A 238,988-nucleotide genomic window follows, 5' to 3' on the forward strand; every position below is an offset into this window, starting at 1 on the left:
TATTCATCCTCCTCACTTTAACATGATTCAGCCCCCAAGGCCTGATTATCAATGACTAATATGGCCATGTTTCCAATGGCTGATTGTTGAGAATGCCTGCTGTCTTTGGACCATGTTGGTGCCATATGTTACAAATTGAAGCCAGAATTCTACACTCATTGCTAAAATATGCTACAAACAAAAACATGGGGAAATTAACTGAATTTTGTCCATCAATAATAAGTAAAATGTATTACCAGACACGAAATAAGTCTTTGTAAGCTTTGCATATTTATCCAGATAGATTTGGATTTGGTTGTGCATATCTGTGTCTTCTTATTTGATGGCTGGAGGTTAACCGTCTCTGTTGATATAATTTACTCTCAGTCCTGTTTGGAACTGAGGTGGTTGATTCAATGTTCCTGCAGCAGGGAGTAACAACAAGAGTGAGAGACAGAGAGAGCGGAAGAGAGAGCATGCTGCCACTGGATCAGTCACACCCACCCCATGTGTTGTGTTTAGACAGCTGCTGTTCAAATGACTTGCCTGTGGAGAAAAAACATGCATTTCTCAGCTGTAAATTATCTCCTTTATGGTGTTGGTAAAGTTTACAGAGATCTCTGCAGAGCCCTTAGAGAATAATAATATTCTCCTCAAAGTACAATATGTTAAGGTCTAACACACAAACCTATTTCATACTTTGGATTGTTTTGACAGTGTGTGACATTTCTGTTCTAGAAAGTGAAATGCAATGTGGAGTCATATCTCTAATGCTTGAAAAAAATAGAGGATTCTGATGATGGAAGTGAAAAAAAGGGGTTGGGCATGTTGAGTGTTTTGCTCTGAAGGACTTTTTCTGGAAGTTTTTGTGAGAGAAAGACAGAGATTATGAATATAATAGAGTTATGTAACTCAAAGAACCCAATAATAATAATAATAAAACAAGAATTACAATATTGCGAGTAAACAAAGAAAATGTAGTTGCCCACAGTTCACTTTTAATTGTCTGACATGTTTAAATCTGAGTGGCATAGGAATAAAATCTCAGCCTCTTGGCTAGAACAGGTCTTCAACCTCGGCTGGACTTTTCCACAGGCCACTTTGAATATTTCTGATTCAGAAGAATAAGAACTTTTTTGATAGGATGATACACATGATGTTTTGGAACTCGATAAAAAAATAAATAGTCTAATTAATAATAATAAACACTTTTAAATGCTAAAACAATTTGCTGCCAGTGGGAACTATGCATTATTTGAGCCTCAAGTATTTGACCATTAAAATGTAGGCTAATATTGGCTAATATATTATTTATTCTGCTGTTGTATTTGTTGTCATTCTCAGTTATTTTTGATGTAGTATTTAGAACTCATATTATACGTAATATGTTGTTTTTGGTTGACGCAGTCCGTTAAATGTTGAGGCCATATGTGTGTCTATGAATGAAATAAATAACATTTGTCATATATTCTAAATTGAAAGACTGCAATTGTATGGATTTATTTGTTAAGTAGAGTAGATCTGATGTCAAAAGTTCTAGTTTGCTCAACCCAGCTCATGCGTGCACATTCATTTGTGACATCACTATTATGGCATCATAGTTGTCATCGAATATGTACCTGGCCCTTCGTGACATCATAAAGCTGGGAATTAGCGTGCAATTGCAAGGAGGGAAGTGTGGTGAGATATCTCACTCTGGTTATCAGACAACCGTGGTTATGTCTGTAACAAAAACGTTCTCTTTCTAACATTTGTTTGGTATCGTACTATGGGATATAGCCAACTCCAATGTACCAGACCCAATCAAATTCCCAATTAATGGAAAGAGGAAAACAAGAACACACTTGCGCTTTCACTCTTATTGTTGTTGTTGTTTTTTTTAGGGTTGGGAAATTTAAAGCGTTAATTTCTGCGATTAATATTTTTTGTTTAACGCATAAAAAAATAATTTATGCAAAGCTGCCGTATCTCTTTGCATCACCCGAAAATATTGACTTTCATTTGAACCAGTGTCAAAAGTCTAACTACAATAGAGAGACCCAGTGTGTGCTTGATAAAGACTGATGGACCTGGCCATTTAGCAAGCTGCAGCCAGGTAAACTTAATGTATGTATAAAAACTAAATGGCAGCCAGAGAAATTAATAGTTTTGAGATTTTAAACTTCGGCAAATTAAACTTCAGTATACAATATGTTTTATATCTGTATGTATAGTGTCTCATAATGCATTGGCAATGTACACTTAAGTTTCTCTTGCCAATAAAGTTTGATAAAATTGAATCTGCCCATTTGATTCTGTTATTAAAATACGTCTGATGCAAAACCCTAGAAGATTTTACAAAACATTAATTTAATTTCCACAGATTTTATGGCCATTAGCAAAAATTTCCTCCTGAGATCGAAAATATCTCCTTGAGGTCAGACATAGTGTTATGGTCAGCATCAGCTAGAAAGTCATAATGACTGAACTAACTGTCCCATGGGAAGAGGGACTGGAGGCAGCCTATGAGAGGAAGAAGCTAAAATATGCTGATCTGGCCACTTTGTAGTGATATCTAGTTGGTGAGATCACTACGGACTTAGCCACGCCCTTATGCCAAGAGGTTGTTAATTACCAACAAGTGCGTGTGTATTAGGTCATTGTCTCAGCTCATCCACAACACAACATGGTGTCTCTGAAGCGGCTCGAACAGTCTCCAACAAAGCATAAACTGTCTAAAAAGCCAATGAGAACCACTGGTGAGGTGAAAGTGAATGTAAAACTATTATTTCTACTGTTTTCAGACGAAAATAAGCTCAGTTTAGAGCGGGGGAGGGGTGCAGTTGCCCGGAAACCGTGGTGAGTGAGAGAAAGTGCAGCAAGGCAGAGAGGCACACAGAAGCAGATTATGCTATTTAAGGCTGAATAAAGAGCTCAAGTTTAAAATGTTCTGAGAAACAAAAAATCTGAAAGGAAGAATCGCCTAGCCCTGTGTCTTCATATCAAATCAGACCTTCTGAACCGTTTGATTTTACAAAACCGAATGACTTTGAAATATGGCTCAGATGCTTTGAATGGTTCAGAGTTGCAGGTAACCTTGCACAAGCATCATATTTGCATCAAGTTAACACACTGATTTACTGCATGGCAGGCAAAGCAAATAACATTTTGTGCGAATTGGCGATGACTACATAGCAGTGGTGTGGACTCGAGTCGCGTGACTTGGACTTGACTCGGACTCGAGTCACTAATTTGATGACTCGCGACTCGACAGAATAAAAAAAGACTTGCGACTCGGCTTAGACTTTGACAGCAATGACTTGCAACTTGACTTGGACTTCAGCCCTCTGACTTGGAAATACTTATACTTTTTAAAACCAAAGATAAGAGTTGTATAATTAATAATGTGCAGTAAATCAACTATTAATTTCCCAAATAAACGATTCATTTGATTTTCAAATCTGCATTTCAAAGCTCCATGTTCAACCAATCAGCTTCCACAAAAGCTGGACCAAGTTTGAAGACCGCGGCGCGCATTTAAGGACAAGGACACAGCAAAAATGATACCAAAGGTGATATAATTGGGATATATTGAATACAGCGTTAAAGGCAACAAAAGGATTGCAATATGTAGAACCTGTGGTTCCAAAATTAGACACCTCGTCGACAACGTCCAATTTTGTGAGGCATCTGAAAATCCACAGACAGAGGTAAGTTGTTAACTAATTTACGTCAGCTATGGTTCAGTAACATACATGTCTATGGCAGCACATAGCAGATTTACAGGCTTACAAAGTCTGCTTATCGAACCGCAAACTATTTTTTTACTGCGGTCAGTAGCATTTAACGTGTTATAGCAATTTGTGTAATGACCTGGAAAGCATGCACCGGATGTAAAGGAGTGTTTTCCGCCACTATCAAGAAAAACAATAAACATGTAAAAGAAGATATACACTCACCTAAAGGATTATTAGGAACACCATACTAATACTGTGTTTGACCCCCTTTCGCCTTCAGAACTGCCTTAATTCTACGTGGCATTGATTCAACAAGGTGCTGAAAGCATTCTTTAGAAATGTTGGCCCATATTGATAGGATAGCATCTTGCAGTTGATGGAGATTTGTGGGATGCACATCCAGGGCATGAAGCTCCCGTTCCACCACATCCCAAAGATGCTCTATTGGGTTGAGATCTGGTGACTGTGGGGGCCATTTTATTACAGTGAACTCATTGTCATGTTCAAGAAACCAATTTGAAATGATTCGAGCTTTGTGACATGGTGCGTTATCCTGCTGGAAGTAGCCATCAGAGGATGGGTACATGGTGGCCATAAAGGGATGGACATGGTCAGAAACAATGCTCAGGTAGGCCGTGGCATTTAAACGATGCCCAATTGGCACTAAGGGGCCTAAAGTGTGCCAAGAAAACATCCCCACACCATTACACCACCACCACCAGCCTGCACAGTGGTAACAAGGCATGATGGATCCATGTTCTCATTCTGTTTACGCCAAATTCTGACTCTACCATCTGAATGTCTCAACAGAAATCGAGACTCATCAGACCAGGCAACATCTTTCCAGTCTTCAACTGTCCAATTTTGGTGAGCTCTTGCAAATTGTAGCCTCTTTTTCCTATTTGTAGTGGAGATGAGTGGTACCCGGTGGGGTCTTCTGCTGTTGTAGCCCATCCGCCTCAAGGTTGTGCATGTTGTGGCTTCACAAATGCTTTGCTGCATACCTCGGTTGTAGCGAGTGTTTATTTCAGGCAAAGTTGCTCTTCTATCAGCTTGAATCAGTCGGCCCATTCTCCTCTGACCTCTAGCATCAACAAGGCATTTTCAGCCCACAGGACTGCCGCATACTGGATGTTTTTCCTTTTCACACCATTCTTTGTAAACCCTAGAAATGGTTGTGCGTGAAAATCCCAGTAACTGAGCAGATTGTGAAATACTCAGACCGGCCCGTCTGGCACCAACAACCATGCCACGCTCAAAATTGCTTAAATCACCTTTCTTTCCCATTCTGACATTCAGTTTGGAGTTCAGGAGATTGTCTTGACCAGGACCACACCCCTAAATGCATTGAAGCAACTGCCATGTGATTGGTTGATTAGATAATTGCATTAATGAGAAATTGAACAGGTGTTCCTAATAATCCTTTAGGTGAGTGTATGTGGTCAGGAATGTCTTCAAACCTCTCCTAGGAAGACATGCTATTGAAAAGCTCAACCTCATTGCAAGACTGGATAACATCATGGAAAATCAGTGGCGAGAGAAATACCCAGAACTCTTCACAGGCTTAGGAGAACTAAATGAGGAATACTGTATCCAGCTACAGCCCAATACAACACCATACTCAATGAATGTGGCTGTAAAGATGAATCCCATTACCTTTAATGGATAAAGTCAAGGATGAGATTTCCAGGATGGAGAAACTTGACATCATTAAGAAGGTAGAGGGTCCAAGCGACTTGTGAGACTTGAGAAATTCATCTTACCCTCAGTTGACCACACACTGGGTCAGCTTGGCAGAGCAAATATCTTCGCCAAGTTGGACACTAACTCAGGATTTTGGCAGATTCGCTTGGCAGCAGAATCACAATGTCTGACTACCTTTATTACCCCATGTAGGGGGACGTCAAGAAGGACACAGGAGAACAGGTTCCTTAAACTCAGGTACAAGCTTTTATTGGCTTTTCAGGGGCGCCACGACACGCCAACTTCACAGACTCTTTAGCTTCAAAATCAACTTCAGATTCACAATAAACTTTCACAAACTTTAGCTTCATAATAAAGGCTTCCAGACCCCGACTCACTCTCTCTCCTCTGCTGGCAGTGTGGCTCTTTTTATTCCACTCTCCCCATGCTCACTGTAATTAGTGACAGGTGTTAATCAAAATTTGGCTCAGGTGAAAGTGCCCTTATGGTAGGAATAACTCATGAAACTCATGAGTTATTCCTACGAAACATATTCCATGGAAACAGTTAACAAACTCAGACACACTCTCCAGGATGCCCTGTGTAAGAGACATGACTTATATTGACATAGCCCTCATGGAAGACACTAATATCTACCTTTGCCCAAATTGGGAAAAGCTTCCCTGTATCGCAAAGCCGATTAGCCGACATCCACCAGGAGCTAAAAAAGACCCCATTTGCAGCCAGGTAATGAGAAAACACCAGATGCCAAAGACAAACTGAGACCTTACTGGCTGGAAAGAGACATGATTTCTGTCCTTGATGGACTAGTTTTACATAGCACATGGTTGATTATCCCAGCTTCACTCCAAAGTTCTACCCTGCAGAATCGAGAAATGTCACCAAAAGCAAGACAGTCTGTGTGGTGGCTAGGCCTATTGCACAATTGCGATCAGTGGTGCAACAATGCGATGAATGCCTCCACAAATGGCACTCAACCATTACAACCAACAGACTTCCCTTCATATCCTTGGCAGAGGGCTGCTGCAGGCCTGTTTGATCTAAAACGACAAAAGTACTTTCTCACAGTTGACTACTATTTAAGTGGTTGATGTTGTTATGTTATGAGCAACGTCCTCCGCAGCCATAATTTAACATCTCAAAGCTGTGTTTCCACGAAATGGCGTGCTTCTTCTTCGAAGAAGACTTCAAGCACTGGACAAGCAGCTCACGGTATCCACAAGGAAACAGAGAAGCCGAAAGAGTCTTACAAATATTTTTTTTTACTGATTGTACAAGTTCAAGGATGGGCAAGTTTTAATGTCAAACTTAAAACAAACATAAACAAACACAGACACACATGCTCCATCATGGCCCGGGCACGCCCTCTTCCTCGTCACACTCTTGCAAATGGCTACAGACCAGCCAAACTGTAAATAGGCAGAAGACTGAGAACAATTCTACCAAAGTTGCCATCAATTCTAATACTCAATGACACAAAAATTGTATGCAGTTTGAATCCACTCAGCGTGCTTGTGTAAGACACACATATGACAAGAGACACAGAGCAAAATCCTTATCACAACTCAAACCTGGCGACACTGTTTGGATTAGGGACCAAGCTGTCGCTGGGAAGGTGATCCAGCAACATGCTCCAAGGTCATGTGTCATTAAGACCTCACATGGAACAATCAGATGCAACAATCAGTCTTCACAATCCTATGAAAGAAATGCAGCAAGCAGTGGACTGGCCAGACTTATTAGAAGATGATCACATACCTGAAATGGAGACACCCACAGTCCACCATCCGGTTCCAAATCCATAGTCTGAAATACATACCTGACATGGAACCCACACAAGGACAGGACATCTGTCTGTTCTACCAAGACGAATGAACCTTTAGTTAAGTGTCCACAGAGGCAGAATAATCCTCTCTCTGAGCCAGGAGTGCTGAGGTGGTCTACCCTGACCTCCCTAGAGAGAGAGAGAGAGAGAGGTCATTTGAGAGAGGTAATATTAATGTGAAAAAGAGAGAAAAATAATATAAATGTATTAAAAGAGAGAAATGTGAATGCCAATGCTAAATGCCAATGCTAAATGCCAATGCGGCTGATGGCCCCCGCAGCTGGACAGGATGATAATATCTTTGATTTTGCCTTTTGAGGCTTTAGAGGCAAAGCCCTGGAAGGCTCTGGAGGCGGAGCCGAGGGAGGTGGTGCCGTAAGAGGCTTTAAAGGCGGAGGCCTGGAAGGCTCTGGAGGTGGAGCCGATGTAGGTGGCACCGTAGGAGGCTCTAGAGGCGGAGGCCTGGAAGGCTCTGGAGTCTCTGGGGGCAGAGCCGTAGGAGGCTCGGAAGGCTCTGGAGGCAGAGACGAAGAAGGCTCGAGGGGCGGAGCAGTGGAAGGCTCAGGAGGCTCAGGAGGCGGCGCCGCAGGAGGCTCGGGAGGCGGAGCCCTGGGTGGCTCTAGAGGCGGAGCCCTGGGTGGCTCTAGAGGCGGAGCCCTGGGTGGCTCGAGAGACTTGAGAGGCAGAGCCCTGGGAGGCTCGAGGGGCGGAGCCCTGGGAGGCTTGAGAGACTTGAGAGGTGGAGCCCTGGGAGGCTCGAGGGGCAGAGCCCTGGGTGGCTCGAGGGACTTGAGAGGCGGAGCCCTGGGAGGCTCGGGAGGCGGAGCCCTAGAAGGCTCGAGGGGCACTGGCTCTGTGGACGGTCATGGCTACTGGCGCTGGCTCAGGGACGGTAGGGGCCGCAGGCGCTGGCTCAGGGACGGTGGCTGGCGTAGGCGCTGGCTCGCAGACCGGGGCAGGTGTGGGCCAGGAGGCGGAAGCCCGTCTTCTCTTCCTCCTCCGGGCAGACGAAGTGGACCGTGCAGGCTCATTGACGGCGACAGGCATGGGGGTTGGCTCGCTGACAGGCGGGGCAGGCATGATGGGAAGAGCCATGGGCGAGTGGAAGGTCACCACTGCGGGAGGTGAGGTTGGGTCCTCCTCTGCCACGCCCACAGTGAGTGGCGAGCCGCTGACCAGCAAAGTCTCTTCCACAAAGTCGCGGAGCATCCAGCCGCGTGTCGCCGGTGGCAACAGCTCCTTGAGCGAATCAGTCAGATTAGCCTGGAAGAACACCACCAGGGAGGAGTCTGGGAAGTCGGTAGCCCATGCTAGGTCCAGGAAGTCTCTAATGTGGTCCTCCACCAGGCGGCTTCCTTGCCTCAGGTTCAGGAGGCGGCAGCTTGCCTGAAGAACCGCTGGATCCATTGTGGTCGATCGTTCTGTCACGCCTGGGGTGGAAGCAGGACAAGACAGACGAGAGGTGCGGATCCAAACGTGGTTTTATTAAATGATAATAGGAGAAACACAAAACACTGGAACAAAAACAAACGGTCCACGATGGGAAAATGAAATCAACACACGAACACGTAACATCCACGAACGAACAAACATGGGCACAAGAGCAGGGATAAAACAGTGGAAACATGGAACATCACATACAACAATTGACAAAGACTGAACAAAGAACCAGGTTCAAATACAGGAGGGAACAAACAAGGGAATGAGGGACACCTGGAGGAAACAATCAGGGAAAGCTAACCAATCAGGGGAACACCAATGAAACAAAGAAACTACAGAGGACTACAAAAACCAAACAGGAAACAGGAACTAAACTAAACTTCAAAATGACAGTACAAAAACAAAAGACAACAGGGAACATGACAGCATAAAAGAAATTACAAAGGACTACAAAAACCAAAACAGGAAACAGGAACTAAACTAAACTTCAAATTAACAGTACAAAAACAAAAGACAACAGTGAACGTGACAATAATAGCCTCCACTACTGTACTGAAATGGTGTGAAATGGGTCTGCCTTTATGAGAATCAGCCCACAATACGAAAGCTGATTAATTCTTCTAAAAGTCTTTATTCTTTCCATGTAAAGCGTAGAGTTCAAACTGGACACAGACAGTTTAGCTTCTCTAACTCCAACGAGGAAAACGGTGGCGAAAAGTCAGCAAGTCCTCGGGCTTACAGCTAAGTGATGAGTCACTCACTTAAGGCATAAAGGCTGGATTCTTCTTAATGGTCACTCTCGACAAATACACAGCAATGCGCATACAAGAGTGATGGAGTGACAAAGCAGTTCACTAACTTACTTCGCAGTCATCAGAGCCAATAACAAAACTGCCTATAGTAAAAAGAGCTTCAATTCTATAGTTTCATCTGGCTGAAAAAGAGGCTGAGAAACTGTGTTTAGGACCACTGACAGACTCCAGGACTAGGGATGATGCGATTATCTGGTTTTACTATTAACCGTGATAAAAAATGGCACAGTTAATTTAACTGTATGTATTTAAAAACCATGACATTATTTATTTGGCTGGATGGCTGAATGGTGTCTGAAGAATAAAATAGGATTTATAGACAATTGGAAGAGTTTTTGGAGTAGACCTGACCTGCTAAAGAGAGACGGATTCCATCCCTCCAGGGACGGTGCCGCTCTCTTCTCTAGTAATTTGGCTCATAGTCTTAATAATTATAGTATTTGACTATCAGGAAGCAGACGAACTGGTTAATCTGAACGTCTGCTAGCTGCCTTGATACATCGCACAGGTCACATAAACTACAACACATAGAGACTGTACCACCTAGATATCTCATAGTGAATGTGTCTGTTCCCTGAACTACCAAACACAATACCCTCACTAAATCATTTAGAAAAAATTTGATTAAGGTCAAACTTGAACAAAACAAATAAATTAAAAATACACATCATATAAAAATAGGGCTACTAAACATTAGATCTCTTTCTACCAAAGCACTAATTGTTAATGAAATGATTACAGATCATAGATTGGATGCTCTGTTTGACTGAAATCTGGCTTAAACCAGATGAATATATAAGTTTAAATGAATCTACTCCCCAAGGTTATTGTTATAAACATGAGCCTCATATGAAGGGTGGAGGAGGAGGTGTTGCTACAATTTACAGAGAAGTTTTTGGTGTTACTCTGAGGACAGGATATAAATGTAAGTCTTTTGAAGTAATAATGATTAATGTGACACCGTCAGATATAAATAAAAAATCTCTGTCATCTTTTGTCCTTGCTACAATGTATAGATCACCTGGGCCTTATTCTGATTTCCTTGGTGAATTTGCTAATTTTTTATCAGATCTTGTAGTTACTGTAGATAGAGCTTTAATTGTTGGTGACTTCAACATTCACAAAGATAATGAAAATGATACATTGTGATTAGCAATTATTGATATCCTCAACTCTCTTGGAGTCAGACAAAATGTAACAGGACCAACTCATCGCCATAATCATACGCTAGATTTAATTCTGTCATATGGAGTTGATGTTGATAATATAGAAATTCTGCAGCAGAGCGATGACATCTCGTATCATTACCTCGTCTCCTGTATGCTGCAATCAGCTAATGTTACTCAATCAAAACCATGCTATCATTCAGGTAGAACTATTATTTCGACCACTAAAGATAGCTTCACTAATTATCTTCCAGATCTATCTCAAACACTCAATAAACCCCAAAGCCCAGAAGAACTTGATGAAATAACCAAAAATATAAATTCAGTCTTCTCTAGCACTCTTGATATTGTCGCCCCACTTAGATTAAAGAAAATTAAAGAAATAAGCCCTGCACCATAGTACAATGATCACACTCATGCTCTCAATAGAGCAGCTCAGAAAATGGAGCGCATGTGGAAAAATACAAAATTAGAAGTATTTTGTGGTGCATGGAAGGATAGTGTCTGTAGATATAGACAGGCACTAAAAGCTGCCAGGTCAGCATATTTGAGTAAACTCATAGAAAATAACCACAACAATCCTAGATGTTTATTCAGTACTGTGGCTAAATTGGTTAGGAATTAAGCCTCAAATGAACCAGATATTATGTCGCAGCACAAGAGTAATGACTTCATGAATTTCTTTACAGATAAAATTGAAATAATCAGAAATAAAATTGGAACTATGCAATCTGTCATAGCACCTCAGAAAACAGTGTCTAATAATTTTCACCATGTACAACTTCAATCCTTCTCTGTCATAGGTCATGAAGAGCTAACAAAACTTATAGAAACATCAAAAGCCACAACATGTTTGTTGGATCCTATACAAAATAAGCTCTTAAAAGAGGTATCTCCTGTAATTTCAGAACCTCTTCTTAATATTATTAACTCTTCGCTATGCTTAGGACATGTCCCAAGAAACTTTAAAATGGCAGTTATCAAACTGTTTATTAAGAAGCCACAACTTGATCCTGGAGAACTGGCCGATTTCAAATCTCCCGTTTATGTCAAAAATACTAGAAAAGGTAGTATGCTCCCAAATACGATCATTTCTACAGAGAAATAGTTTATACGAAGAATTTCAGTCAGGATTTAGGCCTCATAACGGTACAGAGACTGCACTTATCAGAGTTACAAATGCTTGCTCTTATCATCTGATCGCGGCTGCATTTCTCTTCTAGTGCTTTTAGATCTTAGTGCTGCATTCGACACGATAGATCACGACATTCTCTTGAATAGGCTAGAGAATTATGTTGGCATTTGTGGAGTTGCATTAGTATGGTTTAGGTCATATTTAGCAGACCGCTACCACTTTGTCTATGTAAATGAGGAATTGTTAACAGGGTGCCACAGGGATCAGTTTAGGGCCTCTGATTTTCTTCATGTATATGCTTCCCCCTGGGAGATATTATCAGGAATATAAGCCACTACAATATAATTTGACTCTCGATGGATGTACCATTACATCATCTTCAACAGCGAAGAACTTAGGTGTTATATTTGACACCAATCTGTCCTTTCAAAATCAAATTACCAATGTTTGTAGAACAGCATTCCTCCACCTAAGAAATATTGTTAAATTAAGGCGCATGCTCTCTTTTGCTGATGCCGAAAAATTTATTCATGCATTCATGACCTCAAGACTAGATTATTGTAATGCATTAAAGGGAGGATGTCCATCAAGATCAATAAATAAACTTAAACTGGTTCAAAATGCAGCAGCCAGAGTGCTAACAAGAACCAAGGAATATGATTATATTAGCCCCATTTTATCATCGTTACATTGGCTACCTGTTAAATTCCGTATTAATTAAAAAATTCTGTTAACTACGTACAAAGCTTTGAATTGTCTAGCTTCGCAGTACTTAAGTGACCTTCTACCACGCTGTATTCCATTACGTTCATTACGATCGCAAAATTCTGGCCTCTTAATAGATCCTAGAATATCAAAATCCACAAAAGGAGGTAGATCCTTTTCATATTTGGCTCCTACACTATGGAATAGTCTCCCTAACACTGTTCGAGATGCAGACACGCTCCCTCAGTTTAAGTCTAGACTAAAGACTCATCTATTTAGCCAGGCATACACCTAATTTATCCTCCAACCCACAATTAGGCTGCTTTAGTTGGGTCTGCCGGAACCAGAAACCAGAAACATTGATCATGATTTATATCTCTGCAATAATTGAATGGCATCTATGCTTATATTATTTTATTTCAAGTCAAGTCAAGTCATTTTTATTGTCGTTTCAACCATATACAGTTAGTACAGTACACAGCAAAACGAGACAACGTTCCTCCAGGACCATGGTGCTACATAAAAACAACATAGGACCACATGAGACTACACAACGAAATAAAATACCTATATAAACTACCTATATATACCTATATAAAGTGCACGTGCAAACATGTGCAAAAAGTACAGGACAGTACAACAAATTACTGACAATGAACAGGACAATAGACAGTGCAGCGTCGACCAGTACTCAGTAGTGCAATAAGATGACAGTTTCTAAAAATGTAAACATAACATACTATGAGATAATGTTCTATGCACATAGCAGTTATTGAGGTAGCAGACAGTTATAAAGTGACAGTAATTAAAGTGCAACTCAGAACATGTGTGTGTCAAACCAGTCTCTGAGTATTGAGGAGTCTGATGGCTTGGGGGAAGAAGCTGTTACACAGTCTGGCCGTGAGGGCCCGAATGCTTCGGTACCTCTTGCCAGACGGGAGGAGGGTAAAGAGTTTGTGTGAGGGGTGTGTGGGGTCGTCCACAATGCTGGTTGCTTCTATGGATACAGTGTTTTTGTAAATGTCTTTGATGGAGGGAAGAGAGACCCCAATGATCTTCTCAGCTGTCCTCACTATCCTCTGCAGGGCTTTGCGGTCCGAAACGGTGCAAGTCCCAAACCAGGCAGTGATGCAGCTGCTCAGGATGCTCTCAATAGTCCCTCTATAGAATGTAGTGAGGATGGGGGTTGGGAGATGTGCTTTCCTCAGCCTTCGAAGAAAGTAGAGACGCTGCTGGGCTTTCTTGGTGATAGAGCTGGTGTTGAGGGACCAGGTGAGGTTCTCCGCCAAGTGAAAACCAAGGAATTTGGTGCTTTTGACGATCTCCACAGAGGAGCCATCGATGTTCAGCGGAGTGTGTTCACCTTGTGCTCTCCTAAAGTCAACAACCATCTCTTTTGTTTTGTCGACATTCAGGGACAGGTTGTTGGCTCTACACCAGTTCGTCAGCCGCTGCACCTCCTCTCTGTATGCTGACTCGTTGTTCTTGCTGATGAGACCCACCATGGTCGTGTCATCGGCGAACTTGATGATGTGATTCGAGCTGTGCATTGCTGCACAGTCGTGAGTCAGCAGAGTGAACAGCAGTGGACTGAGCACACAGCCCTGGGGGCCCCAGTGCTCAGTGTGGTGGTGGTGGAGATGCTGTTCCCGATCCGGACTGACTGAGGTCTCCCAGTCAGGAAGTCCAGGATCCAGTTGCAGAGGGAGGTGTCCAGGCCCAGCAGGTTCAGCTTTCCAATCAGGTGCTGGGGAATGATTGTGTTGAATGCTGAGCTGAAATCTATGAACAGCATTCGAACGTATGAGTCCTTATTGTCTAGGTGGGTGAGGGCCAGATGGAGGGTTGTGGTGATGGCATCGATCCGTTGAGCGGTTTGAACGATACGCAAACTGCAGTGGGTCTAGTGAGGGGGCAGCTGGGTCTTAATCTGCCTCATGACGAGCCTCTCGAAGCACTTCATGATGATGGGTGTAAGTGCGACGGGACGGTAGTCGTTGAGGCAGGACACTGAAGACTTCTTTGGCATGGGGATGATGGTGGTGGCCTTGAAGCACATTGGAACAATGGCGCTGCTCAGAGAGATGTTGAAGATGTCGGTAAGAACATCTGCTAGCTGGTCTGCACATCCTCTGAGCACTCTGCCAGGAATGTTGTCTGGTCCAGCAGCCTTCCGTGGGTTGACTCTACGTAGAGTTTTCCTCACATCTGCCGTGGTAAGACAGAGCACCTGGTCGTTGGGAGGAGGGGTGGACTTCCTCGCCATCACGTCGTTCTGCACTTCAAACCGAGCGTAGAAGTCGTTCAGCGCATCTGGAAGGGAGGCATCTTTGTCACAGGCAACTGATGTTGTCCTGTAGTTGGTGATGGCCTGGATGCCCTGCCACATGCGCCGCATGTCACCGCTGTCCTGGAAGTGACTGTGGATTCTCTGGGCGTGTGCGCGCTTTGCCTCTCTGATTGCCCGTAACAGTTTGGCCCTAGCTATTCTTAGGGCTGCCTTATCGCCTGCTCTGAAGGCGGAGTTTCGGGACCTCAGCAGCGTGCGCACCTCCGCAGTCATCCACGGCTTCTGGTTGGAGCGTGTGGTGATGGTCTTGGAGAAAGTGACATCATCAATGCACTTGCTGATGTAGCTGGTCACTGATGCTGTGTATTCCTCCAAGTTGGTAGAATCGCCATATGTTGCAGCCTCCCTGAACATGTGCCAGTCAGTACACTCAAAACAGTCCTGAAGAGCAGAGATGGCTCCTGTTGGCCAGGTTTTCACCTGCTTCTGAAGCGGTTTTGTGCGTCTGATGAGCGGTCTGTATGCTGGAATTAACATAACAGAGATGTGGTCTGAGTAGCCGAGGTGGGGCGGGGCTCCGCCGGCACGTGCCTGGGATGTTTGTGTAAACAAGATCAAGCCGTTCAGCCCCTCTCGTTGCAAAGTCCACATACTGATGGAATTTAGGGAGCACTGTCTTGAGATTTGCATGGCTGAAATCTCCGGCGACAATAAACAGTCCGTCGGGGTGAGCGTTCTGCAGTTCGCTCATAGCCCCATACAGTTCACAGAGCGCTTCCTTAGCGTTAGCTTGGGGAATGTAAACTCCGGTTATGCAAACAGTGGTGAATTCCCGTGGTAGATAAAAAGGTCTGCATCTAACAGTCACAAGCTCCAACAGCGATGAACAGTAACTAGAGACTAGCATAGAGTTCTTGCACCATTCCGTGTTGATGTAAACACACAAGCCACCACCACGAGTCTTACCGCAGAGAGCTGTATTTCTGTCGGCACGAAACGAGGTGAGCCCGTCTAGCTGAATGGTGGCATCCGTAACTCTGTCGCTGAGCCACGTCTCCGTAAAAACAAAGACGCAGCAGTCTCTAAACTCACGCCGCGTAGCCTGCTGGAGTCGGATATAGTCCAGTTTATTGTCCAGGGAGCAAACATTTGAGAGCAGGATAGACGGGAGAGCCGGCCGGCTAGGGTTTGTTTTTAGCCTAGCATGGACCCCCCGCCCTCTTTCCGCACTTCCGCTTTCTCGTACACCGCTTTACGACGTCCTCTCCCCCGGCCACCGGCATCAGGCGATGCCGAGGGCTGGAGGCCTGGTCTCCGCAGCAAGCCGAGTACGCGTAGCGCCTCCTGCAGGTCATCATGCAGCTTGGTTTTTGCATGAGTCTTATATTTCAGTAGTGTCTGGCGATGGTAGACACGAACATCGGTTGCTCCGATGTCCATGTGTTGCAAAAGTCGGGCTTTTTTAACAAAAATAGCACCATTGTGGATCCGGAGTGGCCGCTGTGTGCTACCGCGCCGCCATCTTGGATTATTTGTGTCCCTGTCTCATCCTCGGGACTCCTATCCTGAGGTCACCAGAACCGGCTGGATCCAGCACCATTCCTGCATCGTGTTGGACTCCACTGCTACGTGTCGCTGAATGATGACGACTAAATGCAGCCGGTGCCAGCCAAACATCACTTCAGTCTATTATGATGGACTTCAGAGGATGAACTGATGCCAACTACAACCATAAGACATGGAATATTCATATGCCATTGTCTGAACCTTAGATTTAGTATGGACCACACCGAACCTCACCGAAATTACCGGCCAGGTTGAACTGCGTTTCACATCCCTGATCTCTGCCTGCATCACCTCGGTCTATTGATGGACTACGATCTTGAAATGGAATGCATAGACTAACAATTGCCAAAAAAAGCCAATTGCACCTATGTGAACTTCTGCAGTTAATTCAGGATGGACTTCAAAGACATTGGTCATTAATCTTACAGTTCAAACAAAATCGATGTTTAAACACTGACCCTTAACACTTACTTAGTTTAATAATTTTACACCATGACTTTATCTATACTTAAGTAATATTTACATTATATTCATGATGTTAGTCAGGGGGGAACTGGCCCCCACAGTGAGTCTGGTTTCTCCCAAGGTTATTTTTCTCCATTAATCAACATCTTATGGAGTTTTGTGTTCCTTGCCACAGTAGCTTTCAGCTTGCTCACTGGGGTTATTAATACAATTATTATTTAATTACTTATATTTAAACACGATAAACAATCGTATTTTATCTAATTACACAATGATGATTCATCAACATTATAGACATTACAGTTTTATCGTCTGTTATTGCCTGATCTTCTGTAAAGCTGCTTTGAAACGATGTGTGTGTGAAAGGAGCTATACAAATATAATTTACTTGACTATTTAGCCATGGCAAAAATATTATACATATTGTATAAAAACATAATATTAAATAATTATTTGTAAGATTTTGTAAGCTTACATGTGAAAACTTGTGCCTGTGTGGGTACTGGAGCTGTTGCTATGGTTACAGATGGTGGCCATATGGTGCTTTAATGGCTAGGTTTCGCGGGCTGAACGTGAACTTTCAATTACGTGAAACAGAAGCTTAAACACACAAATTCCAAAACGTAACAGAGGAATTTGATCTACCATACACATATCCAACAAAAAAAGCAGCTGTTTGTGAGCATTTAAATAAATGACTGAAGACAACGGATGTAAAGCAAGCAGACAGATATCCTAGAGAAAGATACACATTCTACTAATGGAAGAGGATGCTCCACTAATCATCCAACAACAAACTAGTAAGTTTAATAATTAAAGCTGTGGTAATTTTAAAGTGATGAATTAAAAGATTTTTGTAATGTTTAATGTTTTGTAACACTCCAGGCGGTCGGTTAGGAGCCCCTTCTCCCCTTGCGGTCGGCGGCCGTTCCTCCGTTTCCAGGCGGCCAGCTCCTCCGTCCCCCTGCAGATGGCCTTGGCTGCTCCATTGGGGGGGATGTTAGAGGTGAGAACTCCACTACGGCATATCCCTCCTTCCTGGGTTTTTGGCACCAGTGTAAAACAGTTACAAAAGGAGGAGGCGAGAACCAGCTTGACAATATAAATAATTGTTTCATGAAGAACTAAACCAAAAGACACACACATAGGATGGACAGCTGCCCGTAAACGTTCTCTCTCTGTCACACCACTGTCAGACTTTATTCCTCTCTGAGGCTTGATTAGCCTGATAAGTGTCCGGGTGTGTAAAATCACAACCCGGCCCCACCCTCCGCCCTGTCACACACACTTTTGAAGCACTATGGTTACACTGAAGTACATCTCTGAGCTGAGGATGTGCATTAGCAGTGTCGTGCCCTAGATTTGAGCATCTCTAGTTATGTACCACCTATTTATTTTTTGTGTATTTATCTTTTCTTATTGTGGGGCAGCCATTAGTATATGTGATAGCGGGGGCGGGGGCGTGGTCGAGTGTTCGTCCGAAGAGAGGCTGTGTCTCGTTTTTAAGGATGCTTCCTCCTGAGGTCTCATTGCCACATACGTCGTCGAGGCTGTCTCATTTCAGAAAAGTGAGTAGGACACTTCAAATGCAGCCTTCGAATGTGACCTTCTTTCACAGGAAATGTCTAAAAAACACCAATTTGCCCATAAATATGATGTTCAAACAAAAGGAATGTTAATTCCAAGGTTTAAGTACCTCAGTAGATGGTTGCAGAGTATATAATATGTATAATTATATTAATATATAAATAAAATAAAGTATTAGACTAAAGTAAAATCTATTTACTTTTCTCTTCACATCATTATAACTCTCCTAAAATGTACCTCATGAATTCCCTTCCAATGGGACTTTGTTCCCTTCTCACTCATAGTGCTCGCACTTGTTAAACTGTGGCATGCTGTCATAGCAACCATGTTCCGTTCCGTTTCTGTGTCCAATGAAGGCTCTCTCGTTTAAACGAGGCTTGTTTAAAGGAGAACACTCTGTATACTGCAGCCTTCACAGTCCTACCTAACACGCAGCCTTCGAAACGAGACACAGCCAGAGAGAAAGCGATAAGAGTGCACACACCTGAGCACTATAATGTCTAACTTCGGTTTCTGATTGCAGTAAGCACTGGGGAGAGAGACAAAAAGGGTCTACGCCAGAGACAAACAGGGAGAGATACGCACGTGGCCTTGTTGCATGTGTGTCTGTGTTTATGTATGTTTTAGTTGAGTTTTGCATTAAAACTTTATGTTGACTGTTCAATTGGTTCCTGCCTCCTCCTTGCCCTTCTTTTAACTGTTACAGTATTGTATCCCCTAGAAATGTGTCCACTTCGACGTTCAGTTGTTATATGATATGCATTTTTTTGCATCAGTGCTGTTGCATAATAATAAGAAATTGCAAATAATTGTAAAACTGGTTAAACATGATTTTTTTCTCAGACTGTAATCTAACCGTCAATAACTCACAATGTGGCATCCCTACCCAGGACAGATCTAATGGTTTTGACACCCTGTTTAAACTGAGCACCACTCATTAACCCATTGAGTCAATTCCCACATGACAGGTCGATATGGCAGAAAGATAATCCTTGATGGTGAAAAGTCTCCTTTATCCAAAAGCTCCTGAAGAAAACACAAAATGTCTGCCAAACATAAATATCACACAATGCGTCTGTGTGCACACCATTGCTCAAACACCCTCCAATTTCAATCGTACGCAGAGCGTGTTGAGGCAGCACTCTAAATTGTCTCAATTACCCTTGGGTTTAAACCTGTGACACTTAAATGTAATATGCATGGCGGGAGGGGCTAGGGCTGGCTGTACAGGAGATGTATTATCTCCGCCAGCCACAGTTTACCTGGCCAGTTTGGGGCGATTAGTACTGAGTACTAAATAAATATTCTTGGCAGAGGGGCTTGAGCAGCAAGCTTTTGGGTAAGGCAGGTTTTAAAAGCCTCACATTCCTTCTTTCTTAAGTTGCTCTGCTGCTGTATTGTGGATGCTGTAGCCCTGAAACGGGCTTTCGGTTCCATCGGTTCCACTGGGTCTAGGAAGTCCGTCTTCTCCCGGCCAAAGAGCCCATTCACCCACAATGGCGAGACCCATTCTGCGGCCGCAGCTATGTACTGCCCCTCTTGACGTGTGAAGGTTGAGATCCACAATTCCCATCTGGCGCCCCAGATCAGTTTCCCTCTCCATCTCCTCCATCAGCTCAGCTTGATAAGCTGCGAGGAGTGAGGTGGCATTAAGAGCCCTTACAGCAGCACGGGATGGCATGGCAGAGGTATCACAGGATGGCAGCTGTTTACTGTCTTAAAAATCTCTCTCTGCACCCTGGCCCACCTGCTGTGATGGCTAGTCAATGGAGAGCTTAGATGTCACCCTTCTGCACATTCAAAAAGATCCAAATCTCACTGGACGGGAGAACATCTGAGCAGAACTTCTCCCCTTCGTCATCCAAAAGACGATCATCATCATAATCCTCCTCTACCTCATCTCTTTCCCCTGCCAAAGGGGCTGATTCAAAGAAGGTCAGGAGAGACTTCATCCACCAGATCCCCCCAGCTGCCCCGTTCCTGAGGCTGGTGAGGGGGTTTCTTTCTCCACAAACAGCAGAGAAAAACAGGGATCCCCAATATTCCAGCAACCAATCAGAACAAGGCAGCAATCAAAGGTAACCATTGTTGGCTGGTGTCCATTAACCTTTGCAATGAGGAAAGCGAGTAAGAAGGAAAGAGAAGGAGAGAGCAAAACTGCCACAATACAGACAACACCTACACAGAAAGCAGTACAATTATCACTGCCCATGTATCACATAAATAATTATGCCCTGGGACGTAACAAATACGAATCAAGTTCACCATGACATGCCACTTGTTTTAGTGATGCTCTCTTATTTAATTTAATCAGAGTCACCCAGCAGCTTGCAAAGTGGTTAACATTGTGCATCATTTTAGCTAATTTGTAATTGGCTGATGATGTGACTTCTGTCTGAAGCCAGGCTACACTCCGAAAGGGGAAATACTGCATTGCTCTAAGATCCCTTCTGAGGCTGAAAATTGATAGGGCTGATCTACAGCACATGCCAAAGCTACAAGGACCAAATTCAAACAGCTTTCAAGAGTCAAGAGTCCCTACAACTTCCTTAGACATGTAATTTGAAGATTGCTTAAGGTAGGAGGTGCAGAAAGGAGGCTTTTGTATTAAGTAAGAACGTGAGATTTGTTATATTCTGCTTTAGAGGATTAGTGGCAACCCATAACTTGAATTGCATTGAAATACTCCACTGTATGCTTAAGAACAAGGGTTTGCCGCTGCTGGTGCTGTAGCAAAATAATTTTTTAATCAGTTTAATTATATTAAAGTAGATGTTTCATCAATAACCGGTGTTTGGAGGGCTCACAATAGCATGAAATAGACTTAATATAGTGATTAGTCACATGGCATTAACAAACTTAGATGATTGGCTAAGAAAATCTTTCCAGAACTAAGTGCCAATGAAGCAAATATGGTATCATCAGGTCTAAATAGCTAAACAGCTGCCATTGAAATGAACTCTTTCCTTGAGACAAAGAAATCTGCCACATCTAACACAAGGTCCTAGACAAAGGAAAGCGTTTGCATCCTTTCCATCGAAGATTTGTCAGTTTATGTGTTAACCCTTCTGTTTGGAATGAAAATTCCTAAAAAAATTCTGTTTGTGTCAAAAAAGACAGTTCAGTAGATACTGTAAACAGCTCCTTTTTTATTATAAACATGATCATTTTCAAAGGCTTGCTTTTCACAGTAAACATGGGTATCCATATATAATAATTGTAATATTTACAAATTCTGTGTGTTTGAAACAAATTCAGAATCACAGTTTGCATTCTAAAAGATTTTTATTTCAGATTATAAATGTCCTTCTGGCAGACAAAAACAAAAAAAACAAAAAGAAGCCAAAAATTCCATAGACTTCCATTGAAAAGGCCTCAATACATATCTAGGGATTAGGATATCTTAGAGACTTGGGGATGGTCCCTTTTGTCATAGGACTGTAAGCAAGCATCTAGCAACCATTCAGCAATGCCCTCGCAATTACCTAGCAGTGCCCTAGGAAACACCCCAAAAACACCCTGACATTGCATAAATATAAGATTAAGACTGTTTTGAACTTTTACATTTTTAAATAAAGACCTGAACTTGGTTTAGTTAAACAATTAAAAAGGACTTAAAAAAAAAATACAAAAATATTAATAATACATTTACTTCGTAATTCAGTTTTCTATAACTTCTTTTTTTGAAACTGACAAACCCATCAAGTCCTTTAGAACACAAAGGTTTATCCCTAATTAGGGAGGACTGGAAAATGAATTAGGGAATCTTGTAAATCTTAAAACACACGTTGGAATCCAGTCGCAAAACTTGCTGTGGTCGACGCCCACCAATGTGTTTGTGAAATACTCTGGCAGAGCTTCTGATCAGCCCTAATCAAAACCAAATGAGAGAGAGGGGGTGAGCGAAAACAAAGACAAAGATGGAGAGTGAGAAAAAGCGAGGAGGAGAGAGAGATGGAAAACGAAGATCATTAAAATACTATTCAATGCAATTACAGTACCAGCAAATTTAAAGAAGATCACTCAAGCATGTTTTAGTCTTACCCACTTGCTTTCGAAGCATCATCCAGATATATTTTTATTTTTTTAAATTCGAATGAAATCTCCATTAATTGTGACAAATAACACAAGTAACACATATGTTCTGCTACGAGTCATGAACACAAATTTGTAAAACTTGCACGCATTACACATTATTTTTGTTTTCTTACCTTAATAAGGAAGGAAATGAGGTAAACTGTTTTCTTTACACCCAGTCAGCTAATGCACAATAAAAGATGCAAATCAGCTCTTGACTAATTCACTGTAATCAGATCTGAAGTGTTTGATCATAACATTTAGCAACATGGAGATCTCCTCACTACACTGTACTGCCAATTAGTCATAATTGGTAATTGGAAATCTAAGCTGCAGGGTTCATTTCCGCATGCTGTCAGAGGAAATTAAAGGCAGATTTTCCACACGCAGCCTCCTGACCATACCCTGTTAGGAGCAACAGGCACAAGATGTTATATTTTGAGATATCTCATGGTAGTGTTACTACCATATAGATTAAGACATACGATTAAGCATAACTTTTTGAGTGATTCATCATGCCTTTTAGTTCTTCTAGTCCGTGAATGGTCAGAGTCACTTTTCAGGACCTGATTGCAAATCATTTTCCATAATCTGATCATTTGTTGTCAATAATGTTTTCAAAACAAGCTTGACAAAGAGATAATAAATTCCTTCTCTTAAAGTCTCATTTGTAACAGTGAAGCTCTTTGGTCCAATGAGGTCTGTAAATAAGCGTATAAATCAGTGCAATTCTTTACTTGCAGCAGGGGGCTGATTGTATTGAATATACGGGTGAGTTATGATAAGGCAGAACAATAGCAGGCCTGTTTTGGCCTTTATGAATGAGTCCACTTAATCAGCCTGGGGAGGAAGGTGCAAAGCCTCAGGGACAGATGTATTATATCACTACTTCCTTCCATAAGCCTGTGGTGCAGATTTATGGTGTGGCTACTTTGTTAGAAAAACTCTCTCATGCCGTTTTCCGCCTCAACCTGTTTTCCTTTTCCTGGAGTTTTAGTGTAGCGTTGTTTCCTTCACTTGGGGAAAGAAGGAGTTGTCATAAAAGGAACAGAGAAGGAAAGGCAAAATAGAAAGTTAATTCGGTCCACAAAACATGGAGCAGTTGGATGCAGTTTCTTATCTACAAATGTAATCAAGTCTTGACTCTGTGAATTAAAGTGTGCTGTTTATGAGACCTCCATTGAAATTGTATCATGAGACTATTCTCATCGACTAAACAGATCATGTGTTGTGCTGCATGCTGATCCAGTTGAATATAAATTATTATAACCTATTTAAGCATGTAAGCAACTAAAATTCCAGAAGGCTTTGCCAATCTTTTTACATATTTAACCCTCAGAGACCTAAGCATAGAGATTGATGATGTATTTTTTTTTTCTTTTCCTCATTGAACGTGCAGGCAGCCAGTGATTATACATTTTAGTTTTGTGCGATTTCAGAAAACAATGAAAATCTGTGGGAAAATCTTGACTTTTAAAGAGCCCATATTATGCTCATTTACAGGTTCATAATTTTATTTTGGGGGTAAACATGCTTTAATGTTTAAAAAACACATTATTTTTCACCCTCTGTCTGAAACGCTCTTTTAAAAAAAAAGTTTCTGTCTCTTTAAAGCCCCTGTTTCTGAAAAGCACAGTCTGGTCAGCTATCCCAGTCTTTTGTGACTGGTCAACTGCTTCGAGCGTGTGCCAGTAATGTAACACCCCTTATCATAACTGAGTTTCAGCTTAAAGCAGCTCTTAGGCAGACATTATGCAAATATGTTACATAGTACCATAGCTAAGTCGCGGAACGCCTGGTTTTACAATAATGGCTGTACTGCAAACCAGGCGTTTCAGGCAGTTCAGGAGCAGTGTTTTCTGAGGGAGAGAGTAACTCCCTTTTGCGTGGACTTTGTGCTTTGTAACTTTGCAGACCTTTTGCATACACAAACAGCTATATTACACACTAAAGGATTGGTAAAATCCAAAAAAGCATAATAGGGCCTCTTTAAGCACATTTTGCTTTGAGCTCACAATTGTGTGACTCACAATTGTTTTTCCAGGCCTGGAAAAACCTGCAAATTAACAAATTCATAAAAAGTCATGGAAATATATTGTGAATATAGTGAATATAAGTTTTCTAAAATATATAAAGATTTTCTTTGAGAGGTTGTGCAGAGTAAAAATGGCCCGCAAGCCATAGTTCTTTTGAGTTAATGCTTTTTATAAGGCTTAAACATGCCTACTAATTTTCAAATTCTTTCATGAATCTGGCTTCTTTGGATACACTAAACATGAAATGGAGAGAGAAGAAAAGGTCTTCTTTGTGACTGTTACAGCTATTGAATCATTTCAGACATACAGGTGAAACTCGAAAAATTAGAATATCGTGCAAAAGTTCATTAATTTCAGTAATTCAACTTAAAAGGTGAAACTAATATATTATATAGACTCATTACAAGCAAAGTAAGATATTTCAAGCCTTTATTTGATATAATTTTGATGATTATGGCTTACAGCTTATGAAAACCCCAAATTCAGAATCTTAGAAAATTAGAATATTACATGAAATAAAAAAAAAAGGATTTTAAATACAGAAATGTCGGCCCTCTGAAAAGTATAATCATGCATATGTACTCAGTACTTGGTTTGGGCCCCTTTTGCATTAATTACTGCCTCAATGCGGCGTGGCATGGATGCTATCAGCCTGTGGCACTGCTGAGGTGTTATGGAAGACCAAGATGCTTCAATAGCGGCCTTCAGCTCTTCTGCATTGTTTGGTCTCATGTCTCTCATCTTTCTCTTAGCAATGCCCCATAGATTCTCTATGGGGTTCAGGTCAAGCGAGTTTGCTGGCCAATCAAGCACAGTAATACCATGGTCATTGAACCAGGTTTTGGTACTTTTGGCAGTGTGGGCAGGTGCCAAGTCCTGCTGGAAAATGAAGTCAGCATCTCCATAAAGCTTGTCTGCTGAAGGAAGCATGAAGTGCTCTAAAATGTCCCGGTAGACGGCTGCATTGACTCTGGACTTAATAAAGCACAGTGGACCAACACCTGCCGATGACATGGTGTTATGTATACCCTGTCTTGTTCCACTGTTGCCCTTTTGTTTACCATTTTTGTCACTTTTGTACTCCTTAGTTTTCACTTTTGTCCCTTTTGTAGCTCCACAGTCTTCTTCAGGGGCAATTTAAACGCTTCACTGAAGGAGCGGTTGCCACAGGCAACGCGCGGCTGGACTCTCCGCGACTTCCTGGAGGCAACGTTACTGGTCTGCGGCTCACTGTTCACCGTGGGCATCGTTGAGGAGGACCCTACCTCTCCACCCATGGCTCTCCACCTCTCCAGTCGTCCCTAGCGCTTCCTGTCACGCCAGCCCCTCCGGTCAGAGAGCAAACCCCCACGCCTGTCGCTGTCAACGAGCCAGCATGGCCAACTTCGTCCGCTCAAAGGAGGAGGAGAAGACAGGCGTCCGCCTTCCGGTCCACGCCTGCCCCGGTCTGCGAGCCAGAGCCCACGCCTGCCCCGGTCTGCGAGCCTTAGCCCACGCCTGCCCCGGTCTGCAAGCCAGAGCTCTTGTCATCCACGGTCAGCGAGCCAGAGCCCTCGTCAGCCACGGTCAGCGAGCCCAAGCCAGCGCATACCACGGTCACCGAGCCAGTGCCTGTCGCCTCAGAGGTCAGTGAGCCAGTGCCTGTCGCCTCAGAGGTCAGTGAGCCAGCGCCTGTAGCCTCGACCGTCCCTGAGCGAGCGCCTGTAGCCTCGACCGTCCCTGAGCTAGCGCCTGTAGTCTCAACCGTCCCTGAGCCGGCGCCTGTAGCCTCGACCATCCAAGAGCCGGTGCCAGCAGCCGTGACCGTCCAAGAGCCGGTGCCAGGAGCCGTGACCGTCCAAGAGCCAGTACCAGCAGCCGTGCTCGTCCAAGAGCCAGCACCAGTAGCCATGACCGTCCAAGAGCCAGCACCCCTCGAGCCTCCCAGGGCTCCTCCTTCCGAGCTTTCCAGAGCTCTGCCTTCCAAGCTTCCTGAGCTTTCCAGAGCTCTGCCTTCCGAGCTTCCTGAGCTTTCCAGAGCTCCGCCTTCCGAGCTTTCCAGAGCTCCACCTTCCGAGCCTCCCGAGCTTTCCAGAGCTCCGCCTCCTAAGCTTTCCAGAGCTCCGCCTTCCGAGCTTTCCAGAGCTCCGCCTACCGAGTCTTCCAGGGCTCCTCCCGAGCTTTCCAGAGCTCCACCTTCCGAGCCTCCCGAGCTTTCCAGAGCTCCGCCTCCCGAGCTTTCCAGAGCTCCACCTTCCGAGCTTTCCAGAGCTCCACCTTCCGAGCCTCCCGAGCTTTCCAGAGCTCCGCCTCCCGAGCTTTCCAGAGCTCCACCTTCCGAGCTTTCCAGAGCTCCACCTTCCGAGCTTTCCAGAGCTCCGCCTACCGAGTCTTCCAGGGCTCCTTTCGAGCTTCCCAGAGCTCCGCCACCCGAGTCTTCCAGGACTCCACCTCTCAAGTCTCTCGAGCCTCCCAGAACTCCTCCTGAGCTTCCCCGGGCTCCTCCTCTCGAGCTTCCTAGTACTCTGCCTTCCGAGCCTTCCAGGGCTCCTCCTCCCAAGCCTCCTAGGGCTCCGCCTCTCAAGTCTCTCGAGTCTTCCAGGGCTCCGTCTCTCAAGTCTCCCAGGCTTTCCGGAGCTCCTCCTCCCGAACCTCCTAGGGCTCCGCCTCTCAAGCCTCTCGGGCCTTCCAGGGCTCCGCCTCTCAAGTCTCTCGAGCCTCTCGAGCCTCCCAGGGCTCCGCCTCTCAAGCCTCTCAAGCTTCCCAGAGCTCCACCTCTCAAGCCTCTCGAGCCTCCTAGGGCTCCGCCTCTCAAGTCTCTCAAGCCTTCCAGGGCTCCACCTCTCAAGCCTCTCAAGCTTCCCAGAGCTCCACCTCTCAAGCCTCTCGAGCCTTCCAGGGCTCCGCCTCTCAAGTCACTCGAGCCTTCCAGGGCTCCGCCTCTCAAGCCTCTTGAGCTTCCCAGAGCTCCACCTCTCAAGCCTCTCGAGCCTTCTAGGGCTCTGCCTCTCAAGTCTCTCGAGCCTGCTGGGGCTCGGCCTCTCGAGCCTTCCAGGGCTCCTCCTCTCAAGCCTCTCAGGCCTTCTAGGGCTCCCCCTCTCAAGCCTCTCGAGCCTTCCAGGGCTCCGCCTCTCAAGCCTCTCAAGCCTCCCAGGGCTCCGCCACTCAAGCCTCTCATGCCTCCCAGGGCTCCACCCCTCAAGTCTTCCGAGCCTTCCAGGGCTCCGCCCCCTCGAGCCTCCCGAGCCTCCTACAGCTCCACCTCCCGGGCCTCCTATGGCTCCGCCTCTCGGGCCACCCGAGCCTCCGACGGCTCCGCCCTCAGAGCCTCCCGGGCCTCCTACGGCTCTGCCTCCTACGGCTCCACCTCCCGAGCCTCCTACGACTCTGCCCCCAGAGACTCCAGAACCTTCCAGGTCCTCGCCCCTAAAGCCTCCTACGGCACCACCGCCCTCAGCTCCGCCTCCTGAGCCTTCCTCAGTTCCGTCTCCTGAGCCTCCTTCGCCCGAGCCTTCCATGCCTCGCCTCTAGAGCCTCCCACGCCACCTCCATGGCTCCACCTCCGGAGCCTTCCATGCCTCCGCCTCTAGAGCCTCCCACGGCGCCACCTCCATTGGCTCCACCTCCTGAGCCTTCCGGGCCTCCGCCTCTAGAGCCTCCTACGGCGCCACCTTCCTCGGATCTGCCTCCTGGGCCTCCCTCGGCTCCGCCTCCTAAGCCCCCCATGGTCCTGCCTACGCCTCCTTCGGCGCAGCCTCCCAAGTCTTCTATGGCTCGCCTCGAGTCCTCCTTGGCTCCGCCTCATGGCTCGCGTCCTATTCTGGCCACCACCCAGGTCCCCAAGCCTACCCACATCCCGTGGTCAACTCCCAGGCCTCCTGAACCTGTCCCTGCCCTGTGGCCAGCTCCCAGGCCTCCTGAACCTATCCTTGCCCTGTGGCCAGCTCCCAGGCCACCTGAGCCCGTCCTTGCCCTGAGGTCAGCTCCCAGACCTCCTGAACCTGTCCCTGCCCTTTGGCCAGCTCCCAGGCCTCCTGAACCTATCCTTGCCTTATGGCCAGCCCCCGGGCCATCTAAACCTGTCCCTTTGTGCCCCCGTGGACTGCCTAATTGCCCGTTGTGCCCCCATGGACTGTCTCATCTCCCTTTGTGCCCCCGTGGACTGTCTCATTTCCCCTCGTGGCCCCCCTTGGACTTCCTGCCTGCCCTTTGTGCCCCCTTGGACTTCCTGCCTGCCCTCTGTGCCCCTTGGACTGCCTCCTTGCTCTTGTGCCCCCCCTGGTCTGCCTGTCTGCCCCCGGTGCCATCATTTTGTTCTTTGTTTTGAATGGCCTTTTCCTGACAATCCTCTCCAGGCTACGGTCATCCCTGCTGCTTGTGCACCTTTTTCTTCCACACTTTTCCCTTCCACTTAACTTTCTATTAATGTGCTTTGATACAGCACTTTGAGAACATCCAACTTCTTTTACAATTACCTTTTGAGGCTTTCCCTCCTTGTGGAGGGTGTCAATGATGGTTTTCTGCACAACTGTCAGGTCAGCAGTCTTCCCCATGATTGTGAATTCAACTGAACCAGACTGAGAGACCATTTAAAGGCTCAGGAACCCTTTGCAGGTGTTTAGCTGATTAGAGTGTGACACTTTGATCCTACAATACTGAACCTTTTCACAATATTCTAATTTTCTGAGATTCTGAATTTGGGGTTTTCATAAGCTGTAAGCCATAATCATCAAAATTATATCAAATAAAGGCTTGAAATATCTTACTTTGCTTGTAATGAGTCTATATAATATATTAGTTTCACCTTAAGTTGAATTACTGAAATTAATGAACTTTTGCACGATATTCTAATTTTTCGAGTTTCACCTGTATATATAATCCAATACGGAACATTTACAGTTTCACCTCAAATCTCACTCGTTGGACGTGAATATCTCAGTGACCTAAGACTGATCAGTAATGAGCCGTGATGGACACTAACATGAGAGGCACATAGCTGTTCAATCACAGTGAGGAAATAAGAGTCAGAAGGGCCATGCAGTAAGGTGCCAGTTCTGAAGGTTTCCTCCTCTGGGAGAGTGCAGAAAAAACAGAGGCTGACAGAGCAACACTGTGATTGTTTGCTTTGATGATTTCTGGATCTGAGCTATTCCATAGGGCATTATTAAGTGAACGTCCAGTTCAACTAACATCTCCTGAAGGCAATTTGGAAGACTTCCAAGGAAAGAAGAGATTTCTTGATGACAACCATGAGAAAAAACTAAACCATAACATATTTATTATGTATAAAGGTTGTTTATGAGTCAATCATCAGTTGAATTAATGTCAATACAATGTGGACTGATTATTATTGATTTGTTTTTACATATTGGTGGCTTAAAAATCTGATTGTCTGAGGCTTTAATTTAATGGACTGTTTGAAAGATTCTGAATAATTTACTGTGTAACAACTATTACTAAGATTTAATGTATCCACATCCAAAACATTTTATGTATTAAATTAGATTTAAAAATGTATTAACAGTTAGTTCCAGTCCTGAAACTGTCCTTTTGGAATTTTTCCCGTTGGCAGAGCAAAAATACACGAAACAGCCTATGGCTTAATCTCAACTGCAGACATGCTGCTCTCTTGCTTGTGCTTTAATTTAGAATCACAAATTGACTTCCCTAGCTATTTTTTGTTTGAAAAAAATACATAAAAAATATGCAAATGGTTCTCTCTACCTACTACACAAAATTAATTTTGGTCAGCGAATCTCTCATTAGGACCACAGTTACCTATTTGTGCACTCAAAGCATATTGTTCCATGTTAGAAAGATCTTCTTCTGTTATCTTCATGACAGGAACGCAGCAGGCGGGGCTGTTTGTCAGTGTGAAAGTAAGTGACCGCAGTGTTTTGGCTCATCTCATCTCCAGCGTGTATCATCCCTAAAAAATCCAGAACCACATTCAAAGCCTTATGGCTTCCAATATCTTGACATGCCAAAGATGTGTCTGCTTGATATTAGATGAATAGGTAATACTGATACTGCATTCACTAGAACAGCAGACAAAAAACAATTCTTAAAGGGATAGTTCACCAAAAAAGGAAAATTCTCTCATCATGTACTCACCCTCATGATATCCCATGTGTGTATAACTTTCTTTCTTCTGATGAACATATTTGAAGAAAAATACCTTAAAATGCGAGTGGATGGTGATTAGACATTTGAAGCATGTTTACAACTGAACAACGGAACACTGAACAACGGAACATTGTACAGTAAGCTTCATTGGTTTTGGCTTTGATCTGCATTTGTATCTGTTTCTTTACTCACAATGGTGCATTTGTGTACTTATCCTGGATGTCTCTACAGAGATAAAAACGTGAGATTACGTCTGTAACATGCCAACGCGAATTCGTCACACGAGAGACCGCTTGAACTCAGCATTCTTGCGATTTTTGTCGCACGCATATAATGCTGCTGACCGATTTATATTTAAAAAGTACATAAATATTGATCTTTTTCGCACCAAAAGTGATTGTTTCTCTTTGTAAGTCATTCATTTATCCGCTGGAGTAGTTTGGATGATGTTTATGATGACTGCCTGTTCATTTTGGAGCTATCACCATTCACTTGCATTTTAAGGACCTACTGAGTGAAGATCATTTTCAATTTTTCTTCAAATGTGTTCTGCTGAAGAATACACACCTGGGGTATCATGAGGGTGAGTAAATGATGAGAGAATTTTCATTTTTGGGTGAACTATCCCTTTAAATGATCCCAAACTCAATATATCCTGAACAAGTTTATTGAAGTTGTAAAGCTGTTAAAAATAGCATGTTATCTCTACAAGCCTACAAATGATGGCTTGACCCCTGTGGTCATGATTTGAACTGTTTTACTTTTTAATTGCATGGGAATTGTATTCTTGGTGCCTCTGGGTTCCCTCTGAAATTCTTTACAGACATTTAAGAGCCTAAGAGTCTCAGAAAATATCTTAGAATTGTAAAGATTTTAAGTATTCCCTGCTTAAAAGTAACATATCTGGTCACCAGCACATATTGTATTTTGGTTGCTGGACCTCAGGGATGCTGGTGTGCTGGTGTTCAAACAAGGCTTCTTGACTTACTTAACCAGCAAGATTTCCTTGGTCAGCATGGGTATGCTGGTCCACCAGTAAGACCAGCATCATACCAGCACTAACAAACATAAACCAGCCTGGACCAGCATGGGAATCCATTCTGGTTACACTCAAAAAAATTACTTTCACTATAATTAGGTTTTCTGAATCTTACCTTGTTAAGGTTACTCAAAAATGTGTATAACCAAATTAACATAATTTAAAAGTTGTTTCAATGACAAAAATGTTACTTTAAATTAATTTGTGTTGGGAAAACTTTAATTATTTTTTTGTGTGGTTAACTGAAACTAGGCAGGAGATTGCTTGTCCCTAGCATGCTTTGCATGGGACTGGATAAGGAGAGTAAATGGTAAAAGTAAGTGTTATTTTATGGGGGTATTGTTTGTATTTTGTTTGGGTTTTTATATTTAATGAGGGAATACAATGGGGAATATAAAGGAGGATACTTGGTACGTAATGTTTTATGTAAAGATTTAGAAGAGACTAGTTTTAGACTGTTATGTAAGAGTTTTAGAGTTGGTGTTACCATTCTGGTGAAGAGTGGAACTTGAGCTTCGGATGAGGACAAAAATATGAGGTGCATTATATGTATTGCTCTCTTTTTAAGCAATTGCCATGCTAACCATAGCATAGTTACTCAGCTTCACTCTGTAGTCCTTCTCACCATCTTATATTTAGCATACAAATTAATCAATTTGGTTCGATCTTCACAAAGTATTTGAGTTGAGATTACATAGTAATTTTAAGTTGCGAAACTAATTTCAAACACGTGGAACCACTTTCCATGACTGAATAAAGTTCAGCCAAAGAGTTATTTTTTTTTGAGTGGAAGCTGGTCTTTTCAGCAGGGTAAGGATCTATATACACAAGAAAAGTGGCATTTTCAAAGTTAATGGCTTGTGGATTAATCAAATCACAGTTCTAGCCAACACTGGTTCAACCCCCACCCCATTCTCTGTTGCATTCTCGCACTCTCCATCTCTCTCTCTCTCTCACACACACACACTCACTCCAACTGTCTCCTTTCTAATGGGCTCCAGATGTGGAGGTTGATGGGGGTGAGCTGCTCGCTTGTCATCCGTAGAGCTGTCTGTCCACGGGGAGCCTCTGTCAGTGGTCTGCAGGGTGCAGAGGGATGTGGGGGTGGAATGAACGTATGATCAGGGCTGCTGGGGCTCAGGTCAGAGCTAGACAACATCTGGAAGCACTTGGGGTCAGTGAGCCCAGGCTGTGAAAGGTAAGATGGACACCCAGCCAGGAGGACAGAGGAGACAACATCCAAGTGTTGTCTTCCTTTTCAAGTGACTTGAAATTTGCTCAAACAACTCTCTCAGTGACTTTTTATTATTTTTGAAATCAAACAAGTTTAAATAAACATACTGCAAAATATCCCACCAATGAACATTACAGAATGAAACGTATGCACATTTAACGGTCATAAATGCACTTTTAGGTGTTTGGTTGATGTTGGCACACGGACAGTTACGATTCCATCCAGATTTCGGCATGTCTCATTAAAGAGCCTCCAACAAGTGACTCGCTTTGTTAAGGAACCTTCAAGGCCCATTGACCTTGATATAAATAATTGAAAGAGGGTTGTGTCAAAAAAGCTGTTGAAATAGGAAATGGCTCCCTCTCCAAAGTGAGCATCCAGTATTTTGCAGACCTTAGAAGATGGATATGTTTGGAAATGGTTTGACTCATGAACTGATTGGATCATAAAGATTCCACAGCAAATTGGATGGATCAAGCCCAGTTTGTGGGGATAAGCCACATTAAAGGCTTCACAAATGGAATAATGACTGGAATCTTAATATACAGTAGATGCATCATTTAAGAAAAGGTTCAAACCCGGCTCATTGAGAAACACAGTCCCTCATGTCCATCATTGCTAAAGCTAACACATCATTGTTTTACATCCAGTCAGGAAAATTGATGAATCAAGTGTGCCAAGTCCCAATCCAAGTGTGCCCAGTCCCTTATTGAATGTTAAAAAGGTGGCTTCCAACACTAATAGATATTGGCAAAGCCCAAGACAACCATTTTTTTAATCTTCCACTAGGTTTATGAAAGAGTTTTTAAGAATTTGACTAAAGTATACAGTCACTCAATCTGACTGAATTGGCTCCATACCTGACAAGGGCTGGAACCCAATCAACAGTATTAGATTGCTCTGGCCAGTTAGCTTAAAATAGTTTGAGGCAAACTTATAAATTCAAGGTTAAATAAAATAATTATGAGTAGAGAACATCAAAAGCAAGTATCTGCGGATTTCAAAAGTCAGTAATCTTATTTTATCCCACTAAGCAAGATACAATTAGTTGTTTCACTGTATTTAAAGAATTACATTACAGTGATGACAGCCAACATATTTCTTTACAGCACTGAAACACAGATGAAAAGAAAAACAACTCACCAGCTTGCCCCCTTCCTCCAATTGACTGTCTCTGAGGTCACCTGAGGTCACATGTAATCAGCAGACCAAGGGAGCCATCAGGTACATAAACAAGCCAGTGTCAGCCTTTCTAAAACAGCCCGTGGCCACTTAAACTCAAACGAGCGTTTCCTGTGCCATAAACAGCCTGTTTTGAAAGTAAACATTCCTGTTCAACAAAAATTTAACAGCGCAGGCACTGAAGACTGCTTAAAGGAATCAAAGTTCGACAGGCAACACCAAAGAGTCCATCATCAGGTAGTAAAACGCAGAGGCTGTTTTTCAGAGTGCTCCTGTCAGCTGATTTTTCTCTTCGACTGTTAAAAGGTTTTCATATCCAAAGCAAATACACAAGCACTTTAATGAGATGATAGCTGGCAGGGGAAGAACATCAGAGCTGGATGTGTTTGGATCTCACGGTAACTGACTGGCTTGATTAGCAACATTTAGTCATTTTCTCTCTTTGTTTATCCTAAGAAATGGAGGAGGGTGAAAACAAGGACAGAGGAAAGGAGCCACAGGAATTTCTCCTTGGCTTTCTAGTGTTTCTCACAAAGCACCCGGGAGTCCCAATGTAGAGTTGTTTTATAGTTTTGTAAGTGTTCACACAGAGAGTGGAAAAGAGTTGCAACCTTTGTACGGAAGCCCTCAGATCAAAACTGTGTAGTTTATTTTTATAAAAGCCCACAAAACATAAAACTTATGTTTCAGTGATTCTCAATATGAATAATTGTATCTGCCTCTTTTCCTATTGTGCAATGGTGTAAATTTAATTGGCCAATAGCGGGAGTATATGTTTCATCTAGTTTTACTCTAAAAGACCTCCTCTGTACCTCTGCACATGAAATATGGACTTGATATCTTTTACTTACAACTGTTGCCAGCAACACAACAAACTAGAGTATGATACAATCTATGCATACAAACACATTTGCATATCTTTAAATGTGAATTGTGTAATTTCTGCGCCACCATCTCCCCAAGAGCACCAAACGCAAAATGAATGCCTGTTTCCAGAACCCCCCCGCCCAACCCCCACCCCAGTCTGCTGCATAAATAGATAATTGCACCCAAACTAGTGCTAAAGAGCCACAGTGTTTACATTTGCCTTGTACATTGTCAACGTATGAATGACTAACTTGTAATTGTCTTTGCATAATACACTGGGATAGGAGAATATATTTTAACATTGCAAACATTACACACATCACATTAAAGTAATAGTTCACCCAAAAATGACATCTCTTGCACAATGTTATGACGTTTAATCACAAGACACGCAGGAAATTTATCATCACCACCATATTGGATTCAGTGCTCTTTTCATAGTTTTTCAATGGTTTGATTCGAGAGTGGAAGACAACTTAACAGTCTGTTTATCATACAAATGGATTGGATGCCTTCAGAAGACTTGGAATATGAGCTACTTTAAATGACACTTGGGTGCAATATTAAGTATTAAATTGAGTCACTCTCTTCCACCATTGTATTAGATTCAGCCAACAGGACTAGGCCTCGTTTCCCAAAAGCAAGTAGATCGTTGAATCCATCTTACGATTCACCTTAGTTTTGCGGCCCATTTCCCAATAGCATCGTAACTTAAGTAGTACTTGAAAATGCTTGTAGATTTTGCTCTGGAGTACCTGTATAGCGCAAAGAGCATCGTAAGCAAATAGACTTATGCTGACACATGCAGGACAAATGCGAAATTACACTTGATACAATTTAAACACCTACACTTTAAATATCTACACTTTATGCTAAAACTTTAATATCAGGATACCCATGTTTTATTTATATATACCTGATTATGGAAGCACATTGTGTAAAATAAATAGATCGTTCTGCACAAAATTATTGTAAAACAATGTAGAAATATATAGATAATTAGGTCGAAAATGTAAGAAAATATTTTTAAACAAATATTAGTGAGGTAAATTACAAATTATTGTAAAGTTACAATGGCGAGCAGCACTATAATTCACTGTCTTATGGACAGTGACTCTCTTATGTAGCATTTAAAGTGTGCCCTCGCACGTTCATGTTAAGTGCAGTTTTGGGAAATGCTATTAACTGCTTAGATTATTGTTATTGGGAAATGAGGCCCTGGACTACTTTTGTGTTCTGCAGAAGAAAGTCTTACAGGTTTGGAATGACATGAAGCTGAGTAAATTAGGTCAGAATTTAAATTTCTGGGGTGAACTCTTCCTTGAACATAAAAGCGTGGTCAGTTTTTGCAGTTATTGTCATAAATGTAAAAGGGTTCATCTGGGACTGACAAGGCTATTAAGACTTTTGAGAACATTTTGAGCTACAACACCTGAAACAGCGAACGCAGTGCTATTACATTGCAAGTACATTTTTATTGCAAAGGAATATAACATGTTAAGATATATTTAGACAATATAAATTGGTAAAATCAAAACTAGGCTCCAAACTCATGGTAGAAATGTCAAAGTTTAAAATGACTTGTATTGTATATGTAACATGGCTACACTTCTGTATTTGCCAAAAATGAACAAATAACCAGTGCATCTCATTATTATAAACAATGTTTTTTTGTGTTTTTTTTTTTAATAATGGAGCTAATTTTTTACCCAGTTCCAAGTAATCAAAATATCCAAATCTCAATTTTGTGGCCTCAGTGCATGGCCATGAAGTCCAAAGAGGAATCAAGGGGAAATCCTAAAAACCTCCCAGATGTCCACAAGACTGTCGTATTTGAATTTCACAGTGGTCATCAAATGTGGTGGCCAGCAGTCTCGAGAAAATCTACAGTAAGCCACCCTCTTCCAAAAGATGACCACACTCATGCTGCCACAGTGAGTGTGAACAGAGAAAGTTTCCATTTTGTGCTGTCCAAAACAGAATTTTCCCACATGTCATTTTCCCACATGCCAAGAACATAACAGCATTGTGTAAATCATTGCTTTAGGAAAGCTCTGTAATTTGGAGAAGTTCTATTCGCTTCCTTTCCTTTGAGAGATGATGGATTAGAGTAAAGACACATATAATAGGGCAGAAAAAACCAATAATGTCAATACTACAGGGCCAGCGACACCAAGCCTTTGTTGGGACTTTGGGAGTTGTTCTCTGACATGTGCTATAGAGTCTATGACAGCCCCGCTGTCCACTTCAGTTGACAGTGGGTACCTGGTTGAGGCTGTATTCTTTGGCCTTCAGTCTCAGGTTGGCGATACTGTTGGCCATATTCATGCCCTGGGCTGTGTTGTTGTTAGCACATGATGGAGAGTAAGTTGCCATGGCACTGTAAGGAAGGGGTCAGGTTGTCAAGAGAAGATTGCACTCTTTTCAATAATATCAAATAATACTGTAATATTTCAGATCTGAAATGCAAGGACAACCTCAAAGAAAAATGCATGTGTTTCTCATTAAAATTCCAGATACCCACAGAAATGTATGAAGACTTCCCTAGTTTGTAAAAAACTAGCAGAAAACATGTTTACAGTAATAGATTTACAATGGAAGCATAGCAGGAAAGCAGGTTGAGATGTTTCAAATAGAAATGTGAAGCCAATATTTTTGTTTGCTATCAAGGTATTCTATGTACCAATTTCTAACACATTTAGTGTTTCGATGTTATGGTTATACTTTTAAAATGGTGTTATAGTTGCACATTTTTAACGTTTGTTCTCAGTGGTGCTTGCTTGCCTACAAGGCTTGCATATGTTATGAACTGTTAACATGTTTTCTGTTCATTTTTAGCAAAAACAAATGTCTTTGTTAAATAACAGAATGTAACAGTTGAAAATAACAGAATTTTTATAATATCTATAACTTCTGCACAACCATGTACACACCAACCAAAACAGCAGCATTCCTCGGCAATTTGTAATGCATGCAGATACAAATCTTGTGCCACTGTTATCATTATGAGATATATATATATATATATATATATATACAGTGTTGGGGAGTAACAGAATACATGTAATAGTATTACGTATTTCATATACAAAGTAACTGTATTCCACTACAGTTACAATTTAAATAATTGGTAATTAGAATACAGTTACATTCAAAAAGTATTTTGATTACAGAAGAGATTACTTTGCATTTTATTGTCATTTGTTTCATTTAATATTTAGTCCTTTCAGATGAAAACATTTATACATTTAAATGATGCGATCAAAATGCATTTGAATAGCGTGAAACACTTTCTTATGATGTATTACATTCATACGAGCAGACAGAGAAGTACATTTGAAGTAAGTTTGGAGCAGAAGAAATAGAAATAAATCTTGTGTAAATTACTTTACGCTAAGCTAAAATGCTATTTCTAGCCATTTTACATGCATGTGTTACCAGGCATGATTTTTTATCAAGAAAATTCACATTGGATCATAATTTCTTTTTTCTAGTAAGACCTTTGATATTAGGGCAATAATCGTATTCTTGATAATAATTTTCATATTGTTTTCCTGTAAAAATATCTAAAATTCCTTAAAACAAGAACAATTAGATTAATCTTGTTTTAGAAACAACACCGCATGAGATATTTAGGTTTTCCAGAGAATTTATTTTTAACATGTGTATTTTGTCTTACTGTACTGGGAGAGTTTTTATAGTCAAAACAAGTGAAAATATCTACCAGTGCTGAAGAAGTAATCCAAAGAATTTAGAATGCATTACTGACCTTGAGTAATCTAATGGAATACATTACAAATTACATTTTACAGCATGTATTCTGTAATCTGTAGTGTTCAAAAGTAACCCTCCCAACCCTGTATATATATATATATATATATATATATATATATATATATATATATATATATATATATATATATATATATATATATATATATATATATATATATATATATATCACACAGATTGATAACTCAACTTACAATACCTTAAACCCATGAATTTATGACTAAAACAATTAGATCTAACCTGTATGATGGTGAGCTACCCCAGGACAGGTAGTCATTGGGTCTGGGAGCGGGTCGTGGCACGATTGGCTGCTCTGCAGCTGTTAATTCTCCTGAGAAAGACTTGAGCAACGAGGCATTTTTACTGGCCAGCATCGCACGTTCATTTCGGCGAAACTTAGCCCGCCGATTTTGAAACCAAACCTGTAAAACCACAAAGGATTCTGTTTGATATACTGTAGTGTGAAGAGCAGACTTGCTACAATGTGCATTGTATTGCATAGTTTCAGCTCAGAGGGTTAAATGAAAAGATGCTCTCTGAGATCATCACATCTTTTACATTGCTTTTATAACTAATGAATCCATATAATGTGACCAAACTGAGCACAGTTTTATTCCATTGACCATTTGAGGCCAATATGAAAAAGAACTAACCTGCACCCGAGCTTCAGTGAGATTGACCCGACGGGCTAAGTCCTCCCTGACAAAAGCGTCAGGGTAGTGTGTCCTCTCAAACACTCTCTCTAGAGCCTGCAGTTGGCTGCTGTTGAACGTGGTCCTATTCCGTCTCTGTTTTCGCTTTTTCTTTTCCTCTGAGTTCAGTTGCTCATCTGAGGTGGCACACATACACACAGACACATGCATACAGTACATTTTTTGTATTTGTCATGAATATTCCCATTATTTCTAATAGTAGGTTTGAACTAATTTAGAACCTAACAGGTGGAAAACAAAATGAATAAAAGTCAAACTAACGAAACGTAATCAGTCTGTTTGAAAATCAGCAAAAATAAATGTATTTTAAACAACTTCAGATTACAAAACCTTTAGAACTATTCAATTGATGACTGGTACAATGAAAAGGAGCAGTGGAGAATGAATATAGATTTCTTCAGACAGATCACTTAAAATAGTAGGGATTCTTTCCAAATAAAACAGTATACCAAGAAAAGTTTATTTAGTGTGTTAGTATAAGCACTGGTCCAAAATTAAGGGCAGATTTCCTCCAATTGAAACTTTTCCACACATGCGTATTTGTCAAATAAAACCTATGTATAACCTTTTCTAGTCGTCAATACAAAACATCTTTTTAGAGTAAATAATTTACTCAAAGACATATTTAACATGAAAGTGGTAGGGAAATGTTATCAAAACATATTCAAGTCACTGGTGCATTTGGGAATCATGCAGCCTGGCATCCAGTCCTGTGTTTTACTGGCATAATACCACATAAATTATATATGCTAACAGAAATGGAAAAAAGATTCACCACTTAAAACTATCTAGTACTATACAACCATGCAGGCTTTAAAGTGTATTCCTCAACCAAACTGGACTATGAAATTAAACTAAATGTACCCATGGTCTCTCGTGTAATTGAACAACTTTTCTTTCTTTCTTTCTTTCTCTTTCTTTCTTTTCTTTCAAATGGGACACAATTTTCATCTACAAAATTAATTTGGCATTATCCAGTGGTAAAAGGCCAGTACCATCTTAAAATTTCTTGGCCTTTTTTTTGTCTTTACAAAAAAGCAGACACACTCCTCTTTGGACACATCAATCAGTTCTTAAATCGCTCCATTAAATTTCCCAGAGAGGGATAAAATACAGCAGTGACGAATTGATTTGCCCCAATTCTTCAAGGCCATAAACCCAAAACAAAGATGAACGAAGAGGTTATCAATAGGGCACAACAGGGATTGACGTGCTAAAGGCGCCTGGGGTAAAAGGCACATTTGCTTTCAATTTTTCCTGAAACACTAAATAGTAACAAAAACTACCACATTACTTTCCTAAACACCCGTTTGTCACTATACACTGCAACCTTTTCCTGATCCATAAGATCATTGCGTGCAATGCCTAAAGTTTGATTTTGAGGTAATTTAATTAAATATTTAATAATTTTTTAAATGTTGCAAATGTATGTAGCTAATGAGAACCCCTGAAATTATCACATTTATATTTTGAGACAAAATATTTATTTATCATTTTCAGGTTTGTTCAAGGTGATCAAAGTTTTTCAATAGCTATCCAATAAGCGAATGGATAGTATTTGGGGTAAAATGCAGGGGCAAAAGACCCCAAAAAGCATTGCTTTATATAGATGTGTTATGAAACATTTTCAAAGTGGGCACACATTAACTGATTCAATCACAATGGAGATTAATTTGCTTGTAGAATACTTGACATGTTGTGAAATAGAACTATTACGAACCCTAGAACTATTTCCCCTACCTTTACAATATCACTAACCCAAGTGTGGGGTAAAAGACCACAATCACAACAATTGTCTGTTATTATTCATTTTTATTTTTTTACACAAATGATGTTGCTCCATCAATATATATATATTCTTCCATTTCAATCCTCTAAAATAAAAACAAAATAAAATTGCACTGTACATAACTGATAACAGATTTGTATTAGAATTGCACTATGTCTGTGTATGTGTGCATCTATGTATGTGTGTGTACGTATGAGTATAATAATTTTTTATTATTATCTATGTCTTGCTGCTGTTTTTGTATTGTTTTTGTATTGTTGTGAACTGGAAGTTCCTGTCACTGAGACAAATTCCTTGTATGTGTAAGCATACTTGACAATAAAGCTGATTCTGATACATACATGATATACATGTATACATGATACATTTTGTGCCCTTAAATAAGGTGTGCCATTAGTCCCGTTGTACCCTACCCAGAGCATGAACATCTGTGACAGCTGAGTGGTCAGTGACATTGAAAATCAACTGAATTATATCGGCTATAATAAAATGCAGTTAGGCCTGTAGGAAATGTATCTTTTGCTCAGTTATTTATGCACAAGTCATTTGTCTCTAAATAATAAAATGTAAGATCTAAAATGTTTAATAACATTGAAAAAAAAATCACAACAAAACAATATCAAGTAGGCCTAAAAGCACGCGCATACAGTAGCCAATAGCTGTGTTTATAGCCTACGCCCAGCAAATATCTTGACTATGTTTAATAAGTTGCTTTTTCAAATGAATTTCAATTTAACCTTCGTGGCTCAGTTGATTTAAATATAGGCTACAGATTTTAAGTTGTATTGGACGCTTATCAAAAGACGTCCAAACATACACGCAAGATAGCTGCTAATGGTGCTATTATCAAAGAAAATGTGCTCGGATATGTAACCTATCACTAAGAGTTAGGCCTACACGTAGTTGGAAATTATTTACGATAATAATTTAATCATTATGCAGAAAATTATGCTTTTTGTCGGACAAAACGCTCTGTCTTCAAAGTACACTTTCTGATTTTTGTTTACTATTGAAATAATATTTGTGCCTATTTTACTGACTTTGTCATTCATTCATGCAACTTTGGACTAATTTAAATGTACACCAGATTTATTTTTCATCGAAGAAAAAGATTATTTTACGAAGTAAAACTATCTATATTTACAATTTGTAAAGCCGAACGTTCACACTTGTTGGCTTTATTGAGAAGAAAATATTAAATACATTAAAAATAAAATAAAATAAAATAGGTATTCTGACATGGCAGCCTTGACTGGGCTACAAAGTGTGCAAAATTGTTGTTTCTTTTTTTTCTGTTGTCTTTCAAAGAGTACCCTAAAATCTTATTTAGTTGTTTTTTAAATACTGTTATTATTATTATTTTGACAGCCTTTAATATATTGATAAATGGCACGAATGAAAGGCAACAGTTCTACACAACACACATATTTACATTAATGAATTCCATTAATTATTAGTTGCTGCTGAATGAAGCATAAGGCATTCACAGCATGCTGTGTAAGTGTGCATGCCTATTAAATTACTCATAAGAGTGTACAGCAGACTACATTCACTGATGCCATGCTATAGATCTGCTAATATAACATTATTCTGTACACAAAGGTGCAAATCACGTTAGCTGATTCCATATATTTGGCTGAGATTGACTTCCTGCTTATTTGGGGTCCCGAACCCACTATTGTTAGACTGACTATTAGTTTCTCTTCAAATAATTTAAATCGATTATTATGCAATGTGATTATTTATAACTGTGAAACTTGGGACCATTTTCTTATAGTAGGCTACTTTTCACATTTTTCATTTAGGACTTTAACAATATATTATTGAGTTAACATCTGGCTGTAGGCCTAATCAGTTCTCCAAAAAAGGAAAGAAGAAAAAGGAAGAAGAAGAAATATCAACTACTAATGTTTCGAGCTATTAAAAGGGGTTGTGTAGCGCTCATTCACTTACTCTCCTGCTGTGTCGTGTCGCTGCCGCTGGTCAAACCCGGAGACTCCAGCATACTTCTGCCCGCCTCTGCTGCGCTCTCCTCCGCTTGAGCTCCCACCATCTCCCGCGCTTCCTCCAGATCTAACAGGTGGCTCACGGAAAAGTTCTTCTTAGCCTGTAAATTATCCTGATTTGCGGTAATCGGATTCTCCAGTCGGTTAGTTAGCGTGGCTTGTCTGTCCATTACATGGGCATAGCTGGAAGTCATGACGCAAAATGCCCTCCCCGTATAATCAACATGAGTTTACACTTGATCGTAAACAATCACTCTATGCTCGGCAAAAGATCGATTTTGAGTTCTACATCCGTAGCTTAGTGCCGTGTGGATCCAAACAAACGTGGTTTCAGCTCTCTAACTTGACAGTCATGTGGCTTTGTGGAAAATGGCATCACCCATATACATTTCCAAAACAAGGAATCCAAAGTTTCCAACCATTCGCCTTACCCGGTGACTTCCCCTCAGGATCTATAACAGAGACTTTCTCCTCTCATTCCGACGAAATCTCAAATGAGGGAATGAGGAAGCTGGTGAAAAATGTTTGATGATACAGATTTACGCCCAATAGTAGGAGGTCGGACAAGCCACTATCAGCTCCTCTCTCCGGTGCTTCAAACGACGCACACGGGTACTGATGGGGGAGCTTGAGAGCAAAAATAAATGAGCATTTAAAGCCCCGGGGAGGGATGATAGGAATACAAGTAACCCCACATTACGTGGCAACGTTACGTTTCACATATATTTTCCACACCCCTAACACACACGTCTCCATGCACCAAAACACCCAAATGAATAATTACGCGCCACATATTTTGGGAAACTGTCATTGAACAAACTCTTTCGGTGCGGATAAATACTGAACATCCATTTCTTTGATTTCATGTTATGCTTTGTCTTTAAATCACTAGTCTAATAAATGCCATAAAAGCCGTTTGTGTCTTAAAGACAAGTTGGAAGAAACGGATTGTTGTCTTTTAGAAGTTTTGTCTAGCATTACAGCTTAAAATAGAGAGAGTTACACTGGCAAAGTTCTTGTAGGCTGTGTGAATCATGCGTTCTCCACTGGTGTCAGTATACTCATACTTTGACACTAAAATGTTGTTCTTTTTTGAACGGGTTTGCAGGGGATGATGGATAATTACGTGCGCTTTTAAAGGGTCTCACGACAGGGGATCGAGCTGTCGCAATGGCATGAGTTCAGGCTCCAAGCTGCCCCGTCAACCTCATAGGTCTTGGAAAAGAACACTTGATGCCATCAAAGGGGCGCAGATTGAATCCAGATGTGCAGTGCCTCTCTAGTTCTTTCCATGCATTTAATTAAGGAGCTTGGATTGAGGAGATATTTCTTCATCATTAGTTTTCCCTGAGATCCCGTTTCTCCATCGAAGCCCAGCTCGCTGCCCTTTGCCAGCGCAACGCTTTGCTTTTATTATTATTATTATTATTATTAATAATATTATTATTATTTCCCCCTGCCCATAAATCGGCCACATATCGAAATCTTCCTGCCACAGGAAAGAACACAGGGAAATGTTATCAAAGCCTAGGCTATAAACCAAGAAAATTTCAATTAACCCCCACAACCGGTTTTTCTTTATGAAGGGGTTACATGTCATTTGAATATGGATAAACGAATGCATTTATGCACTAAACTTAAAGTATTATACAAAACAAATAAAAATTTCCACGTCTGGCACCCTTTTAGGCGACATGTAGGCTAAAAGGACGTAAAATGCACTGGATAGAAAAAATAGACATTTAGAGCGCTAAAACGTCCATAGTTTGCATTCAAATATATTAAATAGGCCTATGTAATAAACGCATTTACCTAAATGACAGTAGGCTATTTAGTTGTAAGTTAACTACGCGGTCTGCTGATTTTGGGGTCGGCACTTGCCCTGCAGTTATGGGGTGGGGGTGTCAGGGGACGTGATAAAACAATAGGCACAATGCAAAATGCTTACGTGAAATGTAATTTCGAGAATGAATATAATATTGGCAGCAACAAATAATACTTTTTTGTCTTTAAAAACTAAAACGATTATAAGCTGTTAAAAGAAAATAAATTGAGCAAAACAAATATTACATCTAATTAGACGCATTTGCACTTAAGTCGGTTACCCACAAGTACTGGAAAATAAATAGGCCATACGGATCTAAAGCTGATTGGAAAGAAACTCACATTTTAAAAATAGACCCCTTATCGAAACAGAAACATACCAGTAGCCTATTTTGATAGGCCTACTTAAAAAAAAAGTAAAAGCAAATAGTAGGGTATTAGTAAGATATCGATAGAAAGATTATTTATTTTTGGCTTTTTATTTTGTTGTAATTATTTTTTTTAAAAAAAATGTAATCGTAGTAGGCCTAAGCAACTTTTAATAGAATGAAGTAATTTCAGGTAAAGTCAATCTCTACATAAATAATACGACTAAATTAAATACTATCATTATTATTATTATTATTATTATTATTATTATTATCGATTAGACTGTAAAATAGCTATTCCACAGAGTAATTACTTTAAAAATTAGGATAATGTTAAAGCGCAACATGCAATCACTACCCATCCCCCACCCCCACCCCCACACACACTTTATGTTTCAGTAGCTATACATAAGTTATATTAGTTGCTGGAGAAGTGGCAAAACTAGGCAATAAGTGGCAGCGCCTTGGAAGCGAATTACTCAGCACGGAATGGATAATTTGTCAGGTGGATCATATCATATATAATTACAGGATTAGGGGTCATTTGACAGTTCATTAGGATAATTATTATAATCAGACGCAAGGATCCTCTTAAAATTGGGGCACGTGAACGGGTCCTTTAAAATACTGCCCCTTGGTCCTTAGAGTGCCTTGGAAAATTAAACAAATAATGTATTAATTTCGTATAATTTAAACATTGGTTAAATTGAACATTGTTTCTCACAACATAATTGCATGAGCACAGCAAGGAAAGAAACAAAGGCCTGAGAACGAACAGTCAAGTTTTATCATAAACTGTATAAATGCACAAAACAAGGGTCGAAATGTGCCCCACACTGAACGAAAAACAAACAACTTAAAACTAATGAAAAAGTCCACAAGTTAACATAAATATCAGTTCATTTGGATTGAAAAGTTTTATTTCCACCCTTTACAAATACTAGAAGTAACCCCATAACATCATTTTATTTTCTTATTTTTATACGTTACTTTATAATAAGAATAGATGTAAATGCTAAATTTTGTCTCACACTTAGGCTACACAGTCCTGTCCTGATTGTTTAGGAAATGTGATTTTATAATTTTATAATTTTATTTACGCCTCGCGATAAAACGTGTCCAATAATTATTGATGATTTGTTGTAATCCAATTATTCTAACCCATATCGTTTACATAATGTGTCAAAATCTACAATCTATAACTAATGCGTGGCCAGCGGCGCTAGTGCTCAGTATGCTGATCTCACAGTCTTTTACGTCTCATGTTACATTCTTTTCCAACTTGTCTGGAGAGGCAACCCCACGTAAATTAATAGCAGATCCAAATGAATGTCGCTCGGTGAAGATGAACTATCGCTAATACAGGCCTATTTAGTCACATACACATCTAAATTGTGCAGTAGGTTATACAGTTTATGCATAGTTTAATATTTAAAACGCTAGTGGTTTATACTGAAGATAACGGAAATGACTGACGATGAAGCCTTTGCCCATTTTAGATTTAGATTTCAGGACAGGTGCTTTACATATTCTCACAGTGTACAAAGTCATTTATAAGGGCATGAATGTAATTTATTTTCATACCAAGCCATGTAGCATTTGCAATATACAGCATCCTTTTTTTGTTTTTGTTTTAGGTGTTATGTCTATTATGACAACTATTAATCACCAAGCTTTAAATCAAGAAGACTCCACTCATGGAGATCAGCTTTCTCAAAACTATCTTAAAGGAAAATTAGATGAGACTTGTCCATAAATGAGAAAAGAAGACGTTTACATTTGTGCATTTGGCAGTGGCTTTGGTAAGAATTAAATAACTATTCAAGGTATTAATTTGTGAGTTCCCTAGAAATCTTTTTAAAAAAAAAGATTAAAAAAACAACAACAACAACAATCAAATGATCTCTTAAGTCAATTTAATTTAAATATTAAAAACTAATAAAAAATACCACTGTGTCTGAAATGTGTTCCTTCTAGTGCTCACACCAGAAACAGATTAATTAACTTTACTAAGACAATGGCTGATAATTCCAAAGCATAAGAGCTGTAGATCCCGTTTTGAGATCGATCTCTGAGTTTTGCTTTTCTTTGACCTCACTGATGCAATACAGATTGAGTGTGCCAACATCCCTGAGTGCAACACTCATGCAGTTCAGTTATACACAGTGACAATGATATTTCCTTCATATTATCCTCTTGCTTGTCTTGGCTCATAAAATAATGATAGTCTTGGCCAGAATTGCAGTGTTTAAGAACTACTTCTTCAAATTCCTGCAACCTCATGGGACTCAAAGCTTTTTGGAAAACAGGCTTATTCTTATATTAACCCTTTGACCCTGCTGGCCGACAGGCTGAGGCCATGAAGAGGAAGGACAGAGTCATAAATTGATGACCTTTGCTAAGGGGAGAGAGCACGAAAAGATAAACACAATTAAGAGCAGTGATGAATATAACCTCTGAAGGAGCAAGAGGCCAGAAGTAGTCATTTATTAATGGGAAGTGTTAGGCCATTAGCCCAGTTATTGAGTGACTGGCCAATGGCAGGCCCTTGTGGGGCCTCATGAGGACCTGAGTTTGTAGCCAATGATAGGAGTAGTGTTTGTCTGCTTCAACTTTTTCCAAACACAGATGTAAGAAGACCGTGCAGATTGAAACACTAATCCAATTTTCCCTCATTTGCCTATTAAATTCTGATTTTATCAGCAGGGCGCTTCTGAAATCGAGCCTGTTTCACTTTTACTTCTCCTTGTGGAAATAGTTCTAGCTTTTGGGTGGTTATAGTTTCAGGAGGAAACCATGTAACACAAGCAGAGATGAAAGAGGCCTAGATGGTGGCCTTAAGATGTGTGCATTAGTATATATTTGGGAAATGGGATGGTGTGGTGGGGGTACACAAAGCAAAGGCAGGCGCCTTTGGTAGAACTTTGAAACAGCCTGCAAGGTCCAACTTCACAGTCCGACCCATTAATATCTAATAAAGGTTTTGAAAACGAAATGACCATTAGACACAATATGAGGAATTTCTCCGTGCCAGACTGTACTGGCACAATGAGGGGCTCTGATAGAAAACATATGGACTGCAAAAGATGGAAGGGGTCCAACAATGAAAATATGATTATTGTGTTTCTAAGACTGAATGTATTACTAATATGTCAAGTCAAAAGACAAAGTCAGGCCAAATACATTAAGTCATATTTCTTTCCAAAACGATACCTGAGGACAAATGGCAAATAAATTTGTCGAAGCACATTGAGAAGTAGTAAATATGGTATACCATTACAAAGAAAGACTGAATTATTTCATAACTCTGGACTGATGGGATTCAAATATTGAAAACTGTGAATGATGACCACCACATTCTGAATATATTTCTATCAGGAAAACATGCAGACATGAGTAAGATTTAAGATGACATTTATTTGATGAATATAGAACAGAATATTCTGAACGTCATAACCTGCCGGAGATAGGTGGCAGGAGCGAGGAGCCTACCCCCATGCAGGACGGGACTCAACTGGTGGTGGTGGGGTGGTGGAAGTTGCCGTGTTAGCACACTGAAACAGCAATGTGATAGATTGTGAGCAGACTTATAATGCAACAGCTTACATGTGATTTGCTAGGATTTAGCTAGCTAATGGTGCAATGATGTACAGCTGCTAGTCTTCCCGCTAGAACTACGCTGCTCTTACATTTAGTGTTTAGCTTCCATTGAGCACCGATAATGCTGACAATACAGGGTGGGAATGTTCCTCATTGTGAGAAGTCATTGAAACGTGGAAAAAATAATCCATTGCTAACATCAACAAACACATTTTTGTTTGTTAATTAAGGGAGGTGCCAAGACAGATACACTGCAGTCTAATGCTCCACCACAGAAAAAATTCCAGCCCACCCCTTCTGAAAGAGGTTTTGAAACAAAGCTAATCAACATTTGAGACCACATAATCAAAAATAAGCTTTGTTTTGTGTCCAATATATGTATACTCCACCATTTCACTCCTTAGGTTTATTTATACTGGGTGAAGCAAACCTAAACGTTGTAAATAAAAAATAAATCAACGGTCTTGATTACATTGCAGCGAGAGTCGCTGAAGTTTCTAAACTCTCTTGATACAAAGGCAGCTTGTCATTCCTCCTCCATATGTGAAAGCTAGCAGGACTTCAGAAAATATTTTCATCAACTATCACCCATTAACTCACACAAATTGGCAGCCAACTTTTCCACCAATATGATGGGATGTGAGTGTTGAAGAGCCTGAGGCAAATGTTGCCATGGCAGCAGAAATGATTCGAGCAGGGAACAGGAAATTTGGTTTCAAATTTTTTTTAGCTTTGAACAGTACATGCACAGTGGAGACTGAGAGCACAGATTGGGAGCTCAGTGTCACTTGAGAACAAGAAAACTTGTTGATAGTAAAGTCTTGAAAATGTGCAGATGACTTAAAACTTTTGCTGTGATGTCAGTTTATGAATTTATTAAAGCCATCATCAACTCGAGTTTCTTCCTCAGTAATTCAATTCAAAGTGGTCAAAGGTGCAATTAACTTATTACTGCAGTCTGGCACCACTAAACAAATCAAGGCAGCTTTTAAACTTAAATTTTAAATTTAAATTTTTTTATAGTGAAGCAAGTACATGATAAATTGCAAGATATTTTTTATCTATCTATTTTTATTTTTTTATCATTTGAAACACTAGTTATTTTTGTTACCTTTTCTAATTATGTCACTACAAATGGACAATAAGTGGACTTCACTTTTAAGACATTGGTCACATCTTTCTTCCATCTGTGAACCAGTTACAAGCATGTGCGTGTTTGTGTGTGTGAGTGTTTGATGTGAAAGGAGTAAGGGTAGCTGACATGACAATCAGCATAGTCATGGAGTTGAAGAATATAGTTTGAATTTTAAAGGTAAACTGCGTGTGTGTTACTTCAAGAGAGCAAACATACATCTGTACTGTAAAAAAAACCCAAATTTTGCCAGAATAATTATGTAACAAATACAGTTAAAATGTAACCCACTTTACAGAACAACCTGTACATTTTACAGTTTTAAATGGTTGTAATTTACATGCTGGCACTGTAAAAAAATAAATTAAAAATCTGTTAAATTTACAGTAAAATAATTCATAAACATGCCTTCTGAATCTGTAAAAATCTGTTGTTTACATTATAAGGTATTTGTTAATCACCGTGATAACTACAGAAGGGCACATGATGACATGAAGTTCATCAGTAGTGGCTCTTCCAGTAGCAATGACCAATAAACAATTATAGACAAGTGCTCAGTATCACTCAAACAAACACTAAACACCATCATGGTAACACATATGAGATTTAAATAATGCAGTAAACATTAACTAAATTACATTAAATATAACACAGAACACACCAGTGTACATAACTGATATAAAAAATATGATGAAACAACTATTCCCATAAAGTATAGTGAAATGTAATGGGTCACGCAGGGAATTCAGTGAGAGCTGAAGGTCACGGACCGATGATGACATGAAGACAACATCATCAGCAAAAAGCAGCGATGAGATCCCCAGCCCACCAAACCGCACACCTTCCCCACCCCGACTACGCCTTGATATCCTGGCAATGAATATCACAAACAGGATTGGTGACAAAGCGCAGCCATGGCGGAGACCAACCCCCACATGGAATGAACTCTACTTCATGCCGAGGACCCGGACACAGCTCTCGCTTTGACGTACAGGGATTGGAACGCCCTAAGAAGGGACCCCCCCCCCACCCCGTACTCCCACAGCACCTCCCACAGTCTCTCCCGGGGGACCCGGTCATACGCCTTCTCCAGATCCACAAAACACATACTCCCAGGCCCCCTCCAGGATCCTTGCGAGAGTAAATATCTGGTCCGTCGTTCCACGGCCAGGACGAAAACCGCATTGTTCCTCTTCAATCCAAGGTTCGACAATCGGCCGAACCCTCCTCTCCAGCACCTTGGAGTAAACTTTACCAGGGAGGCTGAGAAGTGTGATAACCCTGTAGTTGGCACACACTCTCTGATCCCCCTTTTTGAAGAGGGGAACCACCACCCCGTTCTGCCACTCCTTAGGCACTGTCCCAGATTTCCACGCAATGTTGAAGAGGCGTGTCATCCATGACACCCCCTCCACATCCAAAGCTTTCAGCATTTCTGGTCGGATCTCATCAATCCCCGGGGCTTTGCCACTGCGGAGTTGTTTGACTACCTCAGTGACCTCCCCCAGGGAAACAGAATCTGATCCCCCATCAGCCTCCAGTACAATGTACTGGAGGCTGATGGGGATACCAACTCCCTCTTGGGCTGGTAGAAAGGTGAGTTAACATAATCTGTAGATGTTGACTGGTTTTGTATATCAGATGGAACTCTGATATTTGGGTATATTCACTATCTCCTTAAAGAGAGACAGGTCTAGTGGAAGACTGGATCTAACAGAGTTACTGGTAATAACTCTGCTCTTGTGTAACGGGAGATAGCTGGTAGGTAGCTGTGCAATATGTACACCTCACTCCCCTAGCTTCAAGAGGCGCACTAGCGACAGACACTTAAGGATGTAGCTTTTGGCCTACTCGTTAGGGTGCCCGCCTCCCATGGCGAAGACCTGGATTCGAATCCCGCTCTGAATGGATCGAGTAAGACCGGTTACACTTGGGTGAGTGTATATGACGTGAAAATCCTGTACAAGAAAATTCCTTGATAATTGCATTTTTTATTGAATAATTGCATAATGATGATTTAAGTACATTGCCACAACATGCAATATTGCAGTGCAATAACAAATATGCCTTTTCATGTATTCATCAATAAGGGATGCACCATGCATTGCATTACAAAGCTTACAAACCCTTTTCAACTCACATTCTTTGCTACCTTTTCTTTCTAAGCGAACTGTAACATTTTATAGTTTATAAAATCTGTCTGATGCTGAGATTAAGCGTGAAAGAACCTTGGCATGATTTATGGACAGGAAATTCACTGTCAGGTATTCTCTGAGACAAAAAGTTAATGTCAGGCCAACCCCGACATCAGGAAAATAGTACATCCAATGAACTCAAATGCCCTAGTTCAGAGATCCTTTTAGCCCTCAGCTTGCATTGGATATCCAAAAAGATTTTGCAGTGCTCAATATGAAGAGGTAAGATAAACAGAAGCTTCAAGGAGGGCAAACAACAGCAGAAAAAGTAAATGGATGTGAATTTGCATGTGTTCTCTAATGTGTGTTACACTCATGATCATCTAAAGCTGGGACAACACTGGACTCTCTTTGATTGGCAGGCTTCACTACTCACTGTGTTTTAAAGAGGCCACATGCTCTCTGGACAACCCTGACCTTACTTTGCGGATATGTTCCTCTTCCTAACCACCTCTTTACTTGATGGGCTCCCTGAGTCCTGTTCTGAATTTGTTCTTTAATTTCGAGTCCTGACACTGCGGCTCCACACATCTGCAGTGAGTTTGAGATGCTGAGATCCAGAGCAGGGTGCACAGGGCTCCTTCAAACTCTTGACCGAGGTCTGGAGAGACCTACACTGGGCTTTGTGGCCCTGATCCATGGAAAGATAGCTGTGCTGCAGCATGGAAGGCAGGACTTTTTGTTAATAATGTGTGATTTTTGTATTTAAATGATCACACTTTATATTAGGTGTCTTTGTAAATATGTATATTTATATCGGGTAACTACTGAGTACTTACATAAAAAAATAAGCATTTGGTAAAATATGGTTTAGGGCAGAGACCCAAACCTGGGCCAATGGGCCAAAGTTGGCCCATGATGACCTTTTGATTTGGCCCAACATTATATGACAAGATTGGAAAAAAATGAGAATTTGATGCAGCTTTTCATTGCATTAGTTTAGCAGACTGCAGAGTAATGTTTTTATTTTTTGAAATCATAGAAAGGAACCAGGGCAACTTTTATATTTTAATACAGTACAGTTTGTTTGATATAATGCCCTAAAACAAATAAAATGTTTTGCCCTATGTAGGGATTAGTTTGGGCATCTCTGGTTCAGGGATGAAGTTAAGGTTAGTGGTAGTGTCAGACAGTTAGTGGTATGCAAAATAAACGTTGTTTTCAAAACAGCTTTCTGAATACACTGCTCGTCTGCCATTAGTCAAACAAAGAGATAGTCCCACCCCCCAACTCAGGCCATTGTTTGAGTAACATTGTTGGGGTGGGTCTAAGACGATCACTCAAAACAAACAGAGCAATTTTCATAGCGCCACAGAAAGACAGTGCTTACAGTTTTTTTTTTTTTTTTAATTAACCTATGAATGGTTTATTTATAGTTGTCTCTAAATATTAAAGGGCACCTATTATGGCATTTAAAATGTTCCTAATATTGTTTTGGGAGTCCCCAACAACAGTTTTACATGCATGCAATGACAAAAAACACTTTTGTTGTCTTATAATATGCATTTATGTTTACCTGATTTTCTCACCAAATGATTAGTTCAACGACTCATTTTTCCAAACCCCTCCTTTGCGTGACGCTAATCTGCGGTGATTGGTCAGATGACCCAGTCAGTTGTGATTGGTATACTCTGTGCAGAGATTGTCGGAAACGGAACGCCCATCACCGCTTTGTAGTAAAATAATCAAAATCAGAGAAGGAATTTTAGTTGATTTATGTTAGCGATCATACTCTGTGCAGAGACTGTCGGAAACGGAACGCCCATCACTGCTTTGTAGTAAAAAAATCAAAATCAGAGAAGGAATTTGAGTTGATATATGTTAGCAATCATAGCCCAAAGTTCGGTGGTAAACACCCAATCAGTTATTGTTTGCGTTAGCCCAATGCATAAACATATTGGTAAAGCACTGCATTACTACAAGTTATTGCTCTATTCTTTATGACAACTCCAATAACATCAACAAACATTTCACATATTTAAAAAAAATTGACATTGGAGACCTAGAAGCTGCGCTGAGCGTAATGTACACAACACACACAAATACTTAAGCATGCTAAAAAGCACATAAAAGCAACAATTATTAATAATACTTACAGTTTGTGATTCGGAGGAGGAAGCTGATCCAAATAAACTTGGTACTGAACCTTCCTTCAGTATCAACCGCTCATGAATCCACACTTGAAAGCATTCATGTTCAGTAAAGCAATCGTCATTAAAATGACGCGAACACAGCACAAGGTTCGGGCTATACTTGTGTGGTATAGTTGTAAATATAAACTCTAGCCACTGATTCTTCACATTCTCGTCCCTGGGCAGTGAAAAAAGGTCGCTTTTGATATGCACTTCAGAACACAGTGTCTTGTTGTCGACATGATGTTTTCAAGTTTTCCCTGGTGTCTGCGCACGCAATGAGTGGGCGCGGCCAATTTGATAATTTTTCGTCTTGACGTCACAACGAAAAGGAAAATGACTCGTTGGAAAAACGATTCATTACATTGACTCAGAGTCGACTCCTACTTTTGAGAGACAATAACTTTTTTTACGGTGAACTTTCATATATAAAACTTTGCTGGATGCTTTTGTTCACTTAAATTTACAGTATGTTACACACTACATGAAAGGTAATTTTCAAAATTCCATAATAGGTGCCCTTTAAGCTGGGATAGGAGAACATATTTCAACTGAAAAAGTTTCATACTTCAGCTTTAATACAGAGTAGGTTCAATTTAACCAAATTTTTAAAGGGTAACACTTTACATACAATAAGGTTGTTTTCATTACTGTAGTTAACTACATTAGTGAATATATACTAACATTGAACAATAGTTTCCATCCATCCATCCATCCAAACTAATGTTAACCGTGTTTTTGTGTGTGTGCACGCACGTGTGTGTGTTTGGTCTTTTGGATTGTCATTTGAGAATGAATGGAGCACAGCAGTTAGTGGAAGCTTAGCATTCTTCAGGGAGTGTGTTACCATCAGAGACTTCCCTCATGTTTTCAATTACTATTAAGAGCAATACATCTCCATTTCCTGTACAAAAGCCAGATTTCTTGATCTGCACTAAACATACTACTCACACACAGGCTAACTAAATCCATGGTCAGCTGCAGAAATTACCAAAACCCAGTATCCCCATCAATATATTGTTCTAATTGGCCTAAAATCACAGAACCCCTTCTCTAACCAATAGCTGCTCAAGCTGCAAACCAAAGTTCAACCAGACTCCCTGCATATTGCATTTCAAACTGTACCAATTTCAATCGAATGTGAAATATTCACCATGTCTAATTTAAAGTGTATACCTGGAGAGCCACATATATGTGAATTTTATGTGAATTTGTCCAGGGTGAAGACAGGTTTGACAGGCAGTTGAAGGAGGTGATGAAATTAGTGAGATCATTCGTTGAATATAAGAAGCTCAGTGGAATTACAGTAGGGTAGGGCCAATGTAGCACCGGTGTCACACCACTTACTGCGCCACTGGACCAGTTCCAGGTTCTAAGGAGTGGGGAGCAAAAATAATAATTACACCAGAGACCGTTTCTTTATATATAAAAGGCCGGCAATTTACTAAATGCAAAACACACACAATATACAGTTCAAGAAACAAAAACAAAATTCCCTGCATATTCTTAATATTGAGGTAAGTATAATAAATGAAAATATATTTCACTCTTTTTTTTGTTCTTTAGTTCACCTAAGTTATTTTAGTCAACTAATCTAAGTTAAACCAGTCTTTTCTTAGGTTGCAACTATTTTAGGATTCCTATTTATCTCCCTGAGTTAACTCTTTTCCTTTCTTTTACAGGTAAGAAAATACCTTCAATTTACTCAAATCAAAGTGGACCACAACATTTCAAATCACATTCAACATATGAACTCAATATGAAAATAAAAATATAACACCTCAAATTCAAGTTCAAGGCCAATGTGAGTTCAGTTGTTCAGTTCAATGAAGAGATTCAGTTCAATGGAGAGATTCAATTCAATTCAGTCCAAAAATAATAGTTCAATCGATTTCCAGTTCAGTTCAAAATCAATTCCTGATACTCCTACCACTCTGGCAGCGAGTCACCATACGCAGGAGATTTCCTCACTGACGCGGTGGAAGGATGAGTTGAAAATCTGGGTCTGGCTCGCCATCTTGAATTCCGTCTGCGCACGTACGCGCCCGCACACTGCAGACCAATCTTCGCTCCGACCAAGCTTCAAACCAAGCAAAAAACCTGACCAAAACCAGTGTTACTTAGTTCTCATAAAATCCCTGTCAGTTCCCGGCCAGGCAAATTGTTTTCTTTCAACTGCAAAATCAACTTTTCACTCTTTTCTCTGCTTATTAAACGCAGTGTTATGCTTGAGTAACGAGGCAGACGAGGAGATGCGGTTCCAAACGCAGTCTGAACTTTATTGCGTGAACCAAACAGGAAAACACAAAGGAACAACCCACGATGGGGAAATGAAACATAAAGTAGTAAATTAAACACGACGTAAGCGAACAGGGGACTCGAGGAGGCAACACACACCAGGTTGACATCAAACGACGATCGACGAAGACTGAACAAAGACACAGGGTATAAATACATAAACAAGGGGAAAAGGGGCCAATGAACGAACAGAACTCAAACAAGATAATAAGGTGATTAACAGAAGCAAACGGCAAAACTAATGAGGGCAGGTGAAAACAATGACAGGGAACGCGAACGCTAACAGAGGACTATGGAGTTACATAAGGGACTAAAGTGAAAACTAAGAAGTGCAAAAGTGACAAGATGGAAAACAAGAGGGCAACAGTGAAACAAGACTGGGTAACCGTTACATAGCCCCCCAAGGATCGGATACCAGACGATCCTTGACAACAAACAACAAAAGACAAAAATCCACAAGGACAACATGAGGGCACCAGGGGCAAATAGACAGTACAAGTGGGCACATGGGCAGACCAGGGGGGCACACTGGGCAGGCAGGAAGTCCGGGGGGCACAGAGGGCAAGACAGGCAGGTCCGGGAGGTGCCAGGGGCAGACAGGAAGTCCGGGGGGGAAATGAGTCAGTCCACGGGGGCACAAGTGGAGATGAGGGTTAGGGGCCCAGGGAGGTATCGACCGGGCAGGGACAGGTTTTGATGGTCTGGGAGCGGGCCACCGGGCTAGGACAGGTTTGGGGAACCTGGGAGGAGGCCACTGGACGGGGACTGGGTCAGGAGGCCAGGAGGGAGGACTCAGGACGGGAACAGGGTCAGGAGGCCTGGGTGGAGGCCACAGGACAGGGACTGGATCAGGGGGCCTGGGAAGAGGCCACGGGACTGGGGCTGGGTCAGGAGGTCTGGGGAGAAGCCACAGGACAGGGACTGGGTCAGGGGGCCTGGGAAGAGGCCACAGGACGGGAACCGGGTCAGAAACCCTGGGAGGAGGCCACAAGACAGGGGCCGGGTCAGGAGGCCTGGGAGGAGGCCACAGGATAGAGGCCGGCTTTGGTGGCCTGGGAGGTGGTCGTGGGCCAAGGGCCGGTTCAGGGGACCTGGGAGAAGACCACAGGACAGAGGCCGGTTTTGGTGGCCTAGGAGATGGAGTGGCCACAGGGGAGGCCGGCGGAGCCGCGTGAGGCGGAGCCAAGGAGGACCTCTGAGGCGGAGCCGAGGGAGGTGATGGCTCGGAAGGCCCAGAAGGCGGAGCTGAGGGAGGCTCAGGAGGTGGAACTGAAGGAGGCTCAGGAGGCGGAGCCGGGGTATGCGGCGCCGTGGGAGGCTCTAGGAGCGGAGACCAGGAAGACTCTGGAGTCTCTGGGGGCAGAGACGTAGGAGGCTCTGAGGGTGGAGCCGTCGAATGCTTGAGTGGCTTGAGAGGCGGTGCCGGAGGAGGCTCGGGGAGGCTGGAGCCATAGGAGGCTCGGGAGGCTCTGAGGGCGGAGCCGTCGAAGGCTTGAGTGGCTCGAGCTGCGGAGCCGTAGGAGGCTCGGGAGGCTCGGAGGGCGGTGCCGTCGAAGGCTTGAGTGGTTCGAGAGGCGGAGCCGGAGGAGTCTCGGGAGGCGGAGTCATAGGAGGCTCGGGAGGCTCTGAGGGCGGGGCCGTCAAAGGCTTGAGTGGCTCGAGAGGCGGAGCCGTAGGAGGCTCAAGAGGCTCTGGGGGCGGATTCATCAAAGGCTTGAGTGGATCGAGAGGCGGAGCAATAGGAGGCTCTGGGGGCGGAGCCGCAGGAGGCCCCGTAGGCGGAGCTTCAGGAGGCTTGAGAGGCTCTGGGGGCGGAGCCGTAGGAGGCTCAAGAGGCTCTGGGGGCGGAGTCGTAGGAGACTCGGGGGCGGAGCCCTGGAAGGCTCAAGAGGTTCAGGAGGCGGAGCCCTAGGAGGCTCGAGAGGTTCGAGAGGCGGAGCCCTGGGAGGCTCGAGAGGTTCGAGAGGCGGAGCCCTGGCAGGCTCGAGAGGCTTGAGGGGCGGAGCCCTGGCAGGCTCGAGAGGCTTGAGGGGCGGAGCCCTGGAAGGCTTGAGAGGCGGAGCTCTGGGAAGCTCAGGGGGCGGAGCTCTGGAAAGCTTGGGAGGCTTGAGAGACGGAGCCCTGGAAGACTCGAGAGACTTGAGGGGCGGAGCCCTGGAAGACTCGAGAGACTTGAGAGGCGGAGCCCTGGAAGGCTCGAGGGGCTTGAGGGGCGGAGCCCTGGTAGGCTCGAGAGGGTTGAGAGGCGGAGCTCTGGAAGGCTCGAGAGGCGGAGCTCTGGGAGGCTCGGAGGGCGGAGCTCTGGAAAGCTTGGGAGGCTTGAGAGGCGGAGCCCTGGAAGGCTCGAGGGGCTTGAGGGGCGGAGCCCTAGAAGGCCCGAGAGGCTTGAGAGGCGGAGCTCTGGGAAGCTCGGAGGGCGGAGCTCTGGAAAGCTCGGAAACTCGGACGGCAGAGCTCTGGAAAGCTCGAAACTTCGGAAGGCGGAGCTCTGGAAAGCTCGGAAACTCGGATGGCGGAGCTCTGGAAAGCTCGGAAACTCGGATGGCGGAGCTCTGGAAAGCTCGGGAAACTCGGATGGCGGAGCTCTGGAAAGCTCGGGAAACTCGGATGGCGGAGCTCTGGAAAGCTTGGGAAACTCGGATGGCAGAGCTCTGGAAAGCTCAGGAAACTCGGAGGGCGGAGCTTCGGAAAGCTCGTTAAACTCGGATGGCGGAGCTCTGGAAAGCTCGGGAAACTCGGAAGGCGGAGCTCTGGAAAGCTCGGGAGGAGGAGCCCTGGAAGACTCGAGAGGTGCTGGCTCTTGGACGATCGAGGCTTCTGGTGCTGGCTCTTGGACGGTCATGGCTACTGGCACTGGCTCTTGGACGGTCTTGGCTACTGGCTCTGGCTCTTGGACGGTCATGGCTGCTGGCACTGGCCCGTGGACGGTCATGGCTACTGGCACTGGCTCTTGGACGGTCATGGCTTTAGGCACTGGCTCTTGGACGGACACGGCTACTGGCTCTGGCTCTTGGACGGTCATGGCTACTGGCACTGGCTCTTGGACGGTCATGGCTACTGGCACTGGCTCTTGGACGGTCATGGCTTTAGGCACTGGCTCTTGGACGGTCATGGCTACTGGCACTGGCTCTTGGACGGTCATGGCTTTAGGCACTGGCTCTTGGACGGTCGAGGCTACAGGCGCTGGCTCTGGGACGGTCGAGGCTACAGGCGCTGGCTCTGGGACGGTCGAGGCTACAGGCGCTGGCTCTGGGACGGTCGAGGCTACAGGCGCTGGCTCTGGGACGGTCGAGGCGACAGGCACTGGCTCACTGACCTCCGAGGCGACAGGCTCCGGCTGGGTCACCGTGGCATGCGCCGGCCTGGGCTCGCTGGGCGCTGAGGGCGGCGCCAAGGGGGGTTTAGGGCACGGGGCAGAGGCTGGCGGAGGCTGGAGAGCAGAGACCTTTCCCCTTCTCCTCCTCCTCCGGGCTGAGGCGACTGGCAAAGCTGGGAAGCTGTTCCTGGTCAGCGTGGGTTCAGGCTCGCTGGCCGTGGTTGACGACGACTCAGGCTTGCTGATGGTAGAGGCCGTAGGCGCTGGTTCGCTCACTGTGACATACGTGGCCGCTGGCTCGCTCACTGTGACATACGTGGCCGCTGGCTCGCTCACTGTGACATGCGTGGCTGCTGGCTCGCTCACTGTGACATGCGTGGCTTCTGGCTCGCTCACTGTGACATGCGTGGCCGCTGGCTCGCTTCGCTGTGACAGGCGTGGGTTCTGGCTCGCAGACCGGGCAGGCGTGGGCTCTGGCTTGCAGACCGGGTAGGTGTGACAGGGGAGCCCGGACAGCTGAAGGGTCTCCACAGTGGGTGGAGGGGTAGGGTCCTCCTCCACGACGCCCACGGTGAGCTGTGAGCCGCAAACTAGTAGGGTCACCTCCAGGAAGTCGCAGAGCGTCCAGCCGCGCGTTGCCTGTGGCAACCGCTCCCTCAGCGCCGGCTCAGATTGCCCCTAAAGAAGGCCACCAAGGCTGAGTCCGGGAAGTCTGAGACACTCGCCAGGTTCAGGAAATCGTGGATGTGGTCTTCAATGGGGCGGTCCTCTTGCTTTAAGCAGAGCAGATGGTAGTTCGCGACGTTGGACTGCTGGATCCATGGGTGGGTCGATCGTTCTGTTATGCTTGAGTAACGAGGCAGACGAGGAGATGCGGATCCAAATGCAGTCTGAACTTTATTGCGTGAACCAAACAGGAAAACACAAAGGAACAACCCACGATGGGGAAATGAAACATAAAGTAGTAAATTAAACACGACGTAAGCAAACAGGGGACTCGAGGAGGAAACACACACCAGGTTGACATCAAACGACGATCGACGAAGACTGAACAAAGACACAGGGTATAAATACATAAACAAGGGGAAAAGGGGCCAATGAACGAACAGAACTCAAACAAGATAATAAGGTGATTAACAGAAGCAAACGGCAAAACTAATGAGGGCAGGTGAAAACAATGACAGGGAACACCAACGCTAACAGAGGACTATGGAGTTACATAAGGGACTAAAGTGAAAACTAAGAAGTGCAAAAGTGACAAGATGGAAAACAAGAGGGCAACAGTGAAACAAGACAGGGTAACCGTTACACGCAGCTCGTTCTCTCCCTCATGTCTCTGCTAACACATACTGACGTGCTGCGTCTGACGTCACTAATCTCTTAAAGGGCAGTGACGTGAATTTTCGTCAGCACGCTTTTAATTTTAAACATTAAATTGTTGTATTGACATTTTTAATTAACTCTGATGAATTACATTAAATGAATCACTTAACTTCCAAACTTATTTATGCAGCTTTTTAAACTATTTATTTTTATTTATGTCATATTTTAACATGGGTTACATCCTCCCCTCTTTACCTAATGCACGTCCCTGTGCATTTTGAATCTATACTGTCATAGCTCTAGGGGTTTCTGGAAAGCTAGGCTCTTTAAGGGAATCTGTAAACACATCACTCAAGGTTTGAAATAAAGACTGAACTATTGTAACCAACGGGTTCCCTAGCTCAGGGTAAGTCAGTCTTTTAGTCGCTTTTCTGTCTCTGATAGGTCTTCTAGAACAGTCACCTTCTGTCTGGATGTCAGTTTGATCCATAACACTTGTGTTTTCTTTGCCCTCCTGAGCAGGTTGAGTAGAAGGATGGACATTATCCAGGTCTTCCTCAGGTAGGTTTCCAGTTCCCTGTCCAGCAGTTGAGCTGCTCTCTTCAGGATCAGGTAAGTCATAGTCTGCAGGATCAAGTAAGTTCAGGTCACTAGTCTCTACTGGGACATCCTCAGGGAAAGCTTTGGCTACGTCTGAAGGATCCTGCTTAACAGCAGCCAACTCCTTGGAGGGTCCTGGTTCAATCCTTTCTGGTAAGTGTTCTATGGGTTCGGGGGTCGGATCAAAACCTAGTGTTGTTACTATTAGGTTTCTGTGTCCATCATAGTAATATTCCTCAGAGTCAGATTGGGATTCATCCCCATCAGCTCCATCTGAACTGTCATTTTTAGGATGTTGTCGAGTTCTTGGTCGTCTCACTGCCTTTGACAGGTTAGTTTCACTCTCGATTGAGGTCAAAGGAAGGAAACCGCATGGCAGTAGAAGGTCACGATGAAGAGTTCTTTGAGGACCATCTCTTGTCTCAGGCCTCACAACATACACCGGGACGTCTCCAGACTGTCTCTGGACAACATACACATCGAACTCCCACCTATCGGCTAACTTGTGCTTGCCCCTAAGGCGGACGTTTCGAACCAAGACTCTGTCACCTTCCTTCAAGGTGGAGTCAACAACATGTTTGTCAAACCTCGCTTTGTTGTGGCTGACTGTCTTTTTAGCATTCTCAGTTGCTACTTTATAACTGTCTTCAAGTTGCGATTTCAGGTTGCGAACATATTGCGAGTGTGAACCTGGCTGGTGATTGACTGGTAGGCCAAAGGCTAGGTCAACTGTCAATCTTGGCTGACGCCCGAACATTAACTCGTAGGGGGTAAAACCAGTTGTCTCGTTTTTAGTACAGTTATAAGCATGTACTAATGGTTTGATGTAATCCCGCCAGTGACTCTTTTTCTGATTCTCGAGAGTTCCCAACATGTTGAGCAGGGTCCTGTTGAAGCGTTCTACAGGGTTCCCTCTCGGATGGTAAGGGGTGGTTCTTATCTTCTGGGTGCCAATGAGCTCACACAGTTCTTTTATTGTTCGGGACTCAAAGTCGGGACCTTGGTCACTGTGGAGTTTTTCAGGGATGCCATAATGGACGAAAAAGTGGTCCCACAGACTCTTGGCCACTGTCCTGGCTTTCTGATTTGGGGTGGGGACGGCCACTGCATACTTTGTAAAATGGTCGGTAATGACCAGAATGTCCTTGGTGTTACTGGAGTCTGGCTCCACACTAAGGAAATCCATGCATACAAGTTCTAGCGGCCTTGTAGCGATGATGTTGACAAGTGGAGCGGCTTTCTCGGGCATAGTCTTACGTCGTATGCAGCGGTTGCAGGTTTTGACCTTGGTTTCCACCTCGGCTGACATTTTGGGCCAATAGAAACACTTCCGGATGAGATCTAGGGTGCGCTCTGCGCCCATGTGGCCCATGTCGTCATGGAGGCTCTTGAGGACTAAGGATCTCAGGGCTTCAGGGAGCACAAGCTGATAGTGGGTCTGAGCACCCTCTTGCCGCTTGCAATACAAGACACCATTTAATACCGAAAGTTTGTTCCACTCTCTTAATAAGAGACCAAGCTCAGGAAGTTCCTTCCTCAAGGACGGTGGAGGTTTCTCTTCGAACTCCATTTGCCTGAGTAATTCACGGATGCAAGGATCAGCATTTTGCTTGTCACTTAATTCAGCTGGTGTTAATGAGGGAATCACAGGTAAGCCACCAAGCTGATCCTCTTCTTCAAAGCTTTGTGGGAGAGCCTTTGGATGATGGGCAAGTGACACAACCAAGACGTTGTTGGGTGATGTTTCTTTGGAGTGGTTGTTGATCACCTGGTGAACTAAATGCTTCTCACAGATAGCTTTGATGGTGCTTTCATCCAGGTCTGCATAATCGGGCTCTGACAAGTGTCTTTTTGTGAATTGTTGTATCCTCTCTAACTCTTTTTGTGATGATGTATCATCAGGTAATCTGCCGTGGGGACGCCTGGACAGCCCGTCCGCGTCTTGATTTTGCTTACCGGCTCTGTATTGTAGCTGGAAATCAAATGTCGACAGAGCGGCTAGCCATCTGTAACTCGTGGCATCGAGCTTAGCAGAGGTAAGAATGTACGTTAATGGATTGCTATCGGTGACAGCAAGGAACGTGATCCTGTATAGGTAGTCCTGGAATTTCTCTGTCACTGCCCATTTAAGGGCAAGGAATTCTAATTTGTGCGCAGGATATCTGGACTCGCATTTCGACAGACCTCGACTTGCGTAGGCAACAACTCGCTTCCGTCCCTGTTGCTCCTGGTAAAGGGTAGCACCAAGTCCCAAGGTGCTTGCATCCATGTGCAGAATGTAGGGAAGCTTGGGGTCAGCAAACCTGAGGATGGGTGCTGTTGTAAGTTTCTCGATTATGGTGTCGAATGCTACCTGGCAAGCAGGCGTCCATCTGTCACCAAAGAGGTCCTTTGGGTTGTAGTATTTCTCAGTGTTCACTGTGGTTTTAGTGTGCTTTCTCAGTGGTGGATAGCCAGCAGTGAGCTCATTGAGTGGCTTCACAATCTTTGAATAATCTTTCACAAACCGGCGGTAATAACGGCAGAAACCCAGGAAGGCCTTAGCTCTTTCAGGTTGTTTGGTTTTGGCCAGGTTTTTAATGCTGCTACTTTGTCTGGATCAGTTTCGATGCCCTTTTCAGACACAATGTGGCCGAGGTATTTTACAGAGGTTTGGAAGAACTTACACTTCCCTGGCGACAATTTCAAGCCAAACTCTTTCAATTGGTTGAGCACGTGCATCAACCTTTCCTCGTGTTCCTCTAGTGTTGAGGAGAAGATGATGAGGTCATCAAGAAAAACCAGGGCTTGCTTCAAGTTCAACTCTCCCATACAGCGCTCCATAAGCCTCTGGAACGTGCTAGGGGCGTTAGTTATCCCCTGCGGCATCCTGTTGAACTCGAAGAATCCTAGTGGGCAGACGAACGCGGTTTTGTGTTTGTCTGCTTCCTCCATCTCTATTTGATAGAAGCCCGATTTAAGATCGAGCACTGAGAACCACCTGGACCCAGTTAATGCCGAGAATGACTCCTCAAGATTAGGTAAGGCATACGAATCTTTTACTGTTTGGGTGTTCAATTTTCTGTAATCTATGCAGAGTCTGACATCGCCATTCTTTTTCTTGACAATGACAATCGGCGAGGAGAAGGGCGACTCCGATTCACGGATGACTTTTGCATCAAGGAGTTGCTGGAGATGGTTACGCACAGCCTCTATATCTTGGGGGTGTATAGGTCTTGGTCTATGTTTGAATGTTGTTTCGTCACTGAGGGTTATGTGGTGTTTTATTTTGTCAGTGCGACCAAAATCAAGCTTGTGCAGTGCAAACACCTCCAGCATGGAACTTAATTTCTGAATTATCCTCTCTTTCCACTCATTGGGTACAAGAGAGTCAGTGAAGTCAAAGTTGAGATTTAATTTTCGGTCAGGTTTTGTGGGAAGGCCTGAGTCAGGGGTCTTAACTGATTGAACACTCTTGACAGCGTGTATCTCTGCTATTACAGCCTTTGGAGATAGGGTGATGTCATGATGTGACTCATTCTTGAGCATGACTGGTATGCAGCGTGGTAGTTTCGGTGGTAGGTTTACCAAGCTATCAGTCACTAGGATGCCACCTGGCAGGGAGGATGACTTTGGTGGTCCCACCATCACCCACTTCCCAACATCAGTTGTCCTGCAGCTCACTGATCCTTCAAGGACTCTGGTCTGTCCAGCTGCAATAGTCTCAAAGTCCCTACTACGGAGCATTACCTCTCCCAGACTGGAATCAACAGACTGTCTTTTCCTGATTTCAAGGGTCTTTAAGACAACTTTGTAGCCGTAAGGAAGAGACTCATAGTTCTGAGGTGCGATATCTGCATACTTTTCATAGAAAACATCCAAAGTATTTGTGCCTATAAGCACTGATGACAAGGTGGAGTGCATGTCAGGTACCACTAGAACCAGCGTGGGCACCTCAATGTCCGCTCCAAGCAAGCTCTTTGGGAATCTGATGGTGGCCTCAACATAGCCAAGGTAAGGGACGCTTTGGCCGTTGGCCCCTTCCACTTCAAGCAAGTCATTCAAGGAATTCATAGGTAAGTGAGACAGGTTCTCTAAATAGAAAGAATTGGGAATCGTTGTTACTTGAGAGCCTGAATCTAACAAGCACCTGCAGTCTTTGTTACCTATGGTCACTTGTGCAGTGCACTTGGCTCCAATCAGCCCTTTTGGCAGGGTTATTGTCTGTTTTTGTGTGTGAGAGTACACACAGGCTCTGTGCAGCTTCTTTTTGGGACACTTTGTCTGTGTTCCAGTCCCCGTTTGTCCCACAACCGGAACTGGGTCTAGTTTAAATGATCGGGCTTTGAAACACCATTTTCAATGTCCCATGTTAACTGCTTTTCTCTTAGCTGCTTCCTCTTCTCAGCCACAAGAGATGGGTTCGGCTCACTCTCACACTGAAGCTTAATGTGTCCGTCCTATCCACATCTAAAACAATACCAGGGCTTTGGTCTATTGCTTGTGTTGTTGTTTACATCTCGGCTGTGGTGCTGCCTTTGAGATGTTGGAGTGATAGCTGTTTGGGGAGCTACTGGTCTAGCAGCTGATTTAGCCTTTCTACTGTCTTTCTGTGTGATACGTGTGAGCTGGGACTGTAAATCAGCTATTTGTTTCTTTAGGTCTTGGATTTCGGACCTGTGATCAAGAGCTGGCTGAGATGGGTTGCAGTCTTCACTCTGCACATGAATACCTTGATAATAAGACGACACTCTTGGTTTCAAAATATTGAAGTGCTGTTTAATGCGGGATGCTTTGGAAGTACGCTTATCTTCTGCTATGCGGAGTAACAGGAGAAGTTCAGCAAAGGTAGGTGGGTTCTGTTTCTTTTGTTCCAGCTGGAGTTCAGCTATTAAGATGTTGTCCCAGCAGCCTCTGAAAAACTGTCTGAGAAGATGCCGGTCAAGGTCACTTGCGGTTACGCCTCCCCTCCTGAGGGTGGTGTTCAGCATCACCTGCAGTCGTTGTAGATAAGCTGAGGATTTCTCACCATTATCCTGCATTGTGTTAAGAAACTTTGCGAAAAGATCATCTCCGTCCTCGACAGTGCCGAAAGCAGAGTCCAAGATCTCTAAGTACACATTAAGGGGAGAGTCAGGTGTCAGGTGCTTCACAATATCGACAGCAGGTGATAAGAGGCTTTCAAGAAGCTTTCGTGACTTGTAAAGATCAGACTGTGTTGTGTCTTTAAGGAGAAGTTCCACATTGGAACGCCATGTCTCATAATCCACTTCATTGTTGGATCTTGGGGAATGCCCAGAGAAGGGTCTGGGTCTCAAAGAAGTGTGCACCTGCAGAGAAGAATCTTCATTTCTCACTATGTGCTCGACTATTACTTTTTGAATGTCAGGTGGGTTGACGTCAGAAAGTTTCAGAGCAGGCTGTGTCTTTTCTTTAGATGGTGGTGGAGACCAATGATGTTGAACATGCTGCTCCAGGGCCGTACTGGGCAAGGGGCTTACATGTGCAGCATTTTCGGGGCCATGTTGCTCTGGAGTATCAGGTGAATTCTGTTCTACATCTTCATCTTGGATTTCTAATTGATCTAAATCGACATTCTCACTGATAACGGAGAGCTCTTATCTGAGGACAGCTGCAAAGTCTTTGCCAGTCAGTCTTGCAATGTCCTTTAACTCTGAAAGGTAAGTCTGTGTAGCTGTTTTACTAGCTACAGGTGTGTAGACACTGGCTAAGGTTCTAATGTGATAAGTGACATCAGTCTGAGTCTTACTGTTGAGTCTGTGTGGCAATGAAGGTAAGAGCGACTGTATAGCTGTACCATACACATACTCTACTACGACCTGTTTGTCTAATGCTGGCTCAGCTAAATCTACTGGGATTACCCTTTGAATGGGACCATATTGTTTCAGGAAGTCATACAGTTCTTCGTCAGTTTCTGTACCGGCTATACCACTAACTATGACTGAGTTAGGTATTTTCACACTACTCGCTTGAATAACGTCCATAATGAATCACTGATAACAGTAATATACGGTCTCTGGTTTCTAGTTTTAATTGCTTTAAGCCACTCCTGGCTGGCTCGCCAAATTTGTAGCACCGGTGTCACACCACTTACTGCGCCACTGGACCAGTTCCAGGTTCTAAGGAGTGGGGAGCAAAAATAATAATTACACCAGAGACCGTTTCTTTATATATAAAAGGCCGGCAATTTACTGAATGCAAAACACACAATATACAGTTCAAGAAACAAAAACAAAAATAAAATTCCCTGCAGGTTCTTAATATTGAGGTAAGTATAATAAATGAAAATATATTTCACTCTTTTTTTTGTTCTTTAGTTCACCTAAGTTATTTTAGTCAACTAATCTAAGTTAAACCAGTCTTTTCTTAGGTTGCACCTATTTTAGGATTCCTATTTATCTCCCTGAGTTAACTCTTTTCCTTTCTTTTACAGGTAAGAAAATACCTTCAATTTACTCAAATCAAAGTGGACCACAACATTTCAAATCACATTCAACATATGAACTCAATATGAAAATAAAAATATAACACCTCAAATTCAAGTTCAAGGCCAATGTGAGTTCAATTGTTCAGTTCAATGAAGAAATTCAGTTCAATGGAGAGATTTCCAGTTCAGTTCAAAATCAATTCCTGATACTCCTACCACTCTGGCAGCGAGTCACCATACGCAGGAGATTTCCTCACTGACGCGGTGGAAGGATGAGTTGAAAATCTGGGTCTGGCTCGCCATCTTGAATTCCGTCTGCACACGTACGCGCCCGCACACTGCAGACCAATCTTCGCTCCGACCAAGCTTCAAACCAAGCAAAAAACCTGACCAAAACCGGTGTTACTTAGTTCTCATAAAATCCCTGTCAGTTCCCGACCAGGCAAATTGTTTTCTTTCAACTGCAAAATCAACTTTTCACTCTTTTCTCTGCTTATTAAACGCAGCTCGTTCTCTCCCTCATGTCTCTGCTAACACATACTGACGTGCTGCGTCTGACGTCACTAATCTCTTAAAGGGCAGTGACGTGAATTTTCGTCAGCACGCTTTTAATTTTAAACATTAAATTGTTGTATTGACATTTTTAATTAACTCTGATGAATTAACTTACATTAAATGAATCACTTAACTTCCAAACTATTTATTTTATTTATGTCATATTTTAACATGGGTTACATCAACCTTAACTCAAATGTAATCAACGAAGATCTATTAAATTATGGAATTTAGCTGATTTGTTTTTAGCAGTGTTAGGTATTGGCTGACAAAAAAATAGTCATGTTATTAACTTTAGTAGCTATTATTTCCTCATTTTTCCTCATTGATTTTATGTCCAACTATATGGTGTCAGAGCATCTGTAAGTTGGCAAAGAGCAACTAAATGTAAAGTCTTTGAGCTCTTTGTATTTTATTGTATTTTAAGTTGTATTCGATAAATTAAATGTGCATATATGTGTTCCAATTTGACGGTGTCAACCTAATTAAGATCCTGATTGGGTATGTGCCAGAAACATCTTGCTCTGTTTTGCTGGCATGCTAATCTGTTAGCTTCCAGTTTTAGTTGGCATGCTTGTTTGAGGTCAGAAGTCATGACCATGAATCTTCTCAAATAAGCTCTTTAATCTCAGTGAAAGAAATGATGGAGACATCCTACAAATTTATAAGTGGGATCATCTAAAAGCACTACATTATTGTAAGGACTTCTTGTCGTTGTGTAAGTATTTGATTCTTCCATTGATCAAAGTTGTAAGTTTAAGCCAAAAGCTTAGCTCCATGCTAGTTACATGACAATATAATGTTGTATAAACACAGTTTACTCCATTGCAAACAAGTTCCTTTAGTTTTCTGTTTTTATTGATAAACTATGCAAATTCTTGAGTGGACATGAAAGCCACTGTCAATTAACTTTCTATCATAGTACTCATGAATGCAAAACAGATGTCAAGATTTTCATGGACATTTTTTTATCATTCATTATTTGGGTTGCTTCTCACTATTGTATGCCTTCAGAACACTTGAAATATAATGCAGGAGTCGCATGGACTACTTCTATGATACTTTTGTCTCCTTTTTTTAAGCTTTAAAACGGGGCTCTATTTTTCATCTTTGGATGAACTACACGTTTTATATGCAGTATACATAGATATCTCACATTATTATCAGTGAGTCTTTTCTACAATTTACTTTGACAGATTGTTTAAATTTACAAACTAGTCATTTTGACCTTGGCAGTTTGCAATACAAGGACTATGGATTGTGCCCATAAAATATACAGTGACTTTTCCAACAATTTGTCTGGAAACACCTCCCTTTTGCTTCAAACAGTCTGTGTTGTCCACTGGAAACTATGTTGCAGCATAACAGTGGATATAACTCCAGCTGATGTGTCTGACCACCAACTAAATGTCTGAGGTTGAGGAAAACCTCCTCAGGCCTAATGGTGGGGTCTAAACCCAGATACCGCTTGTCAACAACATTCAGTTTAGTCTTGGGAGAAACAGAACATATTCACATCCACCCACACAGTCACTCATAAACATCCTGAATTAATTTTAGCAGTTTAACTGTAAAGGTAAAGTGTGTAGTTTCTGTCCTACTTGTGCCACCAAACAGAATTGCAAAACAATTGACAGTTTTCAAACAGGTTTCCAGACCCAAGGACTAAAAACGTAATGTTTTTCATTTTGAATCATTCTGTATTTTTTATTTCTGGTTAGGTCATTCCGCAGCCTCCTTTTGGAATGGTAACGGTTAGAATGAAATAAAAGAATGGTTAATAACGTTCTTTTTAAACTCTTTAATACTCTGAAAGGCTAAAGGTGGGTGCATACCAGTTGAAGTTTTATCAATTCTCACAAGAAAAAAAGGCCACAAGTTCTAGAAGAACAAGCCAAAAATAAGCTACTTACCTCACTAAAATAAGCAGTTAAATGTTTGCCTGTGTGGTGGATTTATCAGCATAGAATTCGTAACAAGCTTACAGTCAAGTCAAGTATAATTTTAATTATAGATCTGTTTCTCAGCCAAAGCCCAGCCGCATCAAATCTGTATTAGCAGCAGTTTCCTTCAGGATCAAATGTTAAATTTTTTTTGGGCTACACGAAGTGGTGTAATTCAGTCTGTAAAAAAATGGCTCACTTCTACAGTGATATAAGGAGAAAGTATTTTAACTTTTAAAAAATTACACATAAAATATGCTTTCTATATCACAGTTTAGAGGCATTAGAAGTTTGATAGCATGGTGCTACAATTAAATCACATTACAATTACATTGCTTTACTCTTCATTCAGGCTGCATGTAGGCTAAAATAACATCAACAGCAACCATGTGCCCGTGGACTTGCGTATTTGACACCATTAAAATGCCACCCCTTCTGTAAGTATTAGAAAAAGCAAACACTGGCTAAATCCATTAGTTTAAGTGGCGGACAGGGTTAATAGCGGGTTTATTTATTTAAGCTCAAAACGTCCTTTTGTTTTCCTTTAGCCTAGTAAATAAACTCTTGCCCAAATATGGGCTGATTATAATTGAGTTGCACCCATGAGAGTGAGAAAAAGAGAAATGTGGGCTGTTGGATGTTTACAGAGGTAATTGAGTATAGGGGCTCACCCCAGAGTTTTAGGACAAACCTTCATGGCGACAGTCCCTGGTTTATTATGCTTTCCCATGTGTTTATTCGACATGATTGGACCTCACCCAAATATACAACCTAGCTTGTCACACAGGCGCACCTGAAGTGTGTAATTTCCACAGCACTGAATATTAAACTGCAATCTTGGCAATCTTTTGCTTTTCAAAAACAATTTGTATCTTTATGTAGCTCTAAAATAATCATGTGTTATTAGACGTATGACAACATGTCCTGCTTTTGTAGTTGATCCAGTAATATTGTGATGGCCTTTTGGGCCAATATACCAATGCCATCCAAACCAGCATTTTGGGGGCTCACATCTGTTACCAACTGGACTTCTCCACTGCCCATCTGTGGTAAGGATTGCCAAGGTAATCGTAGTCTATTGGGATCCCAAATCTGCAGGGAAAAGCAGAACTTCCATTATAAACCCACCATTAGCATTACAGTCACATAATTATTGCAATGCCCATTTCAAACCAGGAGAACAAAAGGAGGCCTGAAGCAGCCTCTGGCAGCAGAGATGATGGAAATCATTTCAAGTTTGGTGTCAAACGCAACTCTCTGACATAAATGCCTTGTGTCAGGCTCAGTGAGCAGAATGGAGCACCATCGTGGATGTGTAGCATTCCTGCGTTGGCACACGTTATTAGAAAGTGCCTGTGTGTGCTGCAGGGCCTGCGTCAAATATAGTCATACTGAATGAGAAAAGTTTAATACCTGCACTCACTGAAGGTCTCACGATTTGCTGCTTTATTACTTCAGAAATGATTGCAACCACTTGTCGTGTTTCTTCTAATGTTCTGTCATTCACAAACAAGCCAAATCATGCAACTCTAATAGTCCAATTTGGTTATTCAATTATATGCTATTTGCCTAAGGCTGGATGTGCTTTTTGAAAAATGAAAGCTGTGTTTTTTTTAATTCTGTGCAGATCTTCGAAGATACTAAATTTAGATTGGAGTAATTTTAAAAGCTGAGCTCTAATTAGGAATGCATGTTAACCTCATCCCACACATAACAATGCACAGTTGTTTTCATGTTTGGCTTGTATTAAGCAACAAAGGAAGTACATGGTGTTCTCTTGATGAAAACCATCAAGACTGACTCAACAGCACTAGAACTAGCATTCTGTGCACACAAGGAGCAAATAAAGTTAGCTCTGGCACTGAAAAACCCATAAAACCTTGTAAAGCTCAGAGATGTTGAAGAAACCTGAAGAAAATTCTCAGTTGACAGCTTTGGAGAGTATGAGGAAATGTGACAATGTGAAAGAGTTTATGAACACAGAACTGCTTCTGTGACATGTTCAGAAAAGATATACTAAGTGATCAGTCAGTATCTTCCAGAACAGTGAAAAAATCTGAGCACTTCGGAATATGCAGTGCTGCTCCTTCACAGACGGTACTATCTATTTTAAGGGGTTGTTTCCACATGATGCATTCATGCGTCTGTCTTTTTTCATTGTTCTTCTATGTAAAATGCACTAGATGGATGTTGTTGACCATTATGATGTATCTTCATATTCTTTCCATTGTTTCTTGCTATAATTGTACAGCATTTTTAATAATGTACATCAATTAAAAAATTGCTTAAACGAATCTTGAGACTCTTTCTCACATATGCACATTTCACACACACTTTTGTGCATTCTCTGCTCTCTCTGTGTGTGAAGGTTGCTGTTATGAATAATTTTAACATGGTTTGTCATGCAGCTGATTAATGTGTTTAATTTATGTAGGTATAGGTAGGGTTAAATACTTTCACTATTAAAATTTGTATTTTTATAGTCAAAAAAGTTATGCTGCTCACATTCATTAATGTCATTTATGAGGTTCCATTTAGTAGGACACACCTCTAGTTATGAAAATGCCAGTCTTCTTGGCATTTTACAGTAAACTCAGACTCAGCTGCTTTATCATATGTGTCATGGGAAGGAAATTGTTGGGAATGATGCTTTTAGCAAGGAAAGCCTGCAAATAGTCTCCCTATGGTGAGTGTTGTCTGTGTAAATAGGCGGGTTGCTAGGAAGCGTAGCTGTCAGATGATCTGTATTATTGTAGAGCTCCAGGCCTTTGGCACTGTGCAAGCAAGTCCAAGATCAGAGCGTGAATCTGGGCCGCTTCTCCACCTCGCTCCCTGAGATCTCTTAAAACGGCATTAATGAACATCTGGTTGAGATTACTTCAATATTGCCATCAGCAAGAGAGCACTGGCAAACACAGCAACCCACTATGTGTGGCTGCACTTTCCCCATTTCTCCCTTTCACTCTGGGCTTAAAATAGTTTATGTGTTCTTTTGAGTATCATTTATGATAATGAGAAAATAAGCAGCTGGTACAGACTCTTGTCCCCTGTGAACCCTGATCTAATATCAGCCTCATTGTCAGACAAAATGCACCATGGCAATTTATCAATGAAATTCAATTTTCTGTGTCTCAAAAATTCACAAACCCCTACTGTAAGCTTATAGTTTTTATGCTTTAATGCAGAGTTGTTGCTTTTAAGTATTTGGCATGAGTTTGACTTCTCTATTAAGTCTGAATTGAGGATATGACATTTACATTTATTCATTTGGCAGATGCTTTTATATGAAATAAAAAACAAACTAGGGTTGGCATTTTAAAGCAATAGTTCACCCACAAATGAAAATTCTCATCTTTTACTCACTCTCATGCCATCCAACCCAGATGTGTATGACTCTCTTTTTTTCAGCATACAATGAAAAAAAATTTGTGTATTTTTTTCGTACACAAATGTAGATTTTTAGAAGAATTTCTCAGCTCTTTTGGTCCATTCAATGCAAGCGAATTGGTACCAATATTTTAAGTCTGCATAAAAGTAATCCATATGACTCCAGTGGCTAAATAAATGTCTACAGAAGCAATATGATATTTGTGGGTGAGAAACATATCCATATTTAAGTATTTTTTACTATAAATTCTCCTCCATGCACAGTCAATGTCCAGTTTAACTTTCACTTTCACATTGTTCTTCTTGTATTTTTGGTGATTCACATTCTGCTTGCTACGACCCCTACTGGGCAGGGAGAAGAATTTCTAGCAAACATTGACATAAACATTTATTTGTTTCTCACCCATAACCATCATGTCACTTCTTAAGATATGGATTAAAGCACTGGATTAAAGCACTTTTATGATGCCTTAATGTTTTTTTCTTTTTTGGAGCATCAGAATTTTGGCACCCATTCACTTGTATTGTATGGACCTACAGAGCTGAAATATTCTTCTAAAAATGTTCATTTGTGTTCTGCAGATGAAGTTATACACATATGGGATGGAATGAGGGTGAGTAAATTATGATAGAACTTTTATTTTTGGGTGAACTATTCCTTTAATGCAATTATTTATAAACAAATATATTTAATGTGGAAACAATGAACACATTTAATCATTATAAGTTGAACTACTTAAAATCCATCCATCCATCCATCCATCGTCAACCGCTTATCCTGTGTACAGGGTCGCGGGGGGCTGGAGCCTATCCCAGCTAACATTGGGCGAAAGGCGGGGGACACCCTGGACAGGTCGCCAGTCCATCGCAGGGCCACACATACACTCACACTCACCTCAACTACTTAAAATGCAAAATTAAAATGCTCAAAATGCCAAACATTTTTTATAAAAATATAAAAATGCTCATTACCTGAAATGCTGAAAAACAACAAGACCAGCATGTGTACATAGACTAACAAATAGAATGATAGCGAAATGCAAGAACACGTCCTGTGAGAACAACCCTTATCGGACAGACACACTCTAATGCAAAATGAATTGCTTTGGACTGTTTGTGTAAGACATGGAAATTCAACAAACAATATATTGTCTTTGAAAGCCACTTTTTGTAATGTCTATTCAATGCTTTCTCATCTGACACAATGATGCAATTTAATTATCTTAATTTATTTAGTTTTTTTCTTAGCATTAACAACATTAACTCTTAATATCTGTTGTTTTTTAAAAGACAAGTAGAAAGCCCTGCATCCTGTTTTGCACATTTTCATTAGCTGATTCATTGAGCAGGAAGTGGTTAAAGCTGTTGAAGGCTCCATGAAAATGGACCACAGCTATTAATAAATGAGTCATTCAACCCAAACCGAGATTTCATAATATGCAATGTTTTTCAACATCATGCTTAAGAGGGCTGTTAATACCTCAAAATAAAACACCACTGCAATGCCACACTAGCCACAGGTGCCTTGGATTGTCATTAATTTTCTCTCATCGTGTTCCATGGATAATATGATGACCATGACTCTATAAAGACCATTGTTGGAAAAACAAAGAGATAAAAAAGTTCTTACTGTTTAAAGTGTACAGGGTTTGTACGAATTGTGTGTTGGTCACTTCAACCAACCAACCAATCAGCCTGTAAAGTCCACAGAGGAATGTCATAATGGCTAAGCTTAAAAAGACTATGGCTTTCTGAATCTCACTAATCAAATCATCCTGCAGTAGTCAGGGCAAGTGAAATATATGGTGCTGGCCACAAAGCCATACGTGCGTGTTTGCATGTATGCAAGAGAGACTTGCAGCATGAAGCCCACTTGCCATGTGTTAAAGTGAGTTTAATAAGTGCAGCAGCAACAGCAGTTATGGAGATTGAATGATACATGTTCCATATGGTGTTGAACTCTTGGAGCCTGTCGACTGTGAAGCAGCACAATGCCAGCAGGCCACTTCAGCGGTGTCATAACGTTCACTCTAAACACACTCCCTATTAGCTTATACATCTGTCACGGTTGGATCTCCCAACAAGATCAGAACATCGGTATGGGTTTCTCTAGCCCTGTGCTTTACTGTCATGTTTTAGACAGTTGTTTCAGCTTTCTGTTGACACTTGAAATGTCATCATTGCATTCCTATAACCCAGTGGTTATTTTTTGTTTTAATAAACGTTCTTAAAAGAAGTTACTGGAATATTGGATGTTACTCTTTCAACTTACAATTCATGGTGGTACAAAGAAACAGAAGAATAAGATGGAGTGCCACTGCACAGAGCAGTGTTTTGATAGTGTCACAGTGTTAGAGTGTTTACAATTTTTTGAGGAAATCAGCTTATAAATGATTACATATAGCTGTTTCTGCATATTTAGTTGGAATTAAAACATCATTTAAATTCAACTCCATTCTTTGTGCACTTAAGATGAGTTATTATGATAGAAGAGGAGCTGATATGGCCCAAACACACTCAAAAAATATTTTTTAAGATTTACACATTTCTATTTCAAAACGAAATTGTCAAATTGGATTGAGTAATTTTTTTTAATAAAGTAACACATTTTTTTTATTATTATTAATGTAATTTTGTTGAGCATTACATATTTAAATTTTATGGATTTTTTATTTTTTTTTTTAAATTGAAATGCAAAAGTCTTAAAAATACAATCTTTTGTGTATGCATATTAACTCAGTTCATAAACCAGGTTATATCATTAAGGTTAAAAGGTTTGAAAGCTTTCATTTGATTCAATGATCCATCGGAAGCATTATGAAGTTCTTTAGCTTTGCACAGTCCACACCATATTCTGTTCTGAAATATGTCTATCTAGAGATTCTAGACAAATGACAGAGACTGATACATCATTTGGAAATCACATTAGCTAAATGCTATACATCCTCATGATGTTTGTGGTTTTTTGTGATTTAACACAGTACAATTTCTTTTGTCTTTAAACCTAAAAATATTTATGTGCTAACAACTAAAACTGGGATTTTTTTTAAGAAAAACAAAAAAGAAACAAATAAACCCATTAAATCAACTTGATTGCATTAAATTACATCAACAAAAGTAATTTTTAAGGGTTAGATCAAGTAGAAATTCTTATAATAGAAGGCTGTATGGTTCACTATTTTTTTCAGTACATCTTACATGACCAAAAGGTTCATGTTATTTATAACAGAGGTCTAATTCACTTCCAGATAGAAGGAGAAAATTCCTTTGTTACAACTTTTTCTAAATCACACTGGAATCCCACATTGATGGACTTCTTTTTCGGACAGAATTCCTACAGAGTCAATTTTTCTCTCTCTTTTTCTCCAAAATTTGGAATGCCCAATTTTGGAATGCAACTTTGAATTGTTTGCGGTATAATCACATCTGTGGGCAAGATGCATGTGTGCCCTGTGGGGAGAGGGTGTCGGGGAGTGTTCTCCCACGTCATGTGACAATGAACAACATTCCTTAACTCTTTCTGGAACAAATGCTCATTGTGAAACTCTTTCCATGTTTATTACAAATCTCTCCCAACATAAAGCTGAGCAAAAAGTTTTCTACGGTATCTCCTGAATAATGAGAGACTTGGCTGAGATGCTTATGTCTCAAGGGGAGCCTCTATGCTAAGCAGTCTGATACTTAACTATTTTCAGAAGGTGCTGTTATGGTAAAATGTTTTATACTATGTGTAATGGCCTTAAATTTAAAAAATGATTGTTTGGGAACACTTTACAATAAGTTTGTATACATTAAAGGAATAGTACACTTAAGAATGAAAATTGGGGCGGCTGTGGCTCAGGTGGTAAAGCAGGTCGGCTGCTAATCGCAGGGTTGGCTGTTCATTTCCCGGCCCACAAGACTCCACATGCCGAAGTGTCCTTGGGCAAGACACTGAACCCCAAGTTGCTCCCAATGGCAGGCTAACACCTTGCATGGCAGCTCTGTCGCCATTGGTGTATGAGTGTGTGTGTGTGTGGGTGATTGGGACACAGTGTAAAGCGCTTTGGTAACCTCTACGGTTAAAAAAGCGCTCGATAAGTGCAGACCATTTACCAATTCTGTCATCATTTACTCACCCTCATGCCATCACAGATGTGTATGACTTTCTTTCTTCTGCCAGACACAAACAAAGATTTTTAGAAGAATTTCGATGTTTCAAAAAGCACATAAATGCAGCATAAAAGTAATCCAGATGGCTCCAGTGGTGATTTATAGCAAAAAAGGACTTAAACCTGTATCTCACCTATTATATCACTTTGGAAGACATGGATTTAACCACTGGAGTCGTACAGATCACATTTATTCTGCCTTCATGTGCTTTTATGAGCTTAAAATTTTTGGCCACCATTCACTTGCATTGTATGGACTTACAGAGCTGTGATATTCTTCTAAAAATTATTTGTTTGTGTTCTGCAGAAGAAAGAAAGTGATGACATGAGGGTAAATAAATTATGAGAATTTTTCATTTTTGGAGGAACTATTACTTTATCTGTAATTAGCACACTAGTTAACATGAACTTTTGCGTCATTATTTATTCTTGGTTAATTGTAATTTCTACATTTATGAATACATTTTAATATTAATGTTAACATCATTTAGTGCTATATGAACTAACATGAACTTACAATACAGTATACGTAGAACATTATTGTAAAGTGTTACTGCTTATTTTAGAAGAAAGCAAAGAGACACTCTAATATGATGCTAAGATCAGTAAGTGGGGTGATGGAGTGCAGGGGCTTCCGTGTTTGATCCCATTTAGTTTTGTTACCTAATGCATATTATTGGTGTCAGACTTGGCATGGCACTCACTTATAGGTCATACAAGGCATGTGCATAAAACATGAGAGGGAAGCCAGAGAACCAAACGGGTGTCAAAGAAGCTTTTGAGGTGTAATGACTTCTGAAGTATACTGACTCCTAAGTGTAATGACCCCAAAGGTCACACAGTAGTTTGAGAAATGTTCCCTCAGTGTTCTGGGCACAACTTTAACAAGTTCAAACTTTCAACCCATTATAATTAAGTTGGTCTGTTAACAATGTTTTCCATGTAGTACATTATCTCATGTTAATGTCTTTTCAATCTGTCAAACAGTAAAAAATACAAAACATAGCTAAATATCTTATTGACTTAAATTGTCAACCGTAAAATCACATTGAAACAAACAAGCTGGCTTGTAAACGTAGGGCAGCACCAGTATAAAGTCAACTCACTGGCACCACACACATCCCACAGTCTGACACATGAAAGTACCTTCAGCTCAATTAAAACAAAACCACAGGACAGCAACTTAATCAACAGTTCAGTCTGCAATATCCATAACAGTCACACCACAGTCATTTTCACATTTCATTGATAACAAATGTGTAGCCAAAAATATGCTAAATGTGCTGCCTTTGTCGTACACTCTTGAGCTCTTCTGAATGTTTCAGAGAGACAGCAGTGAAGCCATTTGTACCTATTATTAAAGTCATATTTCACAGCTTTGCCTGTAAATCAGCTCAGAATGTTTCAAATTAGCTGGATTACTGGTTTACCATTCTGTTACTGCTATAGTGTGTGCTAGACAGCTCTAATGGGTCAAAGGGTGTTCCCTTATGATTACAGTTCACTCTACATTACGCCATGTTAACGCATATGGGAAAATTCCTTTTCCGACGACCTAAATGAAACCCTTTTACAATAACGGCAATTCTAAGATTAGCCATGGTGTTTAAGCCTCACTTGCAAGCTTACATGCCACTTACATGTTTGCTTCTTTCTTTTTTATGCCCACACAGAGGCAGCTCTCATGAAGACAGACTGCCCTCAATGTGGGGGCATGAGTCTTGAGGCACTTTACTCATGAATCGCCCTCGTTCTGAGGGACGATTCAGCCTCCCACACCCTCCCACCCCCCTCTTCTGTGACTCCTGAGGAATCACATGAGGAGGCACGGCAGGGCCGCAAGGTCGAGCTTGATGAATATGCCCTGCAAGCCCCTCAATCTCCATGTACTGTGTCTGTGCCAGCACATTATATACGTGACGAGCTTCGGCCCTCTGCAGGAGTGCATGACCCCGTTCGGCGGTTCTGATGTTATGTCTCTCACTGCATCTGACACTGTCGAATGGTCAATGAAGGATGCTCTGCCCCTTCCCAGGGCGAGGGGCGTACATGCACCACTGACAAGGAGATGCTTTGCATCCTTTCAAGGGCGGTTGAAGAGCTTGGTCTCGAGTGGTCTCCTCCAGAGGAATCTGAAAAATCTTGCCTTAATGAATGGTTTCTGCAGTTTGAACATTTTCATGTGACCACGTCCCACAAATCAGCCCCATTCTTCCCGGAGGTTCATAACAAACTGACCAAACCCTGACATGCACCCTATTCACTAAGATGGACCACGGGGAAGACAAAGGTCATGCCCAACTACCCCCTGTGAAAGAGGCGTATTGGCACACCTCTGCCCGGCAAGTAGCAGGGCGTAGAAATCACGCCCCATTAATCCTTCCAAGCAGTGTCAACTAAAGTCTACACTGGCTGGAAAAACATAGTCAGCAGCGGGCCAAGCTGGTTCAGCACTTTTTAAGCTAAGCTCCTCAAACAAATGGACAAGCAAGGCTATGATCCAGAGATGTTTACAGAGCTCCATACTGCTACGGACTTAGGGCTGCAGGCCACTATAATTACTGCACAAGCCACTGACAAATCAATGGGCAACCTGGTGGTCCTGGATCAACACGTCTGACTGACCCTCACAGAAATCCGTGATGTGGAAAAAGCCGCTCTCATTGATGCTACGGTCTCTCCAGCCAGCCTATTTGGCAGCTCTGTGGATTGGTTTGCTGAGTGCTACATTACGGTTCAGCAACACTCGCAGGCAATGAGACATTTTCTGCCAAAACAGAACAGTACTTCATACCAACTGGCTCGCTCCTGCTCTGTCTTCGACAAAAGTCACAGCCAGTAAAGCCATGCAAGTCATGGCCCAAACATTGACAGCCACCTCAGTGCGAGTCCCATGCTGATGGAAACCACAATATGTCAAAGAATTCAAAATCCTCGGGCTCTGGAGACATTAAACAGACACTTACATGCTCAAGCTGATACCCCTGAAAGGGCTGCAGACTGGGGACTCAGTTTGGACGGTGCGGTGGGAGAGATTCAGCATCAAATATCGAGCATGTCGGCAATGCTGGCGAAGGTCGTTGCTGACTTGGAGGATCTTGCTGTAATGCGTCGATTGATCACTGCGATTGAGACTAAATTCTCTGAGCTGGTTACAAGAGTGGGGGAAGTCGAGAAACGGATTGAATATCTGGGGTCTTCAGAGAGGGAATTAGCTGCGAACCATCTAGCGACTAAGGCAGACTTGTAGTGTTTGGGAAAAGTTGGAAGACCTTGAGAATCATAGCCGTTGAAACTGGTGAAATGTTCGAAATTAGCTCTTCCCGAGTCTGCTCGACATAACAGGCCATAATCGAGCGAGCTCACAGAGTTCCGGCTCAGAGATCCGCTGAGGGAGACAGGCCCTGAACAATTTTGGCCAAATTTCTGAGATCATCCAATAAAGATCATGTGTTACGCAAGGCGAGGAGTAAAGGAAGGCTTTCTTGGAAGAACCACAGCATTTTCTTGTTTCTAGACTTTACGAATTCAACAAGAGAGAAACATGATCGATTCAAAGAATGCAAGAAACTCTTACATCAACGTAACGTTGCTTTTGCACTTTTTGCACTTTTAATGTTCCTGGCCAAATTGAGAATAGATACTAAGGATGCCCACAAAATATTTACATGCCCACAGCAAGCGATGTCCTTCATAAAGTAAATAAAATGAGTAAGTCATTGTGTGATGCTCTCGATGCAGCCGAGTGGACCTGACACACTATGAACATTCACTTGACTGTCCAAAGAAACTGGGCACCTTCTTTATTTTGTGGATGTATCTGCACGTTCTTTGTGCTTATGCATTATATTGGATGGAGTTTGTTTTGTGGAATATTTCTTGCAAATATTAGAGTGATTAGGGCATGCGTTGCTCTCTTGTGACAGCCGAGTGGGCATGACTCACTGAACATTCACTTGACTGTCCGAGGAAACTGAATGCTTTTTTTTGTTTCTTTTTGTGCTGGTTCCGCCTAGAGGCTTGAGTTTGTTTTGTGGAATAATACTCCTTTGGGCCAGTATGTTGATGAATCTGCACTTTATTTGTGCTTATGTCTCCTATTGGATACATATTAGAGTGATAAGGGCATATGTTACACTCTTGTATCAGTCAAATGGGCCAGCTCACTGAACATTTGTTTGACTGCCGAGGAACCTGAAGAGCCTTTTTTTCTTTTTTTCTGGTTCCGCTAGTGGCTGGAGCTTGTGTTGTGGAGGATCACACATTCAGGACAGTTATGTGGACATATGTACACTCTTTGTGCTTATGCCTCATATTGGCTGTAGTTTGTTAAATAGATTATTTTGTATTGTTTAATTCTGTCTCACAAAACTTATACAAACACAGGACTTGAGCAATCTGACAGCAAAAGTGTCATGGGGCTCTCTTAGGCATAAATGGACTATTTGAGATTAGTGGTATGGATGCCAGTTGGCACTGTCATGCACTGGTTAATGCGCACACTTTTCTTTATTCTTTTTTTGTATTTTTTTTTTCTGGGGGAAGTTCGGGGTTTGTCTGTTGCTCTATTGTTGGAATGTAGTCTTTATAATTTTTTTTTGACACATAATCAATTTTTCTAATATGTCAAAATGTCAAATGTTAATATGAGTGGATTGTCTCTCTCCACATGGAATGTGAATGGGTTGGGTACCCCATAAAAAGAAGGAAGGTTATTTTTTATCTTAAACTTAAGAAATATGATAAAGTGTTTCTTTAAAAATGCATCTTTCCCCACAGGAAGCTGAAACATTTGGACATGTTTTCTTTAATGATGGCTCAAGTAAGAGCAGGGGAGTCATTACATTAATAAGGAAACATCTACAATTCAAATGTCTCAAACTGATTAAAGATCAATTAGGAAGAGTCATTATTGTTTTAGCAGACATTCAAGGGTAAAGGTTGATTTTGGCTAATATTTATGCACCTAACGCTGATGATCAGGGCTTTTTTTATAGATCTTGAAGGGATATTGCAAGCCGCTGGCTCCCCTCATGTTATAATATTGGGAGGAGACTTTAATCTTTTGATGGACTCAGTCCTTGATCATAATGAAGCAAAAGTGTGAGCAACAGTGACGCTTCACAGGATGTGTAAAAATCTTGGTCTTACAGATATTTCGATTTTTTTTGAACCCATCTGTTAGGGACAATACATTTTCATCAGTCCATAAGATTTATTCTAGAATAGATTTTTTTATATTTAAGTCCCTCATCTCATGTATTATTGATTGTTCAATTGGAAACATTTTAGTCTCAGATCACGCCCTGGTGAGTTTAGAGGTGTTGCCACACACAGAGAAAAATAAATCACATAGTTTGCACTTTAATGTATCCCTTTTGTAAAATCTGGTATACTAAAAAATGCTAAAGGCTGAAATCAATGTCTGTATGGAGACCAACTGGTCCTCGGTATCCTCTGTGGGCATGGCATGGGAGGCACATAAGGAGGTTCTTAGGGGTCGGATCACACAGTATGCCTCATTCATCATCGATACCATAGATTTCTTTAAAAGCATAATTAATATCAATCTAGTTCTCTGTAGCTCCACGTCTTCATATACTGATGAAGACATTATAAACTTTGTGGAACCATTAGAGCTCCCTAAACTGACGACTGATATAAACAATTCTCTTGATTCTGAGATAACATTGGAGGAGCTTGACGAGGTAATTTAAGGTATAATAAGGTTTGATATGGTTTGATATTAAGTTACTTTATAGACACCCATTAGCGGCGGTACAAACAAATGGATTAATTTCAGATTATTTTACTCTGGATAGGGGCACCCTGCAGGGTTGCCCTCTTTCCCCATTATTGTTCTGTCTTGTCCTGGACCCATTAGCATCTGCGATAAGAAAGGAGGATGATTTTCCAGGGGTGGTGGTGGGAGGTGTGGTGATTAAGCTTTTGCTTTACGCAGATGATATTTTATTACTCGTCTCTGACCCTTCTAGATCTATGGCTTACCTCCACAGAATTATTCAATCATTTTCTAAGTTCCCAGGATACAGAGTCAATTGGTCTAAATCCAAAGCTTTGGCTCTGAATCGTACTGCCAGTAACAGCTTTTCAGCTGAGCGCATTCCTGTGGACCCAACAGGGCATTAAGTATTTGGGCATTTTATTCCAAGCAAATTTGTCTGATTTAATTAGTTAATTTTGACCCCTTACTAAAAAGGTTTTTGAGCGATGCGGGCAGGTATGCTTCATTACATTTATCTATGATTGGGAAGGTTAATGATATTAAAATAAATTGTGTTCCAAAATTTAACTACCTGCTACAATCTCTCCCTGTAGATGTCCCCCTCTCTTATTTTAGGAAATTTGATAGCATAGCGAAGTCCTTCATTTGGAATGGTAAACGTCCCAGATTACATTTCAATAATTTACATAGGCCGATTGACAAAGGAGGGCTAGGCCTACCCAAGATTTAGTTTTATTATTATACATTCGGTCTCAGACATTTGGCTCATTAGTTGCTTCCACCTGAGACCAATACCTGGTCTCTGAAGGGCATGGTAGGAACCTTGGGCACGTAGCCCGGTCGCGGTCTTAGGATCACATGTGTCGGGTCGCGACATGTGGCAGGAGCGTACGCCGCCTTGGCGATTTATGTACACTACCGCGGTGGTGCTGTCTGGCCTGACTAGGACATGTTTGTCTGTTCGGCGAACAGAGCCCATCATTGTCCACAAATCACCTTCATCGCGCGCGGCACTTGCCCCAATCCCATAGGAAGGAGGCGAGGCGCGGGGGGCAGCTGAAGTGGCTTACTCTCATGACAAAAGAAAGCCGCGACCGCAATGCTGTCATGGCTATGTTATCGCACTGAGAACATAGACCATTCATAAAACGCTGCCTGCGTGTAATCGCAGCCCAGGCACGCAAGGCAGCTTTTATGACCGTCAGAGGTGGGGAGAATCAACCGCATCCAGAAACAGAAACACGTCTTTAAAAAGACTCGTCCTGAAAAGGATGTTCAACGCCAGCTGTGCATTTGCTCTTTTAGAGAAAATAACTCTTTTAACTGTGCTGTCGAACCGCCCAGGGGCAAACTGCACTGCTGTGCAGAGAATGGAGAAAGCTGCTGTAGTGCGCCGTAGATCCAACAGCAGGCAGCGTCAGAGGAACGGGTGTGAAACTCGCAGCTGACTGCATACACAACCATCGGCTCCGAAGAAAATTTCTGAATGAATTTGACGTATTTGGCCGCTTTTATGCCCGTATGTCCGGGGGCGGGGTATGCAAATACTGTCTGCCTAATTCCAATTAGCCTTTTTTCATAGATTAGAGGCATATTCGGCGCTCAAGAGAGACCCCTAGTGTCGCTTCTTCGACACAACATCGAAGTGAGTGACAGACGGGGAACTTCTCTGTCTGCTCATATGAATGTCATAACACATCATAAGAAAGTGTATCACCGCTGTTAAAATGCCCTTAGGATCACATCATTTATATGTATAAATAGTTTACACCAGACGCGCTGGTGTTACAATCCGAAATACACAATCTTCTTGCAAAGAAGGTGACAGAGGTATTTCCAGATTGTCAAGCCCGTAAAGGGTTTTACAGGTGCTATTTTCTTGTGCCACAGAAAGATGGCGGGCTTCGGACAATTTTTTTTTTCACTTGCAAAGCGCCCATTCAAAATGATTACTCAGAAACTGATTTTATGGTGCCATGGACACATGTGCATCACTGTATCTTGCCGCTGTCTAGCTGCTATAGCACCTTGCTATACAGCTCCTGCTTTCTTCCAGCAAGGTGGAAAATAGTGACCACGGACGCTTCCAATGCAGGCTGGGGTGCATTGTGCGATAGGCGCCCGGCCTTTGGCACCTGGACAGGTGTGAGGAGGGCACGGCACATCAACCGCCTGCAGCTGTCGGCTGTTTTCCTAGCTTTGAAGGCTTTTCAAACCAAAAAGCAAATTATAATGTTCTGATTCGCTCAGACAACACAACAGTTGTGACATACATAAACTGGCAAGGTGGAATTCGTTCCCTGACAATGATGAGACTGACGCGTCGCCTCCTCCTATGGAGCAAGCACCATCTCCTCTCTCTGCGGACGACATATGTCCCAGGCTGTATCAATTACAGTGCGGACTTGTTGTCATGCCAAGGAGCAATGCCAGGCAAATGGAGACTTCATACTCAAGACTGTCCTTAGGATTTAGGAAATATTCGTCAAAGTGGAGATCTATCTATTTGCCTCTGTGGAGAATACCCACTGTCCCCAGTGGTACATCAAGTTCCAAGCTCTGCAAGGAGTGGACCAATGGCCTGTGAAACACAAATACGTGTTTCCCCCGGTGTGCCTACTTCCCACTGTCATATGCAAAGTCAGAGAGGACAAGAAAAAGATTTATTTGTTGTGCCGAAGTTGAATGAGCCGAATCAATTCTGGTTTTCAGAAATAATAGAGAATCTGGACAGCCCTCCATGGGAAATACCGCTGAGAAGGGATCTCCTCTCTCAAGCGCAGGGCACAATCTGGCAACCCCAGCCCAAGCTGTGGAGCCTGCATGTGTTGCCCCTGAACGGAGCATGCTAAATGTGCCAGAACTCAGTCGGTTTTGAACACCATTTTACTGGCTAGAGCGCCATCTACAAGATGCCTTTACACACCGAAATGGAATGTGTTCACTAATTGGTGCTTTTCATACGGCAAAGACCCAGTGAACTGCCCCATACCTGAAATTCTTAAATTTCTTCGAGCGATTGGATGCAGGGCTCACTCTGCCAACGCTCAAAGTTTATGAAGCGACTATCTATGCGGATCACGCACCTGAAGCCGACACCTCTGTAGGCAAATGTGAATTAATCATAAAGTTCCTTAGGGTACAGTTCTGACTTGGGACCTAACTTTGGCCCTAAAAGCACTCACGGCTCCCCCCTCCCAGCCTCTGGAATTGCATGTGTTTCTCTTAAGACCGCATTACTGCTTGCTCTGGCCTCAGACATTACGGACATGCCCGTAATTCTCTCTCTCTCGAACCATCGTCACCGGCCGCCTTTATTCCTCACGCGCCTCATCAGGCCGATTGGGGACCGGGTGGCGATATTCCGACCCGGCCCCGCCCCCCTACGCTCCACAGTCACAATCACTTTCATTGTAAATAAAACGTCCTTACTGACTGGGTTTGTGAATATATACTATATGACTATAGATCATATATCCATTATAAGTGCTCCCCTCCTGGCTCACAATGAGGGGATTGCTGTCCCACAGGACTGCAGCGTCATGTTCTTTTGAGCATTATTCTTCGTATCCCTCACTGGGAGTGTTATGTCGTGTAGTGTGGTGTGATGGGACTCTGTTCCCCATATGCGTCAACATGATGCAATGTCAAGTGAACTGCAATTGAAAGGGAACTTTTCGGTTACGTATGTATATTTGGTTTCCTAAAATGACTGGAAAGAGACATTGCTTAAGCTGGCCGCACTACAGACTCTGATGTTTTTGAGGTGCAAGCGATGCGCTCATTGTCCCTCAGTCAGAAATTTCTGAGAAATTGTGTTTTCGTGCCCGTTTATACACTGGACAGCTTTGCGCCTAAATGGGCGGGGCTCAAATACCATGGCCAATCTTAGAATTGCCACTGTCGTTGAAGGGTTTCAACTAGGTCGTTGGAAAAGGAATTTCCCCATATGCATCAGCACGATGCAATTTTTCGTTCCCTTCATCTCAGAGAACTGAGGTTACATAAGCAACTGAGATGGTTTGCAGGGTGGGCCGGGGAATCAAGCATAGTGTTTTGTGGTGGGAAATAAATGTTCTACAGCAAATGATTGTAAGCAGAGAATACACTTGATATGTTGTTAGCAAGATATTATATTAATTTCTCAAAACACAGGTAGCCATTGAAAATACTGTAAGTTTAGCCCTGACAGTGATGGATCTGGAAAAGAATAAGACAAATAAAATTAAAAAATGACTTGTCTTTTGTCCCATAGTGGTATGGATCTTCTTTATATCTTAAAAATTATGCCAAATGGCCTTGCTCAAGGATTCCTTCAAATGCTTCCAAAATTAGACTCTAATTTTTTAAATCTTCCTCTAAAAAACAGAATGGCAAGCTTTCAATGGCTAACCTATATATGGATCCAACTATATGATTCATTATGAGAAATGAAAACATGTAATTATGGGAGTAAAACAGTAATTCGGGTAATGCTATGGATCCCATGTGTGAGCCATCTTGGATCATTATAGTATAGTATAACAGGTAAAGGTCACTAGACTGAATCTGTTAAAACTCATGCACAGAGTTTCCTCTGCCCTTTGGTATAGTCTGGTGCATTCAGTAACACCACTAGGCCTATACTGTATATAGGCCACCCAACGCTGTTGATATTGTTTACACTTGAATGCACAACTTAAAATCATAGCTAAGGGCACTTTAAGGTACCTCTGGGCCCATGGGCTCGCTGGTCCGCAGAGGCCCCCTTCCAGTTGTTGAGCGGGGGTTTTTGGGTGGAACTGCTGTGTGTTGAACAAGCACTACACAGATGCCTTTAACGGTTGTGCACTGTCACAATGTCAACAATATGGTTAGGGGAAAATGGGGTGGGCTCCATGGGAGTTGTGGGCCCCTGGGCTTCAGCCCATCTATGCCTGTGCGTTAATGTGCCCCTGATCATAGCTGTCAATGAAACTCCCAAATATTCTGGATACTGCTAACTTTTTAAAATGTAACAATCAAAATATCACTGCTGAGTTGATCATCAGCATAGGCCTTCAAGTAACTTGAAGAATGGGCCAGGCTTGTTACCGCCTATACAGCATTTTTTGTTGTGAGCATAAATTGCTGATTATTACACTTAATACTGTCCATGCCTAGTCTCTTAGACCTTTTTCATCACTGAGGCTGTTTTCAACTTATAAGCATACTTACAGCATTTTCAATCATCTAATTACTTCAATTTCGGTGCACAGTACAGGACGAACAGAAATGGAAAGTCATAACTAGATTTATTTCCAATGCTGTCCATTATTACATCAGAGAAACACAAATTTTACATTGAAATCATGAGCAATGAACTGATAATGATTAAACTCCTCATTTAAAAGTCATTTCAACATGAATCTATGGGGTTTGGACTAGAACAAACAAACATTTTTTGTGATGATAATTACATTTTTTGTAGTGGAAGTTAGAGAAGAGGTGGAATGATCAGCAGGATATTTATAGTGTGCTGCGGGACAAATCAGACAGCAACGTGTAATCTACCAACACTTGAATCTCTCAGTGAATATAGAGCTGGAGAGAAACGAATTGGTAATGCAAGTGCATTCACAGTACAAAAAGATCCTTATAGGATATGGACACTCTTAAACAATAAACAAGGGCTTGCATTCGGCATTCTGACTGTATTTGCAAACTCTGGGGTTTTGAATACAAACCCATCATCCTCCTGTCCTACAGATGTCAGCCACACTCAATCCAGTGTCCAGTAAAACATCCATATCTCCCTGGACATCATCAGCTGAGGGATAGCGGATCAATGGACTGCGGATGAGCGATGCTTTTATTTTCGGACAGTGATTGAGCCTCATTTGTCAACAGTCCAAAAGAGCAAACCCACAACTGGTACTTTCACATGAACGGAAGAAAATGCAGTCGGACTACGCACCGTTTTTAAAACGGTAAACATTACATTGAGCTGGAAGAATTATAGGGGGATGCTGACATCACAATATGACAGTTGTACCCTGATTTGGTTATGTTAGTATTAAAGAAGAGGCCCTGCCATTGTTGTTGTTGTTAATCCACGTGTGCACCGTCGCCGGATTTATTTTCATCGAAGTTCATTTTTTATAATTCTCTAAATCTGAGTCAAATGTATTTGCTCCAAGCGCAGATGGGCGTGGTTTATTGTCACTGTCCCGTTACAGTGTTGACCGTTTTAGTGGTGGCCGTGTCTCAAAACCTAGTGAACTGCCTTAACTAGACATAGGTAGCATTTTGGGGAATCATAAACAGGTGTTGCTCAAAAATTATATAATGTACAAATGCTGCCTTGTTTAGGCAGCTGACAAGGTTTGGAGTAATAGCCTGTTTCAGGTAGTCTCTGGCATTAAATTTACATGTCCAGTCTTTATTTGTTCTGTCTTTCAGGAGAGTTAAGACTGTTGATATAGATGTGCACTCGACGGAGAAGGCTCTAGTAGTGCACTATGACTTGAAAGCGACGATTTTAAGAGAGACAGGCGATGTCAGGCACAAGGAAAAGAAAAACGGCGAGAAAATGTAAGAAAAGCTATACAGTATACGTTATGTGTGTATGCATGCATACATAATAATAACCGTTTTAATTTAAAAGTTTTTGTGAAAAATATAATGAGCCTAAGAGGTTTGCACAGTACTGTACAGTATGTGTATACAGCTATGGAAAAAAGTAAGAGATACATTTCTCTGGATTTTATTTTTACAGGTGTGTGTTTGAGTAAAATTAACATTTTTTTTTTATTCTATAAAGTACCAACAACATTTATCCCAATTTCCAAATAAAAATATTGTCATTTAGAGCATTTATCTGCAGAAAATTACAACTGGTCAAAATAACAAAAAAGATGCAGTGTATTCAGACCTTGAATAATGCAAAGAAAACAAGTTAACTTAGGAAGAAATCAATATTTGGTGAAATAACACTGATGTTCAATCACAGCTTTCATGTGTCTTTGCATGCTCTCTACCAGTCTTTCACATTGCTGTTGGGTGACTTAATGCCACTCCTGGTGCAAAAATTCAAGCAGCTCGGCTTTGTTTGATGGTTTGTGGCCATCCATCTTCCTCTTAATCACATTCCCGAGGTTTTTAATGGGGTTCAGTTCTGGTGATTGAGCTGGCCATGACAGGGTCTTGATCCGGTGGTCCTCCATCCAAAGGAAGCAAAGTTTCTTCCAGGATAACCTTCTAAGTGGCTTGATTCATGTGTCCTTCACAAAGATTAATCTAAGCATCCCCAGATCATCACACAAAATCCTCCACAAAATTTCTCAGTGGGCATGAGACACTGTGGCTTGAAGGCCTCTCCAGGTTTCTGTCTAACCATTAGATGACCAGGTGGAGGATCAATGAGGATCTGGGGGTGTTTCAGGAAGGCTGGATTCGGGCAGATTCGCCTTTGAGAAGGATGCATGAATCAAGCTATGTACAAGGTTATCCTGGAAGAAAATTTGCTTCCTTCTGCTCTGACAATGTTCCCCAACTCTAAGGATTGTTTTTTTTCCAGCAGGACAATGCTCCATGCCACACAGACTGGTCAATTAAGGTGTAGATTGAGGACCACCAGATCAAGACCCTGTGATGGGCAGCCCAATCTCCAGATATCAACCCCACTGAAAACCTCTGAGCATGAAAAAAGCTCACTGGATGTCAAAAACATCCAGTGAGCTGCAGTTCTGTAGACGGACATGCCTTGTTGATGAGAGAGGTTGACAGAGAATGGCCAGACTGGTTCAAACTGACAAAGTCTACGATAACTCAGATAACCGCTCTGAACAATTGTGGTGAGAAGAATAGCATCTTAGAATGCTATTGAGATGAGGGTTGGCGCTGTTTTGGTGGCACGAGGGGGACCTACACTGTCACGATTCCCTTGTTGTCTGCCCTGTGTTTCACCAGTCTTTGTCTCAAACTCCTATTCCCTTTGTAAAAACTACACTTCCCATGATTCCCGGCCCTCATCACTGCCAGCCCTGTGTCATTGTGCTCACCTGATCGTCGTTTGTTATCATCATGTCTCCTGTGTATTTAAACCCTGCTGTTTCTCCATTCCCCTGTCGATTGTTGATGTGTAAGGATGTTTGTTCTTCGCCCTGTTCAACCTGTTCTCCCCGTTCGTGGTCCCTTGATGTTTTCGTGCTTTTATTTTTATTTTCCCATCGTGGATGTTTCGTTTGTTCCTGTTTTGTCTGTTTTCACGTTTAATAAAAACCAACTGCATTTAGATCCTCACCCTCGTCTGCCTTCACCTACTCATCGTAACAGAACAATCGACCAGAATGGATCTAGCGGTGTTACATGCTAACTGTCGTCTGCTCGGCCTCATTCAGGGGGACCATCCAGTGGAAGACCACATCCATGATTTCCTCAAGCTGGCGAGCGTCACAGACTTCCCAGACTCCTCCCTGGTTGGGTTTTTCCGGGCCAATCTGAACAGTGCGCTCAAGGAGCGGTTGACACCGGCGACGCGCGGCTGGACGCTCCGCGAATTCGTGGAGGAGACGCTGCTGGCCTGCGGTTCGCCGTTCACTGTGGGCGTCGTCGAGGAGGACCCCGTCGCTCCTCCCACAGTGGTGACTCTCCACTCGTCCATGGCTCGTTCCTTCACGCCTGCCCCGCCTGCCAGCAAGCCAACCCCCACGCCTGCCTTGAGCAATGAGCCAGCGCTGCCAACTTCGTCTGCCCGGAGGAGGAGGAGAAGAAAGGCCTCTGCTCTCCAGCCTCCGCCAACCATGGCCAACCAGCCAATGCCTGCAGCCCCGAACGTCAGTGAGCCAGTGCCTGTAGCCTCGAACGTCAGTGAGCCAGCGCCTGTAGCCTCGACGATCCCAGAGCCAGCGCCTGTAACCTCGACCATCCCAGAGCCAGCACCTATAGCCATGACCGTCCAAGAGCCAGCACATCTCGAGCATCCAAGGGCTCTGCCTCCCGAGTCTCTCAAGCCTCCAAGGGCTCCTCCTCCCAAGCACCCTGAGCCTCCAGAGCCTCCTACGGCACAACCTCCCTTGGCTCCGCCTCCAGAGCCTCCTACAGCTCCGCCTCCAGTGCCTTCCAGGTCTTCGCTTTTAGAGCCTCCTACGGCGCCATCCTCCTCGGCTCCGCCTCCAGAGCCTCCTATAGCTCCGCCTCCAGTACCTTCCAGGTCTTCGCTTCTAGAGCCTCCTACGGCGCCATCTCCCTCGGCTCCGCCTCCGGAGCCTCCTACGACTCCGCCTCCAGAGCCTTCCAGGTCTTCATCTCTAGAGCCTCCTACGGCGCTACCTCCCTTGGCTCCGCCTCCAGAGCCTTCCAGGTCTCCGCCTACCGAGCCTCACTCTGCTCTGCCTCCTGAGCCTCCCATGGCTCAGCCCCCTGAGCCTTCCAGGGCTCCGCCTCTAAAGCCTCCTACGGCGCCGCCTTCCTCGGCTCCGCCTCCTGAGCCTTCCTCGGCTCCGCCTCCTGAGCCTTCCTCGGCCCAGCCTCCAGAGCCTCCCTCGGCTCTGTCTCCTGAGCCTCCCACGGCTCCGCCTCCTGAGCCCCCAGGGCTTTCCATGGTTCCGCCTCCCTTGGCTCCGCCTCCTGAGTCTCCGCCCTCGGAGTCCCCCATGGCTGTGGTCCTGAGGCCGCCTCCCAGGCCTCCTGAACCTGTCTTTGCTCTGTGGCCAGCTCCCAGACCGCCTGATCCAGTCCTCTTGTGGTCACCTTGGACTGCCTGTCTGCCCCCTGTGCCTCCTTGGACTGCCTGTCTGCCCCCTGTGCCCCCTTGGACCGTCTTCTTGCCCCCTGTGCCTCCTTGGACTGCCTGTCTGCTCTCTGTGCCCCCTTGGACTGCCTGTCTTGTGCCCACTTTGGTCTGTCTGTTTGCCCCTTGTACTCCCTTGGTCTGTCTGTTTGCCCTTGTGCTCCCTTGGTCTGTCTGTTTGCTCCCCCCCCTCACTCCTTGGACGATTTTTGTTTTTTTTTGAGTATTCCCTTTTTCTTTTTGTTTCTGAGGAGCGTCTGGAAGCCGCTCCTTTGAGGGGGGGTTATGTCACGATTCCCTTGTTGTCTGCCCTGTGTTTCACCAGTCTTTGTCTCAAACTCCTATTCCCTTTGTAAAAACTACACTTCCCATGATTCCCGGCCCTCATCACTGCCAGCCCTGTGTCATTGTGCTCACCTGATCGTCGTTTGTCATCATCATGTCTCCTGTGTATTTAAACCCTGCTGTTTCTCCATTCCCCTGTCGATTTGTTGATGTGTATGGATGTTTGTTCTTCGCCCTGTTCAACCTGTTCTCCCCGTTCGTGGTCCCTTGATGTTTTCCTGCTTTTATTTTTATTTTCCCATCGTGGATGTTTCGTTTGTTCCTGTTTTGTCTGTTTTCACATTTAATAAAAACCAACTGCATTTAGATCCTCACCCTCGTCTGCCTTCACCTACTCATCGTAACATACACAATATTAAGCAGGTGGTTTTTAATGTTGTGACTGATCGGTGATCTGTATATTTTATATATATATATATATATATATATATATATATATATATATATATATATATATTATTCCTTACTTTTGTAATTTTGTAAAGTACAGGTCATATTGTGTTTATTGATGCTGCATAATAAAATGAATTTTAATGACATGTAATCCAGCTTTGTTTATATTTGTGTCTATTGTTTGTTGTTGTGTTGTTGTTAAGCATCCGACTGAGGAGTTTGAATCCTGGCACTGATATTTCTGCCCTGGCCAGGAAGGTGGTTGAAGAGTGCAAGCTCATCCATCCATCAAAGCTGGCCGAGGTGGAGCATCTGCTGATGTATTTACAGAACCGAAAGAGGTCTAGCACTAAATGTAAATAGTTCTTTAAAACACAGCTCCATGTTCCAAACAGCATATATATATATTTTAGATGTGCCTGATTCCAGATGAGCAACTTACAATCTGGAGTTTTAGTCAAATTTGTATTTCATTTTTAATGTATCACTCAGTTCTCATGGTGGTGATGTTTTCTGTTTCTTGTTGCTTCTGTTTAGTGGAGAAGGAGAAGAAACCAGTGACACCCAGAGAACTCACACCATTTGAGGGAAATTAAGTATGCAATTTCTTCTGCCCAGAAACACATATTAATACTTTACCACTCAAAAGTTTCTGAGCGGTATCTGAGGCTTATTCTGAAATGCTTTAAGTTATTTCTTTTTTGTAGACAACTGTTAATTGCATGAATTGAAGAGAGTGAATTTCCTTTCAAAAAAATAAATAAAATGCAAATAAAAATTATGTAAATGTTGGTCCGCATTATGTATGTGTTTTAATTATTTGTATGTATATGTATTATAATTATGTATATGTTGGATAGTGAAGGAAAAGTAGCCAATAAATAGCCAGCACACATATGAACTGATTCAATGCTGTTTAAAAAGCATCCCGGTTAGCACACATGAAGTTTGTGAGAGAATACAAAGAGTGTGTAGCACTTTAATGTAGACAAAGGGCAAAATTAAGATAAAATATAAGATTTATAAACATACATTTGTGGTCACTACATAATTCCCATACTTAAATTTGTCATTTTATAGTTTTGATGACCTTACTATTATTCTGAAATATGGTAAATGGTAATAATAAGAATGAGTTAACATTTCAACTGAAGTTGTGTTTCTCCATGTATTCAGATTGAGGAGGATGCCAACATTAATAAAATAGATGATTATATAGCGCTCTTGAGGGCATCCCTGAGCAGATCAGAGGTTCAACTCTTATTCTTCACCTGGCCCGTAACCCTGACAACCTGGAGGAGCTCCTGCACAATGGTACTAGAGCAGTTTGAACATCTAAATGCTATTGCTTGTGTTTGTTCTCAATTCATGAAGTTTAGTGCATAAATAGTTGTACTGCCAACTTTGTTGTTGCTCTGCAACAGATATCGTATCTTCATGGATAAACAAATCAAAATTCACTGTAAACTGTAACACAAAGCAATTTTTTTATTTTATTTGTGTGGTAGTTGTGAAAGTGTTTGATTTTGTCATAAAAGTTGGTGGTCTGTGTTGGTTTAATATTTGTTAGTGATCATCATTAAGTTGTTTGTGTATGAGTATGTAAAATGCTTGATGTTATTTCAGAGACTGTAATTGGAGCAGTAGCACGAGTACTGAGAGAGGACTGGAAACAAAGTGTTGAGATAGCGACTACTATCTATGTCTTTACCTTCCTTCTCAAGGTACACATTTTTTGTTTTTCTTGTCCTTTTTGTGAAGATATTTTTACTAACTATAAATTAATTAAATTTATGAATGACCCATTTTTGTCTATTAACTTGTAATTCTTTTTTTTATCTTGTCTGAGTGGACAATGGACACTAATTTAATTCATTTAAAGACTGCCACCTGCGGTTCTTGAAGGTGCACTCAGTAACTTTTATTTGTCATCTTGGACTTAGTGACACCTAGTGGTGTGGATGCAGTATCATTCAAAATCAATAGTTTTCAGTTACAGATTCCGTTGTAAAAATGTACTATTCACAATCAGCCATGATTCATTTAATCCAAACGTGTGTCCCAAACTGCACAATTCTATGCCATTTTAAAGTGTAAGTAGTGCGAGTATTGCAAATTTAAATGTCACTTCCGTCATCTGTTAAACAGCGAAGACTTTAGTGTTGTAAAAAAATGTTAAGTGTTCCATTTGGGATGATGCTACACTTTGAAAATTCATACACTACATGGCTGAGTGCATAGTGTATTTTGTAAGTACATAATGTATGTCGTTTGGGACACAGCTCTAGAGTAAAAGTGTCCAATAACATGACTGTTACTGGAATTTAAGCTGGTCATGTGATTTTAAAATGGCAGCTCCCAGGAGGGTTCCTCTTCTCCACATAAAACAGCTTTTATAAGGTTACTGATATGCCTCATATCATGTGAGTTCTCATGATTTTATACATAGGTTTCAAAATTTAAATGAATTTCTTTATGAGTTAAACTTTTTTAATGGGGAAAAATTACTGAGTGCACCTTTAATAATGGATAGCCTTTAGACAGTGGTTCTCAAACTTATCAGACTAGATTCCACTTTTTATCAAATCAGCACATTCAAGTACCACCATGTCACAACAATGTTCTAACAATTGTTTTTCCTTGTTGAGACATTATTATACTGTATTTTGATTAATATCACTATTGCTGTTGTTATGATAAATCAAAAGAGAAGCATCTAAAATAGCACACTGTGGAGGGACCCTACCGTAAATCACACATACACCACAATAACAACATTTAGAAAGGATTACAATTGCAAACAGTAACAGCATGTGTTTAGGTGCAACATTTGCAGTCAGAGTCAAACAAGGAAATACTGAATATATGGTGGGTTTTGATCTTAAGATTTTTCCTGTCTGTCTAGATGTGCTTGGAACTGCAATGTCAGACTGGTAAATTATATCATCAATAATGTATCGGTGCATTTTAAATAATTGCAGATGCATTTTACATTATTATCTACATTTGGCCCTGACAAAAAATGACCAGCTAGCATCATTTCACTAATAATATCAGCAGCACCTGGGAAAGTGTGAAGGAGTACTAGTCATGTAAAATCATTCTATCATCCAGATTGGATTATAAGAGCAGACTGATTGCTATAAAAGGAGGGAAGAAGTGCTTCCGATCATTGTGCTCTAGTTAGCAATGTTTACCTCTAAAGAAAGATGTGCAGCCATCATTGCTTTGCATCAAAATGACCTCACATGCAAGGAAATTGCTGCAAAGAATATTGCATCTGAAAGATCATTTACCGGATCATCAATAACTTCAAGGAGAGAGGTTCAACTGCAGTGAAGAAGGCTCCACAACGTCCCAGAGTGTCCAGCAAGTGCCAGGACTGTCTCCTCCTGAAGAGTCAGCTATGGAATCATGTCACCACCAGTGCAGAGCTTGCTCAATATTGGCAGCAGGTTGGTGTGAGTGCATCTGCATGCACAGTGAGGCGAAGACTTTTGGACAATGGCCTGGTGTCAAGTAGGGCAGCAAAGAAGCCACTTCTCTCCAAGACAAATATCAATGACAGACTGAAATTCTGAAGGAAGTACAAAGATTGGACAGCAGAAGACTGGTGCAAAGTTATTTTCTCTGATGCAGCCCCCTTCCGACTGTTTGGGACATCTGGAAAATCGATAGTCCGGAGAAGAAAAGGTGAACGCTACCATGAGTCCTGTGTTCTGCCAACAGTGAAGCATCCTAAAGCCATCCATGTGTTGTGTTTCTTTTCATCCAGGGGAGTGGGCTCTCTCACAATTTTGCCAGGAGCAATTTGGTGATGATCCGTGCATTTTCCAGCATGATGGAGCACCATGTTACAAGGCAAGAGTGATAATGAAGTGGCTTCATAGAAACATGTGAAAAAATATTTCTACAAATAGATCTACAAATACTGAAGCAGCAAACTTTGCAAAACACAAAATTTATGTCACTGCCAATACTTTTGGCCACAGCTGTAGATGCTTACTTTTGGGGCAAACCATGTAATTCCTTGCCTTTTTGTTGATAGACTCAACAAAGTTTTTTTGGCAATTCAACATGTGGTTTAAAATTGTGGTTTGCAAACACAGTGTGGCTGTGCCACTGTGCAGCTTGAGAACAGTCAAAAAACAAATCCCGCATTGCAGAAGAATATAGGCTAAGCATTAGACTTAGACCCACACAACTATGTTCATATTGTATGTCAGTCAGAGATTAGAAATAAAACATGGCAAAAAAAATAAAATACCAAATATATAAAAAACATTTTTTTTAGTAGTGTAAATTTCTAGTCATGTTGGTTACCACCTGAGGGCCCTTCAAATACCACTGGTATGCTCAACACCGTTTGAGAACCACTGACAATGAAATGAAACACAAAAGAATAAAACCACAGTCATAGAAGTTCACATCATATTTTACTAAGCAGGGCATTTACACTACCTTCATTTTACAATGTGATTTTAAGAATCATGTTGCATTCCTTGTGTCACCTCAGTGAGTTTCCTAACTAATCGCATGACAAAATGTGCATCACGGTGTGACAACTTACTGTATTGCAGTTCACATATAGAGTCGAAATTCATAACAAAATCATGAGATGTTCTCAAAACATATATTTCGTGGCCACAGATCAGGTTACTACGTTGACTAAGATAGCTGTCAGGAATGATTTGAGGTATGAAAGTATGTGTTCTTATTTGAAAGTTTTCCTTGGCTCTTGTACTATGGCTGAAATATAAATTACATTCCACAAGCTAGAATGACTTTGACGGCTGATGGATATATTTGAAATTGCATGATGAGTTTTTTTGCCAAATTTTTCAGTTCTGTTTATGTATTAATCAGGAAGAGAGTATGAAATTCATCTGGCACGGCTGTATGGGTGTCTCTGCATACCAGTCGATGTCCCGCTATCAGATTCTATTGCATGCATCGGAGTCTGGCTGACTTATCTAGGAGAGGTCAAAGGAGGACAAACCCTCATGACTCATAGTTGCTGTTCTGTGTTCTACTTGCAGTTTCTCTCAGTTTCACACACTGATTACACACTATAAGATCGGCACTCTACAGGTGAAACTCGAAAAATTAGAATATCGTGCAAAAGTTAAATTCAGTAATTCAACTTAAAAGGTGAAACTAATATATTATATAGACTCATTACAAGCAAAGTAAGATATTTCAAGCCTTTATTTGATAAAATTTTGATGATTATGGCTTACAGCTTATGAAAACCCCAAATTCAGAATCTCAGAAAATTAGAATATTACATGAAATCAATAAAAAAAAAGGATTTTAAATACAGAAATGTCGGCCCTCTGAAAAGTATAATCATGCATATGTACTCAGTACTTGGTTTGGGCCCCTTTTGCATTAATTACTGCCTCAATGCGGCGTGGCATGGATGCTATCAGCCTGTGGCACTGCTGAGGTGTTATGGAAGACCAAGATGCTTCAATAGCGGCCTTCAGCTCTTCTGCATTGTTTGGTCTCATGTCTCTCATCTTTCTCTTGGCAATGCCCCATAGATTCTCTATGGGGTTCAGGTCAGGCGAGTTTGCTGGCCAATCAAGCACAGTAATACCATGGTCATTGAACCAGGTTTTGTTACTTTTGGCAGTGTGGGCAGGTGCCAAGTCCTGCTGGAAAATGAAGTCAGCATCTCCATAAAGCTTGTCTGCTGAAGGAAGCATGAAGTGCTCTAAAATGTCCCGGTAGATGGCTGCGTTGACTCTGGACTTAATAAAGCACAGTGGACCAACACCAGCCGATGACATGGCTCCCCAAACCAACACAGACTGTGGAAACTTCACACTGGACTTCAAGCATCTTGGATTGTGTGCCTCTCCATTCTTCCTCCAGACTCTGGGACCTTGGTTTCCAAATGAGATGCAAAATTTGCTCTCATCAGAAAAGAGGACTTTGGACCACTGAGCAACAGACCAGTTCTTTTTTTCTTTAGCCCAGGTAAGACGTTTGACATTTGAAGCCCATGTCCAGGACCCGTCTGTGTGTGGTGGCTCTTGATGCAGTAACTCCAGCCTCAGTCCACTCCTTGTGAAGCTCCCCCACACATTTGAATGGCCTTTTCCTGACAATCCTCTCCAGACTACGGTCATCCCTGCTGCTTGTGCACCTTTATCTTCCACACTTTTCCCTTCCACTTAACTTTCTATTAATGTGCTTTGATACAGCACTTTGAGAACATCCAACTTCTTTTGCACAGATTTTATATTAGCAAACTATAGTTTTGGCAAGTTGTCTTTGTGCATGACACAAGTAATTTTTCCATCAATTGTTTACAGACAGGTTGTTTCACTTGACTATATCACAATTCCAATTGGTCAGAAGTTTACATACACTAAGTTAACTGTGCCTTTAAGCAGCTTGGAAAATTCCTGAAAATTATGTCAAGCCTTCAGGCAATTAGCCAGTTAGCTTCTGATATGTGGCTATGGATGTATTTTAAGGCCTACCTTCAAACTCAGTGCCTTTTTGTTTGACATCATGGGAAAATCAAAAGAAATCAGCCAAAACCTCAGGAAAAAGTCTGGTTCATCCTTGGGAACAATTTCCAAATGCCAGAAAGTACCACATTCTTCTGTACGAACAATAGTATGCAAGTATAAACACCATGGGACCATGCAGCCATCATATTGCTCAAGAAGGGGACTCATTCTGGTTTGGTGTTAAAAGTGCAAATCAATCCCAGAACAACGGCAAAGGACCTTGTGAAGATGCTGGAGGAAACAGGTAGATAAGTATCTATATCCACAGTAAAACAAGTCCTATATAGCCATAACCCGAAATGCTGCTCAGTAAGGAAGAAGCCACTGCTCCAAAACTGCCATAAAAAGCCGGACTAGTTTTAAATGCACATGGGGACAAAGATCTTACTTTTTGGAGAAATGTCCTCTGGTCTAATGAAACAAAGATGGAACTGTTTGGCCATAATGACCATTGTTATGTTTGGAGGAAAAAGGGTGAGGCTTGCAAGCTGAAGAACACCATCCCAACCATGAAGCATGGGGGTGGCAGCATCATGTTGTGGGGGTGCTTTGCTGCTGGAGGGACTGGTGCACTTCACAAAATAGATGGTATCATGAGGAAGGGAAATGATGTGGATATATTGAAGTAACATCTCAAGACATCAGCCAGGAAGTTAAAGCTTGGTCACAAATGGGTCTTCCAAATGGACAATGACACCAAGTATGCCCCCAAAGTTGTGCAAAATGGTTAAAGGACAACAAAGTCATGGTATTGGAGTGGCCATCACAAAGCCCTGACCTCAATCTGATATAAAAGTTGTGGGCAGAACAGAAAAGCATGTGTGAGCAAGGAGGCCTACAAACCTGACTCAGTTACGCCAGTTCTGTCTGGAGGAATGGGCAAAAATTCCAGCAACTTATTGTGAAAAGCTTATGGAAGCCTACCGAAAATGCTTGACCCAAGTTAAACTATTTAAAGGTAATGCTACCAAATACTAACAAAGTGTATGTGAACTTCTGTCCCACTGGGAATGTGATGAAAGAAATAAAAGCTGAAATAAATAACTCTCTCTGCCATTATTCTGAAGTTTCACATTCTTAGAATAAAGTAGTGATCCTAACTGACATAAGACATGGAATGTTTTCTACGATTAAATGTCAGGAATTGTGAAAAACTGAGTTTAAATGTATTTGGCTAAGGTGTATCTAAACTTCTGACTTCAACTGTATGTGCGCATATATTGATGCCCTTTATGGAACAGCTGCTTTTCTTAAAGAGATGTACCAGTTTTTAGCAAAAAAACAAAGATGTGAACAAAATTATGAAAAACTAATGAAATATAATTAATAAAATTAAGATTTTGGTAATGTACATAGTTTGAAGGTCCTTTGTATAATTAACAGCATTGACTGTGAGAGAATTTCTTTCATATCTAAGTAAAATGGACATTCTAACTGAAATATGCCTATATGAATCGATATCAAAGTGAAATCGGAATTGAATCGAGAGTTTGTGTCACAATTGAATCAAATCTGGAAATCTGTGTCAATACCCAGCCCTAAACATTTTAGCTAAACATTAAAATGTATGTCCTTTTATAATGTCTTTGCAATATATAACCGAATATAAAATGAAGTGGCATTTATTTTTAGAAAGATAGCACAAGCACACTTTTCATGCAACTGTTTTATTTTTTAAAGTAGCTTGTTGGGTTTAAAAAAAATTCTAAAACAACAAATGATGTTCAAAATTAAGACTAAGTATTTGGACACTTTCTGGATGTCAACAGATAATGTAACATGTCCAGTGACCTTCGCTCAGAAAAGTGAATTGAGCTTTAATAAAGGTTTAGAATAATTTGTTATGTAATGCAATAAAATACAGACTTTTAAGCATGGATTCAGTGTCCAAAAGTGTTCAAATACTTTCTGGGACCACTTTTCACAAAGCATTCATAGGCTGTTCCTTAACGCATCCACGCGATGAAGACCCCGACAACCAGAACTTGCGAAAGGAGCATGAGAAAACCCTTAAGAAATATCAAAACGTTCTTGTCAAACAAGAGCAGCTGCTGCGAGGTATGAACACTAATTGAAACATTTTATTTGCCACAGTTTAGTTGGAATCCACGAGGCCGTAATTATGCGCTCTTGTCCCTCCCCATGATTCTAGTTGCATTTTACCTGCTGCTCAACCTGTCTGAGGACACCCGCACAGAGCTGAAGATGAGGAACAAAAACATCGTACACCTGCTCGTGAAGACTCTGGAGAGAGAAAATGAGGAACTGCTGGTGCTTGTTGTCTCCTTCCTCAAAAAGCTCAGCATCTTCTTTGAGAACAAGAATGACATGGTGAGCAGTCTTTCTTGCATCTGAAATACTACAGTAGACCTTCTTCAGTCATGGAGTCATTATAGAGATTATTGTGGACTTCAAATTCCAATGACATTTTAATGCACAAATAAGGGAATTTGAAGCGAATATATATAAATGCCATCAACGGCGCACTTCTCTGATGCTTGTGCCATCAGCAGAGATTTGCGCAAAACTTCCGCAAAAATATACAGTCAGGTCCATAAATATTGGGACATCGACACAATTCTAATCTTTTTGGCTCTATACACCACCACAATGGATTTGAAATTAAACGAACAAGATGTGCTTTAACTGCAGACTTTCAGCTTTAATTTGAGGGTATTTACATCCAAATCAGGTGAACGGTGTAGGAATTACAACAGTTTGTATATGTGCCTCCCACAAAAGTCTTGCACATGTATTTCTGCAATGGTATAGGTAATAAAAACCTGGATGCAGCATAGGTCCAAGACAACTGCCATATCAGCCAGTGCAACATAAATAAAAAATGCCAGAAAAATGTACAATTGTTATATTTAGTTATTGCTTGTGACATCATTTGAATTGTATTAGATTTATTTAACATATGCATTTGTTATAGGCTGAGGTGGACATTGTGGAGAAGCTGGATCTGGTTCCATGTGAACATGAAGATCTGCTGAACGTCACTCTGCGACTCCTCCATAACCTGTCCTTTGACAAAGGCCTGCGAGCCAAGATGGTGCATGTTGGTCTGCTCCCTAAACTCACCGCTCTGCTGGGTAACTCTCTTCTCTTCATAATACTGTTGCTCATTTGACTGTTCTAGAGATCCAACCATCATTCTGCTGTAATTGAATTACACTGTATTTTGGAGAGCCTTGTAATGCAAACCCAGATTTATTACATTCTTAATATAGTAGATTAAGAATAAATGTGATCATGTAATTTTTTTCATTTTAAATGAATTATATGTTGGTTCAAAAAAAATGAAAGAAACCATGATGTGCGAGGTTCATTTAAAATTCTTAAAAGTATTTTTGTTGTTGTTAAAATTGGCTCTTGATGGGTATACATTCACTAATCTTCAAACTAAAGAGAAATTATTTAAGGTTGCATGCAGGGGTTTTAAATCCCAGAGTTGTAACATCTGTAAAGGATATATAACACAGTTATCTTCTTCTGAATGATTTTACAAGCAACAGAATATACAGTGATATTGAAACCAAAAACCTCCTTTTGGCAGAAGCTGGTGGAGGTGCAGAGGTTAGAGAGATGCTTTACTTAAATAATGGCCATTTTGGGCAAATTTGAGCCGATAAATGACTAACTGGTTTCCTGAAACAAGCGAAGCCAAACACATTTACTTAATGATTTTGAGTTCAGCTACACATGTCATAGTAGAATAATTCTTCTTTGTGTCTGTTTTCATTTTTAGTTGTTCGAAACAGTCTGACATATCTCTTCATACATCTTTGGCAGGCATGGACCACAAAATTCTTAGTAATTTGAGAAATACCACTTTGCTCATTTTCTTACAGACTCAAATAACACCTTCGCATTTCTTTATTATTCTCCATGATTACACACAATATATGAGCTTAATTGCTGTACATATTTTCATTGTGTTCGTTGTTTATGCTCCAGTAGTGCAATGTGAGTTTAAGAGGCTGCTTGGCTGCCGTCATGAAGCCTCTCCGTCTCAGTTTACTCTCGCTTAGGTGAAGCTGTAACGCAGGTCAGCTGTGTCTGCAGCGACTAACGGGAAGCACATGCCTGGGCCACTGGGGGCAGCATAGATGCCCACTCAGGATGGTCCTTGCTTATTAATTCCACAAAATATATACCTGTTCCTCTATCGCAGATTAAACAAGCTCTTCTTTGCAAACCTCTTCTCTACTTTCCCTATTCAACTTTAGCTCCTTTTCCTTTTTTATCCTTTTTCCCATTGGTCACATCTGGTTCTAATAGCCGATGTGATAATGTGTTCTAGGGTGTCTTGACTCCTGGCCGCCATGGTCAGACTCCTAAAGAATGATTATGCAATTGATCAATCTCAGTGTTTCCTATCTCACGGGGGAGTATCAACATTACGAAAGACGAGGAGGAGGGAGCAAAGTGTTATTAATGAGAGTGTTTATGTGACTCATTTGGGGAAAAGTGTGAGTGTGTGTGGGGCGTGTGTTTGTGTATCTGTAGTCTCTCTCCCCAGTGAAACGAGTTTGCATTGTAATCACATACCCCAGATGCTCTTATCGGCAATCTTAGTGATAGATGACTCACTTTCAACACAAGCCAGTATAAATATATGATCTAACTGACCATGACTGATCAATTTAGATAACGTTTTAAAGGTTTACATGCATTGTGAAGGTCTCTGAAAGTTTTTTCTTGTCTTTTCTGTAGGTAATGACACAAACAAACATGTAGCAATGTGAATCCTCTACCACATTAGCGTTGATGACAAATCAAAATCCATGTTTGAGTACATTGATTGCATCCCTCAGGTCAGCAACTTCTTTCACTTTTGATTACTGAAATGCAACAATTTTAAATATAAAAACTAGTGATTCCCTGGATGTTTAGCTGGTATCCCACACAAGGTGCTAAAATCTTTGCCTGGGTGGCCAAAATATGTTCTGCGACAAGTATTGAAAGAAGCTTGCATAGAATATAGACAGTGGCTGTGGTCAAAATTGAGTACTAATGTACTGCTCTGTATTTGAAACATTATTAATACATATTGTGCAGTGATAAACGTTTCAACGTTGTCACATTACCTCATTATGTTTTGTTATGTTACAGCCTTATTCCAAAATTGATTAAATTAATGATTTTCCTCAAAATTCTACAAACAATACCCCATAATGACAACGTGAAAGTTTGTTTGAAATCTTTGCAAATTTATAAAAAATAAAAAATGAAAAAAATCACATGCACAGTATTCACAGCCTTTGCCATGACACTCAAAATTGAGCTCAGGTGCATCCTGTTTCCACTGATCATCCTGTTTCCACTTGAGATGTTTCTACAACTTGATTGGAGTCCACCAGTGGTAAATTCAGTTGATTGGACATGATTTGGAAAGGCACACACCTGTCTATATAAGGTCCCACAGTTAACAGTGCATGTCAGAGCACAAACCAAGCCATGAAGTCAAAGGAATTGTCTGTAGACCTCCGAGACAGGATCGTATCGAGGCACAGATCTGGGGAATGGTACAGAAAACATTCTGCAGCATTGAAGGTCCCAATGAGCACAGTGGCCTCCATCATCTGTAAATGGAAGAAGTTTGGAACCACCAGGACTCTTCCTAGAGCTGGCCACCCGGCCAAACTGAGTGATCGGGGGAGAAGGGCCTTGGTCAGGGGGTGACCAAGAACCCGATGGTCACTCTGACAGAACTCCAGCGTTTCTCTGTGGAGAGAGGAGAACCTTCCAGAAGAACAACCATCTCTGCAGCACTCCACCAATCAGGCCTGTACGGTAAAGTGGCCAGACAGAAGTCACTCCTCAGTAAAAGGCACATGACAGCCTGTCTGGAGTTTGCCAAAAGGCACCTGAAGGACTCTCAGACCATGAGAAACAAAATTCTCTGGTCTGATGAAACAAAGATTGAACTCTTTGGCCTAAATGGCAAGCGTCATATCACAAGGAAACCAGGCACCGCTCATCACCTAGCCAATACCATCCCTACCGTGAAGCATGGTGGTGGCAGCATCATGCTTTTTCAGCGGCAGGAACTGGGAGACTAGTCCGGATCGAGGGAAAGATTATTGAAGCAATGTACAGAGACATCCTTTATGAAAACCTGCTCCAGAGCGCTCTGGACCTCACACTGGGGTGAAGGTTCATCTTCCAACAGGACAACGACCCTAAGCACACAGCCAAGATAACAAAGGAGTGGCTACGTGACAACTCTGTGAATGTCCTTGAGTGGCCCAGCCAGAGCCCAGACTTGAACCCGAGTGAACATCTCTGGAGAGATCTGAAAATGGCTGTGAACTGACGCTTCCCATCCAACCTGATGGAGCTTGAGAGGTCCTGCAAAGAAGAATTGGAGAAACTGCCCAAAAATAGGTGTGCCAAGCTTGTAGCATCATACACAAAAAGACTTGAGGCTGTAATTGAACAAACTTCTTTAACATTGTCATTATCAAATCAAATCAAATCAAATCACTGTATTGTCACACTACCATGTACACAAGTGCAACAGTGGGTGAAATTCTTGTGTGCAGTTCCGAGCAACATAGCAGTCATGACAGTGACGAGACATATACCAATTACAATAAACAACATACTTACACAAAACAATTTACATATCAAATGTACACATACTTACACAACACAATATTTTGGGGTATTGGTTGTAGAATTTTGGCGAAAATAATGAATTTAATCAATTTTGGAATAAGGCTGTAACATAACAAAATGTGGAAAAAGTGAAGCGCTGTGAATACTTTCCGGATGCACTGTATAATTCAACAAGTGGCGTCTCAGTTCACGTTGTCTCTGAAATGTATTTTTAATCCAGTTTTGTGTGAAAATGTCTAGCTTTTGCATTCCAAACAAGTAAAGAAGATGTTGAAACCTGTGGCTGATATAACTTCCAGTTCATTCATCGCATTGGAAATGGAAGGTCAAGTTGAAGACATTTCATTATGTGATTCAGCCTTCTTCTGGGTATTCTGTGCAAATAGAACGTTTGCATACTGCAGAAAAAGAGTAGTCTGGTTTTAAAGTAGTATTGTAGTATGCTTTTATGAACATAGCTAGTCAGGGCTTGACAATAAAGATGGCCTGGGGCCAGTGTGAGAGAGCTTTGGGCCAGTTGCTAGAACTGTCACTTGCCCGATCGGGCCAGTGCTGCATTTATAACAGTAGTGCAAGCAAACAACAAATGAGAGAGCACAAAAATTACACAGAGTGAATGAAGTCTTCTAACCGAGGAGCGTGAGTATATTTATCTCGCAAAGATGCACAAATGCATAATATACTGGATGCGCCAATGCACAGTTGTGTGCATGCACAAGATCGTGCAGACACAGAGTGCACTCTCCTGGCACCGTCCTCTCTCTTTTTCATGTGTCTTAGCAGCAGCTATGACCAATGTGTAGAAAATAGCAGGAAAATAACCCACTTAATGAATTTCATAGTGGGATTTAACGTGTTTTGCAACATTTTAAGTATCCCTGCACGTTCCGTGTTCACAGTATGTGAAATCCCCACATTTTTCATTTTTCCATGTTGGTAAAAATTAGTAATCCACACATTGGAACACAAAAAATCAACAGTTTAATTCTATAGAACTGAAAATCCATGTCTCTCCATGCATAAAGTCTCATCATCATCTCTCTCCATGCAGCGTAGTCTGTTTAACATGCATGTGCTCTCGTAAAGGGACAGAGCACTCTTTTTATTCCCACTGTAAAAAAAACAAACACATTTTCTCTCATTAATTTGCCTTTAGAGATGAAGCGCTGAATGAGATGTGATAAACTTTGTTAAACCCCAGTTATACATGTGTCTGGAAATCACAAACCGCTCAATATCCAAAATGTAAGTATACATTTAATTAGGTAATGTTTCAAAACTAAACATTCATTTGACATGATAATGCCATTTGATAGGAAATGAAGCAAGATCATTATGGCTATTATTATCAGAGCTGTTCAGCTGCAGGGTGAAGATGACTTCATATCATCCTCATATTACAACTGTAACATGTCTCATTTCTGGACCACACAGGTATTTTTGTTTTTGATCTTTGTATATCAGTGTTGGTCTTTTTTGGGTTGTTTGATTTCATGTTGTATAAACATTGTTAATTCACAGATTAGGCCTAATATCTACCTACTGTATATTACACGTCACAACCGACAAAGTAGCAAGTCTGTTCTCTCAGCTAATAATCAAATCTTTAACTCAGTGACTAAATCTTTGATCCTTCTTGTGAAAACACTACACATGGGCAAAAGTTGCATGACAGCTTGACTAAACGGGAGACTGAAAACCCATCATCTCCTCCACAGAACTCTTGGTTTAAAGGCACATGACGTCTGAGGTTAATATGATGTATTTATGAATTTATATCTGTAAAGCGCATATGGGATTACATAAGGCACAAATCATATCTTGCAAATTATAAATGTGATTACATTTTGAGGGCCATTGTATTTAAAAAAAAAAATGTCCTCCCCTTTTTCTCCCCAATTTGGAATACCCAATTCCCAATGCGCTCCAAGTCCTTGTTGTGGCGTAGTGACTCACCTCAATCTGGGTGGCGGAGGATGAATCTCAGTTGCCTCTGCGTCTGAGACCATTAATCTTCGCATCTTATCACATGGTTTTTGAGTGCGTTACCATGGAGACATAGCGCGTGTGGAGGCTTCACGTTATTCTCTGCGGCATCCACGCACAACTCACCAAGAGCGAGAACCACATTATAGCGACCACATGGAGGTTACCCCATGAGACTCTCCCCTTCCTAGGAACTGGGCCAATGTGGTTGCTTAGGAGACCTGGCTGGAGTCACTCAGCACACCCTGGATTCGAACTCGCGACAACCGGACCAGTAGAAAAAATCCTTAGCATTGAGCCCTGCTAGTCTTTTTGTTGCAGTTGTGTGTATCATGCATGTTATGTATGCACCTTTAACAGTGTTGTAAAAATTGGCAAATTATAATGCTGTCTTTCTCTCACATGGCTTTAATGACATAACGGAGCTAATTTAATAAGAGGGGGCCTTTGTGGGGTCACCAACAATTACCAGGTTACAATTTCTCTACAACAACTTCTGCCCAATCGTTGTCATCTTTAAAATGCTTGTCTACTATAATTGGGTGAAAATGCCTACCAGATGCTTGTAAAAAAAGGTTAAATTCCCCATCCTAAACGTTCAGCCAATTGCCTGGAGACAGTCAGGGTTTGATGTCAGAATAGCTGTGTGACTCCTAAGGGAGGTATGCAGTGCTGCAATTTTTCTTTCTTTCTTTCTTTCTTTCTTTCTTTCTTTCTTGCATATGCACATTTGTTTTCAATAGTTTTTGCTCCTCCTTTCTTTCTTGATTTTTTATTTTGTTATTTGTTGTCATTTGTTTGTTTCTTTCTTTTGTTCATTTGTTCATTTTGTTTGTCCCTTTGTTTTATCTTTGTTTGTTTGTTTTCATTGACTTCTTTCTTTCTGTCTTTGTTTTGTTTTTGGTTTGTTTATATTGTTCATTGTTCCATTGTTTCATTTTTGTTGTTGTTGTTCTTTTATTTGTTCATCTGTTTTCATTCTTCTTTCTATCTATCTTTATTTCATTTATTCTTTCTTCCTTTTGTTAATTTGTTAATTTTGGTCATTCTTGCTTTTGTTCATTTGTTATCTATTTGTCTTTCTTTTGTTTGTTCCTTTGTTTTTGTTCACTCTATTCTTTCTGTCATTCATTTATTTTTGTTCTTGCTTTTGTTAATATGTTTGTTTTGATCGTTCTTGCTTTCATTCATTTGTTAATTGTTTGTCTTTTGTTCTTTATATCTTTCTTTGTTTGTTCATTTGTTTTTTATTCCTTCCTTTTTCAATCTTTTTTCTTTCTTTTGCTTGTTCGTTTGTTCATTTGTTTTTTGTTTTTACCTTTTTATATTCATTTATTCTGTCTCTGAATCTGGTATCCCTCAAGTCTACGCCAGCAGGTAGCCTGGTCCCGTCTTCAGTATGGGGAGGATTTAGATCAAACAACCTCTCTGCTCTGGGTTCTGAACCTGCAAAAAGAGGCCAGGCATTGAACCTATTCTCTGCCACAAAGGGGTCTCGCTATAATTACTCCAAGCTGTGAGGGGAGAGTGTGTGTGTAAGTGAGGAAATGCTTGGAGGGGTTATGGTGCTATGAAATCATGGAGCGCTAGAGAGGGAGGGAGGGAGGGAGGGAGGGGAGGACACAGGGGTATGAGGCTGGGCCTCCCATTGCTGGTAAATAGGACGGAGCAAGCAGGTGCCAGTGAGTCTAGACTGTGTGATTTGGAGGCCTGGGACCAGGTTATGTGATACTCAATATGGGAGAGGCCTGATTGCAAACTGCTTCCCTATTCACAGGCTTGCCTTGCTCAGTTCGTGCCTTCCTGTTTAACATCCAATCAGCCCACACCGCGGCCATGCCCAGTGCAGCCCATGGAGCTCCTCTCGGGACCCTCTTTTCGTGTCTTCTCTCTCTTCACCCACATGTGCTGAATCCATTTGCAGCTAGCTAGATATCTTTTTAAGATAACGCTTCCAAGTGCCTCTCATTGGGCCATTATCAGCCTCAGCATTGACCTGATTGAAGTGGACTTTAGGATATTGTCTCAACTCTCTCTGGCTCTTGAATAAACACAAAAATAACTATCCCTTTGCCAACAGTGACAGTGCTAATACTTCTCATGGTCAGTAACAGTCTGTTTAATCATTTATTTATTTCCTTTTTTTTCCCTCTAATTATTGCTCGCAAAATCCCCCTTGCTTTTGAAATATACATCAATCAGCCTATTGTGCACTGATGGTCAGGACCCAGATTGTATATTGGACATCATGATGTGACCAAACACAGCACCAAAATTGTGTAGCATACAAAAGTAACAATATGTCCTTAAAATCACACATTGAAATATATTATAACCATGAACTGCATAGGCCAGACAATATTCAAAATTACTTGAATATGGCTAAAACATTTATAGCCTTTTATCCATATGTTGTAAAACATTATAACACATGGATAAAAGGAAAAGTTTCAATTTTGTTATTGTATAATAAACAGCAGAAGTGTGCTTAACAAATACTGAGCCAAATATTGTATGAGAATTAGCCATTTTACCAAGTGAAAGATAAAATTGCTGCAAAATACCTTAGTTTAATTTGCGTGCACACAGTCTTTGGCAACAACACGAAAAGACATGGGAAGCATTTTTTCAGTACAGTTAGCCAGTTGTTATAGCAAAATAAACCCAGACTGGGCGATCAGGACCCCGTCGCTAAGCGGAGTAGTTGGTAGTTATTACACAACTACTAACCAGATAAAAAAATGGACATACAAGATTTATTTGAATTGAAACCATGGATTAATGTGAGAATAGTAAATCACTGAACAGCTGAAATCATCTCTGGTTTGCTTCAGAGTTCTGTTGATGTTTAATTAGTAAATAATTATCGTCTGACTGCTCATTATGCATCTTTTAACAAGACTACTTGCCAAATATATAAACAAATGGACATTAAACATTGATTTGAGTTGAAATGATTTTATTAGCTTATTGTAGAGATCGTACAGTGTTCAAAGAAGCAGGAAAGATGACTCACAATACCTGAATAAGCAGTCTGATTTTGTGGATGTACGGGTGTCACTTAGAGATGTCAGATCGCTAGATGGCGCCAATGACCAGTTAGAGTCAAGTATTTCAGAGAGCTGTGTAAGAACCCTATTTATTTAGCTATCCTAACTTTACATCATTATATAGTTAGCTGCATTTTATTATTTGCATTTGGCATTGTTTTTTCCCTGATGTCCACAGCCCCACAGACCTGCAGCCCATATTTGTGTCGGGACACACTAGAGAACCACTGTTGTACAGTATGATATGTGTGTGTTTGTGTTGACACCCTGGGTGTTCATTTCCTATATCGTGTGTGCAGCTTATGCAAATGCTGTTTGAACACAGCGAGGAGAGAATCGACACTGAGCTCATCTCCTTCTGCATCAACCTGGCTGCCAACAAGAGGAACACTCAGATCATCTGCGAGGGTAAGAGCCTGTGTCTCATTTCTCCTGGAGCGAAATGCAAACCACATGTGCTGAGCCACACTGTCACAAACTTCTGTGTTTACATGTAATAAAACAAACTGTCACACACCAGTGAAGTCTGGTACTCTTCTATAATAAATACTAGATAAAATCAGTTAAAGCTTATGATCAGTTTCTTACTGAGCATGATTGTTTGTAAGTGGTTGGATTTGTGTGTTTGCTGTGCAGGTAATGGATTAAATATGCTGATGAAGAGAGCGCTCAAACTGAAGGATCCGCTGCTGATGAAGATGATTAGGAACATCTCACAGCATGAAGGCCACTTGAAACAGCTTTTCATTGTAAATGCACAATATTTTTTGCCATTCAATATATTGAAACATCAAAGCATATGTATAGCTTGTTTATGACTTGCAATTATGGTGAAAAAGTTATTAAAATTATGGTGATGAGCTTTAGGCCTCATTTAATATTACATTTGTGGTAATCTGGCCTAGTTGTTGAAGATTTGAGCTTGTATCATAAACATAATAGGGGTAATTCATGAGCTATCTCCATTGTGCCAGTTTGCAAGACTCTTATTCCAGGATGCTCCAGGGAGATTTTCCCTGTATTAAGTCTACTGTAAGTAAAAGTATCTCCAAAATCAGGGGTTCTCAGCTGCTGGGTTGCTAGCCAAAATTGGTTACAGGTCTGTTCTTAAAGGGTCATGGGCAATAGGGAAAAACAATGCTAAGTGCAATAATCAAATGCAACTTACCATATAATTGTGTAGATAGGATAGCAAAATAAAAAGGCTTGTCAACATTTAAATTGGAGAATTGTTTTTTTTATTGCATTTATTTTTTCAAACTCTATGGTTATTTTGTGCAAATTCATCTGTGACTTGGTAATATAGCTAATATTGATAAAGTATTTGGCTCAGTATTTAATTAGGTTGAAAAAACTTTTGCTATTGTAAATGCATTTACAAAATTGTTAATGTTCTTTATCCTGTGCCATGTTAATAATTTTTGCATATTGGGCTTATTTGTTGGATTCATGGTAAAACCAGCTGAGAACCACTGCTTGAAATGACTACTTGACAGAAATGCCTGAAGATTTTTGGTGTGATTTTTCCCTTTAGGAATTTGTGGGTGACTTGGCAGCTCAGATCAACCAGGTGGGAGATGAGGAGATTGTTATTGAGTGCTTGGGTACAATGGCAAACCTCACCATCCCTGAACTGGACTGGGAGCTCCTACTGAAAGAGTACAACCTGGTGCCCTACCTCAAAGACCACCTCAAACCTGGTAACTGGTGTTTGCTTTCAAGCCTTTTGTAGTCTCAGGATATAGTTGAAAGAGACAGCGAATGTACAATATACTACAGTACATAATATGCTGGATTTATTTAACAATGTATACTATTTTGTTAAATATTATTATACAAATATTATTCATTTTAACCAGTTGGTATGTCTGTAAGCCAGCATGGAGTATGCAGTGGCAAACATTTAAAAAAGCTACATTGTTGTCAGATTGCCTCACAATTTTGCATGTTTTGATTAGCGAAAAGTGTCTGTTTATAATCTCAGAAATTAACATGATAATTTCGTTTTATACAATATTTTCTTGTGTAAAAAGGTTTTAACTTTTGTCAGGTCCAATCAAATGAAGATTGATTGCCTGTTATTGTTTTACACTTGAATGGCAGATCAAGTCGTGTGCATTGCATTTTGGGATTTAGTGTTCTACACAGTGCAGTGTGCTTGGTTTGTATAGTGAACATTTTGACATACATTGATCATCCACAACATTAAAACCACCTGCCCAATATTGTGTAGGTCCCCCTCGTGCCACCAAAACAGCTCCAAGCCACATCTCAGAATGCTATTCTTCTCACCACAATTGTACAGAATGATTATCTGAGTTATCGTAGACTTTGTCAGTTCAAACCAATCTGACCATTCTCTGTTGACCTCACTCATCAACAAGGTATTTCTGTCAACAGAACTACCATTCACTGGATGTTTATTGTTTTTGGCACCATTCGGAGTAAACTCTAGAGACTGTTGTGTGTGTGAAAATCCCCGATGCAGTTTGGCACAGTTTTGGTGGCACGAGGGGGACCTACACAATATTAGGCAGGTGGTTTTATTGTTGTGGCTGATCGGTGTATGTAGTAGGCAATTAAGATATTCCATGTATACAAAAAACTTACATACAATGCACAGTATACCTAATGCACACTAAGAGTAGAAAGGTAGTATACAATTTCAAAACCCCCAAGTTGCGTTTTTAAAAAAAAAAAATTACATGTATTTACTAAAGCTCATTTGAACATTTTACCTCTGTGTTTCAGGCTCAGCGGAGGATGACCTGATCCTGGAGGTAGTGATCATGATTGGTACTGTGTCTATGGACGACTCCTGTGCCATAATGCTGGCTAAGTCTGGCATCATCCCTGCCCTCATTGAGCTGCTAAATGGTAAACTCACTACCAATAGTTCTATCAATACCTACTTATACCTATATTTTCTGTTCTGAATTTTCAAGAAAAGCTGCAGAATTCTATGGAATGGATTTAACCAGGGTAAAATGTGTTAATGAAACTGTAACATTATCACGTTAACCAAAATATTTCATAACCAAACATGCAATTTGTGCATTTCAGTTCAGTCTCCTAAACCCAGTTCACAAATTCTCTCTTTTATGCATTAGTTCTAACCTGAACAGTGAATTCCAGAGGAAAATATCAGTGATGCTTTGACATTTATTTGCTCAAATCGCAGCAGCCCTCAACTTTTTTGTGTCTGTAGCAACATAAGTACCACATTTCTACATGGCATGCTTTGTCCTTCATAGTGTGATCTGATTAAATGAATTTTGAAGAGTTTATTTAGACTAAACTAATATTAAATTAGAATAAATTAGAATAAATAAACAGACCATGGCTACGTAGGACAGGGAGGGCTGGTTCTCGCTCTGTGGTTACATGCTGGAAAGTGACAGCGTTTTCAGGAACAGGAAAGCCCTGCTCTCATGGTATGCATCAGATTTGCTGGTCCTGCTCAATGTGAGCCCTCATTTCAATAAATGCCTGATGGCGGGGCTCTTCCTTTGCACTGGAAGGGATGAATGTTTGAAGTAAAAGGAGCCAAGGTGGTGGAGAGCTAACATAGACTGTCCAAACATACACAGCTTCCTCTCAAAATGAAAAAGAAACTCCCTGAATTGGCTGTTTGTTTTTGTCTTTTGCACTTGCCATGTAATACTTTGTTATTTTGATCATGACAATAAAATAACAAAGCTGAAGCTTGCTTCCCTCGTTTAACACATTATGTCACATTATGTGGGTATCGTTTATTTATACATATTTTTTCAGCACGAATATTCGTATTCTGGTCCATTGGCTCTTGGCTCTTTCTCATCGCAATCCATTTACATATTCTCTGTGATGTTATTTGTAGCTTATTCAAAGCTTGTACAGCTCCTTGCTGTACCAGTATTCAACTTCTAGTCCCACGGAGCAGCTAGCCTCTTTGCTATCATTGTTCTGGAGGAATTTTGATCCCGGGGGAAGAGATTAGACTGCGCCAGATCAACATTTAAATAAAGGCTTTTATTAAACTTTGGAGGGGGCAGCTACAAACGCACACTTCTTCGTTGGAGCTTTCTTGATCGTTTCAGGGGAAAAGTTGATACTTTCCCCAAATGACAGCTTCTCACGAGAGCCTTCATACATAAACATGGTCCACTGGAGAATGTCAGCTCACATGAGCAGGCACCAATGGATAGGAAATGCCTGCACAGCTGCACTGTGTACTTGAAGGATTGTGTATGTTTGTTGTTTTGCCGTATCACATTTCAGTTTAATGTAGACATGCAGCCATTCTCCTGATAAGGAAACAATTGTGCCTTTATGTACTGAAATGCCCATGAGTAACAAGTATTATTGGGCCAATCCTTCATCTGAGGCAAGATGGTTTTTCATTTGTGTGGATAATCAGGCGAGGTCAAAATAATATTCTTCATGTGTTTGCTTTTGTTGTGTTACCAGCCCAACAGGAAGATGATGAATTTGTGTGTCAGATCATCTATGTCTTCTACCAGATGGTCTTACACCAGGCCACCAGAGATGTCATCATTAAGGACACTCGTATCCTTATTACAATCAATTGTTTTTCCATCTATAGGCATGTTGTTTTGTGCAGATGTTTTGTAAATGTCCTTTGACAGTGTTCACTGGTGCATTGAGATTTTAGGGTGCTTCAATCTTCACTACTACAACTATATTTATGAATAAATGCTCTTTTTTAACATCTAGACAGAGAGGGAGAGTAGAGATAGATAGCTGTAGTCAAAACTTTTGAGGATAAACATAATCTATAAAGCCAGAGGCTTATTTCCATTGTGGTTCTATATGTGAAACATAGAAACAGAAACATTGGCTGTGTCTCGTTTGGAAGGATGCATGCTAGGTAAGACATGTCCTTTGAAGGCTGCAGTATACCGAGTGTCCTCTTTAAACAAGCCTTGTTTAAATGAGATGGCCTTTCTAGGACAAACAGAGCATAACATGGTTGCTATGACAGCACAAGCTTTTTGAGTGAGAAGGGAACAAAGTCCCTTTAGAAGGGAATGTATAATGTACATTTTAGGAGTTAGGATGTAAAGAGAAAAGAAAATAGATTTTACTGGTGTACTTTTAGTCTTATACTATATTTTAATTATATGTTAATATAATTATACATATTATATACTCTGCACCCATCTACTGAGGTACTTCAACTTGGGGATTAACATTCCTTGTGTTTGAACATCATATTTATAGGCAAATGGGCATAATTCTGTTGAAGCAAAGAATTGTGGGTTATGAGTCCCCACAGATACACCTCATGCATCCTCTGAATTCCCGTAAAACAAGGTTGCATTCTAAGGCCGCATTCGAAGTGTCCTATTCGCTTTTCTGAAACGAGATAGCCTTGATAACGTATGCAACCGACAAATGCGACCTCCGGAGGACACAGCCTTCCAAGAGAGACACAGCCATACTAAGGTAAAATACCAAAAGTTATTTAACTAAGATCTCACTGAAAAACCTTCAATAAGAAAAATAAGCCATCTTTTTACTGCCATTTAAAAACTTTTCTCAGCCAGAATAATGTTTGAAGGAATATTCCGGGTTCAGTTAAAAATGTACAGCATTTGTGGAATAATATTGATTCCCACAAAAGTTAATTTCGACACATCCCTCCTTTTCTTAAAAAAAAGGCACAAATCTGGATTATAGAGAGCCTTACAAAAATTTAGAGTTCATGGCAATCTTGCCGCAAATTGCTCACTGATCATTTTCACATGCAAATGAGCTTAGCGGCAAACTTGCAGCAAATTGTCCACTGTTGCCAAAGGTTTACTGCAGGTACACCGCTATTGGTGAAGAGCTGCAAACATTTGTGGCGAATCACAAGCTCATTTGCATGTGAAAATAATTTGTGGTAAATTTGCAGCTAGTTTGCCAGAACTGTAGATTTATTTTAAGGGGAGGCACTTTCAATTGGGGCCAAGTGAATGGGGCCAATTTTTGGAGGGATTAAAGGCAGAAATATGAGTTTTATACTTTTATAAAAGCACTTGCATTAATTATTCTGTTAAAACTCTTGTATTATTTGAGCTGCAAATTGTCATTTTAGGGTTTGATGGCATTATATCGTCATGTTAACAAAGTTGTAAAATTGCCTGTAACTTTACATAGAAAAGGTTAGTAAGTGATTTTATCACACTAAAATCATGTTTACACACATATTGTTTATGTCCTGTGGCTATACTTTTGAAAAAGACTGTATTTTAACTTTCAAAAATGTGCCCACATTCACTTCTATTGTAAGTTCCTCACTGTAATGATGAATAATTCTGCTATACCAGAAAGATGCAGCATAATCAAAGTGAGGCATTTTTTAAAGCCTGAACATATAGTAGCGCTGACATTCTGGCTAGGAATTTAATCCTATTACAAATTTGTGCTTGAGCGGTTTTGAGACCATGGTCACTAGATAAAGGCTCCAACTTTGGTAACTGCAATTTAATCAAATGAATTACATCAGATTCAGATTAATTAATCAATATCGCAATATTGCATCAGTATTTGCTGTGAAAAGCCTCCAAATGAAGATAATTACAAGACATTTTATTTTTGTGGAAGATGAGTAAATCATTGAATAGACATGACAAAAAGTTTCTTTTATTTCTATATCATTGAACATAAGCTTATCACTGGCCAACTATCAACAGCAATTCATTTTGCAATTGAGTTTGTCAATCTACATGAGGTAGACTTTGTTCAAATGGGTGTTCTTGCAATCTGCACAATTTTTTTAATTGTTGGTCTATTTTAGCATGCACTACATGAAAGTCTTTGACCATTATGCCACATCATCCTGGGTTTTTTTTCCCAGTGAGTGGCACCATGAATGACACATTTGGCAAACGCCATGTTGAGTTAAAAATAAAGATGCACCAGTATGATCCTTTTCAGCAGATACAGATTTTAATAGAAAACTGTAGGCCAATACCAATATTTTGCCACCTTCAGATCATTGTTTTGCTTAGGAATTATGCTTTAAAATTGCATGAAGACGTACAAAAACGATTTATTGTTCTAACTATAACACATGACAGGCCAATATTTTATGAGAACCACAATTAAAGATAAATACAAGATCTTTTTTTTTTTTTTTTTACATATATTTTTTTTTTACATATGATAGAACATTGCAAACTCATATTATGCATATTATGCTTTGTCAGATCAAATTTATTTTGGTAAATGTTTCTTTATATTTCACAGAAAAAAAACCTATGATAAAATATGCAATTAACTTCTCATTCTGTGCCGTGTACTCTCTGTAAGTGTGGTTTGGTGAGGCACGTTGCCTATAGTAGTGTATGGGTCAGGGAGAACGATGAAATGTTCAAATATTTTTATGCATAATTTCTTATAATCAATTGTACTAAATTAATTTTAAAATGACAGCTCCTATTAACAGAATAATTTATAGTCTTGTCAGTTCATCTGTTGCTGCTTTTTAATTTCCACATGGAAATTATGGTGGTAATAATCTTACACTGTCTGAAAGTCAGATATTACAAGACTTTAATGGTCTATGAATTTCAAACTCCTTAACCGAATTATAAAAGAGGCCCCAGCCTACCTCATCGACCTGATGCACGACAAAAACGTGGAGATCCGGAAGGTGTGTGACAACACTCTGGATATTATCACCGTAAGTTGTCAGGAACAAATGTGTACATAGGCACCAAATCAGAGTGAGAGAGTTCAGTCACAGAAGGCATGTGTTTTGGCTCTATGCTGACCATGTGTGTTTACCATGTCGATAAAATCTCTGCAGCTTAATGGCCACTCACTGACATAAGATAGCAGTAATTGGTGGTGAACTATGAGAGCCAGGTTTGTTTGGGGAAGTGTTTCATTCACTTTATTAGTATGCTCGTTAAGTCTCGGCCACATGAAAGGGTGCGTGTGGGATCTGGTTTGTATATGTGGTGACAGAGAAAGAGCAGATGGATATACCAGGCTCAGCAAACTGACATGTTTGAGTTAAGTCTTGACATTGATATCAAATATGCAGATTTACTTTCTCATGTAATTGTTCGTAACATCATCTTAATTGAGAGACTATATTCATTCATTCATATATTTTTTAACCTTAACTTGATGTTGATTAAAAAAATCCTTTGACACATCATATATCAATTACCCATGGATCAGGTTAGAAAAAATCTGTCCAAACCTGTAGCTGACTTTAAGTTAGTGGGTTCAAGTTTGTGTGCAAGTGTATACTCTCAGTGGCCCTCTGGGCTTTGCATCCGGCTTCTTGCCCTGGGCTCCCGTACATTCTGCGCTGCTGTCCACATGATGAATGGACAGAGCAGAGAAAAGAGAAACAGGGCTTATTTACTCAGGTTCTGCCACAGGGGGCCACAGCTGATTAATCCATATTTTCATTCAGCGAAGCAGGCGGCGGCAGGATGCCTCAGCGGGCCCTTAGACCCTGGGACAGAGAGCTTGTCTTGTGCTACGACGTCCAGCAGACCCCAACTGCACCCTCCATCCTCTTACGCTTCACCGTTCAATGTTAATGCCATGCTAGCAAAGTATATCTCAGCTTCAAACTGAGCTAGTGAGGGTGCATCTCTTACTGTCTCAGCGGAGATGATTTATCGAATATATACTATCAGTTTTCTTTTTTATTCATAAAATAAATGTCATAAAAGGAATTAGTTAGTGACTCAAAAATTTTCAACAAATCAACACTTGTATTAAAAAAAGTCTTATATTTAAGATTCTTCAAAGTAGTCAAACTGTGTCTAGATTACAGCTCTGCAAACTGGGCTTTTTAAACCGCATTAAAGGAGTTCCCATGTATGCTGGCCACTCTTTGGCACTGTCTGGGCCAACTCATCAATTTGGTTTTAACATTTTAGTTTTGTGGAAATCAACCTGGAAATGGGTATTCATATTAATGAGGTATTAATATGAATGGGAGAAATTGGAACGCCCAATATAGTGGATGTAGAATGGGAAGTCCCGCCTCAAAGGTAAAAGCCAATTACCGTTCAGATAAAGCCTGTCAGTCAACTCAAAAACCCACATGCACACTAGCTGGACTATCCCCCTGACTTGTGGGTTTTTTTCATGATCTGATCTAAAGAAACACAATTTATGATCCCATTTTTGTCAGATTTATCTGTTGATTTGAAATATGTGCTTTGATTGTAATCTAGTCCAAACCTTTTGGAGATTTCCATCTTTCCCCATATAAGTAGATAGGATACAAAGATGGCTGCAGAGTAGACTGAATTGCTTTGAAAGGGACTTTTAATCCTTTCTCTTGTCTTCAAATGCTAGAATCTTCATTGACACACCACCAAAGCCTGTTGAATTTATATCCACAATGTAATGCATATGTTGGCATAGAACTGTGCCATGAACTTACAAAAATGTCCTTGGAGCAGTTCATTGCTAAGGGGCTCCTTGCGGGCATTGAACCTCCAATCTTTTGATTACCATCTCTTAGCCTTATGGAGAATCAACATGAGCTGCTACATGTAGGATGAGACAGATAAAGCAGCATAAGAAACAAATAAAGAGAAAAAGACATAGACAAAGTGACAGACGTGACCGGCTTTGTCAAACCGATCCAATAACAGAATATCAACTTGTGTTCTAATTCACAAAAGTGTTGGCTTGGTAGAAAGTGTACTGCTATGGGCGACGTGTGTGCTGTGTGTTGCACTCCATCCAGTCTGTGGACTCCGCACCTTTAATCACTGACTTCACTGGTTTAAACCAGAGCTCTGTTTCTCTATGGCACCATCAGCAGTGACAGTATGTGGAAAACCCTGCTCCTACAGAAGTGCTCATTGTGGGATTAAATAAATCTAAAAGCCTGTTGCGGAGGGTCCGGACGGTGTAAAATGTCTGCTGTAATTTTTTTTGCATGTTAAGGGACTGTGACTGAAAGATTGCAATGGTAAATGGTAGATATGACTATATGAGAGCCTCTCACTCAGATATTCACTGCAAATCTCTTGAGGGAAGTAATGTTGTGTTGCTTCTGAGATGCAGAGTTCCGGCAGTTTTGACAACTTAAAAATGTATGAATTTGCACAGCTGTCTGGTGTAATTTAGGTTAGAGAGGAGTAACATATCTAGGCAAGCTAATATATATACATTACTAGAATAGCCAAGAATTTATATGTCTGAAGGAAATTGATGATTCTCTTCACTAATGGAGCAATTAATTGCTCAAAAAAACAATCAAAAGTAGTAGTATTGTAAACTAATATTGTTTGAATTAACAGTTTTTTATTTTATATAGCTTAAATTTCAGTTTAAAAATGTTGCGTTACGTGATATATTCTGGGTTCAATACAAATTAAGCTCAATCGAGAGCATTTGTGGTATAATGTTGATTACCTCAAAAACTAATTTAGAATCGTCCATCTTTTTTTTTGTAAAGCAAAAAACAAAGTTCCAGTGAGACTCTTACAGTGGAAGTGAATGGGGCCAATTTTGGAGGGTTTGAAGGCAGAAATGTGAAGTTTATAATTTCATAAAAATACTTAAAGTTGAAGTCTGAAGTTTACATACACCTCAGCCAAATACATTTAAACTAAGTTATTCACAATTACTGACATTTAATCGTAGAAAACATTCCATGTCTTATGTCAGTTAGGATCACTACTTTATTATAGAATGTGAAATGTCAGAATAATAGTAGAGAGAATTATTTCTTTCAGCTTTTATTTCTTTCATCCCATTCCCAGTGGGACATCATTTTACATACACTTTGTTAGTATTTGTTAGCATTACCATTAAAATGTTTAACTTGGGTCAAATGTTTTGGGTAGCCTTCCACAAGGTTTTCACAGTAAGTTGCTGGAATTTTTGCCCATTCCTCCAGACAGAACTGGCGAGTCAGGTCTGTAGGCTCGCACACGCTTTTCAGTTCTGACTACAAAGTTTCTATCAGATTGAGGTCAGGGCTTTGTGATGGCCACTCCAATATCTTGACTATGTTGTCCATAAGCCATTTTGCCACAACTTTGGAGGTATGTTTGGGGTCATTGTCCATTTGGAAGACCCATTTGCGACCGAGCTTTAACTTCCTGGCTGATGCCTTGAGATGCTGCTTCAATATATCCACATAATTTTCCTTCCTCGTGATGCCATCTATTTTGTGAAGTGCACCAGTCCCTCCAGCACCAAAGCTCCCCCACAACATGATGCTGCCACCCCCATGCTTCATGGTTGGGATGGTGTTCTTCAGCTTGCAAGCCTCACCCTTTTTCCTCCAAACATATTGATGGTCATTATGGCCAAACTGTTACATTTTTGTTTCATCAGACCAGAGGAGATTTCTCCAAAAAGAAGATCTTTGTCCCCATGTGCACTTGCAAACTGTGTTGGAGGTTATGGAGCAGTGGCTACTTCCTTGCAGAGCAGCCTTTCAGGTTATGTCAATATAGGACTAGTTTTACTGTGGATAAAGATACTTATCTACCTGTTTCCTCCAGCACCTTCACAAGGTCCTTGCTGTTGTTCTGGGATTGATTTGCACTTTTCGCACTAGACTACATTAATCTCTAAGACACAGAATGTGTCTCCTTCCTGAGCAGTATGATAGCTGCGTGGTCCCATGGTTTTTATACTTGCTTGCTATTGTTTGGAAAGGTGAACGTGGTACATTCAGGTGTTTGGAAATTGCTCCCAAGGATGAACCAGACTTGTGGAGGTCCACAATTTTATTTTTCTGTAACCAAATTGAGCACTGTCTTGAAGACTATGTCATATAAAGGCTATTAATCAAACAACAATAACAAGGAAACAAGAAAACCACTCACTACTTTTGGCTGAATAACTTGAGAAGCTTTAAAAGTATTAATGTAGTAGAATAAAACAGTGACATTTTTAATAATATTTTTTTTATATAATACTGACCCCTGATGTAGAGTGTTCATTTGTATAATAAATTACCAAGGAAGTAGAGATGATAAAATATTTTATAATTATGCTTAGCCTTTAACAAGTTTTTTCTATTGCCAGATAGAAAAGTATCAACATTTGTAGAGCAATACTTCAGGCAGAATATTCCATCAGTCACAAACGTCAGAAAATTGTGCATCATGCATTAGAATGAGAACACAACTATTTCTGAGTTTAAATCAATGTGGAACATAGTATCTCAAAAGGAGGACAATGTGACCCCCAATGTGCTACTTAATTCACTCAAAAAGGAAAATTCTCTTATCATTTCCTCACCCTCATGCCATCCCAGATGTGAATGTCTCTCTTTCTTCAGCAGAACAAAAAATTTATTTTTAGAAGAATATTTAAGCTCTGTAGGTCCATTCAATAAGTGAATGGATGCCAAACTTTTGATGCTCCAAAAACCACATAAAGGCAGCACAAAAGGAATCCAAATGATTCCAGTGGTTAAATCCATGACTTCAGAAGTGATGTGACGTGGGTGAGAAAAAGATCAATATTTAAGTACATTTTTGCAATTTTCTCCCTGCCTGGTAGATGGCAATATGCATGAAGAATGTGAATCACCAAAAACAAAAGAAGAAGAAAGTGAAAATTAAAGTGGAGATTGACTGAGCAGGGAGGAGAATTTATAGTAAAAATGTACTTAAATATTGATCTGTTTCTCCTAACCTATCATATATCTTCTGAAGACATGGATTTAACCACTGGAGTCACGTGGATTAGGCTACTTTTATGCAGATTTATGTGATTTTTGGCATTTCAAAAATGTTGGCACCCATTCACTTGCATTGTATGGACCAAAAGAGCTGAGATATACCTCTAAAAATCTTAACTTGTGTTCTGCTGAAGAAAGTCATACACATCCAAGATGGCATAAGGGTGACTAAAGTGTGTGTGTGTTTTTTGCATTCCTTGCATTGTTTTGAATATGTTTTATGAGCAACAATAACTCTCTCAGTCGGCATTAAGTAAAATTTAGACCCCACGCATAAACTGATTTTAATGTAATCGTTTCATACATTATGATATTGAAAAAAAACGTTTTCATCTTTTAATTTCTGTAATCATGTTGTCTTTTATTTTATTTATTTTTTTAAATCAGATTCATGTAGTGTTAACATTATCATTGATAAGTGATGTATTTTAAAAGTTGCCAACCACAAACACCTATAAAATACCTATATTTTTATTCTTTCTGGCAAACAGCTATATAAGGGAATGTAAATTACGGTATGTGTGCTACATTTTTAAATGTGATGGAATCACATCAATACTGAATTGTGTCAACAGATTTATAATGTACAGGCTATTTTATAAACCGCTACTGTCATCACACCAAATTTAGCTAACAGCTATTGATAAAGCTGGCTCTATATTTCACATGCTTTGCATTTATGTAAGCTTACCTGTCCAATAAGAAGAACGCCAATTCATGGTCTGTTTTGATCCCCAAAACCGAACGAGAACCGAAGGTTCCTCCTGGAATCAAATGCCTGCCGATGTTCACTCTAGTTTTCGTTCGACCACGATCACGATCACGTTCCCGCTTAGCCAGATGGGATTCAATAGATAAATGTTTTTTTGGCTTAGGAGTTTGTGTAGGAGTCATGTTGTGCTGGAAGCCGGCTGTTTGTTGGATTCCATCTTTAAGGCAAGGCTCTCGGGAGTGCGCATAGACGTCACATCCTTTGGATTTTCCCGGCATCCCTTCGCATGAAAATCAGCCTACAGGCTTTAATAGGCAACCTAGGACGTCCGGGAAGGGCTCATTTTTTAAGTTGCATTACAAGCCGTTCACACATTGGCAAAGAAAAGGCGAATATTACATGAAAATTGTTACATATTGCACCTTTAACTTGTTTTGAACCCGGAATATTCCTTTAAGAAATCATTCTAATGTGCTAATTTGGTACTCAAGACACCTTTTTATTATTATTACCACAATTGAAAAAGGTTGTGCTGCATAATGTGTGGGGTTCAAAATACTAGGGATGGCCATTTTGTCTTCTTGAGTACTCGGACTAATTACTTGTCGAGTACTCGAGGGGCAGTGACATGTACTTAACTGTATATATATTAACATGCCTGACAAATGTCTTTGGCTGATGCATTGTGTCTTGTTGTTCCAGTTTATCGTGATATCTATTCATTATTATTTTTTTTTTGTGACTGTCTGCACCATCTATTTTCAAATCGCGGTTGGCTTAACAGGAGACGCCATATCCATCGTGTTTTTAATATGAGTGTTAAGTTGAAGTTCAGTTTTGAAGATACTGCATTCTGTTCAATTTAGCTGCACACTCTCTAGCTGTTTGAAACACTCGCAGTGCGTTGAGTCCACTGCCACAAGCCTGGTGTGTGTGTGTCTCCCCAAGTGTTCACTCTTGTGAGGAAAGCCGCGATGCTCCATATTGTTGTTGCTGTGATTATTCATGAAGCTTTCCATTCAACTCGGAGAGTCGGAATTTCCACCTTTCAACTGGGGAAAGTGCAACAGAATGACACATTATGTCAGATTTCTAATTTGGAAACTCATGTGGAAATCTTAAACTCCCATTTCATCGAGATGCAGGTACTTCATGCAAACATGTCGGACCCCAGGGCAAAAACGTGTTTAGCAAATGTTTTGCATAGACAGGTTTTCAAAACATGATTAATTACAGTCTCTTTTGATGATCGTTAGGATAGCTTTGCAGCACAGTATATCAGTTTGGTTTCTATGAGATGTTTCTGACAATCAATGTACCCCTAAAAATCACAACGTAATCAATCTCCAAATTAAAAATAAGCTCCCTCTTTGACATGTTTATGTTTAGTTGTCTGGTAATTGTCACTGAATTTTGAATTAAGTGAGAAGTTATGCATGATAACCATCGATCGTCGTTTTCATGATCGATCATTGCTGCCACGTCCGAGTACTCGAGTGCTCGTACCCATCCCTACGCAATACAATTTATTTTCTAGTTGATGAAGGATTAAATACACTTGCAAGTCAAATTTGGTTTAAAAAATAGCTAAAAAGAACCAAATTTCTCTAGAAACTCACTAGTCTATTGGTCTTTTGAGAGATTAAGTCTAATCCAAGCACTGCTGTCATGAAAGAAGAAAGCAAACTGGATCTAACACAGACAGAGAAGTGGAGGCTCTAGTTTGAGAAACAGACCCTTATTGATGCATTTACATACCAAACACCAATATCATCAAGAGAATACACTGGGATGCTACCTTTTAGGAAGAGTTTTGAAGAAAAAGCCATATATGACTCTGACAATGTAGAATGCATGAAAGTAAATGAAAGAACGGACAAACCGTAAATGATTATTAATGATGGGGGTATTCGTTGATCTAACTTCTCCATCCACGGGTGGTGATTTTGCCCTGTATTGAACCATACCGCCAACACCAGCATGTGCTTAAATTGTCTACAAATCAATAAAGTATTCTAAGTTAGTATTTATTTGATGGAAGTGGTCCTGACTGAAACAGCATTTGTTTGAAATAGAAATAGTCATGGGTAATATTATAAATATTTTTACTGTAATTTATAAATTGAATGGATACTCCGCAAATAAAGAAATCAATAAAAATGTCATTGTGTTTCCAAACTTTGAAATGGTAATGTATGAGTGTAATATTGGTTTGTGCGTGCAGGATTAGGATGAAGAGTGGGGGAAGAAGATCCAGAGTGAGAAGTTTCGCTGGCATAACTCTCAGTGGTTGGAGATGGTGGAGAGCAGACAGATGGAGGATGCTGAGTCCTACCTTTACGGAGACGACCCGGACACCCTCGAGCAGCCTGATCTCTTCTACAGCATTGGTTAGAAAATGTACCAGACACACACAAAAAAAACACTCATCCACGCCAAACACCAAACTCCTCATAGAGTAATTTCAGAAGAACATGTCTTAGACCGCGAAAGACAGTGAATGTTTTCTTGTCTGGTAGCACAATTTGATTGACTTCCTGTACCACAACTTGACAGACATTGAATGTGAAACCCTTACATTTATATTGTAAAATTTTCCATGAGAATGGCGATACTGTGTTTTGGCTTGATTGTCCGTTGAGTTGATGTCATCAAAGGCTTGTCATAGTGAGAGGTTGTCAGGAAGATAAATGAGGATAGCTGCTGAGAGGAAGTGGCTCTGCTGAGTTTCTGTCTCATGTATTTGTTTGTTCTATATACTCTGTGTCTACATTGGTCTGTGTGTGACTGCAGATGGTATGATGCCCCCTGAGCCAGGCCACAGTCCAGACTTCTTCAGCCAGTTCCACTGTCAGAATGGAGACTTCAATGCCTGGTGAGTGAGCAGCTGTTAACCTCATTAGCATTTGGGTAGGCTTCTTCAATTAAATACATATTCCTATATGTGCCATAGTTTCTTACTGTATTTGCATAATTAATTACTTCAGTTTTTGTCCAGTAATTATGTTAGACTGGAGGAGAATTCAACCACAACACAATCATCTCTTAATCACCCAAATCCACTTTTCCATATTGCAAACTATTGTAGTAATAGCTTGACCATTCTTTCTCAAGCTTTAGTTGACTACAAGCAAGATAATACAAATTTTTGAAGACTTAGTTTAAATATTGGAAATTTAATCACATAATGATACATTTATATTTACATGTATTAATTTAGCTAATGCTTCAAACAACTTATAAATTCATCATAATTACAAAATGTGTAATTAATATAAAAGAAATGGGAATAGAGAGTGCCTGCATGATTATGAATTGGTTATAGGGATATTTTACCCCCAAAAAATACAATTCTGTCATCATTTACTCACCCTTATGTTGTTTCAAAGCCATATGCTCCTATGTTGTCTTGGAGCACAAAAGGAGGAATGTTGTAGAATATACTGGTAATTTTGTCAATGCAATTGCAATGAATGGGGACTGGAGCTTACAGGCTTCAAAACAGGGGAAAAAGCACTTGGCTTTGGATCGATGCCTTTTTTATGCATCAGTAATTTTCCAGATGCTTATCGAAATATATATCAGCATTTTTCCAAATATAAATGGGGCTAATCATTGCACAATAGATTTAGTCTCTTCATATTTATTTCTGAGCACAATTTTGATAAAGTGTGGTGGGGTAACTTAAAGGGGGTCGCACATCGGACACATCTGGCAGACAACTTGGCATATTCTAAAATTAGTACCAATTATTTTCTATGAAGGTATGCACACTACCACAGCCACTCTGCATTTAACTGCACCGACCAGCTACCACTCCAGAGGCTGCTCAAAATTCTGCACAGAGCAAAGCTTGCATAGTTTTCCATTAAATTCAACCTAAATTATTATCAATATTGTGATGTAATGTGTATATGTATCTTTCATATAGCCTACACAATGTGTTTTCAGTTACAAATATGTCTTTTTGTGGTTTGACAACTTCAATGAACCATATTCAAGGCTGCATAAAGAGAAATTGCATAATAAACATCACCATTTCTAATAGTTCAGTTTACGCAGTTGCACCAGCACACTAACCTGCAAACTCATTAACGTTCATTCTTTAAGAAGTACAAAAACCTTTATAACTTTTGTATGTAGTGACTATATTCACAACTTTGGACCGCCACCTGCACCGCATTGACATGTCCTTCAGTATTAAGTACAGTGAATGTTATATTACCCTCATTTGTTCTCCCAAAGCGATGACGCTGGACTTATAATTTAAATGTTAGCTAATGTTAATATATCAATGCCTCAAAAATGTTTAGAGAAAGTAACGTATTTGATCAAATCGTATAATCTAGCGTGGTTCCCATGGATGCTGTTTACGACCATGTAAATGAGATTGAGAATGAAGACTGATAAGTAAAGTGTTGTTAAGGTAAATAAATACATTTACATTTATGCATATGGCAGATGCTTTTATCCAAAGCGACTTACAGAGCCCTTATTACAGGGACAATTCCCCTGGAGCAACCTGGAGTTAAGTGCCTTGCTCAAGGACACAATGGTGGTGGCTGTGGGGTTCGAACCAGTTTCCTTCTGATTACCAGATTACCAGTTATGTGCTTAGACCACTACACCACCACCTTGGTCAGAAGTTTATATACACTTTGTTAGTATTTGGTCGCATTGCCTTTTAATTGTCTAACTTGGGCCAAACTTTTTGGGTAGCCTTCAACAAGCTTCTCTCAATAAGTTGCTGGAATTTTGTCCCATTCCTCCAGTCAGAACTGGTGTAGGCCTCCTTGCTCACACATGCTTTTTCCTTACCTTGACTTTGTTTCCCTTAAGCCATTTTGCCAAAACTTTGGAGGTATGCTTGGGGTCATTGTCCATTTGGAAGACCCATTTGTGACCAAGCTTTAACTTCCTGGCTGATGTCTTGAGATGTTACTTAAATATATACTCTTAATTTTCTTTCCTCATGATACCATCTATTTTGTTAAGTGCACCAGACCCTCCTACAGCAAAGCACCCCCACAACATGTTGCTGCCACCCCCATGCTTCACGGTTGGGATGGTGTCCTTCGGCTTGCAAGCTTCACCCTTTTTCCTCCAAACATAACAATGGCCATTATGGCCAAACAGTTCAATTTTAGTGTCATCAGACCATAGCAGATAGCAGATATCTGTCCCCATGTGCACTTGCAAACTGTAGTCTGGCTTTTTTATGGAGGTTTTGGAGCAGTGGCTTCTTCCTCGCTGAGCATCCTTTCAGGTCATGTCGATATAGGACTAGTTTTACTGTGGATATAGATACTTGTCTACATGTTTACTCCAGCATCTTCACAAGGCCCTTTGTTCTGGGATTGATTTGCACTTTTCGCACCAAACTACGTTCATCTCTAGGAGACAGAATGTGTCTCCTTCCTGAGCGGTATGATGGCTGCGTGGTCCCATGGTGTTTATATTTCCATACTATTGTTTGTAAAGATGAATGTTGTAAATTCAGGTGTTTTGAAATTCCTCCCAAGGATGAACCTTGGCTGATTTCTTTAGATTTTTCTATGATGTCAAGCAAAGAGGCACTGAGTATGAATGTATACCTTAAAATACAGCCACAGGTACACCTCCAATTCAGTGCACCTCCTATCAGAAGCTAATTGTCTAAAGGCTTGACATCATTTTCTGGAATTTTCCAAGTTGCTTAAAGGCACAGTTAACTTAGTGTATGTACACTTCTGACCCACTGGAATTGTGATATAGTCAAGTGAAACAATCTGCCGGTAAACAATTGTTGGAAAAATTACTTGTGTCATGCACAAAGTAGATGCCCTAAATGACTTGCCAAAACTATAGTTTGCTAATATTAAATCTGTGGAGTGGTTAAAAAGTGAGTTTAAATGATTTCAACCTGTGTATGTAAATGTCTGACTTCAACTGTATATATATATATATATATATATATAGTAGGGCTGTCGATTTAACACATTAATTCGATGCAATTAATTTTATTAAAAATAAGGCGTAAACAAAATTAACGCAGTTTATTGCAATGCCCCCGGACTGAAATAAGGAAGATTCCTGAGAAATGCAAGCTTGTAGTACCACCTGTTTACTCCAGAGGGCAGTAAGTGAAACTTCAGCTGTATGGGCATCGTGCAGTTTACAGTGAACAAAACAACCCTTCAGCAGGCAGCACAACACAAACATGCATCACGTTCTTGCGTTCAAAACACTTGATGGAGCGCAAATTCGAACTAAGGGGTCTCAAGATGTGTTTTAAGTATTAATCTAGATTTAACTTGACACAGTGACCTAAAAATGTTTTATGTTTATGACGCAACGCACCCGAGACTCTACACAAGCATCTGTCTGACGCAGATGTTCATTGACTGGTCCTTAAACAAGCCCTCATAATAAATCTCCAACTGATTGACAAATTCACTTGTGTAATGGATTGCTGTGAACTGTATGCCAATGATTGACTTATGATCAATAATATGGTAGTAATCAATACATTGTTTTCTAAAGCCGCTTTTTGTATTGTCTTATCAATTATTAACTCTTCTGCTACAAGAATGTAATGCATTTTAATTATCTGAATATTTATATATATATATATATATATATATATATATATATATATATATATATATATATATATTTTTTTTTTTTTATATATTTTAAGATAACTATGTATAATTATTTCATCATTATATATTGAATTATTGCTATATGAGGGGCTTTCTTAGCAGATATTTGTATATGCGATTAATAAATTGGGACACTTTGTAATTAATTCGATTAAAAAATGTAATCGATTGACAGCCCTAATATTTATATATATCCATAGATTTACTTTTTTTATCTGTTGCATTTTTAATAATAAAACCATAACCACAGATAAGACTGTTAATGTAACTATAACTGGAACTACTAAAGTTGTAATAAAAATTAGGTACATTTCTTCATGGGTGGTGATGTGTGGTTTGGGGGGTCATAATATTTCATCGCAGCAATTTGGCCATTAAAAACCCATATCAGTTGACTACTAGTTTATTCTAAGACTTGTTTTATTTTATTTAGATTTTGTGAAACTTTAGAGCAGACCGACCTTGCCTGTGATAAATAGCAAGCACATTCCTGTCCAATTATAAGCCCGTCTGTCACCTCTTCCTCCATGGGGTTTCAAAACAGGCCAATAAAAGCTTAGTAGGGGTGGGATTGACAGCTCATAGGGAGTCTGGACGGCCCTGAAGTTCCTCTGGGGCATGTGGGGCATATGGCCAAAGGTGCCTGTAAAAAAGGCCCTTTTAACCAGACATTGTTTCATAGCTCAGAAGAGTGTGTTTGCACAGGAAATGGCTCTCAGCTCTTTTATAAAAGGACATTTCTCCTCCCTTTTTCCCCATGTTGTTCTCCAGTCACGCGCTTTGATCTCTCGTTCCTGTCACTTCTCGAGTTACATGACCTTTACCTTGGCTGTGTCAAATCAACAGCACCCTCTTTTTTCCTTTCTTCTTCTGATTACGTCTCCACATCCCTGTTTTCTATATTACTTCAGCATTCTCCTCAAAGCTCCCCAAGGCTATAGGGACATGCAGCGCCACATGGCTTAAAAAAAGACAGATTTGTCAGAGGCTGATGCATGTGGGATGCACACATAGAAAGACACGCACAGCACTCAATTTTCTCTGGGACATTAGGAGAACATCTGCTGACCGAGGGGCAAATTCATTTTTGCTTTTTGCTCATGGAATCTCAGTGAAAAAAGTATTTTCACTAACTATACACAATCCAGTTTAACCAGGGGCTAAATGTGGCAAAATAGCAAAGCACTGTAAAATCAATATTCTAAATTCGGCACAAACATCCCTCTTTTTTGTAAATTAGGCCTAATATAAACAGCACCTTGTTAACAAATCTCAGCACAGTTTACCTGCCATAATTAACATTCTGCTATTAATGCAGCTGTAATAATTGTATTTTTCAAAGATGAGAATGCTTGGCCTTACTTAACATGCCTTCTTGTGCTTCTGTGGCAGAAACAAACTTTAGTAATCAAGGGGGCGATAAAGTTACCTTTAAAGTCAGTGCCATTTAACTGGACGTGCTATTATTCAGGCAAGTTGCTATATAAATACATTGACTTTAACTTACTTGCTAAGCAATATTCTCTTTCAACTTTTGCTCCACCATGACAGTAGTTGACTTGAAAGAGAAAACTCACTGTAGAAGCGGACAGTTCACACTAATGTCGGCAATACTATCCCTTGTGGCAATGTTGAGAATGCAACATTATGAATTGTGGCCTCACACATTTTGGAACCTAACAACACACAAAATCAAGCTTGCATCTGCGTTCACGTACAGTACATACATTGAAAATGCTTCAGCTTTTAGTAAATTCCCTACCAGTGTATCTCACTTCCTCAGCTCGGAGTGACTCGATTTACCTAAACAACCCTTGACTTATCTGTCTTCATTCTCAGTCTCACTTACATGGTCGTAAACAACATCCATGGGAACCATGCTAGATTACTCGATTTTATCAAAAACCTATTGGCACGCAAAGCCTAACCACTTCCAAAAAGCCTGCATTCACACACATCACTTCACAAGAGTCTTAAGTAAAGACTGGGACTCTATTTTATTATCATGGTAACCTCTGTCACTCAGAGCTGCCCACTCAAATTCATCCATTCATCCCAGGACCCTAATGTTGCGCCCCAACCTTTGGTGTATATTTAAAATGTATCACTTTACAAAGAGCAGCCAGAGAACTCACCCGTCCATCTGGACACCCGCCCTTATCCTTACCCACATGACAGCCCTGCGGCACTCAGCGCCTGGCTGTCAGTCCACAAAGTGCCCAAATCCCCATATAGCCAAAACAAATAGGCCGACGAGCAATGCATTCTCTGTACAAAGTATACAAGTCATAATAAACATGCCCAATGAAAGCTATCTCATCAAGTCTATATAATCAAGGCAAGTTTAGACTACAAGACTAAGTACACTCTATCAGAGCTGCATATCGAACACAAGCAGTGGATCCATTTCCTCGAGGATCGTCTCTTTGGCAGCTGGGACATGAGCGAGCCAAGATGAAGACTGAACTGGATGGAGCAGTGAAATGTTATTTCATCTGTATGTGTGTGCATGTGTTTGTAGAGGAATGTGGACAAAATATTTGGCTGCATGAGACTTGAAATGTATGTTTGTTTTTGGGCCAAAAAGAGTGCCACTAGGCAGGGAGGCACAGAATCACAGACAGTGTAGAGAGACAGTGTAATATTGCCAGTTACTCTGTTGAACAGTTGTTCTCATGCAATATATTTATGGGCCCATATGCTCCAAATGATTGAAAAATTTGATGTGTTTCATAAAGAAATGCTTTATACCAAAAGTCTGAGGATACCACATCCTAAACTGGTGTGAGATAATACAGGTATTACAGAAGCTAAATGTATTCAAAATATTAGGGACTGAATAGGTATGCAAAAAACAAAATGCCCCAAGATACAGCCAGAGGCGTTTCCAGCATTGAAGGCATCCGGGGCTTAGCCCAGACAATTTTATTTTCACACTAGCAACCACTTCTCTGTAGTCCAAATCTGGTGAGAGGGTATTCTTTGAGTTTTGCTCTGGCTGGGCTTGTTTCTACAGTTCCTAAATCTTCCACTCTAGTACTATCCTCGACTAACTCATCCTCTCTCCTCCCTGAATCATCTGTGATGCAAAAGAACAGATACAGCACATAACTTATTGCAAACCAGCTTCAAACAACTAATTCATCAAGTGCTACATATTTCAAATTGTAGACCAATACCATTGAAGAAAATGTATTGGGAAGAGCAGATCAGTGGGATTGCCCTAAGATATATCATGATTCTTGAATTTTCATGTATATTAACATAAAGTCATCACAAAAGAGTTATATTATAGTGAGTAAAGTGAGGTAAACAAATATTTAATATAAATAATATATATTTTTTACATAAATATTCAAAATGATGTATAAGAACCTAAATTAAAGCAATACATGAATGACTTTAGTCTAAGTTCATTGACACACCATGGCATCAAACTGTATATAATTCTCAATGTTCATCTCTCAAAATCCTTTCATTAGGAGCATTAGGATAAACAATGTTTCACTTTTAACTTTATCTAAAGTAAAGTGACTGATAAATTGTTAGCAGTTTCCATGCCTGATTCTGGCACAGCTGCTGCTGCTGCTCCTCAGTCTGTAGCTCATCTTTGCTACCCTCTACAAAACCATTTAATCAAATCAAAGTGTATATTTACAACAAACTAATATCACAAAACAAGTCACACATACATTTTATGTTAATGCTCATTGGTTAACCTTAGAGAAAACAACACCTGATAAATAATGAAAGTACACCCCGCACGGGACTCGAACCAATGTCTCCGCCTTGGGAGGCGGGTGCACTAACACAGAAGCTATAGGCTACAACCTTTAATGTCAGTCGCTAGTCCACCTCTTGAGGTTAGGAGAGTGAGGTTTAGCCTACTGTGGGTGAAAGCCAGCCAGATGATGATCTTCAGACTTTAAGGACAAAAACAAATGTGAATTCTTACCCACTGACTTCTTTCAGAAAAATCCACAAAGCCTCAATTTGCTTCATTTTTGCTGTCTTTCCTGCTAATTGCCGTTAACTCGCCACTAAGTAACGTTAGTTTATGTCAACGACTGTGCAAGCTCCTCCTCTACCTGCTGCATATTCAACAGAGAGGAAGAAACGGAGTCGCCCATAGGCTACCGATAGCAAAGGAACTTATTCTATAGGCTAGATTATGCCTATGTCTATTTTTACAGGCTGTATGCAGTATGTGCAAAGCCAAAGCACAATGAAATAAGGCAACTTATGATTTCGGGGGTTTACATAGGCTATTGTCCAGTTTCACATTTGTCAGTCAACTTTTCAAAATACATTCGGGGCTACACTCAAAACATTCGGGGCTGAAGCCCCGGCAAAATCGGCTGCCGCCGCCTCTGGATACAGCTCTTCTAAGAGCGTTTGAAAGAATAGTGCACCCAAAAAGTCCTAATTCTGTTAGTTCCAAACCCATATGACTTTCTTCTGTGTAAATCATGACATCTTGTTCATAAAAGTTAAAAAAAGAAGTGATGTTTGATTTGTGAATCATGAGTCAAGACAGGAAATATTTTCTACGATTGAAAGTCAAGAATTGTGAAAAACTGAGCTCTGTTGTTCCGCCTTATTGATGAGAGAGGTCAACGGAGAATGGCAAGACTGGTTCCAGCTGACAGAAAGGCTACGGTAATTCTGATTACCACTGTACAATTGTAGTGAGCAGAATATAATCTTAGAATGCACAACATGTCGAAACTCAAGACGGATGGGCATGGACAGCAGAAGACCATGTTGAGTTCCACTTCTGTTAGACAAGAACAGAAAGCTGAGGCTGTAGTGGGCCTACCATCTGTGTACATCAGCAGAAATAAAGATTCATCAGACCAGGCTATGTTTTTCCAGTCTTTAACTGTCCAGTTTTGGTGAGCCTCTGTCCACTGCATCCTCAGCTTTCTGTTCTTGGCTGACAGAAGTGGAACCCAACGTAGTTTTCTGCTGTTTAACCCATCCGCCTCAATGTTCGAAGTGTTGTGCATTCTGAGATGATATTCTGCTCACTAAAATTGAACAGTTATCTGAGGAGCCTTTCTGTTGGCTGGAACCAGTCTGGCCATTCTCCATTGACCTCTCTCATCAACAAGGCGTTTCTGTATGCAGAACTGCCGCTCACTGAATGTTTTTTGTTTTTGCACCATTCTGAGTAAACTCTAGAGACTGTTGTGCGTGAAAATCACAGGAGATCTGCAGTTACAGAAATACTCAAACCAGCCTGTATGGCACCAACAATCATGCCACAGACATAGTCACTGAGATCACATTTTTCCCCATTCTGTGATTCAAATCAGTCTTATGGTTGATTTGAATATTTACTGAAGCTCCTGACCTGTATCTGCATGATTTAATGCAGTGCACTGCTGCCACAGGATTGGTTGATTAGATAATCGCACTAATATGTAGGTGTATCTACAGTAATAAAGTTGTCCATGGGTGTATTCTCTATATATACAGTTCAAAAATTTGGATTTTTTTAAAAAAGAAATGAATTATTATCCATTGACGAGGATGTCAATGGTTTCTTGAACTGACACAATGAACTAACTCTTCTGTTCATTGGCCAAGCAGCTTATATATCATTTTATAACTAGAATAAATTCACATCAACATTGATTTTCTCATATGGATATGTCTTTGAGTTAATTGTATAATTTTCTGCTGACATAGAGAGGGGGCATTATTCATAATTGATGAAGTGATGAAACCAATTGAAATAGAAATAAGAGCACTGATAAGTCTCAACTATAAATCCTTGCAGCAATAAACCTGCTTCTCTGTTGCTTCTGTAGATGATTATCCTGTGTTCTGAAAGCTTGTATTTCTTGCTGAAGAGCTTACTTAGTGAGCACATAGAGAGAGAGGCCAAGTACGGAGGTACAATATAAGTGTCAGAATCAGAAAAATAGGAACAGAACACTTATTGGTGGCTGAAAACCCCCAAAGAGGAGAAAGACATATTTTAGACAGGAGAGTGTGTGAGTGTTGGGGTTAAGAGGAGCTTGCTGTGTTTGATAACTGGAGGTCATACAAGGCTAAAAAACAACACACTGTAATGTGGGCACAGAGGGGCAAAGCAAATGGCTCATAATTTTAAGGCTGTGGTTCTGAACCTGTTGGTGCAGTGAAGGGAGAGCGAGGCAGGGATAGCCAAGAGGCAATTCGTTTCTTGAAACGCAACACTTTCCTGGACATGTGTATCCTAAATGTCACACATCTATCCTCTGTTTAACACCACTAACCCAGTCTAGTTCTGGTTCAGTGTGATCATACCGGGGCACAGACAGTGACCTAAACAAGTATTTGTACACTTAATCCACAATGTATGAATGGCATTTCATTAGATAACAAAATATCAAACCAAGTGGCATTTATTTTAAACAAAGAAAACACAAGCAGAACAATTAGCCAAAAATGTTTTTGGTTTGTAAATTATAAAACTATATGTATACTAATGAAAAAGAAGACGAAAGTACTTGAAAAAGTATACATTCTGGTTGTCAAAATGTGACAAATTTGTGTGAAGTTGAGCTGTACTGATGTTATTCATCTAATATAAATTATCTTTGGATCAATTCAGTTGGTTAAAATTTATTTAGAAATTAGTTGGCTGCTTTATTAGATAGTTTGTCATCAAATGCAATGAAAATCCTATATTTAGCATAAAAGTACTTGTTTTTGTACCTGATGGGTTGTAATCAGTCTAACAATAAGCTTTAATTTTACCCACAGGAAGAGCAGTGATGTTGAGATTAGGGTTTCTCACTAAAATGTACTGATTATTATTACACAGCTCTTAGTTCTGTGCTTAAATGGGTAATACATGCCACTATAGTGTTCTGATTGATAATAATAGTCAAGAGAAATGTCATTGTAATATATTATAAGGTTGTTTAGCTCAAGCTAATAGAAGCCAGTGCACCTCAAAAGTGAATACTGTTCAGTCAGCATTGGTAAACATATGGAGGTTTATATTGGAGGTAAGGCTTACATTGGTGTGCAAAGCTGATTGCTTAATGTCTTGGTATTTGGCAGTGATGCATAGGAAAATGCGTGCCCCATACTCTTTGTGTTTATGGTAAATGGTCTGCACTTATATAGCACTTTTTTATTAACCTTAGAGGTTACCAAAGCGCTTTACACTGTGTAATCACCCATCCACACTCACAATCACACACCAATGGCGGCAGAGCTGCCATGCAAGGCGCTAGCCTGCCATTGGGAGCAACTCAGGGTTCAGTGATCTTGCCCAAGGACACTTCGGAATGTGGAGCCATGTGGGCCAGGATTCAAACCACCAACCCTGCGATTGGTAGCCGACCTGCTCTACCATCTGAGCCACAGCCGCCCGTTTAGAAGGCTGAAAAAATATGTTATACATCAGGTAAATATTTTATATTTAAATGTTTTCATTTTATACTTGTATAATGGTTTTGTTATTTTCTTCTTTTTTTATGTCTTAGTGAGGTCATGTTGGTTTTACTTTCAGGTCACCTTAACCTAATTGTTATTGGTGTCAGGTTATGAAATATGACCACTGTGCTCAAACTGATCAAATATGTATAGTGTGTTTAGAATAACAAAACTTCAAAATTATCTTTCTGCATGCACTTGGTACCCTCTGTCCTAATCAAATGGATGGTAGAAGGCCATCTAGTGACTCTCAGAGGTAACATGACCATCTGTGTTTATACTCATGTGATTAAAATCTCTTTCCTCAGCAATAGAGCCAATGGACGCCCTGCCACTGCTTACGGCTTTCGTCCAGACGAGCCATTCTTCCATGGCTATGGATCCACCAGATAGAGCCACTGTGCTAATTACATCTTCATCTAGCTACAAGTAAATGTTTCTCTTCCAGAATTGGAAACAAACTCAAGCACTCCATACCAGCCCATCTCAATGCAAAATGCTTGGTAATGCTTCATAATAACTTCACTGAGTCATTAAAAAACACTATATAAAGTTTAACATGGCAGTACTTCACATAAATTTAAATATGAATGTGTCCCCTAAAAGTATTTGGACACTTTTGCACACTACGACAGGCTTAACAATGTATACATTTAATTAAATGACAAAATGTAGTGCCAAACCAAGTGGAATATTCAAACAAATAGCAGTATATCATTTATTTTATAATTTCAAATATAAAACAAATTATAGTTCAAAAATACATAAATTGCTTGAGAATGTGTGTTTGTGCTATCTCTCTTAAAAATACCATAAATGCCACTTGGTTTGATATTTTGTTATGTAGTGGAATGACACTTTTGTGTGTGGAATAAGTGTCAAAATACTTAATGGGTTACTGTGTATGAAAATAATGACATTTTAACTACTATGTACATGAACTAATAATTGACTGGTATTATATACTGTAAAAATGCTTATTCATTTTATTAATGGAAGTTATTATAAATTGTTACCTGAAGCTCTGTGGTTCAGGGATAGCAGTGGGCTTTAAAACTGCATTCCAGACATACACACAGTACAGCCAAATTGTGCTGCAAGCTCCAGAGTTGCCACAAATGAAATAAAAGTTTCTTATGATTGATCATAAGGTAACGTTTTCATTTCAGGATAGTCTTAATTTATTTAAATAAAAATTGTTTCAGGTTTTAGGAAGTGCACTTTATTAGTAAGTCCTGTATATTCCCTAAACTGGATTAAATCTCTTCCCATATTTATATTAACTACATGAATTCCAAACAGATTTGCCATAATCAGCCGCTAAAATGTAATCAATTGACCAACTAACATTTATCCTAAAAGAGTTTGTGGGATAATGAACTCTTGGCCAGTAATTGTATATCCTTATATCCAGTGCACATTAATCAAAGAAGACTGTTTAAATATATGAACCAATAACTAATTGCATATACAAAAATGGAACCTCACTTGCTCAATATTTGTAAAAATAAATTGCATTGCACTACTTGTGTATAATCGCAAAATTTTGTGTTCCATGCCTAGTGTCTATCAATGATTATATATGTTGGCACTATTCCCAGGATATATTTATGAATTAAATTGACTACTTAATCAGGGATACATGATTCAATGCTTTAAGAATCATTGAGTCTTCAAATGCTTTTTAAGAAGTGCTAAATGCTGCCTGTTAAAACTTTTATGTAATCTTTTGTACTTAGTTTCTGTATGTTGCTGATTGAGATGTAGCCTGTCCGTTCATTTTTAAGTCTTACTTTTGAACAACACTGCACTGTAAATGTAAGTTTATTGTATTTATAGCAATGGAATTCAGGAAAGCTCTATTTCAGGACTCAGAAGGTGCCTCCTAAGATCTTGTGCTTTTGCTACTATAATGATCATATGAATTTGACAATTGAATGTGAATTGAACTTAACTGAAGACAGAAGAAATAAAAAAAAAGCACTGATGAACTTTCTGTTTTGTGGAAATGTATTTTAGAGACTCTCTCAATGATTGACAAGCAACATATACAGTATCTATAAAAAGTATCTCAATTTTCAAAACTGACCAGAAAATCATCAACATGGTGATCATATGATCGTCTGATTCGAACTATAATAAAAAAATGTGTTGGTTCCTGGGTAGTAAGTGTTATTTCCTAATTGTTTATGTCTAAAAAGTATAGAAAATGGCTATTATTCCCCACAAACTTTGCTTTTGTGACCAGGACAGTGATATTTTTAAATGTACCTATTTTCACTGAGAATACAGGCAAATTTGTGTTGTTTAGTTCACATAAAGTCAGAAAAAACAACATATGAATCCAAATGAACATGTATTTATAATAAAGGAATACAAAAATGACTACAAAAGATTTATAAGCGAGTAGTTTTTCAAGATTTATGATTATACTGTAAATCACTTTACGAATCAGCCCCAAATGTAGTCTCCCATCATGTTCTCATTATACTGCTAGGGAGGTGTCAGTGGCAAGTGCACACAAGGATGCCACACTTCTCATCAAGTGAGCTCGAACATGCAAGGGGGTGGGCATGGCCTGGGTGTGATAGGCCAAAGCGATGGCGTCAACAATCAAGTGGGAAAGCCTCTGTTTGGAGACAATGTTCCCTTTCCGCTGTCCTCCAAAGCAGACAAAGAGCTGCGGAGAACTTCTAAAGCTCTGCGTGTGGTCCACATAGATACGCAACGCACGCACCGGACACAGCAACGCAAAGGCTGGGTCTGCCTCCTCCCATGGCAGTGCTTGTAGGTTCACTACCCGGTCCCTGAAGGAAGTCGTAGGAACCTTTGGCACGTAGCCTGGTCGCGGTCTTGGGACGACTAAATCTTTTGTAGTCATTTTTGTATTACTTTAGTATAAGTACATGTTAATTTGGATTCATTTTTTTCTGACTTTATGTGAACGAAAAGACACAAATTTGCCTGTTTTCTAATTGGAAATAGATACATTTAATAATATCACTGTCCTGGTCACAAAAGCAAAGTTTGTGGGAAATAATAGCCATTTTCTATACTTTTGAGGCATAAGCAATTAGGAAATAACACTTACTACCCAGGAACAAAAATTGTGTTACATAGTGTTATCAGTCCCCTAAAAACATTTGTGTACCATCTAAAAGGTATTTTTTTTTTGTTCTTTGTCATTTGATTTTTGTAGGGGGGGCTCAAAAGGTTTCAAAAATAAAGAAAAATGTGTCAATATTACATTTAATCATTGACATAATACTGAATACAAATACAAACTGCAAGTACAAATAAACCGCCTTCTTTTTTCTCTCAATATGGTACAAGATTAATTGTTAGTAGATAAGCTATATAAATTGTGTTTACACAGGCACTTGGTTACTATGTGAGTTTTTTTTTTTATTATTACATGTCAAACCATGTGATGTCAACAATAGGATTATTGATAAAAATACTGATATAACTAAAGTTTTCCAACTTTAAAATGCAAACATTGTTAGTTTTCAACACAAGGTCTTACAGTGTCTTCTAACTTGATTACCTCCATGATGAAATCTCTGATAGCCTTCACACTGTCAGCGGTATCCTCTGTGTCTACATCCCCAGCAGTGCAGTCCTGCTCTGGTGGATTTGTGCACATTGCCCTGTCACTGTGGTTCTCCAGATCTGATGTTAAAGCAACAGCGCTCCCCAATGTAAAATCAGGAGTCAAGAGTAGAAACATCTACATGGCTGGTGTCTTGTGCTTAACTTCTATTCTCAACACCAGAGGGCACTGCCTCACAGGCTCTGTTATCCACAGTGTTACCAGTGGAAGCCCTGGCTTCCTCTGGAGTCTCTATGTCAGTGTCTTTAACACATACATCAGGGTGAACTTAATTGATATTTGAGGTAGAGTCAGGTTGGATTTCAGACTGAAGAATTGCATCTCTATTCTCCTCATCTGTTGCATTACTAACACACAGAGTACCATCAACAGTCACTGTTTCAGATGCCTCTGTAACACTTCCTTCTGTTGAGTTGAGATAGATGGCTCGGTCAGAACTAACAGAGGAAGAAGTACTACTGGTTTAACACTGACTCTCATATGAAGGTTCCTCTTCAACTCCATCCTGCACTTCAGAAGGTTTCTCTGGTCCTGATGAAGAAGAAGAATCATCTGCAGATAAGTTGGTTTTAGATTTAATTGAGGAACCATCTAGATTAGTTGTAGGTGAATCAGATGTGTTTGATACTGCATTAGTCTCAGAGATGTCAGGTTTGGGAGTGGCGATATCAGATGTGACTCTTTTGGCATCAAAGGAAGAAGACACCTCAAGAACAGGAGATGAATTGTTAAGTATTATTGATGGAACTTCTGGTTGAACTGTTGCAGCAACACTTGATGGTGATATAGGTTCCAAAGATTCTGGAGAACACACTGTAATATTCACCACAGGAATGATTGAAAGATCATGTTTCTGATGGGTCTCTTCAATGATTTTTTCTTCAAATGGAGAGGTGGTCTTCTGCTCAGCCTGTTGAGAGGGAGCCTCAGACGCCAATTCTTTGGGTGGGCTGGATGGGGCAGAAAGTGGAGGAATCCGGTTTTCAGCTAAGCTGCTCTGACTAACACAGTGCAGGTCAGTACTGTCAGCAATCAGGTTGTTCTTCTTCAAGCTGGCTGCCTCCTTCACCACTGTACAGCAAACAGATATATGAATATATTAACATTCGTATTCTCACTCATATGTCACACTGAGAAAATGGTAAAGATGTGGTAACATCTAAATTAACTGGTTTTAAGTCAAAAATTTTATTTAACATCACTAAATCAACCTGAATACATTAGGTTACACCAGTGTTATTATAGTTTTGGATTTTTAATTTAGATTTTATTTCTATTTTATATTAAATTTGTCATAATAATTTAGTTTACTTTTCATTATTTTTCACAGTTTGTTAGTTTTAGTTTTCTCAGTGTATTGTAGTTTCAGTTTAGTTAGTTTTTATTTTAGTTTTAGTATTTTTTATGACTGCAAAATCTGTGTTTACTGGTGTAATTTAAAAAGTCTAATATAATTTCAACTCTCTGGGCAGTCTTGTGTTACCTCTATCTAGTGTGTTTCATGTTTAATGTAGATTGTAAATGTTGCAAATTTCATAATATACGGTGAATACGGGTAAAGTAACAAAGGACATTTAAGCTTGATCCACACTGTATCCATATGTATTTCCTTAAATTATTATAAATCATTACTAAACTGATCTTTGGGGAGTAAAAAAATCAAAGCAATAGTTCACCCAAAAATGAAAATTCTCATAAATAATCATTTATTCACCCCCATGCCATCCCAGATGTGTATGACTAGGTTACTGTTGTAACCTCCTTTCCCTGATGGAGGGAACGAGACGTTGTGTCGAGTGAAGCGACACTAGGGGATGTTCTTGAAGGCCTTGGTTACCTCTGAACTGTCCAAGGAAACAAGGCTGGGAGGAGGTAAAGAGTGGCGAAATACGTCACATGGGTTTTCAGGCCACATGTGGAAAAGGCGCGGTGGTAGATCCTACCTGCTGAGAGGGAGGAGTTGATACAAACACTGGAACCTTGGGGCAGCGGAGACTGCCCGTAAGGGGACCGTACCGCAGAAAATACACACAGGGGATTAATCCACAAGGGCCCATCCTGTGGAGCACCTATTCCAGTACAGAGTAATTTTAGTACCCGTAGTGGATCTGGTCGGGGAATTCCTCCGCTGAATTCACAGACCAGAGGGCTAGGGTGGAAGAACATCCATGGACTCTACTGCTGGAAAAGAGCGCATGTGATCACCTCAGAGGAGGGGAAGTGCGATATGTGCAAGCGGAACACCCGGTCAGACATTCCGCATTCCCGAGTTCTATGTGCTCAGCTCTGAGAGAACACGGGATGAGACTGACTCAACACTGAGATTGTAAAATCTTGTTAAGATATTGGGTGTTGCTCAGCCCGCTGCTCTGCAGATGTCTGCTAGGGAGGTGCCATTGGCCAGTGCACACAAGGATGCCACACTTCTCGTCGAGTGTGCTCGAACCTGCAAGGGGGTGGGCATTCCCTGGGTGTGATAGGCCAAAGCGATGGCGTCAACAATCCAGTGGGAAAGCCTCTGTTTGGAGACAGCGTTCCCTTTCCGCTGTCCTCCAAAGCAGACAAAGAGCTGCTCAGAACTTCTAAAGCTCTGCATGCGGTCCACATAGGTACGCAAAGCACGCACTGGACACAGCAATGCAAAGGCTGGGTCTGGCTCCTCCTGGGGCAGTGCTTGCAGGTTCACTACCCAGTCCCTGACAGGGGTCGTAGGAACCTTTGGCACTTAGCCCGGTCGCGGTCTTAAGATGATATGGGTGTCTGCCGGACCAAACTCCAGGCAAGAGTCGCTGACAGAGAACGCTTGCAGGTCCCCAACCCACTTGATGGAAGCGAGCACGATCAGGAGGGCCGTCTTCAATGAGAGGGCTTTGAGCTCGACTGATTCTAGCGGCTCGAAGGGGGGTCTCTTAAGGCCTGAAAGGACCATGGAGAGATCCCATGAGGGGAACAGGCATGGCCTGGGAGGGTTCAGCCTCCGGGCACTTCTAAGGAACCTGATAATCAGATCATACTTCCCTAGGGACCATTGAATCTTGGTGAGACGATATGGCGGCTACATAAACCTTCAAGGTGGAGGGAGAAACGTTTTCTATTGCAGAAACGAGAGCTCTGACTGCGACTGCGCATCTCTGGGGGTCTTCAGATCGGGAAGAACACCAATTTGTGAACAAGTGCCACTTTAGGGCGTAAAGTTGCCTGGTAGAGGGAGCTCTGGCTTGGTTGATCGAGTCTATGACAGCAGGTGGTTGTTATAGACCACCAGCAGCTGTCAGTGATGCTCTCACCTCACTGTCAGCTGTCCTAAACGACATACTGTCTAAAGATCTTGTATTATTGGGTGATTTGAATTGGAATTGGCTGACCTCAAATTCGGATCAGTTCAAAGCATATTGTGATTCTGTGAACTTAACTCAACTCATTGAATCACCAACACGGCCAAATCATAAGAACCCAAGTAAGTCCGCTTTAATAGATCTTATATTAACAAATAAACCCCATAAATACACCTATACAGGGGTTTTTTCTGATGATGTCAGTGATCATTGCACTATAGCGGTTATAAGAAATTGTAAAATTCCCAAAGTAAAACCTAGAATTATTACTAAAAGAAACTTTAAATTGTTTGATATTCAGGGGTTTCTACACGAGTTGTTTACATCTGACTGGGATAGACTGTTTTTATTACCTGATGTGTCCATTGCATGGCAGTATTTTCACACTTTATTTTTGAAGATTGTGAATAGACATGCACCTATTAGGACTTTCAGAGTAAAAGGCCGCGATAATCCATGGTTTTCAAATGAATTATCTGAACTCCTTCATGAAAGAAATTTGGCTTGGGCCACTGCGAGGAATTCAGATACAGAAAGAGACTGGGTAGCATTTAGAGTATTGAGAAACAAATGCACAGCTCTTGTACGTAGATCTAAATCTGAATATTATTTAAAAGAAACCTCACAAAATCTGAATAATCCTATAAAGTTTTGGAAAACTATCAAATCACTGTCTCCCTCCACATTATCTATTGACTTTCCTGACCAAATTTTAGCAAACGATATTCTCATTAATGATAATATGGTTATGGTAAATATTTTTAATAAGCACTTTATTTCTTCAAGTTCTATTTTTAAAGAAATTCCTGTGAGTGTTATACCAAATCCATCTCTTTTGAGAGAAGATAGTCCGATTTTTAATTTTTCTCCAATTTCAAGAAGTGAGGTCTTAAAAGGTTTAAAAAATCTAGACATCAAGAAGTCTGCAGGGCCTGATGAAATTGAGCCATATTTTTTGAAATTGGCTGCCGAGATCATTGCTGGCCCACTAGCCTATATTTTCAATTTATCATTAGAACAGAATATTGTTCCTGATGTTTGGAAATCTGCTTTGGTTGTACCCCTGCTGAAAGGCGGTGATCCATCCATTTTAAATAATTACAGACCGATTTCGAAGCTATCACCTGTGGCTAAAATTTTAGAATCTATTGTCACCGAACAGCTAAAGGAATTTTTAATTAACAATAGTATTTTATCTAGGTTTCAGTCCGGTTTCAGAAAAAATCATAGTACAGTAACCGCTACTATGAAAGTCTTAAATGATATTACCTGCGCCCTAGATATTGGAAGGTCATGTGCTGCAATGTTTATTGATTTGACTAAAGCTTTCGATACAGTCAATCATGGTATTCTTTTGTCGCGTTTGCATTGTATCGGTCTTTCTGAAACAGCATTAGGTTGGATCAGGAACTATTTAAAGAATAGGTGTCAAAGAGTGCAAATTAAGGGGTCTCTTTCTGAAAAGCTCACCATTGAATCTGGTGTGCCACAGGGGTCCATTTTGGGTCCCCTGTTGTTTACATTATATATTAACAATCTTGGTGATAATCTATCAGACGCAAGTATCCATTTATATGCCGACGATACTATTATTTATTGTTTTGCATCTTCTATTGATAATTTCATTTTAAAGTTGCAGAAAGCATTTGAAGTAGTTCAGTGTAACCTATTTTCTTTAAAATTAGTCCTAAATGATAAGAAAACAAAATATATGGTCTTTTCTAGGAAACATAAGACTGATTCTTCTCCACCACCTATTTACACGTTGCAGGGTAACTCTATAGAACTGGTCTCCTCTTACAAATATCTAGGGTTTGTGTTGGAAGAGGACTTATCATTCAAATTACATGTTAAACAACTGCTGTCTAAGTTAAGGTTACAGCTGGGGTTTTATTTTCGGAATAGTGCATGTTTCTCACAGTCAGCCAAGAGAAAGTTGGTGGAATCTACCTTCTTACCTATCTTAGATTATGGAGATGTTTTTACAGAAACACTACTAAAGCTCTCTTACAATCAGTAGATTCTGTTTATCACTCTGCTCTAAGATTTATAACTTGCACAAAATATCACACTCATCACTGTGCACTGTATGAAATGGTAGGTTGGCCTTCACTTTACATAAGAAGGTACAAACACTGGCTCATACTTGTATATAAGGCATTAGTCGGCCAGCTTCCTCAGTATATGAATAGCTTAATAACTTTTAATATTCAAGGGTATAATCTACGTTCAAGTAGATATATTCTTTTAAATGTTCCTTTAATGAAGACAGAGTTTGGAAAAACTGCTTTTATTTATAGTGCATCAGCTGCTTGGAATGAGATCCAAAGTTCATTGAAACTTGATGTACTTATTTCTATAAATGAGTTCAAGTTACATTTAAACAAATTATTCAAATCTGTCTGCACTTGCTCTTAACGTTTAATCTTGTTTTATTGTTGTGTATGTGTGTGTTGTGTAATCTGTTTTATGTAGTTATGTATATTGTGTGTTGCTACCTTGGCCAGGGCTCACTTGTAAATGAGATATTTATCTCAATGTGATTATTTCCCTGGTTAAATAAAGGTTAAAAAAAAAAAAAAAAAGGTGGTAGGCCACTTAGATCTTCTGCATTCCGTCCAGGGGCCAGACGTGGAGGTTCCAGAGGTCTGGGCGCAGATGCCAGAGGGTTCCCTGTCCCTAAGAAAGAAGGTCCTTCCTCAGGGGAATTTGCCATGGAGGGGCTGTCATGATGAGCATGCGATCCAAGAACCAAGTCTGTGTGGGCCAGTAGAGGGTCCTCTCAGACCTTGCACAGCACCCGTGCAAGTAGACTCACTGGGGGAAATGCGTACTTGCGCAGCCCCCGGGGTCAGCTGTGTGCCAGCACGTCTGTCCAGAGGGGAGCCTCTGTTAGGGAGTACCAGAGCGGGCAGTGGGAGGTATCTTGGGAAGCAAACAGATCTATCTGTGCTTTGAGCCTCCACTCTACGTTGAGCATACCTTGTCGTGACAGCACGTCCACTGCCGTGTTGAGGTTGCCCGGGATCTGAGTGGCTTGCAACAACATGAGTCGCTGCTGGCTCCAAAGGAGGAGATGGCGGGCAAATTGTGACATATCATGAAGTGCACACTGCCTTGGCGATTTATGTACGCTATCGTAGCGGTGCTGTCTGAGCGAATCAAGACGTGCTTGCCCCATATTAGCGTGAGAAACCTCTGCAGGGCAAGGATTACAGCCAGCAACTCTAGGCAGTTGATGTGCCAACCCAGACCCAGTTTAGAGGCATCTGTGGTGACCAGAACACGTCGGGACACCTGCTGTAATGGGACTCCTGTCCACAGAAAACAGAGGTCTGTCCAGGTGTTGAAAGTCTGGCGGCAGGCCGGGGTGATAAACACACGGTACGTGCCGCGGCACCATGCCCACCTCGGGACTCGAGTCTGAAGCCAGTGCTGAAGCGGTCTCAAATGCATCAACCCCGACTGGTGAGGTGCGCTGTCATTGAGACGGATTCTAACTCCATGCCGAAAAAAGGGATGCTCAGTACCTGGGCGAGCTTGCTCTTTTCCCAGTTGATCTGAAGACCTAGATGGCTGAGGTGCCTGAGCACCTGGTCCCTGTGGGTGCACAGTGACTCTCGAGTGTGGGCTAAGGTGAGCCAGTCATCGATGCCCACTTCCCTTAGCGGGGCAAGGGCTGCCTCTGCGACCTTCGTGAAGACGCGAGGGGACGGGGATGTACCGAAGGGGAGGACCGTGTACCGGTACGCCTTGCCGTCGAACACAAACCGTAGGGTCGGTGTCGAGGCAAGATAGAGACATGGAAGTACGCGTCCTTCAGGTCTACCGCTGCGAACCAATCTTGATGCCGGACGCAAGTTAGAATGTGTCTTTGCGTGAGCATTTTGAACGGGAGTTTGTGCAATGCCGGTTGAAAAAGTCCAAGATCGGTCATAAGCCGCTGCCTTTCTTGGGTATGATGAAGTAAGTGCTGTAGAAACCCTTCTTCATTTCGGCTGGAGTGACAGGCTCTATTGCGTCTTTGAGTAAGAGGATTGCGATCTCCGCGTAGTGTGTTGGCATATTCGCCGTGCACCGAGGTAAAGCAGACACCACTGAAAGGTGCCGAGCCAAGTGGTCCTGGCCAGCCAGCGCGACGTGTTGGGAAGTGAGAGCCACGCATCCAAGCTCCGTGCGAGGGGCACTAAGGGGGCGAACATTTTTGATGTACCTGGCGAGGCTTCGCAGTGGGGCAGGTAGTGTGGCGTCGGAAGGCAAAAGCGCGTCCCTAGGTTTTGGTGCTGAGAGAAAACTCAAAGCACTTACCTCCCTCCGCACACCGGCAAAGATGTGCTTTTAGCCATTTTTTTAAGATAGAGAGTGAGTCTGCTTCAAGGAAGGTGTTGGGAAGGTCATTCCACTAATGCGATACAGTGAAATCGAAAGTGTTTTGGTGCCAATTTATGTTGGTACAACAAGATGCCGCTCATTAGCCAACCACAGACTTCTGGTGGGTACGTAGCTCTGCAGAAATGATTTTAGGTATGCTGGAGCAGACCCAGTGACTATTCTGTATGCCAGCATCAGAGCCTTGAATTTGATATGTGCATCAACCGGCAGCCAGTAAAGAAAGACAAGGAGCTCTCTTTGGTTCATTTAAGACCAGACATGCTGCTGCATTTTGTATCATTTGCTGGGGCCTAATTGCGCATGCAGGGAAGCCTGGAATGAGAGTGTTACAGTAGTCCAGTCTAGTTATGACAAGTGACTGAACAAGAAGTTGTGTGGCATGTTCAGAGAGAAAGGGTCTTGTTTTCCAGATATTGTAGTGTAAATCTACATGATCATGCTATCTTTGAGATGTAGTCTGTTAAATTGAGTTGATTGTCGATGATTACCCCTAGATTTCTGACCGTTTTGGAAGGTGTTATTGTAGTTGAACATAGCTGAATGGTGATGTTGTGTTCAACAGCAGGGTTGGCTGGAAAGACGAGGAGCTCAGTCTTCGCTGGGTTAAGTTGTAAAGGGTGTTCCTTCATTCAGGCTGAGATGTCTGCCAAACAGGCTGAGATTCGAGCAGTCACTGTGGTGTTGTTGGGCTAGAAAGACAAGCCTAGGGCCTAGAGCTGTGAGAGAGCCATCGGCGAAGCAGTGGTAAGAGAACCCATGTGCTTGAATGATGGGTCCCAGTGATGTTGTGTATATTATGAAGAGAAGTGGCCCAAGCACTGAGCCCTGAAGTACCCCACTAAGAAGCTGACATGACTTGGACATCTCACCTCTCCAGGCTACCTTGAAGAACCTACCTGAGAGATAGGACTTATACCAGAGGGTGATATGATAGGTGTGGGTAAGAAACAGATCAATATTCAAGTCCTTTTTTACTGTAAAGGCCATTGCACACTGAGTCCGAAATTTTCGTATGCGTTTTTTCATGTTCATCAGCCTAAAAATTCGTCACGCACAGAAACCTTGCACACTGAGTCCGATGCGTATTTATTAAACCTTTGCGGAAAAAAACGCAAAAAATACAAAATGGATTTGTCAAGCAGTGAGGATGATTTTGTTGCCCTCTCTCTTCTTTAAAAGAGAAAAAGAAAGAGGAAATATTGGGTCCATCCAATCCTGAGATTGCGCCGAGCGGAAGGAGAGTTTCAGCTCCTTATCAAGGAGTTGCGAAATTATCCCGAGCGATTCAAAATTTACCTCAGAATCAGAATGTCTGTGGAAAAGTTTGATGCTTTGCTAGCGATACTGGAGCCACACATTAAAAAGAAGACTACAAATTTCCGTGAGCCAATCGATCCTGAACAGAGACTGGCAGTATGTCTAAGGTAGCTATCACACACACACACACACACACACACACACACAGCCGGCGGAAGCGCTGGGCAGACAGATCAGCTGTATACAGGTTATATTTTGTACCCTAATAATACAATAGTAATCGAATTGGCTGCTCAATCACACCTAAATCGATCCGAAATTTCGATCTGATTGAAAGGGGAGGTTTATTCCTTTTCTATTCCGATCGAGAGAACATACACTTGATCGAATTGAAAACCGAAACTGAAAGGACTGCGCATATTCAGTGTTTTTGTAATCCGCATTTTGTTTTTCATACAGTACTTTGTGCTGCGAGACGAAGTGTATCAACTTGTCAGACGCCATTCTGGATTTTGCCGGTCACTTGTACGGTGGCTCCGATTTGTCAAAAAACCTCTCAAAATGCTGGCTGTGGATGCGAAAAATGCAGAAAATCGAACCCGATCCGAATTTTTTTATTACGGACGAAAGTTTCGGAGGCAGTGTGCAAGCGTGATTGAAATAACGTGAGGTCGAATTTTTTTTTTAACGTGCGAAAATTTCGGATGCGAATTTCGGACTCAGTGTGCAATGGCCTTAAATCTTGACATCAGCTGTATTATTGGCAATCATGATTTCAAGCTTGATTATATTTCCCAGCGCCATCTAGCATTCTGCGGTCTCTACTTGTAAGTGTACAGTAATCGAGTTTTAAATCAAGATAGATCCTGTAGACTGTAATTGCAAGATGTGCAGTAAAAAAGGAGTTACATTTTGGTCTGTTCTCACCCAAAATAAAGTAGATCACTTCAGAAGGTACTGATTCAACCACTTATGGATAACTTTTATTACATTTACATTTTTTACATTTATGCATTTGGCAGACGCTTTTATCCAAAGCGACTTACAGTGCACTTATTACAGGGACAATCCCCCCAGAGCAATCTGGAGTTAAGTGCCTTGCTCAAGGACACAATGGTGGTGGCTGTGGGGCTAGAACCAACGTCCTTCTGATTACCAGATTACCAGTTATGTGCTTAGACCAGTACACCACCACCACTTTTATGCTGCCTTTGTGTGCTTTTTGGAGCATCTGCGTTTTAGACCCTGTTCTTTTGCATTGTATGGACCTACAGAGCAGAAATATTCTTCTAAAAACCTCTGTTTGTGTTCAGCGAAAGAAAGAAAGTCATACACATCTGGGATGGCATGAGGGTGAATAAATGATGAGAGAATTTTCATTTTAGGGTCAACTATCCCTTTATCTTTTTGAGGTTTTAAATTGATAATTTCACTTTGGGATGTGTGGCAGAGCTCAATTCATCCACTGTTGGGAAAAACAATGGTAATGAAAACTGCATTTGAGGTAAATCTTGTTAAGGTTATAAAAAAAGTATAGGCTAACTTAGTGTTATGATGTGAAAGTGTATATGAAAATATAAAAATGTATTCCAAATTGATGTAGATATTTTCTAGAGAATATTTTTTCCTCGGTTCCACTTCACCAGTAAAGCTTAAAAAACCTGGGATTTTGGTCAAAAGAGGGTCTTCAAAGTATTTTTTCTGCTTTTGACAGAGGTAGAAGTCATCCTAAGATTTCTTTAAAGGTATAATCTTAGGTTATGTGTCGTTTAGAACATAATTCAAAGTGTCAAGAAAATATAATACAGTATATATGTAATATAGTATAACTAAAACGAATTTGAGATCATTTTTATTTTATTTTAGTTAGTTTTGGAGATATGAAAAAGTATTTTAGTTTAGTTTCAGTTTTTTACAATAATTTCAGTTTTTATTTTAGTTAAAAATTATTTAAGTTTGTTTACTTTTTAGTTTTCATTAACTATAATAACACTGGGTTACGCCAACAAAACTAATTTTAAGTGTTAGTGTAGGGTAACAATTGCAGGTTACCACTTTCTTACAATGCATAAACAGCAACTCTGAATTCTGCAGACAATCAAGTAAAACAGTTAATACAGTTTACCTTTGTTGACTTCATTGTTCAAAATGTTGAGTAATATGTTCTCATAGACATTCTCCACTTGAACAAATTTTGTGTAATCAGCAAATATGAATTGTTCATAATTCTGAAGTGCCTGCAAAAAGAGAATTTTTTTCAGTCAACAATTCTGAAAAACGATCTCTAATTTAATAAATACTAATCACAACTGTTTGAGCAGTATGATGGCATATAAATTAACTGGTTTTATTAATTTAAAAAACAACAACAACAATATATATATATATAGAATTAATCAACCTGACAGCATTTCTTTTTATAAAGTAACAGTATAGTATGGTTACCGTTAAGATACTTACAATAGAAGTAAGGTTTGACTAAGGTGTATGTAAACTTCTGACTTCAACTGTAACTATTGCCCTGGTATCTACACGAAATCACTTTAAACCACTTAGGGGAATTCTGTGGGGTAAAAGGCTCCCTCATCGCCTTTTTGTTTTTGTTTTTTTACAAAATTTTACTCAAAACAACCTTCAATTATTCTTTATTTTCCTACATTTCCTTAAGAGGTACCTTTAGCCCGTTGTACCCTACATCTTGTGGCTATACTTTTGAAATTTCACTTAACCCATTCACTTCCATTTCAAATGCCTTACTGTAACCATGATTTCTGTTGATTGAGCTTAACTTAAACATAAAAACATATGAATTTTTCAGGGCATGATTCACAAAACTCCCCCATCTACTAAACAATCAATCTTCAACAGATGAGTGGTACGTACAGTTTTGCAGTCAGGAGCCAGGTTTCTCCTGATGGCAGGTAAAGTGATGTCCACTAGGGCCTTCTGGAATATCTTCTTTCTCACTGTGCTGCTGTCATAGTCAAATTGCTAAAGGGAAATTTACCATTATGCTTATGCGACATTTATTCGATTTTTTCTATTGTCAAGTTTACATCCTGCTGTAGTGCTCAGGTATACACTTTGTACATGCAGGCAAAGCCGACCTTGAGGACGCGTAGCTTAGCTTTCTCCATGACTGAGGCCTGTTTATCGGGTTTATCCTTTAAGGTAGACTGAAGTAGGATCTCGAAAGTGTACAATGCATTCTCCATCAGCTAAAACATACAGAAAAGAAGAAATAAACAAGTATGCTGCAGTTCACACAAATTTCCTTGTTAATATCTACATGTTGACCTGTAGAGGGAACCAATGTTTGTGACAGTTTATGAAACAAAGCTCTTAAATTTTACATACTTTTGGTGGCGCATAGAATGAAACAGCAACCTTGTATTTCAGGAGTAATTTCCATTACTTGAAAAAAACTTTAGTAATATAGTTCAAAGAGTAATTTTATGTAACACTACAAGATTGGACTATTTATGCAATTAAAGTTGAGTCAGATCCTTTTTAATTAACCAAACTGAAGTAAAACAGCAGTAAAAAAAAATATATTATTTTTTTTTAAACCATGGTACATGTGCCAAACATTTGCCATATATTTACTAGAGTAAAATATTTTGTTGGCAGCATGATTTTATTTACCATGGTCTTTTGTTGTTCTGTATAACTACTATGCTTTTACAGCAAATATCTTTGTAAAATATTGTTACTGTGGTAAATCCATGGTACATTTTGTGGCTAATGTGGTTTTACTACAAATGTCATAGTTAAAAAATGGTTACTGTAGTAAAAACCATGGTACAATTAGTGGTTACAATGAGTTTACTACAAATTATCATTAAGGATGAGCTGTTTTAAAGCATGAAAAAGCACCTCTAAAAGCCCCACCAAGTCTAAAAATAATCAACAAAGAGCACTGAGTTACTCAGAGCTGCTGGTGACAGTCCTACTGAGGCCCACCTGTTGCATTTGACTCTGGGTGTAGTGAACGACTTGTATTGAGTTGGAAAACTTGAAGCGGTTGCGTAGTTCCTGGAGCTGCTCCTTCAAGACGCTCACATGCTGGTAACAGTCCTCCATACGGTCACGGCCCACCTGCTTCAGAGCCTTAGAGTACAAGGGCAGTCATGAATCATAAGAACTCAAGGGAGCTGAATATGTTTATGAGTTCAGATGGACTTATTTCCGACATGATCTTAAAAACATCAGCTCTCTGGTTCAATATTTCCACTCTAAGGAAAAGTTGACCTTATTTTCCTCAAGACTTATGCAATAGTCTTGCTAGGAAATTTTGAAATCAGTAGATAAATATTCACTTGCACTAGAAAAAAGTACTAACATTTATTCTTAGATGTACTGCACTCACTGTCTTAAGATCCTCTGTGACTCCTCCCTGAGGGAAATCCTTGCAGACTCGGGTCAGCTCATCTTCCAGCAGCAACCTCACAGCCTGGAATCCTGCACTGACTGGACCCATCAGCTCCTCCAGAATAGAGGCAAGGTATGGGGCCACACTCTCTGAACTGTATTTTATGGCTGGCCCTGATACCAAAGCTTAAAACACAAACATATATGTTAAAAAGGAACACTACAGCATGAAGATTGATTACTTCTCATTGAGTATTTTAAATTGGACTCTATAATATTAATTTAATATGTGAGTGAAAGAATGTGTTGTTTTCTACTCGCAAACTTTCCGATCGACACTATGATTTGACCGTATGTTTGACAGTTGTTGTAGAGTAAATAATAATATTTCATAAGTTATGTTTGTCAGCCAATTAAAAAGCACCTGGTAAGAGTTGGTTATATTGCCTGTATGCATTGTAAAGTGTTTAAAACAACACCAATTTTGTGTTATTGAAGTAGGGTTTTTTTTCCTCCTCACTTTTGAACGGCCAATTCCCAATGCGATATAAGTCCTCGTGGTGGTGTTGTGACTCACCTCAATCCAGGTGGCGAAGGATGGATCTCGTTGAGTCCGCATCTGAGACCATCAATCCGCGCATCTTATCACGTGGCTTGTTGAGCGTGTTACAGACATAGCGCATGTGGAATCGTCACACAATTCTCCGCGGCATCCACGCATGAAAGAATGTGTTGTCACGCACATCTCACCATGCACCCCACCGTGAGCGAACCCCATTACAGCCACCACGAGGAGGTTACCCTCCCTAGCAACTGGGCCAAATTGGTTGCATAGGGGACCTGGCTGGAGTCACTCAGCAGCACACCCTTGATTCCAACTCGCGAACTGCATGGGTGGTAGTTAGCATATTTACTCGCTGAGCTACCCAGGCTCCCCTGAGGTGAGTAGTTATTAATTATTTTCATATGTGTGCCAAAACGTTTTTATGTATTATTATTATTTAAGCGACTCAAGAACAAGCATACAGTTATTTTCTCATTTATTTTCTGCCTTCAATGCAGGCAACATGAATAATAAATAATATGTAACTAAACATGTTTACATACTTTTAACTTATTTTTTATGCTATAATAATTAAAAGAATTATTTACATTGCTTTTGTTTATTTATTAAACATATAGTGGCATTTTGGCTGTGTACACACAGAACGAAACAGACACACCAACGCAGGACAATAAATGCAGACCAAGATAGGTCAGATAAAATGCCGACTTTATGCATTGTGTTGTAAATTCATCAACATATTAATACTCGATTGCTACCCGATTTCCGTTATCACATGGCACACCTGCAGTGTAGACAAGATTGATTAATTGTAATTGGAGCGGTCACGTCGTTTTCAGTGATAAAAATGTTATATGTCTTTTATAAAATACTGACATTAACTGAAGGAGCTTTCTGATTCAGGCAAAGCCAGTTTGGTTGGTTGGTTGGTTGGTTAACTTTATTATCCACATTGTGGAAAATTGTCTCTGGCTTCACCATACAATACATCACAAACAATATATAAATATACATATACATTAAAAAAAAAAAAGGCATACAAAACAAGTCAGCATTGGGCACAAAAGATAACTGATAAACTTTCTTCATTGCACGTGGTTGCCTATAACATCTCCCTGATGGCAACAGGTGAAACTCACCATGAAGAGGGTGAGACACATTCCCTACTATCACTAAAGCCTTTTGCTTGACTTTACATGTACATAGATCATTCAGATGTATCTGTGTCTTGCCGATTATCTTACTGGCTTAATTTACAATCTTGGTCATCTTGACCCTGTTTTTAACACTCAAATTACCATACCACAAGGTCATGTTAAAATACTTTCAACTACATTTTTATACACCATTTCAATTATGTTCTTACTCACACCAAATGATTTAACCTCCTGATCAAATACAACCTTTGTTGAGCTTTCTTACAGATGCTGTCAGTATTCTCTATAAAACTAAGTTGAGCATCTATGTGTGTCCCCAAATATTTAAAATTGCAAACAAATTCAGTTGGATTCCCACAAAGTATTACAGGTTCCAACTTCAAAATATTCAGCTTATCTCCAGTAATTACCAATTATTTTGTTTTATCCACATTTACCACAAGTTCACTTAGCTGACACCACTCAATAAGGGCTTTTATGTGCTCTTGGTATGTGCGAGTCCTACCTATCTCTCCTACTTGCAAAAGACCCACAAGAGCCATATCATCAGCATATTTAAAAAGACGAAACACCTTATTTCTAATTGTAAACTCATTAATATACAAAGAAAAGAGTAACGGTGATAAAACTACTCCTTGTGCGGCTCCTGTGTTTGATATAATTGTTCCAGACATGTTGCCATTATCAACCACTCTTTGTGGATTTTTAGAAAGGAAATGTTTAATCCACCAAATAAATCCCCTGTTAATCCCCAAATGAATCAATCGCTGAATAAGAATATGGATTTTCATTGTGTTAAAACTGACGTAAAGTCTAAAAACAAAACCCTAGCGTAGTTTGTAGTACATGTTCAGCAACTGAATTATATAAATTTAACACAGCATCATCAGTACCTCTAGCTTTTCTATATGCAAATTGCAATGGATCTAGAACGTCACTCACAGAATTCATTAGATGCCTCATGGTTACTCTTTCTATGCATTTTCCCAATACAGATGTGAGGGCAATGGGTCTAAAATCCTTTAGCTGTCTAGCTCCTGTTTTTTTTTTTGGTATGGGAATGACAGTAGATATTTTCCATAAATTTGGTACTGTTTTTGCATTTATGAAAAGCTGGAATAGTTGAGTAAAAACCCCAGTCAATTGATAAATACAGTCTTTCATTACACGCCCATTCAGCCTATCAGGTCCAGGTGCCATATTAGGCTTAATACGAGACAAACAGTATGCAATCTCATATTCTTCCAGGGTAATATTCTCATATAAAGGAATTTCAGATTCAGATATACATTCACCAGTCTCAAACCTACTAAAAATACATTTAAATCATCTGCAAAAGATGCATTATATGAAGGAGTGGTGTAAATTTTCTTCCCCTTTCTTCCCATCATAACATTCAAACCCTCCCATGCCTGCATTGCATTACCCTTTAAAAAATTACTTTCAATTTTATTCTCATATTCAAGTTTAGCACTTTTAATTTCCCCCCTAAATTCTCTATTCTTCTCTCTCACTAATTCTTTATCACCATTCATAAAGGTCACCTGTTTCTCATTAAGGCATATTTTAAGATCTTTAGTTTGGTTTGAACACAATTGTTCTCACAAAAATTTAAATAAGATGTGATAGTGTCTGTAATATCATGAACATTGTCACATACATTATAATACAATTGCCAGTTCGTTTGGTCAAAGCAATCTCTCAATTGATCTTTGCTTTGCTCAGTCCACAGGCGTACATGCTTAACAACTCATTTCTCCTGTTTAATCTTAGCCCGATATCTGGGGAATAAATGTTGCCTACAATATTGTGGTCTGACTTCCCCAAGGGAGGGCGGCAAATAGCTTTATAACCATCAGCAATAGTCTGAAAGTCTAGTCGGACAATCCACATATTGGTATAGCGCAGGTAGATAGGATGACAGATCACAAGAGTTCACATCCCCCAGAATACATACTGGTTGTTCAGACGAACGGGTCAGCGCATCATTAAAACATTCTGCTCTTTTGGTCCCGGCTTTTTCATAGACCGGTCCGGGAACATACACTAAAATAATTATTTGTCCAAACTCCCTAGGGAGATAAAAAGGTCTAAAAGACACAGACACAATTACGAAATCCGGAGTACACACTTCAGTGTTCATGTATTCGGAATTGAGTTGCCCATCTGTTATCCACATAGATACACAGACCTCCTCCCTAGCTTTATGAATCTCTGTCTGCTCTTATCATATCCACTTATGTTGATATCCTGGTTTTCTTCTTTTAACCAGGTCTCCGTAAAACATAATAAATGACTTTGTCTAAAATCACTATCATACTTAACTTTCAATGATAGTTCGTCCATTTTACTTAGTAGGGACCTCTTTCGGGCAGTTATTCCGTAAACGGGGGACTAATAACAGAAGTTCCTCCCGATTATACACAAAAACGCCACTCGGCGTTCAATTCCAAGCCGACTGCTGCTAGCCACATCACCATATGCGCCATCACACAGTAAATAAGGCATCTCATTTTCGTATTTAACGTTCTAACTTTAGCACAGAAAAAATAAATAAATAAACAAAACAAATAACACAAAACAACGAAGAAAAAACAAACAACAATACACGAGTGAGGCACTGGGTCAGCAGCAGAGCCGCACCCCGGAAGTTATCTTTAATTTAGTAAACTAGTAGTAGACTAATCACTTTCAGACATGTGGGCTACCCATTCAAAACCATGGTGACAAGGTCAGAATGGAAGCAGCAGAGAGAAAATGATAAAGTGAGGGTGCAGTGATGAGAGAAGTGAAAAGAGTGATGAGGCAAGAAAAAGATTAGAGCCCTATAACAAAACAGAAAAAAGACTGTGCCGTTACCAGGGTAATACCATGGTACTGAAAGAATATATTACGTTTTCATGATACTGTCATAGTACACTAAGATACTTAAAAAAATACCATGGTGTTACTATGACACCAGTCAAAAACTTGGGATTATCACAGGCCATGTCTGGAAAAAAATGGAAAATATTGTGCTTTTTGTTGGGAATATAACAGAATATTTGTGAAAGAGGAAATAATAGAAAATGCTTATGTTTATAATAAAATTATAATTAAGAATTAAGAAAAATGCTTATATACTCAAAAAGCAAAGAATATGTTAGTATATATAAGTGCTACTCTTTACATAAATAAATACATAAATCAGTGCTCTTTTTTTTATTTTTTATCCTTACGCCCCTGTCCCTACTGAGGTCTGTGCATGCCACTTTTGGGTTATGATTGGCAGGCACTGATGAAAAAGCTCCTTCCGTACATACATTTGGAAATTCATTTATATACAATATTACATCTAGAACTGAAACGCTGAATGGACACATTACAGTCTGTCCATACCTTGCAGTTTAGTTTCCAGAAATGTTTGTGAGTTGATGATCTGGTCCATGTCTGAGCGTATGAGTGCCTCCTGCTGTTTGGTGGTGTCTCTGCACTCATTTTTCAAACTCTCTAGTCCCTCTCGAAGCTGTTCCTGCACAAGCTCATACGTTGTTTCCACTGTCTAAGCATATGGTAAAACAAAAAAAAACAGAAAACATAACCATAAACACATTCACATTCTAGAAATTGTCACCATAAACCCCCTTCATGAACACAGTGCTGCCTTTGTGTAAATTTTGCCTAATGGCAAAAAGTCCCTTTATACAGTTGTAGCCTCTTCCAACTCTTACAGGCCATGAAGGGGAAATTAAATTTCATTGTACAAAACTTTACTTGGCAATGGAAGAAGACTCCACAATAGTGAAAAGGCCAGAAGATCAAACCTTTATAAAGACAAACATAAAGCCGATGTGTGTAATTTCAACTCCATTAGTTTCAACAAACACTCTCCTTGTCTTCCGGAAAGACAGATAGTTCTGTCCCAAACGCAGACCACTGGTTGAGCCATAATGGTCAGAGTAAAGTTCAATAGCACCACTTAACCACAATGTTTACTCATTTTTGGCAAATCTACCTACAAAAGTATTATAAAGTGGGAAAAAATTGGTCTTTATATTGCTTGACATTCAATACATAGCATGTCAACACATAAGTGCACAACTTGAGGCATTGAAGAAGTCTAAGAATAGAAGTGTGGAGCAGGCTGATCTCACTGACCGTAAACCACACCCTCTTCATCTCCCGCTTCTTTCCCTTTAGTTTGGGCAACAGCTCTGTCTGCAGCGAGGGCAGTAACTCTTCCATTACCAGGTTAGCTAGCACCTGCAGAGAGACAGAGGGAGTCACAATGGGATGTGGGAAGGTTGGAGTCATGGCAGCACCATGGCAGGATTAGTTGTAATGATACAGGAGACATGCAAACATCAACAAGAAGGAACAGTAAAATATATTATAATGTCATATGTCATTAAAATATATACGTAATGTCATAAAAATGAATCAGTCTGCAACAAAATTGCAGCACACCACCATATGAACAGGCATCAAGAAGTTGCCACAGAGTTGTGGATATTAATTGGATACAGAGTTTTAACAGATCGGGCCATCTGTCAGTTACACAGTGCATAAATTAAGCTTTAAAGGGCTCTCTGGTATACTTGATATGGATTGGTCATTCTGCCATCAAACATCTTTGTTTATTAATCACTAAACTGTGTAATTGAACATTTGTTCTGGCAATCAATTTTCTACATAGCTGTGCTAGTTTCATGTCTCTTGTATCACTTTACTTTCTTTTTCTTCTTACATAATAAAATATTTTAAACTTAGATCAATATTTCATGACCATTTATAAAAAATGTTGGTAAGTAGCTGAGCATTAAGCACTTCACATCAGGGACCTGATCACCCTTTCAGGGTTTGTTATCCCTTACATATCACAATATACATATCGGTATCACAAGCTCTGTTTTGAGTTACCTTACACAAAAACACATTTTCATAAATTTAGGGTTGAATATGGGACCTAACGATAGACAGAGGAAGGCAGAGGTGTTTCCTTGTGTGGCTACGGGACATCCTGCGAGAGACACTGCTGTGATCTCAAAATTTTAAATAAACAGGCACTAACAAGGGTCACAGCATATCAATAATATTGTTGTGCTTGCTGAGGCATGCATCACTGTTATTTTTGAAAACACTTAGGGTTCTTAGGACTTTTTTGCCTGGAGGATGATAAAACAAGCTAAAATGTCATTTTTCTGTTTATGCCATTTTGGACTTCCACTAACACCTAGCAACATGAATGTAGCATCACTTAAATGTAATAGTTTTCAGTTGCTAATGCCATTGTACAAATTGTCTATTCACAGTTACCCATAATTCATTTATTCCATATGTGAAAGTGTCCAAAAACAAAGTAGTTACTGCGATTAAGTAAGTAGTATTCGGCTGTACATGTGATCCCAACATGGCAGCACCCTTGCGGGGGACCCTCTCCATATAGAATAAAACACCTTTTATAAGGTTACTGATTTTACTTGTGTCTTTTCATCATGTGAGTGGTCATGATTTAATACTTGTGTTTCAAAATACAACTAATTTCTTTTTCAGTAAAACGTATTTATAAAGGAAAATAAAATAAAAATAAAAGAGGAGACTGCTGTTCGCTCTGCCCTGTCTCAGCAAGTGTCTCTGCTTGGTCGAAATCAAGAGCAGATATCCGCTTCGAACCACACCATGGAAATGATGCCTCGCAGCTCGCGGAGCTTACTACGTTGGTTCAGCAACTCCTTCCTCCCTCCTGATCCTAGTCCAGCATAGTATTTACCTCACAACCACCCCCCAGCCCCCCCTGCACCGATGGTTTCACATGCCTCAACGTGCAGATCCAGTGTGCAAATCCTTCCCCCAGCTCCATACTCGTGCTCACTCTTCTTCACTGAATTTGCTCACTCGATTTGATGACTTGGTGGAATTAGCCATTAGAGTCAATCAGCACCTGGCTCAACGCCGAGAACATCGCCGACGCCACCACTCGTCCGTTTGGACAGCTGAGGCTCACCTTCTAGCTACTCCTTCTCTTGCCTCTCCTGACCCTCATCCTTCTCCTGAACCTATGCAGGTGGGCAGGCTCACAGTTTCACATAGAGAGAGGCAGCGTCGGCTCCTCAAGGGCTTGTGTTTCACTTGCAGCCTGTCTGGCCACATGTCAGCTGCACATCTGTTAAAAGACCCCATTCGTCGGTAGCAAGGGGGTTCCTGGCAAGCCGTCTTTACGAAGTTGGACTTGTGAAACGCTTACCATCTGGTCTGTATTAGGAAGGGGTATGAGTGGAAGATGGCATTTAACACACATAGGGGGCACTTTGAATATTTGGTCATGCATTTTGGATTGGTCAACGCCCCAGCCATCTTTCAGGGGCTCCTCAATGACGTGCTTCGAGACACGGTCGATCGTTTTGTTATTGTTTATCTCGACGATATTCTGATCTTCTCCCAGAATATGCAAGACCATGTATGACACATCAGGCAGGTTCTTCAGCGATTGCTAGTTCAAGGCTGAAAACTGTGTGTTTCATGCACAGTCGGTTCCATTTCTGGGGTTCATCGTTTCATCCAAGGGAGTGTGTTTTCCTGTTGATTGCACTCAAGGAGGATTCCTTGGATTCTGCCCATGTCCAGAGTTTTGTTCTGGGCTCTTGCTTTACACCACACCACCCTTCAAAGGATTGTCTATACCTCCACAGCACTACACACTGAAAAACTCACTATCCTCGCCACAGTGACTTCATTATTGAGCTCGACCGAGCTGGTGCTGAAGTGCTTTTGTGTTGATTGTCAAGTTAAAGACTTGTGAGCTTTACCTCTGCGTTTGGGTCCTGTCTTTCCCCCAGTGTGATATTTAGGCTGTCTCAACTACTTCTGTCTCAACATGTAATCCCAGACTGACTCAATGATTTTGAGATGCATCTGTTGGAGGACTCTTTGTTCTACTTCTAATCCTTTTCCATTTGCAAAATTAATGTTTGGAAAACTAAAATTGATATTTCCTATTGACACACTAAAACAGAAGATATAAAATAACCATATCAAGACAAATGTTTTTTTGTTAAAGATCTAATGTGCTATTGTGGATCAGAACTAATATACTGTATATACATATATTGTACTGTACATTTATGACTTTCAGTCAAGCATGTAATGGCAGTATAATGACCCCCTAATGAGATGTTAACAGCATGACAACCCTAAATCATTGACCAACAGCTCTGTCCACTCTTAGCCTGCTGACCACAGTATGACATCTGTCTTAATCACATAGCTTCTAAAAAGATTCCAGTCAGTCTATCCTGTCTGTCTAACCCACTTACAGAGCACTGTGCCAGTGGTCTGGATTAAGGCGAAAATGTACTTGTTTATACTTGGATCTGTGGTCGCTTCATCAAGTATGACTCATCTGAGTCATTTAAAACAAGTGGACACTGTGTTTCTGGCTCTGTGCTTCACTTGATTTTGTGTGGAGTAAAAAAGTGCTTGTGATTAATGTGGTGACTGATAAAGAAATGTTCAACCAGGAGGCCCACCTGACAGTCAGTGCCCACAAGCATATCCCATGATTCATAATGACCCTTCTCCTGTCTGTAGAAGTGAATGGCCTTCAGGAAAGCCTGCACCTCACAGGTCATTCTCTTCAGATAATCTGAAGAGAAAGAGACAAAAAAAAGAAAGAAAGAAAGAAAGAGAGACAGAGAGAATCTCATTTAATATCATTACAGATCTTTGGTTTGGCTTTGGCTGAACTGATTGTTTAATACATTGGATCATGTGAGTGTTTCTCAGAAAGTTCTCTTTTTTTGGTTGAAGTGAAAGTCATGACCAACAAAAACTGTAACATAAAAAAGAATTGGACTGGATGCAACAGTTAGGCTAAAATGTGATCACTTATTACTTAGATAAGAGAAAATGTAAATTGCCAATGCTACAGATCCCTTGTATTTTGATAAAATGTGATAGAATTAACAATCATGTTTATAGTCACAACCCATTTTACTTCTTTAATCTGATCCAGACTGATTCCAAGTCAAACAGAATGTTCAACAAGGAAAATGCAGTTGATGCAAAATTAATTGATTGGATCGTGAAAAGTGGGCGTTATATACCAGAATGGAGCCAGGAGGTTGAAGGGCGAGGGGTTGAAAAATAAGAGGAATTAGTGACATCAGCTGAAGTGCAAAGTTGTTTCAGAGTTAGTTATTACATTTTGATAAAAGATACAAAGACAAACATGTGTTTCTTTGGAAACATGCATCAATGAACCATACACACTAACACCAGAAACATGCACGGTATTTATAAAGTAAATTTTGATTTTATATTGAATTCATGTGATAAAAATAGCTGTAACAACAGTGAGAATTTGTTTAGGATAGTTAATTAAACCCCTTCCACTCAATTCTTAAATTATACATCAAGCAAAAAGTTGTGAAGAGAGTCGTGTGACAAAGTTTAGGTTGTGACATACAGCTTCATGCTCTGCAGAGGCTGTGCAACCACTAAATGGCAAGCTGAGGAAGCCTTACCCACATGCAGGAAGAGAGCTTTGCAATTCTGGATATTATTAGTGCATCACCATGACCACCAAAGAAAAACAGTAGCAAACAGTTGAGTACACAGTGGTTGCCACACACTGTAGCTTGAGGTATCCTCTGAGCCTTACTACTGTCATATAGAAAGTGCTTTTATGTTATTTTGGGTGTACAGAGAATTAGACAAAAAAGCATCCAAGCAGTACTTGCAAACTGAGTAAACAGAGTTCCCCTTCTGTCACTCACTCAACGTTGTGTCCATTGTAGTGACACAAGGGGTCTCTTCTGAGAGCCTCTATTCTTGAGGAAAGGCCTAGGTCAAGTTGGGAGACAGAATTTGCATGCCCCGCCCCCGGACATATGGGTATAAAGGGGAGCAGGCAAGCGACTGTCAGACAGATTATTTATTCGGAGCTGAACGGTTGTGTGAGCAGCAAGCTGTGTGTCACGACTGCTTCACCAGCCTCTGCAAGAGAGCTTTCTGTTGGATCTGACGGCGCATTCCAGTGGCTTTCTCCTCTCTGCACGCTGTGCAGACTCTGCCCCTGGGCAGGGGGCAGCGCTTTGACAGCGATTCTCTCCTAAAAGAGTTTATTCTCCTTTAAAATAGTTTTTTTCTGGTAAAAGAGCAACATACACAAGCGAGCGTTGAACGTCCTTTTCAGGATGCGTCTTTTTAAAGATGCCCTTCCGCCGCTGTGTAGTTTCTGGATGTGGCCGGTATTTCTCCAGATCCGATGGTCATAGACACTGCCTTGTGTGCCTGTGTAGCGATCACACTGAGGCAGCATTTATGGATGGTTCATGTTCTTACTACGGGGACATGACCATGGCAACGTTGCGGTCGCAGCTTTTGTTTCTAAAAATGAACGCCACTCCAGCCTCCCTCCCGCATCGCTCCTTCTTCCCATGGGATTGAGGACGACCCAGCTGGCGATGGAGTCGATTTGGTGATGGCAGTGGGCTCGGTTTCGCCAGGCACAGCCCCACAAACCACCGTCATGCTCATTTGCTTCCGTCTGCGCTCGGGATGACGGCTGGTAGCAAGACCTCTCCGTCCCCCGGTGGAGGGCCGGGAGGAGAATCTTTAGTTCTCCCTTTTTCTTTCACTGCACCCCATTTGGGCTGCGGTACCCATATTATCAATTAAAGAGCAATTCCCTCACTTCCTGGATCATCGGCACCCCAGCACCAAAACTTTGCAGTCCCGGCTTCCCGGACGCGGCCATCTCGCCTCCGGACCCCGGCAGGCCAGCGCCGTGGCTGGCCAGGACCATCCGACTCGGCTACGCGATTCAATTCGCCAGGCTCCCGTCTTGTTTCTGTGGTATTCGCTCCACTCCGATGCGCGGCGAAAATGGCAAAAACTACTTAAGGACGTGATTGAGCCTGTCCCTCCAGCCGAGATAAAGAAGGGTTTCTACAGCCCTTACTTCATCGTACCCAAAAAATGCAGTGGGTTGCGGCCAATCTTGAACTTGCGAGTTCTCAACCGGACTTTACACAGACCCCCGTTTAAAATGCTCACGCAGAGGCAAATTCTAACCTGCGTTCAGCATCAAGATTGCTTCGCGCCGGTAGACCTGAAGGACACGCACTTCCATGTCTCCATTCTGCCTCGTCACGACCCTTCTTACGGTTTGCGTTCGACGGCCAGGCGTATCAGTACAAGGTCCTCCCCTTCGGCCTATCCCTGTCCCCTCACGTCTTCACCAAGGTTACAGAGGCAGCCCTTGCCCCTCTACGGGAAGTGTGCATCCGCTTACTCAATTACCTCAATGACTGGCTCATCCTAGCACACTTTCGAGAGTTACTATGCGCCCACAGGGACCAGGTTCTTGCGCACCTCAGCCGTTTAGGGCTTCAGGTCAACAGGAAAAAAGCAAGGTCTCTCTGGTTCAGAGCATCTTTTTTCTCGGTTTGGAGTTATAATCAATGTCAGCATGCCTCACAACCGAGTGCGCGTAGTAAGTTCTCACTTGCCTTGCTCGCTTCAAGCCAGGCACAGCGGTTCCTCTCAAATGGTTTCAGAGGCTCCTGGGGAATATGGCATCCTCGGCCACAGTCGTGCCGCTCGGGTTGATGCATATGAGACCGCTCCAGCACTGGCTTCAGACTCGAGTCCCGAGATGGGCATGGCGCCGCGGCACATACCGTGTGTTTATCACCCATTCCTGCCATCAGACTTTCAACCCTTGGACAGGCCTCTGTTTTCTGTGGACAGGAGTCCCCCTACAGCAGGTGTCCAGGCATGTCGTGGTCACCACAGACGCCTCTCAACTGGGTTGGGCTGCCGTGTGCTACGGGCACGCAGACACTGGCTCCTGGACAGGGCCCCGCCTACATTGGCACATCAACTGCCTTGAGTTGTTGGCTGTACTCCTTGCCCTGCGGAGGTTTCTCCCACTGATTCGGAGCAAGCATGTCTTGATCCGTTCAGACAGCACCGCCACGGTAGCGTACATGAATCGGCAAGGAGGCGTATGCTCCCATCACATGTCACAACTCGCCCGCCATCTACTCCTTTGTGGTGTATGTCGCTGCTATCTTATCCCACCACAACGCAGTTGACGGCAAGTCCCTTTGTAAGCACAATTTCATTATCAGGTTCCTTAGAGGCGCCCGGAGGTTGAACTCTTCCCGGCCAAGCCTGTTCCCCTCCTGGGATCTCTCAGTGGTCCTCTCAGGCCTTCAGAGACCCCCCCTTCGAGCTGCTTGATCCTGTCGAGCTCAAAGCCCTCTCCTTGAAGACAGCCTTCCTGATTGCGCTCACTTCCATCAAGAGGGTTGGGGACCTGCAAGCGTTCTCTGTCAGCGACACTTGCATGGAGTTCGGTCCGGCAGATGCTCACGTCATCCTAAGACTGCGACCGCATCTATAGCATTAAGACAAGTTGCATCGGCTGTTGCCGTACGGGTAATGGGAACCTAAGAGCGGTATATGACACCTTTAAGTGGGGGTGTTGGGGAGGGTTACGTGCAGCCAACCCAGCTGCTTCTAGCACGCAGAAGCCTGCTTGCACCTGGCTCGGCAGTCACGTAACACGGGTAGTATATGGCGTTTTGAAGTGGGACCCCTTGTGTCACTACAATCGACACAACGTCGAGTGAGTGACAGATGGGGAATGTCATGGTTACTGTTGTAACCTCCGTTCCCTGATGGAAGGAACGAGACGTTGTGTTCCCCTTGCCACATCACTATACCTACCACTGTAATGCGCCGTAACCTTATTCTCGGCTCCTCGGTGAAAACCTATCTGACAGTCGCTCGCCCGCTCCCATTTATATCCGTATGTCTGGGAGCAGGGCATGCAAATTCTGTCCGCCAACTTGACATTGGCCTTTTCTCAAGTTCAGAGGTATGCGAGGCTCTCAGAAGAGACCCCTTGTGTCACTATAATCGACACAACGTCTCGTTCCTTTCATCGGGGAACAGAGATTACAACAGTAACTATGATGATTCTGATGGAAAGAAAGATGTCCATTGGTTTAAATCATGAATTTTATCTTTGGTCTGTTGACCACAAACAAGAAGTTAATATATACACTCTGAGACTGAGGTAGAGTCAGTAGCAACAACTTTCTGGTTGTTATCGTATGTTTTGAGTGTAGAGCAGTTACCTTGGTTCTGATGGCGAATGCAGTCATTCAGTATTGAGACAAAGCAGGCTCGCTTCTCCTCCTGCTGGAAACTGAAGTAAGAGTCTCGTCTGTAAGGCAGTCTCAGGTACACAGGAAGTGGACCTGGAACCACTACCAGAGGGACAGAGGACTCTTCTTTATATCCTAAACAACAAGCAGACATTCATTCGAATGGAGTGAGAGACATGAACAGGAATTTAGAGGACAGATAGTCTCTGTCTCAGAATGGCAAGTACTTTCTCTGTTTGGCAATGCTCTAATACAGTGGTTCTCAACCGGTGCGGACACTCTCCCGGGTGACACTCTTACGATGGAAGGGGAAAAAAACTGGAAAAAAAAATATTTTGGGCACATTTTTTTATCACTAAACTACAGTCATAAAAAGTTATAGTTTTGTATATACATAACTCCTGAATAAAAATTAAAATGTGTTTGGACTGATTTAAAAAAAAAAAAGTTTTGAACAAATTTGATTGGTTTGTCGATAGTGAGCGCAAATGCATAAGCGGTTTCATTAAGTGAGTCATTGAGTCGTTCATTCAAACGATTCGTTCAAACGGCCGATTCGTCAAGAATGAGACAGATGTTTGTGAATGGGTCATTGAATCTTTGACTCAACCGATTCGTTCACAACACTGAATCATTCAAAACACGATTGAGTATTGCTGTGAGATGCGCTATGGCTATGCTGTGATCTTTGTTTGGATTCATCGGATCTATTTTCGCTGCTAAAATAGACCAAAACAGTCATTATTTCGTCTAAAATGTAAGTGACTTAATATTATTAACTTGTTTGTTGAACTGTCATATGAAATCAGTGTCACATTTTCAATCGTGAGGTGATGGTACATTAAGTGATGGTCAATTGTCAGCTCTCTTGGTCGTCAGGTCGTGTGATGTATGTTGCTGAACTGTATTCAAATGTTATAACTATAAAAACACCACATTTTGAAATTTAACTGCAGTATGTCAATTTAGTTTATTTGTGTGTGCTGCGCTCATAGACTTTAGAAAATGGCGCTCATTTGTTTGATTTCAACCTGTCTTTGCAAGGCCGCGAAACTCATATTTTGCTCCTTGCAGACAAAGTGCACGCCTTCACACAAAAACTAGACCTCTGGCATGGCCGCATCAGTCGAGGGAACTGCGCCATGTTCCCCAGCCTTGCAGACTTTATCACTGATGCAGGCACGTCACACGATTTCTCCTCCCTATTTCAATCAGCATCTGAGCACCTGTCAGCAGTGAGAAAACAATTTGTGACGTACTTTAAAGAGGATTATCGCTCTTTTGCGTGGGTTCGAGATCCGTTTGTGTGCACAGCAAACGAGCTATCAATTGATATGCAGGAACAGCTTATTGAGCTAAAGAGTGACAGTAGACTGAAGGAACTCTTTAGCTCCTGCCCTCTTTCGTCATTCTGGGCAGCATTGATGCAGGAATACCCTGAACTCTGTGACGTCGCCTTGAAGATTCTCCTTCCTTTCGCGTCGACATATTTGTGTGAGGCAGGATTGTCAAAAATAACTGCACTCAAAACGAAATACCGCAATCGTGCACAAATCGAGGATGATTTGAGGCTATGTTTATCAAACATTGAGCCAAGAATTGAGGATCTTTGCAAGGCAAAGCAGGCTCAGGTCTCACATTAACATCACCTACCAGCAAGCTTCTGTAAAAATGCAGATGATGCCTACTATTAGGCCTAGTAATAATAACAATAATAAAGCATAAATTAATATCAGAGGTCTGGTGCCAATTCCCAATTATAGCAATAGCCTAGTAATGATAATAGGCCTACTGATGATGATAATAATAATAATAATAATAATAACAACAATAATAAAGCATGTAACCTCATATAATTATATAGCAATAGCCTAGTAATGATGATAGGCCTACTACTACTCATAATAATAATAATGCCTGCAAGCTCACATTAGAAGTCTGGTGCTACTGCCAATTATTATAATAAAAATAACAACAACAATAAAGCATGGGGCGGGGCGGGGGGCACTGGGGCCCCAACTGCAATGAACCAGCTTTGGGGGGGCCCAGCTTGCAAAAGGTTGAGAACCCCTGCTCTAATAAGATTGACTGCCTGTCAGCAACTTCCAGGAGATGGGCTGCACCATGTCACATGGAAATTATGTTATGTTGACAAGGTACCGGGCTGAAATAATGAGTGCTTTTGACAAAGAACTAATCACTGGATTTGCCAATGTTTGCAAGAATAATGGCAGCAAATCATTGAATGATAAAGAGTTTGTTTTGTTTGTGGAATTTAGCAAGTAAACAAGATATCCACATCCTTATAAGATCTGTAAATTAATCTGTATTTATTACCATCTATAAACTATTTCATATAAACCTGCCATTAAATTGCAGGAAACAATAGGGTACATCGTGGCTAAAGGCACTTTTGTTCTGGTCACAAAGTGTATCAAGTTTCAAGAAAAACATATATTTTTTATGAATATTAATGGAGCAACATAATTTGCATGAAAAGAAATAACAACAAAAGGTTGTTTTGAATATAATAATAAAATAAATTAAAAGGTGGCGAGGGCTTCTACACTTGGGGTAAAAGGCCCCCTGGGGGTTTATATTAATGTATTGTACATACCAGGGCAACAGTTATAGGTCACAATATGTCAACTTATACAAATCATTTTGAGACCGAAAGAGGCTTTTTTGAGTAACAAATTAAGATGCATATTTATAATAACCACTTCAGAAAAGGGTGCATCATTTCTTGTTAATTTCAATCACATTTGACATTTCATAACATCTCAAGTATTCTATAAACTGAAATAGATTGAAACAGTCAATGTGAGCTCACTTGAAAGTTTTTCGTGACAAATCTTTTCACCGCACATAAAAACATTGTGTTTAATGGAGCCTTTAGACCCTGCAAGCAGGGGTGCATTAACGCACAGGCTTAGACGGCCTGAAGCCCATGGGCCCAGCTCGCTGCGACAACCACCCCATTTTCCCCTATCCTTGTTTGCGGGAGGAGCGCATCTTTCAGCAGGAGACACAGTTGTTGGCATGGTGACGGTGCGCAACCATTAAAGGCATCCGTGTAGTGCTCGTTCAGCGCACAGCAGTTTAACCTGGGGAGCCTTTAGCCCCGTTGTACCCTAAAAACCAAACAAATTGTGGTTTATCAAATAGAATAATGTGCAAAATGGACCAGACTTCATACCGATAGTCATAAGTGTGGCTACGTAAGACCAGAGGACAAGTAACAAAAACCCACCATTAGGATCAGGAAAGGCCTTGTCTACGATGGCATTGTATTTCTCTTCTGAGGTCAACACAGTGCCCCCTGTTGGCAGGAGTATGTGCCGTGCAGGTGTTCCCTTTGAATAAGTCTGAATGCACAAAATATTACAGCATTATATCACTGACATTTTTTTTCTCTCATGTAAACAATCAAAGAGAACTCTTGAATACCTCCTGGCTATCATGTAGCTCCAGGCTATAGTCTGCATGGACCACAACAAATCTCTCTTTCCATTTCCTGTTGTCATCAAAGTAAAGCATGCTGTCCTTGTATAGAACCTCTGAGGCCTGCAGATAATCCTATGGCGTGAAATAAACCAATGTCAGTAATTAAAAGTTGTATTATCTACTATATAATAAGAACTCTTCATAACTACTGTTGCTAACAGCACAAATCAATGGTGTGCTACACTAATATCTGCAATTTTCTGTGAAGATTTATTTGAAATCTTGCAGTGGATTTGGCAATTACATATGTGTTAATGTGAGAGAAGATTGGCAGCATAAGTGCATGTGGCACAAAAAAAAATCACCACATTAGTTGATTTTGTTGGTGTAAGAGCATTGCTTTCACCTTCTGTTTGAGCAACTGGGCCTGGCCTGATCTGTGCTGCTCCACCTCATCCTTTAAAAGGTAAAAGAAGGCTACACAGCTCTGTCTTCTGTAATGAGGACTGAAGTTCTTCAGCTCAGCCTCTGTCCGGCCTACACACACATGAAATATCACATTTAATACAGCCATATGACAATAAAAAATGTCAGTCATGTAAACACATCTGACACCAAATCAAACCCATTTAACTGAATTACTGACAAGCGCCATCCCCATCAGATATTTTTACATCAATTTAATTGGTATTTCCCTTGATAGCATGTTGAACAAACAATCTTAGAGCCACAGGTTCTGGTCCCATGGAAACTTTTTGGCAATAAGGTTTTTGTTCTTTATATAACAGATTGTATTAGATTGCACTACGTGTGTATGTGGGTATGTATGAAGGTGAGTGTATGTACGTATATGTATAATTATTTATTTTGTGTTCTTTTTTGTTTTTAATTACCTATGTCTTGCTGCTGTTTTTGGTATTGTTTGTATTGTTGTTGACTGGAAGCTCCTGTCACCTAGACAGTATAATTATTTATTTTGTGTTCTTTTTTGTTTTTAATTACCCATGTCTTGCTGCTGTTTTTGGTATTGTTTGTATTGTTGTTGACTGGAAGCTCCTGTCACCTAGACAAATTCCTTGTATGTGTAAGCATACTTGGCAATAAATGATTCTGATTCTGATTCTGATTCTGATTCTAAATTAACATTTTTACTCCACTGATGTAGGGTTTAGGGTTTGGCGTAGGGTTAAGAAAATATGTATTCCTGTTGATTGTATAACATTATTTGCAACAAAAAATACAACTTGCTATTGGCGCCACTATGTGGACTTTGCACCTGGAAACTGGCACTCACACATGCCCATACATTCAATAACACTTCAAGCTTCGGCCACTGGGGAGAACTTTCAACCTAATATTGCTGAATTGCATGGTGTGATCAGTCTGGATTTAGCCAGGTCAGACAAGAATGTTGATCTTGGAGCAATGTTGCTATAAAAACAATCATAGGCCAGATCCCATCTCTAACCCTAACCTAAACCCTAATCCTCCAAACCTATGCCTAAATCCTAAGACAAATAATTGGCTGATAAAAATCAGTTAAGAAGTGTTGTTAATTCCTCTAACCCCAGCACTAAGACTAATCTTAACATCATGTACTAACCACGTATGGTGTGTCATGTGTAATGCATTTCCATCAACAAGCAATTTGTTATCCACACTAAATGCAGAACTGCTGCCCAACATGATGCAATCACACTCAATCAGAAGATATTTTACATTTAAAGTCCTGTTGTGTTTAGCAGGATTTTGAACCAATGAGTAGTTGGCAGGGCTAACCAGCATGAAGCCATAAAAACAGAGACCAAATGATTAGTAAAATGTCCTGTCATATGTCACTTACCATGATCAAAAACTCAGAATAACATGGAAGAGCTTTTATCACTTGCTGCTATATCGTTTTGCACCTGCTTAGACACAATGTAACCTTGACATCTGATTGGTTGATAGGCAGGTTGTTCCAGTGGCAACAAGGATGTTAATCCTGGAACGCATTCTCCTTAGTTAAATCACGATATGATATATTGCATCCTTACTATCTTCAGAGTTTCACAAAAGCCATATTTGAATTATGAACTGAGCAGAGGGTTTAACAGGATGTATTTATGAGAGATATTTATCAATTTGATCTTCATGTAGATGTCATTCCTCTTTTAATTGTTTTTTTTTTTTTAATTTACAAGGGAAACTTGTTATCCTCCAAGCTCAATTTATCCATTTTTCACCTCAGCAAGTGTGTCTAGCCGTAATTTCAAGACTTTTCTAGTAAACCGAGTAATGAGACAGTCATCAATTCAATACAAGCAGATCATCCATCGTATTGTGCTTGGCTCTGGGGCAGAGGAGAAAGACAGTTATGCATTCCACAGGACTTTTGTGATGCATTTTCTGGAAGTCAGAGCTAGGGCTTTACCACTCCTCTCCACTACCAGTATAACAAGGCAAAGAGTCAGTTTCAACCTTCTTCCACTGCACAACCTAAATTCACAACTTTCTTGCAACAGCTCTAGGGCATGGATCCCAGTTTTTAAGGGAAAATATCCATTCACTTTCCTTGGAAATATTTTTCCTGCCAAGGAAAAAAATCAGCATAGAATTCTAATTTTCAAGACGGAGTTCTCCTCAGCCGTTGGCAGAGGCTACGGATATAATTGACAGTGCTCATTTCCTAATGAGACACGCTACATTTAACAGTACCAGTGCTTTGTAAAACTATGTCTAATGCAATTAAGAAAATTACAGATTATGACTGACTTTGTGGTCCGCCTTTGATAATACACAATGTTGTTTCTGATAATACAGTTATTGTAGGATGACAAATTATGTGTTTGTGGAGACTAACAAAGGCCAGTCTTCCATCTGTTCAGCCTAAGTTGCCTCCATCCGTGTAATAGGTTATAAGCTTAAGTCTGAGCATGGATCCATGTATCACCAAAGATCCAAATATCTAATGTGATCCTGATGCATTGATAAATTGCTTTTCCAATGACACACAATTTCATCCATCTGTTAGACCACATGAAATGGAGATGGTGTAACACCAGCTCATTGTTTCATACACTGTGTTAAAATAGGACAGCCCTAATCCTGACCTCATTTTGTGTTGGCTTCTGGATGTGCTGCCATTCCTTTGTCTGCAAGGGTTTTCTTTACAGCATGTGAACATGTATAATTACATAATTTTAAACTAACATTACCAAATGCAAATCATTTGTCTGACCTACCAATCTTCCCATCATGCATTCGCAAGTATTCATGTACAAAATTGTGTTTGACCTTTGCCCCCCAACCCTACTTTAGGCCTCATACCACAAATCCTACCTTGCCAACCTGTTAATTACCGATAAGCAGATGCGGTTTATCAAATATGGCATAGTTTTCTTCCCAGTTCCTAGGTCACATCCACTTTGGTATCATGGCTGTATCCTGTGCTTTTGCGACACAGATCCTTAACTCTAAGACTTCCATCACCAGCACAAAACTTTTCTTTCCGAGATACAAGATTTTACTGATTATATTTAACTTTGTAATCAATTTCATAACATTTACATGTGAAGATTCATTGGACAACAGGACAATGTGCTGGCTTTTTTGAAGGGCACAGTTCCTTTTGGATATAAAAGTACACTAAAACACTCTGATTATTAATCAATCAATCAATTTATTTATTAAGCACAATAAAAACAACAGTTGACCAGTGTGCTATACAACCACTATGAAAATACATCACAAAATACATCACAGATGTCTCAAAAACGTCTGAAACACTAGAAAATGTATATTCACTAGGAATGTCATAAAATGCAGATACATCGATTACTCAAGTGTTACTGAAATCGAGTACTTAAAAAATCAAATAAACACAATAAATAAGTACATCTCAAACTACTCCCAAGCAAAACAAATACAAAACAACACAAGTTCACAATAAAGGTGGTAGAACATAACAAAGCCTGATCATTGCATAAAAACTACTAGAATACAACCTACTACACTGTGACAGGGTGGAGGGCGGGGCCTGGTCGTGATCATACACACCCGGTCCCTTCTCAGGCTTAGAGGGGGGGTGAGTGGCCGAGGAACAAGCTACGGCATATCGGAGAACCTACGAGTAAGTGTTTTTTTATCTCTCTCTCTCTCTCTCTCTCTCTCTCTCTCTCACTGCCGCTCCGCTTTGGCCTTTTCCCTCTCATTTAAATGTTACAGTGGTTTTTTTTTTGGGGGGGTGGGGGGTACTACAATGTTACAGGAAGTACCCCACCTATTTAATTATTTCTGTTTCCCTCCCCTTGTCCCCTCCCTCGTCCAGGTAGACGGGATGACCTGCCAGCAGACGGGGCAAGAGGCACGCCCCTCCCCAGGGAAAGGGGGGTGTCCGTCATGCCGGGAGCTCCCCTGCCTGAGAGAACGAGGGAGGAATGTGGCAGGGTGGAGGGCAGGGCCGGGTCGTGATCATACACACCCTAATCAAGCCTCCGAGAGGGTTAAAGGTCGACTGCGGAGGATTGTGCGGGAGAGAGAGAGATATGTGTGTTTGTGTCTTTTTAAGTTTATCATTAAAACTATTATTTATATCATCAAGCCGGTTCTCGCCTCCTCCTTTCCATTGACTGCTTTACAAACACTTATCAGTAATCTGCACTTTGCAGGTCTCAATTCTTCTCAATTCGCACTCTTATTGTGTAATAGTGTGTGAACAGTTCTAAATGGAAGGGAATCTCCACCATCAGAAAACTGATTGTAAATTCACCACAATGAGCACCAAAATATCTTGAACAAAAAGTATAATTAAGCACAGTTACTTTATAAAATTCTGGAAGTCTTGCTTTCCTCATTGGTAAAGTTTTTTTTTTTTTTTTGCTTTCTTAAGGGAGCATATTATTGCATAATACTTCATGTACTCTATAAATAAAAATGGATTGACATGAACGGAGTTGAATTTAGTGATTTAGAGGTTAGACAGCTGTACAAGGGAGGACACAGAATTAGAGATGAGATAGTGGTTTCCTGTGAGGACACACATATACACACACGTGTCCCTAACACTACACATAGTATTTTGATTTTGTACAAAACAGCTGAATCTAAATCCACTGAACATTGGGTTTTAATCACTGATTAATTATGTGTGCCACAGTCAAAAATGTACTTGTGGAAACCATCAGCCTCTGCAGCTTTATGAATACACACAATGTTTATGTTTTGCCTCTGAATTCTTTCAACTTGAGTAGAATGACTGCTGTTGGATTAAGATGTTGGCATTTTTGTATGGCAGAGGGCCTTTCTTGGTAATTGGTATAACTGAATATAATTGGTGCCTACTACTGGTCTCATGTAATTGAAGGATGTATTGATGTAGATCCTGTATTCTGTCAACCTTCAAGAAAACATAGAAAAAGCAGATGCATGTACTGCAGATTACATAAAATTAGTCATGCCTGAGGATGTCTAAAACACAAATAAGAATTGCTTTGTTTTTATCATTATTGTAAAAGCTTCTGAAATATTGGATGTAACATAACAGGTGAGGGTGTGATTTTCCATTAAACCAGCATGGGTGAATACCCTAGACTTTCATCCATAATTCTATATGACTGGCCTTTTTTTATTATTTTATTTATGACAGCTTCAATTCAAATGTCATTATATTCCATTGCAATGGACTGATGTATAACTCTTTCTAAATATGTAATTAAAAAAAATAAGAACAATTTCATAAAAATATCATGAATGAATAAACTTAAGATATTTCATCCAATGTGATTTAATAATTCATGCATCAAAAGGTTAAAAGTGAAATATTAAATAATGAAAATTCTGTTGTCGTTTACTCACCCTCATGTTCTTCCAAACACGTACGAGTTTCTTTCTTCCATGAAACACAAAAGTAGATGTTAGACAGAATGTTAGCCTTAGTCTCTATTTACTAGCATTATATGGAAAAAATTGCAATCAAAGAAGACTAAATGGTGACTGAGTCGAAATTCCGTCAAACGTTTCCTTAAGTGTTTCATGGAAGAAAGAAGGTTATTCAGATTCTGAACAACATGCGGGTAAGAATGTATATTTTTGGGTGAACTATCCAAAAATGAATCGGTAATCATGTTAATGGCTTATTGAAGCATGTGCCAACAGATAAACAACAGACATGGGGACAGAAGTTGGTCAATGATGAACAGCATGTTAATTGTATTGTGTGTATGTAGAGGAGTAAAACAGACCTATATGAGTCTCATCTGGGCCTCCATGGATGGTTCAAAAATACAAAGTGTTTTCTAAACTGTACTGCACATCTGTAGTGTAACTTTGGTCATAAACTTCCCTTCATCTCCAACACATAAACATAGTTTTAAATAGCCCCCTGTCTCCAGCATCCCCTTGATCACAGATATCCTGATAGAGGATGGTGTCTGGGACTTCAGTTTTGTTGTATTATATGTCCCTAATACTTTGCCATTAATCTCTCTTTGTGTTTTTCTTTGATGAAGGAAAGAGGAGGAACAAAGAAAGGAGTGCTTAACCCACCCTCCTGTCAAATCCCTTGGGAGGACACAAACCTTGATCTGGGACAACATATCGTACAACTTAAAGCTTAGGTAGAAAACATATTTTTCCTTGAAATGACATGGTTACTCAACACAACACCTTCATCTGGTTGATTGCACAATTTTTTACTAACATAGTCAAAGTGTAAAACAAGGCATATACATTTTTTTGTGTTATTTGTGATATGAGATTCCTTTTTGCAGGAAAACTTCGAAAACTTATATATCCTCAGGAAAACTCCGCTTCTGAGGATATATATTAAAAGGAATGGTTCACCCAAAGATGAAAATTCTCTCATTATTCACATACCCACATGCCATCCCAGATGTGTATGACTGTCTTTCTTCAGCAGAACCCAAATTAAGATTTTTTTGAAAAATGTTGAAGCGCTGTAGGTTCATATAGACCTACTTCTTTAATGACAATAATGGTTTAAAGCTGTATAAATCTCCTAGATCACATCTGATTTTCCACAACTCATGTTTTCTGGAGTTCTTTGTATACTGAATATTCTTGGACTGATATTTTATAAACGTTTTGTCCACAGAACGATCCCAAAAACTTTCAACTGCAGCACAGCCCATTGAAGAGACTGTAAGTCTATCCCTCACAGCCTTGTTGTCAATCCCATTAAAAATAAAAGTTTGCGCTAACGTGAATATGGTCTTAACTGTTATTAAACGGGTGTCATCAGGCTGCTGGCTGTTTGATGGTCCAAAAGGCATATTTTGGCAGCATAAAAGTAATACATGCAACTCCAGTCGATCAATTAATGCCTTCTAAAGCATATCAATAATTAAAACGTTTTAATATTTCCAGCAATGCGCTGGAATGCAGTTTGAAATTAACGAACTCTCGCGTGAGGTTCATTCCTCTGTTGTACACAAAGTGCACGCTTCGGACTTTTCGCGTGAACACGCCATAATGCTTATATCATGGACAGGGTTGGGAGGGTTACTTTTGAAATGTATTCCACTACAGATTACAGAATACATGCTGTAAAATGTAATTTGTAATTTGTAATGTATTCCATTAGATTACTCAAGGTCAGTAACATATTCTAAATACTTTGGATTACTTCTTCAGCACTGGTAGATTTTTTTCACTTGTTTTGACTATAAAAACTCTCCCAGTACAGTAATACAAAATACACATGTTAAAATAAATAAATTCTCTGAAAACCTAAATATCTCATGCAGTGTTGTTTCTAAAACAAGATAAATCAAATTGATCTTGTTTTATGGATATTTAGATATTTTTACAGGAAAACAATATGAAATTGATTATCAAGAATACAATTTTTGCCCTAATATCAAAGGTCTTACTAGAAAAAAAGAAATTATGATCCAACGTGAATTTTCTTGATAAAAAAAAATATGATCGTGTCTGGTAACACATGCATGTAAAATGGCTAGAAAAAGCATTTTAGCTTAGCGTAAAGCAATTTACACAAGGTTTATTTCTTCAACTTCTGCTCCAAACTTACTTCAAATGTACTTCTTTGTCTGCTCGTATGAATGTAACACAAGAAAGTGTTTCACTGCTGTTCAAATGCACTTTGGATCAAATTATTTATATGTATAAATGTTTTCCATCTGAAAGGACTAAATATTATATGAGACAAATGACAATAAAATTCAAAGTAATCTCTTCAGTTATCAAAATACTTTTTGAATATAACTGTATTCTAATTACCAATGATTTAAATTGTAACTGTAGTGGAATACAGTTACTTATATTTTTTATTTTAAATACATATTCCTGTTACATGTATTCCGTTACTCCCCAAACCTGGTCATGGATGCGTCAACTACTAGCAGGAACCGATTTTTTAAAGTTAATAAAGTTTGAATTATTAAGGACTATGTTTACTTACATTATAAGACCTACAGCGCTTCAAAATATTTCTAAAAATCTTAAGTTGTGTTCTGATGAAGATGGACAGTCATACACATCTGGGATGGCGTCAGAGTATGTTAATGGGAGAATTTTCGCTTTTGGGTGAGCTATTCCTTTAACCACTGGAGTCATATGGATTACTTTTATGCTGCCTTTATTTGCCTTTTGAGCTTTAAAATGTTGGCACCCATTCACTTGCATTGTGAGGACCTACAGAGCTAAGATATTCTAAAAATCTTTGTTTGTGTTCAGCAGAAGAAGGAAAGTCATACACATCTGGGATTGCATGAGGGTGAGCAAATGTCTAATTCTTTAAAAGTGTCAGAGCAGAGTTAAATGTCCAGTGGTTTAGATAACCAACTGAGAAGATAATGCTTTTCCCATGACCTCTTGTCCTGCAGAAAACATCTGTAGCCTGAAACGCCTAAAGAGGGAGACAGCTCCATAAGCAATATATCAGATTGGAAAGCTCTCGTTCTCTATCTCTCACTCACTCTCTCTCTCTCTTAATTCAAATAAATGGGCTTTATTGGCATTAAAGTTTCAAAAACAATGTTGCCAAAGCATCATATAGAATAAATAAAATAGAATAAAAGCTAAATACATTTTGTCCAATAACTTGGACAGTATATAATATAATTATTAGTAATATATAAAAAACAGCAATATATAAATTATTATTATTATTATTTATTTGACCACATCACATTGTGTGCGTGTGTGTGTGTGTGTGTGTGTGTGTGTGTGTGTGTGTGTGTGTGTGTGTGTGTGTGTGTGTGTGTCCAGATCTTTCACTGTCCCTCAGGTTGTGGCATGTTGATACATATTGGGCAGCAAGATGTGCCCTGTCCCCTTCTCCTAGGAGTATTTGTAATTTTGAGAGGTCATTTAGGTCTTTTAAGTCTGAAGTTTCAGAGTTAAACTTGTTTAGGTAAACATTCCTTATTTCAGTGAATGCTTCACATGTTTGGAGGAAGTGCATTTCTGTCTCGACTTCACCTGTCGAACAGTGACCACATATTTTGTTTTCTTTTGGTTGCCATGATTTTTTGTGTCTTCCTTTTTCAATTGCCAATTTGTGGTCACTGAGCCTGTACTTGGTTAGTGTCTGTCTCTGTTTTCTATCTCTGACAGTAAAGAGATATTTTGCCAACTCATACTCTCTGTTTAGGGCCAGATAACATTCTAATCTACTAATCAATTTTCTCTCTCTCTCTCTTACTCTCTCACTTTGCATGCTGGGAATTAATTTAATTTTGAGTGTAATATACATTTTGGTTTAGGGAGTTTTTAGACATTTGGCAAATCGCATGTCGCCTCACTCTCACTCCGCCATGGAGTCAACTACTAGTGTAGTTGGTAATTGTACTGAAAAGAGAGAAAATGTGTGTGTCGGTGTTGATGATGGTGATAATGTAGATGAAGAGTGTCTTCGTGCTAATTTACCAAAGGTTGTAACAAATGATGCACAAAACACTGGGCAGATTCTTTTGTCACATTAATTAATACTACTGATGAGCAAGATGACATGCTTTATGATTAAATCATTTGGGGTTTATTCTCTGTCTTTCTCTTTGCTAACCCTTCTTTTTTCTTTCTTGATCTTTCCTTTCTTTCAATGGGGAGTATTAAGATAGGAACCATTCATATTAATGGATGAAGGGATAGTAAAAGAAGAGCAGTGTTAAAAGAATATATTGAAAATAAGGATATGGACATATTTTCTTACAAGAGACACCTAGTGACATAACTAATGAGATAGAATGGAAGATGTGGTGGGGAGGTCATATTTATCTAAGTCATGGCTCTAATAATAATGGTGGAGTTGCTATTTTGTTCTCAAAGAAAATTAGCATGACTTTTGTATCAAGTGATGAAATAGAGAAAGGTCGGGTTTTGGCTGTTCAGGTTAATTTAATGGGTTTTTCTTTTGTTTTTGTTAATGTATATACACCCAATAATGGAGCAGAAATGATAAAGGTCTTTAAAATTGTCTAAGTAAGTTAGAGAATTATGATAAAAATGCTTGTCTAGTTTTGGGTGGTGACTGGAATTGTACATTAGATTTTACCTTAGATAGGAATGGAGAAGAACCATTTCCTCTTTCTGCTACTTGTTTAAATAATGTAATGAGCAATTTTGATTTGTGTGATTGTCACGAACCCCGCTCCTCTGCTTCTCCCCGCTTCGTCGGGCACACACGCACACTCACTCCGCGAGCTTACACGCTCGCTCTCCGCCCCCTCGAGCTTACACGCTCGTTCTGCTCCCTCGAGCTCACACGCTCGTTCTGCTCCTTCGGGCTCACATGCCCGCTCCCTATCGCCAGATTATTGTATACACCTGCACTCGTCTCAATCACCCCATCATTGTATACACCTGCACTCGCATCTATATATATCACAGCACATTCGTCTCACTCCTGTTGGTTATTGTTCTAGTTTACCCCTTCGCTTTGCCAGCACTAGTTATCCCAGCTAGTTACCCTGTCTTTTGCCCTCGCTAGTCCCGTCTAGTTGTTACCTGTTTCCCGGCTTTGACCTCCCGCTCTCGTTGACCACTCTTTGGTAGATTTGCCCCTTTGCCCTATCTTGATTCCCCGGCTCCGACCTTACGCTCACCCTGACCACTCTTCTCTGGATTTGCCCTTGTTTGTACTTTTGCCTGCTTTTAATACAATAAAAGCAGTTCTCACCAACATTATGACTGTCTCCTCTTGTGCGGGTGACAGAATAACCAACCTCACCGAAGACAGTCACAATGGATCCCGCGGAGGATTTGTTCGGCTCACTAGAGCGGAGTTACACGTCACATTCGGCGCGAGGAGCTACAATTTGGAGACATGACCAAGCACTCGCGGCTCAGCCCGTTGATGCTCTCCACGCATCCGCGAGCGCCGTAAGCTCTCCACCCCCGGAGAGGTTTTATGGCTCTTCGGGCGCTGACCAAGGGTTTTTTATGCAGGGCAGCGGTTGTGTAACTCATAACCTCGCCCTTAACATTATGGAGCCAGCGGCCCGACTCTTGGTTTTGCGTCAGGGGAGTCAACCCTTGGAGGATTATGTGACTGACTTTTGTGCCCTGGCTGACCAGGTGAATTTCGATGAGGTGGCTCTGAAAGACATTTTTCAATGTGGACTGAATGAGCCAACCTCATCATTTATGCCGGGTGGTCGCTGCTCCCTCAACCTGGCTCAGTTTATTGACCTCGCCCTACTATACGCTGGTTCCTCATTTACTGTGGGGGAGGTAGACTCTGAACCAGAGTTCTACACCACGGCCCCAGTCCTGAAGCCTGTCACGGCCCCAGTCCCGAAGCCTGCCACGGCCCCAGTCTCGAAGCCTACCACGGCCCCAGTCTCGAAGCCTACCACGGCCCCAGTCTCGAAGCCTACCACGGCCCCAGTCTCGAAGCCTGACATGGCCCCAGTCCCGAAGCCTGACACGGCCCCAGTCCCGAAGCCTGTCACGGCCCCAGTCCCGAAGCCTGTCACGGCCCCAGTCTCGAAGCCTGCCACGGCCAGCGAGTCAACGCCCATGCCTGCCACGGCCAGCGAGCCAGCGCCCATGCCTGCCACGGCCAACGAGCCAGCGCCCATGCCCGCCACGGCCAATGAGCCAGCGCCCATGCCTGCCACGGCCAGCAAGCCAGCGCCCATGTCTGCCACGGCCAACGGGCCAGCGCCCGTGCCTGCCACGGCCAGCAAGCCAGCGCCCAAGTCTGCCACGGTCAGCGAGCCAGCGCCTGTAGCCTCGACCGCCCCAGAGCCAGCGCCTGTAGCCTCGACTGTCCCCATGGCCACGTCCCCTGTTGGCCGAAGACGTAAGAGAAGGAAGACGGCCACTTCTCCCCAGTCTCGTCTTGTGCTCAAGACCGCATAGGTTCCCTCAGAGTCTTCCACGGCTCTGCCGGGCTCTGCCCCGCCCTCAGAGTCTTCCACGGCTCTGCCGGTCTCTGCCCCGCCCTCAGAGTCTTCCACGGCTCTGCCAACCTCTGCTCCGCCCTCAGAGTCTTCCACGACTCTGCCAACCTCTGCTCCGCCCTCAGAGTCTTCCACGGCTCTGCCGGGCTCAACTCCGCCCTCAGAGTCTTCCACGGCTCTGAAGGGCTCAGCTCCGCCCTCAGAGTCTTCCACGACTCTGCCGGCCTCTGCTCCGCTCTCAGAGTCTTCCACGGCTCTGCCAGCCTCTGCTCGCCCCTCAGAGCCCTCGCGGGCTCCGCCTCACGAGCTTCCCAAGGCTCCTCCTCTCGAGCCTCCCAGAGCTCCTCCTCTCGAGCCTCCCAGGGCTCCTTCTCTCGAACCTCCCAGGGCTCCGTTTCTCGAGCCTCCCAGAGCTCTACCTCCCAAGCCCCCCAGGGCTCTGCCTTTCAAGTCTCTCGAGCCTCCCAGGGCTCCTCCTCTCGAGCCTCCCAGGGCTCCTCTCGAGCCTCCCAGGGCTCCTCCTCTCGAGCCTCCCAGGGCTCCGCCTCTCAAGCCCCTTGAGCCTCTCAGGGCTCCGTCTCTCGTGTCTTTCAGGGCTCCCCCTCCTTCCAAGCCTCTCAGGGCTTCTCCTCTCGAGTCTTTCAGGGCTCCTCCTCCCCTCGAGCCTCTCAGGGCTCTGTCCCTCGAGTCTTTCAGGGCTCCTCCTCCCCTCGAGCCTCTCAGGGCACCGTCTCTCGAGTCTTTCAGGGCTCCTCTTCTCAAGCCTCTCAGGGCTTTGTCTCTCGAGTCTTCCAGGGCTCCTCCTCCTCTCAAGCCTCCTAGGGCTCTGCCTCTCAACTCTCCCGAGCTCCCCAGAGCTCTACCTCCCAAGCCTCTCAGGGCTCCGTCTCTCGAGTCTCTCAGGGCTCCACCTCCTTCCAAGCCTCTCAGGGCTTCTCCTCTCGAGTCCTTCAGGGCTCCTCCTCCCCTCGAGCCTCTCAGGGCTCCGTCCCTCGAGTCTCTCAGGGCTCCTCCTCCCCTCCGGCCTCTCAGGGCTTCGTCTCTCCAGTCTTCCAGGGCTCCTCCTCCTCCCGAGCCTCTCGGGGCTCCGTCTCTTGAGTCTTTCATGGCTCACCCCCTCGAGCCTCTCGAGCCTTCCAGGGCTCCACCTCTAGAGCCTCTCGAGTCTTCCATGACCTTTTTCCCCGAGCCTCCCACGGCTCTACTCCCAGAGACTCCAGAGCTTCCTACGGCTCCGCCTCCCGAGTCTCCTACGGCTCCCCCTCCAGAGCCTCCCACGGCTCCACCTCCCGAGCCTCTCACGGCTCTGCTCCCAAAGACTCCAGAGCTTTCTATGGCTCCGCCTCTCGAGCCTCCTACGGCTCCGCCTCACGGGCCTCCTACGGCTCCGCCTCTCGAGCCTCCTACGGCTCCGCCTCACGGGCCTCCTACGGCTCCCCCTCCAGAGCCTCCCACGGCTCCATTTCCCGAGCCTCTCACGGCTCTGCTCCCAAAGACTCCAGAGCTTTCTATGGCTCCACCTCTCGAGCCTCCTACGGCTCCGCCTCTCGGGCCTCCTACGGCTCCCCTTCCAGAGCCTCCTAAGGCTCCACCTCCCGAGCCTCCCACGGCTCTGCTCCCAGAGACTCCAGAGCTTTCTAGGGCTCCGCCTCTCGAACCTCCTATGGCTCCGCCTCTCGAGCCTCCTACGGCTCCGCCTCTCGGGCCTCCTACGGCTCTACCCCCCGAGACTACAGAGCCTGCCAGGTCGTCGCCTCGGGGACCTCCCACGGCGCCACCTCCCTTGGCTCCACCTCCAGAGCCTTCCAGGCCTACCTCGCTAGAGCCTCCCACGGCGCCACCGTCATTGGCTCCACCTCCTGAGCCTTCCAGACCTCCACCTCCTGAGCCTTCCAGGCCTTCGCCCCTAAAGCCTCCTTCGGCTCCACCTCCAGAGCCTTCCAGGCCTCCGCCTCTAGAGCCTCCTGCGGCACCACCTCCCTCTGCCCTGTCTCTTGGGCTCCCTATGGCGCCGCCTCCTCAGCCTCTCAGTGCCCCGCCTGCCGAGTCTCTCACGGCTCCGTCTTCCAGGGCTCCGTCCCCCAAGTCCTCCACGGCTTCCCCTTTCACGGCTCTTCCCTGGCCCCCTGACCCTGTCCGGTGGCCTTCTGACACTCTCCCTGTCCTGTGGCCTCTTCCCTGGCCTCCTGACCCTGTTCCTGTCCGGTGGTCACCTTCTAGGCCCCCAGACCCAGTCCCTGTCCTCCAGTCTCCTTCCAGACCCCCTGACCCAGTCTCTGCCCTATGGCTGGCCCCTAGATCTCCCGACCACCCGCCTGTCCGCTATGTTCCCCCTGACCTTGCCGTGAACTGCCCATTGACCCCCATGGACTGTTTTATTTCCCTTTGTGCCCCTTGGACTGCCCTCATTTTTGTTTTTTGTGTTGAGTGGGATTTCTGTTCTGGGGTTTTGTTTGTTGGAATCGCCAGCATCCCGATCATCCTGCACCGCTTCCCAGAGGTCGCACTCCTCGCAACCAAGCGCGGCCGTCAGGAGCCGTCCGTTACAGAGGGGGGAGTACTGTCACGAACTCCGCTCCTCTGCTTCTCCCCGCTTCGTCGGGCACACACGCACACTCACTCCGCGAGCTTACCCGCTCGCTCTCCGCCCCCTCGAGCTTACATGCTCGTTCTGCTCCCTCGAGCTCACACGCTCGTTCTGCTCCCTCGGGCTCACATGCCCGCTCCCTATCGCCAGATTATTGTATACACCTGCACTCGTCTCAATCACCGCATCATTGTATACACCTGCACTCGCCTCTATATATATCACAGCACATTCGTCTCACTCCTGTTGGTTATTGTTCTAGTTTACCCCTTTGCCAGCACTAGTTATCCCAGCTAGTTACCCTGTCTTTTGCCCTTGCTAGTCCCGTCTAGTTGTTACCTGTTTCCCGGCTTCGACCTCCCGCTCTCATTGACCACTCTTTGGTAGATTTGCCCCTTTGCCCTATCTTGATTCCCCGGCTCCGACCTTACGCTCACCCTGACCACTCTTCTCTGGATTTGCCCTTGTTTGTACTTTTGCCTGCTTTTAATACAATAAAAGCAGTTCTCACCAACATTGTGACTGTCTCCTCTTGTGCGGGTGACAGTGATGTTTGGAGAGTACAACATCCAGTAGAAAAACAATATACTTGGTGTAAGTGACCACATCAGCTTTGCTGATTTTTTTGCTTTTGTTTTTACATTAATAAAGGCTGGTGTAATATAATTTTAAAGGCCTGTATTTACCCCAATTGTTTTATAGATCATCATTTATGGATGATTGTTTTTAATTTTCAAAATACAAGCTGTTATAGTTATTATTGGCATTTTAATGTAAAATTGCTACAAGATGCTTTCTTTTGTGAAAAATGTCATTTATTTTGGGCAAAATGGAGAGAGCGAAAGACTGATTTTGATGATGTTGTGCATTGGTGGGATGTAGGGAAAGCACACATAAGGATATTTTGCCAAAATTATACAGTCAATGCAAATTATTATTTAAAAAAAAAACAGTTATGGAATTGGAAAATGAAATCAAATCAATTGAAAGAAGTCTAATTAACCGAATTGGTGAATCAACAAAAAGATTGAATGAAAAAAGGAAAGCTTTGATCTCACTTCTGCATGAACGAGCTAAGGGAGCTTTAATAAGAGTGCGGAAGTCGATGCTACATCTAATGAAATCGGATTGAACTGTGACAACTAATCCTAAAGAAATGAGGACAATGTCCATTGATTTTTATACAGAAATTTTTTCGTATGGTCCTTGTGAAATTGGCTGTATGGATGACCTTTTTAAATATTTAATAAAGTTGACTGATAAACAGAGGAATCAACTGGAATTTGAAATTGATATTGATGAAATAACAAAGGCTGTTAATCAGCTATCCACTGGACATGCACCTGGAATTGATGGACTTCCTGCCGAATATTATAAACAGTTTTGGGACTTATTAAAAGACAATTTGCTTGAGGTTACAGGAAAAAAGAACTGCCAACAAGCTGTAGAAGAGCCGTTTTGTCTTTGTTACCAAAGAAAGGCGATCTTGGTCTTTTCAAGAACTGGAGACCAGTGGCAATTTTGTATACTGACTATAAAATCTTAGCGAAATGTTTTTCAAATAGATTGAAATTGTATTTAGAACACATAGTAAATGATTATCAAATGTATTGTATTTCTGACACAACTATAATGGATAACGTCTGTCTTGTTCGTGATATAATAGATATTGCAAGAAGGGATGGTGACAAGAAAAGCATTTGATAGAGTCAGTCACTTTTATTTGTTTAGATCCCTTAAAGCTTTTGGTTTTGGTGATCTTTTTATTTCATGGATTATTTTCATAAACTCTTATATTCTGGTATTTCTACAATGTTAAAGGTTGGAGGAGGTCAACCAGTGTCAGTACGTAGAGGTATTGGACAAGGTTGTACTTTGTGTGAAATGTTATATTAATTTGCCATCGAATCTTTGCTTTGTCAACTGGGAAACATTTGGATGGCTTTCTAATTGAAAGACAAAAAGCTAAACCTAATTTGTCTGCCTATACTGATGACGTCACTGTGTTTATCAAAAGCAAAAGAGATGTGTTTTTTTTAAAAGATGTTTTAAAGAAGTACAAAAATGCCTTCTTAGCAAAGGTAAACTGGGTTTAAATTTAGGAAATTGAACTGGAGGAGAGCTACCAGTCTTACCAGGAGGTGTTAAATGGGGTAAAGAAAGTCAGAAAATACTGGGTATTTACTTAGGAACTGATAAATATATTCAGAAGAACTGAGAAGGAATGTATGATAAGATGTGTGACCGTTTGTCACGGTGGACATGGGTGCTGCCTCAGTTATCATTTAGGGGTAGAGTTTTGGTCACAAACAATCTAGCTGCTTCAGCACTTTGGCATAAACTAAATCTCTTGAATCCACCTGATGAAGTAGTTCATTTACAATGAAAGAAAATAAATGACTTCTTTTGGTCGGGTCACCACTGGGTAAAATCAAGCGTGCCGCACAAGCCCTCAAAAATGACCCCGCCTCCCCATGTTATTCAATGGGACGTGAGACCAACTAAACAATTAAATAACACTTCACATATCTTTTTTCCAAAGATAGTTTCTGTCATTTACTGTAGTTTCTATCACGTTGATGTAATTTCAAGTGTTTGTTTTCAAAATAAGTTTGTTTTTAGTTAGTTATTTGATGCTATAAAAACGGTGCTGTGACATCATGATTGACAGTTGTGATTGACAGGTTCTCTGAGCGAAGTAGTCACTGAAGCACCAACTGACTTTTTTTCAGGATCTTCGGAGGACTGAGGAGATTGGAGCTTTAAATTTAATATCTAAATTTCTATAATTAATTATTTCACACCATCATAATGGGTTGTTCTGCAGTAGAGTGAGGGCGGGGCCTTGATTTTGCAGCTTTACTTCCTGCTCACTACTGCGCAGGTCTGGTCCCGAAATCGCAACTGCGCAGACTCAAGTCCCAAGATGTCAGCGCCATATCGGGACACTGGCGGCTTCAGTTCTCACCAATGGAAAAGAGCGAAGGGGCGTCGTCCATCTTTTTTTACAGTCTATGGGTAAAATCTGCTATTTTATATTTACCAGTTATTGAAGGTGGGCAAGGCTTAATAGATATAAAAAGCAGAATTAAGGCTTTCAGGCTGCAGACTGCACAGAAGTTGCTGTACTCTGGAAATATCTGTTGGGCTGAAACAGCTTGTTCCTTGTTATGCAGTATGAATTGTTTTAAATATGATTTTAATTTTTTTAATTAGCCTGAAAGATATGGAATGGAAGGATTTTTCTCTGTTTTATAAATCAATAATGAAAGTGTGGAATTCTGTTTTTCAAGTAGAGAGGGATTTAAATTGTGACGGTTGGATAAAAAATGAACCACCCTTTAACAACCCTCTAATACAAGCAAATGTGTTGAAAATGACAAATTTGCGAACTTCAATGGTGAGAACAAAATGCACAGTTTTGTCCAATCTAAAGAATGGTAAGTTCCCAAAGAATTGTGTAGTTTGACAGGCATTAAGTCTGTGAGATTTATGGAAAAAGTAATGAAGGAAATGTTTTCTTTTCTTCCTTCTATCTACAAAGTATAATAGAAAATAACTGTGGTAAACAAGAGGAGGAAATGAAAGTTTTCCTAATCTTCAGATTTCAATAATAGATGAAAAGCCTGAAAAAAGGATCACTACTTGTTTTCTGTATACCTCAACTGAATGTGTTTGAAGATGTTTCAAAGAAAGCCCTGTATTTATCATATGTGAAAGTCTCTCATCAATCTCATCAAGAGGAATTGTAAAGAATCAAAAGGGTTGTATCTGTTTGAGCAAGACTCATCTCCTAGGTGTTGGATGTTGGAGGTCCCTGTTTAAGTTACCCACTAAAAAACACATTGCAGATCTTCAATGGAAGATTGTACATTGGGCATTTGCGACGAATAGGTATTTGGCATGCGTTGACCCCACCATGGGGAAAGAATGTTTATTTTGTTGTCATGAAGAAACTTTAAAGCATCTATTTTTAGATTTTTCTAGGTTGAATGATTTGTTCCAGATTTTAAAGAAGTGCTTAGAGCACCTGGAGATGATATGGATGAAAATATATTTATATTTGGCCCAAAGTATGTTGCCACAGATAGAAAAATAATTTCTTTAATTATTTTTTTAATTGGTGAAGCAAAGTTGGCAATATGGATTACAACGAAGAATAAGTTTAAGGATAGTGGAACGACTGAACCTGAACTTATTTTAAAGGCTTTTGTATCTGCAAGGATTTAAGTTTGCTTTTTAAGTTAATAAAAAATGTGGTTGCCTTCAGTGAGATTTGGGGACAGGCAGAAGTGTTGTGTGTAGTTGATCAAGAAGAGATTTTATTCCTAAATTTGTATAATATATAAATATATATATATATATTTATTTTTTATTTATTTTTTTTTTTTATTTAAGGTAAATTTTTTATGTATGTATATGTATTGATTTGAATGTAAGAATGTTATATGTGATAAGGTTAATCTATTGTTATTGTTTGGGAATGTATCTTTTAGAAAAAATATTTTATTAATCTTAGTGAATGAAGAGATGTTAAAGTCAAAAGTCTATCTCTCCCCCTCTCTCTCTCTCTCTCACACACACACACTCACATTCAGATCTCATGGCAAATGTGAGATTTTCTTGAAATAACTACATTATTTTGTCAGTGTGGACTCATGAGCAGGATGTTTTCAATCCATACACAGTTTTGTGTTTGTGTGTGTGTGCGTGTGTGTGTGTGTGTGTGTGTGTGTGTGTGTGTGTGTGTGTGTGTGTGTGTGTGTGTGTGTGTGACTAGAATAATTACATTCATCTTTCAGAGGGCGTGGGTCTCAACTTTCGACTGCTGTTCCTCAGCGTCGAGCTCTTCTCCTCCAGAGGTTTGGTATGTCGTCCCAGAATTACACTCTCATTCCTACCATGCCATCAGAACTAAAATGATTCACTGTCTAACACTTGTTCCAAAAGTAGAAACACACCCAAAGACACAGAAAAGTTTTTCAAAACCCCTAACCCCAAGTATTACACTTTGCTACCTGACTTCCTCAAATCATTTATCTTGTTGAGGAGAGGTGTGCTAATACTTTTCTAAGCAATCAGATTTATGAATTGCAACAGGTGGATGATTACAACAGGTGAATGAATCCCATAGATTTAGCTAGGGGACAGAATATCACAGAGACTTAAATAATTAGTTCAACCAAAAATAAAAATTATCTCATTATTCACTTACCCTGATGCCATCCCAGATGTGTCTTTATTCAGCAGAACACAAATAAAGATTTTTAGAAAATGCTGAAGCTCTGTAGTTCCTTATAATGTAATTAAACAGGTGTCATCAGGCTGCTGGCTATTTGACAGTCCAAAAAGCATATTTAGGCAGCATAAAAGTAATCCACATCCACAAAGACTCCAGTCGATCAATAAATGTCTTGTGAAGCAAATTGATAGGTTAGTATAAGAAACAAATAATAAAAATATTTTGAAAATAATGATAATGAAAATATTTGTAACTTTAAATTGTTTATAATGAGAGAATTTTTGGATGAACTATTTATTTGAGGATGGGCTCTTTTGACTTGTGCCAATAATCAACCACCTAGTAAACATCCAAAACACACTAGCTACTACATAGCAATACCCTGGCAACCACCATGGTGAGAAGTTTTGCTCTGGAAAGCAAAAATAAATTTTCAACACACCATATATTAAATCTTGGCAGTTTCTGTACCTAATTTGTGAAGAATTTGTCAGCAGTATGTGGTCAGAATGTTTTAGAATGGGAACAGGATATTTGGGGAATAGGAAAGCAGCAGGATGTTTGGACACTTTTTTTAAAGGTGCAATCAGTAATGTTTTCCTCTTTAGAAAAAATTGTCATACATTTTTAAAAATTGGTACATAATCATGACCACTCACATGACATTAGAAAAGCTGTTTTATTTTACAATGAGAGGCTTTCCTCATGAGGGCGGGCGGCCATGTTAGAATCACATGACCAGTAAAATACTATTCGCTTAATCTTAATAACTGCCCTGTCTTTGGACACTTTCATTCTTGGATTAAATGAATCAACCTAGTCTCATAGAATGAACTGTACTAAAACAACATTTTACATGCCGAATTCTGTTTCATTGCAATTTTCTGGTGCAATTATTACCAGAGGCACTGCAACAATTTCATTTTATTCACTTTCACACAAATTACGACTACAACAGCTGATTATGACTTTATAAACACTTGTTTTTCACACGATTATTCACACACACTGCAATGATATGATATCGATACACTTTTCCTCTAACATATCATTTGAAAAACAATACATTTTAACCATTGTATTACAGAATCAGCTATATTTACACACTTATTCCAACACAGTTAGCAGCTTCTGCAGTAGCTCACCTCATAGACTTTTGAACTTGGAACTCGAAAGCCTGCAGTTCGAGACCAGTCAAGCATACAAGCTGACACATAAGAAAAGAGTGTCATGAAATGGTTGCTGTAGAAAATGTGCTTTTTATTTCTCATTTTGTTTTTGGACACTATCTGTTAGCTTAAGGCAGGGGTGGGCAACTATTTTGATAAAGGAGCCACATCGGGCTTTAAGTAGTGCATGGGGGCCACATTGTATTCCTTTTGAGATACAATGTTCTGCATTGATTTTTGTTTTTTGTAACTTTTAAGTGTACTCAATTTTCTGAAGTGTATCTGTGACTAATGGGACTATTCTGCAATTGCCTAAAGTTTTGTATTGCTCTACAAAGGTAGATACTTTTCTATCAGGCATTAAAAATCTGAATAAAGTCTGAGCTTATACATTTATTTTACCATTTACTTCCCTGTTAATTTATTATTCAATTTAACAATCTTTACATCAGGGGTCTGATTTAATAAATAAAAAAAAAATAATTATAGAACTTTTAATGTTTGGGCAAAGCAGGCGAGTTTACTGAGAATGTTTACCTGCAAAGTAGCACTAAACATCACAAGCATCCTCAAGAATGGACACAGAGTAGCCGTATAACATTTCCTTGAGCAGAATATTCCACTACAGATCGCTAAGTTTGTTCAAAGTGAGAGCTAGAAAGAGCACACTCAAGTGCATGGTTGCCAGATTGCACAAAATAAGTATAACATTAGACAAAATATTTCCAATTTGGGCAAGTATAAATCTGAAACTTGGGGTGTTGTGTCTCTTATCAGGCAAACCTGAGCATGTCAAACGCTTGTGGAGACATGTTAGGTCCCAATGCAAGTTAACTGAAATATCCAATGAAAATTAAAAATGCTTTCATGATAAATGAGCCGCGGGCCACATTAAATCATGTGGAGGGCCTGATACGGCCCACAGGCCGTATGTTGCCCATGTCTGGCTCAAGGCATTGGTTAAGGGTATTGATTGGGTATTATTTTGTGTCTACCTCTTTGAATTTCGTGGTTAGGGAGGTAAGTTTTACTCATTAAAACCTCCATCTAAAATTCACCTTAAAAACCTGATCTGTTTACGACACAATTTCACCCGCTTATGGTGCCACCTACTGGACATTTCAGTGGGAAACTGTAGCCAAACGTGTAATAAGGCATGTAATTTAATTTAGCAAAAATGCTGCCACTGTCACCTAATGTTCATGAAACAAGGTTATTAATCATGGGTTGTGATTGTGAATGGTGTTGCTACAATGGCATCTGCAACTGAAAACTATTGATTTTCAATGATGCTGCATCCACAATGCTAGGTGCCACCGCAATTCCAAGATGACACAAACAAAAAGGTTACTGAGTGCACCTTTAATCAAAAGGAAAAGGCAAAAATATGTTAAGCTTCACCATATGGAAAGGAGTGAAAAGTGAGCGTGTCTGTCATGGATATTGATACACATCTTCCTCCCACATGTAGGGTTCTCACATGATAAGCATAGGACAGAAGTAAGCATGAACAACCATGATCATTTCAGCCTCATTGCAAGCTTCAAATTAAGGACTCTTTGTAAGTCATGAAGAAAATATGATGTGAGGCTCAGTGTAAATCTGAATGGAATGTTCCATTCAAGCATAAATATCAATCACAAAAATGGAGGAGCATATAGTCAACCATAAAATGAAACTTTGAGTTTTTAAACCAATAACATGGTAATCAGATCACATGTATGTGATACTAGAGACCAGCTTTTTTATATATAAAAAAAACTATAGAACACTTCTTAATACATACTTCAATGACTGTTTCAGGATTAAATGACATAAGTATAGGCCTACTTCACTATTAAATACACAGTATTCCTATACAAATTAAAGCAAATTCTAAAAGTGTAACTTTCTTTTTGAAACATCTGGATTTGGAAAGTGGATCCAGATTTAAATTTTATATTAAAATGGCAGAGATGTTGAAATAAGAGAGCCAGGAGGACAAATAACAGCTGAAGAACAGAGAAGGATTGTGTCATCTGTTTCCTTCCAAAGCTATTTTGCCTAGCTGAACAGGACACCACAGCAAGGTGCCAAAATACCTCATTGGGCACAGGCAGTGTGCTTTAAACTGTGCTGAGACAGAACACAAGATATGCTTGAAGTGCTGTCGTTGTAAAGCATGACATTTGTGGATAAATCATCTTCTTAGAGCTGTGTTTGTCTGATCGTACTGCTTCCAAAAAGGATTTCTCAATCCAAAAGTCTCTTTCAAAATGATTTGAATACAGTTGTTGTAATGACTAAACACATGCATTCCAATTGTATCTCATCAGCATTACTTCGTTTATCAGTCTGGTGATATAAAATACATAAGAAACAATATATACATCTAACATCATAAACAAACACCCTAAATTTTAATCATAGCATTACATTACTGAATCTACTGTAAATACTAATATTTATCTCAAGTTGTAAAAAATAGTTTACTCAACTTAAGTTACTGTTACTTTCTAAATTCTAAAGTTGTCATTAATAAAAACATTTAAGTGGTCTTAATTAAAATGTCAATGACTTGAAATGTCACATTTTGTAATCAGATCTCAAATATATATGTTCTTTAAACTTTGGCTTTGAATCCTACTAACTCAGAATTATCAAGAACACAATCGTGGCTGTGTGGAATACCAATAAGCCCTTGTGCTTGAATAAATTATGCATGTTTGGTCTAAACAAGGGAATTTATGTAGAAAAATAACTTTAAAAATGTATATAGTTTTAATTCTTATGACTATTGCTGTTGTTTTGTTGTAGCTGGTTGATACTGTAGTTTTGAATTGCCCGAAGTCACCGTTAGGGTGATTATTGTTACCTCTGGTGAACTTTTGGAGCTTATTGAATCAAAGCCAGTCTCCTTTACTCAACTTTACAAAAGTACATATTTATGCACACTAAGAAGTGCTGTGGGAAATCCAATGTGCCATTAGGCTAAATGAGATTCCAGTCATAATTTCCATTATACTGTATTAGATGTCAATTTAAATGATTAAATAAAAATAATAATACTTTAATCAAAGATGCGTTACTTAACAAATTAAGTTCAGTTTACTTGAGCCAAATACGTCTTGTTTACTGTTGTAATCTCTGTTCCCTGATGGATGGAACGAGGTGTTGTGTTGATGTAGTGACACTAGGAGTCACACTAGGGAGCCCCAAACATCTCTGATATTTGAGAAAAGGCCAATGAAGGACAGCTGCGTCCTCGCCTCTTACCAAGGTGACATGAACATCATTGAACATGGGTGGGCGCCTGGTGAACTGAATCGCGTAGCTGGCCAGCCAACGTGATGGGTTGGAGGCCTTTAGCCACACCTCCAACCTCAGAGCGAGGGGCATCAAGGTGATAGTCGTGTTTGACGTACCTGCGGATGGGCCTCGTGGCGGGGTGGAGCAGGAACTGCCAAGTTGAGGAGCCTGGCATCTCGAGCCTGTGGCTATGCTGAAAGAACCGCTAAAGCACTTTCCTTGCACCGCGTGCCCACCATAGAACTGGTCAGCGACGGGGGTAGGCTGTGGGTGTGTATGTGCCGCAGCTGGGTGCGTGAAGGCAGGGAACTGCATTCGTAGCGCCCGAGCCACGAATGTTCGATAAACACAGAGTGTGTGACCCAGGGAGTGAGGAAACTGCTCTTTCTTTTAAAGTGTGGGTACCAGGCATGTGGCAAAATGAACACAAAAGGGAACAAATGATTCTCCTCCTGACCCTCCACCGAAGGATGGAGTCGTCAATGCACCAGGTGGCAACGTTTTCCTTATCCACCTGAGGAATATCCGTGTAACCCCTGGCCGTCCCACCAAGGGTAGTGAGAGCGGAGAAGCTCTGAGGTCGGGTCCAGACAGTATAAGGTGCCTGCCATGACTTTGTGAGCTCCTCATGCAATGGAACCAGGGTGGGGGTGCGGCTGTGAGTGGCGCTCTGAGCCAGGAACCAGTCATCAAGCCGTGAGGGCTCAGGGCAGGGTGGAGGGTTCCACTTGAGCCTGACACTCGTGGCAGCCCGGGCAAGCATGGCGGTCAGCTCTGCGTCAGTCTCAGACTGGGCGACCACACCCGAAGGTGGGAACCCAGCCGAGTCATCCAAGTCTGACCATGCCAGCCTGCTCTCCGATGCTGCGATCGAGAGCTCATCCTGCTTTCGAGCCCCAAAAGAGACATTAAACTCGCCCTGGGGCAAGCTGACTGTCTCATCCCAGAACACGACTGGAGCAAATGAGCATACTGGGGAATGGGAGGTCTGTGGGGGTTCACCTGGCGAAACCACTCCCATTGGGATCCCTCAAATCGTAGAAGGGAAGGACCGAGTAGGGGAGCGACTGGGGTGGCTTTCCCTCTGAAGAAGGAAAGACACAACTGCAACGTTGCCATGGTCATGTTCTCACAGTGAGAACATGAACCATCCACGAACGCTGTCTCCACGTGGCTACTGCTCATACATGTGAGGCAGCAATCATGGCCATCAGAGAGATATCGACCGCATCCAGGAACTACACACAGATGGAAAGGCATCTTTAAAAAGATGCTTTCCATCAGTGCTCACTCTTTTAGAAGAATATTTATCTTTTAGATATACTCTCTTAGTGTGGCTGTCGAAGTGCCCAGCAGCGTTCTCTCCACTTATCCGTGCGAGAGGGGGAGAACCTGCTGCTATGCTCTGTATGTCCAACAGCTTAAAAAAATCGAATTTGCAGTGAATGGAAACGCAGTGGAGTATATAGACATGCTTGGCTCCGAAGAACAAATCTGAATGAGTGGTTGCAATCCAGCACCTTTTATACCCGTATGTCCGGGGGAAGTGGTACGGAAATTCCACTCGCCAATTTTCATTGGCCTTTTCTCAAATATCAGAGGTGTTTGAGGCTCCCAAGTGCAACCCCTAGTATCACTACATTGGCACAACATCGAGAGAGTGACAGATAGGGAAAGGATGTTTACTCAGAAAAAGCATGCAAACTGATTGCCTTAAAAATCTTCAACTAATAAAATTTTATATTCTAGATAATCAGGAAAATTATACTAAATTACTTTGTTTCAGGGTGTCAAGAAGAAAGATCATACTAAAGTCACGACAAAGGAGAAAGAAAATCAGGGGCAGGGTGGGTCTCCAAAAATGGGTGGGCCTAAAAAATTGGCTTCTCAGTGACAATTCAAGTCATACAAAATGATGTGCTGTGATTGGGCTGACGAGAGTACCAAACTGCCATGCTAAAAATCTGTGAAAGTGAAGATTGTATGCTGGCATTCCTCTGTCTTCCATAAAACAAAACAAGTTCAACAAAACAAGATCATAAACTTCAGCCCATCACAATTTGACTAAGAAGAAGTCTCCACACTGAAAAATACGTGTCACTTTGCAGCATATGTGATGGTGAGCCCAGACTACCTCAAGCCCCTCTCAGCCAAATCAACCCCAGTTAGTGCAAAATCAGTTAGACATCATCTGAGGAGCTTAGTGGAAGTGGGAGTGGTGTATACAGCATTTCCATAATTAAGGACACATTCTGTGCAACTTTTATATGCTGCTGTTGCCTTGAATTTGACCATCTATGTCAGACCTTACTCCTACACTGCTTCATTTCTATTCTTTATATTTTCAGCCAGCACATATAATGGCTGTTTAAATCATCTGTTATGGAACAGAAAACAAATCTAATCTAACATGCAGCATGCAAATGACATCAGAAACCCTGGAGTTATCCGAGTCCTCACTTAACCTGCGTGTGTATACATTGGACAGCTCTGTGCAAACACATGCCAGGTCCCAAAAAAGCCGAGAGGACGTGGCAAATAACCTGAGTTTTTGGAGCACAAAGGCATCATTCACTCAAAGACTGAAGCCCTTAATATTTCTGTTTACAACGCAGATGCTTCTTCTGCTAATAATTTAACAGCTGAACCACACAACTGTGATGTCATAAGTGTAATTGTAATTAGTGAAATTCTACTTTGATTATTATTCAATCCAATTTATCCACACATCTGTATTAGATTTAATGTATCAATTCCATAAGACAACTGCTATTTACGATTTCTTAAATTACACTCATAAGTGCATTGACTTAATAAACTACAGCTTCAAAACAACAACTTGAAATTAATGCAGAATTTAGGAAACCATTATATCCAGAATTCAGATAACAGTCTCACTTGCTGAAGATAACGATGAAATGGGAGTAAATATTCAGTTAAAAACACAGAAAAATAAAGAGAAGTGAATGTTGGAATGAATTTCCACTCTGGTCCAATATACCATACTTCCTGCTCACAGTTAGCCAGATGAAATAAAAGCAAAACAATCCCCATTTAGCAGAAACAGCTGTGCTCACCGTCAAGGGAAGGAGACCCAATCTCTACAGTATATGCACTCAGAATATGTCATATTCATGTAAAGTACATGTATACTTCACTGTATTCCAAGTGGCAGTATGTCAGTGATTTGAAAGAGCTCTGCAAAAGTGCGGTGGAAAACATAATCATTGTTTTAAACCTTATGGAGAAAAAGACATTGTGGTAATACTTTACATTACAGTCTCTATCTTACACACATTACAAGTAAAAACAAATTACTCGAGTAATAACAATATTGCAACAGTGTTATTTATCATTAATAACAAATAAACTATATGTGTATAATTACAAGCAGGTCCACAAAATAATAGACTGCACATTAAGCGCATTTGTTCATTAGGGAACAGCAGGGCTTAAAGCCCCCCGTGGTAAAAGGTAAAATTTATTTTATTCTCTCCAAAAACACTAAATAGCAACAAAATCTACCTCAGCACTTTCCTAAACACCTGTTTGTCACTATGCACCATACCTGTCAGCACTACCGTTTTTCCCAGGAGTCTCCCGTATTTCACACCCATCTCCCGCCTCCCTCCCGTTTTGTTATTTCTCCCGGGAAACTCCCATAATTTGTATGGCCCAAATCTTGTTATATGAATAATCACAGCAGTATATTATTCCAAGGTTGTCCAGTTGCCAGGTCTTGTATGAAATGCTTCCTACTCACACAATCGACACATCTTACACGTTTCAACCCATTTGTGACCTCAACCTGCAACCTACAACCCAGTTGGCTATTTCGTATACAGAATACAGAATGTGTTTCAGCTACTCTCGTTACCCGCATCTTTTATTGCATTTTATTTTAAAAGAATATCACCCATCCACTGATGTACAGATGTAATCTTGTTTTATTCAAATGAAAAGTATATTTGGGCAAATTAGAATTCAAAACCTCTAAAAACTAAAGGAAAATGGTTACCACTAGATCAATCAGTGATGTTCTTAATCAAAATGCTGATCTATGTAGGCCTATTCATCTACTGACTAAGAAAATCCCAAGACTGATAGTAGCAGATGAAGAAATAAAATGAACATATTATGTAAACTATTTATTTCGGTGCTTGAATCGGTCAGTAAGTATGACTGTTGATCAAAACCAGGAATTGGCAGTAGCTTCGCTACAAATAGCGAATTTATTAGGTTAACTAAATTTTTAACCTAATTTTTTGAAATCGTGTTTGACGTATAAGAGCCTTGAAATTGCTATCCACGCGCTTATATCGTCAAGACTTGATTATTGTAACTCTTTATATAAGGGTATTAGTCAAGCTTCTATTCTACGGCTGCAAAAGGTCCAAAATGCGGCAGCGAGATTATTATTGAATATTAAAAAACGAGAACATATCACTCCCTCTTTGATCGCTCTACATTGGCTTCCTGTACAATATAGAATTGATTTTAAACTTCTTTTATTGGTGTATAAATCACTCCATGAGCTTACACCGACTTATTTATCAGCTCTGTTAATAGAGTATCAAGCAGGAAGAACCTTGAGATCTTCAACTCAAAAGTTGCTGAAAATTCCACGGACTAAGTTAAGCCAGAAAGGGGATCGGGCTTTTGCAGTAGTAGCGCCAAGACTTTGGAATAGTTTGCCATCATATGTTAGGGATGCTAACTCTGTACATGTTTTTAAAGTACAACTTAAGACATATCTGTTTGCCATGGCTTATTCGTCTTAAATGTTTTTCTTTTTATTTATTATTCTATTACTATTGTAGTATATTTCTATTTTTATTTTTCAGTGAGAATGTAAAGCACATTGGTCAACTTGTGTTGTTTTAATAGTGCTATATAAATAAAGGTGACATTGACATTGACAAATTTTTGAGAAGCGAGACGTAGCGCTATAGGCCTATCAAGTAGCTTTTCAGTAGCGAAGATATATTTTTGACAATGTAGCACGTAGTGTTGAGAAAAGCTACACCGCTACATCATGCCTTGTACACGGTGTTTACGAATGCCAGTTCTGAATCAGAATCATGGATGTCCGATCACAAATTAATCGCTCATTTGAGTCGGTTCTTTACAATGAATTGGTTAGCAATTAATTTTGCATGACTCTTGTGCGCGCTGCTGAATCATGTTGCGTGCTCTCACTTGTCAACTAGCTCATGGAATATTTTATACAAAGGCAAATAAAGATAAAGTTAGTTGCAGTGGATCTACAATCAATCAACAGAGACTTTCCAACCAAAAGACTATCAAAACACTCACTAGCCTACATGAAAACGCATGAAAAAGTACCATAACGTTACCATGTTTTTTTGACATGTAGGCCTACAATTACCTGGGAGCACCATGTTAATACAAGAAGAAGAAGAATCCTTTATTGTGGTCACACATTATACACACAGGTTTTTTTGCATATATACAGTGAAATTTATTAGTTTTCACATATCCCAGGAGTCTCCCGTATTTCACACCCATCTCCCGCTTTGTTATTTCTCCCGGGAAACTCCCATAATTTGTATGGCCCAAATCTTGTTATATGAATAATATAACAAGCACATAACCCTGGAGCAGATAGGGTTAAGGGCCTTGCTCAAGGGCCCAACAGTGGCATCCTGGTGGTGCTGGGGCTTGAACCCCTGTCCTTCTGGTCAGTAACCCTGAGCCTCAACCACTGAGCCACCACTGCCCCTACAATGGTATATGAATGTGGTAATATAGCGAAGTAGCCTACCATGGTATTTTTTAATGACCTTGAAGCACCATGTAAATACAATAGTATATGAATATTGTAATCACATATCAAATTACTAGTAACATGGTATTCTTTGAAGTAGGCTACTTGGAATCATTTCAATGTTTCCACTGATCATGATATAAATAAGAGGGAGGGTTGTTTTTGCTTGTTTTGACTATTGGAGGGTTGCCTGTAAAATTTAAAAATAGTAACATTTTCTGTAAAATATATATATATTTATAATTTGATAGTGACTCAAATTAATGAACTAGTACTTGTTGCAATGAAACTTGGTACCTTAATCCATAAGAACTATACATGGGCGCTTGCTTTAGTGTTGCCACTCCTCTGCATGCCACCTCCTGGCCATCCCATAAAAATAATACTAGCTCGGGCCCTGGTGGGTGTGTACTCTGCATGAAACGGTCACATAAACTGATGGCATTTTTCAGCACTACAGTATTTGTCATAGAGTTTGTATCTCTGATAACCGTTGGTTATCATTGAAATCGTTTACAATAACAGTCTTGCTATGCTCGAGAATTAGAAGCTGAAATTTACTTTATATCGCAAAGCAGTAGCCTACATTTTGGCAACAAAAAACGGTTAAAACTGCAAAATGAGGAATAGACGAGTGAAAGTCCCATTCAATAAAATTATTAGTATCAACATTGCACATAAGAAAGCAGCAACCGTTATTTATAAAGTCTTTCGAGAGTGAGATACAGAAATCCGTTTACCTCTTATGTAGCATAGTTTACGCCCGTCCAAAAGACTGGATGAGGATGCTCCCATTGTGCTGAATTATGTGTCGCAGCTGTCCCGAGCGGATTCTTTTCTCCCGTTAGTCCGATTCAGCTGTGAAGCGCAGAGGCTGTTCTGACTGTCAGATCAAGACGAGTGCAAATCAACTGACTAGAGCATCTCAAACTTCCTTAAACTGCAGCGCCGCCCGCTTATCCTCTCAGCAAAGCTCTGACAACATCTGAAGAACAGGATTTGGGTCATCTTTAGAACATTGATTTGGCGGTTGAAAGTTTTTCGAAAGACATATTTACAAATAATTAACATTTATTAATATTTTCACCTGTTTTGTTATTCATTCCAGTTAGCCTATGTATGCTAGTAGTATGTGTTATTTTTTTCGTGATGATACACATAAATATGAACATATATCAAAGAAAACATGCAGTTTCAAAATATTAGAGATAATAGTATTATATTAATTTTTGCATAATTCGGAACTGACTCGTTGTTTAAAATCCTACATTTCCCAAAGTGCAATGCGCACGCAAAATCCGCCATATTGAGCTCAGCGGAATGCGCTGGCAGGGGAGAGAATATCCACAACATTGAAAATGTAAGTATGTAAGCCGCTGCTTTTTAACATTAATATATAATTTCTGTTGGTCGAGGGTTTTCCGTCTGGTCAAATGGTTTTACATGCAACAAGCATGCCGACACTGCTTTCAGGCTTGATTTTATGGGTATTGTAACCCCAGCATCTGTATTAGCAGGGAGAGTTAGTCGTTAGCTTTGCGTTTTCATGACAGCGCAGGAGATCAAACCTTTCCATACGACTCTTTCCACTACATTTTATTTTGTTTTGGGTTGTTTAATATGTATGCGCTGCGGGAGGATGGACACAATCATTTTAAAGACATGCTATACGTGCTGGCAGAAGCTATTTCTGTTCATTAACACAAAGAGTTTGAAGTGCCTTCAGGAGCTAATTTAGCCGGTTAGCGCCGTGACTGCAGAGTAAAATAGATTTTTACTGTAAATTAGGATTCTAAACAGCTGCAGAGCTGTATGTTTAAAACCCATTAAACATGCTTATAGTTTTATGGTTTTAATTGTACTGGTTCGCACATCTGCTATCTGCTTAAATCAAAGTCAGCAGACCATAACACCGGATCACAGATCATGTCATTTGTCAGAGATTATCCTCAAGCTGTCTATATTATCCTTGTCTTATTAGAGGATAATTGAAAACTGTAAGATCGTTGTATTTTAGAGGTTTTCCATGTTTTGTGTACAATGCGTAGCATTTCATCCCCTATGAAGTGTGACGTGAAATGTGTAATATTTGCTTTGTTTTGATTCTACATCACACGAGGAGCTTCTTGTTGTGAATTGAAAAATAGTTTTCCTCACATAATGTTAAGACTGTTCTCTTTGGCTGCTTTATCACAGAGGTAAAGGAGATATAGGGCAGACAGATGACACAGACTGTCCAGACAAATGGGGTGCAACCCCTTAGCAAGACCTGGGAGCTCAGTCTCTATGAATTACAGAGAAGTCCTCAGGTAAGTAAAATAATATGCCGAAGCATCACCCATTATATCTGCAGTGTGTAATAATGAATTAAAAGTCACAGTAAGGGTTGAGAGACAGTTTGAGGACTTTGTTTTAAACCCCATTTTACAGCTTATGTGCTGTTGTTCTCATTTAGGAAGCCATCACAGATGGTCTGGAGATAGCCGTGTCTCCACGCAGCTTGCACAGTGAGCTCATGTGTCCCATCTGCCTGGACATGCTGAAAAACACCATGACCACCAAGGAATGCCTACATCGCTTCTGCGCAGACTGCATCATCACTGCTCTCAGATCAGGGTGAGTTCATGTCATCCGTAATAAAAAAAAGATTTATGGACTCAGGTTTATATCATATGGTGCTATTCTACAATGTGGAAATTTACCTAAATTAAAACTTTTGGATTTAAGAGGTCAGTGATGTTAAGGACAGGTAGGGCCCTAAGAAATCCTTTTTTTTTTTTAGGTTTTATTTTTACCCAAATTATGTGTTTTCTGATTGATTTATTTTTTCTGAATTCCATGTTTTAAAGGTTAATTTAATTGTATATAAAACAAACTGTCTATTCAAATGAATTCATAGAGCTTTAATCAAATGAAGACAGTTCAATTTCAACAAGCCATTGTATTATTTAAATAAAGAACATCAAAATATGAATGAAAACATTGATGAAATCATTTATTCAGTACAACAGCTAATTTGCTTGTGTGATAATGATTAAATGCAATGCAATGATTAATGATATATTACTTATTTTTTATTACAACATTGAATATTACATTTACATTTTAGTATACCGTAGTAGTTTATTTATGTGGCTTTTTATTATTATTTTATTTTTATTTTTTTGAAACGAAGAATGAAGCACTTTCCGTTTGTATGTTTTTGATGACAGCTTCTCATCTATGGATAAGCATCTCAATATATGGCCTAATGTGCTTATTAAACTGCAAGAGAATGCAATTTAATTTGATAATTATATAGTCTGCATATGCTCGGTACGTAGCAGAAAATAGACTCTTTATATCTGCTCTTTGTCATTTATTACACACACAGCGCTTGATGGGTGTTAGTGTATGATGTCCGGCTTCACGGATGCATTTTTATGAGATAGCATTTACAGACTGTATATTTATTCAATTAAATTGCAGCAATTTGTGGTTTAATCATCACACTAGGACATTTTGTTTGATTGTGCTTTCATACATTAATTTTATCCCCAATATGTTAAATTCCATGACATTCTGCTAATTTTATAGTTAATTCTGTTTTTATGACTGGATTCCGTCCATGTTTCTCACATCACAGAAATCATAGGGCCCTAGAATGGTCACTATTTTAATGATAATTGCTGGCTGGATTGCTTTGTTTTCAAGTTCAGGTGCGGTATGATTGTATTATGCTATTTCTTTGCATTTTCACCTGATCAATTTTGTATCTTCTGTGGTTGACAGGAATAAGGAGTGTCCAACATGCAGAAAGAAGCTGGTGTCTAAGCGATCCCTCCGTCCAGATCCCAACTTTGACGCCCTGATCAGTAAGATCTACCCCAGCAGAGACGAGTACGAGGCACACCAGGAGAGAGTGATGGCCCGCATCAGCAAAAACCACAACCCACTTGTACTCAACCACAGTATTGAGGAAGGCCTAAAAATCCAAGCCATGAACAGGTCAGCACAGAGCATCTGATCAGTGAAGAATTGTTGTCTGGTGTAAGGCTGAAGGGACAAGATCTTTTCCTTAAATATCAATATTTGAATTGTCTGTTTTTGCATTTTCTTATCTCTTATTTACTGCAGTCAAATGCCGAAATCAGTTGTCTTGTGATAGTTTTTAGTTTGCTAAATCGTTCACTGCCTCTACCGTAAGATGACATTCTTGGGTAATATTTGTCACTTTGAGAGTTTTGAATGTTTAATTTTCTCGTATTTTTAATTTTACTCCATCATCTGCTTGTGATATTATGTTGCCATCATTTTTCCACCCGGGGCGCTGTAGATTACAACGGGGGAAGAAGCACCAGATTGAGACTGGCAGTGGGGCAGATGACAATGGGGACAGCTCACACTGCAGCAATGCATCAGTGCACAGTAACCAAGAGGCCGGGCCAAGCATCAAACGAACCAAAACTTCAGACGACTCTGGTCTAGACATGGACAATGCCACAGAGAATGGAGGAGGAGACATGGCCTTGGACGGAGCCAGTGAGATTGAGCTGGTGTTCCGCCCACACCCAACGCTGATGGAGAAAGAAGATGCTGCACTAACAAGGTGTGCCATCTCTATTAATCAGCTCTCTAACAGAGTGGCAGCCCACCTTCATATCATGTGTTTCCCAAACCTCAATTAAGTTTATTTCAGTTTTGTGGTGTCTCCCAATTGTCATTTGTCAGCTGTATGTTTCATTCAAGTTTGAATTTGTGACCAGATACATCAAAACTTCAGGGAATGCAACAGTGGACCACCTCTCTAAGTACCTAGCCGTCAGACTGGCCCTGGAGGAGTTGCGCAAGAATGGAGAGGCAAGCCCCATCAACGTAGATGCAGCCAGTGAAAAACAGTACACCATCTACATTCCCACAGCCAACAACCAGTTTACGGTAAGTTTGGTAATGCTTATTTTTTCAGATTTGGAGATTAGGGATGGATGATTTGATATTGTTTTTTTTTATTGCTATCATTTTGGCACATTGCAATTTGAACTGCACCACTAAACATTTAACATCATATTGCTGCTGATAAGATATCAAGTTTAAAAGAAGGAAAGGACTTTGCCCCTGTCGTCAATAGAAAGAGTTACTCTTTAAAGGAATATTCCAGGTACAATACAAGTTCAGCTCATTCGACAGCATCTTTGGCAAAATATTGATTACCACAAAATGTTATTTTGATTTGTCCCTCCTTTAAAAACAGCAAAACTTGAGGTTACAGTGAGGCACTTACAATGGAAGTGAATGGGGCCAATTTTTGGAGGGTTTAAACAGAAATGTGAAGCTTATAATTTTATAAAAGCACTTAATTATTCTGTTAAAAATTATTTGAAAAGAAAAGCTGTAAAGTTGTTTAAATGGTCATTTTTATAGTCGTTTTAGGGTTTCTTGTCATTACATTGTCATGGTAACGAGGTTGTAAAATGTATATAACGTTACACAGAAAAGTTTATCAAGCATTTTTATCACACTAAAATCTTGTTAACACTCTTATTGTATGTCTTGTGGCTATACTTTTGAAAAAGTGAGTATTTTAACATTCAAAAATTGGCCCCCCCATTCACTTCCATTGTAAACACATTGTAAAGTTTTGTGGTAATCAATATTTTGCCACAGATGCTGTTGAATGAGCTGAACTTGTATTGAACCCAGAATATTCCTTTAACGGTAGTCACACTCAAGTTCTCTTTAAAAGAGCTAAAATCAAACCTCTTCACATAATATAATTAAATAAAATACATTTTGTATTCAATATCCCAAAATAATACTTGTTTTTTCATGAGGCCATATTGCAGTTTCTATTTTAAAATGATTAATTGTAACATCCTATTGGATACCTTTTACATAACAGTACATACTGATAGTCAGTATCACATGCAGCTTGCATACAATATTGATTTCTTCAGTATGACACTCACCTTTCCCCTCAAAGGTCCTGAATGGCTCCTTCTCCCTGGAGCTGGTGAGCGAGAAGTACTGGAAAGTCAACAAGCCTATGGAGTTGTACTTTGCCCCAACAAAGGAGCACAAATAAATTCAGCAAGACATGAAGGCCCAAGCAAGTCCAGGACAGACTGATGGTTCGTCCTCTCTTCTCTCTCCCTCTTTCTATCTTTTTTTCGCTGTTCCTCCTCGTCTGGAGAATAATATTTTCTGGGGCCCCAGGTCCTCAATAACTGTGGCTGCTTGGTTTGTTTTTTAATTGTCTTTTTGAATGGGAACGAGACCAAGGTTGATCCATGTGAATATGGTGGGAAGGCCATGGGAGTCAAACCAGTGTGTGGATTAATTTTCCTCCTACATCCTTTCAATTGACAATCATTTAATTGATATATGTTGAGGCCTTTCATCAAGAGGACACTGACATTGCCTTCAACATCTGCAATCATGACATTGAGGAATTATTACTGAGTGCTTCATGAAAGACGCCGTTTTTGGAAGATGGATGTGTCCTTGATATCAAACTAGACTGACTTTCATTAAGCTGTAAGAGATTTTAAGTACAACTTCTGTAGCAGCAACAATTGTTGACTAACATGATTGCATTTTCCACTGTGTACCAGTACGTGACGAGAGAACGCGATGGCTTATGTCATGCGACTGTCTTTTCACTAGTTTGTACTACTGTGTTGGTCGATCATGTTACATCAGGTGTTTTGGGGATTGTACATACTACACCACTTTATAGTATGCCTGGGTGAACTACCTGGAAAATGTAAAGCTACACCAATATGACGGCTGTTATGCGACTACAAATTGAAAGAACTTAAGCTGTCAGTTGTACATGAAGATGGTCCCTGTTTCGATAGTCATATTTCATTGGAGGCAACTTTTTAGAGCATGAAGTACTTTTAGTTTGACATCCTTGACATACTTATGAGTTCATGTTGTTTTTTTGAAAGAAAAAAAATGTATACAGCATTTGTTGTTTGGAAAATAAAAAACAAAACAAATTATGGTGTCACACCATTTATGTCATGCCACAGCTTTATATAGAAGTTCTTGAGTGTAGTGGGGTTAAAACGGATCCCCAGCAGATGGTGCTACTGCAACAGGTTATTCAAGGCTATATGGGAATTTTTTCAATATATGATAATGATTATAAATATAACAGCAATCTGTTTATAATGGTTAATATCAGAAGGGCATAAAATATTTGCAAAGAACTGTCACATGTTTGTACAGAAATAATAGGTTTGATCCATTGATAAACTAAGATTTATATAATAAAGGATATGCAGTATTTAGAACTATGCAATGTTTTATGCTGTATTACACAGATACTATATCAATAATGACTTTCTAAAACGACTGATATGTTAAACTACTCAATTATATAACTATCATTTATGGCAGTATGTTGCCTATATTACGTAAGGTCTCTAATAGCTCACCTGACTGCTTCACCTCTTGTGTACCAGCTCAGCAGATCATGTCTGAACTGAAGATATACTAAGGCCTCCATAGTAGGTTGTCCATATATTCTGTGAAGATTAATGAGCAGTTATACAGTTTGGATTTAATCTCATGTCTAGCATGGGATTATCTCATTTTAATTGTAATTCAAATTTAAGAGGGCTCATTTCAAATGCATGGAACCACTGTCCATGATTTAATTTATTTGAGTGTATTACTGTGACAAGTTCAAAGATGAGAGCAGAATCATCACTGTCGCACAAAACCCCTCCCATAAATTCCCTTAATTCCAGGCATCGCCTTGCCTCTTAATGGCAATTTCAGTCCTGTTCTGTTCCCATCCACAAATCTCCATTTTGCCATCTCTCCCTATGCTTCTGTGAGTGTCCTGAATAACCCTTAGAGTCTGTGGCCTTTCCCAAGTGCCCTATTAACCTGACCTCAGGTTACCTACCAGTCATTTATATGTCAAGAAAAGAGAGTCTGGCCATTTGGTTCATGTACAGTCACACTGGATGTTTATGTTGTGTCATCTATGTCAGTTGTGCAAAAAATTGTGCAGAATTGATTTTACAACCTCACAGCAAGAGTGCAGTTGACCCTCACTGGAGTCTCAGAAATGTGTTTTTATTAGCATACACAGGGTGGTTCAATCTCTATGCAGTCAGGTCATGGCAGGGGCCAGTCACACCCTGCTGCTTTGAAAGGATCAAGAGCAGTAGCCTCTCACATCAAAGATGGGCCATGCATTTATGCAGAAACCCCACAGAATCCCCATATGACATTTAAAGTGATCTGACATTTTCACAGATCTAAAATTATTCTTTTGACACATTGAGAGAGATAAGTGTAAATTTCATTCTCAATTGCCCTTTATCAAAATCAGAATCGGGCCATATTACAGAAACACTCAAACCTTATTAGATCTGTTCAGTAACAATAGTGATTCCTGAATCGTAACCTGAACTCTCCAAAATGAAAATGTGGTCATCATTTACTCACATTCACATGTTATTTTAAACCTGCATGGTTTTTTCTGAGGAACACTAAAGATATTTGGAAAATATATTCTTTGAAATCTATGAAAGGGATAGTTCACCCCAAAATGAAAATTCTCTCATTGTTTTTCACCCTCATGCCATCTCAGATGTGTATGACTTACTTTCTTCTGCTGAACACAAAGATATTTAGAAAACAATTTCAGCTCTGTAGGTTCATACAACACAAGTGAATGGTGACCAGAACTTAGAAGCTCCAAAAATCACAATGACGGCATAAAAGTAATCCAAACATCTCCACTGTTCAAACTTTTGAAGCGATATGATAGGTGAGAAACAGATCAATATGTATGTGCTTTTTTACTATAAATCTCCACTTTCACATTTTTGTTTTGGTGATTCACTTTCGTTGTGCATATCACCACCTTCTGGTCAGTTAAAGGAGGAATTTTATAGTTAAAAAGTACTTAAATATTGTTCTGTTTCTCACCCACACCTATATATGTTGAGAATGTGGTTTGATGTTCATTTTAAACTGTTCTGAGCTTTTAAGCTGGTCAATAAACAGTCATTATTTCATCATCAGCTCATGAAGTGTGATGCAGTCTGCCTCTCAAGTGCTGATGACAGCATTATGCAGATATTCATTGGCAGTAAAAGCAAGAGACCTCATTTCAACTGCTTTCTCACATGCAAGCTGAGGACAGCTACAGGATTAAACGGTTCTCAGACTGTTTCCAAACACATTGCAGTGAACAATCAGTTATCAGTTAATCAGTTTGAGAGACAATTGCAGAAGAGAAGTTGTCCCAACGGAACTTTCCACAAAACCAGTGGCGTAGGTTTCATGTGAAGTTTCCCCACCATTACAACCTCTGTCTAAGACCAAATCTATGCCTTTCTTTAAATCTACGCTTGCATTAAACAACCAATTAAATTCTTTTTTGAAGGAAAAAAAGTTCAAAAGGATTCATAAAAATAAAATGGAGAAGGTAAAATACAAACATATCACAAAATCGTAAATATATAGTAATTGATAAATTGTACAAATATTATGATATTTAAAGTGACAACATGCCCCAACCAGACCCGGACCTCATGAAAAGTACTAAGCACATCAAAACATTAAGTAAAAATCTGGCTTGATTTATTCTATTTCTCAAACTAGATTTTCTGGCATTTTTCTCTGCATATCTTCTCATGCTCTGTCAGGTTGGATAAGGACCGTCGGTGGACAGTCATTTTTAGGTCTCTCCAGAGATGTTTGATTGGGTTCAAGTCTGGGCTCTGGCTGGGCCACTCAAAGACATTCACAGAGTTGTCCTTAAGCCACTCTTGTGTTATCTTGGCTGTGTGCTTAGGGTCGTTGTCCTGTTGGAAGGTGAACCTTCAGCCCAGTCTGAGATCCTTAGTGCTCTGGACCAGGTTTCCATTAAGGATATCTCCGTATTTTGCTGCATTCAGCTTTCCTTCAACCCTACCAGTCCCCCAGTCTCTGCCACTGAAAAGCACACCCACAGCATGATGCTACCATCACCATGCTTCACCGTTGGGATAGTATTGTGCAGGTGATGAACGGTGCCTGGTTTCCTCCAGACATGATTCTTGGAATTGAGGCCAGTTCAATCTTCATTTAATCATACCAGAGAATCTCGTTTCTCACAGTCCTTTAGGTGCTTTTTTGCAAATTCCAAGTGGGCTTTCATGTGTCTTACACTGAGAAGAGGCTTCTGTTTGGCCACTCTGCCATAAAGCCCAGAAAGGTGGAGTGTTGCAGTAATGGTTGTCATTCTGCAAGTTTCTCCCATCTCCATACATGATCTCTGGAGATCAACCAGAGTGACCATTGGGTTCTTGGTCACCTCTCTTACCAAGCCCCTTCTCCACTGATTGCTCAGTTTGGCTGGGTGGCCAGCTCTAGGAAGAGTCCTGGTGGTTCCAAACTTCTTCCATTTAAGAATTATGGAGGTCACTGTGCTCTTGGGAACCTTCAATGCAGCCAATTTTATTTTTGAAGCCTTCCCCAGATATGTGCTTCGACACAGTCCTGTCTCTGAGCTCTGCAGGCAGTTCCTTTGACCTCATGGCTTGGTTTTCGCTCTGATATGCATTTTCAGCTGTGAGACCTTATATAGACAGGTGTGTGCCTTTCCGAATCATGTCTAATCAATTTAATTTTTACACTTTGACTAAAATCAAAGTGTAGAAACATCTCAAAGATGATCCAGAGAAATGGGATTCACCTGGGCAAAATTTCAAGGGACATAGCAAAGGAATACTTATGTCAATGTGATGTTTTTATTTTTTTATTTTTAATAAATTTGCAAAGTTATCAAAAATCAGTTTTTTGCTTTGTCATTATGGGGGTATGGTGTGTAGATTGATGTTGAAAATGTTTTTAAAGCATTTTAGCATAATGCTGCAACATAACAAAATGTGAAAAAAATTAAGGGGTCTGAATACTTAATGAATATATATATATATATATAATGTATATTTACATTTACATTTATGCATTTGGCAGACGCTTTTATCCAAAGCGACTTACAGTGCACTTATTACAGGGACAATCCCCCGGAGCAACCTGGAGTTAAGTGCCTTGCTCAAGGGCCCAACAGTGGCAGAGTTATATATTGAAATCACATTTTTCCCCATTCTGATGTGAACATTAACTGAAGCTCCTGACCCATATCTGAATGATCAATGATTTCATGCATTGCACTGCTGCCACACGATTTGCTGATTAGATAATCACGAAAATAAATAGGTGTACTGGTGTGTGTGTGTGTGTGTGTATGTATGTATATATATATATATATATATATATATATATTATACATATATACAGTATACACTCATACGTAACTAGGGTGGCCTCATATGTAACATATTTCAGGTGTACAAGGAGAATGTTCTCTCCAAGGTCTGGAACAGGGAGTTTCAGGAAATGCTAATTTGCACTCTGTCTACACTCCAACAGAATTTTTTTTTTTATCTGTGCAGTTGTCTTTAACCATCTTATCCCGTGTATGTGTGTGTGTGAACCCTCCCTGTGTTCAGTGGACCAATTACACCATAAAAAGTAATCTTCAAGTATTTTATCATGTTACAGTACAAACTGTTTGTTTATACTATACTAAATGAAGTAATAAAAAGTTAATGTTGTTATGCACATGCAGGCATATTCGTGTTCAAAAAAATCAATTTGTTGTTAGATAAATGGTCACTCTGTACTGAAAATCTTATGTTATTGGTGCGCTATAAATGTATACTTTCCATCACTTTCATTCTTTATTTGAGGAGTGATGGAGACTCTGAGAGCCTGGGCATTGTGCCACTGTTTGGGCATCTGGGACAATTGTTGGTGTGCTGTTGCTGTAGTGCTTTTATTCTTTTTCAATAGAAGTGGCTCCTAAATCAGGGCTCCACTGAGGAACGCTGTTCACCATACATAAAGAGCACGTGAGAGCAGTTCTCAGAACATGTGCCACGTGTACACCATGTTCTTTGGCTGAAATCTTGAGACCTTATCTTTACGTCTGTGTTGCCATGATGGTCACATTGAGCGGATTTGATTTATGAAGTACAGACAGAAAGCTGCCATATTTCAATATTTTCTTACTAGGTTGGGAAAAGGAATTGTTTTCAATGGGACCACATTTATTAGATGATATGCTTTTGTTTCACTTTTAATTCTCTTGTCTGTCACTTAACATTCAAGGGAAATGCCTATCGCTCAAATCAAGCATGACATAAAAAGTAAACTGAAAGCTTTAACGAGTTACAGTTCAAACTTAAAGTTGTATAACCTCAGGAATACGTGGTTTCAATATTTAATGACTGTGTATTTTGTATTTATAAAGCCATGAAAATGTGGTTAAACTAAATATTTTAAGTTTTTAGTCATTAAAAAATAAAATAATAACTGATGGAAAGATATTCCCAGCTCAACTGGGCCTTTCTGTGTGGAGTTGCATGTTCTCCCCGTGTACGCATGGGTGTCCTCCAAGTTCTCTGTTTCCCCCATGGTCCAAAAAGACATGCAGGTTAAGTTAATTGGAGACCCTAAATTGCCCGTTGTTGAGAGTGTGAATGTGTATGTCTGTATGTGTTGCCCTGTGATGGACTAGTCCCCTGTCCAGGGTGTGTCCCTGCCTTCGGCCCAAGACAGCTGGGATAGGCTCCAGCACTACCTGCGACCCAGGACATGTGGCTATAGAAGATGAATGGACGGTGAAAAGATTCGATGTGATCTTTAAATGTGTATATTTGCTTGTGTGTGTTCATTGGGGTCAATGTTTTTCACCGTCTACAAATGAACAATCATGTCAGTTCATCGATATTGACATCCATTAGAACATATGCTCTGCAGTAGAGTATGAAACAACATGAGGTTATTCAAATTATAATATATATAAATTATATAAATCTGAAACCTTACAAACTTTTTGTGAAATGGTTTGCTTAACTGTTATGTTGTGTTCCGGTCATTTTGACCTGGATGACTTTTGTTTTCCAAATGATAATTATTTTTTTTTTACTTCCTTGACTTTGTTCACATCTGGCACACATGTGCACACACTCTTTTGGGGGTTTTATTTTACTTCGCTACTTATGTTCCCATTTAAAAATGAAAATTAATTAGAAATGAATGGATTAGACTACAAAATACAAAAAAAGTGTTCAGGAGCATCGCAAACCTTTAGCGGCGCATATATGTGGATGTGTGTTTGCACACACAAAGTCCTCAGACATGTACACACACAATGTGTGTTGAGTGCTCTTTTGTGCATAGTAGGGCTGGGCAATATGGCCAAAATTATCACGATAATCTTTTTCGATATCGATATTTATCATGATATACATTTACACATTGCACTTTTTTTTTTATTTCAAAGTTGATGGAAGAAAAGAAAAAATTGATTCTAAACAGTCAAAATAGTCTCTACAAAACTGCACAGGGGGTCCAGAGACGGCCAAAGCAGTGGGGTCTGTGGGATCTTTTACCAATTTTACCATCTTTTACCGTTTATCAATTGAAAATGAATGTTAAAAGATCATCTGTTTGTTCTGAAGCATAGTGACAGCAGTCCAGTATTTGTTGGAATGTTTTTACATTAAAATGAAATATTTTTTATATTTCTTTAGATTCAGATACCCAAGTATGGGGCATAGAAGACCTTGAATTTTTTTTTAAAACCATTTGTATATTTTCATTAAAGTGAGAGACTAGTCTACCAACTAGTAATTTTAGTCTTTCCTTATCCATTCCAGACAGCTAATTAATTTTCACAAAATTAGAACAGAAATCGATTTGTTTATTATTAAAGGCTTGTAACATGCTGATTAACAAAGATACATTTAGAAGGAAAAAACATTATGGTCTAAAAGGTGCTTTGAATCCACGTTAACTCATGAGGCACTTCATGTCTACACACACATGCAGGGAAAAGAGGCAACGCGTGCGGAGCGGGACAGGGCAGAAATGATGCATGTTTGTTGCTAGAGAACAATATTCAAGATTACAGCACAGAAAGATCAGGGCTGTTGTCCACATAACTTTTGTTCTGTCGTGCTCTTCACTAGAGATGATTAGAGGGCGCAACCTTTGTCATGAAGTCTTGCGGTGTGGATGGAATCAATCCGGTGTCTGACGTAACCTAATTGTTAGCAAGGAAGCTAGCATTAGCAAGTTCATCCAGTCTGACCCTACGTTACCACTGGTGCGTTGTGAGCAAAGCTGAGAGCGTTTTCAATTAATTCCTATGAAAGCCGAGCGTCATGCTCGTAAGGTAGATCGTAGAATTTGCAGTGGTGCAGAGCAAGCTCTCTCCTTGCGCCTTTGAGCTGATTTCTTCCGCCCCAGTGGAAACACAGCCTGAGAAAGCCGAACTGCTTGTGTTTTAGTGACACACACTAAATATCGAAAATTCCTCAAAAGCTTATCGTGGATTTTCTTTATCGTGATATATATCTATATCGTTTTATCGCCCAGCCCTAGTGCATCGTCTTTCTGTGTACACTCTTTGATACATTTTTCAAGATCTACTTATATTATGTTGCATTTGGGCTTGTTTGAATCAGGATAGTCTGCTTTAAGTTATGATATGTCACTATCCATGTTATATGTATGTTTTAGGAATTAATAAGGAAAAACATGACAAAATTACTCCTGTTTATTATATTTATGTGTCAGTGGGAATTTCATACACAGCTGAAGTCAGAAGTTTACATACACTTTAGTCAAATAAATGTAAACTTTTTTACAATTACTGACATTTAATCATACAAAACATTCCCCGTCTTAGGTCAGTTAGGATCACTACTTTATTTTAAGAATGTGAAATGTCAGAATAATAGTAGAGAATTATTTATTTCAGCTTTTATTTCTTTCATCACATTCACAGTGGGACAGAAGTTTACATACACTTTGTTAGTATTTGGTAGCATTACCTTTAAATAGTTTAACCTGGGTCAAATATTTTGGGTAGCGTTCCACAAGCTTCTCGCAATAAGTTTCTGGAATTTTGGCCCATTCCTCCACACAGAACTGGCGAAACTGAGTCAGGTTTGTAGGCGTCCTTGCTCGCACACAATTTTTCAGTTCTGCCCACACATTTTCAATAGGATTGAGGTCAGGGCTTTGTGATAGTGACTCCAATAACGTGACTTTGTTGTCCTATAGCCATTTTGCTACAACTTTGGAGGCATGCTTGTGGTCATTGTCTATTTGGAAGACCCATTTGCGACCGGGCTTTAACTTCCTGGCTGATGTCTTGAGGTGTTGCTTCAATATATCCACATAATTTTCCTTCCTCATGATACCATCTATTTTGTGAAGTGCACCAGTCCCTCCTGCAGCAAAGCACCCCCACAACATGATGCTGCCACCCCCATGCTTCACGGTTGGGATGGTGTTGATTGGCTTGCAAGCCTCACCCTTTTTCCTCCAAATATAATGATGTTCATTATGGCCAAACAGTTACATTTGTTTCATCAGACTAGAGGAGATTTCTCCAAGTAAGATCTTTGTCCCCATGTGCACTTGCAAACTGTAGTCTGGGCATTGGTTTCTTCCTTGCGGAGCAGCCTTTCAGGTTCTGTTGATATAGGACTCGTTTTGCTGTGGATATGGATACTTGTGGAGATGCTGGAGGAAATGGGTAGACAAGGTCCTTTGCTGTTGTTCTGGGATTGATCTGCACTTTTCGCCCCAAACGTTTTAAACTTTAATCTCTAGGAGACAGAATGAGTCTCCTTCCTGAGTGGTATGATGGCTGCGTGGTCCCATGGTATTTATACTTGCATACTATTGTTTGTACAGATGAACGTGGCCTTGGCTGATTTCTTTTGATTTACCCATGATGTCAAGCAAAGAGGCAGTGAGTTTCAAGATAGGCCTTAAAATACATCCACAGGTACACCAATTGACTCCAATTAGAAGCTAATTGCCTAAAGGCTTGACATCAAATTTTCCAAGCTGCTTAAAGGCACAGTTAACTCGTGTATGTAAACTTCTGACCCACTGGAATTGTGATTGTCAATTAAAAGTGAAACAATCTGTCTGGAAACGACTTACCAAAACTATAGTTTTCTAATATGAAATCTGTGGAGTGGTTAATTTTTGTTTTGTTTTAATCACGTCAACCTAAGTGCATATACACTTTTCAACTCTAAATTATGCTTTTTTGCCAGTAGGATGGAAGTTGTCTGACACTCAGTCCATTCAAGTTGAAATGGTTTATTAATTCTTCTCTCATTTTTGTACCAAAAGACAAAAAACAAAATCTATTTAAAGGTCAGGTCAGGTTCAAGTTCAGGTTTTAAATACAGAAATGATTGATGAGAGAAACACCACCTCATTGTCATTAATTGGTGTTAAAATGGCATTATTGCTAACAGCTTCTTTAGCAACAAGCAGAAATAAGCATCCAAGTAAAACCAAGTCTCTGGCACAAATTCATTTTTCCACAACTTCCCAGTTTCACATATTGGACACTTACAAGTGTTGTATAAAAATGCAAAAATACCACTACACCAAATTATCATGGCTACATCAAAGATGGCAAGGCTTTGACTTCAAGAATTCTGTGTTCTAAGACTATCCAACTGTAGATGTACATCTCATCTTCAAAGAATTATGCATCAATCAAGGTAAGCTTAAAACCTGTTCTGAAATATTAACCTCAATATCTCCAAAATATCCAAGTACTGGCATTCTTGGTGAATTAACAAAAATCAAAAATATTTACACAGTAATTTATGCAATATGCAAAAGCTTTATGTTGCTTTGGGCAACCCTATGGGAATATATATCAAAGTCATCCTTCCAAAAATCCCCCACATACCTCTCCTTAGCACCTAAACAAATAAAAATAAAACAATTACATTACAAAGTTACACAGTGTGATGACAGATGAGCCCCCACACCCTGTTCAGCTCTTAGCGAATGCCTCTGTAAATGGGCTCCACTCATTGGTTTCTGGGCCATATATCTCCATGCTGCTGAGAAAGTCATTGCCACCAAAGCCCCCGACAGCACAGAGTACACCATTCAACACGGCCAACCCTGCATTGCTTCGTGCCGATGTCATGCTTCCCAACATTCTCCACTGATTCTTGGCTGGATCATAGACCTCCACACATCGCAGAGCGTGAGAGCCGTCAAATCCTCCAACCACAAATAGCTTCCCTTTAAGCAGTTTAAAATATATACTTAATTCATTGGCTAGCCTTCAATTTGACAAGCTTAAATCATTAACCATTCCTACCATGTAACCGAAAGAAATCCCATCCTTACAGGACTAAACAGCTTGTACTCTCAATTTAATTTTCTTTATTTACCCAGCTCTTTTTACCTTCATAAACAGCAGCACTCTCAGGTGTTGTTCTCAGGGTTGTAGCGTTCTACTGAGTTTAAGCAGTTCCAGGACTCAGTGCCACCAGTCACATACACAGATCCATCTAGCTCACACACTGCTGCCTGGTGCCTCCCTAAACACAGAAGAGAGATGATGCAAACTGTGAACCACACATTGAGGATTAGCATTAACTTGTAAAACAAACAGACTTGTCATTTCAGTTTTTTGACCTACAAAAGAAATTGGCATACTGATGTTCAGTGGTGCACAGCTGGTCCAAGATTTTGACACTGGGTCGAAGGAGTCACAATTCTTCAAGCCCTTTTGACCACAAGGATCAGATCCTCCCACCACAAAAAGCTTGTTTTGCAAGGAACACACACCTGACAAGAGGCATAAATAGGTTTATCCATCTCGTCAATAAAGACACTTGTGCATGCCTACATAAGCACATAATCAAGTTCAGTAGGGAGTCATCCATACCCGCATTGCAACGATTGGTGCGGAGCTCAGCAACTTGACTCCACTCGTCAGCCTTGGGGTCATACATTTCTCCACAGCTCAACTCATCTGAGTGACCTTTAGAGCCACCAATCACATACAGCTGACCCTGAGAGGAAATCATACATTAAGCTCTAATGGCAGTTGATCCATAACTACTTTAACTGTGCTGTCTTTACCATTAGGACAGCCATCTGGAAGCGAGCTTGTGGAGTGCACATGGGAGCAATGAAAGTCCAGCAATCATTCTTCAGGTTGTAACACTCCACAGTCCTCAGGCACTCTTCTCTGTTGTAGCCACCTGATCAGAAAACAAGCATATACATCAGAACTTCAAAACCAAATGATAGAATCCATTCCTTAATCTAAGATACATTTTGTGTAAAATAAAAGACTCTGGTCAGCCATCAGAAATAATGTGGAACTTATTGTTCCAGGTTCAGTACAAGTTTAGCTCAATAGACAGCATTTGTGGCATAATATTGATTTCCCAAATTATTTTGACTTATCTTTATTAAAACAAAAAAAAAAAAAGAAGACAAAATTTAGGTTACAGTGAGGCACTTACAATGTAAGTGAATGGGCCAATTTTTGGAGGGTTTAAACACAGAAATGTAAAACAGTGAGTATTTTAACGTTCAAAAACATACCCCATTCATTTCTATTATAAGTGCCTCACTGTAACCAAGATTTTTGCTTTTTAAAAGAAGAGGAACAAGTCACAATAAATTTTTGTGGGAATCATGATTAAGCCACAAATGTTGTTGATTGAGCTTAATTTGTACAGAAACCAGACATTCTTTTAAGCTAAAGTTTACTATAAAAATAATAAATTTCCTCTCTAATTTTGTGTAATGCTATGTGGTGGTTTAATTTTTGTATTTGCTCTCCAGCTCCACCACTACTATGAATGTTTGTCTTGCATTTATCCTTCTGTCAATACTAGCTGCAAAAATTATTTTTTTTGTTTGACATTTTCTGCACTGATTATGGGTATACCTGTGAAATGAGTTAATCTATGGTCAAATATGAGAGATGAGTATACTACACTCTTGTTGGAATTATTTCTTCAAAATGCTTATAATGCAATTATGGAAAGGAAAAACGTCCAAACGGTGGGGAATGTGTAAAACTTGCCGAATGACACCTAAGGATTCTGCAGAGATTTCAAGCATTCTGAGGAATTCTATGAGCGTAGAGTCGGTGTATGCCTAATTATTAGTTTCTGTTGCGGTTGAACAGAAAGTAAGAAAACTTAGGTTTCAGATAAGAATGGCACGAGTAATCATTTAATAGAGTACTCATTCGGCTTTAAATATTCAACTAGTATTTAAATATTACAATTTGATTTTCCTTTGTGCTTCTGCCTGCCATGGGCAACATGAAACTGCTTCACTCACATATATCTTGCCATTAGAACTCAATGCATTGGTTGGCGCTGTGGATGCATGACATTGTTAAAGGAATAGATCCCCCTAAAAAAAACATTTCAAATATTTAAAGTGATTTTGTTTGTTGTTTTCAAATCTAGATGTTGTTTATGCATAGTGCTAATTTTCTTCAAAAGAAAAACAGGTACAATAGTTCAAATTTGAACAAATTATACATTTCAAGCAATCGATTCCTCATTTTCTGTGAGTGTACTCCACTACAAAATTACTCCAAATGCCCATCGCTAGTTTTAGAAGATGCCAAATAAATAAATAACTATGAAAAACTTTGACTAGTTCCGGTCAAATAGCTAAACTAAGACCCTTCCTTTAATTTTTCTAAAAACTTTTATCAATATTTGTAAATGCATACCTGCAGCAATGAGCTTGCCTTGTAGTTCAGCAGTTCCCAGACCTGAGCGGGCATAATGCATGGGCTTTATCAACCTCTCCTGCAGCTCGTCTGGCTGAGTCTCGAAGCTCAGGCTCTTCAGCACGCAGGGTGTAGCAGAGGAGAAACTCTGGGGACTGATGCGGCCATACAGGGAGATCACACACAGGACTCCCCTCAAAACAGCCAAACACAGGTATGAGTTGTCTGGAGCAGTGGGCAAAGAGGTTCAGTACCTTGTTATGCAGATTTTATCCAGTATAATTGGTTAACCTGTTGATATGCAATTTCACCGCACTCAGGAGTAACGTCACTCTGCTTACATTTACAATATAATTTACCATCTATAAATGTAATTAATGTTTACAAATAATACATCTTTTCAAAGGTCTAAGGGTTCAACACTGATATCCAATCTCTGTTTCATGATAGCAATGCTCCAGAAACAGCAATTTAGTTATTTGTGCCAGGAGTACGAATGAAAACATGCAATATTAAAACGGGACTTCAAACCTTTGTTATGAAATCGTGATCGCAAGATGAATCCACACTTGGGTCAATTGTCCATGTCAAGAGTTCATTGAAAAACATCCAATAGCACTTTTTGTCCATAAAAGTGATCCATCTGAGAAATATTGATACATTCGCCATTGTTTACATGCAATCTCACCTGAAAGAATTACCCTTTGTCATCATTCTTCAACAAATTATACAATCTGAGCAGCATTCATGTTGTAAAACTGTATATTATCTTCTATATTAGAGTCCAGTAAACAAAATGAGCCTGCCTCCAAAGTCTATTTTTTTTAAATGCGGCATAGTTCTATTCATAATAGCCAGGAAGTGTGGTCAAATTTTGTGCTGTCTTGAAAGGCAGAGCCTTAATTTTACTCTGTATACAGGCAGCAATTTTCAGAGAAAAAAGCTTGCAGGAATCAAATTTTTTGTTAGATTATCTTCAAATTTGAAACATAACTTCTTTAGACTTGTGGCTTTGAGAACATTGTATTTCTGGGTTGTTTCCCTTACTATAAACTTCAGCTTCTCTAACTTTAAAAAATAACAACATATATTAATTTTGATATAGCCCAAAGTGTCTTCTTTCAAAAGATACTACAACTGTGTTCATTCTCCAAAGGGTTCAGAAAATACAACCATTTAAGTTAAGGTATGTCATTTTCATGGTTTGTGCTCAAAAAGGGGTTGCGTATCAACAGGTTAAGATAAGACATAAAAGTTTGTCAGGTGAAGCACATACTGGTGGTCTTCTCTGAGGCAATGTACTTCCATTCGTGCTTGTTGAACTGGCTGTTGGAGGTGGGAGAGATCATCTCATTTTTCTCTCGAGGCAGCTTCTTCTGCAAAACAAAACAGGCAGCTACAAACCACTGCATAAACTTTGCCTCCTACTTCTACTACACATGCATACAAAAAAAAGATAAAAATAAACCCATTCAATCCAGTGCCAAGACTATCTGCCACCATCCAATGGGTTTCTTGCAGTGCACACAAGGCTAAGAAAGCTGGTGCTTCACAGACTCCTTTTTCATGAGAACAACCTCAGTGTTAATAAAATGGGAGCCTTGCTATTCTACAGTAGAGAATACAGCACACTGGACATGGAAGACTGAAAACCAGCCTTGTACCTGCACAAACTGGATGTGGTCATCCTCAGAGTTGCAGATATCTTTCTGCCCCTCAAGCAGCCTCCCATCATGCAATTTGTGATCTGCTGAGTAGTACAACGTTTGCACCTGCAACAACACATCAACAAGACCCATGTGGGTGATTCCATAACAAGTACAAAACAACACTCTCCCTTGTTTCCTGAAGCAGTGGGGTCAGTTGCTTTGAGGGAGGTCTTGGACAACTTTGTGCTGCGTGGAGCTTGAGGGAGCCATGACCTCTTGTGTCTACGGTCACGGTGATAGTAAATAATGCTAGAAGGAGAGATCATTCCTATTAAAAGCAACTTTGCTTTGGGCCGAAGACCCATCTAAAGCAATCGCAGTACAATGGGATTTGGAAAAAGACAAAAAGTAAAATAACACCAGTACTCTCAGGAACCCTGTGCACGCATGGCTTTCGGTTGACTGACTAAGTACCATTGATGGTTGGGATCTTGCATTCTTCTTCAGGCCTTGTCAAATCTGCTCTTGCTGTGCATTACTAAACCTATAGAAGAGATGGGGAGATCAATGGGGACGAGCAGCCATTAGAATCAAGATATTAATACTCACAAGAGTAGAAAAATAAAGCAGAAAGAGAGTAGATGGAAAGTAGCAAAAACTATTCAGGTCAGTACAGAAAAAAAAAAAAAAAGAAAAGTGGGGAAAAACTGAACAGTTAGTTCGGCTCACCTGGAAAACAGTTCAATTTCAGTATTTTGAGGAGCACATATTGCAAAATTTACAAGGTTAAAGGCAAAACTCAGGGGCAGAAGAATGGGGGCTCAGAGTCAACCTTTGAATAGGAATTTAAGGAACATGAGGAAGCCAAAAGAAGAGGGAACAGTTAAAGACAATACTGACCTCTTCCATCAGATTCTCCAGGGGATCTCCATTCTTCCACAAGCTGCGCTGCACCCAGCTTATCACCTTTGAGTAAAGTTTACCATTACCCGGCAGGTTCAGGTTCTCCTCTAGCATAACATCCAACTAGCAAAAGAAAATCACACACAAAAGTAGTAAGGAATAGAGATAGAAAAACTCCAAGATTTAAAAACATATGATAATGATTTCCATTTCTCGACTCACCTTCAGTCGAGGAAGTTTAAGGAAGTCATCTTGTTCAGAGATCTCCTGAAGATGGTCATGGATATAGCGGTCGATCTTGCTCAAAAGCCGACAATCAGTCATGCTACTAGCAAAATTGCGATAGGAAATGGCACTTTGGCAATCAATTTTTGATAGCAGGTAATCTCCACAGAGCTGCACAACAGAAAGAGGATTCTACAGCTCAGAGACTGTATAGAATTGTATACTTTAGAGAAGTTTAAGTATGTGCTTGCATATACCTGTTTGACCCGGTCCAATTTAAGCTTTTTTGCTGCAGAGTACACATCAATGACCAGATCTTTATCTGCCTTCAGCCTGTCAACAAAAAAAGGGGGTTATGGAACCTCTAGCTAGCATATGCAATAATAAGCTTAAATGCTTAGTAAATATACTTACTGAGCGGTGTAGGCATAGCTGAGCAAGATCTCCACAGCATTTGGGTTGAGGTAATCAAATTTGACCAGTGAAACTCCACCATGTGTCTCAGAGACACTGTTAAAGATCTCAAACAGGTAAGGACTGCAGCAGGCCAACACAGCCTTATGGGCCAAAAACTCATGTCCACAGACCTGAAGAAGGACCATCATAAATAAAGGTGTTTTTCATTGGACACTGAAGGCCCCAATATACTTCTGTAGAAGTTCTTCTTTGTTCAGGGGTAAAAAGAAGCTTGAAACAGCCAAGCAATGGTATACTGTTTGCAAACATTCAGACAGCTGCCACACTGCTGTAGGATGGCGTTTAGAGGTCCAATTAAATATAAGGATGCTCAAGACGACATGGAAAAACTTAACTAATGTGAATGTGAACAATGAAATGTGTAATGACTATGTGCCTCATTTAGTGAGTAGAAGTCACATGCTGTCAGTATAAATAAAAAAAGCTGCTTTAACCGGTCAACGATGATTTAAAGTAATATATAAGCATTAGAAAACGTTTTATTTGCCATGTTTACATTCATGGAGCTCTTGAGCTAACAACTAGATAAACTCAGCCATAATATGCGCCAATTACACTGTTATTGTAATATGTGATGATACAACTGCAAAGTGGGTGTATAAGAGTGTAAATGGGGAAAAACAAACAAAAGAATAAGAGAGGCACATTTTACTTCGGGCAGATGTATGAATGGCTTCTGCAGATAGCACATGAGGAAATGGGCATTTGAGAGTATTTGATTCCCTTTGTAGACCAATTATACAAATTAATTAAATGTCTCTACGTGAAGGATTGTACAGATGTAGGTCAATTTGCACCAGCCCGCTAATAACTCTACATGCCGGTGTGTTCATATTGACTGATTTTGACAAACTGAAGAACGTAAACAGAATTAGCTGTCAGCCTCAAGGTAGGTGTAGCTCCAGGTCACACCCACCATTGGCACTGACCAATAACAGTAAGAAGGTGTTTAGCAGCCAGTCAGAAGTTTTCCTAAAAGTTTGCCCCAGCGAGCTGCTACGAACCACCGAAACAATCTCAAAAACACCTTTTTGTCCAGATTTAGTTTTAAATTACATCATAACCATTTGTTCTTCGAAACTGTAAGTATATCAAGGCCTTAAGAAAATAAGATCACAATGCATGTGTTTTTCTGATCTTACCTGCAGTCTGACATCACAAAACTGGCCGCTTTTCTGTAAAGCATTCATCTTGGCCACAGTAGAATCACGGAAGCCCTCATCTTCAAATATCAAACACCCGTTAGGAAACATGTTGATGGATCTTTTAGAGACACAGAGGAGTAAAGCAATAGAAGCAAAATGAGAACTGTTGTTACACCCAGAATCAAATTTTAGTATTCACAAATGTGAGATAAAGCCCACATGTAATCTTGGCTGGTTTTACACATTTTCGACAATCTACTGAACTCCAAACTGAATGTCAGAATGGGAAAGAAAGGTGATTTAAGCAATTTTGAGCGTGGCATGGTTGTTGGTGCCAAACGGGCCGGTCTGAGTATTTCACAATCTGCTCAGTTACTGGGATTTTCACGCACAACCATTTCTAGGGTTTACAAAGAATGGTGTGAAAAGGGAAAAACATCCAGTATGCGGCAGTCCTGTGGGCGAAAATGCCTTGTTGATGCTAGAGGTCAGAGGAGAATGTGCCGACTGATTCAAGCTGATAGAAGAGCAACTTTGCCTGAAATAAACACTTGTTACAACCGAGGTATGCAGCAAAGCATTTGTGAAGCCACAACACGCACAACCTTGAGGCGGATGGGCTACAACAGCAGAAGACCCCATCGGGTACCACTCATCTCCACTACAAATAGGAAAAAGAGGCTACAATTTGCAAGAGCTCACCAAAATTGGACAGTTGAAGACTGGAAAAATGTTGCCTGGTCTGATGAGTCTCGATTTCTGTTGAGACATTCAGATGGTAGAGTCAGAATTTGGCGTAAACAGAATGAGAACATGGATCCATCATGCCTTGTTATCACTGTGCAGGCTGGTGGTGGTGGTGTAATGGTGTGGGGGATGTTTTCTTGGCACACTTTAGGCCCCTTAGTGCCAATTGGGCATCGTTTAAATGCCACGGCCTACCTGAGCATTGTTTCTGACCATGTCCATCCCTTTATGGCCACCATGTACCCATCCTCTGATGGCTACTTCCAGCAGGATAATGCACCATGTCACAAAGCTCGAATCATTTCAAATTGGTTTCTTGAACATGACAATGAGTTCATTGTACTAAAATGGCCCCCACAGTCACCAGATCTCAACCCAATAGAGCATCTTTGGGATGTGGTGGAACGGGAGCTTCATGCCCTGGATGTGCATCCCACAAATCTCCATCAACTGCAAGATGGTATCCTATCAATATGGGCCAAAATTTCTAAAGAATGCTTTCAGCACCTTGTTAAATCAATGCCACGTAGAATTAAGGCAGTTCTGAAGGCGAAAGGGGGTCAAACACAGTATTAGTATGGTGTTCCTAATAATCCTTTAGGTGAGTGTATGTGTGTGTAAACTTTGTGTAAATGAATCGCAGAGGCATGGCCTCCTCATGGGCATGGGCGAATGGTGTGTCCTTACAAGACATATGTTTTGCAGCAAGATGGTCCTCGCAAAACACGTTCGCAAGGTTTTACAACCTAGAAGTAACATCTCTTTCTTCACAAGTCCTTGCTATTCATTGGCCATATACATATATATAAAGACTTTTGGCATAAGTGTAAAGACTTTGTCGCTGCAAGTCGCCAGTGGCTGGCGGTGAAGTCGCTAGTGGGTTTTCCCACTACTGGTTGCCTAGTAACGTTTATAAATGACATTCACGGATGCCACTCCATTGCTGTTGACAGCGAATCTCTTTTCTTGCCACTAAAAACAAACATTTTGGAGGGAAAAGACTAAATATAAATGGAATCAGTACATAAAATGCTTTATATCAAAGATGAATGAGAAACAAGGCGTGCTGTTTGCCATAGCGGCTGTTTATCTGCGGCGAAAATGCAAACGCCGGTCTGTCTGGGTCCATAAAATCCCCGCGATCTCAGATACACCTTTCCACGCAGTATTTTTCTTAAAAATGTCCTTGTACGTGGGAAGAGACATATCATAGAGCACTGGAAAATTTCTTAACAGCAAGAATTAGCCTTTCATCCACCTTTCCGTTACTGCAGGAGCTGAGAGAGAGAGAGAGAGAGAGAGAGAGAGAGAAAGGATCACGTGAGCTCTCCCGTCTTCTCTCCTATTGGCTGTCACTTCCGTTAGTCGCTCCAAAGTTGAACTTTTCTCAACTTTGTCGCGTCGCTGGACACGCCCACATCTAGCGCCAACGGTCGCGACAGCTCGTGTCGCCGGAAGTCGCTGAGCTCGCATTGAAAATGAATGGTATTGAGTCGCTGTCGCGCGCGATGTCGCTGGCAGTGTGTACGCACCTTTAGTTCGCTCACTTTTAGTTCCAACTCTGACTCAACATTTTTCAATTCATTGCATTTGTTGTTGTATCTCCTTATAGTATTAGATTTTGTAATCATTTGAGCCATGAGTGTGTTAGATTTGTTTCTGGCCTGCTCAGCTTTTTGATCGACAACATTCTGAAGGCTGGCGCACATCTCCATCAACACCTCCCTTTTCTTTTTCAGTTCTTCCAGCTCGTCTTCCAAAGCTTTTCTCTTAAGTCCATGCATGGCACCTTCTTGCTCCTCTCTTCATCAAGGTAGATCCTGTATATGGTCCTGGCTGAGGCTACAGAAGCCAGTAGTTCACAATTGTCCTGCATTGTTAATCGCAGAAATCAGTTTATTTTGAAGTATGGGGCAAGTCCACATTTTAAAATGTCTATTTGTGAATCAGGAAACATTCCCTGGAACAACTCAGAAGCACCTTCATTTGATGCGTATGAGTGCTGCACCTCTGCCTGCAGCGTCCATTCGAACCAAACACTGCTCAAAGTTCGATCGATTTTCCTTCGGTAGTGGCTCCGCAGGAAGCGGTGGTCACTACAGCAGCAGTAGTAGTTGCTGAAGATGTTACTTTGTCGGTCACGGCGAAGTAACTTGAGATAGTTAATTGCTGTCTGCCTTTTACAGCCGATTTGTGGTCTGACTGCATATGAGATTTAACGGCTCCATGTTGACAACCAACCATGTAAGCAAACATGTCCTAAATTCTTTGTCTTCTAGCCACTTTTACTGGAATTTGCACTTACCCATTTCTTTGCAACTTTACTAAATTTACGTTCTCTGTTCTAACTCCTCCAGGTCCCAGCCCGCTGCTGTCCAAACATCCAGCGTCACATCAATTTTACACCAGCCGAAGGCAATTACCAAACTGGATCCACGTGTTTATCACACCAATGTACATATTTTGCAACAGCAAATCAAAGTTATAAATTGTGAAGGCTATATTCAATATAAATTGGTAATATTATTTTTTCAAAACTATCTAAAAATGTTAATGCCTGTAGGAATAACATTTAATGCCATTTAATGACTTTTAATGCTTTTTAATGCCCAGCGGAAACCCTGTATTAGTATTTTCAAATTGGTAGCTGAAATCTTCATTAAGTATGCAAAACATTTAATAAACTAACATGCAAAGACTGGGGGATGTGTACAACTTCACAGGCAATCTGTAGAAATCAGATTTCCTACAGGCAGATTCCATGCAGGCTTGTTGAGGAAACACACCTACCAAGTAGATGTAACAGAAGAATCTTGTTCAGTTGTTTAAGGCAATTGAGCAGGTTTTTCAACAGACGGTAGAATGCAGCAGAGAAGCAGAAGTGGCTACTCCAACTTCACAGAATTAGTGATGATCAATTGTGTCTGAATACAAGTTCTTCCACCTTTATTATCCATGATGACCTGATGAGGAAAACAAGAGAAACACTCTGAATTAATCCATGGCAATTTACATGAAATATTTAGATTTAAATAAAATAAAATAATATGATTTTAAAATAAAAGTGCTTCCTGGTAGATTTATAAAATTAAATGTACGAATTTCAAAAACGACAGTCATCAAATTTCTGTGCAGGAACAATTAATGTGGTTTTATGCATCTCGAAGATCACTCAACTGCGGTATCCACTACACTAACGCATTCCCCATCTCTTGTATTCAAAAGAATAAATTTTTACAGCAGTACCCACCAAATCTGATAAGCCAACCTGTATTTATGGTGTGAACAAACATTTTAATCGTCCTCTGAAAAAAATAAAAATAAAAAAAGACCACAAATTCCAGTTTAAAACTTTCTCATTTAGATTCAATTATTGTCAAATGAAATACAGGACTCTAAATAAGATGCCGTTAATTGTAAGAAAAACAAAAGTCAAGGAAAAAAGCAACTATTCCCATGCCAGTATTTGTTTAGTGGATTGTGTTTGTCAGGGCTTAGTGTTTATTTGAGGATGTAGTTATCGCGCACGGGACACGGAGCGAGAGGAGGAACTGTTTTCGAGATTCAACCAGAAACGCATCGACACACGTGACGTCTCCTAAACTTATTGTCACAACTTAGCGCAACTCAGTTTTATAAACACACTAGCAGCACGACTGTCCAAATCAACACCTACTATGTGAAAACACGAGTTTACCGTCATGAACAAACCCGAATAATATTTAATTGACTGACAACTAAAAAGAAATTCAAGCGCCAGCTGCTAACTGAAACTTAAACCCATCCAAATCCATAAAAACACATTGACTTCACCCCAAAGCCCGAGTTGAAAGTCTTACCAGGTTACTTTGACTGTTTAAGATGACAGACATCGTTTCTGCAAAGAAAGATGAGCGGTTGGCATAAATACTGAAATGACGCATCGCCGTTACCCAGACAGAGCGCGCGCTTAACTATGCTGCTTCACCGATGACGACAGCAGCACGATAGGAGGGACAATGAGCGCTCAGCTCTTTACTTGAACTGATAACGTCTCGGTTACGTACGTAACCTCGGTTCCCTGAGACGAAGGGAACGAGACATTGCGTTACTAACGCATATGGGGAGTGCCTTCATACACGACCTATTTGAAACCTCTCTACAATAACGCCAATATTCTAATATTGACTATGGTGTTTGAGCCAGCCTGTTTTGGCGCGAAACTGACCGCTCGTTTCGGCGCGAACTGACCGCTATAAAACAGGTGCACAGACACCATTTCCTCAAAATTTCTGACTGAGAACAAGGAGCGCATTGCTCGTGCCTCAAGAACTCTGAGTCTTGTGGTGCGGCTAGCGTTCGCAATGTCTCGTTCCCTTCGTCTCAGGGAACCGAGGTTACGTACGTAACCGAGACGTTCCCTTACGGCTTCAGTCCACTTGACATTGCGTTACTAACGCATATGGGGAACAGAATCCCATCACGCCGCACTACACGAGAGCATACGCAAATCAACAGTGTCCAAGCATTTAGGACTAAAGTTAAATCCCAAGTCGGGACTGTAGCCTGCCGAGATGGGTTTAATTGTCTTGCTCCTTTAAGGAACTTTATGATTAAATCATACTTGCCTATAGAGGCGCCGGTTTCATGTGCGTGATACGCAGATCTAGTTGCCACATACACTTTGAGCTTTGACGGGGTGAGTCCTGCGTCTAATCGCTCTTGAAGAAATATTACAATTTCATGTATGGGGCAGTTTACCGGGTCTTTGCTGTGTGAGAGACACCAATCAGCGAACACCTTCCATTTTAGTGCATAGAGGCGTCTAGTGGACGGTGCTCTGGCTTGTAAAATGGTGTTTATGACTGAACACGTCAGTTCTGGTGCATTTAGTATGCTCCATTCAGGAGCCACACATGCAGTTTCCGGGGCTGGGGATGCCAAATTGTGTGCCTGAGAGAGGAGATCCCTGCTCAGTGGTATTTCCTATGGTGAGCTGTACAGCATCTCCATCATTTCCAGAAACCATGGCTGGTTGGCCATTTCGGTGCAACTAATAGAACCTTTCCTTGTCCTCTCAGACTTTGCATATGGCAGAGTGGATCAGGTATACTGGAGGAAACGCATATTTGTTTTTCACCGGCCATTTGTGTGCCATTGCATCCCTTCCCAGCGGGGCTTGGGACTTCGAGGAACAGAGGGGATAGTGGGCATTCTCCACTAAGGCAAATAGATTGATTTCTGCTTTGCTGAATATTTCCCAAATCCTCAGTATAGTTTGAGGATGAAGTCTCCATTCGCCCGGTATCGCCCCTTAGCGTAACAGTAGATGTGCACAGTAATTCAGGCAGCCTGGGACATATGTCACTGCTCGCTCCATAGGAGGGGGTGACGCGTCATTCTCGACAGTGGGAGGTGAATGAATTCTGCCTTGGCTGTTTGTATATACCACAACTGTCATGTTGACTGAACAAACCAGGACATGACAGCTCACTATTTCAGACTGAAAGCCTTTAAGGCTAGAATTACAGCCAATAGCTCTAAGCGGTTGATGTGCCACGCCCTCCTCACACCTGTCCAGGTGCCAAAAGTTGGGTGTCCATTGCACACCGCCCCCCAACCTGTGTTGGAAGCATCCGTGGTCACCTCTTCTCGCCTGACAACTTGGGACTTCGAGTACCAGAGGGGACAGTGAGTATTCTCCACTGAGGCAAATAGATAGATTTCTGCTTTGCCAGATATTTCCCAAATCCTCAATACAGTTTGAGGGTGAAGTCTCCTGAATTCTGCCTTGGCGGTTTATATATGCCACAACTGTCATGTTGTCTGAGCTAACCAGGACATGACAGTTTGATATTTCTGACTGAAAGCCTTTAAGGCTAGGACTACAGCCGATGGCTTTAGGCACCGCATGACACTTGCCCCAGCGTGACACCTCGCTGGTAAAATGCAAGAGGATCTGTCCGTGGTGCTGAACAGAGGCTGGATATAGTGATGCACATGCGTCATCGGCGCTAAGCACGTCGCGCCACACGGCGCTTCAGCCAGCACTCAAGAGGTCTCATGTGTAAGAGAACTAATGGAATGACGGCGGATGCCGCCGCCACAAAACCCAGTGCTTTCTGAAACAAGTTTCAGTGGAAATGTTCTCCCCAGTTTTAACTGAGATGGACACTGTAAAATGGCTGAAGCAGTAAAACTGTGCTGGCATAAAAAAAAACCTCTGATTGTGGCAGTAACAGCCAATTGTTGAGGTAGTTTAGGATGCATGCCGCTCAGTCTCAGAGGGGCGACAACCGCATCAATGCACTTTGTGAATGTGCGAGGAGCCAAAGACTGTCCGAAGGGCAGGACTATGAATTGATACGCTGTTCCCTCGAACGCGAATCTCAAAAACATCCTGTGATGTCGTACAATTTGGATATGATAGTACGCATCCTTCAGATCTATCAACGCAAACCAATCATGTGGGCGTACTTGCGATAAGATCCTTTTCTGAATGATCATTTTGAATAGGCGCTTACAAATGCGCGATTAAAATGTCTCAGATGCAGGATTGGCCGAAGCCCGCCGTCTTTCTTTGGAACAAGAAAATAACGGCTGTAAAACCATTTTGTGCTTGACAATTTGGCACAATCTCGATCGCATTTTTCACAATGAGAGGTGTATTTCGGCTCGTAACACTGGCGCGTTATCGGAAGAAACCGTGGAAGACAGAACGCCGTTGAAACAGGGTGGCCGGTGTGCAAATAAGGATCGTATATCCTTGTTCGATCGTTTTTGCACCCATTCTGAAATACCCGTTAGGGATTGCCACGCATCCGCATAGTGGGACAGAGGCAGTTTGGTTTGCTCACTGTATGATATGATGCGACGCTCACTCTAGGGAAGTGGTTGCGCATAATGTGTGTGCTTTGAAGAGGAAAAGGGGGCTCTTTATTGAGAATGTGTGAGCATCTCGTGCATTTGCAACGAATGCTGTATTCTTTTTTGCACTTATTGCATTTTTATTTTTGCATTTATTTGAGTGCAAGACACAGAAACAACATTTTGAATAACAATATCCCTTTCCCGACCAACAAAAGTGGGGAGATGGGGAACAGTGTTTTGTGTCTCTCCAATTGAGCCTTTTTTGGAGCAGACCCGGAGGGAATCGCGGGCTCTGCTTTCCGCTTCAAATGCTATTGCCCGTCAGAAGCGCTTTGCTGCGCGTAATGATACGCAGGTGCCTGTGAGGCTTTTAGTCGTGCGCTGACTCGAAACAGAGCGAGGGCGAACCAGCTGCGATATACTCCATGTGGGAATAAAGTGTCTCATAGCCTGTGACTGCTGCTGAATCGCGACATAACGCTCAGCAAACTTATGCATAGAGCCGCCAAAAAGGCCGGCTGGAGACACAAGAGCATCTAAAAGAGTGGCTTTTTCTTTATCACTCATTTCTGCCCTGGAGCGCCGCCATTGTGTGGAGTGCTGATCCAGCTTGTTCTGCTGCTGAGTAAGCTTTTCCCGCCAGTGCGGACGTTTGTCGACACGGTTTGGAAGGATGTACATGTTACTCGCTGGGCAGAGGTGTGCCGCTACCGCCTCCTCCACAGGGGGTAATTGGGCATATAACATGTTCTTTCCCAAAGAAATTATCCACATTAAAGAGGATGGCGTCACTGCCATATAAGGTCGCGCGCCAGGACTTGAATAGTTTTCATTATGAACTTCGGGGAAGAAATGTGCGGGATGCTGCCGTTTAACGGCGTCACACGCCATATAAGGTCGCGTGCCAGGACTTGAATAGTTTTCATTATGAACTTCGGGGAAGAAATGTGCGGGATGCTGCCGTTTAACAGCGCCCGCACTGCTGGAACCATTCAACGAGGCGAGACGGTTCCTCTGGGGGAGACCAGTCAGGGTGAAGCTCTTCGACTGCCCTTGTAAGGACACGGAGCATCTCCCTGTCAGTGGTGCATGCACGTTCCTCGCCCTCGCTGGGGGAGGGGCGACAGCATTATCCACTGACCATTTGCCTGATGAGGCGAGAGACATGACATCGTCATCATCCCCAGCGTCAGATCCACCAAACGAGACGAGGCTGCACGCTCATCAGAGGGCCGGAGCTCGTCTCGCACATAGCGTATGGGGATATATGCGCTTTGTGGAGATTGAGGGGCTCGTGGGGCATGTGCCGGCACGAAATCCACCTCAAGTTCGTCCTGCTCGGCCTCGCGGCCCCGCCGTGCCTCCTCGTGTGAACCCTCAGGAATCACAGAAGAGGCTGGTGGGAGGGCGCGAGAGGCTGAATCGTCCCTCAGAACGAGGGCGATTCGTGAGCGAAGCGACTTGAGACTCATGTCCTCACAGTGAGGACAGTCTGTCTCCATGAGAGCCAACTCTGCGTGGGCGCGACCCAGACAGAAAACGCAGCTCTCGTGCTTGTCTGATGGCGGGATGTGTCTCTCGCACAAGGAACACTTACGGAACAACATCTTGAAAAAGACGTGAACACGTAAGTGGCTCTTCTAGATATATAAATATAAATATAGATTTATATTTATATAACTTATATAACTTACATTTATACACACAATACAATTTTGCTTTAAAAGGATACTCTACACCTGCCGACGCGCTGCGGAGAATCAGGATGCTGAGGTCCGTTCACCAGCGAAGCGTCAAGCGGCGAGGCGGAGTGATGTTCGCCGGAGCACTGCAGGGGAGCGGAGAGTCTTCTCGCTGCCGTGAAGATTCCATCCGCTGACTATTGTGAATCGACGGCGAAGGTAGAGGGCTTCGAGACAAGAGGTAATCGCTGTCTTGAAGGAAGAAATTCTGAGGAAATGGTGTCTGTGCACCTGTTTTATAGCGGTCAGTTCGCGCCGAAACGAGCGGTCAGTTTCGCGCCAAAACGGGCTGGCTCAAACACCATAGCCAATATTAGAATATTGCGTTATTGTAGAGTTTCAAATAGGTCGTGTATGAAGGCACTCCCCATATGCGTTAGTAACGCAATGTCAAGTGGACTGAAGTCGTAAGGGAACAGTCTACTTTACAGATGAAATGTATTCCCAAGAGCGACCCCTAGTGTCACTACATCGACACAACATCTCGTCCCCTACATCAGGGAACGGAGGAGGCTATGACAGAAACCGAG

The 238,988-nt window shown here is 40.8% G+C and overlaps 3 protein-coding genes and 2 pseudogenes across 5 annotated transcripts; 2 read left to right on the plus strand and 3 right to left on the minus strand.

The window, feature by feature from the left end:
- Window positions 1-35,119: 35,119 nt before the first annotated feature.
- On the minus strand, window positions 35,120-43,880 carry LOC127644503 (paired mesoderm homeobox protein 1-like). Its single transcript, XM_052127687.1, has 4 exons — window positions 43,178-43,880; window positions 39,376-39,551; window positions 38,963-39,144; window positions 35,120-37,310 (listed from the first exon to the last, which is right to left on the minus strand). The coding sequence occupies exons 1-4, from the start codon at window positions 43,422-43,424 to the stop codon at window positions 37,178-37,180; spliced, it is 738 nt and encodes a 245-aa protein (XP_051983647.1). The 5' UTR covers window positions 43,425-43,880; the 3' UTR covers window positions 35,120-37,177.
- Window positions 43,881-90,143: 46,263 nt separating this feature from the next.
- On the plus strand, window positions 90,144-140,771 carry LOC127645695 (kinesin-associated protein 3-like; annotated as a pseudogene).
- Window positions 139,904-206,005, minus strand: LOC127644497 (protein Niban 1-like). 3 transcript variants are annotated; one of them, XR_007970669.1, is made up of 15 exons: window positions 205,856-206,005; window positions 175,080-175,210; window positions 174,677-174,805; window positions 174,480-174,594; window positions 171,197-171,361; window positions 166,574-166,689; window positions 163,206-163,310; window positions 162,447-162,609; window positions 157,345-157,532; window positions 156,939-157,085; window positions 156,083-156,193; window positions 155,859-155,966; window positions 155,101-155,212; window positions 143,926-145,062; window positions 139,904-140,325 (listed from the first exon to the last, which is right to left on the minus strand). XR_007970669.1 is itself a non-coding variant. In XM_052127671.1 (14 exons), exons 1-14 carry the CDS (start codon window positions 205,908-205,910, stop codon window positions 144,455-144,457), a joined length of 2,253 nt encoding a protein of 750 aa, XP_051983631.1. In that variant the 5' UTR covers window positions 205,911-206,005; the 3' UTR covers window positions 143,449-144,454. The 3 variants fall into 3 exon arrangements, 2 of the variants coding, with proteins under 2 accessions (XP_051983631.1, XP_051983632.1); XM_052127671.1 differs by lacking the exon at window positions 139,904-140,325 and having other exon boundaries at window positions 143,449-145,062; XM_052127672.1 differs by lacking the exons at window positions 139,904-140,325; window positions 174,480-174,594; window positions 174,677-174,805; window positions 175,080-175,210 and having other exon boundaries at window positions 143,449-145,062.
- Window positions 206,006-206,408: 403 nt separating this feature from the next.
- LOC127645349 (E3 ubiquitin-protein ligase RING2-like) lies at window positions 206,409-212,105 on the plus strand. Its single transcript, XM_052128938.1, has 7 exons — window positions 206,409-206,475; window positions 207,312-207,424; window positions 207,571-207,731; window positions 208,887-209,102; window positions 209,431-209,703; window positions 209,861-210,032; window positions 211,075-212,105. Exons 2-7 carry the CDS (start codon window positions 207,338-207,340, stop codon window positions 211,174-211,176), a joined length of 1,011 nt encoding a protein of 336 aa, XP_051984898.1. The 5' UTR covers window positions 206,409-206,475; window positions 207,312-207,337; the 3' UTR covers window positions 211,177-212,105.
- A 7,633-nt stretch (window positions 212,106-219,738) lies between these two features.
- On the minus strand, window positions 219,739-233,839 carry LOC127644618 (influenza virus NS1A-binding protein homolog B-like; annotated as a pseudogene).
- Window positions 233,840-238,988: the final 5,149 nt, after the last annotated feature.

Source organism: Xyrauchen texanus, chromosome 6, assembly GCF_025860055.1.
Source record: "Xyrauchen texanus isolate HMW12.3.18 chromosome 6, RBS_HiC_50CHRs, whole genome shotgun sequence".
Lineage (NCBI taxonomy): Eukaryota > Metazoa > Chordata > Actinopteri > Cypriniformes > Catostomidae > Xyrauchen > Xyrauchen texanus.

Excerpts from the sequence above, each read along its gene's own strand:
- LOC127644503 (XM_052127687.1), bottom strand. The coding sequence starts at position 43,424 with ATGACTTCCAGCTATGCCCATGTAATGGACAGACAAGCCACGCTAACT. Across the intron at positions 39,145-39,375 it reads TCACTGAAGCTCGGGTGCAG|GTTTGGTTTCAAAATCGGCG; the intron begins GTTAGTTCTTTT and ends GTGGTTTTACAG. Across the intron at positions 37,311-38,962 it reads GGTAGCTCACCATCATACAG|TGCCATGGCAACTTACTCTC; the intron begins GTTAGATCTAAT and ends CCTTCCTTACAG.
- LOC127644497 (XM_052127671.1), bottom strand. The coding sequence starts at position 205,910 with ATGGGAGCATCCTCATCCAGTCTTTTGGACGGGCGTAAACTATGCTAC. Across the intron at positions 157,086-157,344 it reads TCACAGAGGATCTTAAGACA|GCTCTGAAGCAGGTGGGCCG; the intron begins GTGAGTGCAGTA and ends TTGTACTCTAAG. Across the intron at positions 156,194-156,938 it reads CCCAGAGTCAAATGCAACAG|CTGATGGAGAATGCATTGTA; the intron begins GTGGGCCTCAGT and ends TGTATGTTTTAG.
- LOC127645349 (XM_052128938.1), top strand. The coding sequence starts at position 207,338 with ATGACACAGACTGTCCAGACAAATGGGGTGCAACCCCTTAGCAAGACC. Across the intron at positions 209,704-209,860 it reads GAAGATGCTGCACTAACAAG|ATACATCAAAACTTCAGGGA; the intron begins GTGTGCCATCTC and ends ATTTGTGACCAG. Across the intron at positions 210,033-211,074 it reads CAGCCAACAACCAGTTTACG|GTCCTGAATGGCTCCTTCTC; the intron begins GTAAGTTTGGTA and ends TTCCCCTCAAAG.